At 44.9% G+C, this 243311-nt stretch overlaps 3 protein-coding genes and 1 non-coding gene across 8 annotated transcripts; 2 read left to right on the top strand and 2 right to left on the bottom strand.

Moving 5' to 3' along the window:
* Window positions 1-41688: 41688 nt before the first annotated feature.
* Window positions 41689-164878, bottom strand: ARMH4 (armadillo like helical domain containing 4). 4 transcript variants are annotated; one of them, XM_075129969.1, is made up of 8 exons: window positions 164765-164871; window positions 151884-153327; window positions 148505-148753; window positions 146305-146535; window positions 117788-118024; window positions 56311-56342; window positions 48142-48276; window positions 41689-47915 (listed from the first exon to the last, which is right to left on the bottom strand). In XM_075129969.1, the coding sequence occupies exons 1-8, from the start codon at window positions 164765-164767 to the stop codon at window positions 47850-47852; spliced, it is 2397 nt and encodes a 798-aa protein (XP_074986070.1). In that variant the 5' UTR covers window positions 164768-164871; the 3' UTR covers window positions 41689-47849. The 4 variants fall into 4 exon arrangements, with proteins under 4 accessions (XP_074986070.1, XP_074986071.1, XP_048709844.2 ...); XM_075129970.1 differs by having other exon boundaries at window positions 41689-47918; window positions 164692-164869; XM_048853887.2 differs by having other exon boundaries at window positions 41689-47918; window positions 164765-164868.
* A 16606-nt stretch (window positions 164879-181484) lies between these two features.
* ACTR10 (actin related protein 10) lies at window positions 181485-200539 on the top strand. Of its 2 annotated transcripts, XM_048854295.2 has the most exons (13): window positions 181485-181640; window positions 183894-183966; window positions 185405-185487; window positions 187688-187796; window positions 193050-193157; window positions 193594-193661; window positions 194003-194082; window positions 194574-194609; window positions 196474-196553; window positions 196645-196718; window positions 197170-197251; window positions 198254-198455; window positions 199852-200539. In XM_048854295.2, exons 1-13 carry the CDS (start codon window positions 181564-181566, stop codon window positions 200031-200033), a joined length of 1254 nt encoding a protein of 417 aa, XP_048710252.1. In that variant the 5' UTR covers window positions 181485-181563; the 3' UTR covers window positions 200034-200539. The 2 variants fall into 2 exon arrangements, with proteins under 2 accessions (XP_048710252.1, XP_048710253.1); XM_048854296.2 differs by lacking the exon at window positions 194574-194609.
* An 8816-nt stretch (window positions 200540-209355) lies between these two features.
* TRNAK-CUU (transfer RNA lysine (anticodon CUU)) lies at window positions 209356-209428 on the bottom strand. The gene has a single exon. It is a non-coding gene; the product is annotated as a tRNA-Lys (tRNA).
* A 216-nt stretch (window positions 209429-209644) lies between these two features.
* On the top strand, window positions 209645-238940 carry PSMA3 (proteasome 20S subunit alpha 3). Its single transcript, XM_048852012.2, has 11 exons — window positions 209645-209786; window positions 214616-214698; window positions 216746-216869; window positions 218680-218781; window positions 218934-219007; window positions 219683-219755; window positions 225996-226061; window positions 234063-234109; window positions 237443-237510; window positions 237787-237851; window positions 238765-238940. The coding sequence occupies exons 1-11, from the start codon at window positions 209766-209768 to the stop codon at window positions 238807-238809; spliced, it is 768 nt and encodes a 255-aa protein (XP_048707969.1). The 5' UTR covers window positions 209645-209765; the 3' UTR covers window positions 238810-238940.
* The last annotated feature ends 4371 nt before the right edge of the window (window positions 238941-243311 follow it).

Raw genomic sequence — 243311 nt, 5'->3', positions numbered from 1 at the left:
TAGGCCCAGTATTTGCAATTTAAGCTTAATATGTCTGTTCATAAGGCTGAGGTCCCAGATTTAGTTCTCCGTTCTAGAGATGGGCCCATGCCACAGAATTCAGATGTGGATTTCAAAGGTTTGGGGATGTTCAGATCCAGGGTTTTGACTCTTCTCTAGTCAACATCATCTTATGGAACAACACTTCCCATTTTCTACAGCTTTCCGATCGCCCTTGACATGAGAGTTAAATGTTTCCAAACTTCTCTGTTTCAGCCAGCTGTCCCTTCCCGTCACTCCATCCACAGACACCCTAGCTTAATTAAACTGTTCCCAAGGTTCCCAGTGAAACCTAACCCTTCTTCCCATTCAAGAACACATTGCATTAAATAAGAAATGCTTTCCAATAGAAAATTTTACTTCTGTTACCCCTCATAAGGTAACAAGGAATCGGAAACTTTTATAGGAACATTTACATCTGAGACGTTCTTTCAGGACTATTTTAGAGTAACAGCCGTGTTAGTCTGTGAGCTGTAGCTCACGAAAGCTCATGCTCAAATAAATTGGTTAGTCTCTAAGGTGCCACAAGTATTCCTTTTCTTTTTTCAGGACTATGATATCGCTGTGACGTGGTGCACTGGTCTATTGGTGTCCCCTGGAGGGACCCTGAAGAACGGCAACTTCCAGAAACCCATAAGAAGGAGGTGGTCTTCGAAGTCAGGCAGTGGTGTGGGGCATTCAAAAAATGATATTTATGAAAGGTCACAGGGAGAAAGGGGAAACAAAGAGTATCATCTTAAAAACAGACAAATGTTCTTCAAAGGCTCCTGATTGTTTAAACTGTGAGGTGCCAGCAGGTGAAATTCCTGAGTGATCTCCAGCACAAATTGACGCTGATACCCATCGCACTAAGCAAAACGAACACCAGCCTCCACACTGGTGCAAAGCCCATGATGACGGATGCTGTGACTGCAGATAATGATTGTCCATCACCCACAGAACTCCAGCACAGCTTGTCATTACTTATCAGAGATGGATGGATAACAGCTGTTGCTCAGGACAAAATTCACTGAGGCATAGACAACTACTTTACTCACTGGCAGCTCTATGGCTTTGGTATCACAAGCTACAGGCCCAGGGAGCAGAGATTATCCTTGGCAGGTACCAAAAGGAAACTATCAGGCCAGGTATGAGGCAGAGGGTCAATACAGCCACACAGTCACTTTGGTGTACAGCAGAAGGACAGGATGTATGTTCTACCCCACAGCTAGAAGTGCGGGTGAGCTGCAGCATTCAAAGGTGGTCTTGGACCTTGCTGGAGTTGGGATCTGGGGTTTGGATCTAAACCCATCTCCAGTCATCAATCAAGAAAATTATTGAGACTAGTACCCAGGGGTGATAAATCGCCTTTTAGGCCCAGTCTGTTGTTTCATTTCAGTGCCTGAAGCTTTTGTACAGAAGAGGGGTCACTGTGCTGGAAAGTAACTGTGATGCTCTGAGCCCCTTTTGCCAAGGGTACGTCCAACCCACTGTTGTGAGAAATTTGGCCAGAGTCTTGTAAGGTATCATGTAAAAATTGGCTTCATGCTGGTCATGAATATCACTGTGCAATGCCCATACGGGCTTCGTGTACAGAGTTGTGTGTCTGCTGGAAATATGTTCTTAAAATACTTCACTGATAAACAAGCCTACCCTAGGCAAAGGAATGCGGATTCATCTGACTGCATGGATCAAGCTAACACGCGGATGAGAAAACCAGCAAGTACAGCAGAAGCACATTTGCATCTAAAGTAAACAAAGTGATCAAAACAATCCAGAAAGCAAATTGACCTGAGGATGAAGAAGGGACTTGGTGTCTGCACCCCAAAGAACAAGCAGCAGGAGAGAGGAACTTTGTCTGTCTTTACTTTTCAAAGAATACATTTCAAAGGTTTTGGGGACTATAAAGAGAAGAACGGGGACTCCTTTGTTATCCATCACTTACATGACAAAAAGAAAAGGAGTACTTGTGGCACCTTAGAGACTAACAAATTTATGTGAGCTGTAGCTCACAAAAGCTTATGCTCAAATAAATTTGTTAGTCTCTAAGGTGCCACAAGTCCTCCTTTTCTTTTTGCGAATACAGACTAACACGGCTGCTACTTTGAAACCTTACATGACAAAGGGATTGATACAGTCTAAGTCTGTCAATGGTGGATTCTCCAGCCAGAAGAGCTGGAGATGCTGATAGCTTGATGCAGCTAAGAAAGCTGCTTAGGCAAAGATTTGCTAAAGTTAAGTTCTAGGCATGAGGAAGCGTGTTATTTTTGTTTTGTCTGTACCCATACCCTCTCTGTATGTACCCTTCTCTTGCTTAGTACCACTTGAATCTGTGTTCTTTATTAATAACCTTATTCTGAGTTTTACTACAGACTCAGTGTTATGTATTAAGGACAAGAGTGTGTGTCAGCTGGACTAACAGGCTAGTGTGTGCGTACTGTCTTGCTGGAGACAGTGGACTTAATTTCTGTGAGTATCCAGTGAAAGGGACTGGACACTACAGAGAAACGTCTCTGGGGAACTGGGGTTCACTGAACGTTGGCTGCGAGGCAAGGTTTAGATTGACAGAGTCTCGCAGAGTTTGCTAGTAAGACAGACAGGCTGGTGTGGCAGGGAGCTGTCACACAGTTTAAGATCCAGCAAAGTTCCCTCTTGCTAAGCCAGAGAGATAACACAATGGCTTACAGTTCTGAGCTCCCTGAGGGAAGTGTCACCGTGACCTTAAAAATCAATGTGAAAGGGATTTTCAGGAGATGGATTTACAGTGCTTGCAGTATTGCCTCCAGCGGAGGGCAACAAAAATGATTAGGGGACTGGAACACACGACTCATGAGGAGAGGCTGAGGGATTATTATTGGTCTGCAAAAGAGAAGAATGAGGTGGCATTTGATAGCTGCTTTCAACTACCTGAAGGGGGTTCCAAAGAGGATGGCTCTAGACTGTTCTCAGTGGTAGCAGATGACAGAACGAGGAGTAATGGTCTCAAGTTGTAGTGGGGGAGGTTTAGGTTGGATAGTAGGAAAATCTTTTTCACTAGGAGGGTGGTGAAGCACTGGAAGGGGTTACCTAGGGAGGTGGTGGAATCTCCTTCCTTAGAGGTTTTTAAGGTCAGGCTTGACAAAGCCCTGGCTGGGATGATTTAGTTGGCGGTTGGTCCTGCTCTGAGCAGGGGGTTGGACTAGATGACCTCCTGAGGTCCCTTCCAACCCTGATATTCTATGATTGAGTCTATGATTTTCACCAAACATTTCAATTTCCACACAACTGCATTTTTCTACGAAGAAAAATTTTGGTCAAAAAATTTCGATCAGCTCTAGAATTTACATTTCTGCACAAATCTCCCCTGATGGGCCACTGTCCCGCCTCCAAAGACTGCACAGAGGAAAATGCCTTTTCGTCCCGGTGCCTCATGAATCACGGCAGAACCTCATTAGGAGAAAGATGCTCTGCACCAGCACTCCACACAGAGAGAGTTTCCAAGTTATCATGTCACCTACACTTCCGTTCTAGTCCACCTAAGTCCAATTCAGTCACGCCGTCGTCCTAAATTAAGAGGTGTGGTTGTGCATATAGAAGCCTTAGAGCAGACCGTTTGGGCCGCTGAGGCTGCAGCAAAGGGACATACCTGCCCTTACAGGATGACGGGGGATTCCCCTGATGTAGAGAGAATGCCCAGATGTGTAAAGCTGGTGTAGCTCCCTAACGCCTACTCCCCAACACCAGATGAGGGGGGCATCCATGATCACGCCAGAGGTGAGCCATGGGCAGGAAGGGATGGAGCTGGAGTACGGTGCCCACTGGCAATCCCAGGCCAGCCGAGGCTGTGTAACTCAGAGCATCTCTTAGAGCACCCTTAAGGAGTCCTTACTCACATGAGTAGTCCTGATGATTCAATGCAACTAACGAATGCCAGTAAGGACCAGCAATAAATTCAGCCTCTGAGGTGGGGAAAGTCTCACGTACTCTCATTTCTCTTCGTTTTTTAAACATTCATCCAAATAATTTAGATGCACTGTGATGGTGGGCACACTTTCCTAGCTACAATCTGAAATGTGTGTAGATCTGAAACACTACCCAGTATCCAGGCACTCCCCTAACCCAAAATATACATTCAAATGATCGAGGGCCAAAACCCAGCTCCATAGTCAAAGCTGCATTGAGATTTGCAAATAGAGCCTGATCCAGTGCCCACAGAATTCAATCTGAACACTCTCATTAACTTCAATGGAGGTTGGCTCAGGCCCTTAAAGCGGGAATTTAACCTCTTTGTTTTACACAGACACTAAGCAGCACAGTTTCAAAGTGATCAAGGGACTTATTGGCACGGTTAACATTAATAGAATGGGAATCAGATGGCCAAATGTGGGGGACCCTACTTACCCCTAAAAAAACAGGTTTGTAATGTCAAGTCTGGAAATATTCCTTGGAGCACAGTTCAGCTGAAATCCTCAAGTAGAGTAGCTCTTCAATATTTAATGTAAATAGTATTTTAATCACCAAGGAGCCACTGGGGCTCTGTGCATAAAATATTACAGTTTAAAATTCATAAACTGGACCCAATAACCCTGATCAATAGATCACCAAGGCCACTGATCCCCATTAGTCTGCAAGGAAAGCCTGATCCAAACCCCACTTAAAGACAATGGGATTTCTTCCATTGATTCCAGCAGACTTTGGAGCAGACTCTAAATTTGCTTGGTTAAGCTCCTCATTAAGTCACTTGTGTTTTTTCTACCCAACCAGTACTTACTTTAGACACACATGCACGCATATGGATTTTAACAACTCAGGCTACCAATTTGAAGAGGTAGAACCACAGATTAATTGAATGAAGACCATCCATGAATATTTAACAGCTTTACAGTCTAAAGCAATTCTACAGTAATCTGTCACATAGATAGACCCAATAATCAGTCAGATTGAGAATTGGGCTGCATGCATTGTGAATTATTCATTTCACCATAAAGCTGTGCCAGCATGTCTGGAAAATGAATGCAGTGCAATTTGAGTAAGTACAAATGGAGATAAAGGGGTCATGGGCATGTAGGGGAGACTAATCACTTTTTTTTTCTTTTACACTTAATAGATTTCAAAGCCAGAAGGAACCAGTGTGATCATCTAGTCTGACCTCCTGCATAACCCAGGCCAGAGAACTTCCCTGAATTAATTCCTGTTTGAACTGAAGCAGAACTTTTAGAAAAACATCCAATCTGGATTTAAAAATCTCCAGTGATACAAGATCCACCACAGCCCTTGTTAAGTTTTCCAATGGTTAATTCCCCTCACTGTTAAAAATTTGCACATTATTTCCAGTCTGAATTTGTCTAACTTCAGCATTCTGGCCATTGGATTGTGTTAGACCTTGGTCTGCTAGACTGAAGAGCCTTCTGTGATCAGGTTTCTGTTCCCCACGGAGGTATTTATAGACTGTGATCAAGTCACCCCTTACATTTTTGTTAAACTAAATAGATTGAGCTCCTGGAGTTTGTCACGATGAGGCATGTTTGCCAGTCCTTTGATCATTCTTTTTAATCATTCTTGTGGCTTTTCGCTGAACCCTTTCCAATTTTTGGAGATCCCTCTTGAAGTGTGAGCATCAGAACTGAACACAGTATCCTAATAGTAGTCACGCCAGTGGCAGATAAAGAGGTAAAATAACCTCCCTACTCCTACTCAATATTCCCGTTTATACATCGAAGGATCACCTTAGCTTCCCAGGATAGAGTCCCCCATCCTGTACCTATAGCCTACATTCTTTGTTCCTAGATTTGGCCGTACTGAAATGCATGTTTGTTTGTGTCCTGCTTACCAAGCAATTCAGATCACTCTGTATCAGTGACTTGTCCTCTTCATTATTTACCACTCCTCCAATCTTTGTGTCAGATGCAAATTTTATCAGTAATGATTTTTTGTTTCTTTCTAGGTCGTCGATTAAAACGCTAAATAGCATAGAGACAAGAACTGATCCCTGCAGGACCTCACAAGAAATATCTACTCGATAATAACTTCCCATTTACAATTACATTTTGAGACCTATCAGTTAGCCAGTTTTTAATCCATTTAATGTGTGCTATATTGATTTTATATTGTTCTAGTTTCTTCATAAAAATATTGAGCAGTACCAAGTCATAGGCCACATAATTATATTACATCAACACTATTACTTTTCTCAACCAAACTTATAATCACATAAAAAAAAGATATCAAGTTAGTTTGAAAGGACCTATTTTCAAGGGGAGGGATAGCTCAGTGGTTTGAGCATTGGCCTGCTAAACCCAGGGTTGTGAGTTCAATCCTTGAGGGGGGCCATTTGGGATCTGGGGCAAAAATTGGGGATTGGTCCTGCTTTGAGCAGGGGGTTGGACTAGATGACCTCCTGAGGTCCCTTCCAACCCTGATATTCTGTGATTCATTCCATAAATTCATGTTGATTTGCATTAATTATATTACCCTCCTTTTATTCTGTATTAATAGAGTCCCATATCAACATTCCATTATTTTGAACAAAAGAATGGCCAAACTAGGTCAGACCAGTATCCTGTCTTCTGACAGTAGCCAGTGCCAGATGCTTCAGAGGGAATGAATGGAACAGGGCAATTATCAAGTGATCCATCCCTTGTCGTCCAGTCTCAGCTGCTGGCAGTCAGAGGTTTAGGGACACCAGAGAAGTTGAGACATACATTACTCTGTGAGTAGTTCTAGTATGTTCAGCTAGGCTGATTATGCTATCATGCAGTAAGGCTCTACCAATGTGAATAAGAAGCAGATTCTGGCTCTTAATTATTTGAGAGTCTCCTTTAGAACATAAGAACGGCCATACTGGGTCAGACCATCTAGCTCAGTACCCTGTCTCTGACAGTGGCCAATGCCAGGTGCTTCAGAGGGAATGAACAGGAAAGGCAGTCATTGAGTGATCCATCCCCAGTTGTCCACTCCCATCTTCTGGAAAACACAGAACAGGGACATTCAAAGCATGGGGTTACATTCCTGACCATCTTGGCTAATGACCATTGATGGACTTATCCTCCATGGACTTATCTAATTCTGTTTTGAACCCAGTTATAGTTTTGGCTTTCACAATATCCCCTGGCAAAGAGTTCTACAATTGCCTGGGATCAATATCAGGCTGGCAGACCTATAATTACCCAGGTGATCCCATTTACCCTTTTTACATATTGGCAACATTAGCTTTCTTTCAGTTCTCTAGAACTTCCACAGCATTCTAAGAATTTTTGAAAATTAACATTAATGGTCCAGAGATTCACTTGGCTAGTTCTTTTAAAACTCTTGAATGCAAGTTATCTGGAACTGTTCATTTAAAAATATCTAACTTTAGTAGCTGCTGTTTAACATCTCCTTAGGTACTGTGGAAATGAAAAGTATTTCATCATCATCATATGATATGAATACATCTGGCTTTTTGCCAGTACAGAACATAAATATTTATAGAACTTCTATGCATTTTCTGCATTATTATTGACAATGCTACCATTTCCATCCATTAATGGACCAATATAATTGTTACAATTCCTTTTGTTCCTAATGTATTTAAAAACTCTTTCTGATTATCTTTGCTAGGTATAGATTTCTCCTCATGTCCTTTTGCTTCCCTTATCAATTTTCTATAATTCCTAGCTTATACTATATTATTACTATCAATTTCTCTTTTCTTCCATTTGGTTACATATGTATCTTTTTATATAGTCATTTCACTTCCCATCTAAGCCAGGCTGTTTTTTTAAACAGATCGAGCCTTTCTCAGCTGTGGTATTGTGGCTTTTGGGGGGCATTTAGAAGAATATTCTTAAGCAGTTTCCAATTATCATTCACATTTTTCTGTTAAAATATTTTCTCCAAGCTGATTTGGCTCATAATTGCTTTCAGCACTGTGAAATTGCCTGTAGTAACTGATGGTCAGTTTCAGGGGTTGGCGATTCTCTCTCTCTCTCTTTTTGGGCGGGAGTTTTCTTGTTGTTTGTTTGTTTATTTTTAAGAAAAAGATACCTCCAGTTTGGAAGTTGTAGCTGTGTGTTTAAACAATTTTTGGCCTCTTCTTGATGTTTATTTTAACTTCCTATGTCCATGCTAGTTAACATGACAGTATTGTCCGGTCCCTTGTCTGTAACAGCACCCATTCTATACCTGGAAACAAGTGCCTGATTTACTCCTGCAGTAGGCCTGAAAGTGTGAATATGAATTTCTCTTTTACAGCTGTTGCATAAGCATGTCTGAGGCTGGCAAATATAGGCCCTTTTGCAATTGTGCATGATGAGTATTAGACACTGATCTGGGGCGGTACAGACCTGCCTGGATTAGACATACGAGACAGGCTGTGCGACGTACGGCCAGGCTGGTTCATGCGTCGAAGGTTAATTTTCTCACTTTCAAGGGTGAAGTTGGCATGTGCTTCCAGCCCCTAAAATAGCACTTTGGATGTTCTGTGCTGCACAGGTGCTCAAGCTGCCAGGCCAGCCCCTTGGCTGAGCCTGAGCCTGTGTGTCTTCTTGATAGGTCTGCTGCCTCTGGCGCCCCACACCCCATCCAGAACCATGCAGGGTGCTGGGGCCTCGCCCATAGGACAAGGCTGCCATCTAGCCCTATATGACCCCATGATCACATAGTCCTATTCTAAGTGAAATCTATTGTTAAGGTGTGTAACGTGGCTAACTGCAGAGTGCCACCAGGCAGGGTGCCACGCAAGCTGCGGCACCAAATGTACAAAACAAGACAACCCGCTTGTGATTTGTCCCTCCTCTCCAGGAAGCTCACCGAGCAATTATTCTGTTTCCCCTCCCCCCTCCTCCCACCTTTACTCAAGGCCAAGGTTTTTGTGAACGCTGCATTTAGTTTTTAATTACTTAGGAAACTTAGCTCAGCGTCCTTCCTGCATCAAAACATTCTCCATCTAGCGCTCGTAACGGGGAGGCTGAGAGAGCCACTTCTAGCTTTTCTCCGTTTCTAAGGGGGCCATTGTTGTTGCTCCATCTCTCATTTTATCGCTTTGATTCCACTGCTGTTTTGTAATTAAGATGGAACCCAGCTTTATTTACTCCTTGTCAGGCTTGAGATAAAGAGGTTGGTTTGTGAAGTGCTTAAAGTCGGCCTCTATTTTGCCTGGAAATTAACAGGTCAGCTTAACTCTTCTTTCTAAAGGAACACGCACTGACTACATTAGCGAGGAAGTGCTGCTGTTCTCCATGCACTCTCACAGTCAACCAACCATCCTGTGAATCTGTTCTCTCCGGGATATGTACCTACATTTACCATCCATGACCCTGGATGTGTGTGTGGTCAGGGCAAATTACCATAATGCAAGGACTAGGGTCACCCAATGAAATTAAGAGGCAGAAGGTTTAAAGCGAACAAAATGAAGTACTTCTTCACACAACGTACAATCAACCTGTGGAACTCATTGCCAGGGGATGTTGTGAAGGCCAAAACTATAACAGGGTTCAAAAAAGAACTAGGTAAGTTCGTGGAGGACAGGTCCATCAATGGCTATTAGCCAGGATGGGCAGGGATGCAAAACCATGCTCTCAGTGTCACTAGCCTCTGTTTGCCAGACGCTGGGAGTGGACAACAGGTGATGGATCACTCACTGACTGCCTTTTCTGTTCAGTCCCTCTGAAGCACCTGGCATCGGCCACTGTCAGAAGACAGGATACTGAGCTAGATGATCTTGACCCAATATGGCCGTTCTTGCATGCTAAAGGAGATCCTCAAATAAGAGCCAGAATCTACTACTTATTCACAGTGGTAGAGCCTTACTGCACGACTAGCCCAGCTGAACGACTAGTCATAGAGTAACGTTCTTCTCAACGTCAGCAAAGGGGGCAGTATCCAGCCCTAATGTAATTGTAGAAATATGTGGCATTTGCAAGCTATTGTTAGAAGGCAGGTTAAAATACAATGTGTCCAAACTGACACTGAGAGTACCCATTAAAGCAGTTACTGTCGTACCAGGAAGAGAAAAGCCACCTCCACGCAGCTCAGCGACAGGCTGAGTTTGCCATTCCATTGCAAGGCCTCTATACTGCTTCATTAGGTTCTCTTTCACTTGAAAAGTGTTGCTTTATTCACTGACATGGGAGAGAGCTGAACCAAAACGAGACAGAATTTCTGTGATGCACAATAGAAAACTTAGGGTAGGTTTACACGGCAAAGGAAAATCCATGGTGCCGAGTCTCAGAGGGGGCTCAGCAGGAGCGGTGGAAGTGTTCTAAAAGCGAGGGGGCCACAGGCGCCTGAACTGTGGCCCAGCCCACCCTGCGCTGCACCGCCCTCCCAAGGCCCTGCCCCTGCACTGCTCCCAAAGGCCCCACCCCTTCTCTCCAAGCCCCGCCCTCATACCGCCCCTTCCTCCAAGGCCCAGCCCCCACACCATCTCTTCCCCCGAGGCCCCACTCCTGCACCACCTCTTCCCACCCAAGACCATGCCCCTCTCTCGCTCCTCTCTGTCCCCTCCCCACATTGCTCACCCATATGGCTGGTAAAAAGTGGGAGGGCACAGCCACTTTTAAACATAGGAGGACCATGGGCCCCTGATCACCCCCATCCCCCATTCCAGCACCCCTGGGGCTCAGGCTGTGGAGCTAAAAACAGCAGCATACACGTTCAGGCTTGGGCTGGAGCCCAGGCTCTGAAACCTAGCCAGGGGAGTGGGTCTCAGAGCATGGGCTCTAGCCCAAGTGGGAATGTCTACACTGCTATTTTTAGCTCTGCAGCCCAAGCCCAAGTCAATTGAACCGGGCTCTGAGTCTCGGTGTCCCAGGTTTTTCTTTGCAGAGTAGATGTATCCTTAGGACCATGTTCTAGCCATACCAGGCCCTGGGATTTCTCCTCTTTCTGTGGATTTGCACCCACCTAGCCATTCTACAATTACTCACAATATTGGGCCAGATCAGATCTCCATTTGGCCCAGTATATTTTAGGTCTCCTACTAAGAGAGACAAGTATAATTCAAATGGAGAAGTCTTACCCTTGGTCAGGCTTTTGCTTTATTGAAGCAAGATGCATAGCAAATTAAATCTGAGATGCATTAATGTGGGTGTGTGAGCAGATATTGACACTAACCAAGGAACTGTCTTTATCTGGAGTCCATAACTCTTCTAACCATTTTTATGATTAGTGTCTTCTGTTATTTCTCACCATGTTTCTATTATCTATTCAGAGAGACCAGAGGGGAGCCATTCTGTGGCTAGTTTAGCATTTGTAGATGGACTATAACCAAAGACCGTGCAGCCTGCTGGATGGAGGGCAGCATATTGCAAAGCTAGTGGAACAAACTCTGCTCTCATTAAACCAGAGTATTTGGTTCATTGCTGTTGGTAGGCAAGAGCTGAGAATCAAACCTAGGTTGAGCACCCTGCTTCTGCCAGTGCAGGAATGTCTGTACGTGGAACAGGCCCAGACAGTGTGAGCCACCTTGGTGGGATGCTCCAGAAGGGGAGTGTTCAACCTGCGGGAGCACAGGGAACAAAAACACACACATCAAGTAGTAAACGTAGTCTACTGCATAGTGCATTAACCACAGGAAGGTCAGGAGGTCAGAAGAAACCATCAGAAGGGTCCCCTTTGCCCTTAAAGTTATGAATCTATCAACTTTACTGTTCAAATAGGACTAAGGACAAAACTTCTGCCCTAACGCAAAACCTGTGCAAGCCCAGAACTTCAGGAGAGTTGCACAGGGTCTAAGTCGAGCAGAATTTGCTTCCATCTTTGCTAAACGGTGAAAGGAAGATGGAAATTGGTTGGCAGCATAATACTAGTCCTGGCGCTCCGAGCAGGGTGACAAATTACAGATCTTTTTTCTGTCAGGTGTCAGGGTTCCCTCCCCACTCTGAACTCTAGGGTACAGATGTGGGGACCCGCCAAAAAAAACCCTTAAGCTTATTTTTACCAGCTTTGGTTAAAAACTGCTACGCTGCCACCACCAAGTGATTTAACGAATCTGGGAAGAGACCACTTGGAGACGTCTTCCCGCAAAATATCCCCCCAAGCCCTTGCACCCCCTTTCCTGGGGAGGCTTGAGAATAAACAAGATGAGCACAAACGAGCCTTGGATTTTTAAGACCCCCAAAACCCAATCAGATTCTTAAAAAAAGAACTTTATTAGAAGAACAAAAAAAGATAAGAGAACAACTCTGTAAAATCAGAATGGAAGATAATCTCACAGGCAGTCAGATTCAAAACATAGAGAATCCCTCTAGGCAAAACCTTAAGTTACAAAAAGACACAAAAGCAGGAATACACATTTCCTCCAGCACAGCAAATTTCACAAGCCAAAACAAAGAAAACCTAACGCATTTTCTAGCTAGATTACTTACTAACTTTACAGGAATTGGAGGGCTTGCATCTTTGATCTGTTCCTGGCAAAGGTATCACACAGACAGACAAAAGCCTTTTCCCCCTCTCCAGATCTGAAAGTATCTTGTCCCCTCATTGGTCATTTTGGATCAGGTGCCAGCCAGGTTACCTGAGCTTCTTAACCCTTTACAGGTAAAAGGAATTTGTCACTGGCCAGGAGGGATTTTATAGCACTGTACACAGAAAGGTGATAACCCTTCCCTTTATATTTATGACACGAGGGTGACTACCAGCAGGAGGCCGCAAAATGCAGGGCCAGATGCTCAGGTGGTATAACATGAAATCAATGGAGATACATCATCGACACCAGCTGAGGAGCTGGTCTGGGGACTTTAACCTTCCCAAAGCCAGCACTTACTTGCCCCACCCATATAAATGTGGAGTGAGCATTTTCCACTGAAGTTCAGATGTGCAGGGTGGGAGGAGGTTCCCAGTCGGAGAACTTTCAATGCACTGCAATGAGCAAAGAGTGGGGGAGGAGGCTTCTTAAGCTACAGGAGTCTAGATTTCGCATAGCCTCCCTACCTCCTCTGACAGCTAGTACAGAGAGCTCAGAGGGGCTTCAAATGAAGGGACCTCACTGCCCTAATCCTCCCATATCATTCTAACTGCTGCTCACATGGAGCCACTCGCTGCATGCAGCAGCGATGCCCTAGTGCAGTTTATGAAAGTAAAGGCAAATGGCAGGGATGAGACAGATCTGGATTAATACTTAGTGTTATTACTACTGGAAAATGACACAGCCTAGGCAGAGAGACTGCTGCATGTTCCCAAGGGGCAGTTCAGGTTAGCAGCAGACTGATTGCTTTTTTTTTTTTAAAGGAGTACAGTCCCACCTGATGATCACTTTAGATAAGCTATTACCAGCAGGACAGTGGGGTGGGAGGAGGTATTGTTTCATATTCTCTGTGTATATATAAAGTCTGCTGCAGTTTCCACGGTATGCATCTGATGAAGTGAGCTGTAGCTCACGAAAGCTTATGCTCAAATAAATTGGTTAGTCTCTAAGGTGCCACAAGTACTCCTTTTCTTTTTGCGAATACAGACTAACACGGCTGTTACTCTGAAACCAGTCTCAGGACAGTGAGTTATATACATGCATATGGAAACCAGCAACCTGGCTGTCGCTGACTTGGCATTGAAAATGGAGGTCAGATCCTCAGCTAGTGTATATCAGCATAGTGCGATTGAAGTCAATGGGACTGTGCCGTTTATGCCACTTGAGATCTGGTCCGGCAATTGTAGATTAACTCACTTTTCACAGAGCCAAAATAAAGGGAACCAATGGGAAAAAAATTCTAGAGGATGTAAACCGATCCCTAGGGAGGGAATTCAGCAGAAGCTTGCCCTATAGGTCGCTTAGTCCCTAGTCACCCATTTTGTGGTTTCCTGTGAAGCATCGGGTACCAGTCACAATTCGAGGCAGGATATTGGAATGGTCCAGCGTGGCAGTTCTGATGTTGTGAGATAGACATTTCAAGCAAATCACAGAGTTTTCTCATTCTTCATGACCAATCCCACTCCCACAAAAGTCAACGAGAGGCGTTCTTGGTTTTAGTCTCCAACCCCACCAATCACATGCTCTATACAGCAGGGTCTATCTCCCTTCTGAACACTTAGCTGCAGCAAGATGCAGAGCGGGAATTTCCTGTGTCTCCAATCCTGTCAGGGATGGAGTAAAGTACAAATAAATACCAGGCCTATACCACACTGGGGACAACCCAGACAAATCCCTGCTGGCTGATTCTGAGTAGCGTATACTTCAAGAGCACAAAGTCCCAAGCATAGCTACCACATGCCAGGAGCTAATGCTGACCAAATCTCATTAAATTTCAAGAAATTGCCAAGACAAGCTAATGGAGTGAAGTCATAGACAATCTTCTTAAATCTTAAGAAGGCTCCCAGAACAATACCCATAAGGTCCTAATGTATACAGTACTAGTGGTGAACATGTCAGCCTGGCTCAGTCAGCAAGGTCAGGGGAGTGTTAGAGACAGATCCAGCAAGGGAGATGTGAAAGTTGGAAAGGTGCACAGATTTTGTGAAGGCCGGTCATTTTAAAGCAGTAGGGTGTGCAAATTGGCGAACGACAACCAGCCAGTCAATCCTGGAGAGAAGGAAAATGGATACAAAGAAACCTGTATAAAATAAAGGCTTGGTACAATGAGCGGCCTGTGCAGTTTAACGGAGAAAGCCAAGCTACTGTGCCTGTCATGTAGATGCTCGATGCAAGAGGTGGATTAGGATGAGAATGTGAGGCCAGCAGCTCAAAGCCAGGCAATAGTCAGACAGCCTGGGCTAAGCTGCTGGTGTGGATGGGGGAAGCAGAGGAAAGAGGGCCCCTTCAGCAGGGGCCAGCCACAATGGCAGCAGAGTAGCCAGCACAGGCTGCCTAGCCTCCCGAAAGGACTTGGGATGAGTTGGCACGAGGACTGTGCCTCCTTCCTGGATTGGCCTGGAACGCATGCACCCCCGTTTTCAAAGAATGGCGCCTGCAGTCCTCGAGAGGAGTCCTGCCCCAGCAACCCCACCTCGCTGCACCCCGTCCTCCACAAACACACCTGGGGCGACAGAGAACCAGGCCCAGGCAGCCTAGCCCTGCGCACGGAGTTGGGGCTAAAGGGAAAGAGCAGAGTCCAAACAAGAGCACCAAGGCAACGTGCACAGGGCTGCCGAGGAAGTGGAGCTGAAGTCTCGTGCACAATCCTGGCATGGGTCATGGGAAGGACCAAGCAAGCTGCAGAGAAGGTCACCTCAGAGAGCCTGAGAGAGAGGGCTATAAGGACTAGGAAAGAAAAGCCAAGGTGAGCGGCAGGTATAAGAGGCCAGGGGAGGCTAAGCCTCCCCAAACTGCCAGCCTACCGCCATTGGCATGTGCTACTGCCAAAAGAGTGCCTGGGGCATGGCCCCACCTGAGCTCCACCCTGAGGTCCCGCTTTCGCTTGTCCTCTTCCCACCGAGGCCTCGCCATGGCTCCACCTCTTCCCGTCCCTGCTCTGTCTGCATGGGGGTCTCGGGGGAGGGGGCGAAGAGGCATGCACCAGCAGTGAGTGGCCAGCCGGGTGGGGTGGGGCCTGGGGGAGGGGTCAAAGAGGAGCAAGAGGCAGGCAGGGGAACCTCGGGAGAAGGGGCCAAGCATGGCTGGGGGTGGAGCGTGGGCAGGGCTTTCGGGAGAGAAGGCTGAGCGAGGGCAGGCCTCGGGGCTGGGCCACAGTCTGGGCATGCCCAGCCTCCCCAAATGGAAGAGTCATGCGCTGCCCAGGCCTGGGGGGTCAGATTTCCCTTGCTAAGGGGCAAAGGAGCCTTGAAACGAGTGGAGGCATCCCATGAGGAATTCCCCCTCTGTGGGTGCAGACAGCTGGTAGCGGTTCCTCTGTGGGTTCCCCTGCAAGCTGCCCTACCTGGCACAGGGGAAGGACAGGGCCTGGCAGGGCATTCTGGGGGTGGGGCCTGGGCGGAGCAGGAGCAGGGGTGTCATTTCAGAAAAAATTGCAGGGTGAGGACGACAAAATTGTGTGAGCATATAGAACATATGGAATTATATTATAACCTGCAAAGATTTGGGGGAAGGAAAAAGTGAAGCATACAGATCATATGGATACAGTGGAGCAAAAGTCTGGGAAGAGGGGCAAATCAAGCTCTTGTGGGGGGCAACTTCCCCCTTGCCCCATAGCAAATGATTTCCTTTCAGAGAAGACAGGGGATTTGGTGCAGTGGAGCTCGCCTATACCCCATTCTGCACTACTGCAAGGTCCCTGGATTTGATGGCAGTGGTGTAACTTACAGCTGCCCCTGTGCAGATATAATCTGCATTAATGCCAGGTGACCCTGAATCAGGGAGCTGCAACCAGAGTGTTGCCACCTCTGGGGATTTCATCCCAAGCCACACAATATATGGGTATTTTTTTTGAAGCCCCAGCTGCTGGACTCAAGCGATTGCATGGGAATCTCAGCCTCCATAAAGAAATAAATAAGTTTCTAGCCCTCAAGTTTGCAAGGAAAAAAGCTAAAACCATGCACTGAGTGTCTTCAAAAGGGTCAAAGCAGAAGCCCAATGAGAAGGACCAAACATTTATTATTTTTTAAAAATATCATGATTTTTAAAAATAGTCCTGCGATTTCTGGCATTTGGGGTTGGGAACTCTAGAAGCATCTACGGTGGTCACCACCTGGCCCTAGTGGAGAATTGGGGCCACTGAGATGTATAATGTTGGGGCTGTGGTATAGGCAAAGGCCAGCGCAGGTGAATGGAGCTTACCCACTTCTCCTTTGGGGAATAGGGAGCGAACACACTTCTCAGTTAAGGAATAAAATGTTTCCTCACTCCTACTCTCCTGTGCTAAGCAAATCCCGGCTACACGACCACCACAACTGACAGGCGTATTATCTACTAGCTGGTTACACTCAACAACAGATCAGCTGTGGAAATCACAGGCTGTAAATGTCTGCAGCAAGCCATCTAGTGCTACTGCATGTGAGGATCGATGTTTACTGACTATTAAAAGCATGACATTTACTGTTTACAACTTTATGTAATTTACTAGCCTAAGCCTAATTCAAAATAAGGGCCCCTCTGTACTCCTTCAGTGCCTACCATGCCGCTGCCCAGCCTAGAGCACCAAAAAGGTTAGTTTAGCCACTTCTCATTTTTAACCACTCCACGGCTGGGGGGAAGGGGAGGAGAAGAATTTGAGAAATAACGCACACACGGTACAGACAAGCTAACAGTAGAATAGGAACAACTTACGTCCTGTTGTGTTATGTTCAGTAAACACTGGAACCCTCAAGAAACATTTCTGAGAAGTCATAAATGCATGTGGTTCACATCAACTGAATTTCTCTAGTTTCCACTTGGCCAATCCCTTTTGATCTCTGTGGTACTCCAGGAATCATAGAATCATAGGACTGGAAGGGACCTCAAGAGGTCCTCCAGTCCAGTCCCCTGCACTCATGGCAGGACTAAGTATTATCTAAACCATCCCTGACAGGTGTTTGTCCAACCTGCTCTGAAAAATCTCCAATGGTGGGGATTCCGCAACCTCCCTAGGCAATTTATTCCAGTGCTTAACCACCTTGACAGTTAGGAATTTTTTTCCTAATGTCCAACCTAAACCTCCCTTGTTGCAATTTAGGCCCATTGCTTCTTGTCCCATCCTCAGAGGTTAAGAAGAACAATTCTTCTCCCTCCTCCTTGTAACAACCTTTTATGTACTTGACAACTGTTATCATGGATTCCAATGAAAGTTCTCCCCTCAGAGTAATGGAGTATGTTCGCCATCTGTGCAAGAGCCCTCAAAGTTGTTACCCAAGAACTATGTGAAGCTGGTTTGCTGGCTGATGTGTTTAATCAGACTGAAGATTTCCTCAGGCTGGGAGTCAATGAGGCCACTCGCAGAGCAAGATGCTATTCAGTATAAGTAAGGGTATCAGATTCTGGCCCTTCATGAGTACTCTAATGTCCTGAGGCGTATGCAGGGGAGGCAGTGTGGTCTAATGCAGTGTTTCACAGCGGCCTATCCATGGGCTGGCACTGGTCCCTGAGCTCTCCCTGGTACAGTTTAGGAATGCAGCAAGACAATCCCTATTATCAAAAGGTTGAGAAACACTGGATGGGGCATTGCATGGTGAATCAGTCCTGGGTTTTATTGCTAGATCCGTTGTGTGACTTTGGGCGTCACTTCACCTCCCCATTTCAGTCGCTGTCCCAAAGAGCTTGCACTGTAAATGGTCAGGACAGAAGAAGAACAGTGGGAGAAAGGAAGTAGTGACATCTCCGTTTTACAGATGGGGGAAAGAGGCAGGAAGTGGTTGATTTGTCTATGGTCACACAGGAGGTCTGTGGCAGGATCAGGACTTGAATCCCTGATCTACTACTGAGTCCCAGGCTAATGCCTCAGCCATAAGACCAAGCTTGGTCATATAAGTCTTTCAGTATTTAACTATTGTAGGTGATCACAAGCTCTGTTATTTTAATACTGTAATTCAATGATACTGTTATTTTTACATTATAATTCAAAACACCAGCTCACAATTCTGGATCTACTGGTTGCATTAAACTATTTTATTGGCGTTACTCACTAGATGTCAGAAGATCTAGGGTCCCTAATCAAGGTCTAGTATGCCAGGAAATTAGAAGTGAAGCAGCTACCTTCTCTTTAGGGATATTATTCTAAAAGGCAACGTAACTGAAAGTCACTTGCAGATTTCATGACCTGCTGGCTGGAGATCAGTTTTTGGAATTACAATAGAGAAATTTCCATACTAATCATGAAAAAAAGCGGCGGGGGGGGGGGGAAATCAGAGATATTTAGTTCTGTGTAGCTACAAAATCATCATTTGCACCAACAGGTCATAACAGTAATTCCCCTTTGAGCTTCACAGTATGTCGGTAGGGCTCTTTCTGCTCAGAGTATCACCACATTGAATCGTCACTGAGTTTCACGGTCTGTTACCATCCAATTTAAGTTCTCAGCCATTTGGGCTTTATGAATTGCACCTGTGCAGTGTGCAGCTACAGTAAGAGAAGATACGATGACCACTATGAGATCAGAGGTAACTCAACCAATCACCCGCTTTACTGGACAGCTAATTTGCATGCAACAACTTCATTGGTTGTATGAGGGAGACCGCCGCTTCCCTGGAGCCTTACCCCCTTCTCAGCACCTACCACTGGGACTACCTCCTCTCCTACCAACTCCCTCTGGGTCCTTTCCCGGAGAGATGGATCACTAACCCTCTCCCTCCTGAGCCTCTGTCCTGGATCTTCCCCCACGTAGCTTTCACTTCCCTCCCTTTTGAAGGAGACCCCCCTCCACCCCAGCTGGGTCTTCTAACTAAGGGTAACATGATGTCTCAGAGGTCACGGAAGTCACTGATTCTGTGACTTTCCGAGACCTCCGTGACATTGCCAGCCCCAGGGTGGTGGGCCAGAACTGTCAGCCGTTGGGGGCCCTGGAGCTCTGAGCTGCCGTGGGTGGCAGGGAAACCTAGAGCTCCAAGCTGTGGACCATGGGTAGGGGGGGACTGGAGCTCCAAGCCGCTGCAGGGGGCTCCCTGCAGTGCCAAGCCACCATGGGCAGACCCCGCGACTCTGAGCTTCCATGGGCAGCTGGGGGCCCCTTCAGTTCTGAGTTGCTGCAGCCAGCGGGGGGACCCTGGCGCTCCCAACCACCATGGGCAGCAGGGAGACCAAAGAGTTCCCAGCTGCTGCAGGTAGCCCCCGCAGTTCTGAGCCCTCTGGGTAGTGGTGGGGGGACCTTGAAGCTCTCAGCCACCTCGGGCGGTGGGTGCTGGATCCCCCACTTCCAAAGTGGGGCTTGGGCTCTCATCCCCCCCCCCCCCCCGCTTGGGCTTCAGCCCTCCCCCCGTTAGCCCGTTTTTGTCACTGTTATTTTTAGTAAAAGTCAGGGACAGGTCACCGGCTTCCGTGAATTTTTGTTTATTGCCCGTGATCTGTAACCCTGACTTTTACTAAAAATAACCAGTGACAAAATCTTAGCCTTACTTATAATGAATCAAGCTTGTCACACCCTCCAGGTGCAGGAAGGTGAGTGAACTGTGCTCTCAGGGTCTTGTTAACCCTTTTCTCACTTGTGTGAGATTTACACCTCATCATAGTAGTCTTCCATACTGTCCTCCATGCCTCTGCAGAGGTTTCTGGCTCCCTCCTACTTATCAAAACATTCTGTCTGCTGTTTCTCTTCTAGGGAGTCAACGGGGCTGAATTCTCAACCCGCAGCCCTTTTCTAGAAGGATTCCCCTTCTCAGTCCTCTGGGACCATCTGCTGATTGCAGTTCCAAGGGTGTAGCTCAGATCGGAATCTGTCCCCTTATACGTGCCCTTAACTTTTTCTATTTCATTTAGACATTTATATGGCCCCGCCCTTTCTGCAGTTCTCACCTAATAAAATTGTGGCTTTGTCTCAACTTGCTGAAACTTAGGGCTTGTTTACACTGGTGCTTTACAGCGCTGCAACTTTCTCGCCCAGGGGGTGTGAAAAACCACACCCCTGAGCACAGCAAGTTTCAGCACTGTAAAGCACCAGTGCTGGGAGCCGCACTCCCAGCACTGGGAGCTACGCCCCTCGTGGAGGTGGGTTTTTTAGAGCACTGGGAGACCTCTCTCCCAGCACTCTGCCATGACTACACAAGCCACATTAAAGCACTGCAGTGTAGACTAGCTCTTACTTTCCACTTAGGAAAGAGGAACATTCTCAAACAGTTCCAGCGCGTCCATTGCTCCCAGCTTAGACTCCCTATGTCACAGATTCATACAGAAAGGTCCCCTGTGTGATCATGGAGTTTGATCTGCTACTTAACGAAGGCCATAGAATTTCACCCCATGATTCCTGCCCCACGCCCATAACATCTGTTTGAGCTACAGCATATCTGTTAGAAAGATAGCCAAGCTATTTGCCTCCACTGTCCATAACTTTGGCATCATCCTTGTCACTCTCTTTCCTTCTTCTCCCACATCTCCAGATCTTAGAATCACAAAAATATGGGACTGGAAGGCCCACAAGAGGTCATCTAGTCCAGCCCCCTGCACTGATCCACATGTAACCCACAAACCTCCTGGGCGTGGTGTTCTGTCCCATCTAGGGGCACTGAGACCACGTAGAGAGAGATTAATGAGTCTGCTACAGCCTTAGCTAAGGGCCATGTGGCTTTTAGCTCATGCAGTAGAGGTTCATGCACTAAGCTCCAGAGGTCCCAGGTTCAATTCCCTCCTGACGACAACCAGGGTCTGTCGGTGTTACACGCACATCACTACCTCTGCACCAATGCCCATGTACGCCACTACTGCAACAAAACCTCGGCTGAAATCCTCAGCCATGCCTTCCTGTCCTCTCAACTTGACCTATTCTCTATGCCCTCACAGAGACGCAGCTTTGTAGGTTCCAGCAAGTGCAGAATGCTTTCGTCCTGCCCTCTCACATACACCGAGAAACATCACACGCTATCCCTGTTATCAAACAACTCCATTGGTTTCTCGTTTGTTTCCTGTCCATTTCAATGTTGCTCTCCCTCCAACGCCCATGGACTTGCTTCACCATCTCTACCTCCCTAGCAATCGCCTTTTTTTCTCTGTCTCTTCAGCAGTTTCATTGCTGCTGACAAAAACCTCAACCTCTGGAGTTCCCATCATCATACTGGCGTCACAGGTCTTGTCAAATCTCACCTGAACACATTTATCTATACTAAATTTCTCCGCAACTACCATCTTTATTTGAAAAAAGAAAAGGAGGACTTGTGGCACCTTAGAGACTAACCAATTTATTTGAGCATGAGCTTTCGTGAGCTGTTAATCTAATACAGACTAACACGGCTGTTATTCTGAAACCTATCTTTATTTGAGTTCTAACTCTATTCTTTAGCTCTGCAAACTCTTTGTATGAAAGACAGCCCTGCACAAGAAAGCCCCGATCCTGCACTCAGAATCAGCACTGACCTGTGCATTCAGATGGAGCCCCACTGAAGTCAATAATATGGGTGCAAATCTAGTTGTAGCACTGGGGCCTTAATTTGTGTATATGTTATCTAGTGCTCTGTAACACACCCTACTCAGTGGGTTACATACCTCGTCTGGACAAAGGCAGCTTTTCCTGTATCTGAGGCTCCTAACAAATCCTGGACAAGCCCCTGCCTCCCCCAGGTTTCTGTAGCATCCACCATTGTGACCAACAAGCATAGGATTGAACAGGAGACCTCTAGAGCTAAAAGCATAAACTGCTTGAACTGAAGGGCCAAGGTTTCCCCAATGGGGACTGCAACAACTCATGTCCTTTGTGGCTTGGACACAAAGGGGGACATGTAGCACACACTCACCTGTGGCTTAACACAGACAGATCTCCTGAAATCATTAGTCTGGGAACTAAGCTGGAACATTAAACTGTATTAAAGTTCTAGGATTTCTCTTCTGCCCGCTCTCCTTGCTAAGGAACGTAAGGCATTCATCAGAGGAGTCAGACGTCTGACACGCAAGAATAAGAGCACACCACTCCTGTCATTTTTTGTTCACGTCACCTGGGGGCTGTAAAGCATCTGCATGCTGAGAAGTCATTCAGCTTCCAAGTATATTACACCTAGTGGAGAAGATTAAATGTCATCTTTCAGACGACGTCTGACATTAAACACAATCACATTTGCCATTGCCGATGAAAATGTAACCTTTGATAAAATACGGTCCCCGAGCTCATCTACTCAGGCAGCAAGACTGGAGAGTGCAGGGGAAAGCAACAACTGAGCTTCCTTTACAGAAATCTTCCCCTCCCTGAGAACAAAGGCTCATGCGCTCTGGGCTATTGCCACTTTGGCACCATGGCAAAAAGAGGCTTTGCCATGCAGCTAGTTTGCGAACTCAGTTCTTCATGTTCAAATGCTACTGCTTGGTGTCACGGCACACAAAGCGTTAGATAATCTGTCACTCTTCGTGGGACCGGCATTTCCAAGTGAGGCCAGGATGGTCAGCAGCATCAGAGGGCGAAGAGTTAGAGAAATAACTCCCCAGCAATGCTTGGCTTTTGACTTCTTAAAAATAGGGTCATCTTCCATAAAGAGACTGCCAAACAGTTCAGGCTGAGGTTTGTCAAAGCTGCAGAAGGGATTTGGATGCCTAATTCCAGTTAAAAAGAAATCTCAGCCTAACTGTGCATATTAGACATCACTCTTTGTCTGACACCCAATGCTGATGAACTAAGATAATAACTGCAGATAGGCCTGAACCTACACCCACATCTGGACAAGGTGGTGCTCTGGGGAAATTCAGATCCAGGCTTTGCAGCTGGGCTTGCTATGGAGCTGCTGAACCAAAGATCTAGATCCACAAATTCACAAGCTCTGCGGCTTAGCCCCATCCATGATAATAATAATAATAAAATCATCTAACCCAATGCCCAGGAAAAACGCACAGGGACTTTTGAAGTCCCTTGTGTGCAGTGGAGTTGTGGCGGAGAAAGGAAATAGATTGTGCATCCGTGGTTGATGTTTAATTGTAGTTATCACCTGACAAGTTTCAGAGGAGGGAGAAAGTCCTAGTACAATGCTGGGGCGAGGGAAGGAAAGACAAATTTCCCTGGCTTATGGAGGGGGATTTGGCCATGGCAGTAGGTGAAATCTCTGCCCTGCTCCACTTACTGCAGGGGAGAGCGGAGCTGAAGAAAATCTCCAATCCCACCCCATCCCTTGTACCTGTGGCACTCAGTTGTGACGACATGACGTCACAGCTGACTGGCCTGGACACGGTCCAAAGCAATACCCGTGAAGGACCTCGTGCAGAACCTCCTGCAGGTTCCCTTTCAAAACACATGGGCTCTTGCCGGGGTGCTGAGCTTTCATAGAATCATAGAATATCAGGGTTGGAAGGGACCTCAGGAGGTCATCTAGTCCAACCCGCTGCTCAAAGCGGGACCAATTCCCAATTTTTGCCCCAGATCCCTAAATGGCCCCCTCAAGGATTGAACTCACAATCCTGGGTTTAGCAGGCCAATGCTCAAACCACTGAGCTATCCCTCCCCACTACTGCATGCTGCCCCCCCAGCAGCCCCTTCCCCTATGGCTGCTCTGGAAGGGAGAACATGAAGGCTCCCCCTGGCTAAGTACAACCATAGCAGCCAGCCAGGCCTGAGTGCTTCCATCCACAGCACCACGTATCAGGGGCTGCACGGATTGCAGCCTCCAAGAAGTGGTAGCAAGAGACATGGCTCTACCATTCTCTGCACTGAGAAGAGGGCTGTGAAGGACCAATAGCACACGAAGTCCTCCTTCACAGACACTCCCCCACTGCACTTCCCATGCTCTCAGGGGCGCCAGAACTGGGGGATCCAGGGAGCCACGGCTCCATCACTTTTTACCAGCCGTAAGGGACAGCAACAGGGGGGAAGGGGACAGAGAGGAGTAAGCAGGGTCAAGGTCTCGGGTTGGAGGCTCGAGGAGAAGGGTTGGTATGATGGCAGGACCTCAGGAGGAAGGGGCAGTGGAGGGTGAGGCCTGGGGGGGCATCATGGGGGATGGGGCCACAGTTCAGGCACCAGTCCCCCACCCCCCACACACACACTTTTAGGGAGTTTCTGCCACTCCTGAGTATGGCTCTTAGTCACTGTTGCCCAGGGCAGGATCTTTCATCCACTCTGAAACAGGAGGCATCTTCGGCTGAGCTCCCTGCTATTATATAATACGGCAATTATCACACTAGGGACACATGTGGCTGGTCAGTTAATGGTGCCTTTGAGGCCTTTAATGACTTCGGCCGCATCCCTGGAAGTCAGTGGTTCTGTTCACGTGCTTAAAGTGCTTTACTGGACAGGGGCCTAAAATAAGAGCTCCTGCTTGTCCTACCAATATTTCTGAGGCACACTGAGCCCAACTCATTCCCCATTATAACTCCACTGAAGCCAGCAGCCAACCAGTGATGACACAGGCTCCGGCTCAGCAGAGTACTTAGGCAGAGGCCTAATGTTAAACAAGCCAGCCGTCCCACTGAGTTCAGTGAGTATTCACCTGCTTAAAATTAGGCAGGTGCTTAAGTGCTTTGCTGAATCCGGGCCTGGGTAAAGCTAAATTGGAGTTTAGTCCATGCTTTTTAAACGTTGTAACAGGCATCCATGTAGCTTTGTGACATAAGAAGGTTGTGAGATATTGGTAGCCTAGTCATGTACTAAGGCTTTGTCTACACTGTGTAACCCACACACCGCCTGGGTGTGGGGTTCTGTCCCATCTAATGGCACCGAGACCACTTCGAGAGAGATTAATGAATCTGCTCTACAGCCTGAGCTTACAGACAGTTGGTTTTTAGCTCATGCGGTACAGACTCAATGTCAGACTGTGGAATGGCACCCCAAGGGAAAGGATTGGAGCTCCAGCACTTGGGGTATCTGAAACATGGTTTGACCAATCACCAGGTAGGTGATGCACTGTAGTGAACCTGCACTGGCAGAGGTCTGAACTGGACGGCCTAACAGGACTTTTCCATCCTCCATTTCAAGGTGGCTCAGAGAGGAATGAGCATGTTTCTATTCCTGGTGAAGCAGGGCTGATGTACATGCCATGAAGGGCAAGCTGTCTATGGAGCATGCTCCTCCCATGCGGTATAGCAGTCACCATCCTTCTGCAGCAATCAGATACATAATAAATATAGGCACTGGGGAGAGTTGTGGGCAGCTAAGAAGACGAATCTAGAGAGCAGCTTCACTGTGTAACTGATGTTACCATTGCCAGATCTGCTTGTAGCAATGTAGTTTGGGGTGTTTGGGGCTGGTCAGGCAGCTGCAAATGCCAAAGGAGTTTGTGTCACCACGAGGCTTTCACACTTTTTTCCACTGAGGGGTCCAATATGGCAGTATGGCTGTTTGAGGGCACACGTGGCTGCTCAGGAGGAAGCATTTGGCAGGGTGGCAGCTGGAGTAGGTGAACCTGCCAGATCTTTTCTCCTTTTATGTCTTGATGAGCCGATGAAATGCTAACAAAATGCTGCACCTGCTGTCGAAGCTATTCAGTGTACTTTGAGAAAATTGTTGAGCGCTTGTTTTGGAAGAGAGAGCCACACTGCTGAGGTGGGGCTGCCCTTCCCTTCTTAGTGGGCAGACGGAGACGAGGGTGAGGAGGAGAGCCTCTCTCTGTGTGAAACCACGGCCGCTATCAGATCCTTCCTCTCAGGAGCTGTGCTGAGATCCTAAGTTGTCAGGCTAGATTCTCCATTACAATGTGGCCACTTTACACCAGGGTCCTGACCTACCATGGCCACCTGGCTGCTTTCCCACCAGCCTCAGGCCGGGGGTGGTACTGGAGTCACTGTACGTGGCTAAGATGGCCTTCGGGCTGCTTTGTACGATAGCGCGTGCTAACACATGGACAAGGAAGGGCCCCAATGGCCCGTGCCTTTGCCAGAAGGGTGTCATTGCCCACAATGGACCTCCCATGATATAGCAGGAAACACCCTCCAGACTCCCTGTTAAACCCCACTATGCTTTGACCCGTCAATTAAAGTAACAGATCCTATTTCTGCGGGACACGCAGACACCACGTGAATGGCCTCAACTGGGCTCTCTGTTGTCAACAGACAACTAAAAGGCGCAATTTCCAAAGCTATGCACAATAGCTGCCAACCCTTGGCTGTTCACTTCATCGGATGCAAGTGAGCTGTAGCTCATGAAAGCTGATGCTCAAATAAATTTGTTAGTCTCTAAGGTGCCACAAGGTGCTCATTTTCTTTTAGTCTGTGAAAGAAGCTTATTGGAACATCTCTGAGGGTGGTATTTACTTGTACTCAGTATCCTAATGTATTAGGCTTAGACTTGTGTGTTTTGTTTTATTTTGCTTGGTAACTTGTTCTGTCTGTTATTACTTGGAACCACTTAAACCCTACTTTTTATACTTAATAAAATCACTTTTGTTTATTAATTAACCCTGAGTAAGTGATTAATACCTGGGGGAGCAAACAGCTGTGCATATCTCTCTATCAGTGTTATAGAGGGCAGACAATTTATTATTTTACCTTGTATAAGCTTTATACAGAGTAAAATGGATTTATTTTGGATTTGGATCTCATTGGGAACTGGGTGTCTGGGTGCTGGAGATGGGTGACCTGCTGAGCAGGTTTTGGTTAAAGTCTGCAGCTTTGGGGGCATGGACCAGACCTGGGTTTGAGTTTGCAGCTGGCTAGCGTGTCTGGCTCAACAAGGCAGTGTTCTGGAGTCCCAAGCTGGCAGGGCAAACGGGCTCAGAGGCAAATTCAGCACATCAAGTGACAGTCCCAAGGGGGTCTCTATGACCGAACCCGTCACAACAGACACATTCAGGAGCTGGAAGCGTCAATCATTCAGCTCTGGATTTTAGCACAAAATTTGGCCCATGCACTATTCCACCCAGCAAAACCCATCTCAGTCTGAAGCAGAGCAGTTCTGTTTGCCAATGGATCCCTTTACTTCCCCTGCATTTAGATTCAGGAGCAACAGACCAGTTGTGCTCACTGCAGATGGATAGCAGAGGTGCCAGAGTTATGAATCAATCCGTATGAAGCAGCAGGTGGTGAAATAGGCTCCTATTCATGTACAAAGAATCGGAAAGTCCTGCCAAGCTCGGATTCAGTTTGACAACAGCACAGGGGGTTTTTGGTTTTACTTACATACCCTGATGAGGGGGTCCTGGAGCCTGTTCTCTCCTCAAAGCAGCAAAGCTTCATTCTCATCAGGCCAAAAAAAAACCCCAAAACATATTTCTCATCTCTTGGCTGTTTTAGCGTGAGGAAAAAAAATGAACCTTCTGGCAGACTGACTCGGCAGGGAAATGCTTCACCCTGGGGAGTCAAAACTGAATCTGGAAGGCGCTATTCAGACTCGCTGAGATTTTCTGCAACACACTTTTTGTGCCATTGCAGGGAGCTGGACACTGACAGGTTTTTATTATGGGTAAAAATTGCTACCGATTGCCACAAATGAATTTTTGGCCTTGTAGCGGGGCGGTCACCCTGCTCCGGTTAGGAAGGGGTTAAAAGCAGCCAAGGGAGGCTGGATGGGTTGTCAGCCACAGGTATGGTTGCACTAAATTAGGGCACAGCTGGCCCTGATAAAAGGGCAGGCTGAGAGAGTGGGAGAAGAGACTCTTGCTCCAGCTGGGGAACAGAGAGGACCAGGCTGCCTGGGAGAGCAAGCAGGGTACCTGAGACAGAGCTGAGGAGCTCTGGCTTGGTGACTCCCCAGGCTGAGGCCTTGTTAAAGGCCAGGGATGGCACTAGGGCTATAGGGAGGCAGCTGGGGCTTTTTTTTTTTGAAGCAGATCCAGCCCACTTGCCAGTGATGAGTGGCCATTTCAGTGCAGTTTGCCCCTGAGAGAAGGGGATAGAGGACGACTGGCAGTAGCCACTGAGGCAAGGTGGGTATAGGGGATTGAGGTTCCCCTCGGAGGGAAGACCCAGAGTTTGGGGGCACTGCTGTGGGGCAGCATCCCAAGGTAAGGGGTACCGGGGTCTGGGAGGGACATGGGGCCAGAAGTGGTGGAGACAACAGGGCAGGTAACAGAGGGCAGGACACCAGCCCATAGAGGGCACTCCAGGGCTGTGAGAGCTAATTCCTGGATGGCCCAGCAAGAGGCACCGTGCCGGTGAGTGCCCTGCACAGGTGAGTGCCCCGCTTTGCTACATATGGTGGAGAATGTGGGCAAAGATGGTCACCCCTGATACAAGGGGCAGGGACAGGACTGGGACTATTGCCAGAAAACTATTCTGCCAGGGCTCCTCTCACATTGATTAAAAATGGATAAATAAGGCACCAAATCACGCATCTCTCAGGCTCGTTTTTGTCTACATCTTGACTCACTCCCTGATTTGCAAAATGCAATACATGCCAGTGGGTTCCCAGTCATATGTGCAAATTAGTGAGATTTTACCATGCTACTCGGGAGGCTACCTACAGAACCCTTAGACCATATGCACTCTGTGACGGGTTGGATCACAGAAACCTCCATGGGAACTGCCAACTGATGTGCCAAGACTACTTCTGCCCCTGCTTTCCCTGCCCTCCCAGCTTGGGACTTCAGTGCCCTGCCTGGTTTGAGCCAGGCCTGGTTTGAGCCAGACCTGCTAGCCTGCTGCATACCCAGACCCAGGTCTGAACCACATCCCCTAACAGCTGTAGGCTTAAACTGAAAGCAGCTTAAGAAGTGTTCCTGTCTTTAACACTCAGATGCCCAACTCCCAATGGGGTCCAAACCCCAAATAAATCCGTTTTACCCTGTATAAAGCTTATACAGTGTAAACTCATAAATTGTTCACCCTCTATAACACTGATAGAGAGGTATGCACAGCTGTCCCCCCCCCACCCCCAGGTATTAATACATACTCTGGGTTAACTAATAAGTAAAAAGTGATTTTTATTAAATACAGAAAGTAGGATTTAAGTGGTTCCAAGTAGTAACAGACAGAACAAAGTGAATTACCATGCAAAATAAAATAGAACATTCAAGTCTATGTCTAAGAAAACTAAATACAGATAAAACCTCACCCTCAGAGGAATTCCAGTAAGCTTCCTTTTACAGACTAGTCTCCTTCTAGTCTGGGTCCAGCAATCACTCACACCCCTGTAGTTACTGTCCTTTGTTCCAGTTTCTTTCAGGTATTTTCAGGGGTGGAGAGGCTATCTCTTTAGCCAGCTGAAGACCAAAATGGAGGGGTCTCCCAAGGGCTTAAATAGACTCTCTTGTGTGTGGAGACCCCCCTCTTCTCTCCTATGCAAAGTCCAGCTCCAAGATGGAGTTTTGGAGTCACATGGGCAAGTCACATGTCCATGCATGACTCAGTTTTTACAGGCAGCAGCCATTGCTTACATGTTACTTTGAACGTCCTCAGGTAGACTTCTTATGTGGATTGGAGCCTTCCAAGATTCATTGTCCTTTAACTGTTTCTTGACTGGGCACTTAATTTGCACATTCCTTTCTCAAGAAGCCGACCAAATGCTTTACTAGTGCTACTTGGAAATCAAGCAAGTACACAGCCAATATTCATAACTTCGAATACAAGAATGATACATGCATACAAATAGGATGAATAGATTCAGTCGATCATAACCTTTACATAGATATGTTACATGGCATAAGTAGCATAAAACATATCCCAGTTATGTCATATATACATTCATAAGCATATTTCCATAATGCCTTATGGTGTGCACCACCACAGACTCCCAGTTTTTGTATATCCAGCATCTGGTCTGGTCCCTCCACCTCTCCCATGTGTGCTTGTGAGCAACAACAAATGAGGGTCATGCGGGAACACTTGGCCTTATATAACTATACAACATAAGATGCCGTGAGTTATTCTTAACCATCAAACAGCCAAGGATCACACACACCATTTTGCTAAAAGGCTTAATTTAATTGCTAGGCTTCTACTATCCTCGGGATTAAGAGACAAAGCTCTGGCTTTAGCACCCTTATGTGTGCTGGCAATGCCAGGACAGGGGGACATTGCAGATGGAGATTTCAGATAGAACTCTGGCTAGCATTTGTCCTTCTGGGACTTCCAGGGAGCGCACACCAGAGCCATGATGCCACAGCCCTTGCGGAGGTGTGTGGATACGTGTACTGTTTCTTTAAATCCTCCCTCACGAGGTAATTGGTGTTGGCCAGCTGAAAGCCTTGGCCTTTTCTTTCACAGCAGGAGTCCCATTTTCTCAAAGCAACTGGCGCTGCTAGCATCCATCATTCCATGGGAAGATACAGGGGGTGTCCCTTCCCCCTTCTCTCCAGAGAAATGATGTGATATTTAGAGGAATCTGACTCTAAGGAACATTAGAGAGACTAGGACAAACTCAGCTCTGTTACAGCCTGCAACATCAGTGCTTCCTCCTGCTAGCTGCTACGCTCTCCCACTGGCATGTTAGTTATACCAACTTATACCACCATGCACATCAGCTTTGCCTGGGGATATTTGCCACTCGGACATCAGCAGAGCTGAAACTAAAAAGGCAGCAGGCAGGTGCATGCGCAGAGAGAAAGGGGGAGGGGTGGGCTCTCACTCATTTGGCCTGGTTGCTCTCATGCCCACCCAAAGGACCCATAGGCAGTTCTACTCACCACCACTGCAGCACCCCCTGGCATCACAACACGGCATTGCAAGGACTCCTTCACTCTAGCAGCCCCTATTGTTGGCCAATCTCGTTCTTCTGCCATCCTCTTCCAGGTCACACTTAGAGTTCAGTCCCCTTCCACGATAACAAAGTCCAATTTGAACAACAAAACCAAACCTCCTGCTAGCCAAGTTTCTGCCCCTCATGGGGCTGACAGGTTTCCCACAGCCTCCCCTCCCTGGGACTCGGAGGTTTTCTCTTAGGAACCCCCCTGTTTCTTACAGGCCTTCCCACAGGAGCCTATGCTGTGGCTCCTATCCCAGATTCCTCCTGACTGTGCTCTCTTAAGTGTTTAATGAGGCCCAGATGTTCACCATACCAACACCTGACCCCTACGTTCTGCCCCTTCTGGCTGGGCTGCAGCTAAGTACAGCACAGGTAGGGCTGATTGAACAGGGCTGAGATAGCCACAGGTGAGGCCACCCTGTTACACAACACTGCTACTGAACATCAGCAGGAGAGCAGGCCAGCTTTTTTTTTAAAGATACATTCAGTGGTTACTATTTGCGGGGCGCTTTCTCCCAACTGAGAGTGGTCAGTTTACAACACTCAGGTGAACAGATGGCTTTTAACATTGCCGTTCTGCTTTAGTAAAATAATTGCTAACAGAAAGGAATTCCTTCGGACAAGGATTTATCACGGTTCAGCAGTCCTCACTGGGAAGGGAGAGCAAACACGTTGCATCTGGGGTCTGCTACACATTGTGTTCTCTCATGTCCCGAGTCCCTTGCTACAGCACACCTATATATACAATCTAGAAAGCAACAAATTCATAGATTCCAAGGCCAGAGGGGACCATTGTGATCATCTAGTCGGACCTCCGATCTAATACAGGCCATAGAACTTCCCCAGACTAATTCCTGGAGCAGATTTTTTAGGGAAACATCCCATAGAATCATAGAATATCAGGGTTGGAAGGGACCTCAGGAGGTCATCTAGTCCAACCCCCTGCTCAAAGCAGGACCAATCCCCAATGAAATCATCTTGATTTAAAAATTGTCAGTGATGGAGAATCCATCACAACCCCCGGTAAATTGTTCCAATGATTAATTCCCCTCACTGTTGAAAATATACACCTTATTTCCAGTCTGAATTTGTCCAGCTTCAATGTCCAGCCATTGGGCCATGTTAGACCTTTCTCTGCTAGACTGAAGAGCCCATGATTACATATTTGTTCTCCATCTTAACAGGAATATTAACAGGAGGGTCCTATGTAAGATCATCGTCATGTTCCTATTATGCCTCTGGCATTTAGGGCAGTGATGAAGGTAATTGTTTTGCTCTAGTGAGGCCTCACCTGGAGCAGTGTGTCCAAATCTGGGCGCCACTCTTTAGGAAGGATATGGACAAACTGGAGAGAGTCCAGAGGAAAGCAACAAAAATGGTAAAAGGTTTAGAAAACCTGACCTATAAGGAAAGGTTAAAAAAGCTGAGCAAAGGACCTGATCATCTTCAAATATGTGAAGAGGTCTTATGAAGAGGGCTGTGATCCGTGATCCATGTCCACTGGAGGTAGGACAAGTAGTAACAGGCTTAATCTTCAGCAAGGGAGATTTAGGTTAGACACGAGGAAAAACAATAAGGATAGTTAAGTATTGGGAAAGGTTACCCAGGGAGGTTGTGGAATTACTGTCTCAGGAGGTTTTTAAGAACAGGTTGGACAAACACCTGTTAGGTTTTGGTGGTCTAGGCTTACTTGGTCCTGCCTTAATCTGGAAGGGCTGGACTGGATGACCTCCTGAGGTCCCTTCCAGCTCTACATTTCTGACTCTATGATCTAAGGACCAGATCCTGATCCCACCAAAGTCCTACTGATTTCAGAACAAAACCAGGCTGGGTGTAATTAGAATTTCCCACAACTCTGCTTGCATAGGCATTCATAGAGCACTTGTATTGTGTACCCAGGGCCAGATTTTCAAAAGAGCTCAGCGGTCAGATCTAGGCACCTAAATAAGGGCCAGATATTCAAAAACTGCTCAGCACCTAGTGGCTCCCACATGACGCTTTGAGCCAGAGTTGCAAAAGAACTTCGCACCCCGCCCCCTTTGTGAGGAGCTGCTTTGAAAATCTGGTCCATAGTGCTATAGTGCAAACCAAAAATTAGCTAAACTACATACTGAATCTGGTTAATTGATTTCATGATATAGATTTTGCATGTATAACAGTGGCTGTGTTAGCTCTCTCTTGGTTTAGTTCAGAATATTTATTTATATGAATAAGGTCACATTTTTGCAACTGCTTTTTTAAAAACACATGACCAATTTATTCTCGACATAAAAGCCACCTTAAAATTAAAGTGTAGTGGAGCTTGGTTAATATGTCAGGCTCCTTTTTCATATTCCAATTTAACTTTCCATGCTCCTACGTTCAAGGGAAAAAGATTTCAATAGTTAATGTCCTCAGATTGTAGTTTATCCTTAGAGTCTTTTTGTCTGCAATATCTGGTAGGTTTCATTTTGCTTGAAAGAGTCCCAGGCTGGCCAGGAATGCTCCCTTGATCTTTACAGCTCAGCCTCTCTTTCTAATTGTATAATGTGGATGTCAGATGATTGGAACCATTTTAGAATTACTTCACAAACTTTGCAAAAAGAAAAGGAGGACTTGTGGCACCTTAGAGACTAACAAATTTATTTGAGCATAAGCTTTCGTGACCTACAGCTCACTTCTTTGGATGCATTCAGTGGAAAATACAGTGGGGAGATTTATATACATAGAGAACATGAAACAATGGGTGTTACCATACACACTGTAACAGGAGTGATCACTTAAGGTGAGCTATTACCAGCAGGAGAGCGGGGGGGAGGGAGGGGTTTCTATTCAAGCCTAAGTTAATTGTATCCAGTTTGCAAAATAATTCCAATTCAACAGTCTCTCGTTGGAGTCTTTTTTTGAATTTTTTTTGTTGAAGAATTGCAACTTTTAGGTCTGTAATCGAGTAACCAGAGAGACTGAAGTGTTCTCCAACTGTTTTTTGAATGTTATAATTCTTGATGTCTGATTTGTGTCCATTTATTCTTTTACGTAGAGACTGTCCAGTTTGACCAATGTATATGGCAGAGGGGCATTGCTGGCACATGATGGCATATATCACATTGGTTGATGTGCAGGTGAACGAGCCTCTGATAGTGTGGCTGATGTGATTAGGCCCTATGATGGTGTCCCCTGAATAGATATGTGGACACAGTTGGCAACGGGCTTTGTGGTTGCTGGTGAGTATTTGCTTCAGGTTGGGGGGCTGTCTGTAAGCAAGGACTGGCCTGTCTCCCAAGATCTGTGAGAGTGATGGGTCGTCCTTCAGGATAGGTTGTAGATCCTTGATGATGCATTAGAGAGGTTTTAGTTGGGGGCTGAAGGTGATGGCTAGTGGTGTTATGTTATTTTCTTTGTTGGGCCTGTCCTGTAGTAGGTAACTTCTGGGTACTCTTCTGGCTCTGTCAATCTGTGTGGATGTAGAAGCCCTCTACACCAACATTCCACACAAAGATGGACTACAAGCCATCAGGAACAGTATCCCCGATAATGTCACGGCAAACCTGGTGGCTGAACTTTGTGACTTTGTCCTCACCCATAACTATTTTACATTTGGGGACAACGTATGCCTTCAAATCAGCAGCAGTGCTATGGGTACACGCATGGCCACACAGTATGCCAACATTTTTATGGCTGACTTAGAACAACGCTTCCTCAGCTCTCGTCCCCTAACGCCCCTACTCTACTTGCGCTATATTGATGACACCTTCATCATCTGGACCCATGGAAAAGAAGCCCTTGAGGAATTCCACCATGATTTCAACAATTTCCATCCCACCGTCAACCTTAGCCTGGATCACAACAGATCCACTTCCTGGATGCTACGGTGCTAATAAGCGATGGTCACATAAACACCACCCTATACCGGAAATCTACTGACCGCTATTCCTACCTACGTGCCTCCAGCTTTCATCCAGACCACACCACATGATCCATTGTCTACAGCCAAGCTCTACGATACAACCACATTTGCTCCAACCCCTCAGACAGAGACAAACACCTACAAGATCTCTATCAAGCATTCTTACAACTACAATAGCCACCTGCTGAAGTGAAGAAACAGATTGACAGAGCCAGAAGAGTACCCAGAAGTCACCTACTACAGGACAGGCCCAACAAAGAAAATAAGAGAACGCCACTAGCCATCACCTTCAGGCCCCAACTAAAACCTCTCCAACGCATCATCAAGGATCTACAACCTATCCTGAAGGATGACCCATCACTCCCACAGATCTTGGGAGACAGGCTCACCTTGATTATCACTACAAAAGGTTTCTCTCCCCCCGCTCTCCTGCTGGTAATAGCTCACCTTAAGTGATCACTCTCGTTACAGTGTGTATGGTAACACCCATTATTTCATGTTCTCTATGTATTTAAATCTCCCCACTGTATTTTCCACTCAATGCATCCGATGAAGTGAGCTGTAGCTCACGAAAGCTCATGCTCAAATAAATTGGTCAGTCTCTAAGGTGCCACAAGCCCTCCTTTTCTTTTCGCAAACTTTGTTTGCAAAACAAACAGCAATTCATTCACAGAAACAGCTCCAGCAGAAACGGCGTACCCTCGGGTGCATGCATGCAGCTTCCAAGTAAGACCATCAGAGCCACAAGTGCACGCCTAGGGTGAGTTTGCACAGCAGTTGGAAGGTGTGACTCCCAACTCAAGTAGACACACACGTGCTAGCTCTGCTCAAGTTAGCACCTACAGATAAGGGTGCGGGCGTGGTGGCCTGGGTGGCCCTGGTTATTGGCCCAAGTGCGTACCCAGAGTACCGGGCGGGACTGTACACCGGCTGCTAACTTGAGCCATGGCAGCCACAAGGTTATTTTTAGGTACTAGCAAGAGCAGAGCTAGCACTGATATGTCTAGCCAAGCGAGAAATCGCATCTCCCAGCTACTTATGTTGACCCGCCCTTAAGGTACATCGGGAGTGTGATTAAAAACCCACAGCACCAAACCTCAGAGCCCAGGTTAGCCAACTCAAGCTTGTGGGGCTCAGGCTGCGGGGCTAGTGTAGACATTCGAGCTCAGGCTGGACCCCAGACTGAGACTCTCCTCCCATGCAGGGTCTCAGAACCCAGGCTGAGCCCAAACATTTACACTGCAATTTTCTAGCCCTGCAGCCCCAGTCCGAGTCAGCTGAACCAGGCCAGCCACGGGTATTTTATCGCAGTATAGATGTACCCCTAGTGTCATAATTTGGCCATAAATACTAAGAGCTGGATTCCCTGGTCTGCTAAGGCCTCATTACACAGCACAACGAGGCTTTAAGCCAGCCAGAGCTTCCCAGCGGAGAATTCCATCTGTTGGGTCATGACCAAGTTCTGCCACACCCAATACTTCCCTGGTATAGGCGTCATTATGCCAGGAGCACAATTCAGATTAAATCTAATTTAGTCTGGGGTCATGTGGCCTTGGACCGGGGAGCCACAGTCAGCTCCCTGAGGACACCACTGCTAACCACATCCAAGTGCAGGTCAGGCATAGTGGAAAATTGGGGCCTTAATTAGGATGCAAGCCTGCCATTGGCTCCGTGTGAGCAAAGCCTGCATGGGTGGAGACTCCACCAGCGTAGAGCCAGCTGCAGGATCATGGCCTTAGACAGTAAATCTTTAAAAAGTGTGCTGTATTTTAGCTATTTACCATTTCATATTCTGTGTCCTGCCCTGTTAGATTTCTAGAAGTCTGCTGTCTGTCAGAGAGGGGTCCCATTGTGTGTTTGGTCCAGATGCAGCCTGTTGCCAAGTGGACAGCCACACTGTGCTCTCTCCTTTTTATCCCCATGTTTTCTAGTACAAATATCCATTCATAGGGAAAGATAATGGGAAGAATCCATGTCAAATGTTCAGCAATCTCTTTCCCCCTTCTTCATTATTTGTAAAACATGCAAAAGTGGGGAGAGTACTTCATGGAATAGAAAGCCGAAGTCACTGTCCTGAAGAGTTTGCAATCTAACGATAAATGTAACATTAGGGAGGGCCTAGGGTGAGGAGTTGCAACACTACAATCTTGTCATAAAGCAATACAATGCGACTGGCCACCACTGAAGGAAGACTGACGCACATTGCCCGGCAATATGCTTAGACAGCAAGTGAGAGCTTGATACTCACTTGTACCTAGTGAAACATTTCTGTAATATCATTGTTATTATTTCTGGTTGGGCAGCTCCAGGGGGTACGTCTACACTGCGGCTGGGAGCAAGCCTCCCAAGATCTAGGGGGTCAGGTGGATGTGAGAGCAAGAGCTACCTCCCAAACCGCAATGTCCACACCACTAGTTTTAGCACACTAGCTCGAGCTTCGCTAGCGTGAGTCTGTCTACCAATCTGGGAAGTTCGCTCCAGTTGCAGTGTAGATATACCCATGGAGGCCCCAATCAGGGTCCCATTGCGCTCGCCAGGGTACATGCACATGGTAAAAAGACAGGCCTTGCCCCAAAGAACTCACACCTAAGTGTACAATGGGAAACAGCAGGTGAGTACAACAACGAGACAGCAGAGAGAACAAAATAGCAGTGAGGTAATGATGGAGGGCATAATGAGCCGGGGTCACCACTCACCGAGCTAGGAACTCCTCAAATTAGTCTGTACGCTCCATTTGCCAGGCTGCTAGACTCTGTTCTAGGTAGGCCCTTGAATTGCATGATCAAGGTGGCCAGATCTAGAAAGCCCCCAATGGTTTAGTACCCGGCCTACTTAAGAAACTGCCTCTGTCCCCACGAGATGCCACAGAAGAGGTCAGTGAGACATTTGTTCTACAGGCCCCTGGTTCAAAAGAGATCCCGGATCCCAGCAGAGCGTTCTCCATGGAGGGCCCTTGACAACTTTGGTCACAAATAGCCTGAACCTACTGAGCTTCCTGGCAATCTGCAAAGCTCCTCTGTCTTCCTGGGCTGGCGAGTAGATGGAGGAGCACCAAGGGCAGGTATGTGGGGATAAGATGCAGGGGCTGCAAGCTCTTGATTTTCACTTGTGGTTGGTTTCTTGCTGGGTATGAATGAGTGAGGAGAAGCTAGTTTTATTCACGTTTGGGTGATTTTGTTTTTAATATATGTAAAAAGCTCACAGGTCTTCCCACCACTTTCCTTTGTGCCCACATAATAAAGTAAATAAATTGCCAGGGAATTATGAGGCTCTTGATCCCCCTGGTGGACCACAGACTGCACAAGTATGGAAACTAGTTGTTATTTAGATCAGATTAAGCACAGAGACGCACATGTACTTGTTCATTTCAACAGGGGAAAAAATAAAAACATCATAAGGCACCCTTCAAATTAATGTAAAACAGTGAGAAATGGTCAGTTCTTTACATTTTAAGATGACCCCAATGCCACTTTTAAAAATAGGTTTGAGGTAAAGGGTTCTGTCATTCCAAAAAGATCCTTCCAATGCAATTTTTTTGTTTTAGTGTTGCTGTTTTAAACAGTTTGGGAAAAGATCAAAATCACTTACATTCATTCCCACAACACTTTACAAACACAATGATCATTTCATACACCCCGGAGATGAACCATGGCAGCTGTTTAATGGGGCACAGCAGCACTGCATAACCATTTAAAAGTCAGGACAGGAAGATGAATACTGTATCCATTTGGAAACCGCAGGGGAAATATATGTAAGCGGAAAGCAATTAGCTGATATAGAAGCTGGCCAGGGTAGTGGGGTTAAAATCCTTATTCTTGCTGAAAGTGCCATGGAACTTTGAAGGCAATGTTTTTAGACAGAGAAGCCAAGGTTGGTGTACAAACACATACGTGCAATTGGACTCCTACATTCGTATATATAGTACGGCCATTTCCCACACAAATCAGGTGACTGTGCATGCAGATAGCTGGTTAGGTGTCTCTAAACTATTTGTTCCTGTAATCACTTGATTTGACAATGCAGCCGGAAAAATTGCACACACAAATATAGGTATGGACTTGCCTGTGAATGTTCACATATGGATCTTGGGCCACTATATAAAATAAAATTGGGCCTAGTGACCAGGCATTTAACTTTATGTCCCATCTGAAAGGTAGCACTGTGCTGGGGCGTCAATTCAATACTGCCTCCAAAGGAAGAGTGCGATCTACTGAGTCCCCGTTGTTTCTTGAGCACTGTGGGATTTCCTGGGGATTTCCCATGCAAGTACGGAGCAAGGTCCAATGCTGCTTAGCATAAGACATGATAAACTCTCCCACCTTTAGCCGTCCCACTTCCCAACTGGAATTTAAATTTGGCCCCAATCCTGCACTGAATTCCCTGCAGGGAGACACTTAAGTCTGTGCAGCCTGCCAATGAAGTCAACAGTCTGACCCAGGAAGTGCTAATCACACTACAGCTGATGAACACATGAGATGGGCTGGAGGCTTTCACAGCTGTTTTAAGGTAAGCTTCTTTTAACTTGAAAACGTGTAGCGAGTGCATGTATACTGCTCATTGTGCATCAGTGTTAAATGAACAAATTCAAATAAGGTGATACATATAATTGATAACGATATAACTTGTCTTAACGTAACTGGCCTCTGGAAGTCTCCTGCGTTCAGATGCCAAGCAGCATTTCCTCTGTCACAATCAATTCCAGCAGACAGGACAGCAGCTTCCTGTTTCTTTAGCCATCGCCATCTTTGCATTTAAGCATATTTAATATTTTAAAAACAAAACTCAAAAATATTCACAACTACATAAGTGATTCTGACATTTTAAAAGTCAATTGCAGTTTTCCTTTGAAGGTTCTGCCCTGCTGATCCTTGGCAGCGTGTTTCTCCAGAGATGTGGCTGCAATCAGAGCCTGCTTGTTTTTCTCCCAAGAAGCTTTTGTGCTTCTTTAATTAGAAATCTGGACTAATGTTCACTCCGGATTCCCCATTTCTGTTCCAGCAACATTCGCTGCACAAGGGACAGAGAGCAAAGTCACTGGGAACTAGGCCAAGAAGAGCTTTAACTGAAACAGTATTAAACTAAAACAATAAACCCTGTGGCTTGATGTGGACTTGCAAAAGATTTTGCATAAGCAGAATCATTTAGGCTTGTATCTGTATAACCAACTGCAGCGGGTATCCCCCACCCTCACATACATACCTATATGCATGCCAACCATGTTGTCAATGCATCGCATCACAGGGGTGGCCAAGTTAAATCCAGGTCCAGTTGGAGTCACTGGCAAAACCTCTATTGACTTCACTGGTGTAGGATCAGGCCAATAGTCTTCATACACCCCGTCCCATCCTACGTTACAGTCACAGGGACACATGGGCATGTCCTTAGCAGAGCAAACGACAGGCTGTCCTTGTCTGGGACACACTCCGCTCTGCTACTGTAAGAGGATGTGTGAACTACTGCAGGCCTAGAGCAGCCAGAGAGTCAGTTCCTCTGCTGGTGGAAATCAGGGTCGTCCCATTGATTTTAAAGGAAGACCCCAGTTTACACCAGATGAGGGTGTGACCCGTGGTGCCTGTGGCAGCCCTCACTGGAAATGCAAAGGTCAGGGCAAGCGGCAGATACTCCCAAGACTGAAATTAAGACTGGGTAAGACTGAAATTAAACTCCCCAACCAGTCACAAACTGTGCTTCTGATCTCCCCCGCCCCCCCCTCCGGGTTATCAAGAAGAAAAAAAGAAATCACACAGCTTCCTTTATTGCATTTCAGTCCTAATCAGCACCTAGGGCCAGTACAGTGAGAAGTTATTTTAAACTCTGCTCACTTATACAGAAATGTTCTTCTGACCCTAAAGGGTCAGCCACATTACCAGACGCGTGGCAACCCTCGATGTGCTCTGTATTTAGAGCACTGTAGGGAGATTCAGAGTTGGGGGGGGGGGGGGGCGGGGGAGAGCTCCCTCTGAAGTTTAGCAAAAAATGAAAAAGGAAAAAAAAATTCTCTATACAATTTCAGGTTTTCATCAAAACAAAAACAATTAAAACAGAAAATGTTTCTGTTTTCTGCAACTGAAACCAAAAGAATATTGGTGGGTTGGGGAAATTTTTTGTTGAAATGGATAACCCCAGGGAAATGTCCATTGTGGTGGGGGGGACGGGACATTTTATGTAAAAATATATATATATATTTAGGATGAAAAACTTCAACCAGATGTAATTGTTAGTGAAACACTGCAGAGGGCGAATGTCGGTGCCACATGGTGAATTTTAGCCATTATGATTTAAGATCCTAAGCAGCCTTGTCCATTTTTGCATGTTCTCTAGATGCATGTGCAACACATGAGATGCACCCACACACTAGGGTAGTGTACATGCAAAGGTGTACGTATACTCCAGCCTTTGACCTATGCATGCAATGGGCAGATTGCATACACAATAGTGTACACGTTTGAAAAATATGGTCGATATTTTACACTTTCAAATGGTTTCCATTCCTCTATATCATTTGCACAAAATAAACGCTTCCTCTAATCAGTATCTGTGCACTTGATAACAGGTCTATTTTCTTTATGAAATATTTGTAGAATCTATTTCTGGATCTCCTGGATCGTTTGCATTTAACTCCTGGAAAACTGCAGAAATATCACGATTCAGTCCCAGGCAGAATCTTGCACAGGCCCCTAAAACATGCAAACAAATCAGACAGTAAAGAAAAGAAAAGCTTGAGTCTTAAAAATATGATTCAAATATTAATAAAAAAGCCAAAGTGACAAACCATAAATCAAGGATGCGAGTCAATTAAAGGTAGATATGATGGACAGCTTTTATTTTCTGATATTTTAATTTAACAAAGTGCTACATTCCATTGGTACAATATGAGCAGTAGTTCTGGTTTGGAATAGAAAACCACAGGAAAGCACAAGGGACTGCTGTTAGCACTTTATGGAAGCCATGCAGTCCAAAAAAAAAAAAAAAATCGAATCGAAGGTGAACATCCAGCCATGATAGACGTTTTAAAATCAGCAGCTGTACAGTGAAGGTACGTTTTGTCATGACAAGAACTGCACATCAAGCAGGCCTGCTCCTCCCATTTGAACCAAAACTTTAAACAGTGAAACTCTTTTGTGATGCCTACAATAAATTGTGGCTTGTGCTAGCATAAAATTCCTAACCAGGCATCCACTGAGTAACAGAAGCAAGCTACCTGCCTTGTGCCAAACAAAGGGATCATTGCACAGTGGTTACGACTGGGCCGACGGTTTCATGATACACCCCTATTTTCGGAGGCTGATAGTCCACTGTTGCAAAGTAGGGCCAGAAACAAGTGCAGTTGTTATATTTTTTTTAAAAAGCAGTTTAAAAAAAAAGAAGTGGTTTATTTTAAGACTAAGTACAAATAAAATCAAGGAAGCCTTAAGAGACGGGAGGTTTCAGCTCTTATATAGGGTGACCAGATGTCCTGATATTCAGGGCTTTGTCTTATAGAGGCGCCTAGTACCCTGCACCCCCTGTCCTGATTTTTCACACTTGCTATCTGGGCACCCTACTCCCACAGGACACGACTCCCACCCAGCCTGCATCCCGATTATTTCAAACGGATTTGTCCAGCTACTGGTGAAACCCAGGTTGCTGTCTGGGAAGCAATTTTCAAGTCCTCTGAAGTCCTTCCGCCGTCTGCCTTTGGATCAGGCCCTAGATGGACATGCAGTTAAACGATGCGTGCATACCGAGGGCCAGCTCCACCTCCGATTGACTTCAACGGGCATTGGATCAGGCCTGGCCTCCTTTCCAAAGACATTCCAAAATGATTTTTCACTGGCAGCCTAATAATAGGCCTGGCCATTGTCTCTACTTGTCTATGCAGAGGGAGAGCTGGATCAGAAGATCCAGGTCGCAGCTGAATTCTGTGGCATGCTCCTCATCAGAGGAGAGGCTCTCCAAGCAGCTGTCTATACCAGTGCTGCTAGAATCTGCATTATGTTGCGCTGCGTGCCTGCAGCCCTCCCGAGAGGATGGTTTTGCCCAGACACTGCGTGCCTGGCTAATGACAGCCCCGTTCCTGAGGGAGTCATGATGTCAAGGGGCCCAGAACAAAAGCATAGAGGGACCAGCCCTTTCTGTGGATGTCCCTGTATCTGCCGGACTGGGGCTTTCCCTTCAAACGCTATGGAAGGCTATGCCACTTGCCTCCTCTCCAGCACCCTGCGGGAGAGGAAGAGATTAGCTGGAAACTCTGAGCCTCATTCAAAGCCCACTGATGTCAATGGGTGTCTTTCCATCGACTTCATCGGTCTTTGGATCAGGTCCTCTTGAGCGTCACCTGACAGTTTCATAGGCCCTCTGCTGCTTCCCACAGGCGGATGCACCCCGGCCCCCAGAGGGACCACAATGGCTGACATTTAACATGACCAGGAAGCATAGCGCATCTCAGCGAGCTTGGCATTTCCTGCTACGGCAGCTCATGTCTCACCATAACAGGGCCACTGAACAATTTGTTTGGTGGGGGTGCCGAGAGCCATGGAACCAAACTGCAAACCCTGCATATAATGGAAACCACTTCAAGCCAGGGGGGTGCTGCAGCACCTCCCACACCCCTACTTCCTGCACCTAAGTGCTGTTTAACCACTGGGAAGTTTGCATTTAACTGTCAGACCCTACTTCAGACACAGCTGTTACAGCCCTGTGGTTAGCACATGTGCCTGGCACAGGCAGAGTGAATAAAATCCATGATAGTACTGAGCTGTTCTTGACTGTCAAACACACCAGGACAGACAAGGAGAGAGAAATGCAGCTGTTTCATTTACATGCAGCTTCATCATTTCCGCAGGCAGCCTTCCTTTTAATTTCTTATGAACTTAATGACAGTGGGGAAAAAAGAGAAACGGTTGAGCGTACAAAGTTAGCATTTCCCAAACTACGGCTTTATTAGCACAACAAAAGGCCAGAGTGGCTGGCTAGCAGCTTTTCCAATCCAACAAGCCGACATCCCCAGCTGAGGGGCCCTGGCCACAGCAGCGTTATTTACATTCCTAGCACTGGGATCTCCTCCACCCCCATGCTTCCTCTTTTCCTGCTCAGTCAACACAGGCTACAAATCTACTGCACAGAGCCCCACACCGCTGTTACCCCTTGTGAACAGTCACTAGCTGCAGCACAATGCAGAGGCTTTCCTTGCAGACAGCCCTGCTGATTCCCAGCCGTTTGGGTCTCACTGAGTCTTCCCGAGTCCTCTGACTCTCATCTCCCCCAGCAGCTCACCTTCCCGCTACCAGCTCAGATCTGTCTTCCGGGGCGTCGCCGCTGGCAAAGAGCCCAGTGAGACCAGTTACTAACCTTGCTGCTCCTAAGTCAGTTACACCCACTCCTACAGAACGGTTCATGCCCTTAGCCCATACGTTCTTCTTTTGCCTCCCTCTTTAAGATGGGAGAAAAATTTCCACAAATATCCAACAGTTGCCTGTATAGCCTCTTGCTCCCAGCCTGCTAAAAGCTGATTCTGGCTGAGACAACATTAATTAAGCTGAGCCGGGATGAAAGTCACTCTGCTGAAGGCTTCGCTTCCCCCTTCAGACCTGGCCACAAGCCTGGCCAGGTCCTCAAAGAGACCAATGAAAAGACCTCCCCATTACCAGAAGCCCCAGCTGGAGCGGGTAGTTAGCCAGCAAAGCTCCTCATTTCGTCAATGTGGCAATACCCCAAAACCATCTTTCCTCCTCCAAGCAACTTGAGAGAGAGAGAAGAGTGGGCATTCATTCCAAGAGGAAATACTTCTCCTACCTAGGACTGATCCCTAGCTCTGAGAGAAAGTGGCTTTAACCATTTGTTATAAGAACAAACAACCCTGCCACTGGATTTAAACTGCATTTAAATAAATGCTATATGTTTCCCGGGTGGATTTAGGCAGGATCCTTGAGATCCAGACCTCATGGACAGAGACACCTCAGAGCACCAGTGAGAGGCAGAGTAGCAAGTGGCAACAGAACAAACATCCCTAGCCTGATTCTTGCTTGCATATTTATACCTGCCTCTGGAAATTTCCACTACATGCATCTGACGAAGTGGGTATTCACCCACGTAAGCTTATGCTCCAATACATCTGTTAGTCTATAAGGTGCCACAGGACTCTTTGCCGCTTTTACAGAATAAACAGGTGATTGCTGCCAGGGGATCTGGGACTGCCTAGCAAGGCAGGAAGACCAAAGACCCAGGGGTGGAAGACAAAAGTCTATCTGGAGGTATTGGGAGGGAAAGTCTGTCCCAGAGGGGTGCTTGAAGGAAGACACTCTCCAGGCGGACCCCAACATTTTGTTGGAACTGGCTCTGTTTAGCCTTAGTCCACCTCTATTTTCCACGTGTTTGTTGAGAAATCCCTGACTCACCATGCAGAGCTGTCAGATTGGAAGACTCATCAATAGGCGCATTTCAAATCCTGCTGGTGCCTTCTTTCACGCTCAAGGGAAACCACCGTAACATGGGAAAGAGATACTGCAAAGAACCTCGGTTTGAGTGAGCAAACTTGTTATTACACATCACATTTGTGCATGACATTCTGCAGTCCACTGGCCCTCCATTTCCAGAGGAAGAGCTATCACTATCCCAGAGAAGGAATCCAATTTTTCCGGTTCGCACTGTATCCACTGGTTGGTGCGTGAGCTGTTTTCTGCAGTCAGCAGCCAGTCAGATTTTCAAAGCAAAAGCCTCAGCTTTGCACACATAATCATGTTCCCATGCAGTGTTTGATCACTATCACCTGTGCATGCCAACGATAGAATTTACATACTCAAATGATGCTGGCCCCCACAGGGTGGAGGGTATGGGCAGGGTGATAGGGCAGAAGTGGGACCTCCCGGTATCTCTGGCTTCTGTACCATCCTCACAAGCCATTGGTGTAACTTTCAGGGTTTTGCTATGTCGCATCTTGGCAATTAGCCGGTCCTTTTTACCTTTACAAAGAATTCAATCATACCCTGACTATTCTTCAAGCACGTCTCTCATACTTCTTTCAAAGGTTTAGAGGGATCGATCTAGATAAACGAGCAGCCTCCTGACCTTACTTGACTCATCTTGTCTCCTCGACTCATAGTAGCTTTAGTCACGGTTCCCTGGAATAGGGGCAATTTCCAGCTTGGGAATAAGGATTTTTGCATCAGTGTAATATGGCTGCAGAATGAAGCAGCCATCTCACTGCACGCCAGAGCAGAGGAAATAAAGGGCCTTTTTTTAAAAAAAAACACAAAACATGGCACATATTCTGGGCTGAAACAACCGACCGACCAACCAGCTCAGCAGCAATGCCCCTTCTTTCCTGTCCAGTTCCAGAAACATGTTTTGCTAATTCCCTGTGTAATTTTGAGATCATCTGTACATGTTGATTCTGCTCACGCTTGCTGATGAAATGACCAGTAAGGCCACTTTCCCCCAGCCTGAGCTATCTGTGGCTGCATGTATTACAGCTTTGATTGCCTTTCCACCGATGGCCACACACACCCCGTCCTAAAACCTTTTTAAGCTATGGCTGTCTTCACTCCAGCCTCAGCTGCCTTCTGGCCTGTGCCCACATGTTCCCAATCTGACCCCATTCCACCCAAAACCACACATGCTGCAGCCCTGACTGCCTTTTCTGTTTGGCCACATGTATCCCAGCCTTGACTTCCCTCCCCACTGATGGGGCCTTTGCTATCTATGACCATACGTAGCCCAGCCATGACTGCCTACCCATCTCCAGCCACATGCATGGCAGCCTTGTGCTGGCACGACTTCTAAACCTGATCTGAATCTGGTCCAAAAAAAAATCTATCGGCCACAGGTGAGGTCCTCCTCAGCACTCAAGAGGAGGAGAGCTGCTTTTGGATGAGCCGACAGCGTGTGCTTCATTTGCCATCCCTACTGCATCCCACACACTACCTGCTTTCCTGATCAATCAGATGGCAGGACACAGCCACAGCATTATGCAGCTTCCATGATGCAGAGGGCCACAGGTGTCTGTGACGCTTATAACAGCTAGTTACCAATTGTGAAAAGAGACAGACACTCGATTATTATTTCTCTAGTACCGCTAAGAGGGCAGAGCTCTGCATGATAGGTGAACCACACCAAACAAATAATCAGACAAGCCCCTTAAGATGCAAACGCTCCAGCCTGCTTTTCCATTTCTTTTGCCTGCTTGATATTCCAATGGCACACTGAATAAAAGCTAAGAGATTCATGCAAAGAGCATCTTAGCATTTGTCAATGTGCGTGTGGTGGCATTTGTTGTGCTGTTATAATGCTGGTGAAAACTGCACTGAATATTTAGGCTGGGAATCATGTTTTGATGCCATTTCCATATGTTTTCCCTAAACATGGAACACAGTTAAAAGGAGGATTTTTTAAAAGGACAAGGGAAATTGGGGCAAGGAACGTACAAATGAGCCTATTATTATGTCCATAATTGGACTGTACTTGGGCATCTCCCTGTTGACAAGGGAGGTGGTTCAATTGTGTAGTTTGTTAATTAAGCAGAACAGCTAATTTTAGCATTGACAAACTCTAGCTCCGGTAATATAACATTTACAGTTAACTAATTGGACAGAAGTCATTCTCGGTGAAGGTTTCCATCCTGAAATTAGGTGACAGCAATAATTATGATTAGTTACCATCAGCTGGAACAAAAACATTACACTGTGATCAACACAAAGTCGCCATCCATTAGAATCAGCTCCAGCTGTAGCAACACGTATTCTGCATTTCAATGAGGAGCACTGTGTGAATGTGTAATCTCACTACTGTATAAAAACAAACATCATTGCGCATTACATTTAGAATACAGCATGCCTGTTTTGCCAGGATGTAAAAACCACTACACAGTGGCACATGGTGGCTGATAGCAGTGATGCAGCACAAATGCCTTCCTTTTGCTCCCTCCTCTCCCCTTGCCCCCGAAAAAGTCACTGGATAGCACAACGGCTCTGCAGTCGGGTTCAAAATTCATCTTCAGAGCTATCAGCTAAGAGCATTACTCGATCTTGCATGCTGTTAAATTCCCTCTGCTAAGGAAAAGAAAAGCTTAGAGTCAATTACATGGGCAAAACCTTTCAATTCCTTCACCCACCCCTCCCCCACTATAATTAATATAATCTAGAACAGTGGTCCATTTCAACCCAAACACACAATGATGCTGCACAATTAGCTTGTATCTACTTTATGAACCACAAATGGGAACAGGAGAGTGGTCAGGAGAGCAGATCTGGGTTTTCTTTACATTTGCTGTACCTTTCTTTTATGCCTTTTGGAGCCGTTTCTCCTTCGGCGATTCATGATCTTAATGCTGTAGAGCGCTCCCAGGATAAACAGGGCTCCAGCTATTCCAACCCCCACAGGAACCAGCATCCCAGACATGTATCCCGCCTACATGTAAAGGAGACAATCACAGCAATACTAAAGAGGCAAGCAATTCAAGATGGTCCTTTCCCCACTAGCGTAAGACTGCAGTGTATTTCTATGCTTTATTTTACAGTATGTTCCCAAACACAACCAAACACCCTTGAAAAAGTGGGAAGGGCTCAGAACTATTTATAACACCACCTTGCTCTTATGTCATGCTTTTCATCAGTAGCTCTCCAAATACTTTATAGGAGAGGTATCATTATCCCTTTTAAAATGCATGGAGATGCAACAATATAAATTGTCTAGCCTTCAGGTATACACATTTATCAGCCTCAGCTTTCGCATAAGAACATAGGAGCTGACAGACTAGATCAGACCTGAGATCTTCTCCAGTTCCTGACTCTAACAGTAACCAGAGCCAGCTGCTTCAGAGGAGGGTGTAAGAATGCTGCAGAAGGCAGAGGTGGGATAATCTGCCCCCCACATCAATTTTTAGTGAAAGCAAGATAATTTGCTATATAGCCTAAGATGAGGCTCTTTGCATGATACCTGGCCTATTGAGGTGTTTGTACTGCGCTCAGCACTATAGGATCTGAAGATTAGGCACAGACTAAATGAGTTTCAGACAACATCAACCCCCTCCCATGTTTTAAATCCCTGCCTGAGCCAAACTTCTAAAGCAGGGGTGGCCAACCTGGACCTGAGAAGGAGCCAGAATTTACCAATGTACATCGCCAAAGAGCCACAGTAATATGTCAGCAGCCCCCCATCAGCTCCCCTGCCCTGCTCCCAGTGCCTCCCGCCCACCGGCAGCCCTGCCGATCAGCACCTCCCTCTCCCTCCTCGCACCACCTGATCAGCTGTTTCGTGGGGTGCAGGAGGCTCGGGGGCGGGGGAGGAGCGAGGGCATGGCAGGCTCTGGGGAGGGGGGTGGGAAGGGGTGGAGTGGGGTCAGGCCTGTGGCAGAGCCAGGGGTTGAGCCGTGAGCACCCCCCGCACATTGGAAAGTTGGCACTTGTAGCTCCAGCCCCGGAGCTGGTGCCTAGACGAGGAGCCGCATGTTAACTTCTGAAGAGCCGCACGGGGCTCCGGAGCCGCAGGCCGGCCAGCCCTGGTGTAAAGGGTCAAGTTCCATTAAAAACTCTGGGTTGAAGTCACCACTGTCATATGTGGCTGCAACTCCACTGACATCACTGGAGTTACCTGTGTACGTCAGGGTGAATTTGCCCCTTTGCCTGTTTAAGGCTGGCTGGGGTTTAGAGTTGGAATGACTCTTTGCTCACTCCCAGCCTGACCAGCTGTGCTCCAAAGGCTGCACAGGGACACTGAATAACAAAGGATTTGACAACAGTTACCACCGTTCTGTACTCTTCAGAAAGGAAATAAATGAGGCACTGGATTGCAAATGCTGTGGGCAAGTGGCGCAGTGTCACTGTTAACAGGGGACCGTGGGGGAGAGAAAAAAGCCTGGGTTGTAGGCCTATAACTAATTGTGTGCCTAGACGGGCACGTCAACAGGCCCATTGCATGTTGAACACCACACCCCTGACATGAGGTGTGCCTAAATCAGAGCACAGAAATAAAGGGGCCTGGGCTTACGTGAGCTCAGGGTAGGGAACAATTGGCCAGGAGCTTCAGTTCTCTTATGGAATCATGGCCATTTCTTTGCACTCCCTGGTGCGTGGTTAATTGTGTGCTGCTGTGTGCTTAAAATGCATTCTTTGAAACTGAAGTCCCACTCAGCCAGGGCTAACGTCACCCTCCACTCAAAGGCCTTCTGTCCCACTTAGTTGGAGACTGGTCCTACGTTGAGCAGGGGGTTGGACTAGATGACCTCCTGAGGTCCCTTCCAACCCTGATATTCTATGATTCTATACGCTAGGCTGGGTCTGTGCCTGTGTGTGCACACATGCGTGTGCATGAGGAATAGCTGTTGTACAAGGATGTCGGGGGATGTGAGTACACACGTGTGTGCGTAGTGTCTGTCATTGTGCAAACATATGGCTGCAGAGAACAATGGTCATCCTCCATTTTGGAAGGCGGGGTTCTGGACTGCAGAGAACAGGACACACTGGCTTGGTGCAGGCTCTCATTGCTGGGCTAATACCTACATAGAAATAATTAGGCTGTTAAATACAAGCTCTCCATTCTGTAATAAGGAGGACACCACGTAGACGGGGGCCACACTGGCATTGGCAGGGAGTCTCTGCAATGCCTACTAAAGCTGGGCAAACAATGGATATTTCAGTTTGCTGGAAATTCTGGGGGAGGGCGAATTGTTTCAGGTCAACCCAAAATTGAACATTATTAAAATTTAGGGCAAATGAAAAGGTCAGGACAAAATGCTTCATCTAGAGTGTTTCGTTTTGATTTCAAGTCTCCCCGCCCTGTTTTAAAAATAAAATTGAAGGTAATTTTGAGAGAAAAAGTTGCTTTAGATCAAAAGTGTCAAAACAAAACTTACGATTTTTTCCCCCAACTGAAATAAGTCACCAAAATCAGCACGAATTTGCTCAATATTCTGCTCAACCTGGATCGGCTGTTTCCACCAGTACAATGTTTTGGCTGAAAAATTTTGCCCAGACAGGACCAGGAGGAGGGAGATGCTGTGGACATGGTAACAGGGCAGCAACAGGACCTAGGTTTAAACTGACCCAGTGGCCCAAGATTTCCTGCCCAGAGGGATGCTATTCCAGCCCAGCAGCTGACATAGTGGCTGGAGAGGAGTTGTACGACTGTGCCCACAGATTGGGGAAAGACGGTAAATGCCCAACTCCATCCCGCTCCCGCTTGATTCCATGCACAAAGCCAAATTACTCTGCCTGTCTGTAAGGAGGGGTGACTTTCCTGCTGCATAATTTAAGTGGGCAGTACAGTAAAACTAAGGGAATGCTGTTATCACAGCTGAGACGCGACATGTAACTCAGCCAAGAAAAGAACACCCGCTGTGAGAAATGCAGCTAGGATAACCTGATTTAAATTCACTACTGATTATAAGCAAATTTGCATTGCCTGGCAGTTTATAATCTGGGAAATGGCCAGTAACCAAAAAAAAAATAAAATGAATATTTTGGAAATAACTGCTAGATTTACAAAAACACTTTTTAAAAAATGTGTGTTGTTTTACATTTTACTGTTTTAAATGAAAATTAACCCACATTTTTAGTGCTCCTACGGTTTGGGTGCACCCAAAATTTGCACGTACAAACAGCTCTGGCATTGCACACACAGCTGAGTCAGTCAGGTCCTTACCCTTCCATATATGCACACACAAATGCAAGTGTAAGTGTCCAAAATGGTTTTGACACATGCAGATGGATACATGCACAATTCAGAGGCCTGCTGAAAATGGGGGCCTTTTAGTTTTGGTCCTCATTCATTTGCAATCATACACATTCAGCTGAGGGAGTCTCAGGCTCGAACAGAGGTGGGCAAACTACAGCCCAGGGGCCGCATCCAGCCCTCCAGACATTTTAATCCGGCCCTCGAGCTTCCGCCGGGGAGCGGGGTCCGGGGCTTGCCCTGCTCCAGTGTTCCAGCTGGGGAGTGTGGTCAGGGGCTTGCCCAACTCCGTGCTGCTCCCAAAGCAGCAGCATGTCCCCTCTCCGGCTCCTATGCGTAGGGGCAGCCAGGGGGCTCCGCACACTGCCCCTGCCCCAAGCACTGCCCCCGCAGCTCCCACTGGCCAGGAACTATGGCCAATGGGAGCTGCAGGGTGGCGCCTGTGGACAGGGCAGCGCACAGAGCTGCCTGGCCATGGGTCCACGTAGGAGCCGGGGGGGGGGACATGGCACTGCTTCTGGGAGCTGCTTGAGGTAAGCGCCGCCCAGAGCCTGCACCCCTGACCCCCTCCCGCACCCCAACCCCTTGCCCCAGCCCTGATCCCCCTCCCACAAGCTGAACTCCCTCAGTCCCAGCCCGGAGCACCCTCTTACACTCCCGACCCCTCATCCCCAGCCCCACCCCAGAGCTCACACCCCCAGCCAGAGCCCTCACCCCCCACCCCCACATCCCAACCCCCTGCCTCAGTCCAGAGCCCCCTCCCGCATCCTGACTCCTCATTTCTGGCCCCACCCCAGAGCCCACGCCCCAGCCGGAGCCCTCACCCCATCCCGCACCCCAACGCCCAATTTCTTGAGCCTTCATGGCCCGCCATACAATTTCCATACCCAGATGTGGCCCTCGGGCCAAAAAGTTTGCCCACCCCTGAGCTAGAAGAATCTGACACATGCTTCTTGACCGTAATTGCTTTTCTTCCATAAACCGCTAAGTGGAAAAATGCTATTTGGCACGCATTGCCTTTGGATTTTAATCTGGAGAATGAAAACGCATACTTTCCCCTGCGAAAGAAGTTGTTAGTGAGAGCTGATTTATACACTGTCCACATCATAAACCCCTCTTAATATCATGGCTCTCTTTGAGCTGTTACAGGACTGTAGCCTTGTTGGTCCCAGGACATTAGAGACAAAGTGGGTGAGGGTCCAACAAAAGATATTACCTCACCCACCTTGTCTGTCTGGTACAGGAATGGCTCTTCCCATAGTAACAGCTTTATCCCTGTATCCCAAGGGCTGAGGAATGTGTTTGCCGTTTGTTTGCATTCACTGTGTGTTTAATGGCACATTACCGCATGCTGCAAGTGCATTTTTTGAAAGTGTAGCCTCCCTCAAAAGGAAAGTTACTGCAAAAGGAGGTTCGGAAGAATACAGTTGAATGGCTAAATTTCAGAGAGTTAATTAAGGTGCCTTAATTGTGTGACCTAATTAATACACTATGGGCATTTCTATTCCTGGAACTTTGCCGTGAGTGCAGACCACAAGGGGAGGTTGAAATGCTTGCTGTTAGCATTAGCCCAGGCATGGTTTCCAATCCAGAAAGCTGTGTTTGTTCTGTGTTCGAATCTTGATTCTCTAGTCAGCCACAACCCTAGCAAATCTGTGCTCCTTTCTAGAGCTTCCTCATGCAATTGTGTCAGGGTCCTGTATCCAAATGCCTGCAGTATGGGCTAAATCCTGGCCCTACTACCTCACACCCTAGCCCGTGGAGTACTGCATGTATACTCAGTGGGAAACCCCACTTCCGGGGCGGCTGTGTAGCCACTCCTCTGCACCCAGCCCTGGGGGCGGAACCTGACTGCTCCCATGAAGGTGATGTTTGGCAGGGAGTAGGGCCTGCCTGACTCCACAGGGCTTGGAAGGGTCAACAACATAGGACTTTAAAGAGGCCACACGGGCATCACTCTACATGCTGGCTGCACGTGGGATAGAGCTAACTGGGGCAAAGAACCCCCCTCATGACATTTGGAAGAGGGGGAAGACACTCCCATGATCCCTAACCCCCCCAAAACCGAAGAAGAAAGGGGACATCAGTTTAGTGACCCCTTATCTGACCATCCCCTGTGGCATTTCCACAGCCCCTGAATGGAGCCCAAAGACAGGATTGCATGGATGGCTCGTTTACATGCACTCCCTGCCTCCCAAAGCGGTTCCACACAGCGTTCTCGCAGAACCACGGCATACTCCCTTCGGCACAGGACCTGAGCCATCAGAGGTCAGATGGGCTGGTGGAGAATTGGGACAGGAGGCAGTAAGGGGTTCAGGTGGCCAGAATTTTGCCATATACTAGTCCGAGTGCAATCCTGAGCAGAGAAGAGAAAATATTAAGCCTAAATCTTACTAGGAGTCTCAATCGGAAAAAGGATACAAGAGGTTGAGTGCGTAGTTTTATTTAGCATTTTATGTTGGGGTGTTTATTTTTTTGAACTGGAACAAAGTGTTACTAGATAATATAAAGTAGCATGAAAAAAAAATCAGCCCAGTATAATTCCCATCCCCTGGGATGTCTGTGAATCTGAGGCAAATCCCTCCATAATGTGGACGCTAACAGATTATTTTTTTTACACTGGAACAACGGCAGTAAAGCCTGGGTTGGGACACAGCAATGAAATACGGCACCAGCCTGCAACAGGCTCAATCGATATTAGAAAGAACAGAGCAATTCCAATTTGAAATTGCAGAGTGCACAGGCATTTGCAACAGGGAAAGGAAAAAGCTGGAGAGGGAAAGAGGGAAGTGCCAGGAGGAGCAAAATGAAAGATATACACTCAGTGAGAAGAAAAATGACACCAAGTCAGTGCAATGAACTGGGGTAGCTTTGGCATTAGCAGGCGACACATTTGCGTGCATGCTACTCAGGACACTCAATCTTGGTCTTTGTTTTCCTCATGAAGATGGTTTTCTCCCTCCCTCGCATCTTGAGACTTTTGGGGTGGACTGGCTGAGTCCTAGGCTAAGATGCTTTGCTAAAAGCCCCCACACCGGACCTCCTCCCTAGTACAGGCAGACAAGCACCTCAACACAGGAGGGGTAGAAACTCACCTTAATCCCCTCACACACGCCATTCCAGGAAAACTGCTATCCTGATCCCTTCTCCCCCATTACATTGATGAGCTCAGGTTCTGGTAGGCGGTGCTGGGTGGGGGTGAGTGGAACTGCTGGGATCAGTGTTATTTTCCCCTTCTGATCATTGGTCCAGGCCCTGAGAGCTTTCGTTCTGGTCTTGCCAAAAGGGGTTCTAAGCCCTAGTGAGTCACAAAAATGTGTTTCCAAGCTCAGGGGCCACCTGATTTATTCTTCTTTGGTTTCCATTTCTTTGTTGTCAATGAAATAACATTGCAGTAGCTTCACAACATTACAAAATTGGTATTTCTCCCTGGGCAATGTCTGAGAAGCTGTTTGAGTCCCACCCTGCGGCTGGTGCAACAGGTCCTCCTTGAGTCCACCGATAACTCCCCAGGGAAGTGAACAGAACACTGGTGCTTTCGTTGCCCCCACAACCTCCTCTTGGCTTTTCTGGGCAGTTGCAGCTCCTCTTGAACATAGAGCCAGCAGCAGCCGCATGGCGCACGCGCTCTCTCTCTCACACGCATGCACACTCGCTCTCTCTCCCACGCATGTATGCATGCTCTCCCTCGCATGCACGCTCTCTCTTGCACGCTCTCTCACACGCATGCATGCTCTCTCGCACGCTCTCACACCCGCGCATGCTCTCTTGTTCTCTCTCACGCATGCTTTCTCTCTCACGCTCTCTCTCTCGCTGTCTCACACATGCGCCCTCGCATGCTCCCTCTCTCACATGCACTCTCTTGCTCACACGCCCACACCCTCTCGTCTCTCTCTCGCATGCATGTGCTCTCTCTCACTCGCTCGCACGCACGCAGGCTCTCTCTTGCGCGCGCACCCTCTCGCTCTCTCACTCGCACGCGCGCAGGCTCTCTCTCTCACCCCCCCTCTCTCTCGTGCGCATGCACCCTCTCGCTCTCTCACGCACACTCTCTCGCGCGCTCTGAGGCGGGTGGGTTCCAGAGCTCTGCCTGAAGCCCAGGCCCGAACGTCTACACTGCGATGAAACAGCCCCAAAGCCTGAGCCCCGTGAGCTTGAGTCAGCCGGCACTGGCCAGCCGCGGGTGTCTAACTACAGTGTATACACAGTAAAGATGCACCCTTACACTGTGCTGGGAGAGGGATTCACTGCTGAGGTGAGGCCTGAAAGGAGAGGGGAGGAAAGCAGGGCAGCAATCAGAAGGACAGGGGTTTAGAACAGGCACACGAGTGGTATTAAGGAAGGGTGCTGCACTAGGACAGGGGAACATACACTATCATAGATTGTGTCCTAGAAGAGTCACACTCGCCCTATGCTTTAGAGGTGCATGTTCGTGGGGGTACGTCATCTCAGTCTTAGGTAGAGCAAACAGCACTAGGGCACAGGCGTGCCACTCCCACAGAGCAGACCTACTGCGATCCCGTCCCAGGCCTCCAGGGAGACAAGAAGGAAAGAGGGAGAAAAAAAAATGTCAGCCTTTCCAGCAGCTGGGAATGGAAAGAGAAATGCTCCCTCCCTCTCACCAACCAGGAGATGGAAGGAGAGAGATGAGAAGCTATCCAGCCCAATCATAGAACTTCCCCAAAATAACTTCACCGGTCTAGACTTCTTTTTTCCAAAAGTCCAAATTTAATTGTCTTTAAAATCAATCAAGGGAAATAAAGAGCTTCCTACCTTATCTTTTAGCTTTTCCATCCAGCTTCTCACTAAAAAATAAGGAAGAGAAAAATATATGAATTGCAGTCATAATTTGTATCTAATTAATATAACATAAGTAACAATGCTGTTTACAAATAGCCACAGTAAACTTGACAGATGGGTAACATTTTCATTAGGTTTCATATTTTCTCAGTTATTAAGTAGACAGAATGCAGCAAATCAGCCAGAAAAGAAACTTTAACAAATTCCGCTTGATGGGAGATGAACTGGCATCGTTTTGCATGATCCGGGCACCACTGGTCTCAAGAGGGAAAAAGAAAAGAAGACGAAGATGAATGTTCCACGATCGGTTCCCTCATCCCAGCAGTTCCCAGCATGTGTATAGAGTTTGCAAGGGAGAAAAATCTGGCGGTGAGTGGTCGATTGTAGATTCGCCAGGCAGTGTGACTGTCTGCTTCTGTTGAACTCTCCCATTCAGAAGGATTCTTTTCTCTGTAAAAGGGTATGTTTATCTTGGAGACTGAAAACTCCTTTTCCCATTGGGTTCACAGATAGCTTTTATGCATAGGGCTGCATTCTGGCTTGTCCAGAGTGGGTGAACTAGGATGGGAGAGCATTTCAAGGGTCTTCTTACTCCAGCTATGTGTGATCAAGGCAGGATGTTGACCTAGCATCCCCTGAGTACTGCGGTGAGAGGGAAGCCAGGTCTGCGTCCCCACTGCCCACCTGCTGGCCTCTGGTGCTGGAAGGGACATACGCTACACCTTTCACCAGCTGGTTTCAGGAGCACTGTTCAGCATGTTCCCTCAAGCAGTCCCTGAGGCAGTCTGCTGGCATCTGCCCTGAAGAAATTTGCTCAGCCCCTACAACTCTGCACATATCCACAAACGAGAAAGGGCACAATTTGTCCCTTAGATTGAAGAGTCTGCAGAGTAGGAAGTGTGTCTTACTCTGTAAGATTTTGCAAAGTGTTGTGTATGTTTCCAGTGCTACACAAGTCATTATTAATTATTTATAAATAACCAAGAGAGTCATTCAAAAACAGAGGCAAGTCAAAGTCACAGTTCTGGCCACCCGTGGCAAACAAAAGTGGCCCTGCCTTCTGACAATACAGGAAAATCCATGTTTGAAAAGCACATGTTGAAAACAGTCTCTCTGAAAGGTCTGTTATGCCTGTTCACTAGTTTTATCCTGCCTTTAAGATGCTCACATCAGCTAGTCTCTACTCCAGGTCCCCGTTACAAAAAAAAGAAATCCCCTCCTATCTAGGGACTGCGGAGAAACTCATCAATACTGCAGAACTGCTGTAGAAGGAACGTGTGAGATGCATGACGAGTGCTCAGCACCAGTCCTCTGGCTACTGAATTGCTTCTGTGACTGACTTAATTCAAGACACCGTAGAGAAGTTTCTTCAGATTTCTACTGGACTGAAATTGTGCTCCTGGCATGTTAACTGGCAACAAATGGAGGTTGCTGTGCCCTCTTGTGACAAGAAACCTGCAAAGCAGATATGGATGCAGCCACTAGTGACATGAGTTAGATACTTGCCTTCGGCTGAAATAGCAGAGATACTGATTTCGGACCCTAGTGCCCCCAGGTCAAGTCTCAGCCCCAGGAAGGTTGGATTCACCAAAGACCCACCTATCAGACTAATGGGAAGCTATTTTCTGAGCCACCTGCTCACATTTGCAAGTGCAAGTCATCTGTACATGCACAAACGAGATAATTCCCTGTTTCTACCCAATTACAGGAAGGTCATGCAGGGTTATGTGGGACTATCTGGTGCACACAGCTCTTAAAATGTGGCCCCTTAGGGAAGGGGCCTGCTCCAGTCTCCTTCCCTCTCCCACAATGTTTCCCACTGTTGTACCCACTAGTTCAATTCTACTGATCACAGAAAAGGTGGGAGCACGAGTGGAGACCAGCTACTGGTGCATTCAGCACCGTATTTCTTACCATTGCTCGGAGTAAGCCTAGAAGACATGGTGGTTAAAACACCTGTGGCCACCGGTGAACATTCTACACTGCACAGTCTGCTCTTGCTACCACTGAAGGCGCTGAACTAGCAGCCGCAGGAATGCTGTGTGCTGGTGAGAGGACTCAAAAGACTTTGCAGACTTATTCTGCTGTGTGGCTAAGGGACATCCAAGGAGCTCTCCAAGGTGCTGCATCAGCACTGGTCTGTTTGGTGACTCCTAGATGAGCTGTCCCCTTGCAGGTTCATTGCTATGGCTGCTGGATTTGTGATTTTCCTGTGGAATGGAGTACATGCAGTCCCACAGGGAGCAATACACCAGTCCGGGGCTTCATTAGGTCAGTCATGGGACTTTATTGGAACTGGGAGTATCCTCCCAAGGGACTTCTGGTTTAGTTACAAATGCATTGCAGGTTCATGCTATCACCAGCTGAGAGTTAAGATAACTCATGTCATATCAAAGAATTAAACCCTGCTTCATGTCATGCACTATGGACTTAAACATCAAGATAATCTCAAAGAACTGAAAATGATTAACAGTGGGAGCACCATTTATTAATTCTACTGGTAATGCTAGATTCAGCCTTAGGGCACTGAAGACAAAATGCTTAGCCTTTGGGACATCTGCCATCGTTTTATATGGTTTCAGAGTAACAGCCGTGTTAGTTTGTATTCACAAAAAGAAAAGGAGTACTTGTGGCACCTTAGAGACTAACCAATTTATTTGAGCATGAGCTTTCGTGAGCTACAGTTCACTTCATCGGATGCATGCCGTGGAAACTGGATGTTTCTCTCATACTAAGAGGCAGTGGACTAGTGAAAACCAGTTCTTTTATCAATGTCCAATGATTACGTTTTAAACAGTAGTCAAGGATCCACTTTTCACTGTGGAAGAGATTAGATCTGTCCATAATTTTGGATGGATGAGTGTTCTTTCAGGTAATACTTTCCCCAAGCTACAGTAGATCCCAAATGTAATCTGACACATTTCCATTATGGAGAGATACCTGATTTATAAAGGATACCTCCCTACAGGGCATCACTTCAAAGATTTCACTTGCAGTATGAGAGTCTGCCTGTTGGCATATTAAAAGAGTGCCACTTTTACCAGACAGTCTAAGGCGGCTTAGAGCATCAGAATGTTATGGGTTATACGCCTTGCATTAACAAAGAAAACAGAAGTAACAAAACGGAGGTTAACAATGGACAAAGCATGAAATTCACAAGTGGCCTTGTAAATAACCTGCAGGTAGTAGATCAAGAAATATTAACGGTCATGTGTGATAACTTTGCAGCTGCAGCCTTGTTTACTAACATTTACTAGCATAGGAATTGATGCTTAGTCCATTGTTAAGTTCTGTTTTCTTTCATTGTTTGTGCAAGGCCTACATGGGTGGGTGAGAGGGTATAGCAATGCGGGGCAGGAGTGAATGGGCTTTAAATCTGTCAGATTAAAAAATAGGGATAGACAAACTGGGTGGGAAGAAATAAGATCCAGGCCAAACCCTCTCATGATTACTAACCTAAACTAAGCCACTTTTAAAGGTTTGGATCAATTTGGATAGTCCCCCTTCAATAATCAATAATTTCTTATGTTAACATAGCACCTTTCATACCTAAACAAATACAGTGTACAAAGTCTCTCACACACACTTTGAAACACAGCCATGGAAGAAATGTGGCAATCAACAAGTACATAGTCACACTGTTGTTTAGATCAGGAAGAGGCATATACAGTATCTAACTGAACTGTTCTAACTTATGCCAGTGGGCTGGAGCAGAAGCAGATACACTCTGTGACTTACACACACACACCCCCCACACACAAATGCCTTCTTCTCCAATCCCTTTCATGGGTCTTCAACAGCATTTAAGAAGTGCTGGCTTTGAATTGGATTCCCTTTTGAATATTAAGTTAAGCAAAGGAAATACGGAGAGAAAAACATAGCTCTATGCTCCCCGCATTGTGCTACTCCATGTAAAACTAAAGTGTAACTTTCACTTGCATGTCAAGGAGAAATACCACTCTACTGCCTCAAGTGCCCCGCACTAGCCCTGAGAGTGTTAAAACCAGCCTAGGGAGGCTGAGCAGCAGGCAGCCAAAGGAGTGGCTGCAGGGGAAACAGCCAATTAGGGTGGTGGCTGCAGACAATTAGGTCGGTGACTGCACCAGCCAATCAGCACCCAATCAGCCCATATAAAAGGAAGCTGCAGACCAGAGGGGGTTAGTTTGCTGCAGGCAGCCCTAGGGAGAAGACTGGCTTTCTAGGGGGCTACAGCGAGACCAGCACCTGGGGAAGGACAGGTGCTAGCAGGGACCCAGGGAGCTAGCTCCTGTCGTGCTACCTGGACTTTCAGGCTTGAGGCCCTGGGAAGAGAGCAAAGGGGCTGGGGGCAGGAGCAGAAGAAACTGAGGCTGCAGGGAAGTGGCCCAGGGAATAGAGATAGTGAGCAGGAAGGAAGATGCAGCAGGAAGCTACTGGCCATGGCCCAGAGTAGTGGGCAGGAGTGGCCCGGCTGTGGACTGCCACGCCACTGTGAGGAGTGACCCCGTGACACCTCATTATATTTCAGTGAGCAGAAAATGAAAGAGAAAGCAGGTGATATCTGACAGACGCCATCGCATGGGAAAATTCTATTTAGAAAACAAAAATATTGGGAAAAAAATATGGCAAATCTTCAAGTGAATTCTGCTAAAAGTTGCATACAGTAATAAAAGAACCAAGCTTCTTAATTAACTAAGCTATTATTTTTCCATTCCAGTTTCCTATGCTAGATGCAGTAAGAGTCTAATGAATTCTCAAACTTGTATTGGAATGGCTGTAGGTCCAAAATAAAATTCAATGCACATTTTGAAGATTTAGCTGGAAGTCGTAGATATATACACATAAATATAGCTTGTTAGAGCTTTAATTATACTAAATTTGCCTTAAGTCAAGTTAAGCACAAAACCCATTTGTTATCTGTTTTTCACAATAATTACATTGCAGTAGGAATCTCATGAATAGAATGACCTACTTCCTTGTAAAAGAACAACAATTGAGCATCTCTAAAGCAGCAATTAATGTAAGAATATTTGTAACAATTCTTATATAGGAGGCTGATACTTTCACTGGGGAGAGGATCATGTAACAGTCTATAATCCCTACTTTCAAAGACTATTAACGCTTGCTTCAGTCTCTCACTCTTCAAAACAATACGAGGATGTCTTCTAGGACAGACGTACGTTGAGACATGGACCACTATTTGCCTTATGCACTGACCATCTGTTGCTAAAATAGGCCCCAGTTCAGCAATGTATTTAAGTATGTGCTCAAGTTACTAATAAATAATAAAGTGGCCCAGCAAAAGGCCTCTACAGGTCCATGTAGATGAGCTGACTTCAGACTCTGGAGACCATGACGTCCACCAGCGTGCACAGAGTTTTTGAACTGAACAGCATATGGCGATGCTCTAGGACAGTTTATTTGCTATTACATTAACAACGCTTGTTATCCTTGCCCTTTCACTGACTGGGATTTTCAAAATAATTTCCTAGCTCATTAACTTGTGGATTATGGTGAATTACAAAGTATTGGTTTTATTGTGAGCCAACACATAAAACTAATTTTAGCACTAAAGGGGAAAATGACAGAACTGTTGTGATTAAAAAAAGCATGTACTGTCCAATTATTTTGAATATACAAATATGGAAAGTAAGATTGATAACTGGATAAACTGTTCTTACAGCAGGTGCAGTTTGTTTAGCTACCATTGATTAAGTATGTGAATATAGCCTCTATTATATGTAATTATTCATAAAATATTAGTATTCTGTCCTGATCTTGAAAAGGGAACCTTAAAGATAATATCTTCACATGAAAATGAAATCTACCTTGAGAACTCTAGTGACTGTCATTTAAATCTTTTAGAGATTAGCAAATAATTTCTGACAATTTATTAAACTAGTTTTGTCTTATTCCTGCTCCCAAAATGTCTGAACAGATTGCAACATTTCGATGGATTGCATTTACAAATTTCTGCACTGAATAATTCTTTGTCTTTAGATTGCTCAAACTGAGCATACTAGAACTAAACATGCAAGTGAGGGATTATCAGAAGCTCACAGTGTTGTCCAAACTCAATGTGGAGTCTGAACCATTGACTTCAGCGGGAGTAGAGTTGGCCAGCACTGAGATTTGTTGAAAATTCCAGGCATAATCTATAAGTTTCACTGTAATTTATATAATGTATTTCATGCAACTGTCATTTAAATAACATATGTAACTTATGTGTAACTAAGGTAACTACCCAAGAAAGCATGGATTTTGACTTGCACGCATGACTGCAATAGTCACAGTTTGAGCAGTGTGGGTTAGTAATATATGGCAAGCCATCCAATCAGGGAGCAGAACTGTGAGTAACTTATGTCTGATCAACACAGTGAGAATTTCAAAACTGGGTTTTTCACAAATATTTGCTCATTCAAGCTAATCATTCACATCTCACCAGTATTCGTGCTAGTAAAGTCAGGGCACTTGAAAATATGCAGAAAGTGAAATTTCCCCATGTTCAAGGCCTAGACACAACTAAAATTCCACTTTCAAGGCTTATTTTGAAGGTATAAGTGGGACATGGCAACACATTAGTCTTCTGCTGGCCTGCTGCATGGATGAACTTGACCCAATAAGCACATGAAATGTCACGAACAACACTGAATCAAAATTTGTTTGCACGAACAAATATTTGCAGATGCTTTTGTCCACTGCTTATAAGGTACACACAGTTTTCACACAGATGGTCATCCAGTGGTTAGGGCATAAGCCTAGGACTTGGGGGACCTGGGTTGGATCCCCTGTTCCACGACAGCCTTCCTTTGTGACCTTGGGCAAGTCATTTAATCTCTCTGTGCCTTGGTTTCCCATCTGTACAACGGGAATAATAGCAATACTTCACAGGGATGCTGCGAGGGTAAATACATTATGAATTGTGAAGTGCTCAGATACTATGGAGATGTGGGCCAGACAAATACTACAGATTGAAAGCCTTGTTCTGTTGATTCTAATAAAAATGTAACAAGCTTTGGGAAAGATAAGAACCTTGATAACTCCACTGAAACAGACTTAGCTCTGATAAAGACGTCACTGATCTAAAGTCACGCATATTTGGATTGCCTCTCTTTATAGACAGGAGAGATTAGATATGATTTACAACACAGAGGAGAAAAGGAGCTTTGGAAGCTACCTCTGATTTAGTTTTTGTAGAAACTCTCTGGCAACGTACATCCCACATGAATTATTCAATGGAAGGTGCCAATACTGAAAGTTCTGTACAAAAAGAATAAAAGATGTTTGAACGACTGACCACATCTGCAGACAGTCTGAACTACAGCTCAGTCACCTTTCTTCCTAAGCCAGAGTGCATACTGCAGCTGGTACCCTACACCATTCATTAGTGCTAACGATTAAGAACTACTGACATGATCCTGCTCTATCAATCAGGGTCAATTTTAAATTCTGGTGTGTGTCCAAAGAGAGGCAATGAATTCTATACCAGCAAACTGAGGCAGTACTGTCCATTCTTCCTTTCTAGAATGGATGCTTTAAAGGTAACAGACCATATTCAGAAGTGACGTGTTTGGTGGTCGATGTTAGCTCCTCTTACACACTCCCTTGGTCATAATTACACTGGCTCAACTCCTGTTTCTAAGTAGGTGTAATTTGCAAACCTAGGAGCCAGAAGAAAGTCTAAGTCCGAGTTCCATGCTGGGCAAGGACCTCAGCCTAACTCTCTGAATGGGTAAGCAATGCACACAAGCTCTGGAAAACGGGTACTTCACATTCGTCAATGGCTATCACCAACTGTGGAGAATGACAGTCTGAAAAGTCTTACCCAGCCTCATTCTGCCAGAAAAGATGATGACTGCAATATACGGCCTGGAGGGTAGGGTTAAAGTGGGGTAAAGTAAGGCTCAGACAGAGGCCTGAAGGACCCTTCCAAGGAAAACAAAAAATAACCTAAGCACATTAATTATAATTTCCTCCCCTGAATCCTCATATGTGGCCCTTAATCATGTTTCTCACTGTTCCCAATACTTTCCACATCCAAATGAACTCAGAGTCACTGACCTAGTTTCATGAACCCTCCTCTGTGTTATCCCAAAGCTGAGTAGCAGTACATTGGCCACACCCCAGACCTCCAGTATTAACTCCATCCACAGTGAACTGTCAAATTGCTTTGCCAAAGGCTTTTTCCGGCTTCCCTCGCTGCTCCCTTCAGAATTCTGGAAAGTAACTCCTCTGGGCTTCCTGCTTTGTCCACTTTTAATAATTGTAATAACTGTAATTACCTAATTATCCACTCCAACGCAATGAGAAAAAGACTAATGTTTCTGTTCACTTTCCCTTCCTCCTCTCCCCTCCCCAACTAAGAAAATGCATTTCCCATCCGAGGATGTTACCTTCTGGTGAAGATGAATAAATAATTGATTTCGGCTCTCACAGCAACAGAAGTCTTCTCCATCATTCACGTGCCCCTGATGCTTTACATAGCATAGAAACCAAAGTGACAATGTGCTTGTTCTATCATTTTTAATTTTTTACATTTGCCATCTCCAAATAACTATATTTTTACAGCCATAGGACAGACAAGTTATACCCCTGATTATTATACATGGCCACGATTTCAAAACCAACACCTGAAATTCTATTCACAAGCTTTTCATTGACAATTAAATGTGCATGCAAGTCCCACACATCAATAACACTCAGCCACAATCTTAAAGGCCAGTGTTGAAAGTCTAGCACCAAAACTCCAGGTATATACCCCCAAGCCATCGCAGCAGATAGATAGTGTCAAAACCAAGAGTTCTGAAAGATTCAATACAACCCATAGGTAAAGGTCATTTAGGGTCCAACCCTGCAGCCCTTACTCAAACCCAACACTGAAATGAATAAGATTTCTGCCTGGGATAGGACGGCAGGACTGAGTCCTCTGTGGGTTCAAATACGCAACCCCCCTTTTTCTTCCTGAAGTAGATGAAACAAAATGGAAGAGGCATCGCTTCAGGGACTGACATACGATCAGCTCCTTCATTTTCCCAGCTGAATATCAATAGTCATAGAATCATAGAATCATAGAATATAAGGGTTGGAAGGGACCCCAGAAGGTCATCTAGTCCAACCCCCTGCTCAAAGCAGGACCAATTCCCAGTTAAATCATCCCAGCCAGGGCTTTGTCAAGCCTGACCTTAAAAACCTCTAAGGAAGGAGATTCTACCACCTCCCTAGGTAACGCATTCCAGTGTTTCACCACCCTCTTAGTGAAAAAGTTTTTCCTAATATCCAATCTAAACCTCCCCCACTGTAACTTGAGACCATTACTCCTCGTTCTGTCATCTGATACCATTGAGAACAGTCTAGAGCCATCCTCTTTGGAACCCCCTTTCAGGTAGTTGAAAACAGCTATCAAATCCCCCCTCATTCTTCTCTTCTGCAGGCTAAACAATCCCAGCTCCCTCAGCCTCTCCTCATAACTCATATGTTCCAGACCCCTAATCATAGTCAGAGGCATCCAAAGATTTTTAAAGTTTAAAAACACCCAGGTTCTGATGAATTAGGGCATCAGGCAAAAAACCCTAAAAATGGAGCTCAGGCAGAAAGCACAGAGGCTGAAGTCTTAAGATTCTGACAATACAAAATGTTGTTAGCTATGCATGGTGACAGCTCTGAGTCATGCCCAGTCGTTTCACATTCAGGCATGTCACACTTTACTTCCCTACTCACTCACTGATCAGTGGACTCAGAGCTCCTACATTCTGCAGGCTGTCCCTGCCACCAGCTACTCCTGCAATCCTCTGGAATTTCTTAACCCTTCCCCCCTAACTTAGGGTAAAGTCCTGCAGTGCATAGGAGGTACTGAAGTGTTAGGGTTTGAAGAGTACCCCTCCAGGAACTCTCCAGGTAGCTTTTAAGCCTCACAGCACTTCTCTGGCAGACCTCAGAGATTCTGCAGGAACATACTGACTTCCTAAGCTCTGTCTGATACTGGGCTGGCATCTCTCCCCCTGAGATAGGTATAAAGTCCACAAGCCAGACCCGATGGTATCATGGAGTCTGGCTGAACCAGGCTTTTGTCATGAGGTTTGTTTCTATAGTTCAGTTTTGTGCCCACTGATACTGTGCCCCCATTTAAAAAGTTCCCAGAAGACTTTGGCTAGGGAAATCCACCAAGCTGCCAGACTTCCAGACAGAAGCTGAAAAGATATTTGTTTGGAATTAGAAAATGCTTGTACAGGGCTGCAAGCAGCGCTACGCTTTCCTCAAGGGTGAAATTGCTAAAGTGCATTCTGGGATAATCATCTGCCTCAAAGAAAGCACTTGGCTGCCCAAAAATGGGGGAGTGAAAGGTTAGCGTGCAAAGCGGTAAGTCTTCTCCAGGAGTAGGGTGAGATACACCTACAAGGCCATTCTAGGGTTGCCAACACTTTGGGATTGTCCTGGAGTCTCCAGGAATTAAAGATTAATCTTTAATTAAAGGCTGCTATGCAATGAAGCCTCCAGGAATATATCCAACCAAACTTGGCAACCCTAGCCCATTCACACCTTTGGCCTCTCTGCCGAGACTGCCAACTAAGGTGCCAACTAGCACCAGTTATGATGGGGGAAGCGGGTTCTTAAATGTAGACACCCATCTGATCAGAGCTGGACTGAACCATGACTCATTTAATAAAGGCAACCATCAAAAAGCTATGAGATAATGACTCTGGAATTTTACAATGTGGCCTAGACGTGAAAGGCCTCACACCCCTTTGCCAGTCCCCTGCACCATGAAAACTGGCCCAAAGGAACTAAAGCAATTCTTCATTTGCAGCTCCCTCTAGGCAGACTTTCGAGGCTCTGGGCTGTACAACATGTTGCCCTCTAGCTGCATCACTCAAACAGACCATTATCAACTTTACTTTGCAGTATGGTTCATCCCAGGAAAAGGATGGACAATGCAAAGCTTGGCACTGGACAAGAGCTATGTAATCTTCTTAATGCTAATGAGCATAAACACAACGACTTTGAGGACAGACGAGTGAAGGATGGTCTTAAGGAACTGGAATGGGACTCAGAAGCCTGACTCTGCCACAGATTTCCTATGTGATCTTGGGTGAGTCACTTACTCTCTGTGTGCCTCCATTCTCTATCTGTAAAACAGGAATAATAATACTTCCTTTGACACATTATGGAAGGGTGCAGAATACCTTTCACTGCAGCATGTAGCTACATGTGTAGTATACAGCACCTAGCACATGTCCCCTATCTTGGGCTGGAACCTCTATGCACTACAGTAATATGTAAAGATAATTTTTTTTTTTTACCCAGAGTACTTGCAGCTTGCAATTAAGCTGTTATACCAATAGTCACATCTATAGTTTTTTACATGAAATATGCAGGAAGAAGTGCACACTGGTTACTGTTCTCAGAATTCAGTAAACTGCTCGTTAACTATATACTTTTAGGAGATCAGAATATTTTGTTCTAACCATTGCCATTAACTGCAATTCACATCAATATGAATTTGGATGGGAAACAATCCTGTGGTACAGAAATGAAGCTGCAACTCTGAAGACCACTTAATTTGTTTGTATTATTAATTATTTGTATTACCATAGCACCTAGGAGCCTGGGTTGTGGTCCAGGATCATTTTGTGCTAGGCACTGTACAGACACAGAATAAAAAGATAGATTGTAAGCTCTTTGGAGCAGGGACCAAGGATAAGACAAGAGACAACAGATGGAGACAGACAGATGGGGGAGCACAAGGAACCCAAGAGAATATTGGCCAGCAGCGGTCTAAGCAAACCAAAGTGTAAAATGTTTAGATGTACTGGTCATTCAAAATGATTTTCCCCTTCTAGCCAGAATGAGAGAGCCTGCCCCCATTAAGTTTATAATTCACAATTTACTACAGCTGAGACATTGTATCCCCAAAGCAAGTGTAAAAGTGCCTTTGTCTGCAGTTAGAAAACTGGTTATTAGTGTTCTTTAATGCATCTCTTAAATCTCTGTTATACACACAAAACTGTGTAATTTACTAGAGTTGTTTCTTCCAAACCCACCCACCCATCCTCCGCTTCTATACACAGAGCCATACACAAATCTCAAAATATATTATTTGCTCCCAACAAAAGAGGAATATTTAAAGGCTGAAAATCAAAAAGATTACTTTAAACTAATCCAGAGACACAAAAGGATCTGTCCTATTACATTACAGATATCACCTCTTTCTCGGACACAAATGACCTGTTTTTATGAGACTACAGAGGACAATTTTAAAAAAATGCTTCTCTCCATCTGCTCAGCTCTGACAAGTTAATGGCAAGATGCTGTGTCAAATCAATTTCCTTCAAAAAATGAAAATGTACTTAATCAGACAAATAAACAACAGAGAAAATGGTATTTTGCTAGGAGGCAGCATGTTTTAAGAAATCCGCACAGAAAAATATTTTCACTGGATGATAATTATAAGTTTATTTCCCTCCATACCCAATTAAACCAGAGCTGAACGGTTGGATGAACAGACAAATGTCAAATTGATGGTTATCGTTTAAGTTTTCAGACAAATGTCTGCAGTGTGAGCTTCTAATTAACCAAACTAATATTTACAGACATCTGAACAATACCATTTTTATTAACTGTTAGAGAGCCAAACTTTCCTCTGGCCACATAGCTAGAACTCTCATCCAAGTCTTCATTTCCCATCAAGAGTACTACAAACTCTCCAGAGACAGAGTGTGGTCTAATGGTTAGGGTGGGTTAGCCAGAGACTGGTGTCTATTCCCTACTATGCCACAGACTTCCTGAGTGACCTGGGCAAGTCACTCAGCCTGTTTCTGCCTCACTTCCCTGTCTGTCAAATGGGGCTCACAACACTGCCTTGCCTCATGGGGGCCTTCGGAGAGAAAAGACAGCGAGGTGTTCCGATACTGAGGTGATGGGGACCATAAATTATCTAAGGGCTTGTCACAGAATCATAGAATATTAGGGTTGGAAAAGACCTCAAGAGGTCATCTAGTCCAATCCCCTGCTCAAAGCAGGACCAACCCCAACTAAATCATCCCAGCCAGGACTTTGTCAAGCTGGGCCTTAAAAACCCCTTCCAGTGCTTCACCACCTTTCTAGTGAAATAGTTTTTCATAATATCCAACCTAGACCTCCCCAACTATAACCTGAGACCATTACTCCTTGTTCTGTCATCTGCTACCACTGAGAACAGCCAAGCTCCATCCTCTTTGGAACCCTCCCTTCAGGTAGTTGAAGGCTGCTATCAAATCCCCCCTCACTATCCTCTTCTGCAGACTAAATAACCCCAGTTCCCTCAGCCTCTCCTCGTAAATCATGTGCCCCAGCCCCCTTATCATTTTCATTGCCCTCCGCTGGACTCTCTCCAATTTGTCCACATCCCTTCTGTAGTGGGAGGACCAAAACTGGACACAATACTCCAGGTGTGGCCTCACCAGTGCCAAATAGAGGGGAATGATCACTTCCCTTGATCTGCTGGCAACGCTCCTACTAATACAGCCCAACATGCCGTTGGCCTTCTTGGCAACAAGGGCACACTGCTGACTCATATCCAGCTTCTCGACCACTGTAATGCCCAGGTCCTTTTCCGCAGAACTGATGCTTAGCCAGTCGGTCCCCAGCTTGTAGCAGTGCCTGGGATTCTTCCATCCTAAGTGCAGGACTCCGGGAAGGAAGAATACCCCCCTGCAGCTGTGCCACTGTGGTGCTTTAGTGAAGCGCTTTACTACACTGATTGGAGCGCTTCCCCCATCAGTGCAGTGACTCCACCTCCCTGTAAGGCGGTCGCTACTTGGTGGGAGAAGCTCTCCTGTTGACACGGCGCTGTCAGGTGGGGATAACGATGTTGTCAAGGTTCCTCCCCCATTCTGAACTCTAGGGTACAGATGTGGGGACCTGCATGAAAAACCTCCTAAACTTATCTTTACCAGCTTAGGTCAAAACTTCCCCAAGGTACAAAATATTCCACCCTTTGTCCTTGGATTGGCCGCTACCACCACCAAACTAATACTGGTTACTGGGGAAGAGCTGTTTGGAAACGTCTTTCCCCCCAAAATACTTCCCAAAACCTTGCACCCCACTTCCTGGACAAGGTTTGGTAAAAAGCCTCACCAATTTGCCTAGGTGACTACAGACCCAGACCCTTGGATCTTAAGAACAATGAACAATCCTCCCAACACTTGCACCCCCCCCTTTCCTGGGAAATGTTGGATAAAAAGCCTCACCAATTTGCATAGGTGACCACAGACCCAAACCCTTGGATCTGAGAACAATGAAAAAGCATTCAGTTTTCTTACAAGAAGACTTTTAATAAAAATAGAAGTAAATAGAAATAAAGAAATCCCCCCTGTAAAATCAGGATGGTAGATATCTTACAGGGTAATTAGATTCAAAAACATACAGAACCCCTCTAGGCAAAACCTTAAGTTACAAAAAAGATACACAGACAGAAATAGTTATTCTATTCAGCACAATTCTTTTCTCAGCCATTTGAAGAAATCATAATCTAACACATACCTAGCTAGATTACTTACTAAAAGTTCTAAGACTCCATTCCTGGTCTATCCCCGGCAGAAACCAGCATATAGACAGACCACAGACCCTTTGTTTCTCTCCCTCCTCCCAGCTTTTGAAAGTATCTTGTCTCCTCATTGGTCATTTTGGTCAGGTGCCAGCGAGGTTACCTTTAGCTTCTTAACCCTTTACAGGTGAGAGGAGCTTTCCCCTGGCCAGGAGGGATTTCAAAGGGGTTTACCCTTCCCTTTATATTTATGACAGACGTCGCTCAGGATTATGGATTTTTCACACCTCTGAGCGATGTAGTTATACCACTGCAAGTTTGTAGTGTAGACCTGGCGTAAGATCAAGAAGCTACAGAATCTATTTAAGTCCTGCTCTTTCCTCCTCCAGTTCATACAGCAAGCAGCAGCTAAGACCACCTTCCTAGCCTATTATCTGACCACATCAGTCCTCCTACTGGCATTGCCTTCTCCATGAGATTAAGGTCAAGTTTCTCATCACCTTCAGGACTCTACAAAACTGTGCCCCACCCTACTTATCTATGTGTATTCTCATGACATGGCCCAGTGCCCACTCCACATCAGGGGCGTAGCCACAGGTGGGCTTGGGTGGCATCCTGACCCACCCAAATCTGAGCAGGGGTGTAGGGCTGGCACAGCGGCCCGGAGCGTCACTCAGGGACCTGAAATCCAGGACAGAGCTATGCGCCCACCCTTCAGAAAGCTACGCTCCGTTCTGCCTTGCCATTTTCTGAGCCGCCCCATGCGCATGCCCAGCTCGGCAGGTGAAGCCCTGTGTCTGGGGGCACCAGGGCTAGGAACAGGGCGTGGCATCGGGGGAGAAGCTGAGCTGGCAGGTGCTCGGGGGCTGCCCACTGGCCACCGGCATCGCTGCATGGCTCATCTCCTGCACAGCCAGTGGCAACGGTGAGGCTGGTCTCCTTGCAGCGCTGCAAGGGGGGGATGCACTTTGCTGGGCAACTCAGTAAAGAGTCCGGGCCAAGCTGCGTGCACAGGCAAGCCCCTGTTCATGCCCCGCAGTGCAGCCGGAGCCAACCCTGCACAGGGGCCGTATGGCCTGCAGGAGACACATGTCCGCAGCTGAAGGGCAGCAGCCCATACCCCGCAATGAGGCAACGGCTTCCTCTCTTCTGCCGTTGCAGAGTCATGGTGAAGCCGAAGGGATCAGTGCTCCCCGCCCCGGCCAGGCTGCACAGCCAGACGGCATGGCCAGTGGATGGCACAGTCTGTCATTGCCCATCCACACAAAAGTTGGGGCCCATCCAAATTTCCATTCCTAGCTACACCACTGCCCCACATATGATGTCAGACTAGTCACCCCATCTGTCTGCTTCTTCCACAACCTCTCTGAGCTTTGAGATTCTCTTCCCTGCCCCCCACAACCTATGTGCATGGAAAAGCCTTCATGAGCTGACTGAGAAAGATGATGCCCTTTCCTCTTTTCAATTCCTCCTACAGACTTGCTGCTTTTGTGATGTTAAGAGAAACCTGCCAACTAGGTTCATTCCTACCACCACCTCCTTGTTTTGTCTGGAGAGGAAGACATTAAAATAGAGTTAAAGTTGAGTATTCATCAGCATTCTTAAGATGTAAGAATAAAAGAGAGTACAGGAATATTGTCATTATCCCCTAAAATAAGCATTACAAACCCAGGAAATTAAGATTAGAGCCAAAAGAAATCCAAACATGCAAAGGTACGGAACTATACAATTAGGGCACTTAACTCTGACCTGTAGGGTCACCATCCAATAACCATATGTTTAGGATAAAGGCATTTTTGTGTTTGTAGTCCCAGATTAGGTTACTGATTTTTAAAACAAATAGATATTCTGCGTCCCCCCCCCACACACACACACACATCAGAAAGTACCTATTTTCTGTATGTTTTGTGATCCAGCTCAACTTTTGTTGTACATCAAACACACATCATTCCATAGAATGGGCACTAGGTATTAATATGCTGTATAATTAAAGTTTACTGTGGCACACCATGTACCAAAGCAATAGATACAGCGAGAAACTAAATGCAAAGCTACCTTACAGAAATGTGAACACCTACTAGAGCACACACACTGAAAAAGATTCTCAGCTGATGTAAATTGGGCCAGCTCCTAGAGGTCTGCTGATTTATATCAGCTGAGAATCTGGTCTGTTATAGCAAATTATTTTTATTGCACAGTGAAAATATTCACAGTCCCACTGTACATTCAGTACATAACAGATATTACATTGCTGAACATTCCCTATGTTAACATTGCAAATATAAATATCTACTAAAATACACACTTAGAGCCAGTAAAAGAACCCATGAGTCCTGACTCCTGACACAGACTTGCTATGCAAACACCAGGAAGTCACAAACTCTCTTCTGTAGCTGAGATTCCCAATTGTATAATCATTACTCACCCCACAGGGTATTTTCATCTGCAAAGCACTTTGCGATCGTCAAACGAAGGGTTCCAGTGCAAAGCATATAGAAAGGACATGTGATGTTGAATAAAACAGTGGCTCTCAACCTTTCCAGACTACTGTACCCCTTTCAGGAGTCCAATTTCTTTTGTGTACCCCCAAGTTTCACCACTGAAACTAGTTGCTTACAAAATCAGACATAAAAATACAAAAGTGTCACACTACACTATTACTGAAAAATTGATTATTTTCTCATTTTTACCATATAGTTATAAATCAATTTGACTATAAATATTGTACTTACATTTCAGTGTATAGTATATAGAGCAGTATAAACAAGTCATTGTCTGTATGAAATTTTAGTTTGTACTGACTTCGCTGGTGCTTTTTACGTAGCCTGTTGTAAAACTAGGCAAATATCTAGATGAGTTGATGTATCCCCTAGAAGACTCTGGCATTCCTTCAGGGGTACGCGTACCCCTGGTTGAGAACCACTGGTATAAAAGGTGAATTGCAGGGCATTCAAAACTAGTGTTGATACAAACCTGATTCCACACCACACTATTGCTATGGCTGTATTTTTCAAAGGAATCTAAGGAAGTTAGACTGAAATTCAAGGGGAGTTAGGGATCTATTAGAGTTTTTTTTTTCTATCCCTCCACCTGTAAAGTCAGCCTTAGTACCATGAGTCCTACAAAACCAGGGAAAAGAACAAGAGACTTTTAAAAGCTTTAATACCCTAAAGTACAGAAGCTCTGCAATCCATAAACAAACCATGACTATACAATCTAATATCTGAGAACTTCCAGAGCTGGAAGCAAGCAGCTTGTGACCCACCAAGAAATCCTGAAGGTCTCCAATCCAGTGATATCAAGCTCCTGTTTCTAGCCCTCATGGACTGTGACATTCATGTGAGGACCTTAAACCTCACATTGGTTCAGCAGTGAATGTTGTCCATTCTCCACTTCAGGTCACTATGATTTGTTGTTTTTTTTTTTTTTAATATGACAAAATGCATTTTCCCTCCTCACATTCTCGGAAACAGCTGAACTGTTTTGTCTGAAACTGTCCCTAAAAAGACTCCGCTTGAGACAACATCGAGCATGGAAAATTTCAGCCTTGTGGCAAAGTTATAAGGCACTGAAAACAGGGTCTTATAATGGGAAGGGACAGGCAACCTCAGTAACAGTCAGCTCCACCTATATTAGTGCACATGCTGGTGTGTGCATTGCTTTATAGGAGGAGGTATTCTAATTAAGGTTGAGATAACCTTACTATTTTAACAGGCGATTTTTCCAAGTGCGCTAATGTAGGCCCAGATCCTCAGCTGGTATACCCTGCCTCATCTATACCAGCCGAGCACTTGACCCTTACTCAGTTCTTTGTGGGAAGAGACCAGGTCTTCTTTTGTGTTTGTACAGTGCCTAAGTCATTTGGGGAGCTACTGGAAACAAATTAAAGTAATTTGGCACTTAGCAACTAACTGTGGTCTTTAGACACGTCACAAGTCTGTCGCTGTTCCCCTGCAAACCTTTATGCTGAGCATACTCATAATAAGAATAAATCTTAGTGTATTATAGAAAACCTTTGTACTTCTATAATCCAATCCTGCAGTCCTTACTGAAGCCAAACTCCAGCTGACATCACTACAAGTTTTGCGTTAGTAAAGGCTGCAGGATTGGGCCCTTCATTTTTCTAGAAAAGAAGAGCATGCAACCGATACCAGTTTTTGAACCATCTTTAAATGCCCATTTTCCCAACCAGTTTGTTTCCGACTCCATAGCCCAGCACTGTCTCTCTTCATCTGGGAAAGGCAGACACATTTTTGCAAGTTAAAACTAACATCAAATAGCCGCTCTGAGGGAGTGGAAAAGCGAGAGCAGCAGCAGCTGGAGTGTACCTGATGCGTTTTCCCTCCGCTCAGACAGCATCTCATTTCTGCCGCAGGATAGCCGCAAAGCAATGGCTACTCTTATTTGACTAAATGAAGACCTGCAAAATCTCCAGCTGAGACCATGTGATCCTATCCTCCACAGACAGAAGAGGCGATTTCTCTATGCACATGGTTTGGAGTCTCTATATAGCTCCTAGAAAAGGAGTACTTGTGGCACCTTAGAGACTAACCAATTTATTTGAGCATGAGCTTTCGTGAGCTACAGCTCACTTCATCAGATGCATACCGTGGAAACTGCAGCAGACTTTATATACACACAGAGAATATGAAACAATACCTCCTCCCACCCCACTGTCCTGCTGGTAATAGCTTATCTAAAGTGATCAACAGGTGGGCCATTTCCAGCACAAATCCAGGTTTTCTCACCCTCCACCCCGCCACACAAATTCACTCTCCTGCTGGTGCTAGCCCATCCAAAGTGACAACTCTTGCCTACAGACAGCCCCGCAACCTGAAGCAAATACTCACCAACAACCACATACCACACAACAGAACCACTAACCCAGGAACTTATCCTTGCAACAAAGCCCGTTGCCAATTGTGCCCACATATCTATTCAGGGGACACCATCACAGGGCCTAATAACATCAGCCACACTATCAGAGGCTCGTTCACCTGCACATCCACCAATGTGATATATGCCATCATGTGCCAGCAATGCCCCTCTGCCATGTACATTGGTCAAACTGGACAGTCTCTACGTAAAAGAATAAATGGACACAAATCAGATGTCAAGAATTAGAACATTCATAAACCAGTCGGAGAACACTTCAATCTCTCTGGTCACGCAATCACAGACATGAAGGTCGCTATCTTAAAACAAAAAAACTTCAAATCCAGACTCCAGCGAGAAACTGCTGAATTGGAATTCATTTGCAAATTGGATACTATTAATTTAGGCTTAAATAGAGACTGGGAGTGGCTAAGTCATTATGCAAGGTAGCCTGTTTCCTCTTGTTTTTTCCTACCCCCCCCCCCCCCCAGATGTTCTGGTTTAACTTGGATTTAAACTTGGAGAGTGGTCAGTTTAGATGAGCTATTACCAGCAGGAGAGTGAGTTTGTGTGTGTATGGGGGTGGGGGGGATGTGAGAAAACCTGGATCTATGCAGGAAATAGCCCGACTTGATTATGTAAAGAGTTGTCACTTTGGATGGGCTAGCACCAGCAGGAGAGTGAATTTGTGTGGGGGGGTGGAGGGTGAGAAAACCTGGATTTGTGCTGGAAATGGCCCACCTGTTGATCACTTTAGATAAGCTATTACCAGCAGGACAGTGGGGTGGGAGGAGGTATTGTTTCATATTCTCTGTGTGTATATAAAGTCTGCTGCAGTTTCCACGGTATGCATCTGATGAAGTGAGCTGTAGCTCACGAAAGCTCAAGCTCAAATAAATTGGTTAGTCTCTAAGGTGCCACAAGTACTCCTTTTCTTTTTGCGAATACAGACTAACACGGCTGTTCCTCTGAAACCTATATAGCTCCTGTACACACTCATTTCAGCTTTTTCTACATGCAATCTGCATAAGCTTCCAGCTACTTCTGAAAGTCAACACCCTTATGTGCGCTAAAGGATCCGCAGCCAAACTTCAAAATTCCTTCCTATAATTCAGTTTACATTATAATTAATCAGCTCTGAAAATGTTCTCAGGGTTTTTTCCTTACATGAAGAAGAATTGCATTTGTCAAAATTATTTTTCCCTGGGGACACTGCATAATATGTATTTGCCTCCAGAAAGCCATGTTGAAATAAAAAAGGTGCACTTAATGATGGCTTGTAACTGTGATGCTTTCTATGCAGTTCTTCTAATGTCATTTCCTATTCGAGATGCAGCTTCTGCAGCCTTTATTTTAGGTGGGAAGACCAAGTAGCAGTTGTGAAATGCCATAAAGATCAATAAAGTCCTAAATACTTGAAAATAACGATGAAGGAGGTTGATTTTTACAGAAAGAGAGAGAGAGAGACTGAACTGTTTTCAGCAAACATTTCTTCTAGTAATTAAACCCCAAAGCCCTAAGCATTGATTAGGAAATAAAGTCTGATTATCCCAGAGACTCATTTCCAAGCAAACACTTATGAGCATCAGCAAACCAGACTTGGTCTGGAATTAGCTGCACATGAAAATGTGCTTGATTGGTTCTTTGAAAAGTGTGAATTGGGAGTGCTTTGTTCCAGGTGAGCCTTGAGTGGGCCTGACTGTATAAAAAGCCAGTCAGCTACGAACCAGCTGAGCGGCCAACAGCAGGGAGGCTAACAGAGGGAGTTCGCCTGGGGAGAGCCCACTGAGGCTTACATCTTGCAGGCTTCTCTGAGTAGTTACTACAACTCCTGAGGAAGCTTGTAGAAGGAAGGTAATATGGACGGGGAGTGTTCAGCTGCTGTGACCTGCACTGGATGTGCCATGTTTGTCTTTCTTCCACAGGACAGAAGCGACTTTGACTGTACAAAGTGCAAGCTGGTCTCCATATTGGAAGAGAAGGTTCAAGGTCTGGAGCAACAGATATCGACCCTGCGTTGCATAAGAGAAACTGAAGACTTCTGGGACAGATGTCAGGATATGCTTCTACGGACACAACGTTCTGAAGATTCAGAGCAGGCCGCACTGCGGGGACAGGAGGACGGTGAAGAAATTTGGCTGCATGTGACCTCCAGAAGAAGAAAGGGGAGCGTCCATGTACCAGCAATGCAGATACAGGTAAATAACCATTTTCATGTTCTCTCCACAGGTACTAATGCGGACAGTGGACTAGATGATACATCTGAGGGAAGGGAACAGAAGGAGACTCTGCCGATTGGAAGGCATGAGATGCACTGTCTTAGGGATGGGGGTTCCACGACCACCGCTCCCAAGAGAAGGAGGCGGGTGGTGGTGGTTGGGGACTCTCTCCTCAGGGGGACTGAGTCATCTATCTGCCGCCCCGACCAGGAAAACCGAGAAGTCTGCTGCTTGCCAGGAGCTAAGATTCGCGATGTGATGGAGAGACTGCCGAGACTCATCAAGCCCTCGGATCGCTACCCCTTCCTGCTTCTCCACGTGGGCACCAATGATACTGTCAAGAATGACCTTGAGCGGATCACTGCAGACATGTGGCTCTGGGAAGAAGGATAAAGGAGTTTGAGGTGCAAGTGGTGTTCTCTTCCATCCTCCCCTTGGAAGGAAAAGGCCTGGGTAGAGACCGTCGAATCGTGGAAGTCAACAAATGGCTACGCAGGTGGTGTTGGAGAGAAGGCTTTGGATTCTTTGACCATGGGAAGGTGTTCCAAGAAGGAGGAGTGCTAGGCAGATACGGGCTCCACCTAATGAAGAGAGGGAAGAGCATTTTCGCAAGCTGGCTGGCTAACCTAGTGAGGAGGGCTTTAAACTAGGTTCACAGGGGGAAGGAGACCAAAGCCCTGAGGTAAGTGGGGAAGTGGGATACCGGGAGAAAGCACGAGCAGGAGCGTGCAAGAGGGGAGGGCACCTGCCTCATACTGAGAAAGAGGGACGATCAGTGAGTTATCTCAAGTGCCTATACACAAATGCAAGAAGCCTGGGAAACAAGCAGGGAGAACTGGAAGTCCTGGCACAGTCAAGGAATTATGATGTGATTGGAATAACAGAGACTTGGTGGGATAACTCACATGACTGGAATAAACTGTTCAGGAAGGACAGGCAGGGCAGAAAAGGTGGGGGAGTTGCATTGTATGTAAGGGAGCAGTATGACTGTTCAGAGCTCAAGTATGAAACTGCAGAAAAACCTGAGAGTCTCTGGATTAAGTTTAGAAGCGTGAGCAACAAGGGTGATGTCGTGGTGGGAGTCTGCGATAGACCACCGGACCAGGGGGATGAGGTGGACGAGGCTTTCTTCTGGCAACTAACGGAAGTTACTAGATTGCAGGCCCTGGTTCTCATGGGAGACTTCAATCACCCTGATATCTGCTGGGAAAGCAATACGGCGGTGCACAGACAATCCAGGAAGTTTTTGGAAAGCGTAGGGGACAATTTCCTGGTGCAAGTGCTGGAGGAACAAACTAGGGGCAAAGCTCTTCTTGACCTGCTTCTCACAAACCGGGAAGAATTAGTAGGGGAAGCAAAAGTGGATGGGAACCTGGGAGGCAGTGACCATGAGATGGTCGAGTTCAGGATGCTGACACAGGGAAGAAAGGAGATCAGCAGAATACGGACTCTGGACCCCCTGGGAGAATAACATGAGGGAGAAAGGAGTCCAGGAAAGCTGGCTGTATTTTAAAGAGTCCTTATTGAGGTTACAGGGACAAACCATCCCGATGTGTAGAAAGAATAGTAAATATGGCAGGTGACCAGCTTGGCTTAACAGTGAAATCCTTGCTGATCTTAAACACAAAAAAGAAGCTAACAAGAAGTGGAAGATTGGACAAATGACCAGGGAAGAGTATAAAAATATTGCTCGGGCATGCAGGAGTGAAATCAGGAAGGCTAAATCACACCTAGAGTTGCAGCTAGCATGAGATGTTAAGAGTAACATGAAGGGTTTCTTCAGGTATGTTAGCAACAAGAAGAAAGTCAAGGAAAGTGTGGGCCCCTTACTGAATGAGGGAGGCAACCTAGTGACAGAGGATGTGGAAAAAGCTAATGTACTCAATGCTTTTTTTTGCCTCTGTCTTCACGAACAAGGTCAGCTCCCAGACTGTTGCACTGGGCAGCACAGCATGGGGAGGAGGTGATCAGCCCTCTGTGAAGAAAGAAGTGGTTCGGGACTATTTAGAAAAGCTAGACGAGCACAAGTCCACGGGGCCGGATGCGCTACATCCGAGAATGCTAAAGGAGTTGGCAGCTGTGATTGCAGAGCCATTGGCCATTATCTTTGAAAACTCATGGCGATCGGGGGAAGTCCCGGATGACTGGAAAAAGGCTAATGTAGTGCCCATCTTTAAAAAAGGGAAGAAGGAGGATCCTGGGAACTACAGGCCAGTCAGCCTCACCTCAGTCCCTGGAAAAATCATGGAGCAGGTCCTCAAGGAATCAATTCTGAAGCACTTAGAGGAGAGGAAAGTGATTAGGAACAGTCACCATGGATGCACCAAGGGCAAGTCATGTCTGACTAATCTAATTGCCTTCTATGACGAGATAACTGGCTCTGTGGATGAGGGGAAAGCAATGGACGTGTTGTTCCTTGACTTTAGCAAAGCTTTTGACACGGTCTCCCACAGTATTCTTGCCAGCAAGTTAAAGAAGTATGGGCTGGATGAATGGACTATAAGGTGGATAAGAAGTTGGCTAGATTGTTGGGCTCAACAGGAAGTGATCAATGGCTCCATGTCTAGTTGGCAGCCGGTGTTAAGTGGAGTGCCCCAGTGGTCGGTCCTGGGGCCGGTTTTGTTCAATATTTTCATAAATGATCTGGAGGATGGTGTGGATTGCACCCTCAGCAAGTTTGCAGATGACACTAAACTGGGAGGAGAGGTAGATACGCTGGAGGGTCGGGATAGAATACAGAGGGACCTAGACAAATTAGAGGATTGGGCCAAAAGAAATCTGATGAGGTTCAACAAAGACAAGTGCAGAGTCCTGTACTTAGGACGGAAGAATCCCATGCACTTTTACAGACTAGGGACCGAATGGCTAGGCAGCAGCTCTGCAGAAAAGGACCTAGGTGTTACAGCGGACAAGAAGCTGGATATGAGTCAACAGTGTGCCCTTGTTGCCAAGAAGGCCAATGGCATTTTGGGCTGTATAAGTAGGGGCATTTCCAGCAGATCGAGGGACGTGATCATTCCCCTCTATTCGACATTGGTGAGGCCTCATCTGGAGTACTGTGTCCAGTTTTGGGCCCCACACTACAAGAAGGATGTGGAAAAATTGGAAAACGTCCAGCGGAGGGCAACAAAAATGATTAGGGGACTGGAACACATGACTTATGAGGAGAAGCTGAGGGAACTGGGATTGTTTAGTCTGCAGAAGAGAAGAATGAGGGAGGATTTGATAGCTGCTTTCAACTACCTGAAAGGGGGTTCCAAAGAGGATGGATCTAGACTGTTCTCAGTGATAGAAGATGACAGAATGAGGAGTAATGGTCTCAAGTTGCAGTGGGAGAGGTTTAGGTTGGATATTGGGAAAAACTTTTTCACTAGGAGGGTGGTGAAACACTGGAATGGGTTACCTAGGGAGGTGGTGGAATCTCCTTCCTTAGAAGTTTTTAAGGTCAGGCTTGACAAAGCTCTGGCAGGGATGATTTAGTTGGGGATTGGTCCTGCTTTGAGCAGAGGGTTGGACTAGATGACCCCCTGAGGTCCCTTCCAACCCTGATATTCTATGATTCTATGATTCTATTTGTTCATACTTGCTAACAAGGGCCTGCATTACTTGTGCACCTAAAACTGCATTTCACTGCAGAGAAAAGGAGAAATGGTCTTCGGGTTAAAGTAATGGACTAGGACTTAGGAGATACAGGTTAATTCCCAGCCCTGCCACAGACTAGGGGACTTGCCTATGGACACAATCTCTCTGCACCTCATTTCCCCATCCTTAAAATGGGGATGATAGTACTTAAATAGACAAAGAGTGGGAGAAGTTAGAAGCTTTTCGGGTAAGGTACTGTCCCTTCCTCTGTGATTCCACAGCACCTAGCATGATGGTTGGTGCATCTAGGTGCCACTGTAATTCAAATATTAAATGACTCCCATTTAAATCCTGATTATTAATCTGAAAACTTTTAGTTGATTTTTACATTGAAACAATACTCAGACAATGTCAGTGCCTATATTATTTATGAAAATACAGCTTACTCTGCTCTTGGCGGTACATGGGAAGTATGCATTATTACACAGAGGAAATATCCACATATCATCTATTTTCAGACACACAAAATGTTCAGACAAACCTTTGCCTAACACTTGGCGTAAAACTGTCAAATATCAGACAACAGAAAGAGGAATGGCTGCTATACAGTTCCCTGATCTAAAAAGTTGCTACTCAGAAATTCAGCAAAAGACACATCATGGCACTGCCCAACAGAGAAACGGGCTGGGGCCCAATCTTGCTCCCATCGAAGTCAATGGGAGTAATAATTAAACATCCATACATGGGCCAAATGCAGACTTCTTATAAGTGGATGATACTCCCCTGACTTCAATCAAGTTGCATCCATTTCCACAAGGTCTGAATATTTGGCCAAGGATCAGACATGCTGTTCTAACATGAGAAGATCTAGTAGTCTCCACTGATATTTACAGTAAAAAAAAACAAAAACACACACAGGCAAAAGGTTCTGTATGTCCAGAGTAACAGTCAGGCTTTGGGGAGAACAGGGAAAGATATTTGATTCCCCATGTCAGCCCTCCCTTGCCTAAATCCCACACGTATGGCAGAAGATAGGTCTATAAAGACAAATATTTTTCCTTCCAATTCACACAGGGCCCAATCCAATGCCCAATAAAGTCAATGGAAATTCTTCCACTGATTTCAATAGGGCTCTGGCTCAAACCTATGTCTGTACATTTCTCCACTTACAGTAAAACACACAGGTACACAGATTAATGGTCCCTCAAGCTAAGCCTATTTACCCAGAGATGGGAGAAGGGCAAAAAAATCATTGAAGTCCACTACAGGCTTCACCAGGCAGATGTAATTCACTAGGGGAGTGATGAGGGCTTCCTCCAATGTCTATCGAAGTCAATGGAAAGACTCCCATTGACATCAGTAGAGATCAGAACAGACTCCATCGATATGGACACTCTAGAACAGAGGTGGGCAAACTGCGGCCCGTGGGACTGTCCTGCCCGGCCCCTGAGCTCCTGGCCCAGGAGGCTCGCCCCTGACCCCTCCCACTCTGTCCTCCCTCCCCCACAGCCACGCCGCCACGTGGACAGTGCTCTGGGCAGCGGGCTATGCGCTCATGCAGGGCAGCATGGCAGTGTGTCTGGCTCTGGCCGGGTGGCATGGCTGCCAGACATGCTGCTCTGAGTGGTATGGTAAGGGGGCCGGGGGCAGGCCGGGGGGTTGGATAAGGGGCAGGGATTCCCAGGGGGCAGTCAGGGGACAGGGAGCAAGAGGCAGTTGGATGGGGCAGAGGTTCTGGGGGGGGTCAGAGGATGGGGAACAGGGTGGGTTGCATAGGGCATAGGAGTCCCGGAGGGGCCTGTCAGGGGGCGGGGGTGTGGATAAAGGTCGGGGCAGTCAGGGAACAGGGAGCAGGGGGGGTTGGATGGGGGTGGGGTCCCGGGAGGGGGCGGTGAGGGGACAAGGAGCAGGAGGGGTTGGATGGGTGGGAAGTTCTGAGGGGGGCAGTCAGGGGGCAGATAGGGGGCGGGGGCAAGGCTGTTTGGGGAGCCACAGCCTTCCCTACCCAGCCCTCCATACAGTTTTGGAACCCCGATGTGGCCCTCAGGCCAAAAAGTTTGCCCACCCCTGCTCTAGAAAGGCCAAAGGCAGATGTGTGAAGTGGACAGCAAAAAGAGATCACTCTGAGGCTACCAGGGCCTTACTCTTGATAAGCACAGGATACAGATTTTGATTATGTAACATTTGGATCGACTCTTTGCATGTATTTATCAGGTAAGTCCCCTAATGCCATCAGGAGACAGGTATACAAATGTCCTGTGTCACTGGAGGACTAGAGCCCTACAAACTGGCAAAGCACTAGCAAAGAGATCCAAGCTGATCTCCTGATTGCACCGGAAAAGATGGTCCGCCCCAGGCAAAAGGGCACTCATAACATCATATGACAGCCACAGGGACTGCCTGGCACCCAGACGGACTCCTAATTGGACTGGGATCTTCAGGAAAGGTATGTCATGAAGAGACTTCATGCCTGGAAGTGAAGCATGCAGGGCGCTAATGACACAAGACATCAGCCCAAGGTAGCATATATGATGTCTTCTAGGTATTGTAGTGCATTTAGAATTAACACTACTCCTAGCCTAAATGTATAGTACATTAAAAAGGGAAAAAATCTCCACATACATCATATTAAGTCAGGTTAAATCACATGCCAAGTAACAGGATTTGACATGTCAAAGTGCATTACGATAGCACTGCCTAAAACATCACACTTTCCAAAAAGCATCTTCAGTTAGTTCTGAGGCGGTCTCCCGCCTACCAGCACTGTGTGGGGTTTGATAGCCTGACATTTTGTTGCGATGGACATTCATCCAGCAACAGGTCAAAGCAGCAACTGTAGCGTGTCTATAGCTAGCTTTCTGTGTACTTATAGCCCCCCCCCCCACCTCTGTAGGAACTGAGCACCTCGCAGAAGTTAGGGAATTTAACACTCCTGTGAGGTAGGAAATTCCCATTACACAGATGGGGAAACTAAGGCACAGAGAAACGAAGGCCATGTCAACACTAGCGAGCTTACAGCAGCACAGCTTTACCAATGCAGCTGCACCGCTGCAAGGTCGCTTGTGAAGCCGCGCAATACCAGTGGGAGAGAACTCTCCGGTCGACATCGTAAAACCACCGCAACAAGCGGCCGCAGCTATGTCGGCGGGAGAAGCTCTCTACCACTTATGCAGGTGAAACTTGCGTCACTCAGCGGGGTATGTTTTTCCACCCCCTGAGCGACATAAGCTTTGCCGCCATAAGTGGTAGTATAGACATGGCCAAAGTGACTTGCTAAAGGACATCCAGGGAGTCTGTGGCGGCACAGAGAATGGGTGTCTTAAGTGCCTTAACCACAAGCCCATCCTACTCTCTGTGCAAAGGAAACTCCTTCCCACTCTGCCCTAACTAACTATATCAACCCAGCTCTGGAGTCATCGTCCTACGTCAAGGTGCCCGGATGCCCTGGTGAGGGATGAAATACAGACACCTAATCACAGTAAGAATCAGACCCCTAAATAGAATAGTCGTGACATCTTCCCAGCCCGGAGCAGAGCGTGGCAACTGTCTTAAATGCTGTGCGATGCAGGGCTTGTGTTTCCTCATCCAAGCTGATCTAACAGTCTCTGCTTTTTCCCTTCAGCAAGTGGCAGCGAACTTGCAAGATGAGAGAACTGGGAAAAAAGTCAGCAGTACAAAGTGCTGGTCCTATGACGTCTCGTAACTGACTGGGGATCGCTTCTGAGCTCAATGTGCCGTTACCGCGGGATGCGACACGAGTCATTCCTTTGTCCTAACAGGCCCCTCAAATGAACTCGGAGGCATGCCAGCCATGCAATGTGGTATCAGACAGCGTTCAGTCGGAGGTCCGCAGCCTCTGTCCTTTGATTTACACTTCCAACCCTTTCCAAGGCATGCCAGGAAAGATGCTGCTCCCGAGACACAAAGGCTAACTTCGGCGTGAGTTGTGGTGTTGATGGCCAGACGTAGCACACCTCAGCATTACGAGGGAAATTATATTCCCATTCCGGCCACTGAGCAACATGAAACAATGGTTATAGGAAAGCGACTAGGGTTGGCCAAGTTGTCTTCCAGCAACCACGGCAGCCCAGCCCAACAATGAAAGTCTGAGTCATTAGCTGGTTTCAGAGTAGTAGCCGTGTTAGTCTGTATTCGCAAAAAGAAAAGGAGTACTTGTGGCACCTTAGGGACTAACAAATTTATTTGAGCATAAGCTTTTGTGAGCTACAGTTGCATCCGATGAAGTAAGCTGTAGCTCACAAAAGCTTATGCTCAAATAAATTTGTTAGTCTCTAAGGTGCCACAAGTACTCCTTTTCTTTTTGAGTCATTAGCGTAACATTACCTACCCCTTTGTAGATATTTGTTGCTGTGTTACAACATGTTGTGTCCTGGCATTGCAACAAACAGCCCGATCCAAATGGAAATACTCACACTGGACAAGGCAATCCTTATGCCTTCTGTTACAAGGCTGGCTTTAAGTACAAGTAACTTCTAGTTATCCTGCTTAGGAACTCACAGTTCAACCCCCCGCCCCCAAGTAGCAGAATAGGAATAAGGGTCGCAAAGTCTGATGCCTTGCTTGGGGACTTGCAAATTATAAAGCTGGCCCACTAGCAAACAATCCACGCAATATAAAGCAGGACGAGGTTTCAAGTCAGCCCAATGTTGTAGCAAGAGCCTTCATGTTCATCTTCGCCTCAAACCGACATCACTTTGATGGGGATGGGCATTCCCAACAAAGGAACATTTTTAGGAATAACCCAAAGCAAAAGATCTTTGAGCCAGCACTGTGATGTCGAATCACTCCATGCACAGAGCACTTTCCAGATGTGGGAGCATATATTCTACTCCATTCGTAAATCTACTTCACCTGGTCCTGTTTCTCCCTCCAGCAGGGCGGGGAAGTGAACACCAGCTCTGTAAACTGGCCCAGAGGGCACAAACTGACTCGGATCTGGTGTAAGCCAGAGTACAGCTTCACTGAGGTCCACTGGAGCCACGGGAGCTCAGTGCCTTCTGAAAACCAGGCCACAATTGTCTCATGCCAGATACCCAAAAACTGAGGCACCCAAAATTACAGTCCATTTTTCAAACCGTGCCTCAGTTTCCCCACCTGACAATGCTGAAAATACTTATCTATATCACACGGGCACTGGGAGGATAGAGACAGTTTCAAAACCACCTAAGGAAATTAAGCTCCCTACTCCCAGTGAGAGTTCCCAACTCCCTGAAACACCTTTAACGAGTGCCAGCCTAACCTGGTGTTCATACAGCACCTTAAGCGAACAGATTCCAAACCTGGACCCCAAACTGTTTATCCTAGAGAGGGGACTGTAGTGGTGGATTTACCCCCAGCTATCCAAACAGTCCATCTCTCTTGCCCAAGTCCAGGTGATCAATGGGCCTAAAGATCTCAACACACCTTTATTCCAGAAAGGTACCACTTTGGCTCTTTATATGCCATTGAAAGCCTCTCTCTGATAGAAAACAAAAGCAACACAGACTGTATCCCACAATAACTACAGGATATTTAAAGTTATCAGCTCTTTAGGTCCATCATTCTCTTGGTCATTGTTGACAATAGGCACTAGACCAGAAAAATCCAACACCAGCTGAGGTGCTGAAAATGGCATCTTCCTCACTACTCAGAGGTTCATGGAGCAAGAAATAGGGAACTAATTAGGGAAAGGAAAGACTGATTTGTTTACCATTTCTTCTTGAAGGCCTAATGGGCAACTCATTCTTTTAGAAAATGACAAGACATAATGTTTCTCTGAACAAACATCTTTTTGGAATGGGGGAAAGAAGAGATGAAAAAACAAGTAATTTAGCACCTCACAGCTCATCTGTTTGGTAAGAATTACAAAAGCTCCTAGTCCAAATCACAAACCCCACAAGAGAACCAAATTAAGGATTGTTTTGAGCACTACTAGGAAGCAGTTCATTATTTTTAAGTCTCCTTTTATGCCTAGGAGGTGCGGAATATCTTTCCAGACTTGTTGAAGTTCCTAACCCAGCACTCACATTGGCAAACCACATGGGTCCTAAATCTCTTTTCTGGACCCAGAAAATCCAATAATATTGATCCCTCACCTCCTGCCACTGAGATGAAATCTCTAGCAACTCAGCATGTGAGTCGTATGGATTGACGAGCTTCACCAAAGGATAACAGTGAAACTAATGAAACTTTATCCCTTTGACTGCAAAGTCACAGATGAAGAAAACAACAAATTATTTAAACTTCTCCCGTCGGGAAAGCAAATCACATTCCTGAATAGCTTCAGGCACCCCAGAATAGACCAAGCTGGAGAACAGACACTGCAGGGTTTGAGACGTTAACCAGTAGTGTGACATCACCATAATTCTTTGGTGTTGCTCTCCAGGGATATAGCTGCAGCAAAATATTTATAGTGCACGTTTGACAACCAAACAGCACCTGTTGATTGCAATTCTTGACCATGATAAGCTTTGCTGGACATACGAAAGCTCAGAGCTGCATTACTGCTGCAGAGGGAGGAAGTGGAAGGGGTAGGAATCAGCAGGAGGGGACGCTGCTTTGTATTAAAGGAAGAGTAGACCAGTTTCCGTCCCATGTGCTAGCACATAAATTAGAGGTACTGAGTATTTAGTCCATTCCTGCCAATGCAGGAGTGAGCCCTACAATACATTCAAACGAACGACTTATACACACATTGGATGGGAACAAAGTCTCAGTACCTGGCCCAAAAGTGCCTTTTTTGCAAGCAAAATGCATCATATTTCTGATCTACACTGAAATATCTGCTGAGCCAGCTGTGGTGTCTGCTCCTTCAGGCTTCACTGTTTAAATATTGGGCCAGAACCAATGCAACTTGCTGCTATGTGGAGAATCCAGCTCAGTCCTTTCCTGTCCAGGGTTAGGAATACCAGAGATGTCATTTGCTACCCTTGTAGGGTGTTTGTTCTGCATAAGCATCCTCTTCTGAAGGTGGCTCTGATTCCATCCCCAGTACAGTGTGCTCAGGAGGACCAGGCACAGGGGATGAGGTGGGGACAGAGGCACTGCTGCTGGAAGGCTGGAGCAGTGCTCCCATGGGCTTGATCCAAAGCCCGTTCAAGTCAATGGCAGACTTTCCACAAAGGGGCAGAGCTTTGGATTACAGCTTTAGGCAGGAGCCTTCCTTGGTGATGGTGGGGAAGGACATGTTGAAAGAGGAGAAATCACTTGACTTCTCATACAGACCTGTGGCTAGAGAGACGGCCCTCCATTGCCAAGGTGGCCCAAAATTTAAACACTGAAGCCAGAAGAGGCAGACACAGAAGCTGCCTCAGCAGGTATTGCAGCATTGGTGGGGGGACCCAGTACTGTGCAAAGGTGACCCCTCCCCCCTCCATTCAGCAGCACTCGGGCCCATGTGGGGCCACCTCTCTCCTCCAGGGAGGAGCCAAAGATAATAAGCCTCCTTGCAGACTCTGCAGCAGAGACCGATGGACGCTGGTAAGGTCATCGAGTGTTCCCTGCTGTTGTGACTCTTACTAGATCGCTGGACACTCTGAGCACAATGGGGGCCCCATTTTCAGTCGGTCCCCAAATGCGACTGGAATAGTTAATAGTATTATTATTATTAATACAAAATCGCTCTGTTCATCTCCAGGCTAAGCGGGCCACGGGGAGGCTCCCCTCTGCAGTCAAGTCCACGCAGATTTAACAGGCAGGTGAGGCTGTGGTCTCATTTCAAAGCTAGATTAAGTGGACGGAAGGAAAGATCACCCAACAGAGGTCAGAATGGGCTAGCCACATTAAATCCAGCTGCGAATGAGAGACGGGCACCAGGAATCACGTTCCTGGGCCTGCGTCACTTGTGCCCTACAACATGTGCAGCCAGAGGTGCCGACTCTGTAGGTGCTCCGGGGCTGGAGCACCCATGGGAGAAAATAGTGGGTGCTCGGCACCCATCAGCCCCAGCTGTTTAGTGGCCCTGGCAAATAATTGATTGGCGGCTGGGGGAGAGGCTTGGGGGAAGGCAGAGAGCAGCGAGCAGGCAGGGGCCTTGGGGGAGGGGGCTGGGGTGGAGCACCACCGGGGAAAAGAAAAACTCCACGCTTGTGTGTGCAGCCACTCACATCAGGGCTAAGTGAGCCCTAAATGCAACCAGATCAGAACAGTCACAGTTTACACTCACTTTGCACTGGCATAGGTGGCGGTGCCAGGCAACCATTAATCAGGCCCCTTCTGTCTGGGGACTTCACTTCTGCGGACCAAATAGTTTTGACAGTTTCAAAGCATGAGGCGGTGCCAGACAATGAAAAGGGAGGACGCTGTATATAGATGTCTTCATACAAGCACAATGGGAAAGAACTGTCTGTCTCTTCTATTGTTCTCATGAATTCACCTTTGAAGCTCCTGCCAAACAGTTTGGAGTTAACAGCAGTGTTAGTTTGTATCCACAAAAACAACGAGGAGGCCAATGGCCTGACAAGTGGAGAACCAGTGTTCACAAGGCCAATTCAATCAGGGTGAATGTGGTCCACACTCCCAATAATTGATGGGGAGGTGTCAATACCAAGAGAGGGGAAATTGCTTTTGTAGTGAGCCAGCCACTGCTGGTCCCTTTTCAAACCTAATTTAATGGTGTTAAATTTGCAAATGAATTGTAGCTCTGCAGTTTCTCTTTTAAGTCTGGAATCCTTCTCTCTGAAGTTTGTATCCTGGACACTACAGTACAAATAAGTGATGGTCACATAAACACCACCCTATTCCAGAAACCTACTGATCGCTATACTTACCTACATGCCTCTAGCTTCCATGCAGGACACATCACACCATCCATTGTCTACTGCCAAGCCCTAAGATACAACTGAATTTGCTCCAATCCCTCAGACAGAGACAAACGCCTACAAGATCTTTATCAAGCATTCTTAAAACTACAATACCCACCTGGGGAAGTGATGAAACAGATTGACAGAGAGAGACAGGTACCCAGAAGTCACCTACTACAGGACAGGCCCAACAAGGAGAATAACAGAACAACACTGGCCATCACATACAGCCTCCAGCTAAAACCTCTCCAGCACATCATCAACGATCTACAACCTATCCTGGAAAACAATCCCCCACGCTCACAGGCCTTTGGAGGCAGGTCAGTCCTCACTTACAGACAGCCCCCCAACCTGAAGCAAATACTTACCAGCAACTACCAACCACACCATAGAAACACTAACCCAGGAACCAAGCCATGTAAAATTTAAATGCCGTTGCCTACTCTGTTCCCACATCTACTCTAGCAACACTGTCATAGGGCCTAACCACATCAGCCACACCATCAGGGGCTCATTCACCTGCACATCTACCAATGTGACATATGCCATCGTGTGCCAGCAATGCCCCTCTGCCGTACATTGGTCAAACCGGACAGTCTCTACGTAAAAGAATAAATGGACACAAATCAGACATCAGGAATGGTAACTTACAAAAGCCAGTAGGAGAACACTTTAATCTCCCTGGACATTCAATAACAATAACATCTCCATCCTTAGAAGTTTTTAAGGTCAGGCTTGACAAAACCCTGGCTGGGATGATTTAGTTGGGGATTGGTCCTGCTTTGAGCAGGGGGTTGGACTACATGACCTCCTGAGGTCCCTTCCAACCCTGATATTCTATGATTCTATGATTTAAAAGTAGCCATCCTTCAACAAACAAACTTCAAAAACAGATTTCAAAGAGAAACTGCAGAGCTCCAATTCATTTGCAAATTTAATACCATTAATTTGGGCTTGAATAGGGACTGGGAGTGGCTGGCTCACTAGAAAAGCAATTTCCCCTCTCTTGGTATTGACACCTCCCCATCAATTATTGGGGGTGGACCACATCCACCCTGATTGAATTGGCCTTGTCAGCACTGGTTCTCCACTTGTAAGGTAACTCCCTTCTCTTCATGTGTCAGTCTATTTATGCCTGCATCTGTAATTTTCACTCCATGCATCTGAAGAAGTGAGTTTTTTACCCCTGAAAGCTTATGCCCAAATAAATTTGCTAGTCTTTAAAGGTACCACCGGACTCCTCGTTGTTTTTCCAAACATTTTAGAGACCACTGAATAATACAGCAGGCTCTTCTACAGCACCTCCCTCTGCGGATCATTTAACTGACAATGAACTAAGCCCCACAATATTCCATGAAGCAGGGACTTATTGTCATCCTCATTTTTCAGATGGGGAAACAGACACAGAGAGGTTAAGCCACTAGCCCAAGGTCACAAAATGAGACTGTGGCAGAGCTGGGCATACACCCAGGTCTCCCGACTACCAGTCCAGGAGTTTGTCTGCCAAACCATGCATCCATTGCACCGATACATCATTTGCAAAATGGAGGCAATTTTGCCTTTGCTTCAGTTTGTTGTCCTAAACTCTATGTTCATATCCTGTTTGTGAATCCAATACTAGAATTCTAACTGTAAGGAAGTATTTTTCTTGCCAAAATGGGATGGCTGACAGGACTTTCAATTCTGTCGTTTAAGACAAGGAGCTTATGGATACCTAGGTTTTTATTTTGACAGCTGAAGTGGACCTAAGTATTAGTTTCAGGACCTGCTCAAATACTCCACGCCATGGAAATTGCACCTTGTCTATCTTCTTCGATTCTCTCTTCACTGAAACACCCTGACCCCAGAATCAGGAAAGCTGGAGTTGTCCGTAATAGCATGGGCAGTATTTCCGTTTATTGCACATGCTAAACTGACGTCTGTCTGTCGTTTAGTGCTAGTGCCTTGGCTGCTTTCAGACCTTGTCAATCCCATCACATTTCACAGACAGACTGGTGCAGTGAGAATACTGGGGGGGTGGCGGAGGGGCGGGGGGGGAATAAAAATTAGAACTTGCAGGTTTCTTAAATTTCAAACACATTCTGTGCAAGTTCCCAACCCCTGTTTAGCACATGCCTTCCAGAATGCTTGGGATGTTCATCTTGCCAAACCATAACGTACTTAGAGAAAGAAACACTCCGATTTTACAGAGCTCTCACTTATTGCAGGTTTTATGTAATCTCCCTACAACAGTAGGATCAGCTGCATCCACCCAGATGCTGGATGACATCATGCACCTTATATGCTGGATGCCTCTGCCCAGAATCCAGGGAAGCAAATGAACAGCTGTGCTTTGTAACATAGGTAATTCTCAGATCAAATACCTCTTCCGTCCATCAGTCAAATGGTGCGTGCAAGTACATCGCATTCAGAATCTCAGTGAAAAAGGGGACATTGCTCATCTTGCACTGCCTCATTTTGAAACAGACAGAAGCCATGGGCCCAGCTCCAGGAACTGTCAATAGTGATCGGGGATTCTCTTCTCTTCACAGGTTTCTAAGAGCAGCTGACCTATAGCACGACTTATTCCATCCAGACCTAACCAACTCCCATTAAATACAGGGAAGCCTCCCATTAACTGGCCATAAGAGATTAATCATGAACCATCCAGCCCTGTAATGCATCTGGGAGCTGGGTTCTTGGATTCTCCTGGACCCTGGATGGCCTTCTCTTCTTCCCACAGGCCATTTCAAATTGGGCAGGCTAACACTGGCTGCATTTGTAATTCACCTAAAAGGTTAGGTATTTGTGTTGTGTATTAGAGAGGCAGCGTTGCATAGTGGATAGAACACTGGAGTGGAGACCTGGACTCTATTCCTGGCTCTGCCATTAGCCTTATGAATGACCTTGGGCAAGTCACTTCACTGCTCCGTGCCTCGGTTTCCCTACCAGTCAAACAGGAATCATGATACTGACCTCCCTTGTAAGGAATTTTGAGATCCATGGATAAAAGGCTCGACATAAGACCTAGGTATTATTTCTAGTCTTTCACAGAGCTGTGTGACAGTGCTAATTATTCAGCTTTTATATTTATAGAAAGCCAGCGCTTTACAAACACTGGAAAATGCTAATGTGTTGTTTTCCATAACCGCAGTAATTAGAACTAGAACTGTTCATTAGCATTCACATTCAAATGACAAATAATGAACCAGAATTCAGTGTATACAATTAAACTAAAAAACAACATCAACTCATCATTCCTTGCAGGACTCCATACTTCACACTAGTTACTGTGAACCGGTGCTCATTACTTAATACTTAGAACCTCCATTATTTTTCAGCACTGTAGAAACATTAATGGGCCTCACAATACTCCTGTAAAATAAGTAATCAACGTTATCCCCATGTTACAGATTAGTAAACAGACAAAAAGGGACTAGTTGATTTCCACATGGGCAAACAGTGGTAATCAGGGTCGGAGCCAGGTTTAGAAAGTTGAAGGTGGGATTTTCAAAAGTTTTCAGCCTTGGCCTAACTCTGCTCCCCCTAAATCTATGGGTGCTGACTTCAAGGGGAACAGAGTTAGGCCAATGCTGAGTCTTGCAAGTCTCACCTGGAGTCCCAGCCAAACAGTCCCAAGATTACTCTTCCAGTCCACGCTCCTTATTAATTGAATGAACAAGCTTTTCCATAAAAGTTGAGCCATTTCACCATGCACGTTCCAAACCAGTAGTTATTTCTCTGTGTTTATGATCTAGATAACTAATGACAAGCAAAACCTAACAAGCCCACTGAGACTCTAGCGCACAGAAAAGGAAGCAGACTTGACAGCTGAAACTTTCCTATAAGCGTCTAAAGTGCAGTTGTCCTTTCGATAAACAGACACGAAGAAGCCCCAGACGCGCTCAGTATGATATGATTGAATGGAGGGTTGGTCCATTTTTAGCTTGTACTGGTAGAAGTGTTTTGTCTCAAACACTCGCATTGATGCTACAGTCTCAGAGGGAAATTCAGAGAATTAGAGGATTGATTTAACAACTGGCCTGCTGGTGCAGCTGTAAATCGACACCTCCTGGGTGTGGTGTTCTGTCCCATCTGGTGACACTGAGATCACTTAGAGAGAGATTAATGAGTCTGCTCTACAGCCTTAGGTAAGGGCCCATATGGCTTTTAGCTTATGCAGTAGAGCAGGGGTGGGCAAACTTTTCGGCCTGAAGGCCACAGCGGGTTTCGGAAATTGTATGGAGAGCCGGTTAAGGGAGGCTGTGTCTCCCCAAACAGCCAGGCGTGGCCCGGCCCCAGCCTCCTATCTGACCCAACCTGCTTCTCGCCCCCTGATGAGCCCCCCGGGACTCCTACCCCATCCACCACCCCCTGCTCCCTGTCCCCTGACCATCCCCAGACCCCCCCACCCCTGACTGCCTCCTGCCACCCCATCCAACCCACCGTTTCTTTCCTGACTTTCCCCCCGGGACCCCTGCCCCATCCACCCCCCTGTTTCCCGCCCTCTGACTGCCCCGACCCCTATCAACACCACCGACCCCTGACCACCGCCCCCGAACTCCCCTACCCTCTATCCAACCCCCCCCTTACTGCGCAGCACAGAGCACCGGTGGCTGGTGGCATTAAAGCCGCGCAGCCCAAAGCATCGGGTCAGGCCGCGGCTCTGCAACTGCGCTGCCTGGCCGTCCAGAGCATTGTGCCGACGGCACAGTGCTCTGAGGCTGCGGGGGAGGGGGAACAGTAGGGGAGGGGCCAGGCGCTAGCCTCCCAGGCCAGGAGCTCAGGGGCCGGGCAGGACGGTCCCGCGGGCCATAGTTTGACCACCTCTGCAGTAGAAGCTCATGCACTAAACTTCAGAGGTCCCAAGTTCAATCCCGCCCACCAACGACCGGGGGTCTGTCGGTGTTACACAGCTTCAACACAAGTGTCAGAGTGCAAAGGGGACTGAGGTGTTGGTCTGTTTTACTAAAACACAGGGCCAAATTCAGCCTGGGGTAGGCAGGTGTGACTGCCGTTGCGGGACCTACACAATGAATGGACATTTACCCCTGTGCAAAGCCAGCATAAGACCTAAGCATGACCTGGAGTCTCTCCAAGAAGGGTGAATGTCACCCTCGCTGCCGTACAACATATCCCAAGTACTGACAGGGTGAACTCAGAATGAAACGTTGGCCAGAACTCAGACTTCCTGTGCCTTTGTGACTTTAACTTAAATCCTTATTAGAACAGGTTTTGTAGGGTGACCTCTTCGGTGGCCATACATGAACGGCATCTGTTGCAGCAACACCTGGGAGACCCTGAGGACAAACAGATACATTCTAAAACTCACTGAAGTTCAGCCCAGCAAACCCCATGCAATTCTCTCTCTCCAGTTGTGTGTGTCACTCACATGCTGGCATTCCAGGGGTTAATTTACAGAGGGATTATAGCCATCATCTACATTTTATTTTTATTTCACAAAAGGTACAGAACATGCTGCTCCTGCTCAAGTGAGACAACTAGAGTAACGTCTGTGTGATTTCAATCAAATGGCTGTTGCAGATGCCCCAGAGTAGTAGCGACATCTCACGCCAGATTGTGCTAACACATATATTCATGGCACCAAAAGGCAGGAAGGAAAGAATGAAGCTTTAGGAAGTGCTGAGGGGAAAAGTCATTCAGCTTGTGACCCAACATGCTAGCAATGCAGCTTCGACCTATAGCATTCCTGTGAAGAATGCAGCTGACAACATTATTTCTGGTCCAGATTAATGATAAACCAATAGTGGTCACAATCCTGAGCTGCTTGATTTATAGCTTTAAATACTCTGAGTTATTAGGAGAGGCATTTTAAAAGAGAAACTACATCTGTTCCTGCATGCGTCAACTTCCCTCCCTTCTCCATTATTACACAAGCAAGTTCTGCAAAGGGAAACTGAACAGGAGAAAGGAATTTTCTGCACCATTTATGGATGGGGTGGGGAGAAGCGGTAGACCTCGTATATCTTGACTTTAGTAAGGCTTTTGATATTATCTCGCACGACCTTCTCATAAACAAACTAGGGAAATACAACCTAGATGGAGCTACTACAACATGGGTGCACAATTGGTTGGAAAACCGTTCCCAGAGAGTAGTAACAGTGGATCACTGTCATGCTGGAAGGGCATAACGAGTGGGGTCCTGCAGGGATCAGATCTGGGTCCAGTGCTGTTCAATATTTTCATCAATGATTTAGATAATGGCCTAGAGAGTACACTTATAAAGTTTGAGGACAGTACCAAGCTGGGAGGGGTTGCAAGTGCCTTGGAGGATAGGATTAAAATTAGGGCTGTCAAGCGATTAAAAAAATTAATCGTGATTAATCGTGCTGTTAAACAATAATAGAATACCATTGATTTAAATATTTTTGGACGTTTTCTACATTTTCAAATATATTGATTTTAATTACAACACAGAGTACAAAGTGTACAGTGCTCACTATATATTATTTTTATTACAAGTATTTGCACTATAAAAAGAAACTTCAATTCACCTCACTGAAGTACTATAGAGCAATCTCTTTATAATGAAAGTTGAACTTAACTGCACTTAACAATAAAACCATGTAAAACTTCAGGGCCTACAAGTCCACTCAGTCCTACTTCTTGTTCAGCCAATGGCTCAGACAAACAAACATTCAGTGTTGGGGGAGGATGGGGGAGGGGAAGTAAGCAATGATTCGTGCAGGAGGAGGGTCTGGAGGACGGGTGGGGGTGACACTGGGGAGGAGCAAGCAATCACTTGGGCAGGAGGAGGGTGAGGGAGGTGTCTTGCTGCTGCCTCTGGAAGGGTGGTTTCTGGTACTGGGCTCGCCTCCTTTTACTGAGCTAGGTGGGCTCCCTTCAGCTGAGTGAGCCCTTGTTTGCAAGGGAGGGTGGATTTTACCTCAGGGACTCATCATACTGCAGGGGAGGAGAGGCTGGTGAAGGGAAGCTGAGCTTGCCAGGCCATGTTCTCTATGGGGGAAACCCCGGAGCGAGCGGCCGGCTAGGGGCAAGATGCAGAGGGGTTGGCCTGGGAGTGAGGGGCCAGCCGGGAACAATAGGGCCCGGGATGGCTAGGGTGCCAATACATCCCGTTTTGGCTAGGACAGGCCCCTTTTTCAGCTCTACCCCGGCCGTCCCTACTCCTTCGCCAAACCTGGGCATTTGTCCCGGCGGCAAGGCAGAGCGGAGAGTGGCGGCAGCTGCCTGGGGGTCAGCTGAAGGCGGCAATGCCCCCGCCCGCCCGCAGGAAAGCGGAGAAATCTGCTGCTGGCGAGCAGTGCTGGCTTCAGTGCTGGCCTCAGCCGGGGGAGGCCCGGAGCTCGGGGCGGAGAGGGGGAGCTCAGCCCCGGCTGCGAGCAGCTCGGGGGTGGGGGTCAGCCCCCGAGCTTGGGGGTGGGGGTCAGCCCCAATCCCGGGCGACACGGGGCTCAGCCCTAGCTGCGGGCAGCACGGGGGAAGGGGTCAGCCCCAAATGTGGGCGGCACAGGGTGTGGGGGGTCAGCCCCAGCCCGGGAGGCATGGGGAGGGGGCTTGGGCGAGCCTTGCAGGCAGAGGGGGATGTGTGGGGGAGGTGTAGCTCCGGCAAGCCCCTGGCCAACCTGTTTTTACTTTAAAAACGCTGGGATGAGAACCAGGTTACTTTCTCTAGCCTCCTCTCTTCCCGCCCTCTGGTGGCGGCTTGCGTTACTGCACCTGACCAGACAAGTTCTCTGGAGCGGCTCATCTCAGGTCTGCGATTAACAGGCATTTAAAAAATGAACATGTTAATTGTGCTGTGCATTCATCGCACGCGTTAATGGCAATTAACTGACAGCCCTAATTAAAATGCAAAATGATCTGGACAAACTGGAGAAATGGTCTGAAGTAAACAGAATGACATTCAATAGGGACAAATGCAAAATACTCAATTTAGGATGGAAAATCAGTTGCAAACATACACAGTGGGAAATGACTGCCTAGGAAGGAGTACTGCAGAAAGGGATCTGGGGTCATAGCGGATCACAAGCTAAATATGAGTCAACGGTGTAACGCTGTTGCAAAAAAAGAAAACATCATTCTGGGATGTATTAGCAGGAGTGTTGTAAGCAAGACACGAGAAGTAATTCTGCTCTATTCCATGCTGGTTAGGCCTCAACTGGAGTATTGTGTCCGGTTCTGGGCACCTCACTTCAGGAAAGATGTGGACAAATTGGAGAAAGTCCAGAGAAGAGTGACAAAAATGATTAAAGGTCTAGAAACATGATCTATGAGGGAAGATTAAACAAACGCAATTTTTTCAGACTGGAGAAGAGAAGACTAAGAGGGGACACGGTAATAGTTTTCAAACACATAAAAGGTTGTTACAAGGAGAAGGGAGAAGAATTGTTCTCCTTAACCTCTGAGGATAGGACAAGAAGCAATGGGCTTAAACTGCGACAAGGGAGGTTTAGGTTGGACATTAGGAAAAAATTCTTAACTGTCAGGGTGGTTAAGCGCTGGAATAAATGGCCTAGGGAGGTTGTGGAATCTCCATCATTGGAGATTTTTAAGAGCAGATTAGACAAACACCTGTCAAGGATGGTCTAGATCAGGGGTGGGCAAACTACAGCCCGCGGACCACATCCACTTAATCTGGGCCCCAGCTCCCGCCGGGGAGCGGGGTCAGGGGCTTGCCCTACTCCGCGCGGCTCCCAGGAAGCAGCCAGCATGACCCCCCTCTGGCTCCTACACAGTCCACACAGGCATGGCCAGGCGGCTCTGTGCGCTGCCCCGTCTGCAGATGGGGCAGCGCACAGAGCCTCCTGGCTGCTCCTCACAACTGGAGCCCCCCCGACCCCCAATCCCCTGCCACAGCCCTGATCCCCCTCCTGCCCTCCGAACCCCTCAATCCCAGCCCAGAGCCCCCTTTTGTATCCCAAACCCCTCTTCCCCAGCCTCACCCCAGGGCCCTCACACACACACCCCCGCACCCCAACCCAGAGTCCCCCTCCCACACCCTGAACTCATTTCTGGCCCCACCCCAGAGCCTGCACCCCCAGCCGGAGCCCTCATCCTCTGCAGCACCCCTACCCCCAATTTCATGAGCATTCATGGCCCGCCATACAATTTCCATACCCAGATGTGGCCCTCAGGCCAAAAAGTTGGCCCACCCCTGGTCTAGATTATACTTAGTCCTGCCATGAGTGCAGGGGACTGGACTAGATCACCTGTGTAGGTCCCTTCCAGTTCTATGGTCTACACACTTGTTTGAAAGATGCAATCAAATAATTTGTTCAGTCTCCGAGTGCCCTGAGGGGAACTCCAAACAAAACAAGCCATCTAGCCCTGCCATTTAACTCTTCGAGTACCACCGCTGCAACTGTTCAAGATGCAGGAAGAAACTTTTGCACTGTCATTCACAACAGCAATTCCTCTGTTTGGAAGAATCTATGGGGCAGTAGGGGGTGTTTTTTTAAAGCTAAATACAGATTAAATGAATCTTAAAATGTATTCAGACTGAAAGGGCATTATAGTGATTTGAACTGATCAAGAACCACTCTCAAATTGGGAAAGCGATTAGATGCTGCTCTGATATAGTGCTTCAGAATACGAGGGTTTCTGAATCGGTTCCTGACTTCACAAATGTCTGTGCAAAACAGCAACAAACTGACTAACATGGAGAAACGTTTCCAAAATATATTAACAAGCTCAGCTTTAATGTTTGATCTGTCTTCAGATCACCATCTTTATTGCAGTGACCAGTGTAGACAGCACCTGCACCCCCAGGCAGTGAGTGCTTAACTATCTTAGCACTAAGTTGTCCTCTTGTTTGGCCGTTACGTTGTATTTGATCAGGCGTCTGGTAGAAGTTTTAGTCCTGCCTGTGTGCTGGAATTGTCAATTGCAGTGTCCCAATAAATCCATGGATTTCTATAAGCAAGTATTATACTATTGTTTGTTCAGTGCTGACAGTGTGTTTGGTACACCTCAGAAAGCACCCAAGCCAGTACCACTGAAGCAACGGAAAGACTCTCATTGGAAGTAACATGAAGACAGACCCTGCTGTGAAGAGCTTTCAGTACAGACAGGATTCACTGACAAGCCCAAAGCAAAGAATAACTGGCAAGATTTTTTAGGCTTATATTATTAACTACCATTGTTGGCTCATTTCTTGCGGGTGTCACAAAAGCAGCAAGTCTTTAGGGCAGGGGCGGGCAAACATTTTGGCCCAAGGGCCACATCCGGGTTATGAAACTTTATGGAGGGCCGGGTAAGGAAGGCTGTGCCTCTCCAAACAGCCTGGACCCTGCCCCCATTCGCCCCCTCCCACTTCCCGCCCCCTGACTGCCCCCCTCAGAACCACCAACCCCCCCTGCTCCTTGTCCCCTGACCACCCCCTCCTGGGATCCCTGCCCCTAACCGCCCCCCCGGGATCCCCCCCCATCCAATCCCCCCTGTTCACTGTCCCCTGACCGCCCCCCTGAACCTCCGCCCCGTCCATCCGCCTCCTGCTCTCTGTCCCCTGACTGCCCCCCGGGACCTCCTTCCCCTTATCCAACCCCCACTCCCTATCCCCCACCCCCTTACCACACTGCTCAGAGTGGCAGGAGCTCGCAGCCATGCCACCACCCTGCCCGGCAGAAGCAACGGGCCAGAGTGCCAGCAGCGCAGCACACTGAGGCTGCGGGGGAGGGGGGACAGCGGGGGAGGGGCCAGGGGGCGTGTCTCCCTGGTCGGGAGCTCAGGGGCCAGGTAGGACAGTCCTGCGGGCCGGATGTGGCCCACGGGCCGTAGTTTGCCCACCTCTGCTTTACGGGGACTTGAATGCACGGAAAGAGACACCACGACTTTAAAACTTTGCAGGTTTTAGCACCCAATGAAGATTGCTCTGAGAAACTGAATAATATGAGGAAGTGACATTCTTTGGGGATTTCCCATGTTATTAAAAGCTCGGTGATGACTGGCTGGTTGATAAATGGCTGGGGTGTAACGCAAAATAATCCCCACTGCACAGAAAGGAGCTGGACCAGCAGCAGAACCTAGCATTGGGAAGGTTTAATCACCAAAATCCAGAAGCAAGACAGCAATCCATTCAAAACTCCACTCTATCCACCCCACATCACAGAGCTTAAGACTACAGCAGTTGAAAGTCAGCCCAGTCCTATGAAGAGCCCTGACTGGATTTTTAAACTGCCCTGCCCTAGAGTGAATCACCCAGTCTTGGCACATCTGCACTCATCAGCAGTACTGGGGTGCAAACATGCAAGTGAATCTGGCTTCCCATGTGGAAGGCGTATAGGATGTGATGTTACTGTTGGGGACACTGGGCATGGCCACTAGGTAACTCGAGGGGATGGAAGACCACGAGTGTCGATGAAGCCCCCTCGCACTAGGCCCAAGTGACCTTGCCCCCCCGAGCCTGGAGGCACTCGCAGCAGTCCTGCTGAGGATCTTGCAACAATATGTTGCGAGCACAGACTGTCTGAAACTAAACAAGGCCAGACAGGGCAGATATGGCAAAACAATGCTGAACAAAACAACTCCATATATAGTTTAACAGATGATACAAAGAAAAAGGGCACTAGCTGGTATACCGGATTGGCTGGCTATATGGATACTTAGGGCAGCTTGCTATTGGATAAGTATGCTGAAAAAAGGATGTATAAAAGTCTGTATAACTTCCTTCTTGGTGTGCAGGATTTGAGATTAATGTCTCCCTGTACCACTTGAAGCTTCAAATAAACTTTTCCGCTTCTCCACCCCGTTGTGATTATTGGGCGACGCACACCGGGCAACGAACCCCTGCTGTTGCTCGCCTCGGGCACTCTGTGCCGGCAACATTACTGTTGGGGACACTGGGGCATGGCCACTAGGTAACTCGAGGGGATGGAAGACCACGAGTGTTGATGAAGCCCCCTCGCACTAGGCCCAGGTGTCCTTGGCCCCCCCCTCCCGCCTTGAGGCACTCGCAGCAGCTCTGCGTACTAGGCCCAAGTGTCCTTGGCCCCCCGCCTGGAGGCACACACAGCGGTTATGCTGAGGATCTGCAACAATATGTTGCAGAGTCAGACTGCCTGAAACTAAGCAAGGCCAAACAGGGCAGATATGGAAGAACAATGCTGAATAAAGCAGCTTTATGTATAGTTTAACAAATGATACAGAGCATCAGGGAACTAGCTAGGAACTGGATTGGCTGGCTATATGGATACTTGGGGCAGCTTGCTATTGGATAAGTATGCTGGGAAAAAGGATGTATAAAAGCCTGTGTAACTTCCTGCTCTGTGTGCAGGATTTGAGATTTTATTCTCCCTGTACCTTTTTGCAGCCGCAAATAAACTTTTCTGCTTCTCCACCCCGTTGTGATTATCGGGTGTAGCACACTGGGTAACGAACCACTCAAGCTGTTGTTCAGCCTCTCGGCACTGGGTGCCGGCAACATTACCGTCAAGAGGAGGAGAAGTAACAAAGGTCAAGACAGACAAGATGCAGCAGCGGCAGAGAGTGCTATGAAATATTTAAACACCTAGTCCAGTAGTTTAGAACACTCTGAGTGCAGATAAATCTGAAAGTTCTGCCCAAAGCAAGCAGGCAGGAGGCCAGTGCAGTGCCACTTAATCAGACTGCAAGCCAGGCAGGCTGATTATGTTCCTGCAGGATTTTGTGAGTGTGCTTCTAACGATCAGCAAATGAGCTCGAATCTCAAAATCAATTTTAATAGCAATTCCCAACAGCAGGGTCCAATAATAAACAAACAGATGATTTCAGGAGTCACAAGTTTCTCTCTCCTGTTTCAAGAGAATCACATGTCCTCGTTCAGGAAAGCACTTAGTTAGGAGCTTAACTTTAGGAATATGCTTAAATCACACCGACCTCACCCGGGACACAGCACATCCCTAAAATTACACACATACTTAAATGCTGTCCTGCAAAGAGCTGCTTCCCTGAATGGGATACTGAGAGATGGCGTCTAGTAAGTTAAGTCTCTAGAAAGGCCGTGTGCATACTACCTGGAAGTGCATCACCAAAAATCCATGTGCTTGAAGGAGTTTCATTTTCACTTTCACTTCACTTTACATGCTGCACCTCATGGCTTTGGTGGAGTATTTGTTCTCTATGCAACATCAAGAATGTGTGGAAACCTCAGGAACACGGTTGAGTTCCAAATAACTATTTACGAACTATATGCAAACATACAGGCCTAGGTCCCTAGACACGCTGCTGCTCTGGCAGAGTTTTGCTGACTTTTGCAACAGAAGGGCTCCCAAACTGTTTAAAGGGATATTACACAATTCCTATACACTACAGCTTCCTATTACTGTTGCTGTTGAAGAGCTTTTGAGACTTTTACAGAAAGATTGTGGAGTTTAGTGCTGTCAACGTTGAGCTCAGACTAGGGCTGTCAAGCAATTAAAAAAATTAATTGCGATTAATTGCACTGTTAAATAATAATAGAATACCATTTCTTTAAATATTTTTGGATGTTTTCTACTTTTTCAAATATATTGATTTCAATTACAACACAGAATACAAAGTGTACAGTGCTCACTTTATATTTATTTTTTATTACAAGTATTTGCACTGTAAAAAAACAAAATGGTATTTTTCAATTCACCTAATACAAGTACTGTAGTGCAATCATAAAAGTTGAACTTACAAATGTAGAATTATGTACAAAAAAACTGCATTAAAAAATAAAACAATGTAAAATTTTAGAACCTGCAAGTCCACTCAGTCCTACTTCTTGTTCAGCCAATCGCTCAGACAAACAAGTTTGTTTACATTTGCAGGAGATAATGCTGCCTGCTTCTTGTTTATGTCACCTGAAAGTGAGAACAGGCATTCTCATGGCACTGTTGTAGCTGACGTCGCAAGATATTTACGTGCCAGATGCACTAAAGATTCACATGTCCCTTTATGCTTCAACCACCATTCCAGGGGACATGTGTCCATGCTGATGACGTGTTCTGCTCAATAACAATTCAAAGTAGTGCAGACCGACGCATGTTCATTTTCATTATCTGAGTCAGATGCCACAATCAGAAGGTTTTCTTTTTGGGCTGTTCGGATTCTGTAGTTTCCGCATCGGAGTGTTGCTCTTTTAAGACTTCTGATTTATTTAGCGTGTGCATAGTCGTCTAACCAAACGATGGCATCTTCAGTGGCGTGATGCAGTTCTTCTAGCCCACTGCTGAACCTAGTCAGCAGACATTCATCGACAAAGTGCATCATCGTCTGTGTTGCACCGCAGCTGCACAAAGAGCTGTCACAAAGGCCCAAGCGATACTGGTTGGCTGCACAGAGACCTTGCCCAGTCTGGAACCTATTCAACAGGGACCACTGGTGATGGGGCAGGTCAAAACCAGGCAGGCAGACTGTGGGATCAGCAACGAGAGACTGGTTAGGGATTATAAAAGATATCCATTCCTCTCGCCAGAGTGTTTCCACCCTCACATCCGGGTGTGGCCGATGAGATCATAACGAGCGACGTGACGGCAAATGTGCAGCTGGCAGTTTTAAAAGATCATTTTGTGCAGCGGCAGCATGCTCCACACCTAGTCCCTGTCAGATTTTGGAAGATTCCTAATCCTTGGGTCAAGAGCTGTAGCTATCTTTAGAAATCTCACATGGGTACCTTCTTTGTGTTTTGTCAAATCTGCAGGGAAAGTGTTCTTAAAACGAACAACATGTGCTGAGTCATCATCCCAGACTGCTAGAACATGAACTATATGGCAGAATGTGGGTAAAATAGAGCAGGGGACAGACAATTCTCCCCAGAGGAGTTCAGTCACAAATTTAATTAACACATTATTTTGTTAACGAATGTCATCAGCATGGAAGCATGTCCTCTGGAATGGTGGCCAAAGCATGAAGGGGCGTACGAATGTTTAGCATATCTGGCACACATGGGTGGCTCCACCAATTTTGCCACCCCAAGCAGTTGCCGCCAAATTGCTGCCGCACCTGGAAGAGCGGCGGAGCTGCTGCCAAATTGCTGCCGTGGGTCACGGACTGCTGCCCCATTCTGAATGCCGCGCCGAGCACCTGCTTGGAAAGCTGGTGCCTGGAGCCAGTGCTGCTGGCACATAAATACCTTGCAATGCCAGCTACAAAAGTGCCATGCAAATGCCTGTTCTCACTCTCTGGTGACATTATAAATAAGAAGCGGGCAGCATTATCTCCCGTAAATGTAAACAAACTTGTTTGTCTTAGCGATTGGCTGAACAAGAAGTAGGACTGAGTAGACTTGTAGGCTCTGAAGTTTTAAATTGTTTTGTTTTTGAGTGCAATTATGTAACAAAAAAAAATCTACATTTATAAGTTGCACTTTCATGACAAAGAGATTGCACTACAGTACTTGTGTGAGGTGAATTGAAAAATACTATTTCTTTTATTATTTTTACAGTGCAAATATTTATAATCAAAAATAATATACACTTTGATTTTAGTTACAACACAGAATACAATATATATGAAAATGGAGGAAAGCATCCAAATTATTTAATAAATTTCAATTGGTATTCTATTGTTTAGCAGTGCAATTAAAACTGCAATTAATTGCAATTAATTTAGTTAATCACGTGAGTTAACTGCGATTAATCGACAGCCCTAGCTCAGACCCGTGCTGGCTACAATACAGTTGCTGATAGCAAGTTTCTTTCTCGCAAAGTTTCCATGACTAGTCTGGACAGCAATTGCTATTTGTCTGTGAACTAAGAGTCCGTCGACATAAGGATTTCAGGGGTGTGTTATTAACTATTTATATTACAGTAGTACCCAGAAACCCCACCTGAGACTGTGTCCTAAATTCTGAACAGGGTCACTGCCCCAAGGAATGTAAATAGACATGGCACACACAGGAAGCATTATCATCCTTATTTTACAGGTGGGAACTGTGGCACAGAGATTAAGTGACTTGTCCAAGGTCAGACAGGAAATAAGTGGCAGAGCCAGGAACTGAAGTCAGCTCTTACAAGTCGCAAGCCAGTGCTTCCTCTCCCAAGGGATTGGCCACTGTGAACAACTTAAACCACTTCTCTTCCTCAAAAGAGCACACAGTCCCTGAGTTACCGTCCAAACTCACCTCCTTTTTGCAGCCTGACTATTGGCAACACCAAAAACAAACACCACCACATCAAACTCAACCTCCTGGAGTTTGACGGTTCCTAGGGATTTCCTCCACAACCTGCTCTGGCCCACAGAGACACACCCGTCACCCTTATGCTCTGGCTTGAACTAATGAGCTCTGCCTGCCAGCCAGCATGAGGCAGCAGTAATAATTATCCTAAATGTGAATGGTGTGTTTTAGCCCCTGAGCTTAGGGTGGCTCAACAGAAGCGTCCCGCAGCACTGTACAGGGCCCACCAGCCAGTGACAGTCCCGTTTGATGTAACCCTATAGCAGTCTGGCTAGCACAGAGCTCAGAACAGCCTGCCCATCCCGATTATGGAAGCCATGCTAGAAACCCCGTTAGCAACTACTGTACATTTAAACAGTGCGAAATTGAGAAGGAAATGGTAAATAAATTAGAGCTTGTGCAGATGACTGAGAAACTGGGGGGGGGGGGGTTCCTTTGTGTGATTCCTGGGCCCCCGCTGCTCGGCACATTAGCTACGTTATGTATTCCTCTGTCACACAGCAGCAATGTGAAGTCAAGGGGATTCTCTCCCTGGCTGCGTTACCTAATATATTAGGTGCCACTGACATCCAGCAGAACAACTTTCACAAGCAGTTCCCCTTAGTGGGACTTAGAAGCCAGACCACTGGATCGGGATGCTCCTTTGTTCAGTATTTCCACCAGCAGAAGCAGTTATGGCTAAAGCGAATGAGAGAAAGGATGAAATACCATTATCTCCATTCAACAGAGAGAGAAACTGAGGCAGGGAGACGTGACATGACTTGACCAAGGTCGCACAGCAAGCCAGTGGCAGAGTCAGGAATAGAACTGACTCAGAACAGTGACTTCTCTGGTGCACCACAGTGTCTTATGTATAACTAATCATTTCTGAGCCCTGGCCTGAGAAACACAGGATCATGACTTTTAAATCACTCCTATGTGACCTTGGGTAAGTCACGTAACCTTGCTGTAAAAATGGACATACCAGGGCTGCCCTGCCTCACAGGTGTGTTGTGAGGATAAATCCAGTAAAGACTGTAATGTGCTTTGAGATCTACTGATGAAAGGCACTGTATAAGAGCAGGTATTATTATTACAATCCTCAGTGCCAAAAGCCCCTTCGCAATGCATATACCTGCAATAAGAGTTCTCAGGATAATACTAATCAGTATATTTTAACTGATACTGTAAGATGCTTGTAAGCAGATTCAAAATGTACCCACTGCTTTTATTCTTGACCTTTAAAACTCACTGGCCCGTATGCTTTTATTGGTGTTTGTTTTCAGAGCCCACATACTTGGGACTGATCACCAGCCAAAGAATGAACTAGTTCAGAATTACTTCTTAATTCTTAGGGTTGCACAATACGTTTACACATTTCCTGCGGAAGATGAGCCAAATAGGTGAATCCGAGTTCGGTTTTCAAAGAGCTGGTATTGCAGTTGCAGTTTTCCTGGCCTATGCGTAAAACCTTCCCTAGCCGTTCCAGCTGACAGCGCCGCCACCTACTGTTGAGAACAAAAAGGGATCACTACAGTTCCCCAGGAACTGAATCCAGCCTGCAAGCCATTCCGGTCTCCAGGAGATGTTACTGCATTTTATGCCAATCCAGAGTTAAATTCTTAGCTGGTGTAAACTAATACAGCTCCAAATGGAGCCATGTCAATTTACACTGGCTGAGGATCTGGCCTCAGAACTGCATGTTCCTCCTCCTTTCAGATGTAAAAGCCTCTTCTTTTTACTTAAAACAAAGTTACTGTATAGGAAAGGGATGTGATCTAGGAATAACACCACCACTGCCCACAGTCAGCACAGGTAAATTTCCCACAGCACAGTCCATCAACACAAAACTTGGGCCAACTCTGCAAAACAGTTGTTTCAGGACAGATGTGTTTAAAGAGCACCACAGCAGCCCAATGGGACAGAGCAGCACATCTCACATCCGGTAGGGGGAGAAAAATTGCACGCCACCGTCCTGAGAAAAGTTCAAGCTGTATCTACACTCCCAGCCTACGTTGGCAAAACTTGTGTCGCTCAGGGGGGTGAATATTCCATAGTTACACCAACGTAAGCGCTATTGTGCAGAGCGCTATGTCAGCAGGAGAGCTTCTCCGCCAACACAGCTTATGCTGCTCGCGGGGGTGGGGGGGGGTTATGCCGACGGGAGAGCTCTTTCCCGTCGGCATAGAGCGTCTTCAGCACACCTGCTGCAGCAGCACTGTAACTGTAGACACACCCAAAAATCAGAGAAGGAAGCCACCTGGTTGATATTCCCCATGGAAGTCAGACCACAAGTCATTATCATGAACCTCAGCCGTATGGTAAGCACAGGACATGGCTTAATGTCCAGATTCTTGAGAAGTTACACTCGATGCACTGGTTTGTTGGCTGCTCCAGTGAAAGGCAGCAAGAGTCTAATCCAAACCCCTTTGAAGCCAATAGAAAGACTCCCATTGGCTTTGGATCAGGCCCCAAGTGCTTTAAAAGAAGGGCCAACTCACTGGCCAAACCTTAAACATCAACATATGCAAACAAGTCACAAATACACCACAGAGGCAACATTCACTTTGATCACATAAAAATCAGGGTTAAGATTCCATCAGAGATGTTCACACCATTCCATCACATGGTCTCATCACATTCTCACATGGTCTCACATTCCATCACATGGTCTCATCACATTCTCATCACATGGTCACACAATATGTTTGATGCAAAATGGTACATTTGTTGTACGAATGGTTGCAATATGCAATGCAATCCAATCGAATGTATTGGTTGCTGAATAGCACAATTGCTGTTTGTGTATGTTACAAACTTTGGGAACCCACACAAAGGAGATTGCAGAAGGAGACTGAGTAGCTGCACAGCTTAATTTGTGGATGAATCAAGGGCAGCGATGATGTATGGAGCTTTTCACCTGAGCTCACTGGTTCGATTCCTGCTCAGCCTGGCAATGACAGTTGTCAGCAGATGTGAAATGAGCTCGTGGAGTCACTCAAATTTCCAAGTGAACAGGTGCCCATATAAACAAACATCACAGTTGGTATGAGTTGGCAGTATCAGCAGAGAGGGCAAGAATTTAACAGCCATGGAGACTGAAGTACACTCTCACTACTCAGGGAAGTCGGCCATTGAGACTGAAGTACACTCTCACTACTCAGGGAAGTCTCACTAAAGTGGGGTTCAGATGTGCTGGGTGGAGCAGTTTAGAGAAACTTCCATTGATTCTCCATATACTTCACCTGATTGGTGGCGAAAATATTTCCCTTTCAAGGACTGTTTCTCTCCTTTCAATAGGAGTGAATTTACTGCATCTATATGAGCTCAAAACTATATTATCTCATATTCTCATCGACTATGCAAGGTCAGCCCTGACTAATACTTGGAGGAGTCAGCTCCAGGTCAACCTACGTCCAACCAAGTGGTGTTGGTGGTTCAGTAGCCGTGGTCAGGGATTCCTGTCTCAGTTCATTAGACCGCAATGCACCTCAGCATTTTTTAAAAAAGAAACTGAGGACTACCATATCCAATTGAAACTGCAGGGGAATTTGAGGTAGACTCAATGTAATTATATAACTGGAATTTAGCCGAGAAACTGCAGCTACGCTAAACCTAGGATAGCATTGTTAACCCCAGCACTTGCAAGAAGCAGTGTGTTTTTCTTAACAACTGCAAGATGGTCAGTCCTCACCTTTACAACTCCAGAATTAATTTTATTAGTTGTTATTACATGAAATGACACCATCTCCAACAGCAGAGCGCTGCTTAGCATCATACTGGAGCTTTGGTCCAGTACTGAGTGGGAAGGAAGAGTACAAGAGGCAGTGTGTTCTAGCTGTTAGAGCAGGGTATGTCGACACAATAGCCTCAGGGTATGGTTGCAGCTCGTGTAGACATACCCCAACTAGCTTTGATCGAGCTGACACGGCAACCGAAGCAGCGAACCTACAGCAGTACGTGTTTCAGTGCAGCCTAAGTAATTATCCAGGTGGGTTTGTACAGTCCATGCTGAAGTCTGTGCTGGTGAGTCTTCACATGCTAGCTAGATGAAAGCTAGCTCAGGTATGTCTACAAGAGCGGCAATCACACCCTACGATTGCAGTGCAGCCATACGATCGGAGCAGGAGACCCGAGTTCCATTCCTTCCCGTCTGCTGTGTGACTTGGGCAAGTTACTTAAGCTCTCGGGGCCCATAAAATGGAGATAGTAATCAAGGTCATGTTCACTGGGAAGTTATCTCCAGTTGGAAGACAAGCCCCAGCAAGATCAGATTACCTCACACTTCAGAAGATAATATCCACGTGAAAGAGGCAGTAAGGATAGAATCTCTTAGCTACTCCAATCAAGTGAAAGGAAAGGACCGTGAGCTCTTAGAGCAGAGCAGAGCCCAGTACCTGCGACTGTGTTAAAAAAATTCTAAAAAAGCTTCATCAAGATGCGTGTTTACCTACCCAGAAAGGGAAAGTTCAATTGTGCGGACACTTCAGCTAGAAAGTTCGTTTTGTATTCAAGACCAAGGAGAGAAAAAGCAAAACAAACAGAACTGGAAAACACTTGGTCGAGTTGTGGGACTCACTTTAGATTAATAAAGCTTCCAGCACAGATGGCACTGCCAATAAATTAAAAGAAATAATGCTTTACTGAAACCCTAACTCTTATTTTCCCAGGTTTGTAGTAGGCTATGATTAGAGTTCTTCAGAAACGAAGAAAAGAAAAAGAGAGACCTGGGGCAATATTTATCCTATCGATCCCTCTCACTGAGTAATGCCGATTCCAACATCTCTGTGAGCAGCATTTGCTTGAGGTCTGAAGGAATGATTTTGTTATTGGCAACCCAAACACACTTATTTCCAATAGATGTTCCTGTCCAGCCCTCACAGAGGGTAGGATTTGTATGTTTATCAGAAAGGAGCCTTTCCAGAAGAACTTTAATCTCCAGAAGTCCTAGATGCTTTTATTTGGACACACAGTACGGGGGAGGGTATGTTTAAGTCAATTCTGGCTCTTCCTTTCTGAGCTGGATACCATTCTTTCACCTTCTCAGCAGGTAGGAATCTTTTAAAGCAGAAATTCTCAGTAAAGCACAATAATGGGGCATGGTACTAGCCACAAGTGACCTCTCTCCCCCCATTCTTCCCTTAGTCACTGTGCAATCGGAACCAACACTTTGCGGTTCAAGACTAGCATCAGAAGTGAATTCCCCCTTATAAGGAATCAGCTCAAGGCTGATGCACGCTTACATGCTACTCTTCTGGAGGGCTTACGTGGGATGTAAATGGTACCCAGGCAGGCCTTCTGCCAAAGAGTGTCTCATTCCCTGAGAATAAGTGCTGTCCTCTGATATAACAGCTCTTGCATCTATACAGAAGGCCACACACCTTAAGGATCAAAGCAAAAAGTTTAGGAGCCAGGAGGATCTTGGATTCTAATCCTGGGTGAATCACTGAATAACTGGGACCTGGAGAAAGTTACTGGAGCTTTTGGAAACTCCAAGGAGACCAGCTGTAGAAGCAGGACATCACTGAATGCTAAATGTTACTTCTAAGTGAAGCTGAGCTGTCTGGGGTGAACAAATTACAGGACAGAGGAAGGAGACAAGAATATTGCCTGTACTATGAGACACAAGAAAAGATCTTTAAATTGCAGATTTAAAAAAACACCATTATTACTTATATTGCAGTAGAGCCTACAAACAGAACAGAGATCTTACAGTCTAAGTATAATCCAAGAGACAGCAGGTGGATATAGACAGATGGACAACACAAGGAAGCTGTCTCAGAAGGTACAGAGACAGGCAGGGTTAGAGCAGAGTCAAGGCCCCAACCCCCCAAAGCTAGTCAGCAGCGCTTGGCTGGTATAACGTGCCCAGATCATGGTCTGGCAGATGCCAAGTGCGCTCCCAACGACACTGCACCTAGGCAGGCCGTTCGGCCAGTTTTAAAACATACAGTCCTGCTTTGTTCTGATTAGTCCTCATCCAGTACTGTTTTAAAACCAATCTGGTATCAGGCACAGAGCACACCATTTCAAAGAGCGCACTGCTCTGCCCTGACCTAGGGCAGGACAGGTGTGTAACCCACATTAATTGAGGGCATGCTCTTCAAAATGGCATCCTCCACGAGGCATGATCTTGCAAGGTGACGCCGAAGGAAGCAGGCCCACGCCATTCCTAGAAACCCCAAAATACTAGACATTTTTGGTAATGTGCCAGTGGACACTTCAACTGCACCTGCCTCCTGCACATCCCTGTGACAGCAGCTGCTAGTCCACACACCCTCACCAGCAGCAGGGATAGAGACCCCAACAACTCATATACCAGGGCTCTTATTGGCTCATGCAAGATCCATCTGAACCATCTGAGACTTTTGTACCTCCCCCACCTATGCCTGAGTAGCTGGTGTCAGAAACCATGAAGGGGAACAGCATACAAAAGGAGCTCATCTTTGAGCTGATCCTGATTTCCTTGCAGTCTAGCAGGGAGTAAGCCAGGCGAGACTAGTTTTTAAACTGCAGGAGGTTTGCAGGCTGGGTAGTTGGTATCAGCAGGCTGCCTAGCTTCGCCCCACAGCCTGTTACAAACATCTGCAGGGGGCATGGCTCTCCTCAGCCCTGCTTACCCAAAACTTTATACGTGGAAGCCACCCATACTACCTTTGGCCTGATCTTCAGGTAGCCTGTGCTTCGGCCTGTTCTACTGCTGAGGCTGTCGTTTCTCGGGAGGGCTGGCTAGCTTAGGGATTCAGAGCCTGTGATTCCAACCATCTCTGCACTGCAGGGGTACCTAGGAACAGAACGTGGAATAACAGCAGCCTTTGGGACGGTCTTAGCCCCTCCTAGGTTTACACTGTATCACTGGGCCTTGCTAATCTGCGTCCTTCTGTAACTGATTTGAAACTGTTCTAAGTCAATAAGAGCTGAGCCGGACCCTCTTGTACACATCGTACTGGATATTGGTAACGGCATCTCCCCTGCGTCCCACTGAACTGGCAAAGGAATTCTCGGCTGCTTCTAAAACTCAAGGCTGAAATGGAGGGAAAAAAATGCTGCAGAGGGAAGTCCCTGATAACTTGGTTGCTGGTGTTATGTGGCTGACCCTAGTTTAGCATCAAGTCAGACAAAAATCCCTTTTGTTGTTGCTGTTGATGGGAAGAATGAAGGCCTAGACAGATGTGGCTTTTTGTATTAGCCAATATTTCTAAGTCTCTCCGCACAACGGGAGGTAAGAGTTAAGGCTGGATAGTACATTGATCTAGCCAAACTTACCGAGACTTCGCTTTAACTGGCCACATAAACCTTTTCGAACAGCTGCTATTTCAAAGTAACATTTTAAAATGTTGCAAGATTGCTGTTTCTCAGTATATTCAGCCAACAATGTCAGACCAAAATCAGCTCAAATGTCTTATTACATGTGTGTGAAAAAGACCCTTGCTGTTTTCCCCTTACCTTGATAGGTTTATAAAGATACATTTATTATCCCAAGCAGAAGCTTGATTTCACCTATTTTTCATAGCAGTTTCTTCTGAATTAACCTCTTTGAGTGCTGTTTAGCACAACCCAATTCCCGTATTTTCTGAGAGTTCCCAAGGCTACCCCACCTTTTTGCTGTTCTCTGCTAGAGCCTGGGAGAAGCTGCTGGATATTACCCATACTTCCTTTTTCTTGATCTTTGCCTCCAACTTTATTTCTATTATGGAATCAATAATCAAAGTGTTTCCTACAGAACCATGTGGATCTTATTAACTCTTGTAACTGACTAACACCAGATGGCCTGTGTAGATTCAGATTTCTCTTTTCCACCTCACCAGGGAACGATGAGACTATCAAATTTTTACTTTTAATATAATGGGCTTTTAATATAATGGGCTTAATTCACGACTACACTTCTCCAGTATTATACTGATGTAACTTCTGCAGAGTGTAAAAACAGAGCGGTCGCTTTGACCCATTGTGCCTAGGCCTAAGTGTGAATTGTATTTCTCTCTGAAGGCCCAATCATGCAAACACTAAGGGCTTGTCTACACTTGAACGTTGTTTCTGAGTAATGAAGGGTGTGAATTTAAAATGCAATCAATATTCCTGAATGACTCCACCCATGGAAACTCATATTCCAGGATTGGAGTGTCCAGACATGGAGCTGATCAGGAACAACTCATTGTGTAGACAAGTCCTTACATAATGCTTACTACTATGTGTAGTACCACTGAGCACTACGCTGGATGGTGTTTGCAGAACAGGGTCATAAGCCTTTTTATTGCATCAGTCGTTAAAAGGAAATACGACTAGAGAAAGTAGAAGTTGCCTTTGGGAAAAACAAAACAAAACCCCCAGACAATTTGACCACAGGCTTGTTGTGATTCTAGATATTTTCAGGTAGGAGTTACTCAGAAGTTATGATGGCAGTTGCCATTACAAGAAGGCGAATAGGATTGTTAATATTTAGATGTATTTGGAGGCTGATTCTGGTTCAACAAGAGAAACCTGATTAAGTGTTTGTCTTCTTTTAGGATCTAAAACTTTCAACTAGACACAGCTGGAACAGGCTCTGGAAAACAGACCAAGAAAACAAAGTGATGGTCCAAATGTACATTTTTCATTTGTTATGAGGAACATAGCTGTTGATATCAACAAACATTTTAAGTGCTTCATTTGTGCTCTGAAGAGCAGGAAGAGGAACTGGCGAGGAGCTGTATAAATTCTCTGGAGAAAATAACCCAAATAATCTATATTCCAGGGATCATTCATCCTACTTTAGTCAGGGGCCACTCACCAGAGCGGCGCCACCTGCTGGTTGTCTCAGGGACTAGCTCTTTCAGCCAGCACATCCTCTTCTGGGGGTGCCTCTGCCGCCACCTTTTCCGCCCGCAGACCCGTCTCAGCCCACGAACCGCAGTGTCCTTTTCATGATTCCACCCTCCAGCCATGCCACCACCCATGTGTTCCCCCTTCTGGGGGGGTGGGGAGGGAAGTATCTCCCAATGCTATAGTCCAGCCACTTCCCCAGTGGCCACACTACTTTGGATCCCAGCCCAGGACCCTGTAGATAGCAGCCTTCTGCTGCTTCTCCTTAACTTCTCTGCCAATACCGCTTCAGTTCCCTGGGCCATTGCCCTGCAGCCCCAGCACCTTTTTCGCCCTCTTTTCAGGGTCTCCAGCCTGCAAGTCCCAGCAGCCAGCCAGGAGCTCCTCCTTGCTCCACCAGTCCCTGCCAGCAACTGCTCTGTCCTGCAGCCTGCTAGGAACACAGTCCTTTCCCCTTGGACTCCCTGCAGGAACTGAGTGTCTCTGGCCTAGCAGCTCTTTTTATGTAAGCCCGCTGGGCCCTGACTGGCTGCTCCCTGCACAGCTTCATAGGCTGCTTTTAACCCCTACCTTTCTGGTGTGGGGTGAACACCCTTAAACACAAACTTATGTTACATGGTAAATACTATAACACAAACTTATGTTACATGGTAAATACTATAACAGAACTCATGTCAACATACATATGCTCTAATACATATGACAGAACTCCTGTAAATGGCTACAACACACTGACACATCTGGCGATGACTGGCAGCTCAAGAGGCAAAGCTTTGCAGAGATACTTATCCAGGGTGCAAACCTGCCAGTTGTCGAGCACTCTGGCCCTGAATCAGACTAACCACATGCTTAACTGGAAGCATGTGAGTCATCCCACTGGTGGCACTGAACTGCTCAAGCCAGCACAAAGGATCTGGTCCATTATCATTTTTTCCGAGACACCATAAAACTAACGCAAGAACAAATGAAAAGCTTTCTGAGGCTCTCCCAGTGCAATCTTTCTCTCCCAAATATTCCCCTGTTTATTCCTCTAAATCCAATTCTTTAAAATTAACCAGAAAGGAGTTAAGGAATCAGAATTATTTACTTCACACCTTGCTCCTGTCCAGTTTAATGGGCTAACAAGACCCATGCAGATTTTACATGTGAAATATTAAACAGTATTTCCACGCAAGATTTAGTCAGCCAGGGCGATGTCAGATCAGACTCAAACTCAATCTGCCCTCAGCAGGGAAAGAGCAGCCTGGCAGTTGAGGATCTCAAAAAATGCATCAGAGAAAACTACCACCACCAGAGCAGGCTGGAAACAGATTTACAGGGGAAAGAACCGCCAAATACAAGGAATTGAACCCCTGGCAGAAGTGTAAGTTATAATCACACAATACATGATAGAGGCTGCGGATAAAAGGACTCGAGAATGGTTTGCTTGAAGGGCCCATCAGAATGGCCAGATGTTTAATGGTCACACGCAAGGGTGTTCTGTCTAGTCCGGACCCAGCTCCCATCAAAGACACTGGAAAGATTCCCACTGATTTTGATGGGAGTTGGTTTGGGCCCCACAATATGCAGAACATGACACTGGTACAATTGCTACTTTGCTTAGCCGAGTTTGGTGGTCTCTCTCTTTAGTAAACCTTCCACTGGCCCACACCTCAGGTCCACTGCTCACCTCAGATGGCTGCTAGCCCCCATTTCAATTCCTAACACATTCAGCTGCGGCGTACATGGATGGGAAATTCACGTCATGTCGATAATAAGGCAGACAACTAAAGCTGTGACCAAAGAAGTTTGTAGAAGAGGCTGATGCTGTCTTTGAAGCTTTCTACGTTGCCTTGTGCAGCAGAGTTCGCCACACAGCTGGTGACTTCGCATACAGTGCATGCTGCAATGGTTAGGCCCAGGAGACTGATCTAGGGCACGGCCTTCCTAGACTGGTGGTTTTCCCAGGTGGGGATACCTGATCTGCTCATGCAATCCAGGGCTAGAGATAAGCTGGGCTGAATAGACTGAATATAATTTCATGCAGGCCTTGCTTTGTAACCTTCACCAGTGCTGCCTCACATACCATGAACTCATTGCCTCCAAGGCTGACCCATGTACCTGGAATAGATACCTCTCCTGTGAAATGCCAGGAAACTGGCACTGAAAGGAATGCAGCAGCAGAGAGCAGCAGTTGCAAAATGCTTGACTCACCACTACTCTTCCCTGTCCTAGCGGGCCTCACTTTACTGCACCTCTCCTCCAGCAGAGGGCCCCCAACTTTCCCTTTGAAGCTCAGTTTGCAGCACTTACCTTAGCCAGCTAGAGTGTCAGCAGAGTAATACGGAGCGAGGCTTTGGAAACAAAGGGCTAGCACGGGTGCTCTGAGGGGGTTCTCCGTTAAATGGGATGTTATTTGACTGGGGACACAGAGCCAGATTCTGATCCCAGTTACACAGGAGTCCATCTGGAGTACTTGCATTGACTACAGTGACACTAGTCCGGATTTAGGGAATAAGTGAAAAGCCCAGGGGGGTTAGTGAATAAGTGAAAAGCCCAGGGGGTTTCTGAGCAAAAAATGCAAAACAAGGAACACTCCCCCTTGAAGAAAGAAGAGAAGAGTTGCTCTTACCAAGGCCCTGGTTTTGCTGTTCCCATTCAATGGTGTCTGGAACTTGGTAAGATACCCCAGCCAGCTGTGCTGCAGAGTCTCCTATGCCAACTACGGGCTCCTGGGAAGTTTCGCCAGGAAGAGTGAAACCTGGCAGCTCCGTGTCACCCTCCATGCTTTCCTCCATTGAGTCTGTATCTCTGTCTTCCTCCTCTTCCTCTTCTTCATCCTCCTCTTCATCCTCCTCCTCCTCCCCCTCTGGACAAACAGAAACCAAGACAAAAACAACCGTGAGAAAGACCCTGCAAAGCTGAAGATTTATACGTCTGTGTCATCAGACTCCACTAACTGGGTTTGCTACCAGAACAGGTTTTATTTAATTCATTCAGAAAGACAGACTGGTTATTTGAACCAGGTTGTATCAGGTTTATAGGGTATGTGACACCGAGGAATGGGTTAATTTGGAAAAGTTATCAGCTTTCTGAAGTTGCTAAGTAATTATGTTCTGTCTTCAAGTTATTCTCAGCCAGTGAGATGTGTTCTAAGGATGTCTTGTGTCAATGGTGGAGTATGTCGTCATTCCGTATCCTGAGTGTGTGTGTGTGTGTATTTGTGTGTGTGCCTGGTGTGTGTGTGTGTATGGGTGTGTATGTGCGCCCAACAAACGTGTGCTTGTCTTGACAATTTTTCAATTAAAGTGAGAAATGTTTTCCTAGTTTCCAAGCTTTAAAGCAGCAACAATTTGCTTCTTTTTTTTATCATCAATATTTTCACAGCACCCAAACACATGCCAAGTTATTTCCCAGCACAATTACACACAGTCCCAGCTCAAAAGAGCTTACAGCCAGAAGCCTCGATCCTGTGATCGGATCTGCTAAGGCAGATGCATGGGCCCACGAGGAGTCCCATTGATTTGTGCTGGCACATCTGTTTGCAGTGAGGATCACAGCAGGGACCGGATGGGGCAAGGAAGGACAAGGGTTACAGCAGTGTCACATGGTTACTTAGTTTAAGCAAATGTACTTCTAGGTGGCTCCACTTTGAAAAAAAAATTTTGAGTCACTATGGCAAAAATAGTGGGCCACATCCTCAGCTGGTGTAAACTGGCATAGCTCCATCAGCTACATTGATTTACCCAGCTGAAAATTTGACCCACTGTGTCTTCAGAAAGTCTTTGAAAGAATCCAGTAGGATTAAGATAGCATGTGACCCTCTTTTCACCTGATTGCTAGAGTGCTGGACATCTGAAAAGGCAATAAGCTGATAAATAATGATCAGAAATATTTTTGCAAGCCAGCCTACACAAACATAATATCCCTGTAGTTTATCATTTACGTAAAGCGCACTTTGATCTGTTAAAAACTGCTCTACAGACGTAATCAGAGTGGAAGACACTGTCACCGTGCAGCTGGAGGTGTATTCCAGCCAGTGGGCCTCAGCCTGTGTTAAAAACAAACATTCTAGGAAAAATCCACATTTGGATACTTCTAATAGGTGAGTCATTTGGGCTCAGAGCTGGGTCCCACATATACTGCTGCCTTGGCAGTTAGCTGGAGCAGCTCAGCTTAGATAAGGCAAAGTATAAGAGTGAAAAACTCAAATACTTATCACGACATTGAGAGCTGTACCTTATTTAACATGGCTCTGCTTTACCCTGCTACTGGATGCGGTTACACTTTAACAGGTCTGGGTCCAGGAGTGAACTAGTAAACAAGTAGTAAACAAGCTGGAATAACTTTTGGAAAGGACGTTGCTTTGTGGGGAGGACACCCAAGTTTTGAATTCATTGTTTTTGGAGTTCCTCCCTCTACTTAATATTTCAGAGATGAGAATGGCATTACCATTTACAAGCCTTCGGCGTGCCGTGCTGCATTAGTATCAAAGACTGGTGCATGACACAAGTGTTTATATCATCAGGGATTTGCTTTAAAAGGCTACATTGCTTTTCAGATCTTCAGATGAGACAATTGCACTTTGATGAGTTTTATTCAATTCCAGAATTTTATGCAAGTGATACGCTATTTGGATTTAGCATAAAGGTCATTTCTAAGAACACTTATGCCATGCAGAGTAATGAATAGAACTTCGGGGCACCATCAGCCCCTTAGATTCTCATTACCTTTGATAGGAGAAAGGCAGGAGTATTTCATCCCCCAGTGGCTTTGTCCTTCTGCTTTTCCTATCCTTTCAAATAAACAACAAGAACTTTCACTGCCATTTTGAATGAGCTCACACCAAAACAGTCAGCCTCTATGAACAGGGCTGGAGCTTATCCCTGGTGGGTCACGAGGAGAGTGCTTGCAGGAGAGTTGCAAAGACAAATTAATGTAGGTGTTTTGCAGTACCGGGTTTACCATGGCACCAGTGGCTCCGTGGCGCTGGGCCCATACTCAGGAGCCCTGGAGTCCAGACCATGGCCCCGCCTCCACACCCTGCTTTGCCTGCGTTATATCCCAAGGCCCCATCCACTGCTCATTCCTCTTCACCCCCATCCCTCCCGCCTGACCCCTGGGCATGGGGCCAGTGGCGTGGCTGGACTGAACAGGCTCCCAGGGGTCACGTCCCAGGGTCTGGGTCTGCCCTACTCCCCAGCACGGCTCTGGCTGGGTGGTCTCTGCTGCTCGCCACCTGCGGGGCCCCACCTGCCTCCTCGGGATGAGCTGCCTCAGACCAGTGCTGGCAGTCTCTGGGCAAGGGGGCACTGGGCATTAGGGTGGGGCACTGGGCAGGGGGGCGGTGTGGCATAGGCCTGCCCCCAAGGGGAAGGGGCACACTGGCAGTGCAGGGCTGGGTGGGCCAGTGTGCGTCTGGCAGCTGCAGTTTGTAACCCGGTGTCCTCATGCTGGGCTTTGCAGAGCAGGGCTACTCCTGCCGTGCCATCCCCTGCCTCATTGCCCCCAGCCGGCCCCATGCTCTGGAGACTGACCCCACCTGCCATGCCCCATTGCCCCCATGGGGGTCCACAAATATGTTTGGTGCCGGACCCACAAAAAGTAATCCAGCCCTGTTTTGTTCTCTGCTGGGAGAAACGCTGCCAGAAAGGAAGGTAGCAGCTTTGGATTTCTAAGCTTTAATAGTAGACAGAAGGGGGGCAAAAAACACCAGCAGAAACTAGAATATTAGCAGAGTTCCCCCCCAGCTCTGAAGGAGGGTGGGGAGAGCTGGGCAGCAGGTGAGGAAATATGGACTCAAGGTCAAATCTGAAAAAGATTTAGGGTCAAAATTTTTCCACAGTAACTACTGATTTTTGGGAGCCCAACCTGAGGTGCCTTTTAAAGGGCACGTAACAGCACTTCTGAAAATCATGCCCCTGCAAAGCATCTGAAGCTGGGCACCCAAAAATCAAAGTGGCCGGAATCACTAGTCACATCTGAAAAGAGCGGTTACAAAGAGAGATGTGGTCCCTAAACTGCGATGTCCATTTCGCGATCACGCCACAAAGATCAAGGGGATTCAAGTCTTCTGGCATAATCACTGGTAAAAATCCCTATTGGACGGATGGCTCCTGAATGCTGCACCCCCTTTTTCCTCTACCCTTTACCGCAAGTTCACAGTCTGAAAAAGGCCTTTAAAAGCTCCCTATCCTGTCGCCAGCTGTCCACCGTTCAGCAAACCGTGAGAGTAGTGAAGAGCGCCACCTGCCAGTCACTGGGAGGAAGTGTTGTCTCCAAACAACAGCACATTTCACAAATGCTAGGAAGGGCAAAAGAGGAAACTGACAGAGACAGACAATCCACATGCAGACCTGATGCTCCCACAGACCAGCATTCAGGGGCAAATGTTGCGCAGCAGAACCCCAGAATACTCCAGTGAGTGAACCCCACCGTGACAATGTTTCCCTGCGCTCATGTACATCGCTGGGCACCCCAGAGCTCTGACAGCGCCGGAGGTAAAAGAAACAAAAGTGGTTACGGATGCCTAGGATGGAAGCCACAATGACCAACAGACTAAGGGAGTGTGCCAGAGCTGCCCATATGGCAGCAGTTCATGATTAATTTGACTGGGCACTGGCCTATGGAAAAGTAGTGAATTTTGGCCCCAAATCTTTTCCAGATTCTGCCTGCAACATAGAAGAGCTAGGTGTGACAGCAGGGATGGCCCAGTGGTTAGGACACTCATTCAGCCCTTGAAGGACATGGGTTCAATTCCCTGCTGTACCAGAGACTTCTTGTGTGACCTTGGGCAAGTCACTTAGCCTCTCTGTGCCTCAGTTCCCCATCTGTAATGGGGAATACTAGCACTGCTCTGCCTCATAGGGGGTGTGAGGTTAGAGACTGTGAGGTGCCCAGATACTGTGGTGACGGGGGTCATCTATAGTCTCTTTCTTGCTAACAGAGATGCCCAGAGAGGGGGACTACCTTTTTGTTTATATATACCCTTAGCTGCTATATATCTTCATGTAAACACTAGTTTACAAAGTTAGTGCTATGTTTTTACACTCCCTGTCCCTGAGTCAAATCCTGCCTCTCAGTTCATTAGTTTGTTATGATTTGCATTGTGGTGGCACCTACGTGCCCCAATCAAGGCTTACTACCCCATTTTGCTGGGCACTACATACGTCACACAAAGACAGTCTCTGTCCCAAGGAGCTTGCAATGGAGTATGCATTCCCAGCTGCCACTGAAATAAAGAGAAGCAATGCATATGTAGCTGAGGACAGAATCTGAAATGAATGAAAAAATGAAAACCCTGCCCTTCTCTGATGTCAACGGAAGTTTTGCCTTTCAGGAGGCCCCTGGCTCAGGGAAGAAGAGCAGGATTTGATCTATAAAATTTGTTATTTTTAGAAGGCTTTAAAACAGGCAGGAAAAAAAAAACCCTTAGGAACTTAATTGGCTACTGAGAATTCCTAGCTGGAACAGAGATACAGAATAGCTTATGAGCAGCTGGAGTGCTGAGAGCAGGAGGTGTGATACACCGCAGCTCATGTCCCAATGGACTTTTATTCCCTTAAGCACCTGACAGCTTTTAGAACTTGTCGGAAGCTGAGATTAGAATCAGTGATGGAAGAATGTCTGGACATGGAGAGCGTTAGATAAGTGTCAAAAGACTTATCTGAGCACCTAGGATCCCCAGCTATATTATCAATCACTAGAAATTGTCATTATAACTTGCCACAGGTTGGTCTACTAGCAGTATTGCAGTAAATTTACCAGGGACCTTTCTGAGTCCTAGTGGCAAGCAGCCTCTCTGTTATGGTTAACAACAAATACAAATTAAAGATAATTTTACATTACGGAACTGCACAAAACCTCACAACAGTGTGCAGCACAGAAAGAAGTGTGAGCACTTCTCTCCTTCCGAAAGAGTTCTCTGTGGCGCACGCAAAGGGTGCAGCTCTGCACCCATCAGTGGAGTGGCCAGGGTCATATAGATAAAAGATCCCAGTTGCATTTGTGTCAGACAGCCAGAGGAAGTGTTGCGGGTGCAGTGCTCGGAAGCAGACAGGTCGGCCACAGAGGGAAGAGGCAGTTTTGTTCTATGGAACAGCTGGTGCTGTGGTCAGAGAGCACGTGGGACCATCTTTCCCATCACCAGTGGAGAATGGCCTTGCCAAGCTCCTGGGACTGGCTTACCATTCCCTCAAGTTTCTTACTTTGGCATCATCCACTTTCCTTATTATTCCCATGGATTTTAGGTCATTACAAAAATCAGGCAGATTCCAGACAGAAGCAAACCTGAATTGTTATTAATTATTAGTAGTAGTTGTAGTGACAGTATTTCTTAGAAGCCCTAGTCAAGGACCAAGAACCCACTGTGCTAGGCACTGTGTCAGGTTTCCCACCTCCCCGCTGTGACCATGTTGAAAGAGACAGAAATGAGATGGAAGGCACTGAAAAAAGGATCCTTGGTACACCTTCTGTAGCCAATCCTTGCCCCACATCCATCCCCAGAGGAGGAGACGGGTGAAGAGCGAGTGACTGAGGGCTGAGAGGGAACCTCATGGCGCTGCCAGGATGGGGTTATCTTTGAGGGTACCACATAAATGAGGGGTCACCTCTCAACTGTTTGCCTTATCACCTTGGAGAGGTTACTAAGGTTGAGGGCATCTTCTGCAGCTAGAGGGGGCATCTGACTGCGTGGGATGCAGCAGCAATCGTGGGGAGAATTCCTAGTGAGAAACGGGTACCTGACAGACAAGGGATAGTAACAACGATAGGTCCGTCAATGGCTATTAGCCAAGATGGGCAGGAACGGTGTCCCTAGCCTCTGTTTGCCAGAAGCTGGGAATGAGTGAAAGGGGAAGGACCACTTAATGGATCCTTGTGTTGGATCATATTAAAGAAGTTCTGTATTAAAATCACAAATGAGTTTGATTCCCCATAGTTTAAATTCCAGGGTATTACTAATTAAGAAGTCTCTTGGTTTTTGGTACTGTTTCTCTCCCTCTATGTGTGAAACTTGCAAGCTGCTAATTGTGTTAGTACATTCTAAGACAGAGTCTGTTCTCAAAGCAATTCACAGAGAGAGAGACTCAAAGCAATACTCTAACAACAGAAACAACACCCAGAGACTCCCCACCCTTTTGTTGTATTAACAATTGTGATTAAAATAGAGATAGAGGATGTATGTGGATGGATGCTTGGTGTGGATAATAACTGAATGATCAGGGAGGTGCCAGCCTAAGAATCCAGTGTCCATCGGCTGAAGAAGGCGTCAAGTGGAAATAACCAGAGGACCCCCCGGAGGGCAGACTGGAATCCACCCAACAGCCTCAAGAATGGGAGAACCAAAGAACAAGATAACATCTTGGAGCCGTCAGGAATGTGCTATCTGCTGATTGATTCAGCAACAGCATGATGAAGCAATTCCCATAGACTGGCATAGGAAGAAATTCCTATAAAAATAGACTCTAAAAAGTGAGAACTTTGGGGGGGTCTGATTCTGCAAACCAACTTCCAGGAGCATCAGATGAGCATCTGACAAGGCCCTGCTCCCTCCTCATGTCCAGGCCACCTTTGGCATGAGCAACTCTAAGGCTGGTAACTATGATAACAACCTTGCAGAACCTGTGTGTGTGTGTGTGTGTGTTTGTATGAATGAATGTGTGAATAAATATGAGATTGAATGGAATGTTATAACTAGAACTAACTGCTTACTATGATTCTTTCTGTATTCACAATAAATGTGGTATTTTGCCTTTTTCCCTTTAATAAGATCCTGCTGGTTTTTATTTTAATACTACCACATTTTGGTGGAGAATTGCGAAAGGGGGAATATTGGTAAAAAACCTCAGTTATTGTAAATATTGGTGTGCACACCGCCAGCTCTAGTGAGCTAGGCATTTCTATTAGGTTAAACCAGACCTGCTGGCCTCCGAGAAGGTAGCAGGAAAAAACAGATTAAACCAGACCTGCTGGCCTCCGAGAAGGTAGCAGGGGACCTGCTGGCCTCCGAGAAGGTAGCAGGAAAAAACAGATTAAACCAGACCTGCTGGCCTCCGAGAAGGTAGCAGGGGACCTGCTGGCCTCCGAGAAGGTAGCAGGGAAAACAGATTAAACTAGACCTGCTGGCCTCCGAGAAGGTAGCAGGGGACCTGCTGGCCTCCGAGAAGGTAGCAGGGAAGAACAGGTTAACCGGACCTGCTGGCCTCCGAGAAGGTAGCAGGAAAAAACAGATTAAACCAGACCTGCTGGCCTCCGAGAAGGTAGCAGGGGACCTGCTGGCCTCCGAGAAGGTAGCAGGGAAAACAGATTAAACCGGACCTGCTGGCCTCCGAGAAGGTAGCAGGGAGAAATAGGTTAACTGGACCTGCTGGCCTCTGGGAAGGTAGCAGGGGACCTGCTGGCCTCCGGGAAGGTAGCAGGGGAAAAACGCATAGATTAAGCCATGATTTCAGAATCTAGGCTGTGTCACTTGCTAAGTAATACCAGCAGTGACAAAGAGATTGAAATATCCATGTTAAGATGTTTAAAAGAAAACAGGGTAAGCCAGTACCAGAGGGAGGAATGGAGTCAGAAGGAACTCCAACCTCACCTTTTGTTAAAGAAATTACACCTTTTAAACAAATCCTTCAAAAATGTGGGCACAGTCCTTGGACTAAACAAGCCCTAGCTGATGTCTGCACTATTTCGGACCTAGAGGATAGATTGGCTCAGTATATCCTCATATACAAACCTTCTAGTGCTGCCAAAAGAGATGCAGCAGCAATTTGGTTGTTGTGGGAGGCATGTAAGGATTCTTCCCTCCGCTTGTCTTCATGTAAAGAGGAAAAGGCACAAACGGAAAAGGGAGCAGACAATTGGAAGGTGCTGGTTACAAATACCCAAAGCCAGCTGAAAATAGTGAAAGAGGCACTCCAGGAATACAAAAAGAGTGAAAAAGTTAACTCTGCAGAGGCTGGAGGGACGCAGGTAAAGGGGGAGAAGGCCCTATGTACGGCACCCCCAGGCATAATTACAAAGAGAAAAGAGAGTAAAAAAAAAAAAAAAGTTAACTCTGCAGAGGCTGGAGGGAATTAAGCAGTTAAACGTGTATGTATCTGTCTGTGTGTGTGTAAATATGTAAAGTTCTAAGGACCAGTTAGTTTTGTTTTTGTTTTAAATAATGCCACTAAAAATCCATTTGACTCTTTAATTCAAAGTTGCAAAACTGACAGACCTTTTTGCTAGACACAGGTAATTAGTGTTGTTTGGCTTTGGGATTTGGCATTTAACCCTTAAAAGGTAACTCAATGCTTTACAAAATTTAAAATGTTTTTAAGTTGTGGCTGCAGCAGGGCAGTCAAAATCAGGAGAATATAAAAAAAAAAATTTTTGGATTCTTTTTGTTTGTTTGTTTTTTGTTTGTTTGTTTTTGTAATAGCAGATGAGAGTTGTAGTAAAAAAAAAAAATTAAAAAAAAAGACAGTGTCTCTCTGAAGCAACAGCAGGGGTGAGGTGCACAAAACAAAAAGAAGCAATGTTAGAAACACTGAGTCTTAAAATGGCTCTGAGTAATCAGACTGTCACTTTGATAAAGGTGCATGAAAACTCTGTAAGCAAAAAAAAAAGAAATAGTGACACCTTATGTAAAAATGGATCTGGATAATGTTATAGAAGTTAAACTATGGAAGGAATGTGCATTTGCCCCAGAACATGTGCAGGGTATATTGTAGAAGGGGCAAAAGAAATGCAAACATACCATGCTACTTAATTAAAATGCTATTAGGGCTCCAAAGGGAGCCACAATAGGTTGGGTTTTCTTTTTCAGATTGCTGTGCCCTGGTCTACACTAGGACTTTAGATCGAATTTAGCAGCGTTAAATCGATTTAAACCTGCACCCGTCCACACAATGAAGCCCTTTATTTCGACTTAAAGGGCTCTTAAAATCGATTTCCTTACTCCACCCCTGACAAGTGGATTAGCGCTTAAATCGACGTTGCCGGCTCGAATTTGGGGTACTGTGGACACAATTCGATGGTATTGGCCTCCGGGAGCTATCCCAGAGTGCTCCATTCTGACCGCTCTGGACAGCGCTCTCAACTCAGATGCACTGGCCAGGTAGACAGGAAAAGAACCGCGAACTTTTGAATCTCATTTCCTGTTTGGCCAGCGTGGCAAGCTGCAGGTGACCATGCAGAGCTCATCAGCAGAGGTGACCATGATGGAGTCCCAGAATCGCAAAAGAGCTCCAGCATGGACTGAACGGGAGGTACGGGATCTGATCGCTGTTTGGGGAGAGGAATCCGTGCTATCAGAACTCCGTTCCAGTTTTCGAAATGCCAAAACCTTTCTGAAAATCTCCCAGGGCATGAAGGACAGAGGCCATAACAGGGACCCGAAGCAGTGCCGCGTGAAACTGAAGGAGCTGAGGCAAGCCTACCAGAAAACCAGAGAGGCGAACGGCCGCTCTGGGTCAGAGCCCCAAACATGCCGCTTCTATGATGAGCTGCATGCCATTTTAGGGGGTTCAGCCACCACTACCCCAGCCGTGTTGTTTGACTCCTTCAATGGAGATGGAGGCAATACAGAAGTAGGTTTTGGGGACGAAGAAGATGATGAGGAGGAGGTTGTAGATAGCTCACAGCAAGCAAGCGGAGAAACCGGTTTTCCCGACAGCCAGGAACTGTTTCTCACCCTAGACCTGGAGCCAGTACCCCCCGAACCCACCCAAGGCTGCCTCCTGGACTCAGCAGGCGGAGAAGGGACCTCTGGTGAGTGTACCTTTTAAAATGCTATACATGGTTTAAAAGCAAGCATGTGAAAGGATTACTTTGCCCTGGCATTTGCGGTTCTGCCTTTGCAAAAGGTTTCTGGGGAGGGCAGCCTTATTTCGTCCTTCATGGTAGGACACTTTACCACTCCAGGCCAGCAACACGTACTGGGGAATCACTGTAGAACAAAGCATTGCAGTGTATGTTTGCTGGCATTCAACCAAAATCCGTTCACGCGGTGGGAGGAGGCAAAATGCGACCTTGTAACGAAAGCACATGTGCTATGTATGTAATGTTAACTTTCAAGGTTTACCCTGAAAGAGTGTAGCCACTGTTTTATAAAATGTGTCTTTTTAAATACCGCTGTCCCTTTTTTTTTCTCCACCAGCTGCATGTGTTTCAATGATCACAGGATCTTCTCCTTCCCAGAGGCTAGTGAAGCTTAGAAAGAAAAAAAAACGCACTCGCGATGAAATGTTCTCCGAGCTCATGCTGTCCTCCCACACTGACAGAGCACAGACGAATGCGTGGAGGCAAATAATGTCAGAGTGCAGGAAAGCACAAAATGACCGGGAGGAGAGGTGGAGGGCTGAAGAGAGTAAGTGGCGGGCTGAAGAGAGTAAGTGGCGGGCTGAAGACAGGGCTGAAGCTCAAAGGTGGCGGCAGCGTGATGAGAGGAGGCAGGATTCAATGCTGAGGCTGCTGCAGGACCAAACCAGTATGCTCCAGTGTATGGTTGAGCTGCAGCAAAGGCAGCTGGAGCACAGACTGCCACTGCAGCCCCTCTGTAACCAACCGCCCTCCTCCCCAAGTTCCATAGCCTCCACACCCAGACGCCCAAGAACACGGTGGGGAGGCCTCCGGCCAACCAGCCACTCCCCCACAGAGGATTGCCCAAAAAAAAGAAGGCTGTCATTCAATAAATTTTAAAGTTGTAAACTTTTAAAGTGCTGTGCTTAAAGTGCTGTGTGGCATTTTCCTTCCCTCCTCCACCACCCCTCCTGGGATACCTTGGTAGTCATCCCCCTATTTGTGTGATGAATGAATAACGAATGCATGACTGTGAAGCAGCAATGACTTTATTGGCTCTGCAAGCAATGATTAAAGGGAGGAGGGGAGGGTGGTTAGCTTACAGGGAAGTAGAGTGAACCAAGGGGCGGGGGGGTTCATCAAGGAGAAACAAACAGAACTTTTACACCGTAGCCTGGCCAGTCATGAAACTGTTTTTCAAAGCTTCTCTGATGCGTACCGCGCCCTCCTGTGCTCTTCTAACCACCCTGGTGTCTGGCTGCGCGTAACCAGCAGCCAGGCGATTTGCCTCAACCTCCCACCCCGCCATAAACGTCTCCCCCTTACTCTCACAGATATTGTGGAGCACACAGCAAGCAGTAATAACAGTGGGAATATTGGTTTCGCTGAGGTCTAAGCGAGTCAATAAACTGCGCCAGCGCGCCTTTAAACGTCCAAATGCACATTCTACCACCATTCTGCACTTGCTCAGCCTGTAGTTGAACAGCTCCTGACCACTGTCCAGGCTGCCTGTGTACGGCTTCATGAGCCATGGCATTAAGGGGTAGGCTGGGTCCCCAAGGATACATATAGGCATTTCAACATCCCCAACAGTTATTTTCTGGTCTGGGAATAAAGTCCCTTCCTGCAGCTTTTGAAACAGACCAGAGTTCCTGAAGATGCGAGCATCATGCACCTTTCCCGGCCATCCCACGTTGATGTTGGTGAAACGTCCCTTGTGATCCACCAGAGCTTGCAGCACTATTGAAAAGTACGCCTTGCGGTTTATGTACTCGGCGGCTTGGTGCTCCGGTGCCAAGATAGGGATATGGGTTCCATCTATAGCCCCACCACAGTTAGGGAATCCCATTGCAGCAAAGCCATCCACTATGACCTGCACATTTCCCAGGGTCACTACCCTTGATATCAGCAGATCTTTGATTGCGTGGGCTACTTGCATCACAGCAGCCCCCACGGTAGATTTGCCCACTCCAAATTGATTCCCAACTGACCGGTAGCTGTCTGGCGTTGCAAGCTTCCACAGGGCTATCGCCACTCGCTTCTCAACTGTGAGGGCTGCTCTCATCTTGGTATTCATGCGCTTCAGGACAGGGGAAAGCAAGTCACAAAGTTCCATGAAAGTGCCCTTACGCATGCGAAAGTTTCGTAGCCACTGGGAATCGTCCCAGACCTGCAACACTATGCGGTCCCACCAGTCTGTGCTTGTTTCCCGAGCCCAGAATCGGCGTTCCACAGCATGAACCTGCCCCATTAGCACCATGATGCATGCATTGTCAGGGCCCATGCTTTCAGAGAAATCTGTGTCCATGTCCTGATCACTCACGGGACCGCGCTGACGTCGCCTCCTCGCCCGGTATCGCGTTGCCATGTTCTGGTGCTGCATATACTGCTGAATAATGCGTGTGGTGGTTAATGTGCTCCTAATTGCCAAAGTGAGCTGAGCGGGCTCCATGCTTGCCGTGGTATGGCGTCCGCACAGAAAAAAGGCGCGGAACGATTGTCTGCCGTTGCTCTGACGGAGGGAGGGGCGACTGACGACACGGCTTACAGGGTTGGCTTCAGGGAGCTAAAATCAACAAAGGGGGTGCCTGTACATCAAGGAGTATTTCAGGCAGGACTGCACGGAGGGTTCCAATAAGAAATGGTGCACCTAAGTTATCGTTGTTATTGGAACAAGGAGGTTAGCCTGGCCTCTGATTGATACATGGCTAGATTTACCTCGCTGCACCTTCTCTGTGAGTGACTGCAGTGTGACCTAGAGGAATGAGTCCCCTAGACAGGGGAGGAGGCAAATGAGTACAAAACAAATCTGGTCTATTTCTTGTTTTGACCCACTCCATCTATCTTTTACATCTTTGGCTGGCAGCAGACGGTGCAGAAGGACTGCATGCCATCCACATCTCATGGCTGCTTGGCAGAAGATGGTACAGTACGCCTGCTAGCCATCCCCATCTCTTGCCTGCCTGGCAGAAGATGGTGCAATACGACTGCTAGCAATCCTCATCTCTTGCCTGCCTGGCAGAAGATGGTACAGTACGACTGCTAGCAGTCCGTATCGCCTGCCTGCTCACCATAAGACGGTTCAATAGGACTGACTGCAGGACTAAAGAGAATGACCTGGTCAAGTCACTCCAAATTTAGTCCCTGCGCCCATGTCTGCCCAGGCGCTCCCAGCCGACGCGGCCAGGAGCACCTCGGACACGATGAGGACGACTACCAATCGTATTGCACCGTCTGCTGCCAGAAGGCAAGGGGTTGCTGCTACTGTGCAGCAAAGCCGTACCGCGTCTGCCAGCACCCAGGAGACATAGGGTGACGGTTACCTGAGCGGGCTCCATGCTTGCTGTGGTATGGCGTCTGCACAGGTAACTCAGGAAAAAAGGCGCGAAATGATTGTCTGCCCTTGCTTTCACGGGGGGAGGGAGGGAACGGGAGGCTGACGATATGTACCCAGAACCACCCGCGACAATGTTTTAGCCCCATCAGGCATTGGGATCTCAACCCAGAATTCCAATGGGCAGCGGAGACTGCGGGAACTGTGGGATAGCTACCCACAGTGCAACGCTCCGGAAGTCGACGCTTGCCTCGGTACTGTGGAAGCGCTCCGCCGAGTTAATGCACTTAATGCACTTAGAGCATTTACTGTGGGGACACACACACTCGAATTTATAAAACCGATTTCTAAAAAACCGACTTCTATAAATTCGACCTTATTCCGTAGTGTAGACATACCCTGTGTGTTTTGGAAGCAGAAGTTAAAAGTAATCAAAACTCTGGTTAAAGTTGATTGTGTCCCTTTTAAGATAGACTCTCTGAGCTGCTGATGGCTTTAAATCCAAAAGCAGGAAGTTTCTGTGAAAATGCAAATTACCTAAATGATGAAGGAAAGAACTAGCAGCACAAAGGAGCTGCAGATAAAGGACATACCTGGTCAGCAAACAAATTGTCTAAATAAAAGGCATGGGATAACAAGATAATTTTAATAAATTTAATGATAATAAGTATCCCTGTAACAACGTATAGTGTGTATGATTTTTGGAAAAAATCCTTTAAGGTCGTATGGTAATGATGCTTCTCAGTTATTACCTGTAAATAAAACTTAAAGCTTAACACAGCAGGAAAAACATTATAAACTTGGTCTGCTGTATAAGAAGGAAAACTCAGGGATTTAATGACTAAACAGTGGGATAATTTCCCCATAACCCTTAAAAGATAAAAGCCATTGAAACCTGGCCTGCCTATAGAACAAAAGCAGGAAAATATGGGGGCAATTTCTCTGTTTTGCCTGCAATCAGCAAGGGTATTTGTAAAAGAAATATTTTAAGCAATAATCTGCCACCCCAAAAGGGGTAGAAACATGTTCTTTTTGTCTTTCAGAAAATCAGGAAAAGCTGATGCCAGCTGAAAAGCAACCCAATACCATGAATCTACTGTCACAATAGAAATTGTGTTCTGTGTTCTATGTTTTGTCTTGTGTTTTGTCTTGTTGCTAGCACTGTTGTGTGTTTAAAAAAAAAAATACTGAAGACCTGCAGGAACTTAAAAATAAATTAAGCTTTCTGTCCCAGCTACAGGACAGCCTGATACAAAAACAAGTACATGCCAATGTAGACTTGGTCCAAATTGGTCTGGGTAACCTAAAAGGCCGATGGAATCTTTAGTAATGGCTTAATACTACCACATGGCTTATCCATAAGAGAAAAAAAATATTAGAAATAGGAAACTACACAGCCATAGCTATGGGATGCACTGAAATGCAGATACTTGCACTAGCTACTTTGGAACACAAAATGTTCTGGGTCATATTGGGAAATATTAAGGGTTTGATGCATTTGTTAAAAAAGAAAGAGATCATTGTTTGACACTTATCAATATGAATGGATGCAATATGTTTCCAGTACTGTAAACCAGACTTGTTAATGGGAGAAATTGTTGTCAAAATTGCACACCAACAGTCCCTGGAGGCAAAGGTATTGAAGGTTAACCCACTCCCCATATTACACATGGGATCCTTTTGGCTACCCTGGACCTTGAGCCAGTGGGCTGGGGAGGGAGGGAAGCTATTCGACACTAGAGGTTGTACCGAATGGACTCCTCAAAAGTGGGTGTGCCTCACCTTGCCTGTTGCCCCAGAACCTTGTAGTAAAGATACATCACTAGGATCATGTATGTGGCATGAATTGGAATCACAAACTCAAATTGCCTCACAGTACTTTCTCTTGAATAGGCTACATAGAAAGTGACACTGACGATTATAAATCTTAGTGTCAAAAGGGGGATTATGTTGGATCATATTAAAGAAGTTCTGTATTAAAATCACAAATGAGTTTGATTCCCCATAGTTTAAATTCCAGGGTATTACTAATTAAGAAGTCTCTTGGTTTTTGGTACTGTTTCTCTCCCTCTATGTGTGAAACTTGCAAGCTGCTAATTGTGTTAGTACATTCTAAGACAGAGTCTGTTCTCAAAGCAATTCACAGAGAGAGAGACTCAAAGCAATACTCTAACAACAGAAACAACACCCAGAGACTCCCCACCCTTTTGTTGTATTAACAATTGTGATTAAAATAGAGATAGAGGATGTATGTGGATGGATGCTTGGTGTGGATAATAACTGAATGATCAGGGAGGTGCCAGCCTAAGAATCCAGTGTCCATCGGCTGAAGAAGGCGTCAAGTGGAAATAACCAGAGGACCCCCCGGAGGGCAGACTGGAATCCACCCAACAGCCTCAAGAATGGGAGAACCAAAGAACAAGATAACATCTTGGAGCCGTCAGGAATGTGCTATCTGCTGATTGATTCAGCAACAGCATGATGAAGCAATTCCCATAGACTGGCATAGGAAGAAATTCCTATAAAAATAGACTCTAAAAAGTGAGAACTTTGGGGGGGTCTGATTCTGCAAACCAACTTCCAGGAGCATCAGATGAGCATCTGACAAGGCCCTGCTCCCTCCTCATGTCCAGGCCACCTTTGGCATGAGCAACTCTAAGGCTGGTAACTATGATAACAACCTTGCAGAACCTGTGTGTGTGTGTGTGTGTGTTTGTATGAATGAATGTGTGAATAAATATGAGATTGAATGGAATGTTATAACTAGAACTAACTGCTTACTATGATTCTTTCTGTATTCACAATAAATGTGGTATTTTGCCTTTTTCCCTTTAATAAGATCCTGCTGGTTTTTATTTTATTGGTACAACACTTGTTGTAACCCGACTGGCGTCAATGAAGTTACATCAGAATGAATTTGGCCCTTCATTTTTATTTCAAGAAAACCTTCATGGGAGAAGATTTCAGCACTCAGAACTTTGCCATTACCATTCACTAACATTCTCGTTATCCAGAAGTTTTAAGAAACAGCCATTTGTCAGATTTATAGCACAGGAGAAATGTCTTCTTCTGAGCAGTAAGGTTCTTTTATTAAAAGAAGAAAAATTCATTTGCCCAAATCGGGAATTAAAATTAATATAATTTTAAAAAGAATTATAGGGCAGTATCCAAGTTGCTACCTGTGACACAGGCATCTCAGAATGGCATCCTATAACCCCATATTCATCATTTATATATGCCAGTGATATTTCATACAAAGCATGCCATGCAAGGTATCCTATGAAAGGTCATGATCTGCTGAAACCCGTTGTTCTGTCCAATTATGTATATTATTAGTGTGTATAAAGTTACTAGAAAACTGGAGGGTGTAGCCTGATGACACGATGTCCAACACTCAATGGTCTGAGGTGATCTCAACCAGGCTGAATGGAAGGGACGGAGATGGTCGAGGAAAACGTGGGGCAGATCCTTGGAGGTGGCTGGTGCATCGCTCTCAAGAGCGCCCTCAAAACGAGTGCTTCTGGCCCCTGCAGTGTTTTGCCAGGCCAGGTTGCGCCGGTGAGTGGGAGGATGAAGGCCAGTGGTGGCTAAAACCCAGCGTCCCTTCTCCTTGCAGGTCCCTGCCGTGGCTGCCACTGCCTTGGTGGTGGGGGTGGTCAGCATGGCTGCTGTGCAGATTGAGGAGTGTGCACCCGCAATGAGCAGAGGGTGGCCCGAGTGTACTTTAGGCCGTGTAGCCTTGCATCTGTGTGGTTGGAGAACAGGCCAACCCTGTCAAAGGGGAGGTCCTGAATAGAGGCCTGCATCTCCTGGGACAGGCCGGTGGTCTGGAGCCAGGAACTACACTTCATGACCATCACCAAGGCTACCACTCTGGCAGCTGAATTAGCCGCATCCCAGGCCATCTGGAGGGAGCACCGAGCTGCTGCAGTACCTTCCTCCCCCAGAGCTCCGAACTCTTGAGCAGCCACCTGGGACATGCAGTCCTTAAACTTAAGGAGGGAGTCCCACAAGTTAAAATTATAGCGCCCCAAAAAGGCCTGGTGGTTTGCCACCCTGAACTGGAGACTGGCCGTAGAATAAATCTTGCCTCCAAAAAGGTCCAGTCTCTTGGCCTCCTTATTTTTGGGGGTGGTACTGGCTGGCCCCTGCTTGTCCTTTTTGCTGGCCGCCGATATGACCAACGGAATACTTCTTACCACCCTCTTGGAAGTGGGCAGGATGGAGGACAGGGCTTGCCAGATGGTCTTGGCAATATTCAGGACCCCTTTGTGTACCAGAAGTGTGTCACAAGCGGGGGTGGATGCAGAAAGCACACTGAATAGCGTATCCGATTGCTCCTCCATTTCCTCCACCTTGAGGTCCAAGTTGGTGGCCACCCGGAGAAGCAGTGCTTGATAATCTCTGAAGTCATCAGTTGATGACTGGATCTGGTGGCTAACCATAGCTAGGGGTGACTGGTTCCTGGAATATCCAACCGGTGCTGGGAGTAGGGGAGCGGCACCGAGCTGGGGAGCATCCCCGAGGCCTCAGTGACGGTGACCGTTGGTGCGAAGACGACCAATGACAACTGTGAGACGACTGGCATCTCTCTCTAGGCGAGCCCTGGTGTGAGGGCGGAGATAAGGAATGCAGCGCCAGTGACCTGTAGCGGCGAATCAGTGAGCTGGGCTGACGAGGAAACCAATGGCGTGGCAACACAGGGCTCTGCCTTGGCTCCGGAGACCGGTGGCATTCACTCGCCTTCTGGGAGGCCCTCACGGCCAGCTTGCCCTTGTAGGGAGCTTTAGCTGGGTGGCGGGAGCACTCGTTGCTCCCTGGGAACTGGGAGCTGAGAAGGTGTTGATTGTGTCATCAGCCTGGGTCCCCCACCGCTCTCTGGAGTTGGTGGTGGGTCCCTTAGGGGAGGTACTCCCCGTGTTGGATTAAAAGTAATAATTAAATATATTAATTATTTTCAGGAAAATATGGTCCAGTACAGACCCCGGATTTGGCTTGTATTATTAGAAAGAAATATGTCTCTCAGTCTGTTCTCTCAGCCTGCTGAGTTTGTGCTAACTGAAGCAGGCTTGTTAGTTTTCAAGGTCTGTGCTAATTGTAGAAAAACATTCAGTGAGCTGTAGCTCACGAAAGCTTATGCTCAAATAAATTTGTTAGTCTCTAAGGTGCCACAAGTCCTCCTGTTCTTCATTCAGAGACAAAGAGTTTGTCCTAAAAGTGATAAGATAACAACAAGATTTCTTGTTCCTCCACTTTTATAATCCTGTCTTGCTTGTTTTCTTTTCATGTGTAATCAGTGGCATGGATAGATTCACTGGAGTCTGTCATGCCTCAATGATTTAAGAATAGTTATGTTAAGTGAAATAGGGTGTGATTGTAAACGTATGTTTAAATGTTTGAATAAGTAATAAAAGGTTAAAGCTCCAGCCTAATAAATAATAACTACCCAGGAACATCCAGCCAAAGAATGCGCAGGATGAAGAAAACCAGATGACCCCGTAGGTCAAATCGGAATCCACCCCAAACTACCCCAAAAACGGAGGGGCCAAAGAACCGAAGAACAAGATAACAACAAGCCATCACTGCTGTGCCATCTGCATGACGGACTATCATTTCAAATGTAAGAACTGTGATTGATTATCACTTCAAACGTGAAAACAGCATAACAAAGCAAACCCTATGGATTTGAATGAGAAGGAAAGACAGACTCTAAAAACTGAGAACTTTGAGTTTGGTTCTGCAACCACCCTCCAGGAGCATCGGATGCGCATCTGACAAGACTCGGCTTCATCCTCATGTCCAGGCCACCTGGCCAGTGACTTGGCATGAGCAACCTCCAGCTGGTAACTATAACAACCTTGCAAAACTCTGTGTGTATGAGTGAATGAATGTGTGAGAGAATGGAATGTTATAGCTATAACTGATTGCTTACTTTAATTCCTTCTGTATTCACAATAAATATGGTGTATTGCCTTATCCCATAAATAAGATCCTGTTGGTTTTCATTTTCTAAGTATAACACCCGGGGCAGAGCCCCCTTGCAGCTCCGGTGTGGGCAGGCGGCTTGAGCAGGGTCCTTTGTCCGATGCCCCTTGATCCGGCTTGCTCAGCGCCAGGTCCCTCTTCTTGGCCTTCTTCTTGGGCACCAGCGAAGGGGATCGGTGCCGGGAAGAGCCCAGTGCCGGACGTGCACTACACACCGAAATTGAAGCGCTGGGAGAAGAGCAGCCTCCATGGAGGGCCCTCAAGCGAATGTCGCGTTCTTTCTGTACCCTGGGATGAAAGTTTTTACAGATGCGACACTTCTCTTTTATATGGGATTCCCCCAGGCACTTCAAGCAGGTACCATGCAGGTCACTAACAGGCATAGGCCTGTTGCGGTCCGAGCAGGGCTTAAACCCCACTAAACCGATGGGAGAGCGCTTTCCGGTTGACCCCGGTACTCCAGCTCTCATGTACCATCAAGGTGCTAACAGAGCATTCAAGAAAGACAAGGCCATTGTGAAGAAGCTAAATGAATTCTTTGTCACTGCAAAGGACGTGGGGGAGATCTCCACATCTGAGCCATTCTTTTTTAGGTGACAAATCTGAGGCACTATCCCAGATTGAGGTGTCAACAGAGGAAGTTTGGGAACAAACTGGATAAATTAAACAGTAATAAGTCACCAGGACCAGATGGTATTCACTCAGGAGTTCTGAAAGAACTCAAATATGAAATTGCAAAACTACCAACTGTGGTATGTAACCGATCATTTAAATCGGCTTCTGTACCAGATGACTGGAGGATAGCTAATGTGACACCAATTTTTTTAAAAGGCTCCAGAGGTGATCCTTGCAATTACAGGCTGGCAAGCCTAACTTCAGTCCCAGGCAAACTGGTTGAAACTATAATAAAGAACAGAATTATCAGACACGTAGATGAACATGATTTGTTGGGGAAGAGTCAACCTGGCTTTTGTAAAGGGAAATCACTCCTCACCAATCTATTAGAATTTTCTAAGGGGGGCAATAAACATGGTGGACAAGGGTGATCCAGTGGCTATAGCGTATTTTAACTTTCAGAAAGCCTTTGACAAAGTCCCTTGCCAAAGACTCTTAAGCAACGTAAGCAGTCATGGGATAAGAGGGAAGGCCCTCTCATGAATCAGTAACTCGTTAAAAGACAGGAAACAAAGGGTAGGAATAAATGGTCAGTTTTCAGAATTGAGAGAGGCAAAAAGTGGTGGGACCAGTGCTGTCCAATATATTCATAAATGATCTGGGAAAAGGGGTAAATAGTGAGGTGGCAAAATTTGCAGAAGATACAAAATTATTCAAGACAGTTAAGTCCAAAGCAGACTGCGAAGAATTACAAAGGGATCTCACAAAAATGGGTGACTGGGCAAGAAAATGGCACATTCAATGATAATAAATACAAAGTAATGCACACTGGAAAACATAATCCCAATTATACATACAAAATGATGGGGTCTAAATTAGCTATTACCACTCAAGGAAGTTCTTGGAGTCATTGTGGATAGTTCTGTTGAAACAACTGCTCAATTTGCAGAGGTATTCAAAAAAGAGAACAGAATGTTAGGAACCATTAGGAAAGGGATAGATAATAAGACAGAAAATATCATAATGCCATTATATAAATCCATGGTATGCCCACACCATGAATATTGCATGAAGTTCTGGTTGCCCCATCTCAAAAGAGATATATTGGAATTGGAAAAGGTACAGAAAAGAACAGGTTTCAGAGTAGCAGCCGTGTTAGTCTGTATCCGCAAAAAGAACAGGAGTACTTGTGGCACCTTAGAGACTAACAAATTTATTTGAGCATAAGCTTTCGTGGGCAACAGCTCACTTCATCGGATGCATAGAATGGAACATATAGTAAGAAAACATGAAAAGGTGGATTAAAGGTATGGAACAGCTTCCATATGAGGAGAGATTTAAAAGACTGGGACTTTTCAGCTTGGAAAAGAGACAACTATGGGGGGATATAATATAGGTCTATAAAATCATGAATGGTGTAAAGGAAGTAAATAAGAAAGTGTTATTTACTTCTTCACATTACACAAGAACCAGGGGTCACCCAATGAAATTAATAGGCAGCAGGTTTAAAATAAACAAAAGGAAGTATTTCTTCACACAACACACAGTCAACCTGTGGAACCCATTGTCAGAGAATGTTGTGACGACCAGAGGTATGACTGGGTTCAAAAAAAGAATTAGATAAGTTCACAGAGGATAGGTCCATCAATGGCTATTAGCCAAGATAGTCAGGGATGCAACCCTATGCTCTGGGTGTTCCTAAGCCTCTGACTGGCAGAAGCTGGGAGTGGACGACAAGGGATGGATCACTCAACGATTGCCCTGTTCTGCTCATTCCCTCTGAAACACCTTGCATTGGTCACTATCAGAAGATAGGATACCGGGCCAGATGGATGATTGGTCTGCCCCAGTATGGCCATTCTTATGTTCTTAACTGAATGCCGGGCATCCCCTCACCTCCTGCACAGCTCGCTAAGAAAAATGAGGCATGGCTGGGTTTACCCCTGGCAGAGATGTTCTCTTCAGTCACATTCATGATGTGGGGGGAGAAACAAAAAACACCAATACACTGGTGTCATAAAAATAAAGGGAAGGGTAAACCCCTTTGAAATCCCTCCTGGCCAGGGGAAAGCTCCTCTCACCTGTAAAGGGTTAAGAAGCTAAAGGTAACCTCGCTGGCACCTGACCAAAATGACCAATGAGGAGACAAGATACTTTCAAAAGCTGGGAGGAGGGAGAGGGACAAAGGGTCTGTGTGCTGCTCTTGCCAGGGACAGAACAGGAATGGAGTCTTAGAACTTTTAGTAAGTAATCTAGCTAGGTATGTGTTAGATTATGATTTCTTTAAATGGCTGAGAAAAGAATTGTGCTGAATAGAATAACTATTTCTGTCTGTGTACTTTTTTTGTAACTTAAGGTTTTGCCTAGAGGGGTTCTCTATGTTTTGAATCTAATTACCCTGTAAGATATCTACCATCCTGATTTTACAGGGGGGATTTCTTTATTTCTATTTACTGCTATTTTTTATTAAAAGTCTTCTTTTAAAAAACTGAATGCTTTTTCATTGTTCTCAGATCCAAGGGTTTGGGTCTGTGGTCACCTATGCAAATTGGTGAGGCTTTTTATCCAACATTTCCCAGGAGAGGGGGGGGTGCAAGTGTTGGGAGGATTGTTCATTGTTCTTAAGATCCAAGGGTCTGGGTCTGTAGTCACCTAGGCAAATTGGTGAGGCTTTTTACCAAACCTTGTCCAGGAAGTGGGGTGCAAGGTTTTGGGGAAGTATTTTGGGGGGAAAGACGCGTCCAAACAGCTCTTCCCCAGTAACCAGTATTAGTTTGGTGGTGGTAGCGGCCATTCCAAGGATAACGGGTGTAATATTTTGTACCTTGGGGAAGTTTTGACCTAAGCTGGTAAAGATAAGCTTAGGGGGTTTTTTTCATGCAGGTCCCCACATCTGTACCCTAGAGTTCAGAGTGGGGGAGGAACCTTGACAACTGGTTTGGGAAATAATACAAACTTTTATTCTGATGCAACATTTTGTTAAACAAATTTATTTGAGCATAAGCTTTCGTGAGCTACAGCTCACGAAAGCTTATGCTCAAATAAATTTGTTAGTCTCTAGTGCCACAAGGACTTATGCTCTAGTGCCAGAAGCTTATGCTCTAATAAATTTGTTAGTCTCTAAGGTGCCACAAGGACTCCTTTTCTTTTTTGCGGATACAGACTAACATGGCTGCTGCTCTGAAAGCGGTCTTTTTGTTAAACAGGTGCTCTCATTTTCAGTTGCAAGATCTTGGAACGAGATACAGCAAGAAAGCAGAAAAATCTGGGGGGTATTGCCATCTGCTGATAAAAGCTGAAAAGGATGCAGAGGCCAAGTGTGTATCAAAAATACTGCAGTTCCCACTTCTACGTAGCATTAATAAATAGGGAGAAATGAAAAAATCTGTATCCACAGCTTTTTAATAATTAATCCATTTGTCTGTTTTGATTTAAATTATTTGGATCTTGCCCATTTTTTCTGACTTTTCAAAAGCTGGGTGGAGCTAGTTCACCACACTGGGCCAAACTCCCTTCCTATTTACACCCCTGTGACCTCACTTAAATTTTTAATGAGATTGCAAGGCTGTAAGGGAGCAGATTTTAGCCCATTATAGCCAGGGCTCAGCAATTTCACTGCAAGCCTCTGCTTTTCATTAATGTATACGCTCCTCTCTCTCAAATTAAATGACCTTTTGGGGAGAAATTTCTCCCGCTTAATCACAGCTCAGAGACAAATGGTTTTTTGGAAAAATGTGTAGAAGACTGAGCCAGTTGAATGACCAGAGTGTGAAATAAAAGGGGTTTGGGTGGTTTCGGAGGCTGGGGTGGGAGGGGGTTGAAACAGAAATCTCAAGCACTTGTTCTTGCACATGGAGAACTGAAGCAGATGAGATTTAAAACATCAAACTTGGCATGCGTGTAGTCCTCATTGAGGAATGTACACTTGGCTAGACTTGAAAAATACCAGCTACAGAACAGAGATGGCATGAATGAGTGAAGCAGAACAGCATGCACCAATGTACAGGTGCATTCCATTATAATCCTGCACAGCGGTGCACAGCCCAGGTATTGGGCTGTATGCTGGCCTGCTCCAGGGAGCACGGGCAAGAGTTGGGGGAGAAATACTTGCCTCCTCTGTCTGTAGAGCCACTCTGCATACAGTGCTACAGCTCTGAGGCTGCCTGGGGCATGCTCCCTCTGCAGGGGGAAAGATGGGAAGATCTGCATAGTAGAGGATACTCTAGTCCCATTCCTATACATTCCACCCATACCTGCCCCCTTTGTGCTGGTATGCAGGGGAACCCCTAGGGTGCTGAGCTCTGTACCAGGCCTCGGGATCCTCTCCCCTCTTGCACAGTGGAATTGTATCCATTTTCCTGCCAGGGGAGCCCCCACTGTCAGAGGGGCAGTATTTGCACCTTAGTGGAGCTATGAAAGATGCATGTCCCTTCCTGTTTTAAAAGCAGGTCTGAGAAGTGGCCCAGCGCATCTGGCAGCATGCTGGCTAAACCCCCAACCCTGTACATTTCTCACGGTGTCAGAGCCACAAGGCACAGTGCATTGAGCAGGCATCCAGGACCACAGCATGTGAAATCTGAACTGTATGTGTGTTGCAAAGAGCCACATTCAGTTGCAGTGTTCCCTTTACTCTGGTACCTACCACGAATCTTACGTGGCAGGAAGCAACTTGCACTTGGGCCCTCAACCTGCCGGAACCTATAGTAGTGCCTGGCAGCACTAGGGACCAGCAGGAAGCCTCAAACCAGCAAGGAAGAGTGAGGGGTGGGGGCGGAGGCAACCAGAGCTCTGGAGGGAGCACGACCAGCACCCAAGTCCTGTTCTGCCTGCGAGGTCCTCCTGCTGGAACCTGCGGCAATTCCTCTGGGCATTTCCTCTGGGCACCATGGGAAACCTCAAGCCAGCAGGGAAGGGTAAGGAGCCAGGGTTGGGGGGGAGGCACAGGCCAGGGGCTCCATTTGGGGGAGATTGGGAAGCTGTACGTCCAGGGCGCAGGCGCTGGCTGCGGAGAGCTTGGTCCCGAGGGCTGGCGGTGCTAAAATGAGCCCCCAGCAGCCAGGCCCAGTAAGAAGCTGCAGAGGGGGATGAAGGGGAAGCCTGTGCTGCCCCCACTGCCCAGGGGGTGGGAGAGCAGGGCTGGCTGTGGGGCAGAGAAGGGAAGACCCTAAAGTCCCTTCCCCCAAGGAAGCATCGAGACAGCAGGGAGGGGAGCCTGGGAGGAGATGGAAGGGGTTTCCTTCAGGGGCTGAGGCTCCTTACAGGGGATGGGTGTAGGGGCTCATGCCGGGAGAGGCAGGGGCTCCTGCTATCCTGGGTTTCTAACTTGGTTGGGTTGTTAACTCAAACTCTTGAAAGCTAATAGGTCCTCAACCCACTGTGATATTTGCCTGTGTGTTCCATCTGGATGTGTATTACTGAAACGTCACTTTAAAACTACCTTATTCTTTTCAATCCAATACAGTGTAAAAAGACTTCCGAAAAAAGAAAGTTTCAGCTTGCCCAAGGACAAAAATGTAGTGGAGTTTGTAGCTCACTCAGCACAAAGAAAATTTAGAAAAAAACATTGTTCAGCTGTGTGCTCGATAGTGCACAGTCCCATACCGGACACTGGCGTTTTCTTTTCAGAGCAAGGAAACTAAACTGAAGCCATTAATTCACTGCTGGGGCTCTGATTTTGCACAAACATCAAGATATTCAGCGTTATGCTTCCCATATTGGCTATAACTCAGTGAAGTTGCATATACAGGGTCCCATTGAAGTTAGGGACAAAACTCTCATTAATTCCAACGGGTGCAAGTTCAGGCCCATACCATATAATAGATGAAATCCTACTCCCCTTATTAGCACGGCTAGTCCTAGTGACATCAGTGGGATTCCTGGTGTGAGCGAGCAAAGGATCTGAGGATCTGACCCACAGCAAAGCAAAACACTACCTATGCCTTACTTGCTGTGAGAATCGGGATGAAATCCTGCCCCCTTGGAAGTCAATGGACATTTTACCACTGACTCTAAGGAAGCCAGGGATTACATCTCATAGGTGGAAATTTCCTGACTCCTATGCTTGTGAACTCACCGCCATACCACAGCTTTTGGCATTTCACAGAATTATTTAATGTGCCACTTAACCATTGCACTAGGCACCTGTACCACATTTACAAAAATACAAGCTGGTCCAATGTCTACAATTAAAACCCGACTGACTCTCCCTCCAGCCCAGCAGAGTCCTGAGAAAGGAGAGAATGGCACGCCGAAGGTCAACAGATTCATTCGTTGCCTTGAAAACAGGGCTGAGTTTTAAAACGGCCATTAACATCCCTGACGCTGACACGCTGTGCTATGATTCATAGCACTTCAGCCTCTCCCCTCCATCGCCATCCATATGCGGTTTATTTTTAAACTGCCTGTTTTTTATATTAACGTGCTGCTTGTCTGTAGTTTGCTCTCCTCCACTGGGCACGGGGCAAAGCCCAGCCTCTGCTTCTGTCGCTCAATTCTGCAAAGTGCTAAGCACCCTCTGCAACTCCCATTGACTTCAATGACACTGGAAGGTGTGCAGCCACTAACTAGCATACTCAGCATATTGCAGGATGGAGCCCCAGATGACCTTGCATGAGGCAGCCTACTGACTGGAGGATGGCTGGCGGGTCTTTGTCCTTTAAACTTTTTTTTTCTTGCAGACAAAAGGGTGTATCCCTAGTTGGAATGAATGCATTTCAGGACCTTAGTATCTCATTCAGTTATAAGAACAGAGACAGGTCTCGGGTTGTTTAAAGGGAACAGGCGGGAGCCCAACAGAAAGGGTTTCTCTTACAGCAGAAAAAAGGCTCATTTATCCCTGTGCAGACAGAGTGAAGGATCCGAGTGCAGTTAAACACCCTCCCACAGGACAAAAATTCCACAACTTCAAGAGACCCCCAACTTTTAAAGAGTCTGGAAATGAGTCGTTCCAGATCCACTTTGAACCTTCCTCCCCTAACCACACCCTGCCTACTCTAAACCCACTCACTTTCCCCTAAATACTCCACCCCTTAACCATCCCCCAAACCCCTGTTCTTTTTCCTAAACTCCACTCCCCCCCACGCTACACTTTGTATTGCCAAAAGAACAGGCCAGATTCCCTTGGAGGTAAACAGGAGATGGGAGACAGGATGGTAGTAGGGAAAACAAAAACACGCTTGAAAGCTGGGGGTTGGGAAGAAGGTCAAGGGAAGGGATGGATCATGATAGCGTAGAACATGGGAAGGAAAAGGGCTGAAGGAGACAAAAGGAAGGAGATGTGGGAGACTGGAGTGAAGGAGAACAGCCTGGAGTGGGGAATGGTACATGCTTCCTGAATGGCATCAGTCCTGTCTTTAAAGTAATGAGGGAACTTCCTGGATCGAGAATGAAGGACAGGGAGGGAGGTTCCCGGAGAGGTCTGGGGACTTAATCAGAGCTGAAGGGACAATGACGGCACAGTCACAATGTTTCCTCCGGCAGAGCTTAGCACAGCAAGAGCAGAGATAGCAAAGGGGAGGGGAGATACAGGCCTGGGATTGCGGGAGGCAGTCCAAACAGTGGGAGAGGGGAGCCAAGGATGTGAGGGTAGAGGAAAGGCAGAGATCAAGGAATCAAAAAGGGAGGATGGAGAGCGGCAGAGGAGCGGGAGTGGCTGGTAGAACGGATGCCAAGGGGCGAGGGGGAGCAATGCTGGAGGCGATCATAAGGGGTGGGCTCAGAGGAAGGGCAGCAGTGCTTCATTTGTGCCAGGGCTGAGCCCCGGCACCTCTGGGCTTACCGCACCAGTTATGAAAGTAAAAAAATTGCTTGAGCCCCTTTCATTACAAATTAAGCACTGAAGGGCAGCACTCGCTCTTCAAGATTTAACTAGTTTCTCGTTGCACCAATATGGATCTTTTAAAATGCCGCCCTCTCCCCGAACTGCGAGGCACCCAGCGCTCAAGATGGTCTCTTTCTCCTTACGCTGTTCAGGAGCGTTAACAGCATCTCTTTGTGGAAGACACTGGGTTTCCATATTGGGGGGGGTGTCTCAAATTGCTTGAATATAGCTTTAAATACATTTTTATGGTCACTGTGTTGTTCATGCGAGACAGAGGCACCAAAATGAGCCTTTGTACCATTGGTTATCATTACCAATAACAAGCGCTACTGGGATTTAGTGGAATGTTCCTCCACCTCAAGTTTTTCCAGCATACAGTTCTATCCAAATCAATAATTATGCTCAGAGGCATGATGCACAGTGTTAATTGTCCATTGTGTCCCTGTGAAAGGGGGAAACATTTTCCTGTTTCTCCTTATTTGCACCTGTAAGAAATGTACATAGATCTGTCTCCCAGTCAAAATTACAAAAGTGAAGAAAAATCAAGTAGCACATCCTAACCCAGGTGCACCATCTCACACCAAACCAGCCTGCATGCTAGCCTTCAGAGCATGTGTACCTTCCGACTCCAACCGGTCCAATCCGTAGGTGACAGCTGTGCTAATCCGCCTCACAGATGGAACGACAGTTCTCCTTACAGAAGATGCCATCAAAGCTGGAGTTGCCAGGGTCGCAGTTCTGCTGGTCAGCTCCTCCACCTGCATTCTCATTCCAGCGAGGGTCTCTGAGGATTCGGGAAGAGCAGTGACTGCTTCCTCATCTGAGACAGTGACCAGGTCTGTTAAAACGACTGAAAATAGGAAACATAAATACCCACCGAGATAATTGTTGCAGACCAATCCTGCAGCATGAGTACCAGTAATTATTAAAGAATTCATTCTTAAAGGGAGGCTTAACTTTAAAGAAAAAGGAATTATTAAATTCCGTTACCATTTATGCACAAAGCTCTCTGTACAATGGTGCAATGAATGAAACCAGTACTCCCCAAGGGACAGCTCTCTGAGTGTGGGAGATCTCCTGTAAGAAGCCTTCTGTTAGTTTTACTTTATGTTGCTTCTGGGGATGCCAGTCACTACACTGAGACAAGATCGGAGCACTTCAGAGGCACAATAAAGTTATGAACCAGGAGACAGATCTAAATGTTTATTGCCCAGATAAAATATTAGGGATGATGAACTTATTATTAAACTCTAGCAGCAAATTAATTACAGTGGAACTCTTAGAAAGGAGTTATTTTTTTTTAGAAAGGAGACATTTTTTTCCGACTGAACAATCTCACTCTGACCCAAACGCCAGTTTTCACACTCTGGAGCACCAAAGCAAAAGGAGACTCCCAGGCTAGATTTGCCATTGGTGGTGTTTCATTATAACTGGTTTCTATTGTATTTATGCCTTGGCTGGATTTTTAGTTAGTTAGTTTTGCAGTACTAGCTTGGTGTGAAGGGGAACCTAGACCGTGCTCTTTGCAAGGGTGACAGAGTTTCTGATGCAGTGGGTGTGCACTCCCTGGCTGATGTCAGGAGGAATTCTGGCGGAGGTAGCACGACGTTCTCCTGCAGCTCTATACCACCCCCAGGGCGTGCTTCTGGGGGAGCCAGAATCCAGCCCTAAAGGCTTTAGAAGGTCTATCAGGAAAGCAAGCAGATACAGTAAACAAAATCCCATCAAATGCCTGCCAGAGATAAAGATCTTTCATTAATTCCCCACAACAAAAGGCTAGTAATTAGTCTCACATCCCTTTGGGCTCAGTCCCAAGGAAGGAGAGACTGTAACCATATTGTCCAAGGAAGAGCTCCCAGCTGTACTAGGGCAGGTGAGAGGCACATCCCTGCTCACTCTCCATCCTTCCCCACCCATTAGTGTGTGGGTGAGACTGTCAGGAGCAGAGTCCTTGCTCTTCCCCCTGCATCCAGAGCCACTACTGACGCAGCACTTACACAGAAGACATGGGCAGTTCTTACGTCCCTCTGGGCCTCTGTGTGGCTGCATTAGAGGTAGGAATAATCTGACACATCTGACTCCCACGAACTCCAACTCAGCTGCCTTTGATCTCCTTGCCCGTAACCCTGCCAAGAGGCCTGCATCCCCTGACACATATAAGAGGGGTGATGGCTAGAGAAGCAAGGACACAAGCCACTTAGGGAGTGGAAGACAAAAGCCAATGCCTCTGAAATGAACTGGCAACCAGGGAGGAGCACAAGGATAGGGTGCTCCCTGAACTCTCACTCACAAAAGCCAGCAGCCACCTTCTGCTCTAGCTGAAGTTTCTGGTGTCATTCTGCCCCCTCCCAAATCACCGTATTTAAACCTAGCTGTGGCTAAAGCATATTATAGGATGGTTGATTCTTGCTTGCGAGGAGAAGAAAAATCAGTTAGGTTAGAGAACCAGGTTTTAGTCTAGGTATCTACCAAGGTTAAAACCTGGTTCTCTAATATGATTTCAAACAGGTTTTTTTCCCCAGTCACAGTGGCAAGACAACATAGTTTGGCCATAGCCAGGTTACACAAACATTGTGATTTTTGTAGGGGAGCCAGGACCCCAGAACAACAGAACCAATCCATGGAGAGGAGGAGAATACACCACAAATAGTCAAGCAGGGCAAGCTTGTTTTGCAATGAAAATAGTGAACTGATAATGTGCAGCAGGAGGCATCTGAATTAAAGTTGTTTCCGGCACAGGAACAACAAGACCAGTAAGATTTTATTTATCCTAAAGAAAAAAGTAAAGCGTGTAGAGAAATGAAAGCAGAAAACCCTACCTTCGGCATCTAGGGTTTTTGCAACAGACAAATGGGTGGCAGTAAAGGAGACAGTAGTGGCTGAGTGTTCTGACTTTTTCGACAGCTGGGCTACATTAGAAACAGTCGGTATCAGGGTTGCCCCCTTGCTTTCTTCCTCTGTCACGCTTGCATCACTTGTGGTCTCATGTCCAGCACTATACGCTGGTGTCATGACTGGCAAGGTGGCATCAGTTTCTTGACTGGCTGTCATCGTCTCTTGAGTAACACCTATGGCAATAACGTTTTTCAGCTTTGACTTTGAAAATTATCACCGATTTCTTGTATGTTAATTGTGGACCTCCCTATCCGAAAAAGTTTTAAGAAATTTAAAGCAAAAAGGAAGAGTTAAAGGAAATATTGAATGGGAGCAACTAATGGGTTTTTTTTCCCCCTATCCTATAAGGGTCCAATTCTGCCACCCTTACTCCACATGGAGCGCCCTTCAGATAAATGCATCTAATAACTAAATAAGGCCTTGAGCCTGCAATGAGCTCTGTGAGGTGCTCAGAGCAGGACTGGAACCTAAAGCACTCTTCAGTGTAAATGAGGTTGGCAGAATCAGACCCTAAGTGATTAGAAAAAAATCAATAATCAGCTTTCAAAAATGTATAATGCCCCCCCCCCCCATTCTGGAAGAAGTACCTTAAAACAAAACAAAACATCACCACAGGTATTGTTTTTACACATTACTAACTCTATTATTTGAGATAATCCACAGAGCAGTAAACAAAAAGAACCAGTTTAGAGCAATAATTCACAGTGACTGTACAACATAATGAAGTCTACGATTTTGTCACGGAGGTCGCGGAACTCACAGAATCCTTGACTTCCAGAGACCTCTGTGACTTCAGCCCACAGTGGCTCAGACCTCCCCAGGGGCCCCGCTGCCAGCAGCAGCTGGGAATTGCGGGGCAGGCAGCGGGGACCCCGGAGCTCCAAGCTGTCAGGGGCTACCGCAGCTCCCGGCCACTGTGGGCAGTGGGGATACCCTGCAGCTCCCAGCCACTGTGGGCAGTGAGGCCACCAGGAGCTCTGAGCCGCTGCCACTGGGGGGTACCCTATAGCTCCCGGCTGCTGCAGGTGGCAAGGGCACCCTGGAGTTCTGAGTTGCAGCGGGGGGACCCCGTAGCTCCTGGCAACCACTGCTAGCTGGACCCCCTCACAGTTCCAAGCCGCCGTGGGCATGGGGGGCACCCCGCAGCACCCAGCTGCTACAGGTAGCAGGGGTCCCTGGATCTCCTAGCCACGGGCGGCAGGGGACCCTGGACCTCTGAGCCCCCACAGGTGGTAGAGGCCTTCTGAGCTCAGAGCCAGGGCCCCTGCAGCTGGTGTGGGCGCTGTGGGGACTCCACAGCTCCCCATTTTGTCACACATATTTTTAGAAACAGTCATGGTCAGATCACAGGCTCCTGGGAATTTTTCTTTATTGCCCGTGACCTGTCGGTGACTTTTACTAAAAATATGCAAGACAAAATCTTAGCCTTAAATGTAATGGATTAACAAACTCCTATAAAAGCAGAATCAAAACACAAAAATTGTCTTTGTTTTGTTTTCCAGGCACAGAGGTGGGGTGTAGAGGTTTTTTTCACATCTTGAGGTAGGAAGGACTTAGCACAATGTGGTTCTACCCCATGGCTAGGGTTCCTTGGCACCACGGTAATACTAAGAAATAAAATAACAACAACAACAACAAATAATAGCAGCAGCATCCACTGTTCATGGCATGAAAAAGCACCGCTGCACTGTCTCATGGAAGGAATCTGTTTTCTCTCTCATTTTCAGTTTTGTATGGTTTAAAATACTCTTCCACGTCAGTGGCACATTGCTTGTTCTGCCTAGTTCCTCTTGAATATAAATACTACAGCTGTGAGGAACTGCTATGCACAGAGCCAGGGAAGGCATAGACTACTTCTGTGCATACCTTGCCCATCCAGTTTACCCAATGTGACTCAATTCTAACCTATAACCAGAGCCTGGAGCTCTCTGCAAGCTCACATAAACTGCCTATGAATCTGAGCCAGATCACAGAATTCTGAGCTGTCTGCAAACTTCTTGAGCAGCAGCAATTGCTCCAGGATGAAGAGGCTGAAGGTCAACAACTCTTCCATTCCCACATCATCTAAGACAACATCAGTGGCTCCAGGCCCTCCGTTAACCTGCTCTTGCTGTTCCAGTGGAATCATTGCACTGAGCCTTCAGATTCTACAAAGTCACAGGCTACAGCTAAAACTCACTACAGAAACAGATGTACCTGGCTTGAAGATGGTTCACTGTGTTCACACCCCCAGCACTTGAGTTTAAGTTTACAGCCATCACACAATTTAAAGACAGGTACGACCCTGGAAGCCAACTGGAGTTGCACTTGCTTACACCAGGGCTGAATTTGGTCCATAGACTGAGTGGCCCCAGTAGGAGCTCTGAAGTTCCTACCTTATGGAACAGTGAATGCAGGAATACGCACACACACACACACAAGGGACAGTGTCAACTTGAAATTTTTTACTAACAAACCCCCCCTCCCAAGTTTTTGATAATATATAAATGGTGTCCTGTGCACAGAAATTTTTAAAAGTCTCCTTAAAACAGTTTTTATATTTCTTTTTTCTTTCTCCTCCCCCAGTGATGGTTATATATAGAGAGCAAGTTCATCAGACACTCGGGCACAGCCTTAACCCCCATGTGTCTATCTGCTTCTGCCTTTTCAGCTTCAGCTTTGCTGCTTCTGTTACTGGTAAACATTTTCTCCCCAGGGCATGAGGCAGAGCATACATATCAGCTCAGTGCATGAGAGTGATCTCGCTTCAGTGTGGGAGGCTTGAACTGATCATCAACAAAAGAGTGAAACTGGTTGAACATTAGGAAAAACTTCCTAACTGTCAGGGTGGTTCAGCACTGGAATAAATTGCCCAGGCAGGTTGTGGAATCTCTGTCATTGGAGATTTTTAAGAGCAGGTCAGACAAACATCTGTCAGGGATGGTTTAGATAATACTTAGCCCTGCCATGATTGCAGGGGATTGGACTAGATGACCTCCCTTTCAGTTCTACGATTCTATGATTATACACAAGGTGTTGTCAAAAACTCAAAATGCACAGAAAAAGTATATTTAGTCATTTCATTCATTTCTAGCAATCTTAGTTGTTACTCATAGCTATAGCAGGCACAAAAATGTATAACAGCAGCCCTTTAAACATTTATACTGCAGATGCAGGTTAGCCTCTAGCTATAAATCAAAGCCATCTTTGTTCGCTTTTGTTCTTCGATTTTAAGGAGACAAATGAATAACAACGGTGCTTCTCCCAATACCCATGTTGGAAGGCAAGTGTAGGTTTTTATTTCGATGTGGGTAGGCAAGTTACCTTTTAATGAATTTCCCAGGGTAAGGAAGATATTCGATTTTGTGTCCGTCATAGTAACAGCCTCTGGCCATGACAAGGAGACACTTTTCCTATCATCCATTGTGACTGGTTCTGTATTTTCCTTTGTGTTTACAGAAGTCACTTCAGTTTCTGCCAAGGGACGTGTGAGATAAACAGAAGTTTGGCCAGTGGAAACTGTTGGCATCACCTCCCCCTGCATTGACACCTGTACTGGCCCAGAATACACGTTTTTTTCTAGTTTCATGGTTGTTGCATGTGTAAACGGCATGCCTCTTTTCACATCATCTTCATCATCCTCTCCTCCCGTTGCCCAAGGAGGTTCCGCTACCACATTGTTCTGTTTTTTCTCCTCATGCTTTGAGCCTCTTACCTGATTTATAGTTCCTAATTTTGTATCATCCCAATCATCACTCAGTACAGAGACAGCTGGAGCACCTGTGACAGCACTAGCTGCTACTCCTAAGCTTCCTTGCCCACTGTCCGTTTTTGTTTCCAAATGTAGGGAGGCATCAGTGGATACAAATGTCTGTTTCGCAGTGAGGACAGAGGTACGGGCATCTGTCAACTGCAAAGGGCTCCCTACATTTGGCCCCAGTGTTCCAGGCTCAGAATCAGCGGTCTGATGAGCCAAAAGTAAAGGGCTTGTGGGGTAGTCACTCACCACTTCTAAGTTTGGGCTTCGGGGATGCAGAGTGGGCAATTCTTTATTATTAAGCTGGGGTGTAGCTGAAAGGTCAGAACTACCATCTGCCTTCTTCCCTTCTTCTATAGCATCCATCCTAAAAAAGTGATTATCCAGGTCACTAATAAAACTATGTCCTGTCTCTGTGCTACCCCCTACTGTCGTTTTGAACACAGTACTACTGAGCACATCAGCTTCAATGTCCGGATTGAGAGTAGTCAATGCTGTAGTTAACATGGCCTTTAATAGCCCATTTTCACTTGATTCTTTGCTTGGCCCAGTGGGACTGAACTCACTTTCATCTGCCAAAACCATTGACACTGTAGGGGGATAAACATCGAGGCTCTTACTGCCTATGAAAAGATTATCACTAAGACTTGCGTGTTGTGTTTCTCCTTCAGCAGTGAAGATCTTGTTTAATGAAGTCCCAGATGGCTCTGACAACAATCCAGATGGCTCTTCTGAGACAGCAACACTGGTTGATTGCTCAGAAGGGCCTAAGTTATTCTCCAAGCTTTGCATTCTCATCCTCTTGTCTTCTAGCCCATTCCCTGCCAATGCAGCGTGTTGGACCTGTACTGTGTCTTTCTCCGGTTTCTGAAAGGTTAGACATTGCAGGCTGGTGGAGCTGAGCAGGATGCTGCATGTGACCATGCAAATGTGAAATCCTATTGATCTGCTCATATTGGAAGAAAGATGTGCACAGAAGTGTGCAGAGTTGATCATTTCAGAAAGTGAGTCCTAGGAAAAGAAAAATACAATATACGAATGAGTCACTTTTACATGCTTCAAATGAACATATTCAATTAAGATAGATGCAGGTAAGTGGGTCACCTTGACAATGGGACAGGTTAATAGTCTCTAAGGTAATTTGTGGTGAGGATGCCAGTCAGGAACTGACACGACTTTTTTTCCATCCCTGCTATAAACACGACCTATTTCACTCATTCCTGCTGCATTCTGGGATTCATTTTATTCCTGCGTGCTCTAGTACCTAGAGACATATACTCCAGAGTTCTCAGCCAGTTTTGATACTGACACACTCAGCATACAATATATACCTATCTCACAGGGTGTAACGAAGGTTAACCAATTGGGCTCTGATCCAGCAAAGGACGCAAGTATGTGTGTAATATTAAGCATGTCAGTAACCCCACATACTTCAGTGGAACTGTTCCCATGCTTAAAATTAGGCACATACTTACGTGCTTTGCTTGATCAGGCCTTAATGTATCACAACCACTTTGAAGATAGAAAATGCTATCTAGGTGCTAAGTATCACTGTTCTCCCAGAAACAGGATACAGTGGTGAAATATACTCTGGATATCTGGTTACAAAATTTCCTGCAGACTAGCAGGCCACATGTCTACGTATGTATACACATGCCCACCATGCTGGGTGACAGAAGAGTAATCCTAATCTGACCTACTGAAATATAGAAATGTTATATACACAATAGGCAGAGCAGATAGTGCTGCCTATTTTGAAGGTTGCCAGACACTTCCCTTTATCAGACCTGTATTCAGTCACTTATAACTTTGCCAAACTTTAACCATTTGGGCTGAAATTTGACGTGCCAGGTGTCTGCCTCAAGATGAATTTTTTGGGAAAATTTCAGCCAAAATGGTTCTGCTGTTTCTGAGAATGATGGAAAAATGCATTGTTTTCCCCATGTAAAAAACATCCTGTTGGCTTTTTCTTTGAGAAACTCTAGCACTCTGAAGCTTTGGAGCAGGGACGTGAAATAGAGCAGGTATTGGCCTCTGTGTCAGGTATGTGCCTTGTGCTGGCCCCGTAAAAATCCACCCTAATTTGGCCAAGCTATAAGCCTTTGAAAAAAAATTGCAATTCGTATAAGCTCAGTAGAGACTCCTTGTATTTTAGCTGCTAAAATCTTTAAAGACTCGGTCCTCACTGAGCAAGCTAGCCTCTCTCAGCTCCTATGGTTGACCAGACTGTACATGGTGGGACATCCCCACAGACAGAGTAAGCATGCTCCCTCCAACCCGGAGCTACAGGGGCAAAGCCAGGGACAGCTCTAGGTTTTTTGCCCCCCCCCCAAGCAAAAAATTTGCTGCCCCAAGCTCCAAGACCGCCACTGCCCAAGCCAAAAAAAAGAAAAAAGGGTGGCCGGAATGCCGCCCCTGGAATTGTGCCATTCCAAGCATGTGCTCACTTTGCTGGTGCCTAGAGCCGGTCCTGGGCAAAGCTGAACTTCCACTGTAAAGGGTGATCCAGGCAGGGTTGCTGGAACAATTTTTATAGTGGGGGTGCTGATGATGGAAACCATGTATTTTGTGTCTGTTAATACCACTTCAAGCCACGGGGTGAGGCAGCAACCCCAACATCCTTTGTTCCTGCACCACTGGCTCCAGGCCAGGATGGGGCCAGGGCCAGGCACTGGAACAGACAGCAGGGAACATCTCTCTCCTGAGTTCTCAATGAGCCTCTGCTGGCACCCAGAGAGCATAGAAGAGAAAGGTGCCTGATTCAAATGCAAAGGGGACAAGAGGCAGCCTCAGAGTGGGGAGAAGAGTAGATTGGAAAAAGGAGGCTGGTGATACTTGGACTGGAAGTGGGCAGGGAGAGAAAGTGGAACTGGCGGGGCAAGGAGCCTGCAAGTGGGAGATGGGTGGAGGGGAGGCTGTGAATGGATAAACAAGAAGGCTGGGGCCCTGTGGAAAAAATACTATATAGGTCACGTAATTATCATAATGCAGGTTTCAGAGTAGCAGCCGTGTTAGTCTGTATTCGCAAAAAGAAAAGGAGGACTTGTGGCACCTTAGAGACTAACCAATTTATTTGAGCATGAGCTTTCGTGAGCTACAGCTCCGATGAAAGAAAAGGAGTACTTGTGGCACCTTAGAGACTAACCAATTTATTTGAGCATGAGCTTTCGTGAGCTACAGCTCACTTCATCAGATGTTTACCGATGAAGTGAGCTGTAGCTCACAAAAGCTTATGCTCAAATAAATTGGTTAGTCTCTAAGGTGCCACAAGTCCTCCTTTTCTTTTTATCATAATGCATACACCCAAGGGGGCTGCATGAAGATTGCACAGACACCCCTAGCTCTTGCATTTCCTAACTTTTGAGTGATTGACTTTACAAATTTAATAATGTTCTTTTAACATAGTATTTTGTGGTTTTATATATTAAAAAATACAGACACACTTGTACATGTGTATATAAAATGGCTAGGCAGTTGGTGGCTGTGCTGAGATAGCTGATTATTATACTAGATTGGACTGTTATCTTATGTTCCCTCCTCTCTCTGTTGTTGCATCCATCTATTGTGTATCATCACATGCTAAGCTCCTAGCGGCAGGGACTGTATTTTTGTTTAGCATTTTTGTGTACAGTATAATAGAGCCCTGACTGGGGTTGATGGGTGCTACCACAAGGCAAATATATAATAACAGTACTCAGACTCCACCAAAGGGAAAAGTAAAAAAAACAGTTAAAAACTAGTTAAGGATTCTTAAGTGCATAGACCACTAACACAACCATTAAAAAGCCAGGAAATTACTAGTTAAATTCTCAGTCTCTTTGCAATATACAACCATGATCATCTTCTTCACTTTACATCATCTACATCCACCACCACAAAACACACGCCTCTCCCTTCCTCCCACCCACACTCCTATAAGGATGTTTAAAACAATCAAGGAAAGTGAAGTGATTCTAAGGTCTAAAACATTCCTTGAAAGCCAGTGCTGACAACTATACAAGAGTAACCTTACAGGTCTTACGGTATTCTGAAGCATGCATTTTTAATTTTAGAAAGGATACCACAATCCCCAGTATTGCCAACCCCAAACATCCAAAAATCATGAGATTGCCTTAGAATTCATGAGGACTTTTTTAATAACAAATTTGGAGATCTGTTTTATTTGCCTTCTGGTTTTTGAGCCTCTATGGTGCACTCACATCACATTTTCAAGCTTTTCTTTGCACACATGAGGGCTAGAAATTTTTTTATTTTAATGAAACAACTTTGTTGAGGTTCTTACGTATTCACATGACTCAGGAGCTAGTGCTTTAAGTGAAACACCAAATATCATGAGGCCTGTGATAAAAATCACAAGAACTGGCAATCCTGCTGAATCCTCACTTCTCTTTTCCTATCCTGCAACTTTCCTCACTGTCTGGACGGCAAAACACCTTTCCTGTTCAAAGCCTGAGGCTTGGGAATGTTCTAATCTAATCGCTAATCTAGCAATCTAATCCCTTAGTGTTTTCGAATGACTAAAAAAGATGCACAAAAGTATATTGTCAGGTTTCAGAGGAACAGCCGTGTTAGTCTGTATTCGCAAAAAGAAAAGGAGTACTTGTGACACCTTAGAGACTAACCAATTTATTTGAGCACGAGCTTTCGTGAGCTACAGCTCACTTCATCAGATGTTTACCGTGGAAACTGCAGCAGACTTTATATACACACAGAATATGAAACAATACCTCCTCCCACCCCACTGTCCTGCTGGTAATAGCTTATCTAAAGTAATCAACAGGTGGGCCATTTCCAGCACAAATCCAGGTTTTCTCACCCTCCACCCCCCCACACAAATTCACTCTCCTGCTGGTGCTAGCCCATCCAAAGTGACAACTCTTTACATAGTCAAGTCGGGCTATTTCCTGCATAGATCCAGGTTTTCTCACATCCCCCCCACCCCCATACACACACAAACTCACTCTCCTGCTGGTATATTGTATATTGTGTAAATTAAAAAAATCAATAATGCCTAATGGCAGGTGTCTGCCTTTCTGCATGAATACAGATTATTTTCACCTCATTCCCCCCAGGGCTTGCCAGCTAAGATTACTTGGAGATTGTGGAACAGCCCTTTCAAAAGATTTTTAAAAGGAAATTTGACTCAAAATCCAGTGTTTGTAAATAAACACATAAATAAGATACAGAAATATTTCTATGGACTATAAAAAATTCAATGGAAATAATTTTAGGGGGGGAAAAAAAAAATCAAACAAACCTTCCCTTACAGTGCTTGAAACTCAATTTTTGTGCCTTTGCATTAATGCAAGAGAACCCGGAGATGAAATTTACTAGAAACCAACTGCATAGGTATTTTCAGTGTGCTCCCTGCAAGAAATTCAGAAAGCGAATATACTACAATAGCAAAAAGCAAATTAGATTTGTAAATTGTTTTTCAAATTTAACCCTCTCAACCTATGTCTACACTATGAGCGAGGGATGCGATTCCCTGCTCATGGACACACGCTCATGCTAGCTCTCATCAAGTTAGTGCGAGTATAAATAGCACCGGTAGCCATGGCGAAGGCACAGCTTGAGCTGTGCTGAGTACAAACCTGTGGAGAGTATGTACTGGCATAGCTCAGCTACGCCTCTCCTGCTGCTACCCATGCTACCACAGCTATACTGCTATTTGTACTCGCGCTAGCTTGCACAAATATGTTTCTGCAAGCAGGAGAATCACACCCCTAGCTCGCCGTGTAGACATAGCCTAATGCACTCTTTGTAAAACAGGTAAGGGAAGGTGTGGGGGTGGGTTTAATATACATCTTTTAATCTGTGCCCCTCAAATTAATTATATTATTTTTACAGATACTTTTAAAAACTCTTATTTACTTAAGAACATAAGAACGGCCAGACTGGGTCAGACCAATTATCCATCTAGCCCAGTATCCTGTCTTCCGACAGTGGCCAAGGCCAGGTGCTTCGGAGGGAATGAACAGAACCCGCAATCATTGAGTGGATCCATCCCCTGTAGTCCACTCCCAGCAACTGGGAGTATTAAAGTGAAGTGGGTTTTTTTTCTGTTCCCCTTTTCCACCACCACCACTAATAGCACGTAAGTGGTTGATATGCAGTGCTGGTTTAGTATTATCATAATTTGCATTACAGAAGTACATAGAGTTCCCAACTGAGATCAGAGGCTTGTTGTGCTAGATACTGTACATACACAGGGAGAGACAGTGCCCCTCACCTGAAAAAGTTTACACTCTCAATAGACAAGGCAGACAAAGCGTAGGAGACAAGAAGTATTATCATCACCACTTTACAAATGGGAACAGACACACAGAGAGAGTTTGACGTGCCCACATCACACATGAAGTCTGTGACAGCCAGGAATTTAACTTAGATCTCTCGACTTGAACAGGGCTCTGTTGCAGGCACAGCAGCACAGAGCTCATTGCGGGCTGGGGACCTAAGAATTTATTAATGATAGCAAGGACCCATTTCAAAGAAGATAAAGCAAAGCTTAAGGCCTGACTTAGCTTTTAAAAAAAAAAGGCTAGATTGGATTTTGCATCTAAGAAGCATTACAAGTATCCCTGTGGCTATCCTCCTAAATAAAATAATGTAATGTATTAAATAAATTAACTGTGGAAAGCTTAAAGCAAAGCCAATTCAGGTTTTAACTAGTAATCAACTGCAAAGCAGTTCATTATTTGTGCTGCACTGAGCCGGGGACATATTTGCACATATCTATTCTCTTTTCTGGCTATTGTAGGGTCTATCTATCCTACAAACATGTTGAGTCAGGGGACCCATGTACAACTTGGTTAAAGTTTGCATTGTTGATTAGGACCTAACCACATCCCCATAACTGGACTAAAGTAAAGGCTTTTTGTTCACAGGGTAGAAGAATACACTACAAGAATTTTTCCAAATCCCACAAACACTTTGAATGTCAAGTCTTGCCAAAAATATCCCCTTTAGGCTGACACCTTCCAGGAGAAAGGAATTTGAGGGGGAATCAAAATCAGGCTGCTTGTGGAAAGCTAGTTACAGCCTTGACTATAGAGTCACTGCTGTCATTTCATCATACAGGAATCAGGGGATTAAAACAACAACTTCTCCAGGATTGCTGAGCAACACGGTTAGTCTGGAGGGAAAACCCAGCTCTTCTCTTTGAAGAGGCACTGGTGGACCATCATAACAGAGAAATCACTCTTGGAGGCAGTGGGGCAGTGTAAAATGAGAGGTTTATATCAGTTGGGCTGGAAGAAAAAGGGAAGGAAACAGGAGGGGGCTGATCATAGCAAGGGAAATGAGCTGACGGAGGGGTGTGCTCTAGTGATCTGGGAGTACAACTAGAAGCCAGGAACTCCAGAGTTCTGATCCTGAAACTGACTTCATCTCTAGCCTTGGGTGAGTCACTAAGCTGGAAAGTGTAAGCTATGTCAGGAGCGCTCATGTAAACAGACCACCAGCTGCAGCACTGTTTTAAGAAGAGTGTTGATTAGGCTTGTTCTTAGATTAGAATAAGATTGATAGATTAGATTAGATTGAGCCAGGCTACAGCACCAGCCCTGTGGTGTTAAGGCAATTATCACAGCTGACTAAAATGGACATTTTCTCATAAGTGAATCTCAATACGTGAAGAGTCAATTTTTTTGTTTAAGAGTGATGACAGGTTCTGAGTTACCACTGTCAGGAAGTTCTTGTTTTATATTGAGATTCAGCTTTGAGAAAGTCCCATCCTTCAAATACAACAGTTACTTTCACACAGCAGGGCTGGGGAAGACAGGTGGGGAGTGAAGATCACAGATGACTTCCCCATTCAGGAAAGTCACCCACTGCATAGCCAAAGAGTTGGTGAATGTATACAACAAACAGCAAATAGCTGTCAGAGAATCACAGAAGCTAATGACAGAAAAGACCTATTAGGGGATCAAAGCTTATCCCCTGCTACTACATAATTGTTCCCTACAATAGTTTTTATAGCACTTTGTCCAGTCCAATTTTAAATATCTCAGCTGATGGGGTTTCCACGGAAAACTATCCTCTCTGCTATTTTCTGGCCTTTGGTAAGTTCTGACCATAATTTTCCAATTGCAAACATTCTGACAGGGGCTGAGCATCAAGCTTTTAGACACCTGAATAAATACAATTGCCCTGCTGGTCCATCTTCCACGTCTCAAGATTACGCTTGTGCTCTGAAGTTACTGATGTGACTGCATGTGTCATGTAGAAAAAGCACAAGAGGATTAACAAGTCATCAGCTTCAGACAAATCACTGGATGACCTTTGTGGTATACAGCTCTCCACATCTCTGAGTGCAAGCTTGATTATACCAGCTTTGCCCACTTGAATGATCCCATATGTGTTTAACAGGGTGATTCATCTGCTGATTGGTAAAAAGAATATGAGGAAAAACTCTGGAACTCCTCAATATAAATATGAAAATATGTGCAAAACACACAGTAGAGTCATTGCCAGCAATCAAATTCCATAACACTGGAGTGCTAATGCACACTGCCCCCAAGGCTTTACCCACTATGATGGACACAAAAGCCAAGGGATTATACACATCAGTGGTCTGACATTACAGAATTCTAACTCTTGCCATATTTTTTATGGACAAATTCCTGTATTTCGCCTCATGCTAAATTATTGCCACTTCAGTATTCCAACACAGCACACATCTGAACACCTTTCATTCCCGGTTAGTTCAGATAAACAAACCTCAACAAGCTAGAACTAGCTGGCCTGCTCTCACAGCTGACAGCTTCCAGCCAGATCCCAAGGAAATAAGACAGATTTGAAAAAAGGAGCCAATAACAACCATGCCCATCAGATTAAGCAAGAGGGTGGAAAAAGACTATCATTCTGCCGCTCATATGCAATCTACTGTGTCCCTATGGATAAGTTCACTATGGCATCAAACATGTATCTTTGAGAAGCCAAAATGTTTTTAGTTTTCCAAGAAACAAGCTACTTTATTTACCAGTTCTAGGGCAACAAAAATGATTAGGGGACTGGAACACATGACTTATGAGGAGAGGCTGAGGGAACTGGGATTGTTTAGTCGGCAGAAGAGAAGAATTAGGGGGGATTTGATAGCTGCTTTCAACTACCTGAAAGGGGGTTCCAAAGAGGATGGCTCTAGACTGTTCTCAATGGTAGCAGATGACTGGACAAAGAGTAATGGTCTCAAGTTGCAGTGGGGGAGGTTTTGTCTGGATATTAGGAAAAACTAAGGAGGGTGGTGAAACACTGGAATGTTTTACCTAGGGAGGTGATGGAATCTCCTTCCTTATATGTTTTTAAGGTCACGCTTGACAAAGCCCTGGCTGGGATGATTTACTTGGGGATTGGTCCTGCTTTGAGCAGGGGGTTGGACTAGATGACCTCCTGAGGTCCCTTCCAACCCTGATATTCTATGGTTCTATGATTCTATGCAGGCATCTGCCCTAAAAAGGATGAAAGACCAAGCAAAACAGAACCTCCATATCAGTCATCTATCTGCACTACAATGGTCCAGGCCAGAGACATCTCCACCCTCCCTTCTCATATCTCCTAGGGTCATTTGTGATTTTTAAATGTATATTTTATTGCAGTTTTTGTCTTTTTAAAAGAAATGGAAAAATAAAAGGAAAACAGCACAGTATGTCTCATATGGTATCATTCTCAAACAGTAATATTATCTTGTTTTGTCAGTGACTACATATGATGTTTAGATATTTATCTATATAAATCCTTTGTTATCTCTGTATATCTATATACAGATAGATGGACAAATATGCAGGGCAACTTCCACACTTCTTCTTGAAGCTTCACTCCAACAGCTATGGGCTATGTGCTCTCTGCTTCAGGGATACTCTCTCTTTCTTCATTTCAGAGTCATCATTCTGATCACTCTGCTTTTCGGGGTCTCTCTAGGGGTGCTGGAACTTGGGGTGCTACTGCACCCCGTGGCTTGAAGTAGTAATAACAAACACCAAATGCATGGTTACCATAGTATCTAACAACAGCACCCCTGCTATAAAAATTGTTCCAGCACCCCTGGGTCTCTCCACCACACACACCTCCCTATGCATGCAGGTCCTGGTTTACTCTCCTAACATGGTCCCTGTCAACTGATGAGCTCTCTCTTGCAGATGCCAGACCTGTCCTCTTTAAGCCAAGTTCCTTCATATATTGGCTCTTAACATCTCTGTCCAAACTGTCACTGGTATCTAGGTGCTACATACGCAAATTAAAAAGCATACCACCTTATCTGATACCTGCAACCATGCAGGGCACCCCATGCTACTACTCATACAGAGGCCAGTCCCACCATTGCTTGACTGCGTGACTGATAATGAGCAGGATAACCTATGTTTGACCATGCTACTAAAAAGCTCAACATCTCCATTTGCTTTCTACACCTTTCATGTTGATGCTCACTCCACACTACAATTGAACTGATGAGTCCTCCTCTATGTTCATTTTCTTTTGAGTGATCAGAGGGGGGAGGAGAAGGTATGGGGAAAGCATGAGCAGAGACATGTTAAATTACAGCTGAGACAGAGGGTGGGCAGGCTGGCTGGAGACAGCTAGCAAAATATCAGTTGTTGTTTTGGACTTGCTACCACCTTGTTTCATGCTGAGGAAATCTATCAATCATAAAAACTTACCTGCCACATAAAACATAAATCTGCTTCCTTGGCATGTTTTTTTTAATTGTTTTCCTTACTAATGAGCAGTAAAAACTGGAACCTTTTATCCAACACAATCATCCTGGACCATTATAAATTCAGATAAAATTAGAATCTAGATCCAACCCACCTCTGGTTTTACAAAAACAAAGCCTATGTTTCTCGTCTCTGCAAATTACGGAAGCCGTTTGTGTTGAAACAAAGGGTTTCCTCCTCACAGTCTATATTCTTATCTTACTTGACCCTGTGGTGGTCTTAGAGACCAATCTGCCTCGGGAAACAGTACCTGGTATCAGTGCATGGCAGAATAGGATTGTATATTATTAATAATACTTAGCACTTATATAGAATTTTACATTTTCAAAAGTACTATACAAGTACTAGCTCATTTTCAGAAGTTGCTGTAAATTAGATGAATATTATACCTATTAAACTGTTAGGGAAACTGCAAAACACAAAGGTTACGTACCATCCCCAAGGACACACAGTGAGTCAGTCACAGAGCCAGAACTAATACTTTCGGTCCTTTTTAAAAATGCTTTTGCAGCAGTAATCTGTGCTCTTCATGGTTTTGTACCCAAACAGCCAAGTTTCAGAATCTACCCCATAATAATGCTTTGGTGACTCCACAGCTATTTCCAGAGCAAAAGACTGTGATGTCATAAACACAGGATTGTGATTTCACTCCTGCTAAAGGAGAAGCTGGGCTCTGCGGGGAAAGCATTTTTAGAAACACAAACACCTCTGGCAACACAACAATGAGGGGAACAAAGGAAAAGACCAGCCATGTCCATTTCTTTTCCCAGCATTCTCTCTCCCCCAAATCTGCTGCTGTGCAAAATCCCCCCTGTAAAGGGAGCATAAAATGTAAGTGAGATGACAATGCAGGGTAATCCAACAGCTGTGTTAACGGTGAGTGACAGGCCGGGCATGCCGTGACAGCCGACAATCTGCACTGAGGACAGCAGCTCCAAGATGGGCACGAAGGATGCAAAAATAAAAACTATCCTGACAGTCTCCAAGTGCCAACTCCTTCCGCTGCCCTGCTAATCCCTGGCACTCGGCTCATTGCAAGCCATAGACATTCAGACAGCATCTATACACAACAACAGGCTAAGGAAGAAGCAGGGAGGTTACCCATTCCCCTCACCTAGCCAGGTCTCTGATTAGTGGCCATTCCGAACAATAGCCTTGTTTCCCTGGGCAGTGGCAGAGGGAGGGAAGGGGGCACCAGCCGCCAGCCTAGTGTAGCCACTCCAGAGCATCCTTGTCGACAAGTCAAAGGAACGGAGCTCTGCCTGAAGCCCATTCGATGGGCAGCTTCACGGCATGCCACGGGCTAGGGGATCAAAGAGGAGAAAGGGGCGACAGCAAAGCGCTGGCTGGTGCTGGGAACGTGCTGTGCCCGTGAGAAGTGGGGGGAGGGGGGAGGCGGAAGAGAGGACCCCCCCACCACACACACACACACACACAGAGAGGCCAGAGGCAGCAGCATGCATGGGACACAAAGGAGGCTCCGCAGCGCTCCGCCGTCCCCGGGCACCACACGGCCGGCCAGGCCCGCCTCCTTGCACCGATCACGGCATCTATTCTCTAGGGAGCCGGTCAACCATCGCCCCGCGGGGCGGAGCTCCCAGCTCGCCCCCAGCCCCTGCGACTCCCAGCCCCGCCGCAGCGGGCTGCCCCCCTGCCCGCCTCTCACCGGCGCCCCGCGTGTCCCTTCCGCCGGGCCGCACCGCCAAGGCACCCTGGACGCGCCCCGCGCCAGCGCTCACCATCCCGCCGCCGGCGGCTCGCCTGGCCAGTGGGGCTGGGCTGGGAGGAGGAAGGGGGCTGGGGGAGCCCGGCGCTATTTCTTATTCATGAGGCGTCCGTCCCCGCTCCAGCATTGGGCAGGAGGCGGAGGCCGGGCACGCCCCTGCTCGGCGGTGCCCACAGGAGCCGCCTGCTGGCGGCCTCCGCTTCCCTCCCCCCGGGCGGCTGCAGCCCGCGCCGGTGCCTTGTCCCCGGCTCCCGCTGCAGGCTGCGCGGAGGGCGCAGGGTGGCCATGGCCTGGCTGAGCGGCCACGGAGGGGAAGCAGCGGGCGGCCGCCCCGGGGCGAGCGGCAGCACCAGCCGCCGGGGGGGGGACGACACCCCGCGGAGCCGGGTCACAACACGTGCAAACTCCCCGGCGGTTCCGGGGCTGAGCGTGGTGGGGAGTCGCTTCGGGGATGGGTTAGGGGGCAGGCTACCCAGGGAGCGCCTGGGCCCTGCTGGACGGGGGTGCAGTTGTCACGTCGCCTGCACGGAGGGGTTGCTGGTGTAAGAGCGGGTGCGGGGACAGGTCAGTGAGATCTCCTCCCCTGGCACGCTGGACAGCTGCTGGCAAAGTCTGAAGAAGGGAGCTTTTGGGAACCAGATGCGTGGATTGCCTCCTTGCACCCCAATCCTCTTATCCTTGGCATGGTGCAGGCGCTTGGGGGTCACTGGCCGAGCCCTGTGCATTGGATAAAGAGGAAGTCTATTATTTTTTGTCAAGGTCCAAATTTCTTGGTCAAGGTATAGTGCAGGTTCAGACGCCAGAGAAAATAACAACGATAATAATAAGTAAATAAAAAGATTTCAGGGTCTGTTCAAAAGTGTCTGGCTGTCTAGATTTGGCCCACTGTCCGCCTATTGAGGACTCCTGAAGTAGGTTCCAGAATAGGAAGAGGAGCTTTCATGTCACAAGAGGGGAGCTGTGGGGAGGGAGGGGGGACTGTTAACCCCAGCCAGGGAAAGGAGGGGAAGTTGTGCTTCCTGCCAGTTTTCCCCCAGCCCTTATGTTAATCCCTGCTTCTACTTTGTGACATCAATGGGCTTTAGATCAGAATGTTGCTAAAAAAATACCTTAAGTATATAATTCACTGACGGTCTGTTTCTCTCAGTCACAGTGTCCTGTTTCTTTAAACTTTCATTGGCACTCAAGTCATTGTTAAAAGGAAAAGTATTTTTGAATGTACTGCAGGCAAGTTAATGTCACATAATAGTTTTGTGCCCTCGGCAATTGGCAATGGCGGTCAAAGTGATGGTGGTGGTTTGAGGCAGCAGCCAAAGAACTATCCTGAGGGGCTAAGGAAACACTTTTCATAAAGAGAACTACTCTTGTGTGCAAGCCTTGGAATATGATAGCTTTTGTTAGAATGAAACAGTGCAGTGAAATTGTGGGCAATGCAAATGAAAAGTAATTTGCCTTAAAGTGTAAATATTCTGGGCCCAAACCACAAAAAGTGAATCCAACATGAAATTGGTCTTGCCCAGAAGTAAACTACAATTTCAAAAATCTATTCTCTTTAATATAGCAATGCTAGTCGTCATCTGTGCAGACACTACATTTTGAATTACTCCCATACATATTTCAGTGGTAAACATCCGATTAGTCCTTTCCCGGTCATAAAATAAATAGTCATCCCTCTGAGCCCACACATGGTATGTTTTCCAGTTTTGTCATATTCTTGTTTTTACACCTTCTTAATCCCAGTATACAAGACAACTGAGTCACTTCACCATTTTCCTCACAAAAATGTTCATGTGCTTAGCCAGGACCAGTTTTAAGCAGGACAGCTGATTGCTTGATGCCCCTTTGTAACTCCCAGAACTCTTGGAATGATTTTCCAACCCACTCCCATTTCAGGGACTAGAGGAGAAAATACCCAAGGCCCAGTTCTCATTTCTAGCCACAGAGCTAGAGGAAGAAGCCCAGTAGAACTTCCACTGTTTGGGATTCCCCAAGTGGTAAGACTGTCCTACCTCATATTATATGAAACTAGCTCTGCTTCATTTGGATATCCCCAAAGGAACCTGTGCTCTGCTCAGAACCCTCCTAAGAGGTTGTCTTTCTTGATGTAAAAATGCAAAGAGAGACCAGAATCAAAACATTAATTTACCCTAATTTATAGTCATACAATCACATGACAAAAGACCAAGTCTTGGCCTTGTAGCCTATTGGTGCACTTTGCCCAGCCATGGGACTTCTGTTCAGTCTTGGAGTCACATACATTCAGCCATCGGGCACTGGGAGTGGTGAACAGACAGGCTATATTAGCCCAGTGAGATACTTTGAGAGGCTCAGTAGCCAATAATAGCAAATTTGTCAGGCTTTCATAGGGGTCCCAACCAGTCTTCCTTGGCATAGCGAGGATGATGACTCAGATTTGAGGCTCAGAGATGGGATGTGAAGTACCCTACCAAAAGGTTTGCATTTTTTTTTAAAGGTAGGTGGGAGCCCTGGGTGCTCAGCAGCTCCAAAAGTTGTGCCACTTTTATTTACATCTGTGGATTGAGGTATGTGACTTTTTAGGTACCCAGTTTTGAAATATTTGGGATAAGTTTTCAAGCTCTCTATGTGGGTTCAATGGTACCACTCCATTTAACATTAATAAGAGTCATACAGCTAAACCCCAAGACACCCCTAAGATGGTCAATTAAGATTAACTTGCTTTGGCATGATGTGTCATTTTCCTTTTAACATTGTATTATTAGTCTTTTGAAGCTTGGTATGTAGGACAGGGGTAAAATATCCAAATGCTACAGGAAATTGACAGATAGTTCATATTCAGCTGAGTTTGGTTTGCTTTTTTTCAGCATTTTATTCCTGGAAAAGTATAAATGTGTAATGTGTTTTGGCATTCACTGCATTGATTTTATGCCTTTTAATAGACATATGAAAGGGAACTAGTATCTTACAGAGCTTGGACCGAGGACCTGGGAGTCAAGACTCCTGGGCTCTGTTCCCGGCTCTGCAACTGACATGTGTGACCTTGGGCAAGCCAGTTAAAGACTAGTTCTGTTCTGGAAAGTGACTATGTAAAAATGGCACCTTCTTACTCAACAGATCTGTTCTGAGTGTGTATTCCAAGTCATAGCTGCTGACTTTAGTGACAAAAATAGGTTTTTACTGCTTTCTTACTCCTTTGAGCATTGCAGAGCCAACCGAACTGAGACGGTGTGAGCTGGAGTCTATTTCTTCTTGTGGGACTAATTATTAAATTGCAGTCACCAGTGGAGTTGCACAGGCATAATGTAGCTTGGACACCCTTTTAATTATTGTTAGGGATGACGAAAGAAAGAATCCAAATAGATTCTCCTGACTGAGCTTGATATCAGGTTGAGTTTACAGGGCTGGCATTTAGACGAAACCCCCACATCTATTTACTTGTAAAATGAGCACATTTGAAATAGACTATGAACTCCATGATACACTTTTCAATGTGGACCCACACTTTAAACGCTCTCTTCCCATCTGTAAAATGGGGACAATACTCTCTCGTAGAGAACCAATTTAAACTCCATGGTATTTAATAGCAATGACAGCTATTTAATGAGAAGAATAATTCCACTTAATGGAGATGCTTCCAGGTGATTTATTGCAAAGCAAAAATCCAAACTGAGTTGTGCTGAGATTTCTGTGCTGAATATCCCCAGTAACTAATCTGTCAGTCATTCAACACAGAAATAAACGTTAACTATTTACATGTTGCCTTTACCCTCTGTGAGTTCTTGTTGGTATTTCCTTACTTACTTAAGATATCTGAGCTTATTACATCACAGATATCAGACGCCTCATTGAACATATTATATGAGGTGTCAGATAATGGTGAATTTTTATTCAATAGAGCATTTTATTTCATTTTAACTATTTTCAGAATTTTCTTTAAGTGACCTATTCTCTTTATTGGAACAGCTTTTTAATATGTGCATAGGCTGACAAGTGGAGTGTTGTTCCACTTTAAATAATTCTACTATATTATTGTGCTTATTTCATACACTAAAACTCACCATTAGCTACCACTGTAGGAAGCTATAGGTAAAGGCCCAGGTACTCTGCAGCAAGCCGACCCTACATTCTGCAGTACCTTCAGATAGATTAAAAAACTGACATTTCCAATTAATTAACTATGAAAACGAATAACTCTCTGTATAGTGGCCCCATTTTTTAATTGAATTCAGTTTATTTGAGGATCTCTCCTCACTGTCAGTTTTTACTAACTTGCAGATTTTGATCTTGATAAGACAGAAGAACAGGAATGTGACACCTTATCTTTTACACTTCTTTCCCCCCAGCTTGACTATCTAAGGGTAGACAAATTTTCTAAAGGAATTGTGTCACAGCACCAGAAATACTAATTCATGAATAGTTCATAGACTTTATGATTCATAGAGTTAATTCTGAATCTACTTGAAAATTTAAGATTTTGTTTTTATTTTTGGCATTGTCACAAGCAATGTACTGTGCCTATAGTTGTTTGCAGAGGATTTATTTTGTATCTTATTTGCAAAGCATACCTGTGTATCTATTAAATAGCTTTTTAATTTTAAAATAACATACATTTGCTGTATTTTCTTTCAAGAGAGTTATTAGGTGTTCTGTCTCAGGGCATATGTATAGAAAACAGCTTCTATACAGACGGCAACCTCACAAGATGTAAACTCGGCAATCAGTTATTTCCAGAAAACTTTGAAATAACCACTCGGGGCCATTTAGGGATCTGGGGCAAAAATTGGGCATTGGTCCTGCTTTGAGCAGGGGGTTGGACTAGATGACCTCCTGAGGTCCCTTCCAACCCTGATATTCTGTGATTCCAAAGTACTCCTCTAAAGACATCCCATATTTCATCCACACACCAAAGGGAACTAGCTATGAGTAGTGCTATTTCCCTAGAGGATTCAAAGGCAGGGACAAACTGTTAACAAGGAATGGCCAATTCCTCCAAGCCTCATTGTCAAGCAGTACCAACATGTTTATCATGGGAAATTACTGTAGTCAAGAGCGGGCAAGTTGAGGTCAATGATCAAAGTTCAGGGAGCAGCATTCTTTGGAGGATTGGATAGAGCTTGATTTTTATTCTCCTCTAAATTCCTTTTAATATCTAATTTCATTGTCCTACCTTCTGAGACTGTGAATAATTATCTTCATTTATATTATCATCCTGAAGGTATTTATAGTCTGAATCTTATCGTTCAGCACTGCCATCTGTGTTTCTCAATCAGTTACATATCTGGGAAAACAGGACTACATTTCACATTTTTAGAGGAGCTTCCTTGATTAAACCAGCATGCTCTAGATAGAATTTGTTAGGAAACACTGACATACTTTTAAGCTATATTTGGCTTCTATTATCAATAATTCCTGTACCCATTGAAGACCATCCATTCATTATAAGCGCTCTTTTAGCTCTTGCTTACATTTCAGAATTCATTTTAACTGTGATTGATTAACTCTGTTTAAGAAAAGAATTCCAAGGGCAACCAGGATGGTAATGTGATCCGATATAAACTCTGATCTCTTCTAACCCCACAATCATATGTTAGGAGATCATTTTTTAAAAGACACCTAATATAGTCCAAGTATGGCTTGTGATTTGTTTCAAAAAGCACATTTAAGAAATTATTTTTCATTATTAATGGTCTGAATCAAGCCAAATAATCATAGATAAGAAAGGATTTTGGATGAAGCAGGTAATAAAGAATTCAGGTTAAGACATTACAGTATTTTAATTACATATTGGCTGAATAATTCCTTAGTCCATGATTTAGATTTCAAATTAATTATTTCAGCAGTTTGTAAGGTCAAATATATCACCTCAAGTCTTTATAAGATCCCTATCACTGTGGTAGCTAGGAATGCTTTACACAAGTTAGGTTAAGACCAAACATCTTGAAACTAATAGGGAGCATATGATTCATAGATTCATAGAATATCAGGGTTGGAAGAGACCTCAGGAGGTCATCTATACTCCATAACCAGTCACGTTAGCCAACTGCCTTGAAATGACCAAAAATGGCATATAGCAGTGAATATATTAAGTCGGGGATTTTAGAACCTACTGTTGGTAGACAGCCTAGACAAAAAGAAAAGGAGGACTTGTGGCACCTTAGAGACTAACCAATTTATTTGAGCATGAGCTTTCGTGAGCTACAGCTCACTTCATCAGATGTTTACCGTGGAAACTGCAGCAGACTTTATATACACACAGAAATCATGAAACAATACCTCCTCCCACCCCACTGTCCTGCTGGTAATAGCTTATCTAAAGTGATCAACAGGTGGGCCATTTCCAGCACAAATCCAGGTTTTCTCACCCTCCACCCCCCCACACAAATTCACTCTCCTGCTGGTGCTAGCCCATCCAAAGTGACAACTCTTTACATAATCAAGTCGGGCTATTTCCTGCATAGATCAAGGTTTTCTCACATCCCCCCCACCCCCATACACACACAAACTCACTCTCCTGCTGGTAATAGCTCATCTAAACTGACCATTCTCCAGGTTTAAATCCAAGTTAAACCAGAACATCTGGGGGGGGGGGGGGGGTAGGAAAAAACAAGAGGAAACAGGCTACCTTGCATAATGACTTAGCCACTCCCAGTCTCTATTTAAGCCTAAATTAATAGTATCCAATTTGCAAATGAATTCCAATTCAGCAGTTTCTCGCTGGAGTCTGGATTTGAAGTTTTTTTGTTTTAAGATAGCGACCTTCATGTCTGTGATTGCGTGACCAGAGAGATTGAAGTGTTCTCCGACTGGTTTATGAATGTTCTAATTCTTGACATCTGATTTGTGTCCATTTATTCTTTTACGTAGAGACTGTCCAGTTTGACCAATGTACATGGCAGAGGGGCATTGCTGGCACATGATGGCATATATCACATTGGTGGATGTGCAGGTGAACGAGCCTCTGATAGTGTGGCTGATGTTATTAGGCCCTGTGATGGTGTCCCCTGAATAGATATGTGGGCACAATTGGCAACGGGCTTTGTTGCAAGGATAAGTTCCTGGGTTAGTGGTTCTGTTGTGTGGTATGTGGTTGTTGGTGAGTATTTGCTTCAGGTTGCGGGGCTGTCTGTAGGCAAGGACTGGCCTGTCTCCCAAGACTTGTGAGAGTGTTGGGTCATCCTTTAGGATAGGTTGTAGATCCTTAATAATGCGTTGGAGGGGTTTTAGTTGGGGGCTGAAGGTGACGGCTACAATACCCACCTGCAGAAGTAAAGAAACAGATTGATAGAGCCAGAAGAGTTCCCAGAAGTTACCTACTACAGGACAGGCCTAACAAAGAAAATAACAGAACGCCACTAGCCGTCACCTTCAGCCCCCAACTAAAACCCCTCCAACGCATTATTAAGGATCTACAACCTATCCTAAAGGATGACCCAACACTCTCACAAGTCTTGGGAGACAGGCCAGTCCTTGCCTACAGACAGCCCCGCAACCTGAAGCAAATACTCACCAACAACCACATACCACACAACAGAACCACTAACCCAGGAACTTATCCTTGCAACAAAGCCCGTTGCCAATTGTGCCCACATATCTATTCAGGGGACACCATCACAGGGCCTAATAACATCAGCCACACTATCAGAGGCTCGTTCACCTGCACATCCACCAATGTGATATATGCCATCATGTGCCAGCAATGCCCCTCTGCCATGTACATTGGTCAAACTGGACAGTCTCTACGTAAAAGAATAAATGGACACAAATCAGATGTCAAGAATTAGAACATTCATAAACCAGTCGGAGAACACTTCAATCTCTCTGGTCACGCAATCACAGACATGAAGGTCGCTATCTTAAAACAAAAAAACTTCAAATCCAGACTCCAGCGAGAAACTGCTGAATTGGAATTCATTTGCAAATTGGATACTATTAATTTAGGCTTAAATAGAGACTGGGAGTGGCTAAGTCATTATGCAAGGTAGCCTGTTTCCTCTTGTTTTTTCCTACCCCCCCCCCCCCCCCAGATGTTCTGGTTTAACTTGGATTTAAACCTGGAGAATGGTCAGTTTAGATGAGCTATTACCAGCAGGAGAGTGAGTTTGTGTGTGTATGGGGGTGGGGGGGATGTGAGAAAACCTTGATCTATGCAGGAAATAGCCCGACTTGATTATGTAAAGAGTTGTCACTTTGGATGGGCTAGCACCAGCAGGAGAGTGAATTTGTGTGGGGGGGTGGAGGGTGAGAAAACCTGGATTTGTGCTGGAAATGGCCCACCTGTTGATCACTTTAGATAAGCTATTACCAGCAGGACAGTGGGGTGGGAGGAGGTATTGTTTCATGATTTCTGTGTGTATATAAAGTCTGCTGCAGTTTCCACGGTAAACATCTGATGAAGTGAGCTGTAGCTCACGAAAGCTCATGCTCAAATAAATTGGTTAGTCTCTAAGGTGCCACAAGTACTCCTTTTCTTTTTGCGAATACAGACTAACACGGCTGTTCCTCTGAAGCCTAGACAAAGAAAAGCATCTTGGCTCTAGTTCCCAACATGGTCAGGTATTGGCTCAGATGTATTTAGAGATGGATCAAATCCAGAGTTGAGGGCTTGATACAACCAGCATGGACATTCAGCCATTTTTCAGGCTCTGATGTTCAAACCAGCACACAGGTTTCCATCAGCCATAAAAACCTCTCCCAGCCACTTACCTGAATACATTTTTTCTCTCCTTTTTACAAAGAAATAACAAACGTACAAGAAAAATGTCCCTAAACTGTAAACCTATAGGCAGGGATAGTCAATCGGCGGACTGTAGGCCAAATCCGGACTGCCAGATGCTTTTGAATGGACCCCAAAATCTTTTCATTGACTTATTGTTATCATTGTTATTATATTTATTATTTTCTCTGGAGTCTGGACCTTGACTCTACCTTGACAAAGAAATTTTGACCTTGACAAAAAATAATTGACTACCCCTGCCTTAAGGTTATATTTAAGTGTAGAATCAGGAAACTGAGATCTAAGCTTCTCAGCAATTGCAGAGTTAAATCAAAACAACCTTAACTCTGCCCCCATGCATACACATTCTAATAGCAATTTTCACCACATGACTGCACTCCACTCAGTGATGCAACCATTCTGTACAGCACAAAATTGCATGATAGAAAGGATTTCCATTTTCTTCTATACTGTTTCTTGAGTAAAACAACGAGGAGTCCGGTGACACCTTAAAGACTAATAGATTTATTTGGGCATAAGCTTTCATGGGTAAAAAAACAAAAGCTTACGCCCAAATAAATCTGTTAGTCTTTAAGGTGCCACCGGACTCCTCATTGTTTTTCTGGATACAGACTAACACTGCTACCCCTCTGATACTTGCTTCTTCAGTGAGACTGATGACATGTATTGTTTTTCATTTAAATTGTACCATTTCTATAAACTTTCTGGTGAGCTTTGTTCAATCCATCAACCTCTCATCATTCAAATACCTCCTTAAGACTCTGTTCTTTCATGATACCCACAAGTAGCAAGTCAACAGTAGATTAAAAAAAAAAGCAGCAAACTGTAGTCATTCTGTTCTCTGGGCTGCTTGTTGGATCCTGTCTAATCTGTATGAGCCTTGTTTAGATTGTAAATTATTTGGGGCTATAGCAATATCTGACTTGTGTCTTGTACAGTGCCAAGCACATTGTCAATGCTTAAACAAATAATACAAGCATTACTGTATATACATAGTATGATAAAAGGCCCCACTTTAATTCATATTAAAGCCCAAAAGTTTCACATTAACACAGCGTTAAGGTTGCCCAGTGGTGCCGGATGCCTTTCCAGAATGCGGTGAGTGGCTATAATTAAACCTCTGAAAAGCAGGAAGTACAAAGTTAAGGTACATGCCAGATGCATCCATAACTCTGCTACCTGGACCTGGCAATAGCCTCTGGGAATGGTTCAGTAAGGGGGGGAGCCATAAGAGGTAGACATGAGGAAGTTCTAAGACAGTTTGCCATGATTTGTGTTCCAGCATTTATCTACATGCACTCCAGCTGCATTCATTGTGTTAGATGTAGGTTAGGTCCAGCACAGCTCTCCCCATCTACTATCTCTGACTCCTTAGCAATGATTCTCCCAATGGCAGAATAACTGGCTGCATGTTTGTCCCTCCACTGCCTTCGCAACTCCTCCTCTCCTGTTTCTCTGTCATAGAATCATAGAATATCAGGGTTGGAAGGGACCCCAGAAGGTCATCTAGTCCAACCCCCTGCTCGAAGCAGGACCAATTCCCAGTTAAATCATCCCAGCCAGGGCTTTGTCAAGCCTGACCTTAAAAACCTCTAAGGAAGGAGATTCTACCACCTCCCTAGGTAACGCATTCCAGTGTTTCACCACCCTCTTAGTGAAAAAGTTTTTCCTAATATCCAATCTAAACCTCCCCCACTGCAACTTGAGACCATTACTCCTCGTTCTGTCATCTGCTACCATTGAGAACAGTCTAGAGCCATCCTCTTTGGAACCCCAATGAGTAGCGGGGGAGCACAGCATGTCTGTACAGCACAGCCCACTTCTTCCTCCCCAGTCTTTCTTCCCACAGAGACAGGTGTCAGCATGGGACACCTCCAGCTCCACAGGTTGAGGAGCTAAGAAGAGGATGCTGGAAGAGAACAGGGACATTGGACTCAATGAGGTCATTTTTGAAGGGCTGGACAAAAGGGGGCATGATAAGGGCTTTTGGGGGGCACAGAGATGAAGCCCTCCCAACATCCCCACTACACAGCTATCACTTTCCTTTCCACCCCACAATTCAATGAACTGTTCCATCACACCCCACATTTTCCCTTGCTACTCCGACCTCCCATGTTCCCTTTGACTGCTCAGACACCTCCACAGTGCTCCAACGCTGCTTCAACTCCTCCAACATTCCTTCCATTACACCCACCCGTGCTCAGACCACCCCCATATCCTCTGCTGCTACCTCCCTGCTGCTTCAAGTACCTCCTCCCCCCCCTCACATATCCATAAATACACTGCTCCAAACCCCCTTCCCCCCAGATCCACACCTCTGGTAAATCTGGAGGGGCAATGAGGAGGAGGAGGTGCTGGTGCTGGGAGGAGTGCATGTACCAGCTGGATGCAGGACAGGGCAGGAGCATGGAGATGCAGAGCTCCTACCTCATATCTGGACCTACTGTATGAGGAAGGGGCTCTACACATTCATCTGCAGCACAAACAGGCGCAGAGAGGCGTGAAGTGGCTCATTTATCTCAGCTGAATGTGGCCACTCCATGGAGACAAAAACAGCCTGAAAGAATAACCCTGGGAGGTGTGAAGTGCACCATTCATCTCAATAGGCGTTCTCATCCGCCACTCCCTCAGGCAATTAGTATCCCGGCTCATGCATGGAGGGGCTTAGACACCCAAGAAAGAGGAAGGGCCCTCCAGATTCTGGGTCACACACAGGGTTGGCAAGGACCCCCAAAATGGGCAGAATTCCCCAGTTCCCAGCATACACATAGGGGGCTGGGAGAAGGGCTCAGACTGGCCCCTCCTGTGCTCCCCCGCTACTCATTCCATGCCCCCTGTAATCACCTCAGACAGGCTCCAACCCCCCTGAATCTCTGTTCTCTCCCCTACCACCCATCCCCATTTACGCTCCCTCCCTCTCTCCCTTAGCCACAGACCCAAACCCCTTACCCAGTATTCCCCTCCCATCTTTCTACCCTCTCAATCACTACACCACTCCAACACCCCTCACATTCCGCCTCACTGCTCCAATTCCCCATATGCCCTCGCTCTGCAACAGAAAAGTTATAAACATCTGAAAATGTTAAGAATAGCTCATGTTGGGAGGCTATGTTGACCAAATAACCCAGAGACTTGCTTTTCTTTGATCACACTCAATGCCATAATTCAGGAAATATGACGACATTATCCTGTCTGTCATCTTCCCTCTAATTTCTTCGACAAAACTTCTGAAGTAAAATCAGAATCTGAATGTGGATTTTAAAACACTTTAAAATATCACCCAAACCATACATTTTGGTATCAGGGCAAAACTTACAAAAGGAACCCTGAAAAATGCAAGGAATATGCACATATGGTGACCAGATAGCAAGTGTAAAAAACTGGATGCTTTTTTGGGGTGGAGGGGAAAGTGGGAGGATATAGTTCTATATATAAGACAAATCCCTTAATATCAGGATGATCCCAATAATATTGGAATGTCTGGTCACCCTATGAGCACAAGACACATTCTCTGAAAATTGCCATGAATTCACAGTGCATGGGTGCAGCTCAGGTTCAGTGGTCACTGGATGTCACCTTGCACCATCCAGTGAATGTAACAAAAGCCTTCCTGGAAACCCTCTTCTTCAGTAGAGCCCTAATCTTGTTTCATATGGATCCTTCAGTCTCTTTGGCTTGGCCACTGGGCATGAGCCAACCTCTAGATCCAAACTCCAAAAGATTAGTAACTTTTTCAATATTGCTTCCCTAAATAGCCAGTGAATGCCATGCACTAGCTGAGATAAATGTCAAGTGACTGAGATCATTTGGGGAATGATCAGAACCATAGCTTGAGCCCCAGGCATTCACAAAAAACCTTAGAAGAACTAAGTTGAGTCTGAACAATGCTGTTTTTACGGCGGCTGTATATCAGGAAACTCTTGCTGAAATGACTTCAGATATGGACCATTAATATTACCCAGCACCCCCATAAGTAAGGCTACGATTTAGTCACGGAGGTCACGGAACTTCTAGAATCCGTGACTTCAGCCGGGGGTTGTCGGGAGCTGCAGGGTACCCCGGGTGCCTCTGGCGGCCCCGGAGCTCCAAGCCACTGCAGGTGGCGGGGTACCCCACAGCTGCCACTGGTGGTGGGGGAACCCCTGAACTCTGCAGGCAGTGGGGGAACCCCCAAGTCTCTGCTGGCAGAGGGCACCCGAGCCCCTGGCTGCTGGCGGGAGAAACCCCCAGCTCCTGGCTGCTTTGTGGTGGGGGAAGCCCCGAGCCCCCAGGCAGCAGGGGAACCCACAAGCTCCCAGCTGCCACTGCCAGTGGGGAATCGTGAAGCTCCTAGCCATGGTGGGGGAACCCCTGCAGCTCCCAGTGACAGCAGCTGTGGGGGAACCCCAAGATCCTGGTGACTGCAGGCGGCAGGGGAACCCCCGAGCTCTCGGCCACCACTGACGGGGTTACCCCACAGCTCCCAGCCCCCATGAGCAGTGGGGGGACCCCCAAAGCTACAGGTGGCAGGGGTACCATGCAGTCCCCAGCTGCCACAGGCGGTTCCTAGCCCCTGCACAGCTGCCCCTTTTCAGGCGGTGTGGGGACCTGCAGTTCCCCATTTTGTCACGGATATTTTTAGTAAAAGTCACGGACGGGTCACCGCTTCTGTGAATTTTTCCTTTTTGCCAGTGACCCCTCTGTGACTTTTACTAAAAATATCCATGACAAAACCTTAGCCTTACCCATAAGGCATAGCAAATTTCAAGACAATGTACTTAAGCCTGCAGATTTTAGAGCCCTTAGAATAGTCCACCTTTAAAAAGAATGTGATGGTCAACCTTACTATAGCAGAGTTGGCATTCTCCTATAATGTGAGGGAGAACAAATTAATACTGCTGAGGGAAATTTAACTCTGAATTTCCTTTTATGCAGTTAAAATCTCAACCTTAATTTTGAATTCAAGTCTTTTGTTATACTGCACCCACACACACACAGTTTTGTTTACCCTGTTAGATAAGGTTTCAATAGTTCATGATTTTGCCAGGGTCTGACATAGCACAGTCTTTTTGCAAACTCTGGAAGGCTTTTGGTGGTGGCTGTGTGACAAAGCATCCTATCCGGAGGAAGGTCTGGCCAACGGAAAGCAAGAAACTCTGATACGAAATCAAATCAAGTCAAATCTCAAGAACTATTTTTGTGAAGCTATCTAAAAAAGAGCACTTGTACAAATGACCTCCCTACCACTCATGCTCTTCTACTGCCAACTCCCAGAATACTTCACCTCCCAACCTCAGCCCATCAAAACCAGTAAACAGTCCTGCTGGATGCAGGTGAGGGCAGGGTGGCCTGTCCCACTTCTGCTGTCAGAGTATCTCGGAGTCCCTGTCTTCCCCTACCAATCTGCTTGTTGTTTTTGAGAGGAAGTGGAGAAGAATGGTTCTTTGGCCTGATGAGGTATTTTGTTTCTCTTCTGTCTGAGGGGAATGAAGCTGCCACCTAAGGAGAATCCTCATACATTTAGGCCAAAATCATTTTCAGTTCTTCCCTAGCTAACCTATATTTGGATAAAAGAAAAGGAGTACTTGTGGCACCTTAGAGACTAACCAATTTATTTGAGCATGAGCTTTCGTGAGCTACAGCTCACTTCATCAGATGCTTACCGTGGAAACTGCAGCAGACTTTATATACACACAGAGAATATGAAACAATACCTCCTCCCACCCCACTGTCCTTCTGGTAATAGCTTATCTAAAATGATCAACAGGTGGGCCATTTCCAGCACAAATCCAGGTTTTCTCACCCTCCACCCCCCCACACAAATTCACTCTCCTGCTGGTGCTAGCCCATCCAAAGTGACAACTCTTTACACTTTGGATGGGCTAGCACCAGCAGGAGAGTGAATTTGTGTGGGGGGTGGAGGGTGAGAAAACCTGGATTTGTGCTGGAAATGGCCCACCTGTTGATCATTTTAGATAAGCTATTACCAGCAGGACAGTGGGGTGGGAGGAGGTATTGTTTCATATTCTCTGTGTGTATATAAAGTCTGCTGCAGTTTCCACGGTATGCATCTGATGAAGTGAGCTGTAGCTCACGAAAGCTCATGCTCAAATAAATTGGTTAGTCTCTAAGGTGCCACAAGTACTCCTTTTCTTTTTGCTATATTTGGATAGAGAATCTCTAGATTTAGGGAAAGTTCTTTGGCTATCTATGGTAGTTATCTGGTCCTTAAAACTATTGTTCCTGCACACCCCACAATCTTTAGTTTATTTATCCTCACAACTCTGCTGTAAGGTAGGGCAGAGTTTTATCCCCATTTAAAAAAACGAGGAACAGAGGCACAGAGACAAAGTGATGTTCCCAAGGACCGCAAAAAGTCTGCAGCAGAGCAGGGACTTGAACCCAAGTACTTAACAAGCGCCCTACCCATTGGGCCACCTTCCTTTTTGTAGGTCAGTCTACTATTTGTGCATATTGAGCAGGGCTGAATCAAACACTCTACCCCAAAAGGCCTAAGGTGTTATTTCATGGGTGCCAAAGAAGGGGTTAGTGACTAAACAGAATAGGGAGCAGTTTCTGTAGCTGCAGTGACCAGAAAATTTGGGCATTCAGTGGATTAGCTGCCACATTTTATTTCAGTTGTTTTGAACTTGCATTGCCAGCATAGTTTTCGATATTACCAAATTACGCAATCAATGACAAAAAATAATTTACTGTAAGGATTGTCACACGGACATAAATTCTAGCCAATACATACATATATAAATAAATCTGTTCTCTAACATTGTGTTAGTATGATAATATATTGCTGATATTACTGAATCATAATACCATGAAATAATATTATTCTAGCATTGCCAAACCCAAGCATTCAAAAATCATGCCAGATCCTAAAAATCATGAGATTGGCTTACCAGTCATGAGATCTTAAATATATCTTTTTTACAATTTGCTTTCTGAGTTTTGAGCACGGAGGGTTCACATTTTCATGCTTTTCTCTACAACTGTGAGGGCTAGAAACTTATTTTTTACTTTTTTTAAAAATGAAAGTTTAAAGTTTCATAAAAAGAAAAGGACTACTTGTGGCACCTTAGAGACTAACCAATTTATTTGAGCATGAGCTTATCCAAAGTGACCACTCTCCCTACAATGTGCATGATAATCAAGGTGGGCCATTTCCAGCACAAAGCTATTACCAGCAGGAGAGTGAGTTTGTGTGTGTGGTTTTTGGAGGGGGGTGAGGGGGTGAGAGAACCTGGATTTGTGCAGGAAATGGCCCACCTTGATTATCATACACATTGTGAAGAGAGTTGTCACTTTGGATGGGCTATTACCAGCAGGAGAGTGAGTTTGTGTGTGGGGGGGGGGAGGAGGGAAGGAGGGTGAGAAAAGCTGGATTTGTGCTGGAAATGGCCCAACTTGATGATCACTTTAGATAAGCTATTACCAGCAGGACAGTGGGTTGGGAGGAGGTATTGTTTCATGATCTCTGTGTGTATATAATGTCTGCTGCAGTTTCCACGGTATGCATCCAATGAAGCGAGCTGTAGCTCACGAAAGCTCATGCTCAAATAAATTGGTTAGTCTCTAAGGTGCCACAAGTACTCCTTTTCTTTTTGCAAATACAGACTAACACGGCTGTTACTCTGAAACCAGTCCTCAAAACAACCGTCCTCCATCACTTTCCCCCAGGGACCTCTCCATCCTTCATCCCCAGCACCCCTCCTCGTCATCCTCTCCTGCAAGGGCCCTCTCTCTCTTTCACCCCCAGCACCCTTCCCCAAAGCCATCTCTCGCTGTCTCTATCCGCCTTTCCCCCACCCCTACCCATACCCCCTCGTAAGGTGACTACTGCGTGCCTGAAAACAGCTCAGGCCGGAGCCGTACAGTTTCTAGCGGAGGGAAGGAAGAAGGCGACGAGCAGAATCACCTTAGCTCCCGCTGAAAGTGTCAAGCCCCGAGAAAGGGAATAAACCTGAGAACAGGCACGATCAGGGGCAGCCTTGCTCTGCGCCAGCCGAGGTAGAAGGCCCCCCCTGCGCGCGGGGCCTGCGCCGGTCAGTGAGGAAGGCCCCATTGTTGTGGTGGCTGCCGGGCGCTGCTCTCTGCGGCCGGTGGCGATGCCGCTGTACGAGGGCCTGGGGAGCGGCGGGGAGAAGACGGCGGTGGTGATAGACCTGGGAGAATCTTTCACCAAGTGAGTGGCCCGGCCGGCTGGCTGCGGCGGTCCCGGGGCTCGCTGCGGGCTGGCTCCCCGCCTCCACGCGATGCCCATGTTAGGGGTGCAGGTGGGGCTGCCCCGTATCCCCGGCATCTCCGCCCTGTCGCGACGCGAGGCAGCGCGGGCGGGCGGGGATGTGTCCGGCATTTCCTGCCCTCTGAGCGCTGTGTCCCCACCGCACGTCAGGCCGGGCCCAGCCCTGACCGGTGCCCGACTGGTCTGTCACCATCGCTAAGGAGGCGCAACAGCCCTGCCCTGCATGATTTGATCGTAATAAAGGGCCTGGCGCTCGGGTACCATGGCGATGAACGTCTTGACTCTGCCTTAAGGTTTCAACAATCCCTACTATTCTAAATAGTGAACAGTTTCAACTGAAAGTGGTCATTACTCAATTAATTTAGCTTTCAAATGTCATGTCTGATTCATTTTGAAATTAATATATGGAGAAACTTCCTTCATATCTTGAGAGATTTTTATTTGACGCCTTCTATATTCTCGGTTTTATTTTTCCTTTTTGCTCAAACCTAACTAATGTGATTTGAAACCCACTTAGCACCTATTGTAGACAAATTGTTTTAGCTAACTTGATTTAAAATACACACACACACACCTTTTTTTTTCTAGTCTAAATAAAGCCTAAATGTAAGCTTTAGCTTTCACTTTATAACTAAGAAAATCAAAATGTGAAAAAGTTGAATGATTCTTAAACCAGTTTACAAAAGAAAATGTCTGATAGCTGTAATGTAAAACTATTTATACCCCCTTCTGTCTCCCACCCAAAAGTGTCCTTTTTTGTATTGTATTATCAGTGCCAAATTCCAGATCCTTTCTTTTTTATGCTACTGTCTTCTGCATGCACAGTATTCACTTTAAAATAAGAAGATACCTATGGGCTTGATCTTGCGAACAGTTAAGCAAGTGACTATATTATTCACGTGAGTAGTTCCATTGGTTTCAGTGGACCTACTTGGAGGAGTAATTTTTATTCCTGCAATGTTTGCGACATTGAGCCCTATAACTGCAACGGAGTCATTTGTTTACATTTATGTCACATTTGTGGCTGTACTACATTAGGCCCAATTCTTCACCTGCCTCTATGCTGCCAGATGCATGGATGGAGCTCCAGTAATATCACTGGGGCTGCATGCCGGAGCATGAGCTCCCATGTGGAGGCAGTTGTAGGATTGTGGCCTTAATCACACCAATCTTGGGATCAGATGGTGCTGATTTCCACATGACAGTATATGATTATTAAAAATGAAGGCCCTAGTTCTGCAATCAGATCCTTGCAGGGACAAGAGACTGTGGTGTGGATTTGATTGCAGCATTGGGGTCTAAATATGTAATAAAAATAACACTGTAGTAAGGATTTGTTAAATCCTCTACATATGTATAAATACTGATATTCTGAAGTCTGGCCATTTTTCTCTATAATAGTCCCCGTTCAAGAAACTGATTGAAGGAAATTGTTAATGCATTCATGGTATCAGAATGCCAAGATAAAATATATTTATTGACCTCTTTACTTTAAAAACATTAAACTCTGAAATCATGGATAGGCTTTCTACCAAATTGTGCATGAACTTCTAATATTTATTTCAAGAGAGACAGAAGAAATGTAAAGCATTGGGAACTCCTAAAACCTGATCCTTAGGGTATCTATTTTTTCTGTTTAATCTTTAGAATTTGCTGTCCTTTTGTATATGTCCTGTTTATGAAAAGTTAACTTGACTAGCTATTCTAAATCTTGGCTTGGAATCCTGCCAATTTGAACTCACTACATTGGCTGAGTCTACACTATGACCGCGCTACCAATATAAGAATACCAGTATACTATACTGGCAAAGCGCTCCTAGTGTGGACACAGCTATACTGGTAATGCTGTGCTTTGTACCGGTATATTAAAACCAACCCCTACAAGCTATACCAGTAAAAGTGCAGCATCTACACTATGGCCTTTGCAAGCACAGCTATGTTACTCGGGGATCACACCCATTCACCCCACTAGCTAACCTAGCTATGCTGGCAAAAGTCTGCAGTGTAGACCTGGCCCTAGTAAATCATACATAAAACGCCTCTATGGACTTTAAAAAAAATTGTACAGATTAAATTGTTTTGATGATCAAATCCACTTTTACTCTTTGAAATACCAGATCATTAATTTCTTGGCAGTTCTTAAATGTGAAATACATATATGTAATTAGTTAACTTTTAAATATTTTTCTTTAGATGTGGTTTTGCAGGAGAAACAGGACCAAGATGCATTATTCCTAGTGAAATAAAGAAACCTGACATTCCTAAGGTAACAGTTTTTAAAATTTACTATTGGGAAAGATTCACAAATTCAAGATTTATTTGTGTTACATTTTTATTTTTAAGAAATACTTTAAATATGTATGTTCAGACATCACAGAAGTGTGTGTCATTATTTCCTCCATCATAAACCATGTCCATTATCTCTTAGCTGTTCCTATTAAGAGTAAATTATGAAACTTATGGTCTTGTTATATGAACAACCATAAAGTGAGCTGGCTTTTACAAATGAAAAATTAATTGGACACATCCCTAAATTAGAAATTTGGGACCATATAGTAAATTAATAGGGTAAGCTGATTGATATAAAAGTGTCTGGAACTGCCAAACATGGATTTGACAATTGCCACCTCACACACAAAACAGGATAAATAGAATAATCCTCAAAAGTATTTTTAAAAATAACAAAAACGTTTCACCTGTAAAAGCAATGATGACCTTGTTTTCTCAGTATAATTGTTCTCTCTGTTGTGATTTGGGCTATAAATTCCTTCCAGTAAATTGTTAATCCTCAGGAAACTTTCTTTTTCTCCATCAGTATTACTTACAAATTAAGGCTCTAATCCTACAAGGTGTTCAATCAATGGGTCTCCATGCGAACACAGGAGTCCCCATATGCAGAACAGCTGGTAGGCATGGGGCCTTTCAAATATTTAAGCCTATTTATTGGTTGAGTTATACAGTTGATCAGTTAGGCCCCAGTTCTGCAAAGATGTATGCATGTGTTTGTGCACTGTGAATCATCCTGTTGAATTCAAAAAGATGATTATCAGTGCATAAAGTTAAGCACATGCGTAAGTCTTTGCAGGATTGGAGCAAGTGTCCACACCACCATGCAAGTGTCCACACCACCACATTTGGCATTAATTGGTACCTTTAGAGGTGGTCTCTAGGGGTATGTCTACACTGCAGTTAAATACCCACAGCTGGCCCATGTCAGCTAACTTGGGCTCAGGCTGTGAGGCTATAAAACTGCAGTGTAGATGTGTGGGGTGGAGTCAGGGCTCTGGGACCTTGCAAGACCAAGCCTGGACATCTTTACTGCAGTTTTATAGCTCGGCAGCCCAAGTCCTGTGAGCCTGCTTCAGCTGACATGGGCCAACCTCAGGTGTTTAATTGCAGTGTAGACATAACCACAGGGTCAGGTTTGAGGCACATTGCCTCTGCCTATGCTATGCTTTTTCTCTTAGTAGGGGATGTAAGTCTCCAGAATTGTCAGTTTGACACCTTTCCTGCACATTAAAATTGATGACAAGTTTTAAAGAAAAAAAATTTCAAAATTGATTCAAGTAAAATAATTTGTAGGATAATTTTGTGAAGTACATTAATACATCAAACAATGGAAAATGATGCTTTTTAAAATCAATAACTATTTTTTGAATTGTATACTATAGATAATATTTTAATAGAAATTTTTATTTTTGCAGCCTATCAAAGTCGTTCAGTATAATATTAACACAGAAGAGCTGTATTCATATCTGAAGGAATTTATTCACATGCTGTATTTCAGGTAAGAGGCACTGGGATATTTTTGTCTGATTAGCTGCTTTTGTTTGAGCATGTTGCAAAAGATGTCTGTTTTTATAGGGGTTCTGGAGAAGGCTGATGTTGTGTTTCCTGAATGATAAAAGGATGGGAAGGAGACACGGCTGGCTGGCTGAGCTCTTGCTGAAACACTTATTTAATGCTGCTAAAATTTGAATTGTGTTGTAAATGTGTGATAAGCACCTACAGCCTTGGATATGCATCTTATTGTTTAAAAACATCCAAATAAATAAAACAACCGTTAACTGTGACATAATCACAAATTGCTTTAGCCTGAAAATTGTTGTTCTTCTGTTGAGTTGCACTGATTTCAGTGGGGCTGCTCATAGGACTCCAAAGCCCATTGAGGTAAATGGAAAATCCAGACCTGATGTGAACAAGGGCTTGGAAGTCTGGATCCAAATGTTCAAAATCTGAGATTTATAATTTGCCTGATGGGATCACTGAAATCTGTAGGTTTATTTTATTTATTTATTTACTTGACTAGAACATAACTTCCCCTTGGTGTAAATGTCCTCATGAACTTAGATTTGGTACTCTCATGTCCCACTCACATCCACGTACAGAATGACTTGACACCTGTTGTGGGCAGACATTACTTTTGTTACTGGACTTCACTGCCTCACTCCCTCAAGCATTATTGGTTTTCTTCCTGTCCTCTACCAGTGCTGTTCTGTTTCTGACACAAAGTCTCTGACATGCTTGTTAGGGGGCTTATTCCTTCATCCACTTACTTCCCTGGTCCTTCTTGCATGAACAGAGAGCAACAATGTCCGAAGGTGCAAACAATTCAATGTTTATTGGGATGAACTTCCAGCAAGCATGATTCCAGTTTCCTTTCTTAGTGTCCCCTTTCCCAGCTCTGACACCACAGAGACTTACATGTGTCCTTTTCCCATTTCCCCCTTTAGCCAAACATGATTCCAATTTCCCCACCCTCATTCCCTGTTCCCATTTCCCCCGTACACACCCACCCACCCACTTCCTGATTGACTGCAGACAATAATAAAACTTGAGTTCTGCTTAGCTATACCTTAATCAATCATTGTCCTGAAATTTAACTAACCAATCCTAACATATTGTAACATGATTATGTAACCAATTATATCCCACCACCTTAATTAGTTTACACCCAGCAAAATTAATTATACAGCAGACAGGAACAATCACAGAACCAGACAGAGATTATACAGACAAACAATAGCAAAGTGGGAACTATAATGACAAAACAATACAGAAGTGAGGATTTCACATCCCAGCTATTGGTAAGTGAGTTCTTGCCAGACAGGATGCTATCAAACTAAGTTTCCTTTTGCACTTTCTAGGCGGTTCCCTTTCTCTGGAGGTGATAGGCACTATCAGGACAGGATTGTATTCCCAACAGCCCAATAGCACCTTATTTCAGTGTGACTAGTTTGGAATGTGAGGATGTGACCAGTCGCTTCCCAGCTTATGGCTGCCTCTGTTGCTTAGCCAGAGGCCTTAGCCTAAGCACAGGGCCTCAGACTGTCACAGTAAGAGAAGGACCTTACACTGGCAGACAGTGATTTTGATTCTTTCTTTTATACGTCTATAACTAGCTAAGTGATAAGAATACACCTAAATTCTTTGCAGACAGGCCTGAATATCTATATCCTAACAATGCTGGGGACACGTTCTTCTGCAACTAGAAGATGGTTTTATTATTTGAGAAAATGCAAATTGTTCCCCTTTTTCTATTAACTTTTTGAGGGATGATGGGCTAGAGGTTGAAGCACAGGACTGTGGGTCAGGAGATCTGAGTCATATTCTTAGGTCTTCTACAAATGCACCATGGCATTGGACAAGTCACTGAGGGATGGCCTGCACACAGACCAATATACTTAGAGGTACATAATCCATTTGTAGACAAGACTGTAACTTCTGTGTGCACCGCCGTTTCCTAATCTGGAATAATGCCTACCTCCCTGAGTGTTGTGAAGCTTCCTTGTAAGATGCATTGAGATGTGGGGTGGAAGGTGCTATCTAAGTGCACATTATTATTTATTACGATTTTGACTGAATTAACTTTCAAAAGAAGTAGTTAAAAAACTTGAAAGAACATATCAGGTCCCATAAGAGACACTTAAATTTAACATACTAGTCTCAGTTTATGCTTCTTTACAAATATATGTGCTGTTTTCCAGACATCTGCTGGTGAATCCCAGAGACCGCCGCGTTGTAATAGTGGAATCTGTGCTATGTCCCTCACACTTCAGAGAGACACTCACTAGAGTTCTTTTCAAGTATTTTGAGGTACGTGTATTACATAGCTATTGGCATTCATTGTCTTAATTGGTCACATAAGAATGGGCATATTGTGTCAGACAGTGATTCATCTAGCCCAGTTTCCTGTCTTCTGATAGTGGCCAGTGCCAGCTGTTTTAGAAGGAATGAAGAGAACAGGGGAATTTATCAAGCGATCCGTCCCCAGTCGTCCAGTTCCAGCTTCTGTCAGTCCGAGGTTTAGGAACACTCGGATCATGGGGTTGCATCCCTGACCTTCTTGGCTAATATCCATTGATGACCAATCCTCCATTAGCTTATCTTATTCTTGTTTGAACCCAATTGTACTTTTGGTCTTCACAACATCCCTTGGCAGTCATTTCCACAGGTTGACTGTGTGTTATGTGAAGAAATACATACTTATGCTTGTTTTAAACGTGCTGCATATTAATTTCATTGGGTGACTCCTGGTACTTGTATTATGTGAAAGGGTAAATAACTCTTATTCACTTTCTCCACACCATTCATGATTTTATAGATTTCTATCATATCCCCCTTTAGTTGTCTATTTTCCAAACTGAACATCCCCAGTCTTTTTAATCTTTCCTCGTATGAGAGCTGTTCCATGCCCCTAATCATTTTTGTTGCCTTTCTCTGTACTTTTTGCAGTTCTAACCTATCTTTTTCAAGAAGGGGCAACCAGAACTGCACACACTGTTCAAGGTTTTGGCATACCATGGATTTATGTAATGGCATTATTATATTTTCTGTCTTACTATCTATCCCTTTCCTAATGGTTCCCAACATTTTGTTATCTGCTCACTGTGCAGCAGCAATAAAAAAAGCTGTTTTCAGAGAACTATCCACAATGACTCCAAGATCTCTTTTTTGAGTGGTAATTGCTAATTTAGACCCCATTGTTTTGTATGTATAGTTGGGGTTATGTTTTCCAGTGTGAATGACTTTGTATTTATCAACATTCAATTTAATTGGCCATTTTGTTCTCCAGTCACCCCATTTAGTGAGATTCCCTTTGTAACTCCTCGCAGTCAGCTTTGGACTTAACTGTCTTCAATAATTTTATATCCTCTGCAAACTTTTCCACATCATTGTTTACCACGTTTTCCAGATCCTTTATGAATATATTGAAGAATGCTGGCCCCAGTACGGATCCTTGGAGGACCCCACTATTTATTTCTCTCCACTGTAAAAACATTTATTCCTACACTTTGTTTCCTGTCTTGTAACCAGTTACTGATCCATGAGAGGACCTTCCCTCTTATCCCATAACTGCCTACTTTGCTTAAGCGCCTTTGGTGTGGGACCTTGACAATGGCTTTCTGAAAGTCCAAATACACTATATCCACTGGATCACCCTTGTTCATGTGTTTGTTGACCACCCTCAAAGAATTCTAATAGATTGGTGAAACATGATTTCCCTGTTCAAAAGCCATGTTGATTCTTCCCCAACATATCATATTCATCTGTGTCTCTGATAATTCTGTTCTTTACTATATTTTCAGCCAATTTGTCTGGTACTGAAGTTAGGCTTGCAAGCCTGTAATTGCCAGGATCACCTCTGGAGCCTCTTATAAAAATCGGTGTTACATTAGCTATCCAACATTCATCTGGTACAGAGGTTGATTTGAGCAATAGGTTACGTACCACAGTTACTAGTTCTGCAATATCATATTTGAGTGCCTTTAGCATTCTTGGGTGAATACCATCTGTCATGTAGGATATGTAGAATAATCAAATAGGATATTAGCAATAGTGCTAGTGGCCATTGCTTTACTTGGCACTTGTGGTAATGGACAAAGGAGTAAGGATAAAGGGAAAAGAATTAAAGTGAAAAGAGGTAGACAGAGAGGTAGAGACCAGAGGGAATTTTTCCTGACTCATTTAAATAGCAGTTATCTAAATAGCATATATTAGCAAGAATTACCTATAGGGTTTTTTTTTTCACTTGTGCTTGGCAAAAAATAGCTCACATAATCTCATTTTTGATAGGACCAATAATCCCCACTGAGTGTTGCCAGAAACCTGAGTCTATATTTAAACATTTCTTAGTGCTCTCTCTCAACACAGGTTTCAGAGGAACAGCCGTGTTAGTCTGTATTTGCAAAAAGAAAAGGAGGACTTGTGGCACCTTAGAGACTAACCAATTTATTTGAGCATGAGCTTTCGTGACCTACAGCTCACTTCATCAGATGTATACCGTGGAAACTGCAGCAGACTTTATATACACACAGAGAATATGAAACAATACCTCCTCCCACCCCACTGTCCTGCTGGTAATAGCTTATCTAAAGTGATCAACAGGTGGGCCATTTCCAGCACACATCCAGGTTTTCTCACCCTCCACCCCCCCACACAAATTCACTCTCCTGCTGGTGCTAGCCCATCCAAAGTGACAACTCTTTACATAATCAAGTCGGGCTATTTCCTGCATAGATCCAGGTTTTCTCACATCCCCCCCACCCCTATACACACACAAACTCACTCTCCTGCTGGTAATAGCTCATCTAAACTGACCACTCTCCAAGTTTAAATCCAAGTTAAACCAGAACATCGGGGGGAGGGGGGGGTAGGAAAAAACAAGAGGAAACAGGCTACCTTGCATAATGACTTAGCCACTCCCAGTCTCTATTTAAGCCTAAATTAATAGTATCCAATTTGCAAATGAATTCCAATTCAGCAGTTTCTCGCTGGAGTCTGGATTTGAAGTTTTTTTGTTTTAAGATAGCGACCTTCATGTCTGTGATTGCGTGACCAGAGAGATTGAAGTGTTCTCCGACTGGTTTATGAATGTTCTAATTCTTGACATCTGATTTGTGTCCATTTATTCTTTTACGTAGAGACTGTCCAGTTTGACCAATGTACATGGCAGAGGGGCATTGCTGGCACATGATGGCATATATCACATTGGTGGATGTGCAGGTGAACGAGCCTCTGATAGTGTGGCTGATGTTATTAGGCCCTGTGATGGTGTCCCCGAATAGATATGTGGGCACAATTGGCAACGGACTTTGTTGCAAGGATAAGTTCCTGGGTTAGTGGTTCTGTTGTGTGGTATGTGGTTGTTGGTGAGTATTTGCTTCAGGTTGCGGTGCCCCTCTGCCATGTACATTGGTCAAACTGGACAGTCTCTACGTAAAAGAATAAATGGACACAAATCAGATGTCAAGAATTATAACATTCATAAACCAGTCGGAGAACACTTCAATCTCTCTGGTCACGCAATCACAGACATGAAGGTCGCTATCTTAAAACAAAAAAACTTCAAATCCAGACTCCAGTGAGAAACTGCTGAATTGGAATTCATTTGCAAATTGGATACTATTAATTTAGGCTTAAATAGAGACTGGGAGTGGCTAAGTCATTATGCAAGGTAGCCTGTTTCCTCTTGTTTTTTCCTACCCCCCCCCCCCCCCCAGATGTTCTGGTTTAACTTGGATTTAAACTTGGAGAGTGGTCAGTTTAGATGAGCTATTACCAGCAGGAGAGTGAGTTTGTGTGTGTATGGGGGTGGGGGGGAAGTGAGAAAACCTGGATCTATGCAGGAAATAGCCCGACTTGATTATGTAAAGAGTTGTCACTTTGGATGGGCTAGCACCAGCAGGAGAGTGAATTTGTGTGGGGGGGTGGAGGGTGAGAAAACCTGGATTTGTGCTGGAAATGGCCCACCTGCTGATCACTTTAGATAAGCTATTACCAGCAGGACAGTGGGGTGGGAGTAGGTATTGTTTCATATTCTCTGTGTGTATATAAAGTCTGCTGCAGTTTCCACGGTATGCATCCGATGAAGTGAGCTGTAGCTCACGAAAGCTCATGCTCAAATAAATTGGTTAGTCTCTAAGGTGCCACAAGTTCTCCTTTTCTTCTCTCAACACAGGTCTTGATAAAGTCTTATGGTAAAAGCCAATATCTTTGTCTAGCACGTGACCTAAACTCTGGCTGTACTCACTTAAATAAGAACTTCTCTGATATTTATGTCCTTCACATAACCAATCTTTTTGTTAGATCAGAATCTAATTTTTATCCTAGTGTCAATGGAAAACATCTTGCAAGATGAGGCCATAAACTTTCAGTTCACATAGGTCAGGTGGCTACGATTTTTTGGTAAAGGCTATGCAAATAAGTAGTTTGTCTCCTCAGACTAATTTTAAACTGTCAGAGATTACATTTCTGTATAAGTCCTTCCTGGTATACTTAATCTTTTTTTTTCCGCCTTAAATTTGGTGAGCAGTGTGAGTGGATTTTCTAATCCGTTTACAGAAAGTTAAAAAAGAGGAGAGAGAAATGCCTTTCATTTTTGATTACTTTGCAATGTGAGGATGACAGATAATGAACTTAGCATAGAGCTGCTTTAAACATTATCCATAATGACTGGTGACAGGGAGAGGTTTGTACTTTGGTTTTGAGGCCTGGTTCTATGATAACAAACCTGCTGGTAGCCACATAAAGTGAGCCTTGTGTGTAGGGCCACCATTAGTGGTGTTCCAAATACATGTGACATTTGATACAAGGTCAGCATTTCTAAATAGTTATCCTGTGATCTAATTACACTGTACTGTTGCCAGTAAATAAAAGCTTTATGGAATTACTTTTCTCTTTCCCTAGAGTTCAGGGGAGGGTATTTGCCAAAGGGGTTGTCACCACCCTGAGAGCGAGATTTCTAGGGCAAGGCTGGGGCTCTCATCTAGCTATATGGTCTGAGCTGCTTCTTCCACATTTTCTTTTAGAGTTCCCTCTTTCTTACCTGTATTGCAATGTGATCCTTGTGGCCAAAAGAGCTGTTGATTTGCTCTGAGAACAACACTTCCTAGTACTGGCTTTTAATCAGTGTTTGTACAGCGGAGAGCATGATCCCACTGGCCACGCATCAAAACTTGTATGGGTTTTTGTCTCCTTTGTTCACCTCTTCGTGTCTTCGCAGCATGTTATGAAGAGCTATGTTTGGCCTTCTGTAGTCAACTGTGACTTGACCTAAGCTATGTTCCATACACAGTACTTGTTTTTCTTACAACCCTCTTACTATTCAGTGTTATTAAGCATATATGTGGACATGGTATAGCGATGAACATGTTGGGAATGAATTTGAGTATGCTTCTGTATTTAGTTGGTCATCATCACAAGAGATTAAATCCTGAATTAAGACTAGGCCGTTCAGTACTTGATTGTTCAGTCTTTGGTTTTTTATGAAATTGGGGGGCAATGAAAATTATAAAGCTTCAAGTTTTCTTGCACTGAATTTATTTAATCGTTTTGGTCTCATTACAGGTTCCTTCCGTGTTGTTTGCCCCAAGTCACCTGATGTCTCTTCTGACACTTGGGATTAATTCTGCTATGGTTTTAGACTGTGGATACGCAGAAAGTCTTGTGCTGCCTGTATCCTTGAATAATAATCCAGAAATCAAATCTTCAGCAGGAAAACTATAACCAGAAGTAGCTAATTTTATTATAGACTTGAAATATGATAGACAAGAATAGGGACAGACCAGCAATTTAGCTTTGATCGTAGTATTCTGGCTTGCTGTTTTAGAGTGGAGAATATCACAATATCCTGATTTACTACATGAGAATCCCTAGACCTATGCTCTTTGCAAAGGATGGGATAGGAACAGACATAATCTTTGTTCTATTGCTTGACAGTTCTGTGTTTCTCCCTCACATACTACACATTAATGAGAGTTCTGGACAGAATTGACTATTGGAAATATTTATAACTGATGCAGGGAAAGGAGGAAGAAAAATGCCTTCAATCCCTGTGTCTTCAGATGGCAAACACATTATAATATAGTGAGATTTCCTAAGCTGCTTGTAGGTATATGAGGGAATCCCAGTTTTGAGTTGCTGGGGTGCCCTTCCCTTAGGAGGAAAAGCAATTCACAAGTAAGTTTACAGTTATACATCCAAGATAATTCTGTCAATTGATTATGCCATTTGATTGTGAAAATTAATCTTTAGTCAATTACTTTATTATAATATAATTAAATTGTTTTATAGCCTCTGTTTTGTTACCATCCCATTCTAAAGTTGCAAACATGTAGTGGCCATGGAAATATGATGGGAACTGTGGAAATAACAGTTGAGAAATTGGATTTATTTCAGTCTTTCTTTAAAAGAAAGTGTTACTGAAGGAAGTAAATAATGTAGCGCTGGCATGGTGCAAACACATAGGCTCGGTAGCGGGTGGTAACTATACTTTACTTTTTATATTTACAACATTTTAGGGAGCTGGAGAATCAGTTGTTGGAGCAGTGCACTGTTGACACAGGAGTAGCTAAAGGACAAAGACTCCCATCAGTGATGGGTAAGGTGTATTTCTGATGTAACCTAAATGTATTCCTTTTTAGGTAATCATACTGGGGAAGGTGGGTTAATCCCGCTTCCTTCTCTGCTTCCATTCAAGCTGCTAAAATCAGAAAGAATAAATTAATGTTTCTTCACCAGGTTTAACATGCTGCTGCTTCCATGTCTCCTCTCCCAGGATAAAATTAATTAGTATGTTACTTTCATGACAAACCCGTTAACTGGTTTGAAATAAAGTTAGTGCTATATTCTTTGTCTGTTACATTTTGAATATGAGAAGAGCATGTTACATTGTTTCCAAATGTAAGACAGGTTCTTTTTTTCATGTACATTTCTTCCCCGAAAGTAAAGTTGCTTATTTCTAGCAAATCTTTTAAAGGTATTGGTGTGCAGTTTCTGTACTAAATTCACACTTCTTCAATTATTAGTTGGATTTTGCAAGTTCTGTTTTTACTTAATGAAGATCTGTACTAAACTATTAACTATTTTTAGGCTCAGTTCCAGAAGACATTGTAGAGGATATAAAAGGTAAAACTCTTTACTTCAAGAAACCCTATTTTGTGCTTTCCCCCAGAGATCAACTTAACAATGTCACTACATTTACAGTACCCTGCCACTGTAAATTTATGGGATTCTGTTGTTTTAAATTCCCTTTTGTCATATTTCTTATATCAGCAAGAGAACTTGAAGTACTGTCCATATTGTAGGTGTTCTGTCGGTCATATTGCATCAGTCTTCTGAGGTTAGACGTGAGGTATTGGTCCAGATATAGCTGAGTGTTTGTGTTTTTGCATATAAACACAATGTAAGGATATTGGGTAGTTTTGTGTATCCATCCATCAGCAGTTTAGGTTAATTTGGTATTGTATTTTTAAATATTCGTGTTCTGTTTTTTTCTGATGACTATTTATAGAAACACACAGTATGTACCCTACATTTGATTAATAGCAGATTTAACTTCCACAAACTGGCAACGTCAACTTTCTGTTGCTTCTGTTCAAAAAGACCACTACTCCAGAGAAATTCTGACTTAAAAGATGGTTAGTTCTTGCTTAAAATGATTTAGCTAGGCATGCTCTGTGTTTGCCACATAGTATGATATCTTCACCAAAACTGAAAATAGCATGTAAAAGGCATTTTGGAATATTGGATCAGGTATGAAATATTAATTAACTTAATAAATTCATACTTCAAAAGATTGGGCATACTTCTGTACAAAACTATACTAACTTCTCTATAGCACTTTAGATGCAGTTCATCCCAAAGCACTTTAAAACTCATTTAATAGAAAATAAAAATTGTTGATGAACTTAAGAAATGTTTCCTATGGCTTATTAACCAGTCTTAACAGAAATACTATCTACCTGTTGGGCCAAACTAGGGGGAAAGACCACATGTCAAGCACCTCGATACCTTAGGATGCTCCATACCTTTTAAACACTGCTAATGTTTTGTCACATGTAATTCATGGAAATGGCTTTTTAGAATTCTGGACACACATGCAGCTTTCTGATTCGCTGTCTTTTTTTGACACCATTATTTTTAACCAGATATAAGATGTTACTTGCTGGAATGGTTATTTGTGTTATACTAAAGATACAAATGGAATTTGGCTCTTCTGCTCCTGCTGGAGTTTTGGAGGGCAGGAGATATGCGCCACTAACACCATCACATAATAGCAGACCGTTTAGAAAACAGCAACGTCCAATTTGAGATGGTGGCGGGTAAGACTGGAATTGTTGATTCAAATGCAGTACGCTATCCTTTCTGCCTCCTGGCAACAAAAAGGCAGAGTTGATAACACTCCATGGACTTTAGATCTAGCTATTTAGTTCCTCAAAAAGAGAATCCTCTCTAGTGCAGCATAGTTGTGGTATGTATTATAAGGAGAGTGATCATTTTACATAAGCTATTACCAGCAGGAGAGTGGGGTGGGGGGGGGGAGAAAACCTTTTGTAGTGATAATCACCCATTTTTTCATGGTTTGTGTGTATAAAAACGTCTTCTGTATTTTCCACGGTATGCATCCGATGAAGTGAGCTGTAACTCACGAAAGCTCATGCTCAGATAAATTGGTTAGTCTCTAAGGTGCCACAAGTCCTCCTTTTCTTTTTGCGAATACAGACTAACACGGCTGCTACTCTGAAACCTGTGGTATGAATGCTACTTCCTTTAGAATTCTGCATCCCAACCAGAGCCTAAGTTCTGATAAGTATTGTCAGAGTATTTCACAGGAAGTAGCAATATCTTGCATACATAAAAATGTAGAATTTGGTCTCAAGGACATTAAGTAAAGGGATAGAAGTCGCAAGCTGTGTTGAAGCTACTCCAAGGCAATGGGAAGTTAAGGCATCTAAAAAAAAGTCTTTATTTATTTTTTTCTTTTATAAAGTCCGCACTTGTTTTGTGAGTGATCTCCAACGTGGGCTGAAAATCCAGGCAGCAAAGTTTAACATGGATGGCAGTGCTGAGGTAGGTGGAGAGTAAATGTTTCTCCTCCTCTTCGAAGTGGAAGGAGATCTCTTTTTTGCCTTTCAGATGATATGTGTGTGTTTTGTTTTAGCGTCCTTCACCACCTCCAGATGTAGAGTACCCTCTAGATGGAGAGAAGATTCTGCATGTAGTTGGATCAATCAGGTTAGAAATACTATAACTAAAATGCATGATTACTTTATTGTTGTGTTAGAGTAGTGCCCGGATGCCTGAATATTGAAATAAACCATTAGAAATGATGCCTCAGTTGTGTGCTGGTAAGACTTATTTGTCTTATAAGACTTGTGTGTTTAGGGGCATTAATGAACCATTGCACTTTGATCTTGTGATTTGAGGCCCCTAAAACTTCACAATATAATAACAGCCTGTGGTACCACTTTGAGGCCCCAGTCATGCACCAAGACCCCCATTGTGCTAGGTGCTGTACTAACGTAACAAAAACTGTCTCTGTTACACTAAGACTCTAAACTTTTTGAAAGATGAAAGACAATAGGTGGAAACAGACACTTGGGGGAACACAGGGAAACAATGAGACCATACTGATAGGCTGTTGTTTGTTGCTAATGCTCCTTGCTTTGTTTTGTTTTGTCATCAGAGACTCAGTTGTTGAAATAGTGTTTGAGCAGGATAATGAAGAGAAATCAGTTGCCACTTTAATACTGGATGCACTTATTCAGGTATCTCTACCAGTATAAAAAGTTGCATGCATTGCTGTGACCTTGCATAGAGCCTGGTTTTACAAACAGTCATTTACTTGGGCAGTCTCACTGATTATAAGTATGGACCATGTGTATGGGTAAGAGTTCTCTGAATCAGGCTCATGAATGGCTTAGGGAAGATGAGAAACTACATCATATTGTGTACTCTTAGAAATTTGAGTGCTATAATTCAAGAGGTCAGCATTTTTATTACTCTCCCCACTCTTTTAAGGTCTTTTATTTGGACTTGGAAATTCTCTTGAGGCGTGATAGCTTATCATAAGAAGAAATGTCTTTGTCTGGTTAGGAAAAAAATATGGAATATGGGCTTGACCAGTACATATGTAAACTACATCTCATTTTAGGTATATTTTAAAGATGCGTTTCTGCAGTTACAAATATATATTTGAACCAAAGTTTGCAAATGAGTAATTCTTTGCGAGGGCAATAAACTTGGATGTTTTAAGACAATTATTTCAAGTTAGGGCTCACCTTGGTATTAAAATTGATCCCATTAAATAATTCCCAGTGTTTTGGGTTCCTTGTTCCTTGGCCTAGAGGTACTGGGATGGTTCAAATTACATTACTAACATTAATTTGTTAGTCTCTAAGGTGCCACAAGTACTCCTGTTCTTTTTTGCGGATACAGACTAACACGGCTGCTACTCTGAAACCTGTCAAATTACATTGTTCTCGAGTGACTCCCTCTGACCAGAGCAAGCAATGGCTCTGGAGGGATAAGTCAGTCAGGCTTCTGCTACGGGAGAGGGTCACTGCAGCATGGGACACCTTGAGAGGGGTAGCAGGCCTCTATAAAAACACACATGAGTTGCTGCACATAATGTACATTGTCTTGTGCTTATGTTAACAGAAATACACACCTATGTCACTTGGTAAAGAGAGAGGAGCGAAATTTCTGACATGTTTTGAATGCTGTGTATATAACTTCATTTAAACATTTTCAATTTTCTTTTATACCAGTGCCCAATAGACACCAGGAAGCAGCTGGCTGAGAACTTAGTAGTTATTGGTGGCACTGCTATGTTGCCAGGATTCCTACACAGATTAATGGCTGAAATTAGGTACCTGGTTGATAAACCAAAATACAAAGAAGCACTTGCCACTAAGACCTTCAGAATTCACACTCCACCTGCCAAACCCAACTGTGTAGCTTGGCTGGGAGGTAAGAATGACACTGGGGTTAGTCAGAAGTATGAAGGGAAAAGCAAGGTTTTACAAGGGGATTTGGAAGGGGCAAATGACAACAGTTCTTTGAAACGTTGCTAAGTGTAAACTGCATCTGAGCTCTTTGTAGTTATTGTGGCTCATGCCAAAGTCCTGTGGAGCAAAGCTGCGTCCTGGAGTTTTGGAGGGCAGGAGATTTGCCCCACTAATGACACCACATAGCAGATCATTGAAAAGCAGCAACATCCGATTTGAAGCGGTGGTGTGTAAGACAGGAATTGTTGATTCAGGTGTGCAGTACACTATTCATGCCATGTGGTGGTACAGCAAAGTAACCATCCAAAGCACAAACTTGCTGGACAGGGGTGTCATTTGCTATGGGGCCAGATTTTTCATAGCTCCTCTCCAGCTGGCACTGCAGTGTCTCCCCTGGGCATGCAGGGACCGCTATGAGTTCCAGTTGCTGCATTGGTAGTTCTAGCCGCAGCCAGCCAGGGAGCAGTAGCAGCCTGGGTCAGAGCTGAGCGCAGAGTGAGTTAGGCCCTGATTCCCCCCCCTCCCCCATGCAAAAAAAAAGGTGCAGGGCAGTTATTGACTTAAAAGCTGCCAATCATGGGCTAGGCAAAGACTGCTAACTCACTGCGCAACTCCCAGATACCTGCTATATACACAGAATATTCAGGCCCCACATTGGGTTTTGGATGCGGTATTGTAAATCAGGGAAAGAGAAGGGCCAAGAGAGGCATTTCATGGCGATTCCATGTGGCTAAAGGTTTCTTCTGACAAGAATTCTTGAATTTATAGTATGTTGGTTTCAGCTAATAAACTAAGCCTCTGTACGTAACTAGAGTAGAATTTTAGAGAAACAAAATTTAATAAATGTAAGCCTGGTTGAAAGTGAGTGCCACAGAACTGCAAATGTTTGATATTGTGGGTGTCATCAGCCTTTCTGCAGCTCCTCATCAGAAAGAGATGTCAGTTAACCAGCATAGGCTTACTTTTCTCCACGAGTAGTACAAACTTATTCTCATGCACGTTGTGCCAAGCTAGGAGTTTCCCACAGGGCTTAGTTTCTGGGGGAATTTTATTTACCCATGGGATTGATGGTACCTGTTTGAAGCACTTGGAGTTTTATAGCTTCAGGGAAAGGCCTCTGGCAGGAAACTACTGGCAATAAAGCCCATATGGGTGTTTTATTCAGTCACTTATGAAGGGTGTGGAATGAAGCAATAAAATACATAAAAGAGGGAAAGGGATTAGACCCAGTATATTCAGTCTTTTGTCTCTTCTTTGGTGGGTTGAAAAAGAGTTAGGGGAGATTCCTGCAACCGAGCAGGGGAAAGAGAAATTCAGTGTGATAAGAACTAATGTGAAATTTTGTTTTTAAAATGCAGGAGCCATTTTTGGAGCTCTTCAGGACATACTTGGAAGCCGTTCAGTGTCCAAGGAATATTACAGTCAGACAGGCCGTATACCTGACTGGTGCTGTCTCAATAACCCTCCTTTGGAAATGATGTTTGATGTTGGCAAAGCCCCACCACCATTGATGAAGAGGGCTTTTTCCACTGAGAAATAAGCATCTGAATACAACACAGCTGCACAAGGGTTCCTTTCATGTATTTCAAGCAGACCTGTACAAGTTGCTTCTTATGCAGTAAGTGAATCAGGTGTAACACTGTTTAAAATCAATTATATAGGTGTGGCTTGGGAGCATCTTGTTAGCTGGAACTATATTGAAGTTGGATACAAATTCTACATTTAGATTTAAAAAAACCCAAAACACTGGTTTTGACAACGGTGATGTACTTGTTTTTTTTTTTTTTTCCCTTTCTATGGAAATATTGTAACTGGCACAAGTTGTTAACTACCAAGTTGTTTGCTCTATACATATATGTACAGTAGTTACAAAATTAAGAGGCGTTGTTTTAGATGTTTTTGTTTTGTTTTAAATATCTTAGAAGAATGAGGGAGATTCCTTGTTACCTGAAACCATCTGTGGAAGTTTCTCTGCCAAACTCTGGATAAAATGTTGCACATGTTAACATAAGCTGTTGGTTCATACATTAAAATGTCTCCTGGAAACTGTTTTGTTTTGTTTGTTGTTTGTGGAAGTTGTTATAGGGATAGTAATTCTCTTAGACAGAGATTCCTATTTTCAGAAGCGGAACAAGGACTTGCTCCAGGATGAAGTTGTCAGTGTCAACTTAACCTTCCTGCCAACGACCTTTACCACAAAAAATCTGTCTGACCACTTAGGAATTATACATGAAAAACTTAATGTTAATAACATGCACGTTTTAATTATTTTAATTTTATTTGGAGCGGAGAGACAAGTTAGCAGCAAGGCAGGTGTTAAAATATGTAATCCTATGGCAATAAATATGAAATAAAAATACAAAACTGAACTCTAAGGCAAATGTATAATAATTGATATATAGACCAAAAGTAATAAAAGACTTCAAATTCCTAACACAGAATCAAATGAAAACGTTCTCTGTGGTGCCTGTGATCAGGCTTTGTTGTTGCTGTTTGTTGTTTGTTTACTGTTTGGTGTAAATACATTTTTTCAGGTATATTCACATTAACATTGTTAACAATTCCAGACTCTGGAGTTCCATCCTCCGCTTTAATTATTCTAAAGGTCTGTTGAGTCAAAAATTCACCCTTTTAAAAAAAACACAACAGCCTATATTTGGATGCACACAACGTGCTATTATGACACTAATTAATAGGCTTCTATAAATCCTGTAACTCTGCATACTACAAGGTACTCTTACTTGGAAAAGTATCTCTAAAGTTTGTAAAAAGAAAAGGAGTACTTGTGGCACCTTAGAGACTAACCAATTTATTTGAGCATAAGCTTTCGTGAGCTACAGCTCACTTCATCGGATTCGACGAAGTGAGCTGTAGCTCACGAAACCTTATGCTCAAATAAATTGGTTAGTCCTTTTCTTTTTGCAAATACAGACTAACACGGCTGTTACTCTGAAACCTCTAAAGTTTGTGAGTCTCTCACACACACACACACACACACACACACACACAGTTACTCACAGTCATGCACACACAGCTGTTATTTTTGTCAATTCTCATTATTTCTACTACAATTTTATTTATAATGCCTTAAATAATATTTTGTGCACACATGGTATGTGTGCCTTCCATCTGAGAATTAAGAACACTTCAGTGACAAAGGTTTGACTTATTTTTAGGTGAGGAATGTCAAGATTAAGGATCAGTTTGTCATTAATTTACACCAATATTGCCTGACTCGTAACTATCTCTAGATAACTAGTAATTTTCACCTACACTGTACTAAATACTGAGACAGATAGATTTTTATGTCTTTAAATCCTATCCTTAGGCTTAAATGTTTAGATCAATCTTTAGAATTTGTTTATTTAGAATCTTTCATTACCGCTAATAGGATTTGCGTGACTAATTCCCCCCCTCCCAGCCTGTTGGTCACTTTCTGGTGGTTACTGAAATGTAGTTTAGAAATAAAATGTGTTTTTGTGTAGAAACAACAAAGATTTTTGATTTTGAAACTAAACAGTGTAGCATGCAGTGGTATTTAAATAAGCTTTAATCTGGAGGTTGTCATTACATTTCATAAGTGCCCTAACCTCATATGCATTTTTTTTACTTGGCAAACATTGACAGATCCTATCTTAATATTTTTAATTAGTGTGTCCAGGAATCACTGTTTGAAGTCCCATGGCTTGTATTAGAAATTAAGTCAGACTTGATGATCATAGTGGCCTCTTCTGGCCTTAAAATTATGTTTGTTTTCCAACATATTATTGAGGGATATATTTGAGCTAGCTGGAGCTAGGCAGAATATCTCTAATACTAGCTACATTCATCTTCTGTACACACCTACCATCTAGGCATCATTTACATATCTGCTATAATTTGTAATGAAGATCTTGGAACAGTTACTGATAATGACAAGTACTTAGCCCATTCCCCTACCCATTTTTAATGAAATAATTAGGAAAGCATAAAATCACTGCAAAAAGTGAACTTGATTCTAAAAAAGCACGTGTGAGAGAAAAATATATAGCTTCTAGATAACAGCCCGTTTTATTTCTTTTCATGACTGATTCTCAGTCTATATAGTACCATTAGAGCCTCTGTATAAAAAAAGATGTCTTTGCAATGTGTATTAATGTGCCCTTTGATAGAGAGCGATCAGACCAAGTTTCTGTCATACCCTTGTAAATATAAGGTGAATGCATCAGGATAACAATCTGAAATTTCAAATTCTGTTTTGGCCCAATGTGCAAAAATCCAACTGAGTGCATTGACAGTTGCATGTACAAAAGAAAGATCTTGGCCTGTTGCAGACTATAGAGCTTGCTACTTGTAGTCCCATGGAAGCCAGAGGATTGCTCACATTAATCATCACTATGCGCCATAGGAAGGGTTTGCAAGAATAGACTCTTAGACTGTGTGGCTTTGATTTTCATTTGTCTTATGCCACAGCAAATTCAAATATAGGAGCCATGGAAATTCACAGGTCTATTGTTAGTTGTTCCGAGTCCAATACCTTGTGGCCCTTGATGGTTAGAAACAAATTTCATCCTGCTGAAAAGAAGAATTTCCCCACTTCCCAGTGCTTGTAGCCTGGAAATTCCATAGGTATCAAACCTTAAAAATATAAAAGATGTTTTAGGTCATTGATTTGTTTTTAAAGTGTATTGATTATAATTCTCTCCTCCCTCCAAGGATTGATTAATAGTAGAACTCCTGGTATGAAGGTAGCCAGGCTTTACTGGTGCAGATATGAAATGTGTTGTAATACACCCAAATACAAGGTCCAGCTTTAAGAACAAAGAATGCATGTCATACCTAGAGAATGGGAGACTGTATCCTGAAATCAGTGTCTCTGTAAAGGATTTAGGGGTCATAACAGGCAAACAATTGAACATGAGCTCCTAGTAAAATGCTGTGGCAAAAAGGGCTAATTTGATCCTCGGATTTATAAATGGGCATAATGAGTAGGAGATGATTTTACCTCTGTACATCACTGGTGAGATTGATCCTGGAATACTGTGTACAGTTCTGGTGTCCACATTTTTAAAAGGTTATTGAAAAACTTGAGAGGGCGCAGAGAAGAGCCACAAAAATGATTCAATGGCTGGAGGAAAATGCCTTATGCAGAGAGAGGGGCAAAAATACCAGGTACCAAAGGGTTCCTTAATCTAGCAAAGAAAGGCATACGAGTACCAATGACAAATTCAAATTAGAAATCAATTACACGTTATTAACAGTGAGGGTGATTCACCATTGGAACCAACTAACAAGGGAAGTGGTGGCTTCTCCATAGCTTGATGGAGACTTCGATCAAGACTGGATGCCTTTCTGGAAGACATGCTTTAGCAAAACACAAGTTATTGAGCTCAGTTCAGGGGTAATTAGATGAAATTTGCTGGCCTGTGTTGTAGAGGACGTCGGACTAGATGTTTTAATGGTTCCTGCTGGCCTTAAAATCTGTGAACAATGAAAGCACGTTTCTAGCACTTGTTCTGGCAAGAATCTTGAAAATGTGACCCGAATGCACCGTGTAGGCTCAAAAACCTGAAGGTAAAAATTATTTTTTAAAATCCTATCGTTTTTTTTTAGCCAGTCTCATCATTTTTGCGGCCTGACTCTTGATGAAGGATACGATTCTGTCACGGAGGTCATGGATTCCATGATTTTCCGGGACCTCCGTGACATCTGAGGCAGGACTGGAGCAGCTGTCAGCCGCAGGGGAGCTGAAGCAGCGGCCACTGGAACAGCTGACCAGCAGTCAGGCCTGGGGCTGCAGGAACAGCTGATTGGTGGACAATCCCAGGGCTGTGGGATAGGGTGACCAGACAGCAAGTGTGAAAAATTGGGACGGGGACTGGGCGGTAATAGGCACCGATATAAGACAAAGCCCTGAATATCAGGACTGTCCCTATAAAAGTGGGACATCTGGTCACTCTACCTCTGGAACAGCAGCTGCCATGCCGGAACAGCTGACTGGTGGCCCGTCGCTGGAGCAGCAGTCAGAATCATAGAATATCAGGGTTGGAAGGGACCCCAGGAGGTCATCTAGTCCAACCCCCTGCTCAAAGCAGGACTGGGGTTGGGTCAGTCCCTCTGGGGCTGGAGCAGCAGCAGTCAGCCCCTGACGCAGGAGCAGCGGCAAGCCATAGCAGTGGTCTGTTCCCCAACCCCAGGTTATTTTTAGTAAAAGTCAGGGACAAAAAGTTGCAGGCTTCTGTGAATTTTTGTTTATTGCCCATGATCAGTCCCTGACTTTTACTAAAAAAAGCCGTGAGAGAATCTTAACCTTACTCATGATTTTTGAACGTTTGGGGATGGCAGTACTTCTTATCACAAAAGTCACCCAACAGTTCTTAACCCAGCCTGTAAGGGCAGTTCAGCAGAAGATTATAAGGGTAACCGTGGCTCATTGTAACCCCTCCGCATCGTCTTCCTGACTGCAGGCTGCTACCTGGCATCCCCCCCTGCTCTGGCTACTGCTGGCCCTCTGCGAGAAGAAGGGTGGTTCTCAGCCTTTCCATCTCAATGCCCAGGATTCCAGCGGGCCACCCTTCCTTCCACAGCCAGCTGCTCCTGCTCTAATGCAACTTCTGGCTCTTTCACCTGAGACTGGTCCTGTTTGCCCTCAGGAGGAATTTATTTTTCCTGTACCCTAGGGATTATGGAGGCGGCCGAAGTAGGTAACTCTGTGCCATCCCCTAGCTCTATCTTTCTCCCCTAGCTCAGTTGGTGTGGAGGGAAGTGTTGGAATTGTTAATATTTTAAATTATTAATCTGAATATGGGAAACCACCAAACACTAATTTAACCATAAATTCAGTCCAAAGGCCAAATGGTACTTATACAATTGCTCTAACACATGCCTAAAAAGCCTAAATAATAAGCCATTTACTACATCCAAACAGTAACAAAACATTTATAAGCATTTGGTCAAGATACTTACAAATGGGCTAAAGCCAGGGATGCTTAGACCCTTATTGGTCAGCTTCAAAGTGGTCAGGCAGGTATTAACAATGAACCCTTTAAGAGTTTACTTTTTATACCCTTTTAACAAACAAGGGATGTCATTGCCAAGTACTGACTTGAGCTAAAACCAGATGCAGACAGTTCACCCTTATTTCCAGTCTTAATCCAGATAAGATTTATAACCTCCTTTCTTCCCAAGGCCTTTCCTCCCCTCTTCTTGTGGTCCAACAGTTTCCCACTGCCCCTGGGTTCACATAGTCTATAACACTGCTGTGTGAGTTGGAAAATGGCTGTGTTGACTCATTTTAAGACAAATTCTCTTTGTTTTATTTAAAATCATCTGCAATCACCCTTATTGGTCAGAGGCCTCCTTTTTTAGACCTCCACATTAACTCCCCTTTGAATTAGACATCCTCCCTACTTTATTCCGTCTGGCCTTATCACTTATTATTTTCAAGGTCTTCCTTCTACTTGCTAGTCAAGTACACATATATACTTCCTTAAGCTAACTTTAATTCTTTAATTGTATACTTATCCTACAGGAAAGTACCCAACAGGTTCAACCCAGGATCAACCAATTCAAAATAAAAAAATATTCTAAATGAGATGTTTCTGTTGTGTGCACAGAATACAGGGTGCTGTGGGACACTGTAGGGGTTTGATCAGCCCTAATTTGAGATGCTGTGCATAACTCACTTGTATGTAATGAACCCATCTCAAACTCATGCTGATAAAACCGTTATGCCACCTATCTGTAAAGTATGTGGGTTTCAGGAGGCAGGGAAAGTCCCACAGGTCTCCCGGTGGGGTCTTCTCCAAATCATGCCATTTGGATGGGAGGCGGAGGAGAGTCACTCCATTCTCGCCATGAGGTGAACACAGGTTTGCACTCCCACCTACACGGATGACCTCAGCCCTGCCCTACGAACATTATGCATGGTGCATAATGTGACATAATGGCAACCTCCTGAAATATCTTTGAGAGATCTTACTGTATTAAGTTTATGTATCATTGTGAACCAGGAGGTTGTCTGTGATTCCATGGAGAAAGGTGACCATAGCCCTCCAGGAGCTAAGAATGGGGGAGAAGGTGTTGATTAGGCAAATTCAGTCTAGTTGTGACACCTCCAGAGAACTACAACCACATGGAGAGGCTTGAGTAGACTGGTTCTAACTGGATTAGAACATAAGAACAGCCATACTGGGTCAAATCAATGGTCCATCTAGCCCAGTATCCTGTCTTTTGACAGTGGCCAATGCCAGGTGCTTCAGAGGGAATGAACAGAAAAGCCAGTCATCGAGTGATCCATCCCTTGTCATCCACTCCCAGCTTCTGGCAAACAGATGCATCCGATGAAGTGAGCTGTAGCTCACGAAAGCTTATGCTCAAATAAATTGGTTAGTCTCTAAGGTGCCACAAGTCCTCCTTTTCTTTTTGAACCCTGTTATAGTTTTAGCCTTCACAACATCCCTTGGCAAAGAGGTTTCCACAGGTTGACTGTGCATTGTGTGAAGAAATACTTCCTTTTGTTTGTTTTAAACCTGCTGCCTATTAATTCCATTGGGTGACCCTGGTTCCTGTGTTATATAAAGGAGTAAACAAAACTTCCTTATTTACTTTCTCCACACTAGTCAAGATTTTATAGACCTCTATCATATCCCCTTTAATTGTCTCTTTTCCGAGCTGAAAAATCCCAGTCTTTTTAATCTCTTCTCATACGGAAGCTGTTCCATACCCCTAATTATTTTTGGTGACATTCCCCGTACCTTTTCCAATTCTAATATATCTTTTTTAAGATGGGGTGACCAGATCTGTACACAGTATTCAAGATGTGGAGGTACCATCGATTTATATAGAGGCATTATGATATTTTCTGTCTTATTATCTATCCCTTTCACAATGGTTCCTAACATTCTGTTTGCTTTTTTGACGCCGCTGCATATTGAATGGAAGTTTCACAGAACTATCTGCAATGACTCCAGGATCTCTTCCTTGAGTGGTAACAGCCATAGGTGGCGAGTTATATGGGCTGGTGGTGCCTGTGCTCCACCAATATTTAGGAATGTGGGCCTGGCTCCACCGGTGTTTGGGTTTACTGTGCTTTGGGGGTCCCTGCGCTTCAGGGGGATGTGGGGACCAGGGCAGCCGCGGGGATGGCAGGGGGCCTAGCGCCGGCAGCAGTGAGTGACCCAGCCCCAGCCCACCCTGCCCCGCCTCACCCTGCCGGCTCCCAGCATCGCCTGGGGGAGGGGGAAGAAGATGGAAAGAGGCGGAGCGGAGGCTTGGGGGAAGGGGTGGAATAGGGGTGAGGAGGGGGCGGTGTAGGGGCAGGCTGGGCTGGGTCGCTCACTGCTGCTAGGGCCAGGCTCCCCACTACCCACCCAGACCGCCCTGGACCCAGAACCATCCTGTCCATAGGACAAACTGGGGCAACTGCATCCCCCTGAAGTGCAGGGCCCCCCAAAGCTTGGGGTCTGGGGCAGTTGCCCTGGTCCGTTCTATGGACAGGATGGCTGTGGGTCCAGGGCGGTCTGGGGGGGCGAGTGAGGAGCCTGGCGCCGGCAGCAGCAAGCGACCCAGCCCTACTCTGCCCCCTCCCCACCAGCATTCCACCCCTTCCCCCAAGCCTCCGCCCTGCCTCTTTGCGGCTTCCGCCCCCTCCCCCAAGCAGCACCGGGACCCGGAATTATTGAATTATTACTCAGCGGTCTATATTCATATGCCTAGTAAGAAATCTATTTGTCAAAAAACATTTCCTGAATCTTTTTTTGTTGTCTATATTGTTACAGACACACTTGCTGACAGATATTTTGAAATAAATTACCGAAATAATTGAAACTGGGGTGATTGTATGGTGTTTTTGACAAATAAAATATGCAGAATTTAGCAGAATTTCAAAATATAGTGCGTAGAATTTGTAATTGTTTGGTGCGAAATTCCCCCCAAAGCAATGTGTTCTCAGAAGTGTCAGGGGAGCCTCTGATTCTACAACCAGCCTTTTATACTAATAAACCAGCCTCAGGGACACACATTGAGTCGGCTGTTGGTGGAACAGGACCGTTTGCCAGTAACACACAATCATACAGCTGCTAATGGGTTAAAGAGCTGCCCCAATATGTTTGATGTTAGTCACAGCTTAAATACCAAAGGGTTTTTTTTTTTGCCAAAAGCTGGGAATGTACGACAGGGGATGGGCTGTTCTAAGTCAGCCACAAAAATGTTGGCATACTGTGGGGCCATGCGGGTACCCATAGCAGTGCCGCTGATTTGAAGGTACACATTGTCCCCAAATGTGAAATAGTTGTGGGTGAGGACAAAGTCACAAAGGTCAGCCACCAGGTTTGCCGTGACATTATCGGGGATACTGACCTGTTCTGTTCATTCCCTCTGGGGCACCTGGCATTGGCCACTGTCGGAAGACAGGATACTGGCCTAGATGGACCTTTGGTCTGACCCAGTGCGGCCGTTCTTATGTTCTTAAGGGTTTCAGAAAAAAATGACCCCCAGCTTTGACTGAGTTACCAGCACTGGGCTATTTTGGGGCTAGTTTTAAGTGACTTTGGGCTATTAATGCAGTAGAAATTTGGCAGCCTGCTCCGCTGAGGGTTGCCACAGATCTGCCCGACAGCGCAGTGGGACCAGGGGCTCCGCACCCTTGGAGAGGGGCTGCTGCAGCCTTTCCTGTACTGGAGGGTGCCTGGGGATTGGTTCCCAGGTGGCCCTGCCCCTCCCCAGCTGGGCCCACCACAGCCCCACTGAGCTGTCCCGCTTTGCAAGGCTAATGACCCAGCCAGGCTCCTTCATCGGCAAACTGCGCTGCCCCCCTCGTTGTTCGGGGCAAAAGGGCAGAAAACCTGCTATGGTAACTGCAGGTACAAGAGCAAAATTCTCTTCGCCCAACGTGGGGCTCGAACCCACGACCCTGGGATTAAGAGTCCCATGCTCTACCGACTGAGCTAGCCGGGCGCTGCGGTACAGTTTTCCTTCAGCGACTATTCGAAACATAGTTTGGAGCATGCGCACAACTAGTTAATTAATTCTGTTTTGGAGACTCCTCCCCTTTCGAGTCACCTCCTGTGGGTTCCCTCCAGTGTCGGGCCGGGCGCGCCCCCGCGGCCATGACGAGGCCTGCTCTGCGGACGCGCACGTTCACCTAGGACCCCACCGCGGGAGCTGATTGGCCGGTGTGCAGCGGGCCAATGGGAATGTGCGTTGGTGAGGCCTGGGGCGCGTGAGCGGTGTGTGCGCGCGCGTGTGCGTATCGGGTTTGTCGGGCGCTCGCTCTCCTCACGGCTCTGCCGCCATGAGCTCCATCGGCACCGGGGTGAGTGAGTCTCCTCGCGGGGCTCGGCCGGGCCGCCGCTGCGCCTGCGCGGGGGGGGGCAGCTTGAGCCCCCCCTCACGGGACCGGGGGAGGAGGCGGTACTGCTGAGTCACCTCGGCCCCGCGCGGCTGGTGGGAAAGCGAAAGTGTAAGCGGGGGGAGGGGCCACAGGGCGTGGGGCTCTGGCTGGGGGGGAGCCAGGGGCTCCAGGGGAAGGGGCGCGGGGCTCTGGCTGGGGGGAGCCAGGGGCTGCTGGGGGGGGGGAGCCAGGGACTGCTGGGGGGGGGAGCCAGGGGCTCCGGGGAAGGGGCGTGGGGCTCTGGCTGGGGGGGGGGGAGCCAGGGGCTCCAGGGGAAGGGGGGTGGGGCTCTGGCTGGGGGGGGGAGCCAGGGGCTCCAGGGGAAGGGGCGTGGGGCTCTGGCTGGGGGGGGGGAGCCAGGGGCTCCAGGGGAAGGGGCGTGGGGCTCTGGCTGGGGGGGGGGAGCCAGGGGCTCCAGGGGAAGGGGCGTGGGGCTCTGGCTGGGGGGGGGGAGCCAGGGGCTCCAGGGGAAGGGGCGTGGGGCTCTGGCTGGGGGGGAGCCAGGGGCTGCTGGGGGGGGGAGCCAGGGGCTCCGGGGAAGGGGCGTGGGGCTCTGGCTGGGGGGGGGGAGCCAGGGGCTCCAGGGGAAGGGGCGTGGGGCTCTGGCTGGGGGGGGGGAGCCAGGGGCTCCAGGGGAAGGGGCGTGGGGCTCTGGCTGGGGAGCCAGGGGCTCCAGGGGAAGGGGCGTGGGGCTCTAGGCCAAGGGGTTCTCAATTTTCCCCCTTGAGGCCTGTCCCCAACGTGTTTTTAAAATGTCAGGGCTTCAGCCCGGGTTGGGGCTGCAGCAGCCCCTCTCCAAGGGTGCGGAGCCCCTGGTCCCACTGCGCTGTCGGGCAGATCTGTGGCAACCCTCAGCGGAGCAGGCTGCCAAATTTCTACTGCATTAATAGCCCAAAGTCACTGCTCTAGGGCGTGGGGGGGGGGTCTGTCTAGACGGTGGGGAGGATGGGCTCTAAGGGGTGGGGAGGATGGGGGGGGCTCTGGGGAGATTGGGTCTGGATGGGTGGTGCCCTGGGAGGAGGAGTGTGTGGGGCTATAGGAAGTGGGGTGAATAGGTGCTGGGGGGAGGTTGGGCTCTAGGAGGAGGGATGGGGGTGGTGGAGCAGTGGGGGCTCTCCGTCCAGCCCCAGGGCACCGATGTACTCTTCTCAGCCCCGTGGATGTGCTCAGCCCCACGATGCTCCCTTCTCCAGTCGCTGCTGTGTTTGAAAAGGGGGTGCCCCATCTACAGGGAGAGATTCAGAATGCCCCCCTCCATGTTCAGATGCATGTTAATGAACTGGGGCGGCTGTGGCTGGGAACGTGCCATTTAACTTATGGGGGATGCTGTTTTCTGTGAATATGCAGACTTAACTGTTGCTTGACAAGGGCCTCTGCCACTCTGACTCAGGCTAATGCAGTACATGAGACAAAGGCATGGCTATGTCTGGGAGTTCTCACAGCAGATTTATCGGTGGCCTCAGAGAGCAGCCACCGCTGGTGGCCGCTCTTACAGTTTTTCCAAAAATACTTAATTAATTTTAGGAAAAACAAATAAATACGCACATATACATGCCCAAATCATTGTAATTTATTTATGTAGGGTTTTTTTCCAGACTCAGTAATAAAAGTAATGTACAGTTGTCTCTAATCTTTACTGGATCTAAACAGAATAGAAACACAAATAAGGTGCTTTGCGTGTTTTGCTTTTTTTGGTTGAATTTTTTTAAAATAAATTTGCTATCTAGTTAGTCTGCTGCTGTGAAAAGTGATATTTGTATATTTGTTAATATCGCTTTTCACAGCAGACTTACTCATCCCCAGCAAGCTGGAGAACAAATTAAACCCTGGATGGGAAGGTGGGTAAGGAGGTCCAGGAGCGATGGGGGGCTGAAAGAGGTAGCGGGGGTTGGGGCAATGGAGGGGTGAGTCCAGGGCTGGATCCTGGGGTCCTGCTGCACGGCTGGGGGCTGGAAGAGGCGGCAGGGATCAGGAGTGATGTGGGGGGATGTGCCCAGGGCCAGAGCATGAAGTACTGCAACTGGGGAATGAAGCCTGCTGCTGCATGGCCAGAGCCTGCTGCCCACCACCCCAGGGCTGAAGCCCAAAGCCCGATCCTCACTGCCCCTGGGAAGGTGGGGAACTCACACTGGTCGCCTGCTCCTACAGTGTTTGTGGCTTCAGAAGGGGGGCTGGGACCAATCCCTGCTGGTGGCCCCAGGGGAGGGGCAACTCCTCCCCTCCCCCACCATCACCACCCGGACGGTTGTGGTTGCAAGAGAAAACCCTGGTGGTCGCATTTGAGACATGCTGGTACTCTACAGACCTTACAGCGGCACAGCTGTAGCCGCTCTATGCTGATGGGAGAGAGCTTTCCTGTTGGGATAATTAAACCACCCACAAAGAGCCGTGGTAGCTATGTCTGCGGGAGAGCCTCTCCCGCTGACTTAGCAATGCCTTCACCAGCGCTTTTGTTGGTGAAACTTATGTCAGTCGGGGTGTGGGTTTTTTTACACCCCCGATGGACAAAAGTTTTACCGGCAAAAGTGCTTGTGTAGATCTAGCCTACAGTGAGAAGTACTAAAAAGATGATCTGTCACTTGTTGGCAGTTCCCAGTTCATTAAGAATGAATCAGACCTGAAAACTCTTTTCTGGGAACAAGGGATGGTCTGGGTCAAACTTGCATATTCATAGTAGTTGGGTGCTTTCATGAAACAGCTACTTCTTTATTCTTCTGCCCCTCGCTGCACCAGGCATGCACAAACTCCACACTACTGAGATGACTAGGGGTTCCACAACTATGGCAATGAGTTTCAGAGCCTGGGTCAACTGACTTGGGCTTGTGGGACTCATGATATGGGGCTAAAAATAGCAGTGTAGATGTTACCACCTATGCTGTGAAATGTGGTGAGGGGAGGTGGGTGTAGATATATCCTAAATTTCCTTGGACTAAGAATAATACAGTTATAATCAGAGCTCGTGTTATACCAGTTTGGCCAGCAGGCAGCACTGTAGACCAACATCACTCAAATGCCCAATGACCTCTCCCACCATCTCCTGTACACATTGCCTAGGTACCAGAGATGAAGCCCCGGTTTGTGGAAAGGCTTAAATGTTAAAGTGTGAGAAGTGCTTTGAGATTCTCATACGGAAAGCAAAGTGGAAGAGAAAAGTACTAATGCTATTCTAAGTATCAAAATAAGTCACAATGTACTAAAAAATAGTATTAACCATACGATAAGTGTCTGTCTGTGAAGCCTTACTAATTGTTACTAATTACTAATTGCCATTGTTTGGAATTTGAGATTCCTCAATGGGTTTGAATTATGGAATGAATATCACTGAAGCAAGAGCTTTTTTAAAAACTAAGCTAACCAACATTGAGTTTACTAATTTACTTTCAGTTTATATACTTTCACTAAAAGGAAACTGTCTGAATCTTTTTTAAAAAGTATTGCTTCCTTTATTCACATGAAATAAATATCAACATGAGTGAACCATTCTTACATGTTAGGATAAAATGGTCAGTTTTCAGAATGGAGAGAGGTAAATAGTGGTGTGTGTCCCCGGGGCCTGGATTGGGACCAGTCCTATTCAACATATTCATAAATTATCTGGGAAAAGGGGTAAACAGTGAGGTGGCAAAATTTGCAGATGATACAAAACTACTCAAGATAGTTACATCCCAAGCAGACTGCAAAGAGCTACGAAAGGATCTTACAAAAGTGGGTGACTGGGCAACAAAATGGCAGATGAAATTCAGTATTGATAAATGTAAAGTAATGCACATTGGAAAACATAATCCCAACTATACATATAAAATGATGGGGTCTAAATTAGCTGTTACCACTCGAGAGTGAACTTGGAGTCATTGTGGATAGTTCTCTGAAAACACACTTAATGTGCAGCAGCAGTCAAAAAGGCGAACAGAATGTTGGGAATCATTAAGAAAGGGATAGATAATAAGACAGAAAATATCATATTGCTTCTGTAAATCCATGGTACGCCCACATCTTGAATACCGTGTGCTGATGTAGTCGCCCCATCTCAAAAAATATATTGGTATTTGGAAAAGGTTTAGAAGAGGGCAACAAAAATTATTAGGGGTATGGAACGGCTTCCATATGAAGAGAGATTAGTAAGACTGGGATTTTTTTGCTTGGAAAAGAGACGAATAAGGGGGGATATGATAGACATCTATAAAATCATGACTGGTGTGGAGAAAGTAAATAAGGAAGTGTTATTTACTTCTCGTAATACAAGAAGTAGGGGTCACCAAATGAAATTAATAGGCAGCAGGTTTAAAACAAACACAAGGAAGTATTTTTTCCACACAGTGCACAGTCAACCTGTGAAACTCCTTGCCAGAGGATGTCGTGAAGGCCAAGACTATAACAGGGTTCAAAAAAGAACTGGATAAGTTCATGGAGGATAGGTCCATCAATGGCTATTAGCCAGGATGGGCAGAGATGGTGTCCCTAGTCTCTGTTTGCCGGAAGCTGGGAATGCGTGACAGGATGGATCACTTGATGATTACCTATTCTGTTTATTTCCTCTGGGGCACCTGGCATTGGCCCCTGTCGGAAGACAGGATAGTGGGCTAGATGGACCTTTGGTCTGACCCAGTATGGCCGTTCTTATGTTCTTATACAGATTTTCTCCGGAGACTCACTTTAAGACTTTGCATAGAAAAATAGCTTAGCACTACTGCTATGTGGGCTCTATTTGTAACTTGTTTTATGCTGAGTAGTGTTTTTTTCTTCCTTTACAGTATGACCTGTCAGCTTCCACATTCTCTCCAGATGGCAGAGTATTTCAAGTTGAATATGCTATGAAAGCTGTGGAGAATAGTAGGTAAGAGAAATGTCTTTGTTTTTTACTTCACCTGTTTCTTTAAAAATGACAAGAGAAATGTGATTAGGGCAAGTAGTTAAGATGGTATTGCAAAGAAAATTGTACTCCTGAAATAAGCGATTAGCCAATTTTGTGACTGTATTCCTCTCGGGAAGCTCTTCACATTAAATATAAAGGGAGTGTAGTCATCCTTATTTGTTCTACAGTTTGGAGTAACAAAAATTATAAAGGCATGGCTTGAGAGACTGCAAAGGAAGGTAGTAAATTATTCATGTGTGCTAAGTGTAATAAAATCTCGTACTTTGGGGCAAAAGCTGATTGCGTAGGTCCTTAAGATATGTAAGGTGCTCATCTATTATGGTAATACCAAAAGGGCCATTTTAGAGATGGTGAATTGAGGCACTGAGAAGTCAAGTAACTTGCTCAGGACCACATAGGTTTGTAGTAGCCTCACTAGCTGTTGCCAGTTTCTTAAAGAATTATGGTTTGGCTAAAACTACAGTGTTCGCCTCCCTAAGACTACATATGTTCCTTCAGGCATATACCAGGTGGCAGCTATAAAAACATAAATACTCTATTGTGTTGTAGCACAATCTGGATGTATTGACTAGTAAATACAGATAAAGTGCTTTGAGATATGGATTGGGTCATCCTATATTTGTACAGCAACTGGTCTTGATCCAGGTCTCTGGATACTATTGCAATAGAAATAACATAGTTCAAAATAAATCTGTGTGGTACTCCAGCTAGTATGAATATCTAATATCTTGGGAGTATATCACCCTTTCAGTGACTTCATCAAATGCTTTTAAAGATCTGTTACCATCTATAATACCATCCTAAAAGTAATTGGTATTACTAATTACTAAAAGTAATTGTGGAATGGTCCATAAATCTTACCAATTGGTCCATATCATAGTGAGCATTAGTACAAAATAGTTTTGGATGCATATTTAAGAACTATTTAATTTCACTGAAGTGCATGTTCTAGTGATTTATCTTCTCTTCTTTATTCACTTGGTCAGTGAGACTTTTTGATATGTCTAGATATTTTCATGTTAGGCATTTTAGAGGACATGATTTAGCCCCATGGAGGGAAGAGGGAACTTGTCTGTGTTGTACTTTATGGCAGTGGTTCTCAAACTTATTTGATCGAGCCCCTCCCCCCTTCTCTGTAGTAGTTTACAACTCCTGCTCTCGCCACACAAATACATCTATGGCCACTCAACTCTGAAGGCAGAGTGGAGCGCGGTGGCTGCTGGCCGGGTACCCAGCTCTGAAGGCAACGCTGCCTCCAGCAGCAGTGAAGTAATGGTGGCATGGTCTGCCATTGCCGCCCTTACTTCTCTGCTGGTGGCGGTGCTGCCTTCAGAGCTGGATGCGTGGCCAGCAGCCGCTACTCTCTGGATTCCAGCTCGGAAGGCAGAGCTGCTTGTCATGCCACCCCAGAATTCATTCTGCGCTCCCCAATTTGAGAACCTCTGCCTTATGGAGTAGGTAGGGGCCATGGCCCTCCCAACTTAGTGATGACAAGAGATTCCTGAGATATGTGTGCCACTGCCTGGGCCCTCTCAGGAGTTGTTCCTATTTTTATGATTATGTGCTGATTGGGGGAGGGGAGGATGGAAGTAAAATAACATAACCATGTAAATGCTTCCACTTCAAAACTATAGGAAACGTGCAGGTTTGAAGGGAGAACTGCTCCCCACCCACCATGTCCCTCAAACTATTTAGTTCTAGATGTACAGCGTGTGTGCGAAAACTTCCTTGGGTAGGATGGGAAAGAGGGAAATGCTGTGCTGCTTTCTTATAGAAACACTGGGTAACTTCAGTGGGTCTTACTCTCTTCCTCCCCATCTTCAAAGAAGCAATGAAACCATGGAGCAGATCTACCTCACTTTAAATTAAGCTGTCTTGTACTTCAGTCCTGCACCCACTTAACTTTGATAAAGAAATGGTAAAATAACTTTCCAACCCCACTCCTAGCTGTTTAGTGTATTATTTTTTTAAAAAAAAATCTCATTCTTATATTTGACTTGTCTTTCAGTACAGCAATTGGCATAAGATGTAAAGATGGTGTTGTCTTTGGAGTAGAAAAACTAGTCTTGTCCAAGCTTTATGAAGAAGGTTCCAATAAACGTCTCTTTAATGTTGATCGACATGTTGGAATGGTGAGGTGCTGCAACACTTTTTGCTTTTATCCTATGAATTAGGAAAAGGTCACAGAAAATGGATAGTCCATTGCATAAATACAGCCAATATTAAATAGCTTTTGAAGTACTGTATCCCAATACTTCTAAACTTGTAGTCAGAGAACCGTCAAGGGACATTTAGACAAATCTGATTCTCAATTCTGTGTATGCACTTCTAGTTCTGTTTGTGGGTATGTGTATAAACCTGTTCACATACAAGCAAAATCTTACAGTAAAATGCGAGGCTGATCTATGATATTTACTCATTCTAGAGTTAACTTTCTCTGGTTTCTTTCTCCGTACATTAAAACAGATGCTCCAATTAGAGCAGGAATATGCATAAACTAAATATTAAGAAAGCAGCCTCTTGTTACCCATATCATAAAACACATTTTCTAAGAATAGCAAAACACACGACAACAGTACTAACATATAAGATATTCTCACCTTCTTTTGAAAGGGGCATGGGAAGGAAGGAGCCGGTTGCTATAATCGCTGGTATAAAGAGACCAGATATCAAGGGCTAATGACCTGTCCCCAGTAGTAATGTTAGTAACGTCAGTAGGGCTCTACCAAATTCACGGTCCATTTTGGTCAATTTCACAGTCATAGGAGTTTAAAAATCGTAAATTTCATAAAATCAGATATTTAAATCTGAAATTTCAGTGTTGTAACTGTAGGTGTCCTGACCTAACTCTGAAGGCAGCAGCGTAGAAGTAAGGGTGGCATGGTATGGTATTGCCACCCTTACTTCTGCGCTGCTGCTGGTGGGCACTGCCTTCAGAGCTGGGCACCTGGCCACCAGCCACCACTCTCCGGCCATCCATCTCTGAAGGTGGCACAGAAGTAAGGGCGGCAATATTTCCTTCCCCTCCACCCCCCCTTTATTTATTGGGACCCTCAGTTTGAGAAACACTGGTTTACCAGTGAAATCTTTATAGTATAGGGTAAAAGTACACAAAAGACCAGATTTCATGGTGGAGACCAGATTTCAGTCAGTGATGCATTTTTCACGGCTATGAATTTGGTAGGCCCCTAAACATCAGATGGGAACCATGCTAGTAAAACTGCTTGAAGCTGCACCACTAGTCATGGGGAGTAAGAAGATTGCTCCAGCAACTGTAATGCTGTCAGCAGAACTGTAATGCTGTCACGACTGTTCTTGCAGTTCAAGAAGTCTTAAAATCCAGGGGGAAAAATATGTACTGTTAGGGGTGCTTGTCTATTTTTTCCCTGTTCTCATGCTTTTTGTTTATTTTACATTAACCTTACAGCTTACATAGAAGTTGGATCTTAAGAGTATACCTTTATTTTATGTGATTTACAATAATACATCAATTATGTGTTTATTGAATAATTTTGAAAAGGTTTGATACTTCATTGGTGTTTTTTTCAGCTTGTTGACAGGTGTAAATTCTGGTTTGGTCAGTTTTGAAAGGGCATATGTATGGTGCAGTAAAAACTTGTTTAAGTCACAGTAACAGAATTCGCAAAAAGAAAAGGAGTACTTGTGGCACCTTAGAGACTAACCAATTTATTTGAGCATGAGCTTTCGTGAGCTACAGCTCACTTCATCGGATGCTCACGATAGCTCATGCTCAAATAAATTGGTTAGTCTCTAAGGTGCCACAAGTACTCCTTTTCTTTTTGCGAATACAGACTAACACCGCTGTTACTCTGAAACCTGTCAGTAACAGAATTAGATGTCTAAAGTTTGTCAATTACCTTGCAAGAAATATTGGTTATTTATCTGAGTGTTGACTTTAGCCAGTGATACTCTTCATTTCAGGCAGTAGCAGGACTCCTGGCAGATGCTCGTTCTTTGGCAGACATAGCTAGAGAAGAAGCTTCTAACTTTAGATCCAACTATGGATATAATATTCCATTGAAGGTAAGTAACTGGTGCTTTTAGCACAAATTCATTCTTTAGGTTTCCTTAGATCCCATGACAGGAAGGTAGCCTGTTTTGAATTGTTTTACTTGAGGCATGTTTATTTCATTAAATTAAATGGTCTAAACTCCTCCCTTTTTTTTCCCCCCCAGCATCTTGCCGACAGAGTGGCCATGTATGTACATGCCTACACACTATACAGTGCTGTCAGACCTTTTGGCTGCAGGTATAAGTTTTTTAAATGCTTGTGCTTGATTGTGAGAATCTTTATTCAGTGCACAATAGATAAATCTATCTTGGGTATTTATAAGGTGATTTTTCACCTTGGTGTATCTGTGCCTTCGTGCGTGTGTATCTATCTATCTATATCCTAAAAATAAGTGTAATTATATTAGTAATATTGAGGAGGACTTCAGGTAAAGAGCTCACATGTCTGTGTAAAGATGCATTTGATTACTAGGCAAAATATCTAATTATTCCTAAATTTTAAAACTGAGACACTTCTGCTGGTAACTTCCATGGGAATCAAGAAAACAAAATTGTCATTTGAAAATTTGCTTCTCTGGCCCTTTAGCTAAGTGAGGCATTGTAAATACAGTGATGCCTATCTTAAAAGACAATCCAAGGGACCAGTAAGTCAGTGACTTAAGAAAGATGGTCTTTAGCTATAGGTCGAGCAAAATTATACTGACAACTTTGGGGATGAGGTTACCCAAAAGGATAAGGTGAGTTACTTGTTGGAAGGTAGTATGTAGTGGCGATTTCACTACAAGAGCAATGATGAGACCTTGTCTATTGTGTGCAAAAAAATCAAGGCAGTATAATTAATCTTTGTAATTTAGTGTGATTTTTGTAGCACTGTGCATAACCTGTCTTCTAATATCTCGTTTTCTTTATTCAGTTTCATGTTAGGGTCTTACGATGAGGATGATGGTGCTCAGCTTTACATGATTGATCCATCAGGTGTTTCATACGTGAGTATTTTGAAATAGCCTCAAATATCTTCTGACCTAATAGGGTCATGGAATATAGGATTTTCTCTTTGGATAGTGGTCACTACTGCTGGATGAAAGTTGAACTGGTAGTGTTGTATGGCACTGGTGTGGCTTGTCTGTTTGCAAACTAAGTACTCTTGAGATAGACCTCTTCAAAATCACTGTCAATTGTAATTGACAGCGTTTCTCACACCTGGTATCACTTATTTGTTAAAGATGAGTGTCAAGGACTTCTTTGGAAAAGTAGCTTGTCTGTTAAACCCCTCTGCTAAATGTGTCAGAAACCCAGCACATCACTTTATTTGTTCTGTCTTCTGAAGTCAGGTATTAGTAGATGGGACTCTGACACAAAAAGCGTGTGGCACTGTAGTAAGAGTCCCACTTACTAACAGCTACCTCCAAGTAGACTCCCTTAAGACACTGCTTTAATAATGTCACATCAAGACAGACACATCTCTTGTAAATCATAATGCTTGACAGGGCTATCTCTGAATAGTCAGCTAAAGAAGAAACAGGACAATACAAGACCATAGACGACAGCAGGAAGTGTAGTACTACTGTAACAGTAAAGCTCTGTGCGTTTTATATCCCTAAGGACGTGCTTAGTAAGATCATTTGTAAGGCAAGGAAATCTTTCAAAGTATGGATAGCTGAGGATAGTTTCTAAGCCTTGATCTGAATTTCCTGATTTAGTTTTCAGGTGCAACCTAGATATATATTATACACAAACTATATTAAAAGAACACAAGGTTGCAGAGACTCAGAAATTAAATGTTAGAATTAAAGTTGCATCTGCTTAAAAAGGCTTATGGTTACCTGGGTCCTCCCATTTACCTTTTTTAAATGTTGGCACTCCAGCCATTTTCAGTCTTGTGGAACTCTCCCAGTACACCAGGATTCCTTAAATATCAGTATCAGCGGGTCAGAGCGCATCAACCAGTACTTTAAACCTCCTGGATGCAAGATACTTTTGAACACCCTCCGTAGTCACATTTTTCAGTGGCAAGTGTTTCACTATCAGTGTAAGCTGTGAATACATCATCCGGCTTCTTTCCAAATGCAAAACAGAAACGTACTGACTACATCTGCCTCTTCTGTATCAACAGCTTTTCCATCCCTGTTGAATAACTGACCGATACCAGGGCTAGGCTTTCTTTTGTTCCTAATATTTAAAAAATTACTACTTATTGTTAATTCTATTGGTGGTAGCTTTTTTTCATTTATACCTTTAACTTTTCGTGTCAACTCTCTGTATTTAATAACTGATAATTTTTAGTTTTTCCTGTTGATTTTTCCCTTTCTGTTGATTATGATTTTTTTTTTTACTGCTCCTTTCATCTCTCTTTCTTAATTAGGATTTTTTTAAACCAAAGAATCATTCTTTATTGACACTGGAATTGTGGGGTTTGTGGTGCATCTAGTAACGTTTTCTTAAACAACTCCTAAATATAATTCACATTTGTATTGTTTAGATTTTTCCTCTCACTCCCTCATGACCATAATTGTGTTAAAATTTGAGAAACTGTCCCTATTAGAGTCATAGAAAAGCATGTGTGTATCTTGTGGTATATACATACACCTCTACCCCGATGTAACGTGGTCCTCAGGAACCAAAAAATCTTACCGCCTTATAGGTGAGACCGCAATATGTCGGGGTAGGGAGAGGAACTGCTCCTCGCCCCAGCTCACCTCCGCTCTGCCTCCGCCTCCTCACCCGAGCATGCTGCCACCGCTCTGCTTCTCCCGCCCTCCCTTCCAGGCTTGCCGCGCCAGTCAGCTGTTTGGTGCGGGAAGCCTGGAATGAAGGAAGGGCGGGAGGGCGAGAAGCGGAGCGATGGCGGCGCGCTCAGGGGAGGAGGTGGAGCAGAGGTGAGCTGGGGCGGGGAGTGGTTCCTCTGCACCCTCCCTCTCCCCCCCCAGTTACTTGCTGCGGCCCTCCCCGCACCTCAGCTCACCTCCCCTCTGCCTCCGCCTCCTTCCCTCAGCCGCTCTGCTTCTCCTCTCTTCTCCCAAGGCTTGCCCGAATCAGCTGTTTGGTCAGCAAGCCTGGGAGGGGAGGGAGGGGGGAGAAGGAGAGCGGTGGCACACTCGTGGGAGGAGGTGGAGGTGAGCTGGGGCATCAAGGGGGCGGGTGGGGGGGGCGGGCGGGCGCAGAGGAACCGCTTGCGGTAAAATAAATTTGGATATAACGAGGTAAAGCAGCCCTGCTTCCCGGAGCACTGCTTTACCATGTTATATCCGAATTCATGTTATATCGGACCGCATTATATCAGGGTAGAGGTGTACTAGGTCAGTGTTATATTACTTCACCATTGAATGATTATAGTTAAAATTGAAACTTTGCAGCACAACAGTTTCACTTTGGAAATTTCAGCTATTGGTTTATTTTCATAGTCTTGTTTGAATATATTTAAATACTTACGTTGGGCATGAATATTCACATAGAATCTGACACTTAGGATAAAATACAAATGAGCACCTCTTTGAGTAAACATATTTTACTATAGCAAATATCTAATAGATATATACTAACCATAACAAGCACAGGTATTGGTTAGCTATTCCTAGCTAGTTTTAGACAAATCACATCAATGTCTACAGTAGCTTTTTATGGAAAAGCTTCTCCTTCCATGCACAGGACCAGCCACACAGGGGGAACTTCAGAGCCTCTGTAAAGAGGGTTTTAAATTACTAGGAAACTATGGTAGGTAAAATGGAAATTAGGAGGCTACAAATTTGAAGAATAGCCAAAGATCTGAAAAAACAAGTAACACGTTCTGTTAGTATCAGAAGCAAGAAATATTGAGAATCTATGGGTCTACTGCATGGCTAGGGTGTAAAAGATACAATTAAGGAGGATCAGGACACTGCAGAAAAACCTAATGGTTTCTTTACATCGGTCTTTAGTGCAGAGGATATTGTGGAGATACATTTATTCCCTGATAAGAGTAGGTATCAAGAAAAGTTGCTGGAGATAACTGATAAATTAAAGAGTAGCAAGTTGCCAGTGCTAGATGGCATCCATCCAAGAATTCTGAAGGACTTTAATAATTAGGTGGCTGATCTGTTAATAAGAATATGCCATGTCTCAATATACTGGAGGGTAGGAAATGCTGTACCTATTTTTAAAATAGTTGCTGGGATGATCTTGGAATTGAAGACTTGTAAACCTTTCTTTAAGCTGATTCAAAGCTGGTAAAACAAATACTACTGTACACAACCTGTGGAATTGAGGGCCACAGGATATCATTAAATCCAAGGGTTTAGGATTTAAACATTATTAGATATCTGTGTACTGAGAGTGTTCATGCTTTTATAAAGATAAAAACTTTTTTTTTTTTTTTTAGGAAAGATGTAAACCCTATATGCTTCAGGTCATAGTTAACATGAATGAGGTTAGCAAGAAACTACCTTTGTGGACAGATTATTTCATTATCGTCCACTATAGGGCTTCTTCCTCTGAAGCTTCTGGTACTAACCACTGTCAAAAGACAGACTGGACTAGACAGACCCACAGGCATTTCAACCTTGTGTTTCAGTAGTCTGTGTATTACATTGACTTCTGTGCTGTGAGGTGTAAGAAGGTGAGTCACTGATATAGATCTCCTTCCTTCATCAAATGGTATACGTGGTTAAACTCCACTGTATTTACCACTGTGCTTGCAGTGCAAAAATTAGGAGATTAATGCTTCCTTTGTGACTAAACAAATGTTTGGTGACCACCTCTCCCACCTAAGCATGAAGAATACAGAAAACATATTCTGCAAAGACACTCCAGGGCACGTGAAACTTTTAAAGCTGCAGTTTTGGGAGTCCAACAAAAATCAGTAAGAACAGTTAGGCTTTAACACGTAAGATGCTTCAAGGCAGACAACAGACCAGTGGGAGTTCGGCAAAGGAGAAGGATGGGAAGGGACAGATGGCATGAGGGGAGATGTTGGGGAAAAATAGTGACAAGGCGGAGTGTAGAGTGGTATGTCAATTCCCAGAGATGGATATATGTTGTCCAGCCAAATGGACTTTTTGGGGACGGAAGTGATGAAACAATTCAAAGGGCATGTTTAGTTTTGTATGCGGTGTTGTGGCCAGGCTGACCCCAGGGTATCAGCGAGAGAAGGGGGATGATGTAGCATCTTTTGTTGGACCAACCTCTGTTGGCAAGAAAGAGAGAGGCCAGCTTTCAAGCTGGCATGGAGCTCCACCTCAGGCCTGGGAGAGGCACTTGGCGTCACAGCTAAAGACCAGGTGGAACAGATTGTTCAGCCTGAGTAGTGAACACATTTCAAGGGACCACTGGAGATGAAGTGGCCTGTTAACACCCCTCTAGTCATGGGGGGGGGGGAGGGAAAAGGGAGGGGGGAGGGCAGCTGGGGGGGTTTACTCGTTGGTTATATAAATTATTGTAATAAACCCTAAGTCTAGTGTGTCTGTTCAGTCCATTATTTTTAGTAATATAGCTAAATTATGAATTTAAGCTCTCAGGCTCATGTTTTGAAAGTGTGTAGGTTTCCTTTGAAGATGAGGACTGATAGGTCAGATATAGAGTGATTGCTTTGTGAAAAGAAAAGGGGGACTTGTGGCACCTTAGAGACTAACCAATTTATTTGAGCATAAGCTTTCGTGAGCTACAGCTCATGATGTATCTGATGAAGTGAGCTGTAGCTCACGAAAGCTTATGCTCAAATAAATTAGTTAGTCTGTAAGGTGTCACAAGTGCTCCTTTTCTTTTTGCAGATACAGACTAACATGGCTGCTACTCTGAAATTTTGTGAAAAGTGTTCACACATGGGTGACCGGTATTTGTCTTTTGTCATTTTCCTACATTCATTCAAAAGTGTAGTGATTGTCTGGTTTCACTCACATAGTTGCTATCAGGGCATTTAGTGCGCTGGATGAAGTACACCAGGTTGCGATAGGCATGTGTAGGACCCATCAATCTTGAAATTGTGAGATGTGTTGTGGAGAGCATTGATCATTCTAGCAGTGGAGGGGTGCACTCCACTAAAGAAATAGATCACATCATGGAATGGACCATCCAAATACCACGAGAGAACCGGCTCCAACATTGAATTTAAACCTCCTCCAACTGCACACCCCTAGGTGTCACCTGCCACCACACACTGGAACCCATACTACAGGGTACCATCAAATAGCTACAACCCATACTTGATGGGGACCCCATCCTGAAGGAAATCTTTCCTGAATCCCCTCTTCTGGCCTTCAAATAACCCCCTGAGCTCTTCAAGCTCATCAGAAGTAAACTCCACACAGACCAGGACACGCTAACTCAAAGCGGCCCCAGACTCTGCCGGAAGCACAGATGCGAAACCTGCAGACATATCTCCACTGGTACGATGATCAACACTCCCCACAACACACCTTTCTAGATCCATGGGTCCTACACATGCCTATTGCTACATGTGGTGTACCTCATCCAGCGCACTAAATGCCCCATAGCAACTATGTGGCTGAAACCAGACAATCACTGTGCTCTCAAATGAACGTAGGAAAATGATCAAAGACAAAAACACAATATCGCTTATGGGTGAACACTTTTCACAAAGTGATCCTTTGAGGATGAGACCTGATATAGAATGAAACTTGCACAATACTTTCAAAAGACAAGTCTGGAAGCTTAAATTCATAACTTTGCTAGACACTAAAAATCATGGACTGAATAGAGACACTGGATTTATGGCTTATTACAACTATCTGCAATCCCCTAACAATTCCCTCTTCCCCCCGCACACACCCCATTTACACCCCAGATGTTTCCCCTACCCCCTTTCCTTCCTCCTTATGACCGCAGGGGTTACCTTGAAATATGTGTTAACTTCTTATGCTAAGCCATCTGTTCAAACCTTGTATTTAGCAGTGACACTTTGAGTTCATTTCCAGTCCTAAAGAAGAGCTCTGTGTAAACCTCGAAAGCTTGCCTCTCACCAACAGAAGTTGGTCCAGTAAAAGATATTACTACGCCCACTTTGTTAAGTTTTTGGGAGTTTTCACTTATTCTGTTAAAACACCAGTATAAATAAGATTCCGAGGAGTTTACTGAGAAAGATGTTTTGTTGTTACTGTAGTATTACCTACAGGTATACTCAGAGTTCTACATTGTAAACTACTAGTTCTTACAACTAAAGAATATTAAAGAAACCCTCCCTGTAAGAAAGATTATAACCAAACTTTAACTAATCTCTTCTTTTGTTGCTTTTGTAGGGTTATTGGGGGTGTGCCATTGGTAAAGCCAGACAGGCTGCAAAGACAGAGATTGAAAAACTTCAGGTAGGATGGTATTAATAATATAATATACAGTATATCCAATTATTTTGTACTAATCCATTTCAAGACAGATATTCCTAGCTACCACTGTTGTGCTATAACTTTTAGGTTTTTGAAGGTAAGGTTTAGTGGGCATCAGTGCACTCTGGCACAAGGGAGGCTAGCAAGTAGATGAAGCTACTTGCTCTGTACAGGAACATTTCCCTATAGCCCACTGTGACTGGAATATCCCCTAAAGAACAATGAATGGGCTGCAGCCCCATCTCTGTCCTATCCTGAATGACCAGAGGAATACTATGAATTGTACTAAAATATACTGTCATGGAGAAGTAAGATCAGAGATGTTTGTTCTCATCAGGTGAAGCACCAGTCAGTCATCTTGCTCCCTTTCAATATACTTGTTGAGTATCATGTTGATATCATTTTTTCTAAGAATTTCTTAAAGCAGTATATAGATATACTGTCAATAAAGCTTTTCATGCTATATATATATATATAATGTAGCATAAAAAGCTTGGATGGCTATATTAATGATGATTGGCAAAAAAACTTGTTTTGCAGCACCCGTACCAGCTAAACTTGTATACCAACTTACACTGTCAAATGCAGTATATACAGAACACAAACCACTTTTAGAACTGTTTTTGTTAAAACTTTCCCCTCCACCTATGAAGTTTGGCTCACATAAATACAACTGTCTGGCCTCCAAATGAGAGGTTTAAAAACCTCTAAATATTGCCTGAAATAAACGTAATTACTGTGAAGTCAGATTTTGAGATCCTCCAAGGCTATTGTAAGGCTCCATTGGAAAACTGGGAATCTCTTCTTCCCAGTGGTAGAAAGCTCCCGTTTCTACATTTGAAGTCACAGATGATGAATTTGAAACTTTTACTAATCCAGTATTGGAACATTGCCCATCTTTCCCCACAAGCCTGCATAATTTGGGGAGGGAGCAGTAAAAGGACACCTCTTAGAAAATAGATATCTATTTTACAAGGAGAAGGGGAGAAGAATAACTTTGAAGTTGCTCAGAGGTTTGGAAAGTCCCAGGAGAAATGGTTTAGTAGACAGAGCATAGGTGAGGTAATCAAAAGCATGTGGAGTAAACTGCATTTATTAAATGGTTATTGAGCCACATATAAGGGAGTGTGTTATAACTACTTAAATTGTTTCAGGTTTGTAAAGAAACTTGAAAAGCAATATGTTAATTTATTACTATTAACAGGAGAGTTTGGGACTTTCTCTCCCAAAGAGCTCAGTTAACCTGCAAATATCAGTCATCACACCTTTGTTCTGTAGTGCTTCTGAAGTCAGTTAATTGTGTAAAATACAAATTATTCATCTAATAACTTGGATATATTAGACAACCTTTGATTTAAGAGTGCAAAAAATGGATTGCTTAGCTTGTGCTAGAGATTATGTAGGGCTTTCTGTGCTTTGGTGGAAAACTGGTAACAGTGGTTTCTAACAAATGGAGAAGAATGAAATTGCAGTTATGGACTACTTCATTCACTGGTCGTGTTGCTCCTTAGTGTGAAATGGACTAATAACAAAGTCTTCATGAAAATATTTATTTAAACTGAAAGCCCAGACACCTTAGCATGATAGTGTTCCTATGTGTGAATTACATCAGAACACTATGAAGAAATACAGTTAAACTCGTTCAGTTTTGGTGTAAAAAATTAGATTGAGGCATTTGAAAATACTTGTGGCTTACAGCAGTCAGCCATGCCTTGATCCAGAAACACTCTCTTACTAGCTTATCTGGGGCACATCCAGGTGGTAGGAGACAATTTAGCAAAAAGCTCTTGTACAGCTTTTTGTTGAATTCCTGAAACCTATCAATTTCTTAAACACTTATGAGACTGGAGGAGCTATATCAGTTCAACATGTTCTCTGCCATAATACTGCAGTTGAATCTTCCTATAATACCATATAAGTATTTTGTTTTTGGAAGAAAACCCCTTGTAAGATAGGATTGTTGAAAGTTCTTATAAGTCAACAAACTATAAATGCAACTAACTCTTACGTGAACAGTGGAACATCATATGCAAAAATACAACCTGTTGCCCATAAACTGTGCTGATATGGGGAAACCAACCTGCCTTTTCCCGTCCTCTTAGCTCTGCTCTGATTAAACAGTGTATTAGTTTCCTGTTAATACAGCGTTAGATCAACCATGTAACTGTATAAATTGTTATAATCTTATTAAAAATGGTATCCCAGTATTTTATGAAAGGGTTCCAAATTGTGGGAGTTACAGTAATGCAAAATACAGATGGATTGCTTATTATCTTGAGACTTAAGTGGTTTCATATCAAAACATTTAAATTTATCTGATGTGCATTTAGACAGTTATGTAAAACTAATACTTGTTTTGGTTGACTGCGCTGAAGTTTATTTAAACATGCCTCATGCTAATAACTTCTGCAGTACTGTTTTAGGATCTTAAATTTAATTTGATTTCTCTCCAGCTCTCTTGTCTAACTTACATTTTATTTACTATAAAACACTGTATACACAAACACATAGTGCATCTGAGAACATGAACCTACTGAAACTAGTAAGCTCTTTAAAAGAGCAGGAAAAAACTGATTTACCACAAACCAAGCTCACTTCATCTCCCTCCTGCATCTTTTTTTTTGGCAGTCTGAAAATGTACCTACCAGTTCTTAAAATTTAGAGATCTATGGGAATTTAATTTGGTCCTGGTTTATGCTACATTTTTTTGAACCACCATTAAAATGTAGCCTATTTTCCATATCTTGTATCTTAACAAATTGCTTAATTTGCTTAATTTTTATAATTACATTTCATTTAATCTACTGTATGCGTCAGGCTGGATTTGATCAGAGATCTGTCTTAAAAGTTCAGTCTTATGTTCATACGCTGTGTTGAAAATATAGAGGCTAAAAGACAATGCTGACTGTATCCTTGGCATCTGAGAAACAATGCTGTGTCAATTTCAGAATATACCTTGCTGCATTTGAGTGACATAGCTTACTCCTGAGGGTGTTTGTTAATAATGCTTTCTTTGTATGTAGTGCTAGGATTGTAGCCTGCTAATGTCTTCCTTATATTTCCAAATATTGTCTGATCTTATCAGTGGGGCATAATAATTCAGAACAAACAAAATAATCTCCAGCGCACATTGACATGGCTGTCATTGTCTGTAGAGAACTTCCAGCTGTTCGGTGGCGCTATCACAGTAATGCAAAGCAGTGTTCCTTCTAATTTTTTCCATCCATGTGCAGAATAAATTTTATGTGCAGCACCAATATAGAGGTAATATGCGGAGTTGCGCCATCACCTCCATACTTTCACGGCTGCCCTTAGCCCACCAAGAGCTCCCAACATCCTACTGCTAGTACCTGGCTGGGTCTTAGTGAAGGTCTGTCTTCAGGTGACATTTGCAGTACCTATCTGTTCACTCCTACAGCCTCCTTCCACAAGGATCAGTACATGCTTCACAAACTATCCTCATATAAATGCTTCACTGAAATACAGCCACCTCTGGGGAGGAAGATCAACAGCACAGAGAGCACTGTGCAGCAGTTTGGAAAGACAAGGGGAATTTTGGATAGGAAAAATCTTTTCCTCTTATGCAAAATGCTTGAGATATTTAATGTTCAGACAGGTCTCCATCTGTAAAGGTCTCATCTGAATGTAAAATATAATACTGCAATTTAGAAATCAAAGTAAAAGTTTGTTTTTAAATCAGGACAGTAAGGCTCAAATTCCCCTTACTTCCATCCTCTTGTATTAACAGTACAAAACAATTGAGAAGTCCTATAAACTATTCAATCTTCATGGTTTTTATTTTTACACTGGATCAGCTTGGACAACTAAAGTAGCATGGTGAAGTTCACCTTCAGCTTCTCATGGACACGTACAATGTTCCAGTGTCTCGGTTATTACAGTGAAACACACACAGCTTTGTAAATGTACACAGCACTTTACAAACGCATGGGCTCAGTCAAACTGCCACTTGACATGAAGTTCTCCCACTTCTTTCCATAAGGCCACTCACATCAGTAACAGTTACATGAGTAATACTTTGCAGGACCAGGCCCCTAGATAAACCATGTGTCCTCTGGCCCACAAAAAGCTTTGCAAACACTGAGGGGAGGTTTAAATCCACAACAGGGAATTGTTGTCACTGGAAATCAGACAAAAACATTTCCATCAAGTCCTAGTTTTGGTAATGTCCTTTTAAAACTCAAATGAAAAAGCCAGCAATATTTAGTGCTTTTCCTTTATAAATATCAGTGTTTTACAGAGGAAGGTCAATATCATTATTCCCATTTGGAAAATGGGGAAAGTGAGGCACGGTGTGTGTGTGTGTGGGGTGTTACAGAATGAACATCCCCAACCTGTGGCCAGAGCAGATACATACTCTCTTTGCAGTTGCTGTACCAGACCTGTGACTCCTGCACACTGGTCTAATAACATTCCTTGTCACACCCACTGTAACCATGGCCTTTTTCCATTCCTTGGCCCTTTTCTGTAGTGGCCTATGCATAGCTAGTGGGGAACCCAGTTCAGTCACATGTAGAAGGTACAGTGTTCTCTGTGCACCCACTGAACAGTTACCCAGTCACATGTGAGTGTAACCACAACAGTTCTGCTGCACTGGGGGACTTTCTGTGGCCACCTATGTTCCTGGATGAATTTCAGCAAAAGTGTGCAAAGCTGACATTCACCCTAATGAGGGTTGAACGCGGCAACAATCAGACCCCCTAGTTTTCGTAAGAGGAGCTCAACCAAAATATGCTTATTAGAATTTGTCTTAGCTTTATTTGTCTTACCTAGAGACTATTCCTTTGCAATCTATAAATGGGAAAGGCTCACTCCTTTAGGCTCATAGTTAAAGCTTTCATGGAATGCTTAACACATGCTCTTATTTCTGAATTCAAAGCACAGTTCAAGTTGAGGGATAATGTTATATTGATCCAGTGACTAACCTCAATGCAAGAAAATTTCTGCCAGCTGATCCAAGTAATTGGTCTCTTATGCAACTGTAAGCCAGGAACAGTGAAATACTATTTTTGCCATTTTTTAAAAGCATCAGAAAAAACAATGTAGATCGTGTAATGGTGAAAAAAATTAAATGATAGGTAATAGCCAAGAATGAGGTTTATAAGACCTTTACAAACCGGTGTGGAGCTTGCTAGAAGCATTGGTCTGGCAGACTACTGACAGTTTTATTGAGGCATTATCTCCTACCTAATCAGATGGTGAGAAAACACATTCTGCTAATCAAGATACTGTGCCCTCCCCTGCCACTGTTGCAGTCCAGCTGGCCCAGGGAGAGAGAGGCGTGTTGGCATTTCCCCTGCCAGTGCTGCAGTCCAGCTGGCTGGGGGAGAGAGAGGCGTGTCTCCTGTCCCCACCGCAGCCCTGGCTGGAGCTGGGGCCGGGGGAGAGAGAGGCATGTCTCCCATCCCCACCACAGCCCTGCATGCCCCAAGTTCCCCCAAACCTCCATCACTGCTCCCCACCTCACCCTCCCCCCCCCAGCCTACACATTCTCCATGCTCACCTGTGTGTGCACTGCATGGCTGGTGCATGGCACTTGATGGCCTCCTGTGCAGCCGCACAGGTGCACACCTTAGAGGGAACACAGATCCAAAGCGTGTGGCAGTTTCAAGCTGTAATGCTTCCTGGTAGATGTTCCGCACTCAGGATTCTAGGGGCAGGTCTACGCTACGGGACTCAGTTGACCTAAATTACGTAACTCCAGCTACGTGAATAACGTAGCTGGAGTCGACGTAGCTTAGGTCAACCTTTTGCAGTGTTTACATCATGCTGGGTCGACAGAAGAAACTCTCCCTTTGACTAACTTTATGCTTCCCATTCCAATAGAGTACTGAAGTTGATGGGAGAGCGACCGGCGGTCGATTTAGCGGGTCTTCACTAGATCTGCTAAATCGACCACAGTAGATTGATCACCGTGCATAGATCCTCCCTCCCCCCCCTCCCCCCGGTAAGTGGAGACAAGCCCCAGGTTTCCAGAGACTTTGACCTATTTGTCAGGTGCATGTTGGAAACTTGTTCAAAAGTTAATCTGTACCAAACATATAAAATTAGAAGTAGCAAACTGCAAGGTGATTTGAAGTGATGGACAATATGGCCTGCTGGAGATTACATATAAAAATCTACACCCAGAAAAGAGGGGAGAGGTAAGGAAGTAGCTACACCTATCCTATTAAAGCAAGTCTCTTCCTTCTTAGTACTGTCAGATTTTAGACAGCCAAGATTTATAGGGGAACAGTTAAGCATACTGCAATGAAGATACAGAAGCTGGGAGGGGATGTGGTTTTAGTGAAATATTTTTCATTTTAAGTGGTTCACATTATGAAGAACTACTGTATTAATCACATCTAGTGGTAGCTGTAAACACTTAATACCTCAGAGTGTGACCCTGTATTCACCCAGGAAAATTTTTTAGTATCTCTCAAATTCAGCTTCTTCTGAGACAATTCATGTGCTATCTAATGTTTAAATTTCCCACATATTACTTTGGATATGAACTCTGAATGATACAAGTAACGCTTTGAATGATAAATTCAGTGTCAAGCTTTTGATATTGTCTGCAGGATTAACAAATCTGAGATGAAAAAGGAGGCCAGGGGATAATGTCTAGCCAAAGCATGTGGCCTGCAAACCTTTGTAACATCACAAGACTAATAGATCTCACTCTTTCACAAGTAACTTGTGTGCATAAGTGCAAAAATTAGTTCTGTGGTGCATGCAAGTTATACAAAGATACTGGTGTGTGATATCTTAGGGCTTGTGTCAACACAAACAGTTAGTTCATGGCAAGCTGGGGTGTAAATCTACCCCATCTGAGCCTGCTGAGCAAGAGATGTCTGTCTGGACCTGCTGCTGCCCATTAAAAGTTCCCTAGTGTGCTCTGATTTACCCTGCTTTGAAATGAGAATAGATTAATGTGTACGAGGGAACTTTTATAACAGCAGCACGTGAACATTTAGCACAAGTCATGCTGGAGCACAGTAGACTTGTATCCCATCTTGTTGTCTAAGTGTTTGTCCAGATATGATCCTGTCTCTGTTAAGAATCAGTTATTGGGGAAAGGGAACAAGGATCTTCTAGTTTTGTGACTGCATTAAATCAGCATGACAGGATGTGTTGCTTTTCCATTATCCTAAAAGGAGGAGGTTGTTGAGATCTGATGTGTATGAATGTTTTTACATGAGCTTGTACCATGTCATGGACTCTGGAATTTAATTTTGTAAACGTTACCATTACATAAATTTGTTAGTCTCTAAGGTGCCACAAGTACTCCTGTTCTTTTTGCGGATACAAACTAACAGCTGCTACTCTGAAACCTGTCATTATCAAGTGTGAAACTTTATTTTGGTCAGCTGTCAGTGGACTGCCTCAGGACTCGCTGTAACTAGATGTGTTTGAGGGAAAAATTGCAAAATGAAAAACTAATCCTCTGTTCAGCCTCACAAGGTCTGTCTTATCAAAATTAGAATAGCATTTACCAGTAGGACACTACATGTAAACAGGAATGCCCTAGAGACTCTTGAAGTATGATTGTTAGAACAGGTGCTAAGATAGAGATGCATCTGTTGGTATGATAGTCTCATGAGTTACAGTCTGTCAAAAGGCATAAAGGTATGTATGCTGAGATTTATAAAAAGCTGTTCAGTTGAAAGGGACACAAACTGAAGATCTGTGTCTCTGAGCTGTCTGTAACTGAATGAATATGGGAAAGAATAACTTTTGGGACTCATACAAAAGTAACAGTTTGAATAAAAAGTGAAAATAAAGAATTAGATAATTTAATTTGGTTCTATTCTTGACTGAGACTGTGGCAGGATTGTGCAGGAGATACTCTTGTTTTGTTCCTGCATAGGTAATATACTTTGGTAGATCAGCCACCGATATCCTGGCTTTCCCCTAGTGGATAAGTGTTTTCCAAAAATACAAAATGTTAAATCCTCAACTAAATTGTACATTCCTTACCCACAGATGAAAGAAATGACTTGCCGTGATGTTGTTAAAGAAGTTGCAAAAATGTAAGTTTCCTTTCTTCTGGCCTTTCATCCTCAGTGCTTTTTTTTCCCTCTTATCCCTCCTTGTGAAAAATAAAACTTCAATAGATCAGCAAACTGGCCCTAATATGGAATGGAGTCATTTAAAAAAAAAAATTGGAAGCTTAAAGTACTACTCCTGTTCCTAGGGCTGTCCCTGTACTAACTTTGGTACCTTTAGAATCTTTTCCTTATTTTAAATGTGTGGTTTTCCCTCCCTCCTTGCTGTGTGAAAGATCTATCCAGCATGACTATACAGAGGAAACAGTGAAACGAGTCAACTTTGAGCTTTTTGCAACACTAAGGAAACCAAGTGAAAACATGTATCTTTATCCTTTCCATTAGTCACTTTAGGTGTTGCTTGGAACAATGGGTTAAGTGTAGATAAATGTTTTGGCTTTGTTTCTACTCTTTTAAAATGTAAATACTTTGAGAGAAAGGGAAGCTGGTCATAGTTCATAATACAGAGGTATATGGAAATAGACCTATGCAAACTTAATTGTGGTTTCAGGTGCTTCCTGGCTTGGCAGTATCTGGGAATGAAGCAAAGGAACACTGTTCCTGGAGAGGGCCTCATTAACACCCCTCTCTTCTCCTTGCTAGCTGATTAAGGTGCATCACTGCTTGGTTAGGAGAGCAAGTGCAGTGCAATTTATCCAGAAGATGACATGTAGCCTTCTACTATGTGCATGGAGAAATGATAGGACTTAGCTGACTCCTGGAGAAAACTAACAATCCAATCTGATGGCACAGTAGCTTAATAGCTTTAGAAACCTTAAACTTGCAAACAGGTGTTATAAATACCATGTTAGGTAATTAAGACTAAAGTAGTATTTTATATACTGTGTACCTTAGACAGTGCTGGATAGTCACACTTCCTTCCTAGTCTGATCTGCTGGCCACATACCTCTTGTTGTTGAACTTGAGCACATTTCCCTGCTGCTATAAACCACAGAAACACAGGCAGGAGAGAAAATAGAACTGGGGTACAGAATTGAAGAAAGAGGAGTGTTTGAGTCCAGTGTTGGGGGTAGCAGCAGGCTGTGTGTTGGGGGTAGCAGCAGGCTGTGTGTGTTCTAGAATCTTTCCTACATGTTAACCTGCCTTATGGCGGTCTTCCCCTCAATCCAGGACCTTTCCAACTCTATCAAACAATATGTGCAATCTGGCATGAGTTGTCTGCGACTCCACTTTCTTCCCCTTTGGCCCTAACTTTTCCTCTGCCTCTAAATATGCTAGTTTACTCTCGTTACACTACTCTTTCTACCTAAGGGTCAGTGAGAGACTTCTTCCAAAACGGCCCTTCAGGGATCCCCAACTGTCTTCTTGCCGAGCTTACTGTAGCTGTCCACATTGCTCACTCTTATGTCTTCTTCCTTTGTATTTTCATGTTTGTTCATATCAGTATCTCTTTGACCCTTTCTTTCCTAGACATTTTTCCTCAGTGATCAAGGCTTTAGTTTCCATTTCTGGCACTGAGTTGGTCTAATCAGCTGGGTATTTATAAAGCGATGCCTGTCCTCTGATACTTTTTGTATTAATTAAATGGTAGACGGCAAACACTTCAGAGCAGGGGTTAGTACTACTCCCCTTCAAACTTTAGCCACTGCAGGAATTACACTGAGTTTCTTGAACATCTAGTGTACTTGCCTGTGAAACTTTACTTGTAAAGTTTAGTTGCAAATGAAATTCCAGTATTTTTGTAGCAATATCTTAGAAGGCTATTAAGAAATATACTAGGATGAATCCTTTTTATACGGGGGGCATATGCATGTTCCATACAGCGGATGTCTCAGGTTGCTGTGAGATGTGCTGAACCAGAGAACTTAAGTAAGATCTCTGACCTTGATACCTGTTTGAAGCCCTGTGAGAAGGGGGAATCAAACTCTCTCAAGCTGCATGATCTGGGGGCAAACTTTCAGTTTTTGTTCTAAAGAACTAGAATGGGAAAGTGAACTGCATGGCACTGGAGGCTTGAAATGTTGCAACTCTATGCAGCTGTAATGCACTTTACACTTTTCTTTTTACATTTTCATTTCATCAGCAGTCCTTTAACCAGTTTGGGGCACTAGCAGTATGTTAAGTGCTTGCCTCCAACAGCTAGTCTCAAAAATAACAGGTGGATGAGACAAAGGGGGGTGAGGGCATGTGAGTGGAGGTAACAAAAATAGTGTGAGCAATTCACAGGATCAGTGCCTACAATTCCATGTGATTAATAGCAGGCTTTGAGGCATTCAGAGCTCTGATCGTGGTTGGCAAGTAAGTCCAGAGCATAGGTCCAATGCAGTTAGTGAATTTGTGGGTTCTAGCTCCTCTTCTAGAGGACAAGGGATATAATGTCACCATTAGAACTACCCGGTTTCAGCTTTGCATTTAAGCATCCTAAATTCAAACGTTGAAGAATGCAAGCTTCTGTAACAACTGGAACTGAATGTTTTGTTAACTTGTGCAACTGCTTTGAGGGGGCTGTTGAAGAACATTAACTTCTTTAGCATTTTCTTAGTGTTCCTCATGTGAATAAATAGATTAAGTGCTTGCAGGACACGGAAATAAGATTCAGTCTACGGTCTGGTCATTATTGCCAGCTTGCCTTTTATTTTATAGACTGATGGCTAGTTTCAGAACTATGTACAACACAGGCATAAGTTACCATGATTGCATGCAGAATTAGAATTGTAACACATGGCCAGTCCCGTATGTAACTAGGGGCTTGTACACAAGTTACTAACTACAGATGTGCAAGGTGTGTGCATGCACATGTGTACTATTAGACAACATTTGTAAGTTTGAGCTGCATTTACTGAGTCTTCATTAATTTTTGTATGTGACTTGCAGGAGAAATATAGTTTTAGGAAAACTACTTGCTGGCTTCAGTTTCATGAATAGTTGAGGCATTATACCCATGGGGTCACTTAAGTGCTATGCTGTCTGCATCTTTGATCAGGATACTTGTTCTGTGCTTATTTCTGGTTATAAGAGACAGCTTGAGTTAAGACCAAATGGCTGGGTGGTATCTTGGCTGAAAGTTTTACTGTTAGTAAACACTACTGTAAGTGATTGAGGGAATGTTACTTTCAGCATTTACTACTTACATTAATGTAAAACTACTACATACAATACTGGTGTGTGTCCTCTTTACCTTGTTTCTCTGGTATGGTAAAGAACAGGAAAACTGATACTACAAACTAGCAGGAGAAGAAGGGAGGGGCAAGTAGAATTTTGTAACATAATTGTTTTTTTACATATTAATCCTTGGCTTTGGGAAGGGAAGATGTCAGTGCCTAACTCTTCATAAACAGTTTTTCTCACTCTTTCTAGAATCTACATAGTTCATGATGAAGTGAAGGATAAAGCTTTTGAACTTGAACTCAGCTGGGTTGGAGAAAGTAATGTATTTCATTTTTCCTTGTTTTAGCTACACCATATTTGATTATAGAAACGAACAAGTTAAATAAAACTGATGTCAGTTCTGTGGGAGTAAAACAAATTGAAGACTCAGATTCTAAACTCCACCCATACTACGGAGAAAGTAACAAATACCTGTTAATGTTTGTAGTTTCTATTGTTGCTTCTGTCTGCTAAGTTTGCTACTTTGATATTTACAAGTTCCATGCTTATACCAGTAATTTCTAAAGTCTTTATAAATATGGCTTCATTCACAGTAACAAAAGGAAAACATGAAATTGTTCCAAAAGACATCAGAGAAGAAGCAGAGAAATATGCTAAGGTAAGCAATAGAATTTTATTTAGCAGGTTCAAAACTCCATTTTACAAATACAAAATAAAATAAACTGCACAAAATGCACTTTATATAGTGTTTTGGCAGCTAGAAGTGCATTATTTTAAGTACATTAGTTATGAGACAAACCTAGTCTGGGGTTTTTTAGATTAAAATGTTTCAGAAACAATTACCTGAAACTTTGGAAGGAAGAATAGAAAGAAAGTAATCCAGTGGCATCTTCAGCTGGTCACATTGTGCATTCAACAATGTATGGTTCAAGTCTTATACAGCAGGCATGTTTCTCCTTGCCTAAATAATAAGAAACCAAATGCATCAGATTAATTTTTTTTAACTGAGCGAACTGACAGTAGTACTAATGATGAGTTATATCCAGTACACTAACCCTTTAAAACACAAATTGACTAGGAAAAATAGAAGCAATTGGAGCATGTATTAGTTCTGTATTTGTTTTGGAAGCTGATGGCTGCACTTCAATAGTGTTTTTTGTACACTGAAGTCACAGTATTTGACACTTTCCCATGCAACACTATTCTTGACTGCCACACGGTGCTATCTGATGAAGTGAGCTGTAGCTCACGCTCAAATAAATTGGTTAGTCTCTAAGGTGCCACAAGTACTCCTTTTCTTTTTGCAAATACAGACAAACACGGTGCTATGCAATCCATGTAAATATGGGGCCTTGTTCTCTACTGCTTTAGTTTACCTGTACAAAGTGGATGCAATACAATTACCATACCAACATTTCCTACTCGCTTATAGTGAACTAGTGTAAATGACTATCAGATATATAGCTTTAAAGAATCAGACACTTTGTCGAATGTAGGCTGACTTCTAGGACTTGCCAGGCAGCCACTGAACAAGACCTAGGAGTTGATTATGCCTTTTCTTTTCAAAACAGGAGTCCTTGAAAGAGGAGGATGAATCAGATGACGACAATATGTAACACATTGTTACTTCAAGACAACTTTCAATTTTCTTAATTTGTAGAAGGGGTTAATGTGTTAACCATGGATTATTATTTACTTGCTGGAAAGATGTTAACTTGCACTAAAATAAATTTCCCATTTACTGTCAGATCATGGTTCAGACTTCATTTGAAAATTGGACATAGCTGTGTTGACCTATGAAAAAAAGATAAGATATTGCCTCTAAGCATGAATTTTAGTAAACTTTTGTGCCAAAGACCACGGTGTCAAGAGTGAAATAGAGGAAAAACCAGGTTACCAAATGTCATCTGAGTGCACCAGTATACTTGTCTCACCTTTATATACATCAAAGACAATACTCAGACTTGAACTATCCTTCATTTTTCAATTGAGTAGATAGCTAGTGCTATTTCTTTGCTTTCAGATTTCTTTTGAAGTTGTCTAACTCTGAGTTAACTAGTAAAGCTATACATGAAGTCTGTAAGTTGAAGACACTGCAATTCTATCCTGAATAATAGTTTCACAGCAGTCCAGTTTATAGGGGGTGTGAATTTTGGAGTGCTGTAAAATACCGCACTCTAACTGCCTCATGTAAACCCTACTGGCACAAACAAAGGTACCTAGTGCATGTTAATGTAGTCCTGTTATCAATATACACTAGGTACCTTTTAGTTTGTGCCAGTAGGTCTACCCCAGGGCATTTAGAGCATTCTAGTGTAGACAAGCCTTAAGATATTGGTCTTTAGTGAGCTTGCGTTGTAGCTACTCTATCCTGAAACCATTTCAAATGGATTTTACACTCCCTTTATTCCTATAACATCAACCATTGAATTTTTTAAGGAAAGGTAAAATAGTCCTGTAGTTTAGGCAGTGGACTGTAAACCTGCGACTTCTTTGGGCAAATCACTTCAACTTTGCAAAACACTTGCCTACCTCTCAGGGCCAGTGAGGCTCCATTCATTAGTACTGCTTTCAGAGGGGATAAGCAAACCCTGGTGCCAGTTTGTCAAACAGTCCTATTATCAGACTTTAGCACACCACAAAAGATAATTGGGAATCAAGTCAGCCCTACCTGGATTACTGCTATTTTAGCTGCCTGCACCCAGGAGACAACTACCTACCCCCCAATGACAAGGCGTTCTCCACTCCAAGTTAGGCTGGGCCCAGCCTACCTTTTCTTGAATGGAGAACTCCCAGTCTAATACTTCAGTGCAAATCTCACTTTGTCATTGTAACTGACTAAAGCGGATAGTCTCCCTCTCTGACACAGTGACTTGAACCAGCTGTTGTGACTTAATTACCGAAGATGGTTATGCAGTCCTTTACTCCAATGGTAGTATGGTACCTCCCCTCATTAAGTTGATATGCAGAGCTATCTTCAAGTCTAGATTTAAATATCTAGCATTATCAAAATATCAAGGGAATGTGTTTATATTAGCTTGGATTGTGCAATTGGCATTTACTGAAAGATAAATAAAGTTTACTTCATCTTTGCATTAGTTTTATAGCCAGTCATGTCTAGAATATATATACATTCGAACTGACAAACTTTATCTGGGAGAGACTGAGTATGTCTAACTAATACAGTAGCAACAGCTACGCTCGTGCACATCAAGTAGAATAGTACCATTCGACTGCTACATATGACTGACATCTAATGCATTTCTCTTAGGTCAGTATAGCATTACACATGGAGTTTAGGAAAGGCAAGTGCTGCATATTGTGAAAGTGCTGTCTAAAACAACATACAAGTGTTACATTAGTCTGCTTCTCACTGCAAGAGAGGGAAGCTACCTGGGCATAAAATAAGCCTGGCTTTTGGAAGTAGGAGCTAAGATTTAAATGAAGTTCTCCCCTGACCTCTACAGTACTTACTTCTAAAGGATGATCCAGGGGTTAGATTACTAGGGTCTCAACACCTGGGTTCAATTCCCTGCTCTACCAGAGGCTTCCTCTATAACCTTAAGTCATGTAATGTGGGTCTCCATTCACCATTTGTAAAATAGGGATAAAAATACACTACCTCATCAGGAGCGAGCATGATAAACACATGGAGGTGCGGTAATATTTTGGTAATAGGGACACAAATATAGCCTCAAATCTTAATTCTTCTTGCTTCAACTTCCCTCAAATGTTTTTAAAAAACAGTAACACTAAGTTGAGTGAAGAGATGGCTATATGGGTTTTTGCAAATTAAGCTGTGTTTTTCCACTTCCTAACCTTAGCTATTGCTGAGTACACTTCATTTCAGCTATATATGGAGTGCTTGGCTCAAGGCAGGAATACACAAACATACTTATCAGAAGGGTGCACAGTTGAATGAGCAGTTATTATACTACCTCTTTAAATGCCACTGTTTTGGATCTAGTTTAAAAAAACTACAGGAGCCAAGGCTGCTTTGTTAATTGTCAGTAGAAAGCTATGCAAGTTAGTAACTTAGCTTTAAAATACACCACAAGTAGAGTGTAAAAAACAAAAACAAGTTCCTGTTCTAGAAGAGGTACCAACAAACTGATTTAATTGTCTGAGGGAACTAAATTGAGGCCTGTATGGTCCAAGGATTATCTGAAAGTTGTTGGATTCTCTCCAAGGCTATTTATTCTTCAAAATTGCCTTTTTTTCCCAGACAAGATCACTTGATCTTAAAGGCTAACTTGATTGAGAGGGCTTGTTGCCATATTGCCAAACACCTTATAAAGATCAACTATACATTTCAGTTAAACATCCAACCGAAGCATGAGCAGGCATTTTCACTAAGACCAGGCCTACACTTACAAGCTTACAGCGGCACACCTGTACCACTCTGAAAGTGCTCGTGTAACTGTTTTGCTGCCAGGAGAGAGCTCAGTGCAGGACAAGTATTTCTAAAAATTGCTCAACCATTTTAGTGCAAGGATTCCTCTAAATTTAAGCAATAGAAAGCCAGGAGTTGAATGCAAGGGAATTATGGTAGTATTGGCATTTAAGTAGGTGGCACCCTTAAGAAATGGAGTAAGTGCTAGTGAAGAGTTTAGACACATGAAATTGATATAATTCTCCATCTCCAAATAGATTAGTGTACTATTTATATTGGGGACTACTTGCCAAGACTAGAGTTCACTGACAGTAGCTCATTAACACTTGCATTAAAAACATACCACACATCACCATGACATAACCACCTAATACTTCTGATCACTAGTTCAAGACCAGTACTTTAGAAAGCACATTACTCTTCAATTTAAATACCTCTGCACCAGTCATCAACATTAGTGACTGACTAGTTAGAAAGTAATGCCTTCCATGATCTGAAAGTTTGCATTTCAAGCTTTAAGAAAAGGAGGACTTGTGGCACCTTAGAGACTAACACATTTATTTGAGCATAAGCTTTTGTGAGCTACAGCTAAGTGAGCTGTAGCTCACGAAAGCTCATGCTCAAATAAATTTGTCTCTAAGGTGCCACAAGTCCTCCTTTTCTTTTTGCGGGTACAGACTAACACAGCTGCTACTCTGAAACATTTCAAGCTTTGTAATTATAAAACGTTGTTTTAAGAGTAGCTACTAAAGAATCAGAAGTAGAAAAAAGCAAAATTGACCTTACAAATCATGCCATTTGCTGACAGTATGAAAACAGCCAGGGATATAAACAAATGCTTTCAAACTCCTGGAAGCCATGGCAAGTTTGGGAATTTTAGCAATACAGCATTGGTCTCTCACACCAGCAATAGTGGATGCTTGTTAAAGAACTCACCCCTCACTTTCAGTGCTTTGACACCGGGCCCAGGTAAGTAATTTTGTGTTCAGTGCGGATGTCCTTGGTTTTCTCTCCCCCAAACAATGCTGCTCCCACTAGTCCTGCAAAAAACCACCTTTCTCCAAATGTAGTTCAGCAGTTTGTTGCCCTTGTGGTCTACATAATTAAATATCTCTGCACATACGCTACTGTAAGTTGAAATACTAGGGGGGTCTCAGATTAAACTTACAGCCCTAGATGAGTTGTAATATCAGAATCTGACACTACAAATGCACCTATTTAATGACAATTGTCTTAACTGTACACATCTGACAGCGAAAGAAATGTTCCCTGTTTAGGTAGTTTCATCATAGCGCACCACGCTGGCTTGTGATCAGTTGCCCTGTATTGCCTTCTGCGTGTCTTCTTTGAGCCCTTTAATATTTTTGTCTACGTAAGATTTATAAAACCAGGCAAATGACAAATGTAGGTAGTACTGAGTTCTGTTTGTAATGGGGCCAGCATGTAACCCCCATGAAGATAGGGCTCAAGAGGCCAGTAGTCAAAGTTTCAGGGAAAAGCAAGCTATAATTTGCCTAAAGGCAAACCCTGAAAATTAAGGTAAAATCAAAGCATCAGATTTAGGATTTGTACCAGGGTGAAAAGTTCACCAATTCTTAGCAGCCTATTTGAGCAAGCAGGTGGCGCTTTTACTTTGGATCGTCTTGTTTAGATGAGATATATTTGTACCCACAGCTACTGGAAGGATTCATCCCCTCCAGAATATCAGAATAGCATGTTTGGGCT

Source organism: Caretta caretta, chromosome 6 (assembly GCF_965140235.1).
Source record: "Caretta caretta isolate rCarCar2 chromosome 6, rCarCar1.hap1, whole genome shotgun sequence".
Taxonomy (NCBI): domain Eukaryota; kingdom Metazoa; phylum Chordata; order Testudines; family Cheloniidae; genus Caretta; species Caretta caretta.
Note: the sequence above shows the minus strand (reverse complement) of the source record. Positions and strands in the feature narration are given on the sequence as shown.

Coding starts and splice junctions, on each gene's coding strand:
- ARMH4 (XM_048853887.2), bottom strand. Junction 148,754..151,883: donor CCTGGGAAATTCATTAAAAG/GTAACTTGCCTA, acceptor TTATTGCCATAG/GTGTTACTCAAGAGACGATG. Junction 47,919..48,141: donor CCAAAAGGCATAAAAGAAAG/GTACAGCAAATG, acceptor TCTTTTCCTTAG/CAGAGGGAATTTAACAGCAT.
- ACTR10 (XM_048854295.2), top strand. CDS start 181,564: ATGCCGCTGTACGAGGGCCTGGGGAGCGGCGGGGAGAAGACGGCGGTG. Junction 187,797..193,049: donor TTCTTTTCAAGTATTTTGAG/GTACGTGTATTA, acceptor GTCTCATTACAG/GTTCCTTCCGTGTTGTTTGC. Junction 194,083..194,573: donor AAGACTCCCATCAGTGATGG/GTAAGGTGTATT, acceptor AACTATTTTTAG/GCTCAGTTCCAGAAGACATT.
- PSMA3 (XM_048852012.2), top strand. CDS start 209,766: ATGAGCTCCATCGGCACCGGG. Junction 219,756..225,995: donor ATCCATCAGGTGTTTCATAC/GTGAGTATTTTG, acceptor TTGCTTTTGTAG/GGTTATTGGGGGTGTGCCAT. Junction 237,852..238,764: donor AAGCAGAGAAATATGCTAAG/GTAAGCAATAGA, acceptor TTTTCAAAACAG/GAGTCCTTGAAAGAGGAGGA.